The 242,085-nt window shown below is 42.6% G+C and overlaps 10 protein-coding genes across 13 annotated transcripts; 7 read left to right on the top strand and 3 right to left on the bottom strand.

Annotated features, from left to right (window-relative positions):
• Nucleotides 1-1,070: 1,070 nt before the first annotated feature.
• Nucleotides 1,071-11,790, bottom strand: notchl (notch receptor, like). Of its 3 annotated transcripts, XM_041943038.1 has the most exons (12): nucleotides 11,554-11,790; nucleotides 10,971-11,118; nucleotides 10,387-10,531; nucleotides 9,403-9,735; nucleotides 8,223-8,443; nucleotides 6,566-6,890; nucleotides 5,818-5,993; nucleotides 4,945-5,006; nucleotides 4,355-4,478; nucleotides 3,183-3,280; nucleotides 2,636-2,967; nucleotides 1,071-2,305 (listed from the first exon to the last, which is right to left on the bottom strand). In XM_041943038.1, exons 2-12 carry the CDS (start codon nucleotides 11,056-11,058, stop codon nucleotides 1,795-1,797), a joined length of 2,415 nt encoding a protein of 804 aa, XP_041798972.1. In that variant the 5' UTR covers nucleotides 11,059-11,118; nucleotides 11,554-11,790; the 3' UTR covers nucleotides 1,071-1,794. The 3 variants fall into 3 exon arrangements, with proteins under 3 accessions (XP_041798972.1, XP_041798973.1, XP_041798974.1); XM_041943039.1 differs by lacking the exon at nucleotides 10,971-11,118 and having other exon boundaries at nucleotides 10,387-10,546; XM_041943040.1 differs by lacking the exon at nucleotides 10,971-11,118.
• A 770-nt stretch (nucleotides 11,791-12,560) lies between these two features.
• LOC121610979 lies at nucleotides 12,561-16,086 on the bottom strand. Its single transcript, XM_041943326.1, has 5 exons — nucleotides 16,008-16,086; nucleotides 15,707-15,814; nucleotides 15,481-15,618; nucleotides 13,939-14,556; nucleotides 12,561-13,503 (listed from the first exon to the last, which is right to left on the bottom strand). Exons 1-5 carry the CDS (start codon nucleotides 16,078-16,080, stop codon nucleotides 12,584-12,586), a joined length of 1,857 nt encoding a protein of 618 aa, XP_041799260.1. The 5' UTR covers nucleotides 16,081-16,086; the 3' UTR covers nucleotides 12,561-12,583.
• Nucleotides 16,087-18,914: 2,828 nt separating this feature from the next.
• tap1 (transporter 1, ATP-binding cassette, sub-family B (MDR/TAP)) lies at nucleotides 18,915-30,189 on the top strand. Its single transcript, XM_041942666.1, has 13 exons — nucleotides 18,915-19,260; nucleotides 20,695-21,027; nucleotides 21,467-21,695; nucleotides 22,687-22,801; nucleotides 23,248-23,378; nucleotides 24,116-24,321; nucleotides 25,021-25,218; nucleotides 25,514-25,642; nucleotides 25,774-25,968; nucleotides 26,061-26,234; nucleotides 27,836-27,995; nucleotides 28,594-28,730; nucleotides 28,818-30,189. Exons 2-13 carry the CDS (start codon nucleotides 20,707-20,709, stop codon nucleotides 29,037-29,039), a joined length of 2,217 nt encoding a protein of 738 aa, XP_041798600.1. The 5' UTR covers nucleotides 18,915-19,260; nucleotides 20,695-20,706; the 3' UTR covers nucleotides 29,040-30,189.
• A 1,242-nt stretch (nucleotides 30,190-31,431) lies between these two features.
• On the top strand, nucleotides 31,432-42,948 carry brd2b (bromodomain containing 2b). Of its 2 annotated transcripts, none has more exons than XM_041942497.1 (12): nucleotides 31,432-31,548; nucleotides 34,485-34,773; nucleotides 34,954-35,091; nucleotides 36,035-36,176; nucleotides 36,491-36,654; nucleotides 36,900-37,397; nucleotides 37,604-37,732; nucleotides 37,883-38,128; nucleotides 38,216-38,469; nucleotides 38,640-38,956; nucleotides 40,898-41,023; nucleotides 41,204-42,948. In XM_041942497.1, the coding sequence occupies exons 1-12, from the start codon at nucleotides 31,517-31,519 to the stop codon at nucleotides 41,332-41,334; spliced, it is 2,466 nt and encodes an 821-aa protein (XP_041798431.1). In that variant the 5' UTR covers nucleotides 31,432-31,516; the 3' UTR covers nucleotides 41,335-42,948. The 2 variants fall into 2 exon arrangements, with proteins under 2 accessions (XP_041798431.1, XP_041798430.1); XM_041942496.1 differs by having other exon boundaries at nucleotides 40,895-41,023.
• Nucleotides 42,949-43,712: 764 nt separating this feature from the next.
• Nucleotides 43,713-48,098, top strand: LOC121610923 (RLA class II histocompatibility antigen, DP alpha-1 chain-like). The gene is made up of 4 exons (XM_041943248.1): nucleotides 43,713-43,815; nucleotides 44,288-44,554; nucleotides 46,441-46,725; nucleotides 47,525-48,098. The coding sequence occupies exons 1-4, from the start codon at nucleotides 43,758-43,760 to the stop codon at nucleotides 47,683-47,685; spliced, it is 771 nt and encodes a 256-aa protein (XP_041799182.1). The 5' UTR covers nucleotides 43,713-43,757; the 3' UTR covers nucleotides 47,686-48,098.
• Nucleotides 48,099-49,859: 1,761 nt separating this feature from the next.
• Nucleotides 49,860-54,666, top strand: LOC121610620 (rano class II histocompatibility antigen, A beta chain-like). The gene is made up of 5 exons (XM_041942824.1): nucleotides 49,860-50,006; nucleotides 51,390-51,659; nucleotides 51,901-52,182; nucleotides 53,872-53,983; nucleotides 54,153-54,666. The coding sequence occupies exons 1-5, from the start codon at nucleotides 49,943-49,945 to the stop codon at nucleotides 54,208-54,210; spliced, it is 786 nt and encodes a 261-aa protein (XP_041798758.1). The 5' UTR covers nucleotides 49,860-49,942; the 3' UTR covers nucleotides 54,211-54,666.
• A 1,076-nt stretch (nucleotides 54,667-55,742) lies between these two features.
• Nucleotides 55,743-61,294, top strand: LOC121610937 (vitelline membrane outer layer protein 1 homolog). Its single transcript, XM_041943266.1, has 4 exons — nucleotides 55,743-55,952; nucleotides 57,528-57,640; nucleotides 58,790-59,096; nucleotides 61,230-61,294. The coding sequence occupies exons 1-4, from the start codon at nucleotides 55,743-55,745 to the stop codon at nucleotides 61,230-61,232; spliced, it is 633 nt and encodes a 210-aa protein (XP_041799200.1). The 3' UTR covers nucleotides 61,233-61,294.
• Nucleotides 61,295-64,826: 3,532 nt separating this feature from the next.
• LOC121610877 (raftlin-like) lies at nucleotides 64,827-169,206 on the bottom strand. The gene is made up of 10 exons (XM_041943189.1): nucleotides 168,873-169,206; nucleotides 156,536-156,719; nucleotides 125,985-126,162; nucleotides 115,804-115,912; nucleotides 104,569-105,037; nucleotides 96,814-97,017; nucleotides 87,689-87,807; nucleotides 76,063-76,166; nucleotides 70,840-70,915; nucleotides 64,827-70,097 (listed from the first exon to the last, which is right to left on the bottom strand). Exons 2-10 carry the CDS (start codon nucleotides 156,681-156,683, stop codon nucleotides 69,429-69,431), a joined length of 2,076 nt encoding a protein of 691 aa, XP_041799123.1. The 5' UTR covers nucleotides 156,684-156,719; nucleotides 168,873-169,206; the 3' UTR covers nucleotides 64,827-69,428.
• A 7,867-nt stretch (nucleotides 169,207-177,073) lies between these two features.
• Nucleotides 177,074-180,377, top strand: LOC121610257 (cysteine-rich venom protein Cau1). The gene is given in 7 exon segments (XM_041942276.1): nucleotides 177,074-177,133; nucleotides 177,786-177,789; nucleotides 178,031-178,130; nucleotides 179,115-179,261; nucleotides 179,828-179,890; nucleotides 180,029-180,108; nucleotides 180,241-180,377. Coding segments are annotated over 7 exon segments (591 nt in total).
• A 3,809-nt stretch (nucleotides 180,378-184,186) lies between these two features.
• On the top strand, nucleotides 184,187-219,287 carry LOC121610301 (inactive phospholipase C-like protein 2). Its single transcript, XM_041942334.1, has 7 exons — nucleotides 184,187-184,292; nucleotides 184,463-184,941; nucleotides 202,690-205,173; nucleotides 206,432-206,635; nucleotides 210,541-210,616; nucleotides 215,572-215,681; nucleotides 218,080-219,287. The coding sequence occupies exons 2-7, from the start codon at nucleotides 184,690-184,692 to the stop codon at nucleotides 218,281-218,283; spliced, it is 3,330 nt and encodes a 1,109-aa protein (XP_041798268.1). The 5' UTR covers nucleotides 184,187-184,292; nucleotides 184,463-184,689; the 3' UTR covers nucleotides 218,284-219,287.
• Nucleotides 219,288-242,085: the final 22,798 nt, after the last annotated feature.

Here is a 242,085-nt window from a genome sequence, read left to right as displayed (position 1 = left end):
CGTGCGTAATACCATATCTTTCTGCCTTGACATCGACACTGATTGACGAAATATTTAACCCGTTTAAAAAGAGATTTAATCGAGGATAAGAATTGCTGTTACGTTGACACTTACTATTAACTTTATAAAGAATGTGGTATTTGGGCGTGCGTAAAACTGTTCTTACCGTGTCCGATTATTCAATTCTATCAGCGCAAAGACTTGCTCATACCATGTTTACCACATTTTTTTTCAGTCTGGAACTCATTTGCATCGCAAAGGTCTGCGAATGCGTGTGGGAACGTGGGAAGTGTCTCCTCTCTGTGCCACCCTTTCAAATGATCGTATCACTTTTAACAGGTGGTAAAGCTGTAAATGCAGCGCCATTTTCTCTTTTCCCACGAGAAAGAGTTTTAGTCCTCAGCCTCTCGTTATCTGAAGAATGGTGTGTGCAATTTAAAGGAAAGATGTAGTGTTAGACTGAATTTCACACAGGCTAGAAAATGCGTTTGAAAACCTTTTGATCCACTGGCGCGTTAGGGAGTGTTTCAGGCACGCGCCAGCTCTTCAGTATTCAGTATTTGTCAGTGACACACACGATATGTTTAGGCCTTGTTTTCCTCTTGTCCTGTGTATAAAATATTATGTCGTAACATCATCATGACTCTCTGCAATGCGAATATAAAAAACGTTAAAGTTTCCAAGCACATCAAACATCTACATTGTAATTATTTATGTGGTGAGATACACAGGAAGAGTGGCCCCCGGAAAAAAAGGTGTAAAAGTCAGCTGGCAGAAGCTCCAGTTTTACGGCTCAATGGCGGAGCATCGTGCGTCACCAATCACAAACTTTAATTTCCAAACATCGGCCTGTTAAATCGGGATGCTGGGAGCTTTTCTGGTCTGGAGCTGATCACCTGCCATGTTCATGTTAATCATAATTTCATCTTAATCTCTCAAAACGGGAGAATAAGAAGAATCAAAATTTCCCTGGAACACATAAAAATTGCCAAACATCATCTGTAACATAATTTATTTACATATGTATTTATTATTATTTACAATTTATTTATTTGTCATGATTATGAGGTATTTTGGCAGTATTTGTAATTGGTTTTGTTCAAAAAGATGAAAAAAGAAATTGCAAAAGAAATGGAAGTGAATTTGAAAAAATTAAATAAAATCCATATTATTTGCATGAAGAGTCACTTTATTGGATGCATCAACAGGATTCTGCAACCATGCACGGCTTTTTTTGTGATAATTTCTCCTTGATTGTTTCTGCAATAATTAGAAAACTACAACAATGTGAATATATTACAGTGTCTCCAAACAAGATCCACAAGATGTTGCAGTTTGATGGTGATATTCAGCACATGTTTGACTGGTCATCATCTCATTTATTTTGTTATGTTACCTATGTGACTGTGCCATGTCACGGATTTATATATCCCTCCATAAAAAATATAATAATTTAGGCAAAGCTGAGTGAAAACTGGGGAGGTGATTTGGGAAGGAACAAGTGCTGCTGTGTATTAATTTGACTGGAATCTGAGAAGCAAATCTGTCAGGTGGCACCCACCAGATGCATACTGGATAATAATTAAGGTCCCAAACTTACAGTAAATCAAGGCTGGACCCCCTCCAGCTTTGTGCCTCCTGAAAGCCTTCTGTTTTGCACTGGGCTTAACAACAAAATACACCTACTGCTGAACTCAAACTCAGCTCCTCTCTGTCAGTACAGCGTCATTGTAAGTCATCATCTTACTCACATGTTCTTGGCTGACTGGACCAAAAGCTGTTTTTTTCTGTTCTCTACAAGGCTGTTTGTGTGGAGTCAGTGGTGTTGTTTGACCTCTCACCTCTGGTTTTGTGCTCTGAATTTGTTGAACTCACCGCTGCTTGTTCTGCTCTACTGGGACTGTCACCGTTCACGACTGGCTGGCGATCTGATTGGGTGGCAACATCTGTGGGAGGTGAAACAACCACTCTTTCTATGGGCTCGTTGGCTGTTCTGTCTGTCACAATAATATAATTGGGCTCTGGCTGGTGGGCACTGGAGTGACGCTGCAATGCATGCTGGGTGCAAGAAAAGGAACGCTGACGAGGGGCAGGCTGGGGGGAGAGGAAGTGAGGTGTTGCAGCTCTGGGGGCCTCGTGGTGCCTGTCGCGATCCTCGTCTTCTGAGGTCACCTCTTGTAAGGTGCTGATTGGCCGAGGTGAGCGGCCCATGATTCTTGGAGGGACCAGCGCTGTTGCTGATTGGTTGAGCTGTGGTCGCCAGTTCTGAGGGGAGGGGTACTGCACTCGGCTCATCGACCAATCGCTGCCAAGACAAGAAAGTCATCAAAATATTGTGCTGCAGCAAAGTGACAGAGGTTTGCAGAAAAGTCCACAGCCTCCCTCTTTCATTCTTTCACATGCAACTAAGAAATCTTCCCAGCTGACAAGGTGGAAGTGGAGGGAGTTCTGCTTGAAAAGAATAACTGATCATTGATGAGCAAATAGCTGCACATGATTTCTCTGTTGATGGACTTATTGACTATTTGACTTATCATCTCAGCTCTAATTGCAGCTTTCTCACTGGTGGCATCATCATAAGGCACATAAAGATTCATATTTTGTCTGCGTGTGCATTATATTACTGAAATCTTACTTTTGCGGAGGTGGGGTCATATCTCGGTGCCCTATGATCCCAGAGAAGGAGGCACTTCTTCCAGGCAGGCCTTGTGATCCGACCCATGGCGAGTACATCAGAGCGCGCTCCTCCCACAGCATGTCATTGGCCGAGTCGACGGGGACGGGCCCTCTCTGAATCTGGTGAGCCAAGAGGAGTTCAAGCACCTGGTGATGCATGCCCTCTCTGGCCATGTCGATCGGACGACGTCCTCTCCGATCGTGCAGCTCGAGGTTGGCGCCATGAAGGAGGAGGAGTCTGGCTGTATCATAGCAACCATGGAGGGCGGAGAGGAAGAGCGCTGTCTCACCCTACAGGGGAAGGAATCATGAACACAACATATTCTGTAATGGCTGGAGGAAATTTATTCCACTTTGTTGAGGTGATCTGCCTCATCATTCAGAGAAACTATTATATAATAGTACACCAGGCTTACTTAAACAGGCAGAGTCGGCTTGTTCAGCTTTAAACATGGATTATAATATTTATAATAATATAATATTACAGTACATCAGTCAGAACTGACCTTGTTGTCTTGCAGGTCCACAGCAGCCCCATAGCGAATGAGGGTCCTTGTTAGGGAGAGGTGGTTTACTGAGCATGCCCAGTGCAGGGCTGATCTCCCTGAGAGAGACAGTGTGAGTGGAGGGGAGGTGAGGGGGAAGACGGGAGGGAGTAAGTCAGCCAATGAACAACCATTACACAACAGAGTCGAGCCCAGGTGGTGAAGAGAGGGAGAGTGGAGGGATGGCATGAATTGTTTCATCAGAAGTGAGAGAGAGACAGGACAGACAGCAATGAGGGGTGGAGAAAGAGGCAGACGGAAGGACAGAGAGACCAAGAGACGGCAAAAGCAAGAAGAGGGATGAGCAGCAAAGTTAATACGTCCATCAACCCGAGTTTGAGCACATTAACTTTGTTCTGAGTCAGAGGAGGGCAGCAGGGGAGCTGGAGAAGGAGGAGGAAGAGATGGAAGCCATGGAGAGATGAGCACAGGTCGGGAGAGGAGGGACACAGAAGGAGGACGTGAGAGAGACGGGGTAAGTTACACCAGTTACTCAGCCCCTCAGTGTGCAGGTTGCAGAAAATAATGGCTTGCTCCAGAGCTCTACATGTTATTTTTCTCCGAGGTGAGTTTTAAACCAGTCATGCATTCGATCCAGATGTGGCGCGAGGACGGGGAAGTCTGAGACAATTTGTTAGCCAAGCTAGTCTGTCCGTTAGTCCAGGCAGAAATATCTCCACATCTATGTTGATTATGAAAGCGTTTAGTTCAATCCTTGTGAGGGCTGTAGATGATCTACATAGCAGGTATTTTATCGACATTTGTTGCAGACACTCTGCATCTGTATGACCACACTGTACCACACTGACAACTGTTATATAATATTTGATTCAAAAAGCACAGACTAGAGATTTACTCAGTCTGTGCTTCTGACCTCAGTGCAGGAAAATGGTTGGACCTCAAAGTCAATTGAATAGGAATTGATGAAACTGCATTAGCACCTAATTCATTTATGTTTTAACCCGTTATTTCATGGTGAATTCTAGTTTAAATAAAATTTATATACGAACCGAAGCATTCATGTTGCTCTTACTTCAAGAAGGTTAAAACAGACACCAAGAATTCCATGCACATTCTATTTGACTGAAGTTTGGGGTTGAGTTATATTCATAACCGTGACAGGGCTGCATTACCAGTATGATCAGTATTGTTGACGGGCACTCCTGCTCGCAGAAGCTCCAAGACCACTCTGTCCAGTCCGCTTCGCACCGCTCGGATCAGGACCACAGACCCATCCGGACCACACCACTCTGCTGACTGCCAACACAACCAAGCCAGTATGAATTTATAATGTAGACATACACATAATAGATATTTCACATACAACCCAGAGTCCAAAAAAGCTGTAACGCTGAGTAAAATAAAACATAAAGTGATAATTTGCTAATCCTTTCTGACATATACTCAACTGGACACAGTACAAAGACAATATATTTAATGTTTGAGCTCATCATCTTCATTGGTTTTTGTAAATATCCGCTTATTCTGAATCTGATGCAGCAACACATTTCAAACAAGTTGGGACAGGAGCAACAAAAGACTGGGAAAGTTGCAGAATGCTCCAAAAACACCTGTTTGGAACATTCCACAGGTAAACAGGTTCAATGGAGAATAAACAAATACAGCCCCTCAACTGGTAAATCTAAGTCCTGAATGACACCAGCTCCTCGATGCATGGATTAAACTAAGTGAACACGATCAAACACAAAAACAAAGGACCAACCTGCTGAGGAGGACTGAGCAGGGGAGGAGGCATGGCGTTTCTCTCCCATCCTCTAGGTGGAGCTGGAGGAAGAACAAAAATCATTTAAGGTGGATTTAAGGTGAAATGATTCTGATACACAAGCAATACTATAAATGGAAAGATGGATATAATTCACATGTAATCTCTCATTGCTCAGACTGTAACTGTATGCACAGCAAGTCAGTATGAGTCCTGTTTTACTTACAGTGTGTCACACCGTGTGTGTGAGTTTGTGGTTTAATGAGGATTATTTTAAATGTTCATCATACACTGATTATTATTATTGATCAATCATTTGGTCTATAAAATGTCAGAAAACAGAGAAAAAGACTCAAGGTGACATCACAAACGAGTAATGTGTTGGTTACTGATTTCTCATGAAGTTGATGTGCGATGTGTGTGTGCACCCAGCGGGGTATGGACCACATCCTGCTTCCCCCTCATCCCACATGAGTATAGGCACAGCTGTCTAAGATGTGGGTCTCGCTGGTTCCTTTAATTAGCTGAGGAAAAAGCTGTTTTTGGGAACCGACTGTCTGGTCTCAACTCAACACAGTGAGACTGAGGTGAGGCACATGCAGTCAGTGGGCGTAGACCAAAAGTCTTCAGTCCTGCATGAGCACAAGCAAGCGATGCACCCAATATCGATAGCCTTAGTGGGCTGCACCTATACTCGTAGAATCTGGAGTTACAGTACGCAATTAATGTTAACACCTCCTCTTTTTGAAAAAGTGATAACCAATGGGGAAAATGGGCCAAAAACACAAGCCAGATTCCCACATGAGTAAAGTTTTGGGAGCTAAAAATGAGTGTCTAAGTAAGTGAGTAAATGAATGAATGAATAAACCTTACGTTGGATCGGTCTGCGGGGCTGCGAGGATCCAGGCCGGTAGTGTTTCTGCTCCTGGCTCCTGTGGTCACAGATGGAAGCATCCTCCTGTCGCCTGGAGCATCTCGCGCTGATGTCTTCCATTGAACTCTGGGTAAAGTCTGTGTCACTTCCTATATCCTGGTCCCTTTTGAGAGGTCTGAAAACCAAAAGCACAGACTTGATACAGCACATTAAGAAACTGCTTTCTCTCTCTCACATGATTGTACTTGTATTTTAGCTGTTTTGAGAATAAACTGAACTGAAACACTGTGTTTTCATTTTCCCTTATCATTTTGATTAATGAGTCACTGCAGAGCTCTGCAACACATTCAAACACAAGAATACAGTTTTGCCATTTAAGGTTTTTCCTAAAATGTAAACATGCCTGGGTTGGTAGTTTTTGAGGGAATGGGCTGGGACCATGACAGGGATTAGAGATATTATTGTTTTGCTCTTATTGTTTCAGTGACCTGTTGTCAAGGGGTCCAGAAACACATTGTCTTTGACAGGGTGTGACTGTATATAGCAACGACAGTATAGAGAGACAGGAAACATGCTAATTAAGGCTATACTGACTGACTGACTGACTGACAGGATGCAGAGAAATTCAGCCTTTTCAGTAACTCTACAGGATGAACTCTCTCTTGTTTTACACCATTTTTGTCTACATGACATCATTCCTCCAGCAGACAAAACATCCTCTCCTGTCTTTCACAGAGCTCCTCTCACCTCATTCGAATGGCATCCTCCCCCAGAGGTTCCCTCCTCCTCTTCTTCTCTGCTTCCTTCGCTTTCTTCTTTTTCCTCAAGCTGATCTTCTCTTTCTCTCTGCTGGATCTGACCCTCTGCTCTTGGTGGGCGGCGTGCGGTGCCAAGGCCTTGGATTTGGCGTCATTGTCTGTGACTGTGGACCGGTGTCTCACCCTGTTACCTCCTTCCCTCTCCGCCCGCTGCAGCCTCACCCTCCTCACCACCAGCACCACCACCAGGGCCAGCACCAGCAGCAGGCCGATCGCTACGGCAATCACAGCCCATAGCCACGCAGGGGTCGACTCTGAGGGGAAGAATAGAAAATTAATTTTACTGCATGATAACACAAATAATTCATTTCAAGATATGTATAAGTATTTTATTTATGAAATTTAACAAACATCCCAAACCTTCCAAAAAAGACAGTAATATTCAAATATTTCTGTTGTTTCTGCAACAGTTTTCGGTGAGATTCTTTCACTTTGAGGATGACTGGATCAGACTTTAGTCATAATATTAAAGCAGCAATAGATTTTGGTTGGTGACTTGAGATTAACACAGCATTGAGATATTATCACCTCATAAAATTGTTGTGGCAAATGTGTTAGCAAACAGTTGCTTATCTAAACAACCAGCAGGCAACGTTAGTATTCACTTCGAGTCGTGTTTCTGGCCACCTGGTTAATGTAACTCCAATATTCACTTTCTTTTTAGCTCTGTTTTGGTCTCTACCAACGCCTGAGGGACATATCAAGCTGTAAATGTTCTCTGGCTAGTGGCAAACTGTATCTGTCTGCTGCTTGCCACTGGGTAGGTAGTGTCCAGTTGGTTTATTAGGCTTTTGACTGAAAACAGCTGCCTGTGGCTGCTGAATTCACTATGACAGCAGTGATTTGGGATTCCACCAAAATCCAGGTGCTCCTGCTGTGATGTGGTTTTGTTCCGTCCCCCACGCAAACCCCAAACCCCGCCGGGAGCATTTTAGAAGCAGAGCGTTTTCATAGTTAAATGGTTTCTTTTTTTTGTCTGTTTTAATCGTGTTTATTGTTGATGCACGGCTCATTGTGAACTGAATTTCTGAGATTCAGACTGTCTTCTGCAAAGACAAGATAGGAGCTATTTGATATGATGAAGCCCAGTGTTTTTGGCACTGGTTTAAAAGCATTTATTTTAGGTACTAATTCAAGCACGGTCTTGGCAATCCAACTGTTTTCCCCCTAACTTTAACCTACAAAAGTTGTGTTTTTTAAATATTACACTTGCACTTAAACTTCAGGTTTTGGTGAGCCTAACACAGCACTACTGCTCATAACCCAGGTGAGACACAGATTTTGCACAGAGACACTGATAATATAAATAAAGTAATTTTTAATGTATAGATATATCAATATTTCGACCAGATTGAACCAGATTTTTCATTTGTGGCCTTCGTCATTTTGGTTTTATGCTGAGCTTTGCCTCTGACAGATTAAATGTTTGAATCAGTAAAACTGAAACCTGCAGCACTGACCAGCAACACATCTGCACACTGGAAATGGAAAGGTGTTTTATAGTGTTTTGTTTGGATGAAATTCAAAGCTGGATGTCTGTGTGTGTGTGTGTGAGAGAGAGAGAGAGACCGGACATGTAAGCTTACCTTTGACTTCCTTTATCACAGTTTCCTCCTCTCTGCTTCCTATTTCCTCTCGGACACCTCTAATACCGATGATGACCGCAAGCTCCGGCAGGGTGGGGAACGAGGCGGGCCTCAGCAACATTACGGCACGAAGGAAACTGGCTGCCTCGGTGGCGTAGGGGAAACAGGTAGAGGGCAGTCGGGAGCATGGCCTGTTGTCCACTTGGAGGAAAAGGACGGAGCTACGAAAGAGAGAGGGGAGGAAACATGAGTCATTACTGAGGCCTGTTCCAACTTGTAGGTTTGTCAGGATAAGTTTACTTAATACACTACAGAAGCTTCTCATTTGCTAAAAGCTACACCCTGTTGCAAAACACAAAATCAACAAAACACACATCTGAGATAACGAGCTGCAAACATTTTATTCACATGTATATAATACTCTTACCAATATCCGTAACTAACGGAGTTCCCCAAGGTTCTGCACTTGGCCCACTTTTATTGTGTCTTACATAAATTAGATGTTAATGCACATTAACCACGACACGGTCTCCATAATAACATCTGGCAGTCATGCCTCAGTTAGCTCAAGCCTGTGTTCAATGCAGAAAAAATTAAGTTAGCAAATTTTGTAAAGGTAGAAGGAAGACAGACACTGTGGAACAGATGCCGCCACCTGTAATAAATATTCTAGCTATTTTTGGCTTGATGAAAGTCTTTTCTTTTAAATGGACTCCACCGATTTCACACAGCAGAGTCTGTTAACAGGTTTTGCGTAGAACCACTTCATATGTGAAAAAAGTTGCATAGCCGCTACTAGCATAGCACACCTAAGTGTCCAGCTGAACTGTCTGCAGGTTTCTGACAATGCAGACAAGACCTCTGGTTGTACTGCAAAATTTTTTTAAAAAAACTGTCCATTGTGAGTCTGACAGTGTAATGCTAAATGCTAAAACTTATGAGCAATATGTTGAAAACCTCGTGAAGAAACTAGGACCAATGTTTGGTTTTCATCATTGGCTCAAGTCCTGCTTCTATGTCAAAGCTATAGGGCCGGGATGGTTGTATTGTTTAGTCTGCACTTTTTATGCTGCCATCTTGGCCAGGTCTCCTTTGTAAAAGAGGTTTCCCACCTCTTTGAGACTGAACTGGTTAAACACATGACTCCACTCACTTTTTAGACAATTCACTCAGTACCTACCCATCTGATTCAGCCGGTGATGCCTGAGTCAGCAGGTTGGCGAGCTGCTGAGGGTCAAGGTCAAACAATTTCCTGTTAGTGGCGAGGGGGGCGGAGCCTCTCAGTTTGAGTGGCGAATGGAGGAGAACACTGAGCGCCCACAGCAGGGAGCTGTTGGAAAAGGTGCCATGTTGCAGTGGGTTTTTAGTGTGGAGGACCAGGGTGCCTTTAGCCCACATGGAGCTCTGGTGTGTGAAGCAGTCGCTGCCGTCCCATCCACAGGGGGCGCTGTCACATCCCTGCTCGCAGTGGGAGTTGGCGTAGTGATCACGGCAGTACTGGATGTGGCCCGGACTGAGAGCCATGATGAATGGATGAAGGGAGGCAAACAAAGACACAGAATATGAGATTTGACATAATAATCCCAACTCAAGGTCTACTTACTAACTTTGATCCTCAGAGATGTCAGAGCAGGGCAGAAGTGACTATGACTGATTAAACATCATCATTATTGTATGATTACTGCTTGTTTTATATTGACATTAGGTCACAGTATGGACAGTTCACTGCTTTCTTTTCTTAGCATCAACAATGTGATTTTAATATTGAGTTTCACATTGTGTTTGTGTCTTCATTGTTTAGTGCATTTCTGTGGCTATCATGTCACCTGCAGCATGGGTCCAAAAAGCTTTTTAGTGTTGAATTATTTAATTCACCTTTGCATAAGTGTACTGATAAATGACAACATTGAATTTATCTTATCAATGGAAATAATAATCATGATGACAGTTTTTTGGGTTTCTTGGTGGAGTTTCAAATAATGACACAAATAAGGAAAAAGGGATAAAAAGAAAATAATACATGGAAACAACACACAAAACAACAACTCACTGGTGAGAATGAACCAATGAAAACATGAAATCCTCTAATTCACAACATTCATTATGAAGCTGGAAATGTTTTTATGGTTGTGTGACAATGGAAATGACAACAAAAGTGTTTTACTTGCAGTGGCCCCTGTCCTTCAGGCAGTCGAAGCCGTCTCTGAGACACTCTGGCTCCATACACTCTCTGTCACATGATCCGTCTCCAAACTTGTCCTTGCACTTTCTGTTGACTGGACACTGGCCCCACGGATCACCAGACCCAGCTGTGGAGACAAACACTGATCCGTTGCACATAAATAGTGGTCTTTCTGAGTTTTTGTGGTTTAAATGAACTAATGGTGTATTTATAAAAGTATGTAGATGGTCTACTGTATGTTTTAGAAATGTCTTGTCCATGAATCACTCATATACATGTCTGTTTTGTTCATTTAAATTGTGCTGAGACATGTCAAAGGCACACAACATCACGCCCACCTTCACATGTGTTTACACTCTTGGAAAATAAATGTAATCTTATTCATTCAAAATGTCTGTTATTTTATCAGGTCCTGCCCTTTCACTTCACCACGCAAACTGTTTTCACTAAGTGTTTTATCGCAGGGGCAGCTCACCCACATATTCAAACCACTCATTGTTCCAGAGCATTAGCAACTATTCATAACAAAGCAGGTCAAGCCATGAAAGGTGGGCCCTGATACGGACCGTTAAAGGGAGCAGGAAATGTGGCCGACATAAACAGGAAGTTTCCAGGAGAAGCGAATAGCAACAGGAAATGGAGTGGGCCGGGCATTGATAAAGGTCGAAGGTCGTCACCGTGGCGATGAGGAATGTGATGGAGTAGGACAATGGGCTTGGCAGGTGTGTGCGAGACCGAAAAATCATTGCAGAAAAAAAAAAGCATGAACAATAGAGCTTAAATTAGACATAAGTGTTCAACACTTTTGTTTCACTTGATCAGCAAAGAGAGCTTTCCTGTACAGGACGAATAAAAATATAAAGTATATTTCTATAAATACAAATGTAAGGAATATAAATATTAAAACTGTGCAAATGAGGACATGAAGGTCTTAATATAAATAAAACAAAAAGCAAACCCATATCTACCCTGAAAAAACAAACAAGAAACCTAAACAATATGTCCATTCTGAAATATTTCCAAATAATGCGCAGAGAGGAGCTGGCTTTCATCTTAAGGATGCAGTTTCACTACACTTTCAACAGGTGACGTGTTTCACGTACATATGAAAGACAGATTAATCTGCTGAGAATAAGGTGGGTAACTCACCTTGACATGTCCAGCTCAGTCCCAGCAGCAGGAACGTCCTCAGAGCCAACATCTTCAGGTCGCTCAGGTCAGCAGCTGTGGGGCCTTGTCTTCTCTGCTCGGATGGATCGGCAGTCCAGTCCAGATTTTGGTAAACCTGCCTCTGATCTCCAGCAGCCCGGCTGTGGCTCACACTGTTCTACACTGCTGTGGCTTTAGTCCTGCTGTTCACAATGAACAGCTAACTCTGAGCGAAGTGGGCCAATTCCATCACCGCCAACACCTTCCAGTACCACCACCCAGCCCACTTTGTTCACTCGCTCTTTTTTCAGAGGCCCTGCGGATATCTGGACAACTTCCTGCCACTGTGTGGAGAAGAATAGGAGGGCGATGACGTTTGGCGCATGTGTGTGTGGATTTGTAGCTCTCACTGTGGCTCAGCTTAAAAAAAAAAAAAAAAAAAAAAAAAAAAAAAAAAGCCAGTATGGGGTAAGTTAGCTGTTGGAAGAGCCGTTATTTTAACATCTAAAAAGCTACAGGGCGTGAGGGGCTGGTTTAAATTTGACCTTTATGAGGAAGCGCAGAAGCACACACACTGACTTGCCTCTAATACTACTTTTACACAAACTTATTTACACAGGTAAACCTGCTCAAAAAAGAGGGTGTGTGAGAGTGTTACCTTCGATGTCTCGAATTCACCTGAAAACAGGGAACAGTGGAAAGCTGCATGGAGGCCACTAACAACATTAAGGTGGTTACTGTTTCATATCTTTTATGAGACGCTGATCATCACACGGAAATGGAGTTTAACGACTTAACAATTCCATCTGATATCAGGCAATATTTAGGCGCCAACATCAACACACATCACCATGGCACCAGAAAAGGGGCGAAAATGAACCACATATGCTTGACAGGATTTAATGAAACATGAGACCATGAAGTACAGTCATTTTGTCAAAGTCTTAGAATGAAATTTTCCACAATGTGTATTTGATCACGTTGTAAGTAATGGAGTAACACACAGTTTGTCCTTTCTGTCCTTGATACTCTACTGGTTACCCGCTTTCTCCGGCTGTGGCCCTGGCGCTCCTCTTTCCATGCAGTATTCCTCCCAAAGCTCATTAAACAAATTTCCAGTGGCGCCGAACGAACACCCTTGATCCTTCTTGGGGTCACACAATCCCAGATCCATCTTTTTAAAGACAGCGCAAAAAACCTGTCGAGAGAGCGGTGTCGTCATCTTCTCTAAGCAGTGGTTGTAGTAGTGCCTGTACACCTCGGACATGTTTGAGAAGACTGGCTCCAGATACAGCTTGGAGATGGACGTCCCGCAACAGTACGAGGGCACTTTGGGTAAACTCTCGAGGAACTCCTTCAGGACTATATGCTCTGAAGCCTTGCGGGACTTCCTCTGTGTTTGCTTCTTGCCGTTTTCCTCTGAATTGTCCTGCTTGGATGCATTTTGTGCCCAGTTCAGCACTGACCACTCTCCGATCCCCAAAGTGGAGAGGAACATCTTTTTGCAAACCTGTTTTCTGTCACTGTCCGCTATCAAATGATACCGCATCGAGACTGATCTTCTCGACTGAGTCCATGGTGCTCGGGTTCGTTCCACTGGGTCGCAGTCGACTAATCTGGCCACGTAGATCTTTCTCTGAGGCCAGTTCATACACTGCCAGAAACTAGTAAACAGTTCGTTCCTCATTTCTTCGCTGAAGTCAGCACAGAAGCGATTGGATGCCCTTTTGCAAGCGCTGGACGTGCATCTCGGTCCGATCGCCCTCTGAGCTTTAGTTACAGTCGCCCCGTCTTTCTTGCGTTTGCTGATGTACGGTTTGCCCTCCATCCTAAGTTGCTTTTGTCGATTTTGCTTCCATGTTAGCGGCTTGGCAACTCTGGATTTCTTTCTGGCTGGCCCCTCTGGTTCTGGTGGCCTGTTTTTGTCTTTGTCAGCGGCGTTCGCTTGCTCTGCAAAAACAGGAAAACGTCATTAACATGTATGAGGTATTGTTGTAATACAAGAAAGTGTTATGGCAAAAACTATGGCCTTTTGCTAAAAAATAACAGCACTGACTCCAGTACTGCAAAACTCTTGCCAAAGCCAGTCGGGAGAGGAGCAAAAACATCTTTTCCACAGAGAAAAGCCATCAGTGTAATCTAGCTGCCTCGCGAGGTAAGACATACACCTCAAGGAAATCAATTTACAATGATATAAATGCTCAGTCATCACATATGAGGAGCTTGAAACAGGAAATGTTTGGCATTTTTGCCTGATAAATGATTACTTGATTGTGATGTGTTGTGACAGTTGACTAATTGATAAATTAACGACTTGTTTCAGCCCGACTGAGTTTAGTACACAGCTGAAAAAGAGCAAAGCTCAAACAATAAAAAGCCACTCACCCTGTGCAACTTCCACAGTATTACTGCCTGCAGAAGAGGTGGAGTTCTGCTGAGGGCACTGAGGGACAATCTGTCTCTTTTCTAATTTGTTTTCATTTGATTCATGCATTTTTGTTGCTCCTTTCTGAGCCCAGTTCAGCACAGACCACTCTCCTATCCCCAGAGTGGACAGGAACATGTTTTTGCACACTTGTTTCCTCCTGCCATCCACCATCAGGTGATAACGCAGTGAAACTGATCTTCTCGACTGCGATCCCATTGCCCGAGATCTCTCCACGGGGTCGCAGTCAACTTGTCCTGCTACGTACTGTTTTCTCTGAGCCCAGTTCATGTGCTGCCAGAAGTCATCAAACACTTTCTTCCTGGCCTCGTCGTTGATGTCATTGCAAAGCCGGTTCGATGCCTTTTTGCAGGCATTCGAGGAGCACCTTGGTCCCACTGTTCTTGGCTGTTTTGTCACAATCTCTCCATCTTTTTTGCGTTTGCTCACGTACGCTTTCCCCTCCATCCTCAGCTGTTTCTGCTTGTTTTGCTTCCACTTTGATGGATCTGCGAGTTTGGCTTTGGGTTTTTTCCTGCCAGCCCCTGCCTCCAGATTAGTGCTTCCATTTTTAGCAGCTGCATTAAGGAATGTTGAAAAAGACAAACAAAATTGTATTAATTATCGGACATAATGGTCTTAAACACATAATCTTGGAATATCGTACAAAGAGTTATGCAGAAAGAAATGACATTCTTAGTTCTGGTTAAGAACTAAGAATGTACTGGAATAAGTCCAGTTTGCCTAAACTTTAACAGACTTGAATCAACAGACTAAAAATGGTGGGACTATTGTTTTAGGATTTTTTTTTTAACAATAAAACACTTTATGTTCATGTATATGATATTAGTCTGGATCCAAGCAAAGGATGCCCATTTTGAGATGAGCTTATAAAACATAAACTGCACAGACTGTGATAAATATATACTTATCACAGTAACTGGGATGTATACTGTATATGTATAATAACTGGAATATAAATACATATAGATGCTTGTTTTCGGTTGCATTGTAGTTGTCTGACAATGTCTCGCTTTCTTTTGATTGGAAGCGTAATTCATGTTCTCCAGATGTGCACAACAAAGTGTTTTATTGTTAAAAAATCATAAAACAATAGTCCCACCATTTTTAGTCTGTCGATCCATATTCAAACATGAATTACGCTTCCAATCAAAAGAAAGCGAGACATTGTCAGACAACTACAATGCGACCGAAAACAAGCATCTATATGTATTTATATTCCAGTTATTATACATATACAGTATATATCCCAGTTACTGTGATAAGTATATATTTATCACAGTCTGTGCAGTTTATGTTTTATAAGCTCATCTCAAAATGGGCATCCTTTGCTTGGATCCAGACTAATATCAGATACCTCAACATAGAGGGATTTATAGTCATGTCAATCTTTCACATCTGCAGACTCGAGACTCCTTATAAAATGTGGGTGTACTTGTTAAATCCACTGTAAAACAGGACTTCACCACACTGTCACTTACTGGTGTCGGCACTCGGAGGACCTGCGGTCTGTGAAGGAAACTGGGAAATCATCTGCGACTCTGCTGTCATTACTGAGTGGCACCTTTTCTTGGATGGTCCATCACATTTCCTGCTTGCATCTGTGATGTGCAGATGGTCTGGGATAAAACACACAGTGCACATGTTGTTGAGACAGTTCACTGCAGTGTCTCTTTAATAAGCCTGGCAGCCTCAGCTCATACACACCTGGTGGGATGTGGTGCAGCCCGAAAGCCTCAGTGACTGGGGGTCTGTGAGCAGGGGGGTCATTGGTGGGTTTGGGAAGGAGACCTATATCCTCCATTGCTGCAATGGCTAAAACAGCAGAAACAGGTTGTTGCTGGGTCAAGCACAACGATGGCAGGCTTTTAAAAAGTCAGACTCGGTGAGTAGCATTCAGCGTGTTTGACCATTCAGACCTTTAAACCAGCATAAAACACAGTTAATCTGCATTTAAACGGCAGACAACAAAGCCATGTGTCTAAACCCAGATGTTTGTGTTGCTTACGTAAGAAGTAGGCGTTGCAGGCCTGACATTCATCGAAAAGGTAAAGTGGAAACGGCTGCACTGGGGGCCACATGAAACATTTCGCTAACTTTACGTCTTGCTAATTCCTAGCAACTCTTCTCGCAGGCTAAACTACGGCAAAGAGCCTTTAAAATGACACGTATTTTCGGCTTGCTTACATAGTGTTATGCATTTGAAAACGTCTCGTAGACCCGTCGGTTCCATCCAGATCAGATCACGAGTTTCCCCGCTGCCGGCTGTTTACTCCATCGTGACTCGGGAACACATCATCTGTTAGCTCGGCTTTTATTTAGCTAAATATCGGATCTGAGGAGGTTCCCGCTGGCAGCTGCCATGTCTGAGCATGCGCACTGGCATTCATGGTAGACATCAAGTTTACGTTCTCTCATTCAGTAAAAGATAAAAAGATAGATTAATTAAGGAAGATAGAAAATAAATGAGTCATACAGCGGTGGAAGAAGCACTCAGATCCTGTGCTTAAATAAAAGTAAAGATTTAACACTGTGGACACTCAAGTGCTGCATTCAAAACCTTATTTAAGTAAAAGTATGTATTATCAGCAAAGTACAAGTACTAATTATGCAGTAAAATGTTCCCTGTTAATCTTGCATGTGATGTTTTTGGATTAATGTTACTGCTGCATTAATGTGTATGTTGCATTTTACTGCTGTATAATGTTTAAGGCTGGTTTGATCGTCAGAAATGCACCATATTCTGTAAGATTATCGCATGTCTGCAGCATTGCAGTCCTGTGAGAACCAAAAGTCAGCTTTCCATGGAGAAAAACAGCTTTCGGCCTTGTGTTTAAATAGTTCTTTTAGTTTAAGAAGTGGGAGAAGTTTGTCGACCCACGTGGGAACACTTCATCCTTCAATTACCAGAAACACTCACGTTCAAATTTGACAGGCAGGAAAGAAGCAAAAAGTTGTGCTTCACATGGTTGTATTAATCTTTTAGGAATTTCTCTAATCTTAAATAATTAATAATAAATAATTTGCCCTCTTTGGGCTTCAATGAACTAATAAAACCCTCTTAGTTAACAGAGGAAATCACCTTTTTGTGGAACTCCTAACAACTACCCCTTTTTTGTAAGAGGTCACAAGCCAGAAATGTTAGGTCTGTAGCAGTGCATTGTAAGCTTACCATATTCCAAATAACTAAGTGCGTTTACTCAGTACAAATCTGAGGTACTTGAGTGTTTTATTTCATGCTTTATACTTCTACACCACTGCATTTCAGAGGGCAATACTTAACTTTTTACTCTACTATAATCAATAGTGGATTACTGTTTTGAGTAAATAATAGTTGAAGTAGCTCCATGTCATCCAACCTCAACACTAAAATGCGATTTCCATATTAAGTTATCTGTAATAATAATATTGAGGCAGTGAGTCCAAGCCCCCATTGACGTTCTCTTTGAGCACTAAAAATAGGATTCACGAATAAAATAGAATTCCCTTTCACGATGAATCTGTCAAAAATGTATATTTTCGAAACACACATAAAAGAGAACATATTTTAAGTTTGAGTGATTTACAGGGACTTGCAAACAACATTTATAGCTTTACTCATCACATCCTTCCAACATGAAAGCAGGAGGAAGGAAGGAAGCTATCAGGGAGTTCAAAGTTTCTGCTGTGAGTTTCTTTCCCTCAGTTGTCTTAATGTGCCGCCACACAAGGCCAGGCCAACCAGACGTAGCAGGCAGCCATCCTGGGGCCACACACCGTCAGGGGCAGCAAAAGACTGGCGGTGTAGTGAGCCTGGGGCCAGAGGTCAACATAGAAATACTGGTTGGCTTCTGGGTCTGTGGGTTAAATAATGACGCTGCCTTGATAATAACACAGCATGTTCTGTATTTAATGTAAACTTTGAGGAAATAGGCCATTTTCACAGCAGACATTTTGACTTGTCATTGTTGGGAAAGCACAGGTGTTACTGATAATGTTGACAATGGCTCAGTTGTTGGGCTGAAACAAGTTGTTGATTTATCAAGCAAGCCATGACAATGTGACAGTTACCCAGCATGCACCATACCTGGACCCTGAAAGTGAATCAACTAAATGGATTTCAGCCATCATTTATTTCATTAGTTACACCTGTACTATCCCACTGTGGCATGTCAAAATGTTCATCACAGGGTCCAAACAGGAAATTTTTGCCCCAGTTCCCCCCAAAAGCTTACATAACTTCCATATGCTGAAACATGTGAAGTCTTTATTTAATTCCTGTTTGAGACCAGCCTACTAAAACTTATTACTGATTATAAACTGTCTTGATAAGTAATGGTTTGGCCCAGAAACCTTTAACAATGTTCATATTATATAAACAATAACAGAAAATGGAAATGAAAACTAGCCTTCTGTACAAGAGAATAAGATCACAGTCAAGGGGTCAATAAACATGATTTTTTTTATTTAAAGCTAAATAAAAATAGAAAGGTAAAAGGCATTTATTCTAACATTAATTGTGTATATAGTATTACACAGCAACAGAAATGGAGGATTGCTGTAAATAAACAGATTGGTTAAAACTGTTGGGATATCCATTAACAAAAGGTTTGTACTGTTCAGTTCAGATCTTTATTATCCCATCAGAGGTCATTCTTTTTGCAGCAAGGCAGCATAAAAATCATAAAATAGCTAAACACAATGAGACAAAAAGAGAAGAAAATTAATTGGAAATGCAACGGGACGGTATGTAACCTTTAACGGTTAAAGGAGTTAAAGGAGGTTGTTTATTTCCATGAATGAATGTGGTATTTACACATTATGACGATCATGTCCAGGACTGATGGAGCTGCTTTAACTGACAGTCTCCGCTTCTCGCCACATGATGTCGCTGTTGGACTGTTTTTAGATGACCCAGCGTCACACTTGCTGTATCATATCACCACCGTGTGCCTGCAACACATGACTGATCGTTGCTTTGGACAAAGGTGTGTGAAAGCAGGACTCGGGATATGTACAATAGTGCGGTAAAGAAAGTCTTTCTTGTATCTCGCTGGTCCTCGGCCCTCATTGTGGCAGACGTTAACGGTAGAAGGGACTTTCCGTTGGCAAAGAATCGAAGTTCGTAACTTTCGGTTTCAGTTTGACAGTCGATCGTCGGTGGACGTTTGATCAGGCCACCGGTTGTGAATTGTTAGATTTGACAGTTTCTTGTTTGTCGGGCATCATATCGGTGTCGTTTCACGAACATCAACGGAAAACTTGGCCCGCTGCAAGTAAATGTAAGTTGGATTTGAACGCATGTAATGACACTAGCTAAACTAAGCTAGCTTACTGTACCTAGTGTAGCATACATCCTGTGTTAGTACTCACAATAATGTACTTTTGTGTTTTTTGCTAATTTTTTCGTGTTTCTGTCGGTGTGTTTATCTCGGGGTTACTGTCCGGCTGTTTCACAGAAATGAGCCGATTAGTAGATGAAAACGAAAGTGATGCAGAATGCCATGAGCAACAAACTGAAAGTAAAGTCTCACCTTTATCAATGAAGGCGATCTAAGTAAGAATGATCGGCTAGTTTCTGCATGTTCTGTCTGTGCTCTTCAGTCGTGGAATGTAGATAAACCACATTTACTCAAGTAGCTGCCGTACTTCGGTACAAATTGGAGGTACTTGTACTTCTTATATATCATATGATGCACTGCTGTAGGTTAAACTACCCAACAATACATAAAGTAGTTGAAACAACATGCAACATGCACATTGATGCAGGTCTAATATTCATCCAAAAACATCCAAGTAGTAATAGTAAAACACTGACAGAGACCATTTTACTGCACAATCAGTACTTGTACTGTGCAGCATCCATGTACTTTATACTGCTACTCCATTACATCTCAGACACAAATATTATACTTGTCACTCCACCACATTTGTGTGACATCTTTAGTTATTAGTTGCTTTTCAGATGACAGTTTTTCATACCCTGTAGAGTTCTTTCCCTTTGAACACCTTACATATATTTTGCTCATTAAATGTAATGAAGTATTTTTACATTTCTGTATTGATACTTTTACTTAAAGATCTGCATAAATCTTCCACCACTACTGCAGAATCACTACTTGTACTTTATATACTTTTGCTGATAATACTTTTGTACATTTACTCAAGTGCTGCACAAATTCAAGGTCCTTGTTCTCTTTATTTTATACTTCTATTCCAGTACATCTCAGAGACGATTGAACTTTTTACTCCACTATATTTGTCTGACATCTTTATTCAGTTTTTTCCTTTTTTCTTGATGAAATATTGACTTTTGTTTTTCACAGGACTGCAACCCTACAAGCATATTGTGATTTTTTAGAATATGCATTGCTGTAGACTAAACTAGTATATAAAGTAGCTAAAATCAGCTTAGCCATTGTTGTTTACAGCAGTAAAATGAAAAATACACATTAATGCAGCAGTAATATTAATCCAAAAACATCAGATATAATAGCAAACAGAGACTATTTTACTGCACTATGAGTATGTTTACTTTAATGTTGTTTATAATACTTAAATACTTTTACCTAAGCAGGACTTTTACTTGTATTGGAGTAAAGGACCTGATAACTTCTTCCACCACTTGAGTTTTCTGTTTTGAAGGCTTCTGTTAGTCCCACTGATGAAGCCTGACTGTGTCGATCCTGACCCCCCCCTGTCACTTGCATTTGCAGAGCCTCTACATCATGCAGAAAATGAGCTACTTCTTCCCTCTGCTCTTCGTGTGCCTGGATTTGTGTGTGGTACGAGCCATCCACTTGGCCCAGCTCTCACCTCTCCTCCTCTCCCATCCCATCATCACCCTGTGGGGGGGAGGGTTGACCAGGGCTGTCGTCCTTGCCTTCCTTACCATCACCTACCCTGGAAGCCTGCCGTGGATGAGCAGCTTCAAGGGCCTGCAGAGCTTAGGGGTCCTTTGCTTCCACTTCCCGGTGTACACCACTCTTCTGTGGGTGCTGGGGCAGTCCACCGTAGAGGAACTGTGGGGGTGGCACTCCTGGGAGAGGGTGGGTGGCTGTGTTTTGCTGGCTTTTATGCTGCTGTGTTTGAAACCATGGTTAGCTGCAGGATGGACCACATTGAGCGAATGGCTGGCACTTTTCTTAGCACCTTTTTAGACACGTTAGTATGTTACAGGGGGGTGACAGACCAAGACCCCATGATGCGTTGTGGCTAGTTAATCTACAAGCTTTATAAGATAAATTAATGCGTTTCCGGTAAAAAGTCATTATTGTTAATACTGCAATGAAGCTGTTGAGCTCTGAATAGGAACAAGAGTGAAACCGAAAGCAAACCAGTCTGAAGAGAATGAAAAATCCCCCGTTACAGAGATCTTATCATTACTTTCATTCTAACATTTGTCTGAATCATCTGAAGCACTAAATGATTGTACTCATGTAATATTTTTCTGCTTGTGTGTGTTTAAAGCTGTCATTTGTCTGGCAGGTGATACAGGGTTATGCTGTGACGGTCGTGGCATGGCTGTACTGGAGCCGATACGCGTCGTCTCTCCTGCTCTCCTGGGGTCGATACATCTCGTCGCTGTTGACGTGGGCCCCGTCCGAGAAGCCCAAAGAGGACACAGGTGGCGCTCTGAAGAGACTGATCACTTACATGCTGCCGTTTTTCGGCCGCTTTGTTGTCGTGCTGTTTCTCGTGATTCTCTCTTCTTATGGTAAGTGACGCAACACTTTGGACCTAAGCACAAAGCTTTGGGCACATATCTTGGTAGTAGTGTAAAGTAGGTAGTGTTAAAGGATAACTTTCGTTTTTTACAACCTGGACCTTATTTCTAGCATTAAATACGACCATTTACTCACCCAGACAACTTTGGTGGCATTTGGAGTCGTTTTGAAGAAATTAGCCCCAGAGGAGCGGCGCGTATATCCATAAAATGCGAGTACTCGGGGCATCCATGCGCAGCCTCTATAAACGCATAATCTGCGGCGAAACTCGTTCATATTCCAATATTTTGTTATGATATGCTGGTGCTATTCCCCTCTGAGCCCGTGGTGGCATGTTATCAACATCCGGCGTCTCTAGACAACTACCTCTGACGTGGATGATGTCATTACCGAACGCCGCGCGCTGCGAGCAGCCAGTCACAACACGGCTGACTCTGCGGCGGTCGGCTACGAATACGCAATAACGAATCATAGCTGTGCCAAACTACAGCTAAACTAGCCGACCGCCAGCTCAGAGGGGAATAGCACCAGCATATCATAGCAAAATATTGGAATATGAACGAGTTTCGCCGCAGATTATGCGTTTATAGAGGCTGCGCATGGATGCCCCGAGTACTCGCATTATACGGATATACGCGCCGCTCCTCTGGGGCTAATTTCTTCAAAACGACTCCAAATGCCACCAAAGTTGTCTGGGTCTCTAAATGGTCGTATTTAATGCTACAAATAAGGTCCAGGTTGTAAAAAACGAAAGTTATCCTTTGATTGAAAGTAATCAGTTTAGAATCAAGTACAGGTAAATCAGGTGAGCTTGTGAAGCCGGGGAGGACAAGTAGAAAATACAGCTATCCAAGGCTAAGTAGTTGCTTCAGTCATAAACCGTCAACAGCCAGTCAGGTCTCCACTGATTCTGCTGAATCTTTAGGTCCGTTTTGCCTCCCAAACAGTCAGTATTATGACCACGTGAACTTCTGACCTCAGGTGAGATGGCTGTTCCTCAGTACACTGGTCGTGTGACTGACTGGATCAAAAATGAAGAAGCACCCGATGCATTCGTGGAGGCCATCACAGCCATGACGCTGATGACCGTCGCCAGGTAGATGCAGCTTTTGTAACAACACAGTTAAAGTATTAAAAGTTCTAAGTTTGTATCATACCTGATTTTATTAAGCTGCATCTTCTCTCTGTTTTTCATGAGGAAAGTTTCAGGTCATTATTTAGGAAAAGCAAATGTGTGATCTCTCTGACAAAACTGCTCTTAATTTCAAAAAGCGGTTTTGATGCTGGAGTCAGATTTAATTCAGCTGTTGTCACATGTTATCACACCCCAGCCTTGGGGGTACAATTTGTTTTTTTTTCTATTCCTCACATAGAATTACAATTTAAGGAGATATTAATCATAGAGGAGGATTTTAGATCATGATTTAATTTCAATATTTGTACATAAATGAAACTGTTGAACTATTGAAAGTATAGGTGTTAATGTAATAAGATTATTTTGGGTACTTTACACTGTGATGTGTCCTCTGTTGCATGTTCCAGTGCTGTGCTGGAGTTTATGTGCGACCTCGTGTACAACATCACCATGAGCCGCATACACACCTCAGTGCAGGGATTCGTCTTCCAGGCTGTGCTGAAACAGGAGATCGCTTTCTTTGACGCCACTTCGACAGGTAGGTTGTGTATACCGTCGCTCAAGAAACACTCAATGCATCAAGGACAAACATGTATAAGCCTTTGTGTTTCCAACGTGACCGCTTTAGAGCGTTATTTGGTGGTGTTAATAATCATTAAGGCAAAAGAACACCATTTCTGTTAATCAGCGTCACATTAGAATATAAACGTTTCATGCAGCTTGAACTTTGCTATGAAATGCCAAGTTGATTACCTCTGATCTGTCTGCTCAGATCATGGAAATGATATTTGGTAAATCTTCAGTGTATTAACAAACAAATTATGTGATAACGGATAATTTGGTGTTTCAAAGTCATCCTAGATTTCAGATTCTGGCAGCATTCAGAGGCTGCTGGTGTGAGCCTTCTGTATTTGCCAAGCAACGATGCAATAATAAAATCAATGATCACTTAAAGTTAAACAAAGCTCTCTCTCACTTGTGTGATTTTGGATGAATTCATCGGGAGGTTTTGGTCGTCTTTCTTCAGTGCTGCTTTGAGATTGGTGCGTTTTTTTCTATACTGTTGAATGTGTTTATTAATTACAATAAGCTGCACATGAATACATCGTAAACCTATTTTTCATTGTACTTATGGTACGCGCTGTTATGTTCATCAAGGCCATCTCCTGAGAGACGGAATTTGTGTGGGCTGCCGGAAATCCAGAGTATGCAGGATTTAAACAACATATTGAACACATAATTCCTTTGACGAGGCTAATGAACAACTCTTCTCAGGTGAACTGGTGTCCCGCATCACCACGGATACCAACGACATGAGCGAGGCGCTGAGCGAGAAGCTCAGTCTGCTGATGTGGTACACGGGACGTTTCGGCTTCCTCATGTTCTTCATGGTGAGCCAGTCGTGGAAGATGTCCCTGCTCACTTGCATGGGACTGCCCATCATCTGGGTCATACCTGAGTTCAGTGGACACTTCTACCAGGTAAAGAGGGGTTCCCTAAATGCCCCATATTCTTTAAAGCTGCCTCAGTCAATATTATTCTATGAATAATGGATGAAAACACTGTGCGTGATGTGAAAGCGGTTGCTTGAAGTGAAAAAACCTGCAGAGAATTATCACCTATTTTTGCTGCTCCCCTCAGCTCTACGGAGCATTTTGCATCTTTACACTCGTTGTTTTGGTTTTTACAGCCCAGAGCTTTACTGTCTGATGCTTTTTCACCGCTCTCATCAGCTTTATTTCCAGTCACAGCTGTTTTCAGTATATAAAAAAAAAAAGCTGTGATGAATGATCTGTACGTTATCTGCCCAGCTCCAAACTGCAGACAAAGTTAGCTGCTAGCTGCTGGACATAGGGGAGCATTCAGCAGTGATTATTGGATTTATATTTGTTAGCTGGACAGAAACATGACTGCTAACTGAATGCTAATGTCGTCAAGTCTGTGTTGTGCTTACAGCTTGTTGTGCTTCCCTCAAGTGGCCAAAAAAAATCAATGAATGCAGGTTTTAGGAAAAAACAACCCCCAGGCACTGGACGCTGTTTACAAAAACTACAGCTGTTGCACCTCTCAGACGTCATATGAAATATTTCCACTGGAGCAACGATCAGGATCGTGTCCATCAGTCATGTTTACACAATATCAAATTGTCAGTCACTGTTTTTGTTTGATCCATGTTACAGACGATTGCTAAAAAGGTTCAGGATTCACTGGCCAAGGCCAACCAGGTGGCGACAGAGACCTTCTCCAGCATGAAGACGGTGAGGAGCTTCGCCAACGAGGATGGTGAAACAGAGAGGTACAGACGGCGGCTGGATGAAACTTACGCCCTCAACAAGATGGAAGCAGCAGCCTACGCAGCCTCTACCTGCACTAACAGTGTGAGTTGAATGCTTATATAAAGTGTGTGATGATTTCTTGGCTTATGATTGTCTGTGAGGTTTATTCAAGAGAATATATAAAAAAAAGAGCTTTTTTGGATGTCTACTGCTTGAAAATGTTCCATTTTTAAATGTGGGTTGGGCAAGAGAGGGGCAAACAGAACCCCTAACATACCCCTGCTTATGACATAAATCCCTCCAAGCTGAGCATATTGGGAGAACTGAACCTGCATGTTCATGAAGTATTGGGGATACACATCCTTTAACGTGTAAACCATTGTTTATGTTCCCCCAGATGGCCACTCTGGCCCTGAAGGTGTGTATTCTGTACTATGGAGGGACTCTCGTGACCAGGGGGGCCGTTAGCAGCGGCGACCTGGTGTCATTCGTGCTCTATGAGCTACAGTTTGCCTCTGCCGTCGAGGTGAGCCGCGGACCAAGATAAAGTCAATAAGCTTGAATGAAATAATTATGTTCTTGCACTTGTTTTGTCATTTGAAGTTACGTATTTTAAGTGAAATTAAAAAGTGCCTCGTTCCACCACCCCTCTTCCAGGCTGTCATGCGTTATTACCCGGAGGTGAAGAAGGCGATCGGTGCCTCTGAGAAGATCTTTGAATATTTGGATCGCAAACCTCTAGTACCGCCAGAGGGAACTTTGGCCCCTGAAAATCTCGAGGGACACATTCAGTTCAAAAAAGTTACGTTTTCCTATTCTGGCAGGACAGACGAAAACAATCTTGTGCTCAAGGTATGTCTGTCGCCTGTGCATTTATTCACAATTCAAACGATTGTGTCGCGTACAACTCTTTACCAGTTCACCCAACTCCTTTCCTCTACCAGGACGTGTCTCTGGAGCTAAAGCCAGGCCAAATCACGGCCCTCGTGGGGCTTAACAGATCGGGGAAGTCCACCTGTGTCAAGCTGCTGGAGAGATTTTACCAGCCGCAGTCAGGGGAGATCCTACTGGACGGGAAACCGCTGCACAGCTACAAAGACCAGTTCCTGCATGACAAGGTGGTTGTCACAAGACATTTTTTCCATTTGGCATTTGAATCGTTTGAAGCCTAAAGGTAGCCTGATGAGTTAAGCACTACTAGAACTGTTTATGTGACTGCCTCCCCATTTTATTTGTACTGTGCACAGGGACGTTGGCAATGCTATACGTTTGACGTATACGTACGTACGTACGGTGAGAAACACTAAATGCGAAAATAATTTGTTTGTTTACAAGAAAAGGCCACAGGGCACCTTTAAAGGATAACTTTCGTTTTTTACAACCTGGACCTTATTTGTAGCATTAAATACGACCATTTAGACACCCAGACTACTTTGGTGGCATTTGGAGTCGTTTTGAAGAAATTAGCCCCAGAGGAGCAGCGCGTATATCCGTATAATGCGAGTACTCGGGGCATCCATGCGCAGCCTCTATAACGCATAATCTGCGGCGAAACTCGTTCATATTCCAATATTTTGCTATGATATGCTGGTGCTATTCCCCTCTGAGCCGGCGGTCGGCTAGTTTAGCTGTAGTTTGGCACAGCTGTGGTTCGTTATTGCGTATTCGTAGCCGACCGCCGCAGAGTCAGCCGTGTTGTGGCTGGCTGCTCGCAGCGCACGGCGTTTGGTAATGACATCATCCACGTCAGAGGTAGTTGCCTAGAGACTCCGGATGTTGATAACATGCCACCACGGGCTCAGAGGGGATATGAACGAGTTTCGCCGCAGATTATGCATTTATAGAGGCTGCGCATGGACGCCCCAAGTACTCGCATTATACGGATATACGCGCCGCTCCTCTGGGGCTAATTTCTTCAAAACGACTCCAAATGCCACCAAAGTTGTCTGGATGGGTAAATGGTCGTATTTAATGCTACAAATAAGGTCCAGGTTGTAAAATACGAAAGTTATCCTTTAAAGCTGCTTTAAGTGATTTTTGGCCACAAGGCAGCAGAACAGCTCAGAAACAAACAGAGCAAAGCCACAGTTTATGTCGCTGAGATCTATTCTTCATTCTGAAAAACAGCACATTTTAACTTTAAATCCTTTGTCACTATAAAACAACAACAGTAAAGACTGCAAGGAGCTTTTTAGCCTTTCGGGAGCTTCCTTTTGGGATTCCTGCGGTGGTTTGCAGAATTCTTTTAGCCAACCCTTTTTTTAACTGGGAATTTAGACATACACATTAAAAACTCATAATAAACCACAACTTGTGTGGGGGAGGTACTGACACTCTAAGGGATTTGTTAAGTCATTGTACCACAAAAGTGAACTAAAATACATCAGCGAATTCTGCAGCTGAGACCATGAAATGGAAATGACATTAAAGTGTCCCCGAGCTGTACAACAATGATGATATAATTTATATTCTAACTAATCACAGTAAATGGTAATTGAAAGTTTCTACTTAGATTCTTCCAAAATATCTCTTTAAGTTCACTCCTTTTCTGCTGTTTTATCCTTCGCCCAACATTTCTTTTGTATTATCACACACTGGCCGCTGTACTATTGTACGGGAACTTTTTGCCTGGTTTTATTCAGCTGCTGTCACTGTAAACCATTCTCCCAGTTTGCTGTGACAGTCACTGACGTTTCCTCTTCGTTCTGTTTGTTTATAGATTGCTGTGGTGAGCCAGGATTGTGTGCTGTTTGCACGCTCTGTGCGGGAGAACATCAAGTATGGCTACGAGCATGCCTCTGATGAGGAGATGTACAGGGCTGCCAAGCTGGCGAGTGCCCACGAGTTCATCATGGACCTGTCAGATGGATACAACACAGGTTAGACCCACAGACTCAGCATCTGTTAGAGCGAATCCTGAAGTGTGGCTCTTCACAGGCGTTCTAGTTACTCCCTTGGAAAAAATTGCAATTATTTTGATTTTAATTCTTAGATGTTTGCACAATTATATGTTTTTCCCTTCAGCCTGACCAGCGTATCAAAGATCTTTTTATGCCCTGAACATAATTATAGCTAGGAAGCTCACTGTCTCATTTTGGGCAAGTTTTAGGAAAAACTTAAAATTAATTAAATGCATTATTCATTTTCAATCATCCACCCATTTTCTGCCACTTATCCAGGCCCAGGTTGCTTTGATTTAATTGATTATATCATTTGGAATTATTGTTGCATTCCTCTTGGAAGTATTGAAATATGTGAAATAGTAGTAAATAACTGAAGGCCATATCGTCCGTACTGGTTTTCCATCATACTTTTATATAACGTCGAGAACCCTGCAGAAACCCTGCTGACAATAGTCTAGTGTTGTGACCAACAGCTTTTTGGCCTTGTGTTCTTGCCTGATGCAAAATACACTTCCTGCTTCCCAAATATGCACACAAACACAATAACAGTTCTGTACATCCATCTGTTGGACAGATGCCGGAGAAAAGGGAGGCCAGGTGTCTGGAGGCCAGAAGCAGCGCATTGCCATTGCCAGAGCTTTAATTAGACAGCCCAAAATCCTGATACTGGACAACGCCACCAGTGACTTGGACACTGAGAACGAATACCAGGTGGGACGTTCTTGAGGTTCTCAAATTTTGCTCATTGTTAACTCCTGTATTCCACATGTTACACCAAGTCTTGATTGTCCTCAACAGGTCCACCAAGCCTTGTTAAACCAAATCCACAACTGCTCCGTGCTGTTGATAGCCACCAACATGAGTGTTGTAGAAAAGGCCAATCATATAATTGTCCTCAACGACGGGATGGTGACGGAGGAAGGCAGTCACGATGAGCTGCTGAAGAAGAGCGGCCTTTATGCTGAACTGGTGAGAAAGCAGAATATGGGCTTTCACCGTCAAGAACAGGAGAGGAACTGATCATTCCTGAGGGCAACCAACGCCCACGTGGAGAGGCAGACGAGTCACTGGAAGGTTGCTGATAAAATGTCCAGACTTGAAGGATCAAAACTCCGGTAATACTTGAGCTTAATACATAGGATTTGATAAATTATAAATAAATAACCACTAGAGTTACGAGAGTTTATGCCCATTAAAAATATTTCACTTCTCCATGCACACACACAGTTGGTGAAATGTACTTGAAATCTGTATTTTAGAAGAGCGTCATTACTTATAATATAGTACATTTTCTGGAAAATGACCAAATTTGACAGAAATCAGCTCTCAAAAACAAGAAGAAAAATACAATAAATTGGCGAAATATTACTTAAAATAAGGGAAATTATCTGCCAACAGAACAGGAAAATATCACTTACCAATATTTTAAAATAAGTACAAATATCTATTCTCAAAGAACCCAGAGTGAAAGTATTGCGACCAGACTACAAACAAATACATTTGTTTGGATACAAATAAATTCTGACTTTGATAAAGCAGATACAGAAATACAAAACGTATTTGTCAGTGTTGATTAAACAGCTTTGTGCAGTTTTAAGCAGAACCAGTAATAACATCTAAGCAATAAGTCATAATATTATAATAATGAAGGTTGAAGGAAGTGAAATGCTCTAACATTAAACCTGCCTGCTAAGATCTATCTTTTCAGACACAAAGCAAGCATATGTTGCCTTGATTTAAGATATCACATCTTACTTAGATTTAGCTTTTTTCAGTCAATCAGCAAAAATCAAGTCCTGTTCACTGATTGCAACATTGCCAATAATGGTCTAATACAAATTCTAATATAAACTGTCCCGGAGGTGTTTAGCATCTTATCGCCCAACCCTAGTTTGTACTGGACAGATCCCATATGCCAACGAGTGTCAATGGGAATCAACTTGAAGAGATTTTTATGATGATAACCATATTGCTTCATACACTTTGCAGATGTTGATGTAAAAGGTTTTGGGTATTTCATATTGTAATATTTAAGATTGTTTCTAAATGTTCTTTTTGTACATATTTTTCATATTTGTCTTTGTTTTTATGGCACCGTACACTGTATTGATGATACTTTATTGTGTTTTAACCTGTCAATCCTCCTCAGAGTTTCAACAATAAATCTTTTCATTTTAATACTGTCTCCGGTTTTTGACATTTGCTTTACAGCAGCAAAGCTTTTAGGTTCAATCCAGAAAAACAGTGTTTGTGTGTATGTTTAAAGTTGTTTTTCTGCCCAGCACACCTACACTGGAAGAGGCAATTTCGAGTTCTGTCACATCACTTTTTACATCTCTTTGATTTTGCTTGTATTTAAAGAGGCACGTCACAAATTTCTACATGTGAAGTTCAGGAAAAACAATCCTAAAATCTAGTACATGGCTCTGGAGGGAACTTTCCAAAGTCTGCATATTGGGGTTATCTCAGTTTGGTCTCTTAATTTTTAACAGAAATCTTGAGCTATGCACCAAAAGTGTGGGGTTTGATAGAGGTAGGCATTTGCTGGAAGACAACCAAGATGCTGGGGATTTGAATACAAGATATCTGAACCTTTGCTGCTTATATTTTGACCATTTTTATTAAAAACTGAACCTTGTGAGTCCTACAGTTGATGGGAAATGCAGTAATAAAGCACTGGAGTACCCTAAATGTTGTGTCATGCATGAAACAGAGGGACTAAAGTTCATTATACTCTGACAAAGGGTCTTTCTTGGTAGTCAGTCCCAGCACTACACACTGACATTCAGAGGATGAGTGATTTCAGCTCCAGCAGTTTCGTTCTACATTTTTCAGGCAAGGCTTAAAAGGCTGTAGAGGTTTGCAGTGCCCTATAGAAAGTGTGTTGAGTTAAATGCAGAATCTCTCCTGAAATCAGATCAGTTGCAGAATAGTTTCTTGGTTGAAAAAGCTCATATCAGCATATTGCATAAAAGCATGTTCAGCCAGCTGACTGCCCACGCATATACACCAAACCCAAATAATCTGTCTCGTTAGCACCTACATAATCAGAAGGGGTTTAATACGGCAGAGAAGTCCTGCATTACCAACCCAGACTGTGCAGATAACATAATCACGCCATAACATCAGTCACTGCAGATAGAAGAACATAGAACATTCACAAGTAAAAGTAAAGCTAAGCTGAAGCAGCTGAACGCAGCGCAGCGCCTGCCACCATTGTGCTCAAACATGACAGAGAACAAGATGTACCGACCAAGAGAAAGCTGTTGGGCGTGTGTGCTGTTTGACAGACGCGTGCTTACAGCCAATAGGAGCGCAGGATCATCCCGAACGCGACAGGAAATACGTGACACTGCCACGTGGTGGGTTTATATAGCGTCAAGCGGAAGCGTTTAGGCGCCATTTCATTGCGGAGCAGCTCAGTGGTCTTTCAGTGGAAGTGCAGCGTCAACAGTGGTGGAAAAATTGGATTGTAATAACACTCCGCCTTCAGCCCGATGGAAGCGGCCGTCAACCCGCCTCACGACAGGTAAAGTCCGCAGTATTTATGATAGATGCCTTTACGAATTGATGATATTTGGTCGGTTTTGCAGTGCCAATGAAGGTGGACTAACGTTAAATGTCATATAACGTTAGCGACCGTAGTAACCGTTAACAACGTTAAGCCTCCCGATCAGAACGTTAGCTTGTCTGTGAACGGCTGCCTTAAGGCACAAACTGGTTTAGCTAGCTTTCATAGCAGACTCTCTCACCATGACTTGCTTAACGTTTATGAAATTGTAGCCACATATGTACACTCGCCCTTTCTTTTAGCTTTTAGCTTCACTAGCTGGCACAATGAAGGCAAGTGACTGCTGCAGCCCCACCGGCTGCTCCCCGCCGGCTTTCTGTCAGTCGGGTCATTCATCGCTCAGGTACCCTGCTAACGCTAATCCCACAGTGTATGTTAATACCATATGAGATGACTGGTTATACACACCGTGTACAATATGATTAATTTACCAGACAGCATTTGCTAATAAAATATATAGCAGCCTTGAATGAACCGTCCGGTTTTGCTAGGCATTGTTGGAATCAGGGACGCTAGCTAGCTAGCACTCTGTTAGCTTAGCTTCCACCTCACAGCTCCTGTGCCGGCGAACAAACCTCTATATGCTGTTGCAAAATGAATGAAATCGACTGACAGTAACCCTTTCTAGCGCAACGTCGTGCGATAAATATTTCGCATTTTTGCGCTTTTTTTGACAGAAAATCGCTGTCCGTCATTCGGCGCTGTCATTATGAGGCAGTGTTTACAAACAGGGAGGGCGGGGCGTCCAAACCACGCGATCACCAGCTGTTGGATTGTAAATCCAAGAGTCTGACGTTTCTTTCATTGTTTTGATGAAATGATGAAGATGGTTTGCAGGCTGTATTGTGTGAGTATTAATGCCTTTTAGTAGAAGCAGAACTTGATTCAGTCACTGTTGAAACAGCAGCGCCACATTGGTCACGTCGAGTTAATTTTGCTAGTTAGTAATAATATCAAATCATAGATTAAAGAAACTCCGTCTTTTAGCCCCAAAGTGTCACCATTATGCGCATATAATATGACATAGCAGGCTGCACTTTAGCATTTTTGACAAAGCTTAATTGTAGATATTCGTAACTCAGTAGAATACAATATACAGTTTATTTTTTCTCAAAAGTCTTGTAATAATTTAAAATCTAATTCCAATGCAAATCATCTATTAGGTGTGTTTTTAAACACTGTCAGATGTGTTTTTTGAACGAGCTTTTTAATCAGCATGTAGATCATTTTTGGTTGTGTTTGAGCCACATTAGATAGCTCTGTGGCTCAGACAAATTGTTTTAATTATTTCAGTGCACAGTGGCTCATGTTTTTCTTGACACTAATGCTTTTCAGCCGTTCTTTGTGTTGCTGGCATTCTGACTGATGGAGAAAATCAGCTCACAGGGGCTTTGCCACAGTTTGTGTGTCAGTGGGGCAGTTGTGTGCCCTGGACTCTGGGCTAAGATTTAACTTGTTCTAAATCTGGCGCATGTGCTCAGTTTAAAGAGAGATGAAACAGCAATGATGGGATTGACATGGTGGCCTCATCTGACTACATAGACTGAGAAATTTCTCTTTATTGGATATGGTGTATGTTGTTCTGTTGTACCACAGCCAAGACTGAAATTGCTTGAGAGTCGTAGAGTAAGAATCAGCAAGAGAGAGTCTTTTTCTTTTTAGCTCTATTATTTCTTATTGGGGATTTTATTCTTTGCATTTGAAATTCTTGCTTGTAACTATACGAGTCGTGCCCAGCTGTAGTGCCCAAGGCCAGCTCCAGTTTTGAGACCACAGTGCCCCAGTCAAGGGCATTGGCAGGAGTATTCTTGAAATTCACTCATTTGAACATGGGAAGATACCAGAGCTCAGAAGTTTCATGCAGAAAACCAGTGCGTCTGTGCTTATAAGGCCCTATTTTATAACCAATTTTTAGCTATATATATACTTATCGTTTGTGTGTTTGTGACATTTCTTTCCAATAAATATTAAATTTAAAATACAGAAAATGGTTGATGGATTTGCCCTGTGCTGTGCAACGAGCAGTTATTTTCAGAAAGGTTGCTGTAAACTAACTGCACAGAATAAAACCATCTCATTGAGAATGGTGGTGAGTGTCAAGGATTGAGAATGATGTAAGCTCACTAGTTAGTGTTTAATTTTAAATGTCATAACAGTGTGAGACATTACATTTAACTTCAAATTTCAGGCAGGAAAAACTGCTAAATCTAAGTATTTTCCCACGATTCAAATATTTATAGCTAAAAGTAAAAAAAAAGCCTGAGCTGTTATTATTTTTTTTTTTATGTGGAGCTAAATGTGATGATATATCGCATAGATTTTGGGGTCTTATCAACCACCCTTACCATTAGTGGATGTTTGTTTTTTAGCTGGTGAGGACCCGAACGATGGTGGTTCCCATGACTGTGCTAAAAGTAGCAGCCCATTGATAGAGTCCTACTTCCCGAGATAACAGTTAGCTGACTGGGAGGGTAGAGCCATAGCTTCACTGGTCATTGGTTACATGAATGAAGCATATAAAGGCTGCACTTTTTGACATCAGCAGATTTTCCATGACTCCATGCACTCATGGGAGTGTATAACAGATCGATGCGTTGATGGCTACATCAATAAGAGTGGCAAAGGTCATACAGCTCATTCAACTTAAAAGCACAATTTCCTTCACTAGCAGGCATCACTGTATCTCTGTGGACCTTTTGTGTCTCTGCTTTCTCACACAAAGTGGTTTCACTGGTCACCTTTCTGACTGATTTTTCTATGATATAGTGTAAAGAAGGGATACGTTTGTACTTTCATTCACACCGCTTTTATTACGAGACAGCAGTACTTCTTTCTCATCAGATCAAAATTCTTCCGTGTTATCACCCACCCTCTTTCTTTCTCCTCCCCTCCAGCTCTCTGGTTGGGCTGTCCAGTGGCAGGATGGACCAACACACCGGCTCCAGCAAACGCATTCGCAAGCCGTCCTTGCTGTATGAGGACTTTGAGAGCCCCTCTCTGCCGCACACAATGCCCCAGGGGCCTCCTGTCCCACCCCAGCCCCCAGTGAAAGATCCCAGCCGGCCAGGCCGCATGACCAACCAGCTGCAGTTTCTCCAGAGGACCCTGATGAAGTCTCTGTGGAGGCATCACTTTGCCTGGCCTTTCCATGAACCTGTGGATGCCTACAGGCTTAACCTACCAGTGAGACTTTCAATTTGATTTTAATTTTGTTGAGTTTTTGTTGATGTTTCTGCAACTCGTGGTGGTGCCTGGACTTTGATGTTAAAACAATTAAATGCATCAGTGGATGCTCCTTCTGTTAACGTTTTTGCATGTCTCACCCCTCTGTCACTACCCTGTCTAACATTCTACCTTTTTCAGGATTACCATAAAATTATCAAACAACCCATGGACATGGGGACCATCAAAAAGCGCCTGGAGAACAACTTCTATCGCAGTGCAAGTGAGTGCATACAGGACTTCAACACAATGTTCACCAACTGCTACATCTACAACAAGGTAGGTTAAAAGGTAAAATAGCAACTGTGTTTTTGTCCTTTTTAATTTCTCTCTCACTCTTTCCTTAATAAGGCCCTAATCTACTGATTGCATTCAGGTGCACCTTGCTCACAGTGTGTTGTTTTAACTGACCTGACAACTGTTTACTTTTATTGATGGTGCAGACCAAGGAATTTTCTTAATATTGTAAAAGAGGGCAATTTTAAACCTTTTCCTTATTTCCCACGAGAAAAAAATGTATTGAACTTGGCAAACTTAACCTTGTCTGGGATACTCTATCCTGTGCAACAGAACATGTGCTGAGTTACATATACTGTAAGTGTGCTAAAGCATAACTTGTGAGGCAAAAGAAAATATCAAGCTGATAAGGAGATAAGTGAGTACAGCATCCAGAGGTTGACAAACACAGTGCTGCCTCTGGAAAATTTACTGTAAATCTATTACCAAATATTTTTACAAATCAGACAGCTGCTCTGGAGATGTTAACAACACAATGTTGGTTGCAAACCAGAGATGTGTACAATGATCTTGATTTTATGATTTTAAACATCCAACAACCATCTTCTAGGCTTTGACAGCGTGTTTAAATTCAGTGTCTTTGCCAAGAGTGTGAAAAATGGATTCTGTTTTTGGCATCTAGGGTAATTTTCATCCCTATAACATTTATTTTTACTTTTGTTATTCATTTAATTTAGGATATACCAGAATGATAAAGCCCAGAACAAGTTGCAAGCATTTGTCAAGCAAATGTTTTTGGTATTTGATATATTGATGTTTCCATCAGATGGCACATTCATTAATCAGCTAGTCATTAAAACTTTTAAATTAAGTAAATCGAATAAAATTGATATGTTGAAATTAATATCTGTCACAAGAAGAGTATTTTGGTGTTATGGCTTCTCTGCAGTGTGGTAATGTGTCTAAAAATTGTTGTCTTGGCTAGCCGACAGATGATATTGTGCTGATGGCCCAGTCCTTAGAGAAGATCTTCCTCCAGAAGGTGGCCCAGATGCCCGAGGAGGAAGTTGAGCTGCCTCCTCCAGCTCCTCGAAACAAGAACAGCAGGGGAAGAGGTCGCAAATCTGGTGAGTTTGTGACAAGGTCTAAAGTTGTTAACATAGTTGCTTTTTTTGTTATGACTTCAGTAATTGGACACATTCCCATATCCGCATCTGGTATTGGCATTTTCTTTGCAAATAAATTAAAGCTTAGCTATTATGCAAAGTTTCTCTCTGTTGCAGAAATCTATTATGTAAAAGCAGTATTTTTAATTGAAGCCTCATTAAAAAGCCACACGTCTCCTGTAATAATAGACTTCTTCCAAACTATTCAGGCTTTTGTCACCTGTCTTTGTGTGACTGAGTTCTATTGCTAAATCTGAACATTCTGCATCTCTCAGCATCGAGGGCCCAGCAGGTACCAGCGGTGTCCCAGTCAGCCTACTCCCCTTCGTCCTCGGACACTGGGGAATCCATGCCGGCCAACTCTCCCCAGACTGTGCTGACTAAAAGCCTGCCTCCGGCCAACATCATGGGCCTGCCCCCTACACAGCCCACAACCAAGGTATATACAAAAAACACAATGCTGATAATGTCGAGGAACCTCATTTGTGTAGAAATTTGTGAAGCTGTTGTCTGTTGCTATACACATAGAAGTGAACGACAACCATAACAAATTTCTGGCAGAAGGCAAAATGATACAGTGTCTTTGCAAAGAAACATATATGTGTAGAATTATAAACATTATAAAGCTTGGATTAAATCCATAATTTTTATGATTGTAGTGACCTCGAGCCTCTTTAATTCTAGAAAAAAGGTGTGAAGCGTAAGGCAGACACCACCACCCCCTCCACCATGGGCTTGACTGTGGGCATGTCTGGAGCAACGCACATGGTGGGCTTGGGGAAAGGAGGCCACGGGGGCCAAATCCACGACACCTCCATGCACACCATCTCCTCAATGGGGGGCATGAGCTTGGAGGCCCCACCTGGGATAGGGCTGGTCAGGAGCCCTGGAGGTCCTGTCCTGCTGCAGCCAATGATGGCGGGCACTGGACGCAGAGTGGGCAGCGGACGCCCCATTAAACCCCCCAAGAAGGACTTGCCTGATTCTGTCCAGCCTCAGCCCTCGAGGAAGGGCAAACTAAGCCCTCAGCTGAGGTATTGCAGTGTGCTGCTTAAGGAAATGTTGTCAAAGAAACATGCTGCATACGCCTGGCCTTTCTACGTACCTGTGGACGCGGCTGCACTGGGCCTTCATGACTATCATGATATCATTAAGTGTCCCATGGACCTCAGCACCATCAAGGTGACTTTTCAAATGCTTTTAACTCATGGAAACAGTAACAAACAATCAGTATACTGTGTAACTGATTACATTGTACAGTTGCGTTGTTTCAGATTGCTTAATGTCGCAATTTTTAAAGTATTAAAGTATTTAAAGTATATTTATTGATAAAATTTCAATAAGTCTAGTTGAAGCACAAAGTTTGCTTTTTCTCAACTCTTCATCAGAGGAAGATGGACTGTCGAGAATACAGGGATGCTCAACAGTTTGCTAGCGATGTCAGACTCATGTTCTCCAACTGCTACAAGTACAACCCACCTGACCATGATGTTGTGGGCATGGCACGGAAGCTGCAGGTTAGGCTGGCTGTCTTATTATTTTCAAATGATCAGAATGAAATTAAGGTGCTACATCCTGTGGAAAAAAAACTTTTATTTACTCTTCACTCCTTTCCTCCTTTCTTACTCTATTTGTTTAATTTTTTGTTTTGTTTTTTTTAAATCCAGGATGTGTTTGAGTTCCGTTTTGCCAAGATGCCAGATGAGCCACATATGGATCACTCAGCCATGTCAATGAGTGGCCATCCAACATCCTCCTCCTCCTCTTCTTCCTCCTCCTCGTCCTCATCTTCCTCCACCTCCGAGAGCGAGCCCAGCAGTGAGAGTGAAGAGAGCGAGAGCAGCCCCAACTCAGACAGCGAGGAAGAGCGAGCACATCGCTTGGCTGAGTTACAGGACCAGGTGTGCACACAGGTGAGACCTGCACTATTTATTTATCCAGTTGTGTTTATTTCAACAAATTTCATGTGGAAACAAACAGTGACTATTTTTTCTAAATAGCTCCGAGCTGTGCACGAGCAGCTGGCTGCCCTCTCTCAAGGCCCCATCGTCAAGCCCAAGAAGAAGAAAGAGAAGAAGGATAAAAAGGAGAAGAAGAAAAAGAAGAAGCTGGAGAAGCGAAGTCGCGGAGGCAGAAGCAGAGCTGGCTCTGAGGAATGGAAAATGCCTGGCAAAATACTGAAAACCAAGTCTGCCAGAGCGGGTGGCTCCCAGGCCAAGAAAGGCCAGGGGAAGAAGAGTAACAAGAACAGCAAGTTAGTAATAAAATAATCACCCAATTATCTCATCTTCCCATCAATGTGGAGTTTTAAAAGCTGCACAGTACAGTAATCACATGCATAATTTAATCACATATATAGAATATCAAGCAGCTGATAATAATGAGCTTTTGTCCCATCTGCATCACTTCCTCTTGATTCCGCAGGACCACAAAGAAGCCATTCTACCCCCCAGTGGCCACTTCCATGCTGCCGCACTACGACTCGGAGGAAGAGGAGGAGATCGTGCCCATGTCGTATGATGAGAAGCGCCAGCTGAGCCTTGACATCAACAAGCTACCGGGGGAGAAGCTGGGACGTGTGGTCCACATTATTCAGTCCAGGGAACCTTCACTGAGGGACACCAACCCCGAGGAGATTGAGATTGACTTTGAAACACTCAAGCCATCGACACTGAAAGAGCTGGAGCGCTACGTCATGACCTGTCTGAGGAAGAAGCCTCGCAAGCCTTACGGTGAACAAGGTGAGTGAAATGTCCGGCAAGCAAACACCAGCATATTTTGGTTTAATAACGCCTTGTATGTTGCCTGGCACCAGAAGCTATTAGCATTGTACCGAGACAGTTAATCAATATCCAGCATGTGATGCATCTGTCTTTTAGGACATTTTTGGGGGCAGCACTTAACTTAGGTGAAGACTTTTGCACTTGCAATGAATTCCACTGTGATTGGTTAGCTGCATCGTTGCAACACAACATGGCAGTTCAGTTTCCCACCCTGAAGCCACTGTGCAACTCAAAGCAGCTCTGTAAGGTATAGCAGTAAGCCAATGTTTAATTATAAACCAGTGAAACCCTCATTCTACCACCCACCGCCACACCAAATTCCATTCTCAAATTTAACACTTTAAAATTTCTTTGACTATTTATCAGTTACTTTTCAAAATCCAATGAACCACTCTTCACATCAGCATTAATTAAATCCACAGCACCTTATTAAGAAAGAAACTATGTCACTGTTAAAGCTGGTGAAGAAAACAAGGAGGAAATTCCAGGTGTTGAATTTTAATTACAACGAAATTATTACTGCATGCCAGATTAATGACAGCAGACCAGGCCAGATTGCCTCCTAAGTTACTGTATGATCGGATGCAGCAGGGCAACATTACATCACTTAGAAAACCATAAGGGCATAACAGTATTATCAGTTTTATCTGAATATTTGCTCGTTCAGATAAAAGCACTGAATCCGTCAGCACATTATAGTGTTGTTCAGTATGACCCTGTTTGTCACCTGTACTGGCAACATCATCTTCACTTCACCTGTCTTTCCTCGACTCGCTGCGTGTGTGTAGAGGGGCTAATCCCAGCCTCGGTGGAACAGGAAGGCAGAGGACTGATGACTGCTGACTGATCGTGTGAAATTTTAGCAGCAACGCTCCTGCGGCCGCAGAATGAATATAGAGGAAACCTTGCTGGTGGCGCTTTCATCATGTCAAGAGTTTCCCCGGCAACCACACAGGGGTGGACTCATGTTTTGAAATGGAAACAGTAGATTTCTGAATGAATGGATGTTTGGTGTTATTTTTGGGATTCCTGTTGCCCTGCGATCTGTCAGTACAGTTATAGGGGAAACACTGATGTAATCACATTACTGGACATAGACAGAACCATAAAGACAGTAATATGTAAAGGACGAGAGGCAAAACCTGACAAACCCGGACAGGAGGCCAGGAAAATGAGAACAGTCAGGGCAAGTCTGGTTGCTTTTTAACCAAATTATATTCAAAGGAACAGTTATACACTTTGATATCACATTAAATTTTCCCCTGACTGGATTTGCTAAAGAAATAAAAACACAACTGTAGTATTACAACAAATTGACAGGCGTGTAATGTTGTTTTGTGTGTAATGTACTGCCCCAGCATCTTTTATTCATCTCTTCCCTCCGTTTGTCTCAGTGACTGAAGGGATAGTTTTCCTCCTGAGTAAACGCTGCTGGAAACACTACCACAGGTCTATGCAGAGGTGTGGAAGGTTGATGATGAGTGAAGTTAGAGTATACAAGTATGGCAACATAGTTCTTGATGCATGAAGTATTTATTGACATGTCATGACAGTTGTTGTAATGTTGGGTCATGCCATGAGGCTGCAGTAAGTTTCCCACATTAATGACTTGACTTGCTACACTTAAACTGAACCAGTGGTAAATCTGATGAGCCACAACACTTCGAAAGCAAGAGCTTCGTCTGCCACTCAGGAGGCCGAACTGCAAACTGAAGACGCAGCTCTTTTGTTCTCTGGTAATTAGAACTGATGTGCAGAGTGAGTAGTTGGTCATCGGGGTATCACATGAGTACATCTCATTACTGGGATGTTCCACGACCACTCCTCTCCTGAAAATAAGCTCATTTACGCTAAAACACAGGTCACTGCATCCTTTTGTCATCTTTTCGTGTACAGCAGGGAAGAAAGGCAGTATTGGCAAGTCTAAAGAGGAGCTGACTCTGGAGAAGAGGAGGGAGCTGGAGAGGAGGCTGCAGGACGTCAGTGGGCAACTCAATTCCGTCAAGAAACCTACGAAACCTAAAGGTGAGCTCACGCAGCCCCGTCTCCACTCGCATGTCTGCTCATGCACACCGTGCACCGTCGATGCTCGGATGATTACTGTTTGTCTTTCGCAGGATATTTCCCAGCGTGCATTCATAGTTCTCCTCCTCTTCATCTTTGTATTCATAACTGTTATCTGTTTGCTTATTGCTCTCTCTGCAGTGGAGAAGCCCAGTGCTGTCGAGACTCACACCCAGCCCTCACGCCTCAGCGGCAGCAGCTCCAGCTCTGACTCATCATCATCCTCATCCTCATCCTCGTCTTCAGACACCAGTGATTCAGACTCTGGTTGAGATCTTTAGCACTGGCTAAAGAGGGAAAACACTAATAACTCAGGGACTTGGGCTGGCCCAGGACACAACACACCCTGAAACAGTAGTGGGCTGAGATATTAGATACCGGGCGAAAAACACTCCAAGTGGACTCCTAAAATGTTTTGAATGTGGGACTGAGGGATGCGAAACAACGTCTCTGTGGATAATCATAGAACCCAAACACTAAATGCCTTGGTTTCTCCTTCCTCCCCTTTGTAAATACTTGTACAAATTTATGTTTCTTTTATAAAGAAGAATTTTATGGTGATCCCCCAAAGAGGGAAGCGGAGTAAATAGAAAGGATGTGGAAAGATGGGCCTTACTCCAGATCTGCTTTGGCTGGCCTTACGCTGTGTCCTCTGTGGCGAGGGAATGGAAGAGTGTTTATTTATTTGTTTTCTTCACCCGCACTTCCTCATACGTTACTGGAATTTCAACCAGCAACCTTTTGGTCAGAAGCCTTGCTTTTCTAACATCTGGCCTTCTGCCACGCTTCATTTTAGACCAAGCCCTAGACTCAGCCTTACTCATCCAGATTGTTGATAAAAATCCAGTATTGTTCAGCAATGCTAAGATTCCTTCTCATGTTCACAGGTTTTTCTAGTATCTGTCGTTTTCAGGTCAGTTTCAGTTCTGTGTCGTTTTTCTTTTATGTTTACGTACATTGGTCTTGCAGTTAAATCTCAGTTTGACACTGAGCTTTATGCTGCAGTTTGTTTTACAGCCTTTTGTTCTTGTTTTTTTTTTTGGAAACAAAGTGGGTTTAGACACTCGTACAGTTTAGAAACACGTTACTATAATCACAAAGTTTACAATTCAGTTAGCACACATCCATTCAGTTTGTATTGATTTTGATGGCTGCACTAAAAGCCCACCAGCCATTTTAAGACGGACTAGTTTTATGAATATAACACTAATTGGAGTAATGTCTTCAGTGTTTTGATGAGTTCCGACTGTTCAGCTTTGATATTGTTTTCTCTGTTACATAAAGCTGTAACTGCAGTGTGCATCTGTTTCTTAAGAGCGGAACACAGGCTGCCGAACGTTATCCGATTATAGTGCAGGTTTCTAATCTCCGCATTAATCTTCTTAACATGTGAAGTATTGCATTAGTTTCTTGAAGACATCTGTAGCACTTGAAAACTCCATAAAGGTTTCTTAAAGAAGTCTTTTGGTGCCCGGCACTTACTGGAACAAATGGTGTTGACTGAATAAACTGAAGCTACATAATTCTACAAGAGGATAAAGATTAAAAATAATCTTTATTGAGACACAAAGAGACTATAAAGTCCTCATAGTCCATGCATAGTGGAAGCTGTTGTTGAATGTTCAGTGGAAGAATATATGCTTGTATATACTTAAACTGTATTTGCTGTTGCACAAACTATTGTATTTCTGCTGTTAAGACTTTTTTTTCTTTCATTTATCTTCTTTTCTTTCCTTTTTTTACCTGCTGTTATTTCTCATTCCAGTAAACCGTCTTAGTTGTTTCCTGAAGAGCGTTCACATGAGCATTGCTGCCTCTGGTCAAGCAGGTTGTTGTCTCTCAGAAGCATACCTTTCATCTGACAAGTGTGTTTATTAAAATATTCTCTTCTGTAGAGAGAGTTTGGAGTTTTTTTTGGGATCAGTGGGACTGTTGTGTTTCAGGTTTATGTTTAAAACTTTGGATGTAGCGCTGAGCTCGTTGTCTTGTGATCTGACACAGTTTTGATATTTAATTCATTGTGTACATCATTTATCAAGTAACATAATCTGAACAGTTTTAGCTCGCTTTAACAGTTGGCCGGTCAAAACCAGCGATTTCAAGACATTCCTGCTGCCTTTGGGAAAACGTTTTCTGAAAATATATCAACTAAACAACTGACTTAATAAACTTAATCAAAAAAATATTCAGCAAATTAATGAAGATTAAGAACAACCATTGCCTTAAAGCCAACACTGAGCATTGCTAGAAATAAGGAGCATGTAACCCTTCATTTTTGTGATATTAATCTTTTTAAGTACTTGATCGCTCAACAAACTTACGAAAATGCAATATACTGAAGTGTGATAGGACCTAAAATTAACAGGGTATTTCATAGCTATAAGAACAAGATAATTACTGTAAACGTGGTATTTTAAGTGATAAACAAAGACATGATCAACTTGTTTTCACTGGACAGGTGTACGTGCTGTGGTTATGATTTTCCTCCATTAGGTGGCAGCAGGTGCCTATATTAAAATCTGAGCTGCATCTTCCTCAAGTGTTTCACAGGTGGAAACACTGTTGTCACTGGATTCCACGCTCTGATTGGTTTCTTTTGTAAGGAAGTCATCTCAGCATATCAGTCCAACAGTACCTGTTTGATGTTTGGGACGGACGAGCTGCAGGCGCAGGAACCTGCTCAGTTTGGTGCAGCATGACGATGAAGCTGTTGCCAGTTCTGCTGGTTATTTTTCTTCCAATATACAGTCAAGGTAGGCTTTTGTAAACATATGTTATTTATGATTGTTAAGGAGGCACTAGGAGTTTTTGTTTTACATATGTAAAAGCCCAAAAAAGAAGAACATGAGTAAGTTCACTAATACACTGAAGATGCAGGATGTTCTGAAAAAAATGACTGTTCATTCAAGACATACCATTACCATGTGTTATAACCAATTTCTAAGATACCATCAGCCTCTGCTTTCTAAAATGTCACTATTCCATTTAACAGCTGTATTTTGAAGGCCAGCTCCTTTTTCTACAATAGAAATCATGGTTGGTTACCTGCCAGTGTGGCTGATGGAGCCAAAAACAGACAAAATTTAGTAGCAGCTTGGATGATGTCCAGTGTTAATTCTCCACAGTGCAGACACCAGATTTGGTCACGAAAATATCTGTGAACAGCTTGACCGCACATTGCAACCAATCACCATGTCACTGTGTGTGTTTTTCATCGGTTCAAAGAAACTGCAGGTAAACACTTGCTTCGCTTTTTGACCTTCTGTCAGAAGGATGAGCAGGGGGACGGCCAGTATGATATCGAATTTGACGGCGATCAGCTCCTCTACGTTGACCCTGTCACCTATCAGGCCTTCCCACGTCTACCTGAGTTTGTAGAGCAGTGGAGCCTTGATCTTGGACTGGCCCAAGACGCATATGTGTCCCTGGGTACCTGCCAGTACAACATCCCACGTGCCACAAAGGGAGAAAATAATCCACCAGAGGTCATAGGTGAGGTAGCTGATTTACTGATATCATGAGACTGAATCTGTGAGCCTCAGTAAAGCTAATTAAAAGTACTCTGTCTGCAGAGTGATGTCCCCTGTAACTGATATGTTATTGTATGTGACACTATGGGATTGTTACCTCTGATGCATCGATGTTAAAGCAGCATTTTACTGCTGTAGCTGGTTGAGGAGGAGCAGTTTTAACTACTTTATGTACAGCTGGTAGTTAAGTGCAGTGTTTCCCAATTTAGCGGTTGGCCTCCCTCCTAAGGGTCACAAGATAAATCTGAGGGGCCACGAGTGATTGATGTGAGAGGAAAGAAAGATGAAGCACATTTCTGCAACACAGATTTATATCCATGTATTTAAACTGGTCTAATCTTTGCTTCGGTTTTAAAAATATTGGGTAGTTTGGTCTCTTTAGGCCTCAAACGCTTATTTAAATGAAACCATGTGAGAAGTTGAAAGGCCAAGTCTCTCTTTGGTGACATCTTACACACAACAACAGGCCCTGACTCTGTTTTTTTAGTGAGAAAAAACAAGACAAAAAGGTTGGGAACCACTGTGTTTTTTTAATCTTTAACAACAAAGCTTCTATGCTTTTTAAGTAAAGGCTTGATCTGCACAGTAAAGAGCATCTACAGCTGTGAAATAAATGTAGTGGAGTTAAAAGTGCAGTAGTTTTTGTTTGAAATGTGGTGGAGTAGAAGTAGAAAGTAAGACAAATTCGAAATACTCCAAGATGTACAGTACTTGAGTGATGTCATTAGTTGCCACATCTCTGGTTCTGAACCAGGATTGAGGAATGGTCAGAAATCCTCGTCCGAGGCTCTGACGCTGCAAATAAAAGCAGTCAAGATTCACGCAGCTGGGTTCGTCTTTCCAAATCTCAAACTGGATAACAGCTAAATCTGTTGAACTAAAGTCAGTGAAACTACTGTGGTGTAATGAGAGGAACAGTAAGCTCTGCTGTAGCAGGGACAGTCACTGTGAGGTGCAGTTAACCTCTCTGGGTGTATAATCATGCGTGTATTGTCAGTGCAGGTTAAAGCGTCAGTCATTGTTTGTTGTTTTGCAGCTCTGCGCTGGGGAGTTTCCCTGAATTAGCATGTTGTGTGTCTCTGGCTTCTCCCTCTTGTAACCACGTCACAGAAATCTCAAAAATGTTTTTGTTTTGGAAGCCACAGCCCATTGTTTGGCACTGGATCCATTACCAAGGAAGCAGCTAATTGATATTTTTCTATTAATAATGCATCAAATAACAATGTGAAAGGAACTGCTTCTGGTGATGTGGTGAGAATAACTTCGTGACTCCGCAGCTCTGCTCGGCTTTATGGAGCAGTGAGTTTCAGCTCATTGTTTATCCGTCTGTATGGTTTTGGATCAGTCTCACCGTTCTCTCAACATGGTTTTCAGCTGCAGCAGGCAGCTGTTTTCATCGATAAAGCTCTAAAAACCCACCGTACACAACCTGCTTGCTACTTGCCGGCTAGCACAATGGTGCATTTAGCAGAAATGTCTAAAAATATTCAACTAACCGTGAAGGGTGCATGTGTTGATTTTTTAGTTACACCATATAGCTAGGAGTAAGAGGACACCCCTGATTTCTCCTTCTGTCTAATGTAGTTTTCATGGTTTGGGTTGTGTTTTTGCAGTGGCGGGAAATCTTAATGCAAAAGCATACAAAGTTATGTCAAACAATATTGTGGCAGGACCATAAAGAAATGTTTTAAGTGTGTTTTATGTGTGGAGGCTTTTTAAAATAGCATATTAATGCCCCTGGTTGTAGAATAAGATGTTAAAAATATTATATGTAGGTATACTGTTGTGATATATTTGACCAAGTAGTCTAACTTTATCTTTTTCTGTCAAACATCACTCTATCTGCAGTCAGTCCCACTTCCCTGATCTTCCCCAAGCAGAAGCTGGAGCTCGGGGTCCCAAACACTCTCATCTGCTTTGTGAACGACTTCCATCCGGCACTAGTCAGGATCGTCTGGACCTGGAACGATCAGCCGGTGGACCAGAGTGAGGTCAGCCAGACCGACTACTACTCCAACAGCGACTTCAGCTTCCGCCTCTCATCCTACCTGAACTTCACTCCGCAGCAGGGCGACATCTACTCCTGCAGCGTGGACCACATCAGCCTGCGGATGCCTCTCACCAAGTTCCTGGGTGGGTCAGTCAGAACGTGACGAGTCAGCAGGTGCAAAAGTAACCGAAGGGATGTCTTTTTTGGCCTGAAACAGAAGAGCAAAGAGGTGTTATAAAATATGCACAAGATATGTAGAAAATGTCAATAATACATATAGGTGAGCACAAATGATACCATCTATTAAAAAAAATGCATTCACATTTTTCGCCATGCTGGTTGGTCACTATTGGTCCAGACTGAAACTATTGGATGGACATGCCATGAAATTATGTGCAGACATTCATGGTCCACAGAGGATGAATCCTACTGATTGTTGATCCTCTGACTTTTCCTGTAGTGCGACCACGAGGTTGACATTTCTTTTTAAGCTAGATATTTTGGACGGATTGGCATTAAGCGCATACATTCATGGCTACCGCAGGACGAAGTGTTGTCACTTGGACGATTTCTTAATTTTTAATCTAGCACCATTATCAGGTTGAAATTTCACTATGTCCAATATTTTGGTTTATATACATGCAAAAGTAATGACATTCCCATAATCCTCATCTTAACTTTCAGTTTTTTGTATTACACAAGAGACAAAATATATTTTGTCCTGTTATTTATTGATATGTATAATGTCGTGCATAATTATGTCCAGATTGACGGTGATGTAGGACTTTTGTTAAATATTAAACATCGGCAAGTTGGCAGCATATCACTGGCACAAAATGTTGGCTACAGGTAGCTTTAGTACAGATAAAGATGGTATTTGCTTTTAAAAACTCCCGTCAGTAAAACTCACATGCTATCTGTGTTTGTGCTTTTTTCCCACAGAGGTTCAGCTACAAACAGACCGGCAGGTAGAGACAGCAGTGTGTGTTTGTGGTGTGATGCTGGGGCTGATAGGAGTTATCACAGGACTCTGGTTGATCATGAAAGCCAACAAGTCCTGTCAGGCGCAACACACATCAAGACAAACACCTGAATCTCTGTGACACACATGTGATCAGCGTTTTTTTCCCCTTGTGTTTTTCCTCTGGGAGTGACATGGAGAGAGATTTCTTTTTGTCCCCATGTTTGCACCTGCAATGTTTTCTGTCTGTTTTTTAGCATTTCTGCAACAACACCAACCTAAGCTAAAAAAAAAAGCTTGACGTTTTGGCAAATACGCTTTTGCTTTCTGGCAGAGAGTTAGATGAGAGTATTAATCCTCTCATGTCTGTACTGTAAATATAAGGCTTCAGCAAGGAGATGGTTAGCTTAGCTTCGCACAAAGACTGGAAACAGGGGGAAACAGCTAGCCTGCCGATGTGTTCCACCTTCTGTTCCAGCACGACTATTCTTGCACATAACCCCCCATAAAACAGCAAATTGTTGTTTTCATGCTTCTGTTTTTGTTTGGGTTAAATAAAAGAGATATAATGAGTTACTGAGCTTTAGTGGTGCTGTTTTTTTTTTAGGCTGCTATCTGTAGCCTTGTATTTCACAGACAGTGATACCAATTCTTGCGATCTAACTCGCCGCTAGATGACAAATTTCCATAAAGGAAATGGAATAAGAAATACAGTTTTTAGTGGTTTGGGTCCAGTTACAACAATTCCCCAAAAACTTCTGTGTAAAACATACATAAAACAGAATGTGAAAACTTCTAATCCCTTTGACATATACTCAATTAAAAACAGTACAAAGACAATATATTTAATGTTTGAGCTCATCAGCTTCATTGATTTTTGTAAATATCTGCTTATTCTGAATTTGTTGCAGCAACATGTTTCAAAAAAGTTGGGACAGGAGCAACAAACGAATGAAAGTTGTGTAACGCTCCAAAAACACCTGTTTGGAACATTTACATTTACCTGTGTAAACAGGTTGCTTGGTAACAGGTGATAGTATCATAATTGGGTATACAAGGAGCATCCTGGAAAGGCTCAGTGGTTCACAAGGGAGGATGGAGCGAGGTTCACCACTTTGTCAACACATGATTGTATATACATGGGCTCAGGAACACTTGGTAAAAATGCTATCGGTAAACAGTTTCTTCACAAATGATTGGATTCTGTCTGTATTTGTTTTAGACGGCGTCCCAACTTTTTTGGAGTCAGGGTTGTATTTCTGAATTTTCTTGATACAAAAGTACACAGTGGTGCTTTAAAAGAGCCGAGATGATCAAACTGATAGTTTAACACATTTTCTTTCATCTTACAGTAAAATGTGTGTATTTTTCTAATAATAAATACACAAGACAATACAGAGGATTTACACGTTTTGCTATAATGTAGCACTGTAACTGGTTTATTGCTGATTGTGTTTGTCACATACAAACAATGCTCGTTGAGGGAAGTTGGAAATGTCTGTTCCTGTAGGTTGTCCTGCATATCAAAGTACATGCCAAACACATACAAATGAAAGAGAACAATTCCCTCACATGCCTGCTCGTGTGTTTATTAACCCTTCATCACAGCAGCCTCGCTGGCAAGTTCACAAAGTCGCCATCAATTATCGCAGCGCCGACTAAGCTTTTGGGCAGACTGCTGGTCCTGCGGTGACTGCCTGACACAAATGATCAGTAAATACTGTTTGTCATATCCGCTCGCTTGTGTTTCAGCACAGGCACAGAATGGCGATGCTCCAGCCTGCCTCTGCTCTCTGCTGGGTTTATTGGGCTCGGGCCTGAATCTAATTATTTTCACAGTGATTGATAAGATAGCTGCCACTTTTAATATGGGACTATGTGGAGCCTCTGAGGGATGAATCTGAGATCTGAAATGAAACTGCTGCAGCTTTGATTTTGCATTGGAAGTATACACTCAGTGGTGAAGAAATAATTCATACCTTTGATGCAAGTAAGATTAAAACTGTAATTGGGCCCAACTGATCAAGCAAAGAGAACAAACGCTGAATCACAAATTGTGTACGAAGTGGCAGTGCTGAGTTCCGCAGTAACAGGCTCTGCATTGCAAGTAGAATATAAATAGACCGACCACCTTTCTGTTTCGCTCATTTACAAGTAGTCGTGATGCAGAGAAATCTCCCCTATTAAATCATTTAGAGTGTGAAACAAGATGCCAGCTGTAGCAAAACCTGAAGGACCTGTTCATCTCAGCATAAACATTGGCGTCATTATTTTAGGAGGAAGTCGGATGCAGTTCAGTTTTTGAGCCTGAGAGATTTGAGGAAGCTTGATTGATTCTGCGGGCCTTTGCATGCAGCTCGTGGTGAACTTCACGTCATACTTTCAGTGTTTCAGAGACGATGGGTCTTTATTTTCTAATCAAGCTCGCAGTCTGTGCTGTTTTACTCCGCTCTACACCAGCAGGTAGGCTTCCTCATGTGTTCGTGTTTTATTTGAGCTTTTTTTGACGTATACTATTATGTTATTTGCCGTCTGTTTTGTGAGTGGTACAAAAGGCTGATAGAAGAACAGAAACACTTGCAAAAGCAGTGCATAAATGTGGCTGGAAAACTGACTCGCTCAGACTCAAAGGTAACAGTGTTGTGCTGTCATGTGCTTTATTTTTACTGTGAGGTATACGATCAGATCAAGCATGATCAGGGGTAAACTGATGTTTGGAATGGAGACCACTTTTAGTTGTGGTATGTGAGGCCACGTAGGGTCAGATAAGGAAGAGATAAACCAGAGGTGGTAAAGTTTATAGAGGGGGCTATTAGGACTATTTAGTATAGATGTAGACATAGATTGTCACAAAGGAGAACATTCCTCAGTGGAACAATGCCCAGAACATGATCTGGTCTTTGAGTTAGGATAGGTATGGGTGGAGTAAGACAAACCATCATGCTATATATTGTGATGTCTGTATGTTAAGGGCAAAGTCTTCTGATCTGACCCTGAAGCTCTCTCGGATGGCCGGCATCTTATCTGATACTGCTTGTTAATAAAGGTCTCTTCAACTCAAGCTCATATCAGCGGAGTTCTTCCTACATCATCATCATCATACCACTGCTTGGCAGGACCTGGCTGATAAACTTCAATTGCAAAGATTGAGTGTTATATGCTTGGGACCATCAACAGATATCTGGCCTATTTGTGCCTTTGTAAATTGCCTGATGTGCTTTTAAAATGAGACAATGAGCATCAGTTAGAAACACAAAGAAATCCCTTTTACACAGTGCTTCTCATAACCTGTGGAATATACGTTATAATTTATGTCATGGTGTTGTCTGATAAATTGTGCTGCTCTATAGATTTCCTAATGCAAGTTAGGTTTAAGCATAGCGAGCGTTGCTCCACACCTGGTGCTAATCAGCCAATCACCGCAGGGTGGAGGAGGAGGCGTTTGTCTGTTGTTGTGTATCTGAATTTACCTGGACATTAGCACAACAGCATCACGAACCTCAAAACTCATTTGAATTGAGTACAAAACACAAGCTCAATCAGTACATACAGCAGAACAGCTGTTCGGACAATTTACTCAAGACCACAAATGTGAACCTCGTGGTGGCGTTGGAGGAGACGTTAGGGGATCACCAAAGTCCGCAGGCTTCATCCTCTAGGCACCATGAAAGCCTGAACCAAATTTAATGCCAATCCATTAAATAGATGCTGAGGTATTTCAGTCTGGACCAAAGCGGTGGACGGGCTGACATGCTGCTAGCGTGGCTAAAAAGTTTGCAGAATGCAAAAATACTGATCAGCAAATGAAACAAATGAGTGCACCACCTGCCTTTCTGTCTGTTACAGGTGGCTACGTCTACCAGATGATATACGACTGTGAGTATGGTGACAACATCACAGACGTGGTCTTCTTTGTGAAAAACATATTTAACCAGAAACTATGCACCATGTATGACTCTCGGGTTGGGAAGTATGTCGGCTTTGGAGAATACTGCATGAGGAACGCAGACCATTACAACAATCAGGCTTGGAAAATGATACAGAGAAGGCACCAAGTGGAGACTCTCTGTAGATACAACACGAGATTATTCCGAAGGAGCACTTTGGACAGAAAAGGTAAGTTTCTGTGATTTTTTTGCTCTTGGAAAAGCTGAGGCAGGATCCTAATGATGCCCCTTCATTGGCTTAATTTGCTTCATGGGAGAAGGGAAACAATTGTTCTCCCATTCTTTAATTAATTGGCTAGAAGAAAACTGTTTAGCCCCTGACTCTCTCCTCTGCACTCTTCCTTGAAGCGGCCTCTACGTCCAGCAGGTCATTTAGCTAATTTCGTGCTCTAATCATTTTTTCGCTCCAGTGCGTCCAATCGTCGTAGTCCATCAGACCAAGCCAGCTGACTACGGGGAGCGGTCCATGCTTGAGTGCAGCGTTCTGGGCTTTTTTCCTCAGGAAGTGAGGGTGAGCTGGCTGAGAGACGGTGCAGAGGTCACCAGCGATGTGTCATCCACAGATGTCCATGCCAACGGGGACTGGACCTTCCAGCTTCACTCTTACCTGGAGTTCACACCCAGAAGAGGGCAGAGGGTGAGCTGCAGGGTGGAGCACAGCAGCCTGACAGGGAGCCTGGAGGTGGACTGGGGTACGGACAGATGAGAGGAAGCTCAAACAGCGTTGAAATGTAGATGCTACACATGTCATAACTGAGTGCTGTGTCTTTTTTACTCACCCTGTTTTAATTGAACGTCAGTAAGGACAGAGCAATTTGAAATTGACAACAGTACTTGGAGAATTTCTTTAATGTTTGACAATTGGACTCCAGCATTTTGATGATAGGAACTAGATCAGCATCCCCCCTTGAGACTCGATCTAGATTTTTCTAAGACTGTTTCAGTGTTTGCGTCATCTGACAACTCATGAAGGTTGTATGATTACAGAGTTGGTTGTGTGAGGGTTAAAAATACTGTGCACTGACAAATTGGTGACATATCCATTAAATTAGGGTTTAATTATATTGAATGATGGACTTTGGTTGACTTGTTTGCTTGGTTTTCTGACACTTCTGTATTATTAAGCTCCAAGTCAGATACATATCGAGCCGTCAAATAAGCTCACGTTTGACGTGAAAGCTATTTAAAAGGTGGAAGCTCATAATTATGATAATTCTGATATGACATGAAGGCAGCATGATGGCTGTGATGAGGAGGCGGTGGGTTGCAAAGGACTCATCACGAGGTCTCCGTCCCTCCCTTCAGCCTCAGAGATCTCACTTCAGCTTCGGGTCCATGCGTTTGTACGGGACTTTCCAAACCTCTCTCCCTGTCCAGCAGTTGTCCCCTGGTTTGTTCCCATATTTCTACATCACCTGACCTCCACACCTACCTGTTACCTGCTCCTCTTTAGCCATTATACCAGCCCTGTTACATCGACCAGAATTGTTACGTACTCAGTCTGAGCGACACATATTTTCACTTCATCTGATGGAAAAAATAATTACTGAGCAATTTCCATGCACATTTCAAAGGACACCTTATCTTCTTCCTACCCACGATTGTGTAATGCTCAGTTTTAATTTTCTATAATGGAAAGGAAACTAAACTCAGGCCCACGGTTTTGAAGACAAGCGTGTGTCTTAGAAACAATTAAAAACTGGGCCAGTGTGTGTACGATAAGGAACAGATTGCTTTATACCTTCATTTAAAATAATTCCATTTATTTCATTGCACGCATTACTCCAGCAGCTTGACGGCCATTAATTTGTAACCCTGACACTGTGGAAAACATGAAACAGAATGTGATAATTTACTAATCCTTGTTGACATAAACTGAATTAAAAACCTCATCAGCTTCATTGGTTTTTGTAAATATCTGCTTATTCTGAATTTGCTGCAGCAACATGTTTCAATCAAGTTGGGACAGGAGCAACAAAAGACTGGGAAAGATGTGGAACAATCCAAAAACACCTGTTTGGATCATTCCACAGGTGAACAGGTTGATTAGTAACAGGTGATAGTATCATGATTAGGTATTAAAGGGGCATCCTGGAAAGGCTCAGTCGCTCACAAGCAGTGATGGAGCGAGGTTCACCACCACACAGTTTGTTTGTAAATGATTGCATTCTGATTTTATTAACCTTTTAACAGCGTCCCAAATTCCTGAAAGTGTTTTTGTCTGCCAGGCTTGCTTTCAGTGGAGCTAACTTGATCTTCATGCCACCTGATAACATTTCATTTTTGGCCTAGAAAGGTGTTGATAAAGTAACTAAATAGGCCGATTCACTACAGGATCTGTGGGCAGAGTGAGTTGTCATTATTTGTCTCACTTTCTGCAGACACCTTTGAACTGGAGGCTAAATACCTGAAAAAGACAGTGGGGATCATCTTCTTCTTTTTGGGCTTCGCTGCAGCTGCTGGTGGAGCTGCCTATTACTGGTGGAAACAGAGGTGTGTTGACGTCAGTGTCCGTATTATGAAGCCATTCACTTTTCTTTTGAGCAGCGTTCATTGTTTTGTCAGAGACGGTGGCAGAGACCAGACTGTGATAATTGGTGTGGTTAAGTTATGTATTAGAACACGTCATCAGGTTTTATAACACTTTCTTTTCATGTCTCAGGTTTGACTTCAGCCCGCTGCGCAGAGAAGAACAAACATCTCATCTTTCAGAGTTATGAGTTTTTAACAGAAGGCAGTCGCGGTGCGAAAATGAATCAAGCACCATCAGTTGAGGACTTGGATCAGGCTGCAATACAAGGTGTTAAAGGTGGCTGCGGCTGACCTACAGAGGGGGGAGATAAACGGCATCGCGGGTCGATGACAACTGGCTCCTGGCCAAGGCCGAGCTCCTCCTCCGTCATTTTACATCAACCAAGGAATCAGCTGACATGTTAACCTTCAAAATGCCATAAATAGCTCCAACTTTGCAATATGATCATTTTGTAGGATTGAGACGTCACAACAACTGTCTCACCTGGGAATAAAAGTCATCTTTACATGTCACACCTGTGTATGTTGGATCCGTATATGAAGTGCTTTGAAACACATCATTAAAATGATGGAGTACTTTATTAATCCCTTTAAATAAAACACTAGAATCAGATGAAATTGTGTAAATGATCCCAACAAACATCATTAAAATTAGTTCATCTACATGATAAATCTCATCTCGCAGTGCTGCCTGGTTAAATGCTGTACGTCAGACATGGCTCTGGCCTGGATTGTTGAAATACTGCTGAGAGGGTGAATACTGAACTCACAATGATCGGTAAGCCACATCGACCTAAAAGGTGATAACACGTTGATGTTCTGCCGGCAGCTTGTTGCACCTGTCCCCAAATTTCCCAGAAAAGTAGTGATTGCAGGTTTTCAGAGCCCAAAATTCTCAGGACACGACCTCAGTGGCAGCCACGGTGCTGTCGGTATACTGTGGATGGTATGTACACACACAGGTATGCACTATACGAGAAGATGCTAAAACCCACAGTAGATTGAAATTCACCTGAGCTGTTAAACTGTTTATTCAACCTACATCAGAGCTATTCATTGTCCTGAATATGCAGATAATGTAGGAGAATTTGGGTTATTTTCATGTGTAAAAACATGATGATGAGCGTATGAATACAGTGAAAGCTTTATCAGTGACAGCCTAAGTTTTGCTGTTTTCCTTGTATCAGTAAAAACAGGTTCCCTCAGTTTTTATCTGACAGCCGTGATAAGGTGTGAAGCCTGAGCATATCCAGACGAGACAAAACAAACAGCTTCCGCCTTTTCTACGAATCTCCCATTTACTGACACTGCACTTCTCAGTCTATACATTATTAATCTTGGAGCAATGCCTGCCGCAGCTGCTTACAAGTCTTCTTAACTGTGAAGGTTCTGTTGCTGCAGAACCTGGGGACTAAAGGCAGTGCAGACATGTGGATGTTCTGCCGGCTGCTGATGTCGAAATGTTAAATTCAATCATGCCGTGGAGAAGATAAAAGCATTATTAGACGCATAGCGGAGACCCTTTCATCATTCGTCATGGAAAAAAAACTTTATTTTTCTAACACCAGCTGTTCATTCCCATGCCGCTCTGTAAATGATCCATCCTGATACCACTGGTCTATTCTGGAAGGGACTGAGGAGGTATAAGAGCTTTGAGCCTGAACCCCTGCTACTTGTTAGTTGGCATTTCAGAGTGAAACAGCGATTCACTGCTGTGAAAATGGCAAGTCTGTTCACCGCTGTGGCCCTGCTGGCCGTGCTGTCCGGTGGGCTCTGTGAGGAGAAAAGCTTTCTGCAGCGCGCTGGCGTGGCCTTTAACAGCAGACAGTACAAATCCATACTCACCGTGAACAACGGAGAGCAGTTTGGAAACTGGACCTGGCCTGAGATGTGTCCCGACAAGTTCTTTGCTGTTGGCTTCAGTGTCAGGGTAAAGACACTGACTCCTACTTCACATGTTTCAGATATTTTAATTAACAGAATTACTGTGGCTGATGGGCTGAACCACGCTCTAATTTTACTTGTCAATCCAATGCATTTATTTCTACATGTAAATGTCACCGTTTCAGCAAACAGCATAAGAACGACACTCATGTGACCAGCATCTTTACCTGGACAGGTGTTACAAATCAAGGCAATCAGCTTGAGGCCAGTTGAAGGTTTATCTTATGCTTTATTTGTATTTACACAACCACACACACACCATATATACATTATGTTTATATAACAGTGTTGCAGCTTTGGCCTCATTGTTTGATATCATAAATTTGTCTTTAACAGAGTGACGTGTAAGATTATAATCAATCTCCCTGTCATTGTTCAAGCTTTAATATTGAATTGAAGCTTTATTCCTGTGGACATAATTTTGTGTTTTGTGAATATTTTCTCCGGCTTCAACGTAGAACGTTTAATTTTTTAACTTCTCTCATGTTTCTGTCTGATCTGGGCTTGTTTTCTTGATAATGTGGTCATGTGACAGGTCTTCCATTGGCCTCCAGTTGATTGCCTTGATTGGTGACATCTGCACCCGTCAGTATAAATGCCAGTCAGTCGTTTGCAGTCTTACCCTGAGGACGAGAACTGGAAGCTGCAGAGCTGTTTGCTGAGGTTGCAGTAAATGCATCAGAGTCATGACTGCAGCTTTTCTTTCTGCATTCAGATACATGAAATGGTTTGAAAATGAAGACGCGTAGTCTCAAACCAGCGTGTGTAGAGAATATTTTTTCATGGATACATTAAAACAGTTTTTGGTTGCTGTAGTTGTTCCTCCTCTTCTTACTACAGGACATGATTCTTTGCTAGTTTGACTTCAGTTGAAGAGATGGGCAACAGAAGTCCTCGTTCTGAGTAAAAGTCCATTCACTTCAGGCAAAGCTGGTCTGAGTCAGTCAGATCAAATTGGTGCCGTCTGTATTTGCTATCTGCAGCGTTTGAAATTCACTTTTTGTGCTTTTATTCCTCCCTGCAGCTCAGCAACAACACCAACAAGGAAACACAAAGACAGAGTTTATGCTAAAAAGACAAACCTGAAAGAAATCCATTTGATTTAGTTTACTCACACTGCTGAAGCCTCGTATTCATTTCACCTGAAGTTGAGGATTATGGATTTTGTCTCCCTTCTTATATTGGACTCATGAAGAGATCACTTCACAGCCAATATGGAGGTCAGGAACAATTACAGCAACCAAAAACCAGCATGTGGGGTGTGAGTACAGTTTAAAAATAATCACGAAGGAGCTTAAAAACTGAAAATAATCCTTTGTGTGTGTGTGTGTTAACCTGCGTGCAGAACAATTCTCATCCACTCAGAAGAACTCTGAACAGAAAAATACTACTTCTTGTTTCAGATGCTCACCTCCACTTCTCTGCATTGACCACAAACCCTTAAAAATCAATCATACTGTAACCTGGTGTGAAACTTCACCACAGTAAGACAACAACAAGATTGGAAGCTGGTTTGACCAGAGCTGTTACTGCTTCTGGGAACTGTTGTCTGTTTCCTCAGGTGGAGCCCAACCAGTACGGGTTGGACGACACCGCCTTGAACGGGATCCGCCTCATTTGCGCCAGGGATGAGGACCGAAGCTTCCTCTACTCCATTGAGTCCCACACTGGCTAGTAAGTCGCCCACAACGATAACAAGGCATCCTTCATATACATAAACACATATTTATCCTTTCTTAAAGCTAATCGTGCAGTTTTAAATGTTGGAAACCCTTTAATAAATGCTCTTTGGTCACTTTTTATTAAGCAAGCAGTCAAGCAAGCATTTATAAATGTTAAATGTCTTTATTTACAGTATGTAGCAGCTTTTTAAAGGTGCAGCATGTAGGATTTACTGAATACCACTCACCTCCACCTGCCCTACAGCAGCTGTGAAAAATGACTGTTGGTTTTGTCCATTCTGGGCTACTGTAGACACATGGTGGTGCAACGGCTTCTTCTGTAGGTAGAAAGAGCTCATTCTAATTTAAAGAAACACGTGATTACACACTGATGCAAACATAAAAACAAATATTTTGTTACAGTTCTGACAGTAGATCCCCATAGATCCTGGACCTTTAAAACAACTTTACTAAAACATAAGTGCTTTAGGTAAGAACAACTCAAATTATAATCAGCAAATAATAGTGGCCAAAATACAATGAAACAAAGTTTTTTTTTTAAATAATTCAATTCTAAGGAGTGATTTAAAATATGATCCTGAGAAATTAGCGATCAAATGATTTATTGAATTGAATTTTCCCAACCTGTCAATCCAATACGTGTACTTTTCAAAGTATGAAGTATTAGTAAATTGCTTATTAACCATTAATTAGGCCATTAGAGAGTGGTGCACGTGCATTAAAACTGATTTTGGCGGCATATCATCATATTCAGCAGGAGGAATTGTAATGTAACAGTAATGAACGTGTCAGTGTCTGCCACTTGAGCTGAATAGTTTTTATTGATGCCTTTAACTATGCAGCTGTTTGTTGCTGTGGCCAGATCTATCTTGTGAAAGGGATCATCGATCTCGGTGGGCCTAACCTGGCTGTGCTTATGAAGGTTAAATAAGAATTAGATAAATAAAGTAGGTACTTTGAAAGCAGCAGGAAGCTGGACTGGCAGCTTCCCATCATGTTCAAAGGGGAATTGAAAGCACCACTTCTGCCAGGATTGCCAATTAGGTGTTCAGATGTTGAAATGTCTTGTTTCCATCACTCATCTTGGATCCCCTCCAGATTTCCCCCCCAGCTCTCATGCATTTCCTACTCTCTCGTCCAGCTTCGGTGACTGGTCCCAGCCCCAGTACTGCCCCAGAGGCGTGCTCACCTCTTTCCAGATCCGCGTGGAGCCCCATCAGGGCCTGTTCGGTGACGACACGGCCATGAACAACATCAAGTTCCGCTGCAGCAGCAACCCGACGCTCGAGGGGCCCGGCACGGAATGGGGAGAGTACGGCTACTGGAGCCAGGAGTGTGTCGATGGAGGAATCTGCGGCATCGAGAGCAAGATGGAGGAATACCAGTATGGCCTCGATGACTCGAGCCTCAATGATGTGCGCTTCCATTGCTGTGCCAGGACTGTGCAGGTAAGACAATGATGGAAACCGAAGCAAAGAAACAGCTGACTGGTTGATGATAAGTGCTTGGGGTAACGTGTCTTATTCCACGACTATCCGCAGTAACTAGAAATGTAACTAGTTACTTTTTCAAATGAAATTTTGCAATTACAATTATTTAAATTTAAATGGTCTCGTTACTTTTGTCTTAAAATAGTGCACAAATGCAGCCTATTCCCCCGATTTTCTGCCTTATGATCAAATGGCACAAGCTTGATTTTCATCGTAGTGATTACAATATTTCTAATATAAACTGATTGTTAGTCGAATAGAATTATTCATTAACTCCTGCATCACAGTTTGGTTGCCATGTAGATGTGGCACCATGTGTGCTCTCTCTACCAAAGAATACAGGTGTAGTTTACAGGTAAGAACACTAGTCATTGCTGCCCTCTGCTGGTTGGGAGTATTAATAACTCCCGATGCAGTGGTATTAGGTATGATAGATAAAATTTGACAGTTGTCTTGTCCCATACTGTGCCACAGCAACACTAAAATAATACAGCAATATGTGCATTAATTAACTTAAGCATACATCTGAATACTGAAAGCATACTTTCCCTTCTAACTAATTAATTTTATATGCAGTAATTGGTAAAATAACTCAGTTGCTTTTGAGGAACCTATCTAGTTAATGACACAGCCACATAAATCCTTGTTTAAGCAAATGCTAACAATCTTAATCCAGATGTGGCTGCGCCAAGTTACACCAACTTTACCTGAAAGTGCTGCAGGTGCTGCCACCAAAAGCTGCAACTGCAATAAAGACAGTGGTGGAAGACGTATTCTGTTCCTTAAGTAAAAGTACTGATAAAACAGGACAAAAACAAGTACAGAAGTATTATCAGTGAAAATAGTACTTGTCCTGCAGAAAATGGTCCCTTTGAGTGTAGCAGAAACATACTGAAGTACAAATACCTAAGCTTAAGCATAGTATTTGAGTAAATGTAATATGTTACTTTCCTGGTTGAAGGATATCTTGCCAGGCACAAACGTTGCTACGAAGGCTATCTCAACACATGAAGCCAGTAACATTTGGCAGTGGAGCATGTGTTTGTAGCCAGAAAGAGAGCAGAAGTGGTGTTTTTAGTGCTTTCTCACTCACAGCCATCCGAGTGGCTGCGCCTCAGGATTTCTCGTTAGCTTGAGAGTTTTTGATGATGACACGAGATGTTCTCCAGATGTTCCCAGACGATGAAGATGGAGGTCTGGCTACTCGAGGAACGTACGCAGCAGCTGTTCCTCGGGTTTGGAAATGTTCAGTATTAGCAAGATAGGAACGAAACCCTGACGCTGATAAATCCTAATAGAGATAATATAACAGAGATAATATATTTTGTGGCTGATTTGTGAAATAGAGCCCTGGTGTTAATTTTCAGCCGAGCCGTGCTGCATGTTCTCCACTGATAAACACTACAGAGGTGAATTATGTCACAGGCAAGTGTGCAGTGTTTAATCCCAGCTACACAGGCTGGAGTTAGATTTGTTTGTGCTCTACATCATTAACCTCAGGAGGATGATGACAGGTTAAAAAATCACTGCGCGCTTATTGATTTTGAACTGATTCTTCTCAAGCCTGAATTTATTATTGGGCTGTTTGAATCCAAAAATACAACAAAGGAAAGCTTTGTATTTCTTTCAGGTTCAGATGACTGCAGCCCATAATAAGCCTGCTGTTTTTTGAGCCACACTGAATCCTCATGAAGACAGAAATCAAATCCCGTCAGAGCTTTCTTCTTACGCCTTTTTTAGTTTCTCTATACAGAATGAAACTACCGTCCTACTGTGTTTTTGTATTATTGCGTAGTGTCTTCATTTTCATTGAAATAGACCAAAAGGTGGAGAAAACTGCGTCTGATAATCAGCTTCACAATTCATTTTGGACCTTAACAGGAGTTGGCACAACAGTCTCACCTCTGGGTTCATTTGGTATCTGTTCGAGAGCTTTCAGCCATTACACATGATCTTCATCAGCAGGGAGATTTTCCATGGTTTTAATGGAAATGTAGCTGCTTTATTTTTTAACATTTAATGGTGCAGTACGTTTGCAGGACGACTATATGAAATGATATTTGTGCTTATTACCTGTATTTTTATTTACAGTGACCGGCAGGTGAACAACAAGCAGACCTGAGCAGTTTGATCCAGTCTGTCTCCAACAACCTGAACCTCAAAGATGACAAATAATAAAAAGCTCCTTTGAATCGCTGCTGTCTCTTCAATGATTTGCCAGAAACTGAAGGTCTTGATGGGTACAGTGTCAGCTCCTTCCTTCTTAATGACTCAAAATTCGCTGAGATCAGAGTTTAGAGCAGCCTGTGACAAACTGACGCTTATTTGTCGAAACATCCAGCTTTCTAAACAAAGTCGAGTGTCACCTTCAGCAGGAAACACAGAAAGATTAAAGCGCGCCGCTTCACATCAAACCCTCGTCTGAAGAGCCACTTTTTGCATCATGTCACCCCCTCATCACCCCTCATCAGCGTGAGGGCAGCATGTTTTCATATCCTGTCTAACGAACCAATGAGCTCACAGCAAAGCTGTAATATGCTTGAGCACGAAACAGAGCCGCTGACACAGGCATTTCCCAGAATTCCTGCTGGAACTGAGGTAATTAAGAAATGACAAGAGAGGGGATATTAATTAATTTACAGTTTAAGGCCTGACAAAGGTTGATAAGACAACGATTGGCACACACAGAGGTAATTGTGTTAATTAATCGGTGAGTAGTTAATCTGCTAACACAGAGTGTGTGCGGCGGGTTGGGGAAGGGAACTCGAGGACGTTATCAAATGCTGCAGTAATGGTTTTCAGTAGATTTTGCAAGTCAAGGCAAAGTGATTATAGTCTTAAACACACAGCTACAGCGTGCCTCTCTCTTATGGTAATTAATACACTCGTGCTGACCTCATATCTAGGTTCAAAGTGTACTTATTAGAGTCAGATGCTCAAGTGCACTTGTTGGTCTGCTTGGAAAAACAGATATGCTAATATCAGCTGGCGGAGTGTTGACAGGATATGAAACGGGAGCTCAAGTGAACAATTTGATATGAAACTCGACCCACTGTTTGTTTTTGTCTTTAAAAGTACAGACCAACGCCTGTAAAAGTCCTGACAGCCCTCACTGACTCACTCTGGTGGGAGCGTCGTTACAAACACGAGCTGAACTTAGCTAAAACTCACAGAGCTTTAAATTGCAGTGGAGACACCGCAAATATGAGGCTGAATTGTAGGAAAAAGATATTCAAAATGATGCACAGGCCATCTAGAATCTTGGGTTTATTCTTAAACTTTGCGTAAACATAATCTTGCCTCGATGAAGATGCAAACAAATTGATACATCAGATATGTGATACTGTCTGACAGTGTGGAATGACATGATTTTTAATAGCCTTACTCCACTTAAAGGGGTGATACACCTCCGTACAGCTGGGAGACAGAAGCGAGACATCCTTACTTTTAGTATCGGCCAAGCTTTAGAAATTCTGGATCGGACATTTCCCATAATGCAACTCAATAATGCCTTTCATTAGACCTTCCAATGCCGAACTGCAGCTGTCCTTACAATATGTACTGTTGAATGCAGTATGCATACAACTGGAGAATATTACTTCAGACTTCATTATAGCATTGCGCCATGAACTCTGACCCTCTTCCATCCCTCATGGTCCATAATGTGAAATTTGAAACAAAAAGAAAAATGAAGCATTTGGAAAGAGCATCAAGACTTCTGTACCAACCCTGCTGTCGGATTGCTCGGTCCATGTACCGTATCTTCTGCTGACTGTAAGTCAGAAGCCACAAAAGCACGCTGTCTTGCATTTGGCATACTGCAATTGAGATACTATATATTGGGATATCCTAATTCCTTCTCTGGCATAATAAATAGAATGGTAGTGTAGCCTACCTCAAGATTACCCTGATGACTTGATTGTGACTGTGATTAATATTCTGTGATCAAATACTCATAATCATTCGTACCAGGAGTTTGTTTTGAGCTCTTTTTCCCTGAAGCCTTTGACAGCCACTAGATGGCACTGCTGCGTCAAGTGGAACCTTAACCCGCATCTCACCAGAAACAATGACATTTATGACACGACACATCCAATATAGACATCTTGCACTGATTTTACGGGTGCAATGAATCGTGGATCAATCATTTCGACAGTGAACACCTGGCACGGCCGTGCAGCTCCACCTCTTAGTGAACCTCAGGAGCCCTCTGGGCACAAAGGCCCAGAACCTGCACTGAATCAACATCAACCCCACCCTGCACGCTGTTCTGGCTTCCTGCACCTCAGTCATGAAAACAACACGTTCTCCACTCACAAACTTCATTATTCAAAACACGCTGCCCTCAGCAAGTTGCTGTGCAGCTTTCCCTCTGGGTCGTGCAGTGGAACCTCAAGGATGTAACGCCCCGGGTCATAAGTTTAATATCCAAACCACAGGCTGAGTGTGTTTCTGACCAGCTTAGCGACTCGCCAGCGGTCCCCAATCTGCCTAAAGAGCCATTAACACCTCCTGTAGTGAACAGAATGGATATGGTGTTTGTGGCTGCGGTTGAAGGCAAAGCCCTCTCCCCTTAATGACCTTATGCTCCCCCGGGCTCCAAGCTCATGATAGATCACAGCGGCCATGTTGACTCAACTGTAAATATAGCTCTGTTCATAAACACCGTAGGGTTGATGTGACGGGTGCCGGCCTTGGTTTTTATGTGAAATATTGATGCAGGAGGGACAGTTTTGGGGCTGAATGGTATTGTCGTGGTGTTGGGTGTAATAACTATAAAGCTGATCTATTTCTAAGGCTTCCACAGTAATGAAGGTAATAACCAGATGGAGCAGATTTTGAAAAAAGTTCTCTTCTCTCGGAGAAACAGTGATTTGAGTCTGTAAGTCTCATTTCTCTGCCGCAGTCTGCTTCTTTTTGTGTTTTCGCTGTGTGCAGTGGACTGAAATTGTCATTTCATCTTTCAGTTGCTTTCTATATTTCTCCAAGGACAGTGTGGACCTATCTATATCTATTTTTTCTTTGACTTTTTGACATGACTTTGAAGAATAATTAAAAGTTTAAGCACATTTTTGTTGTTTCCTTTCTGTATCAAATTTCAAACTTTTCTACATCCAAAGCATTGTATTACATTATCATATATTTTATTATTAAATCTGTGGTTTTTTGCACTACCTTTAGTTTTATTTTCATCTCACTTTCTCAATCATGATTAAGTGGGTTTTATTCTCCATCTTATTTTACATTAATTTTTTTTATCTGTGTTTATGTCCATTCTGCCTTTTCTATATGAAGCACTCACTTGCTCTATTAATAAAGTTTATTATCATCATCATCATCATACTGAGAGATTGTCTTTATGTCACATAATTTTATATCTTTCATATTGAACAACAGTATGAAGAACGTTAAATGGGCTCTGTTCTGACTCAGTCTTGAACTTGGACTTGTCTTAGACTCAGTTGAAGTGGTCTTGATGACGACTGCAGGAGGTGTTTCCGCATCTGTGTCGCTTTTTCGTCTTCAGTCGGAAAAATGAAACAACTTTAATGAGTTGACGAGTCAAATCTAGACCCATAATCCCTGGAAAAGCTTCGCACTCGAGCATCTAAGTCACTTTTAATACGAGCCGCCTCAGCAAGCAGATGCTGCACTTCCCTCAACACAAAAGAAGCAAGGACGCATGTACACATTAAATATAAATCATTTTATAATATACAAATTGTACAGATGTCATGAACAATAGGAATGTGGACATACTCGGGATCGCAAAGATAAAGAATACTTCTTCTTCCTCGATGGCAAAACGCTGCTATGCAAGTGACATCAGCACATGATCAAAGATACTCAACATTCAAGATGGCAGCCGAGGTGGCAAAAAACTAACATCAGAGACAAAAACCCAAGAATACATTTTCCAGAGGCTGTGAGCAAGCTAAAGTGACAACACAGGGGGAAAAAAAATGACGGCATCCTATTGTATCATGTTCTGTCACTTCTACTCTGCCCATTTCACATCATAGTAGCACACAGGAAATGAACCATTACATTTTTTTTTTTACAGCATTACCAAGAACGATTGCACCAGCGCCACTATTGAGGCTCAGAGACAATTATGCTGATATAAGACAGGAAACTGTATATTACCCTTTTTTTTACACGACGGGTAGAGGGCTGCAAGTGTATATTTAACTCTAACATTAGTCAAAGGTCTCCTTCTTTTCACGGACGGCTACGTTAACATGGTTCAGCATCATTTAACTGATGAAGTGTCAGATCCTGCCCTGCTTTTCTCTCCAGGTCTGTGTTTTTCTTTTTTTTTTGTAATACCAGACGAAAAAAAATCACAATTACCCACAGTTCCCTGGAGTGAACTCATGTCAGAGGTGAGACTGCGCTGCACTTATCAGGGAGCGATGGAGCCCTGAAGGCCGCGGACTCAGGTGGGACGGCCGGCGGACGCGGGGCCGGTTGTAACTTTTGTCACGGCTCCGATCCGCTCCCATCCGTGTTTGTGGATGTCCGACAGGACTGTGGCGGGAGTCGACGAACAGTCCCGCCACACGAGATCAGCTCGCCGCTCGACTGACACTCCAAACTGTGCTCGTCTCGATAAAGTGGAATACGATCTGTCTGTTTTCACAGGATGCCGAAGGGGAATAAACGTCACAGTTTCAGCTTTAAAAAAGAAAAAAAACAAAAAAAAAAGAAAAGAAAAGACAGGCTGGAATACTGAAATAAACTCATATTCATGAAATAGATAGACGACAGTTTATCTTGACGCTGGAGAAAATGAAGAAATTGATTAAATCTGAGGGAAAAATAAGTTGACCAGGACTCAGCGGGGACGTTCCTCTTAATATATTCATAACGATCTCGTCAGCTATCGAGCGGCGTCTTCTGGCGCTGCCGTTCATGCTTCATGTTTGTCACATTCTGACAAACGTGCGAAAGTGACAGCTGAGTCGTATTTGCTCCCCAGCAGCTCTGATGCACAAAATATTTCTTGAATGCAATAAGTGCTTATTAAAGCTCAAACGGCCGACAGCTAAAGAAAGAAAAAGGAAAAAATAAAAAATACCACAGAGAATATCATGATATGACTTCATATCTTAATTCAGTATAGTGGTTATTTGTCATGTGCTCGTGCAAACTCCTGTGTACAGCTGTGGAAAGCCCGTTCTGGCTCAAACATGACCCTCGACCTCGCCTGCCATTAGCGATGACCTCGCGCTCACGGGTCTGGGCTCCGTCATAGTGGAGGGCGGGAGGACAAGGAGCATATGTTTCAGGGGGTCACATACGCGGTCGACCCCTCAGTTTAAAACCAACAACAGCCCTCGGGAGGTAGCTCGAAGCGTCAGTCAGAAATACATTTCAGCAAGCTTTAGCGGAACAGCAGAGGCGACACAAAGTCACCGTAAAAAATCTCTTGACTCGAAAACATTCACAATAATAATGAACAAAAAAGTGTGAAAAATAAATCCAAAACATATTACCTTCATATAGACAAACACGTCAAATCTTTTATCCCCTCGCTCTGAATGCCAGTAATAAAACAGGGAACAACAGCTTCAAAATACCAACACTGACTGTAGCAAAACTTTCCTGTTTGACTATAACAAACATATAACACTTAAACCACCATTGTGCCTCTAAAAGACGTGTCTAAAAGCAGATCGAGGGCCATTTACAGTATAGTAATAAGGCTAAGCTGGTCACAGTTTTTATATTCTACTCTACACAAAAAACACTTGCCATTGTACATCGAAAAAAATCTCAGCGGCGGGTGGATTCATTAAGGAGAGCACTTATTCAGCATAATCGATCTTACTTGCACGTAATTGAAGAGCTTCATCCCCGAAAAGGAGACACCCAGGTATCATCTGTTCTAATAAAACAAAAAGATCCAAATGGTGACAAATTAGAGTCTGTATAAAGCAGGACAGCAGCTGGTTTAAGTTCTTGATTAACCGAATGCGAACATTTTAATAAATAGGTTCTCTGGCATGTTTTATGATGGAGTGTGTGTAATTTCCTTGCTAAATTTAGCATTTCTAACGGAAACTCTTCCTCCTCGGCGCGATCGAGTCCCTGTGACATCACTGGTAAATCTGAAGGCTGTTTGTTTTTTTGACGTGTTTCGCCGTCAATACCTCCCCCAATAAGTGACCCCCATTACAAATGCACGATTCCTGACAGATACCCCGCTGACAAAATCCATTAGTGAGCTAATGAGAGCTCTACACCGTGAACGTCGCCACCTTCCTGCCTCCTCCTCACCTCCCCCCATCCCCCTTTTAAAATGGAAAGCTACTCAATGCCGTGGAACAGCACATTATGACTTGCTTATTGTCAGAAATGATGTCTGGTAAGAGGTGCTTAAAGAGCTGGAGGTAAAATAATGAAGGAAATCTCGACGGGGAACGTGGGACGCAAACGGCCGTTACTTTAAATGAGCCTATTCATTTCTTTTATTTGACTCTCGTACGCTGTGTGGTCTTTCTCTTTCGCTCTCAACCTCTTTCTTTGTCTCAGCTTCTCCCTCTCAATCTTCGGTTTTGGTCTCGGCAAACAACGCGGCTCGGTCCCGACCACACAGCTTAACCTTGTTTCCACCCCGACGGGCGCTTTTGTTTCTGGCCCCTCGCCTGGAGATGCGATTAAAAATGCAACTTTGCGTGGAAATAAATCCTCACTCTGGTACGTAAAAGCTAACTAGGTGCATCTAAATATGAGCCCTGCCCTCGAGCTGCAAACATTCAGCTGAATTTCACATCCTTATCTGACTTGGCGTTGAATAAGGAACATTCTGTATGCGAGGTGAGCTTAGCACACCACACCAAAGAGTGATTATCGGCTCTCTTTGAAGCACTTGACGGCTTAGAGCTCCGCGTAAACAATTATCTCTTCACCCTACTTTGGATTGCCTGTCGCAACAAACGCCTTTCCCATCACCTCTACCGCCGCTCTGCTCCAGGTTCCCTCCACATCGCCACTCACTGCGGTGCACGGAGCGAGGGAACGGGACGTGGTGACACGCTCTGCGATCGCGCAAGATGCTTTCCTGAGCATCCTTTGCGGCCGTTTGGATGAGGAAGGCCTGTCCTGCCTCCGTTCTGCCTCTTTTTTCTCAGTTTCACAAACTGGAAAGAGCTGTTCGACTCTCAGGTGAAGATACACCTTTTAAAAAGCTGCTATATGCGGGTGGATCTATTCCGACTTATGTTTTGGTAAGTTTCTCCAACTGGTCTTCAAAAGCAAGCAGGGGACTTTCTTTGATCCACAAAACGAAATCTAATTGACCCTCATTAGTCAGGTTGAAAGCTGACGTCAAGCTCTGCTATGTTGCAGCGAGAATCGTGCTATCGCTCCCTTAAAGGCCTGGTCACACCAGGAAGTGGCACAGCGTAATTCATCCCTGTACCTTTAAGAAATTTGTAGTTCTTGAGGCTTGGTGACATACAGACTTTTTGCAGAGCTAGCTGGTAAACTGCTGTATCTGGTGAGCTGAATGCTAACACGCTAGCGTTAGCCAGTCTCAGTAGCTTTTTTCTGTTTTCACAGGAATGTCCCCTCTTACATTTTGTTCTCAGCTTTGCACACCGTTTCATTCCCTAAAGAGTTAGCGTGTTAGCTTGTTGTCGCGGTCACTAATGGGACAACAAGTTCACACAGTTTATCCAAAAGACGGACTTGTGGCATGGACGCCTGACTCATAATCGTCTGAAGACTTTGCCTCTTTTGTGGAGCGGTCTAAACTCTGACAGTGGATGGAGCAACACGGCCAATGAGGTGAGATCCTCTATTTTAACTCTCGGGGTCTCTGCTCCCTCATAGTTCCACACTGTCAGAAAGTCTGCTTGCTTTTGGTCGATGGTGCAAATTTGTCGTGAGGAATTTGTTTGAACGCTGGTTTGACCAGGCCTTTCTCGTTCTTCTTCAGTGAAAGAAGAAAGCCCCCCATCTGATGCATCATTCTTGATGTTCAACCCCCTATTGATGCTCATCCAGTTCTTCCAGTGTCTCCACGGTGACCAGCGTCTCCTGTTTTGGGTATATACATTCAGTATGTGTGGTTATACAGTAGGGCTGATGTTGTTCTGTAGCTAAACTGCGTCAGGTTGGGGGGGTTGTCTGTGAAAGATGGTGTCGTTTATGGTTGGAGAATGCTGCAGCGATGGGGATTGAAGCCCCTTTAATTTGGATCAGGGACAACGCTGTGAACCAGTTCTTAATGGGGAATTTGAGAGGTAGGGCGGGGAAACACCTCGACGTAGACTACTTGGGCTATTCCTGCATCTCCTCTGGGCTTTGATTAGTTGGCATGGCGTGTGAATCTGGCACAACCTCCTTGGCGACGACCTCCACACCCACCGGCTCTTCCGTCTTGATCGCGCTCTCTTCATCCTCGTCTTTCTCCTCATCCGTCTCAACCCCGTTTTCGATCACAGCTTCCACTTTCGCTCCACCCTCTTCCTCCTTTTCTTTGGTCTCGCTCTGCGTTTCGACACTCGCAACGATTTGCGTCACCTCCCGGACCTCGCCGTTTTCGGAGGGCTCGCCATTCTCTTTTGATCCCTCTCCATCCCTCTCCATCTTTTCCCCTCTCTCTCCTTCTGTGCCACTTTCTGCTCCTTTGTCTTTTGTTTCTGCTCCTCCATCTTTCTTTTCAACAGTCTCTATGCTGATATCGATCCCATCATCAATCTTTCTAACTTCCTCACATCTCACCTCCCTTTCTTTCAACGCCTCGCTTTCTCTTGTTGCCTCTACATCTGTTGCGTTCCCCCTTTCATCCCTGCTCTTGTCCTCCTCTTTCTCAACCTTTTCTCTGTCATCAAGAATCTTGGGATCCTCAACATCCTTCTCAGTTTTTGTCTTCTTCTTCTTCTTGTTCTTCGCTGTGTCTTTGATGCAGTTCTTGTTGGACTTGCTTCGGGCCTTGAAGATCAATTTCTGAAACATTTGAAATTTACATTAGCCTGTTAGTGGAATGCATTGTAGCTCTTCAAATATGCTTTTGGGCACAAATAAGTACACACAGACTTAATTAAGAATGGATCACAGTGGATCTAATATTGTACTGGGATAACGAGCTAATTCGAATAAGTCTCATTGATGCTGGGAAGGAAATTGAGGCCATTTTGAGGGGAGTTATTGATGGCCTCAAGGCCTGCCGTCTGACCAAACAAACAGGCAGAAATTTAATGCAAAATGTTCTCAATTACTTGAACAACTTCTGCAGGGTTCTACACACTGCAGGGATAGAGAGAACTCAAATAAACTGCAAAGAAACGCGCAAGAAAATCTTGTTAACGCTAGAAATTCCCTGAGTCTTAGGGCCTATTAAACTTGTTGTTGTGATGGCAGTTTAAATTCGGGTTGCAGAAAGTGTCAACATCAATTCATTCCACTGCGGACAAAGGTCAGCTTTAGAGGTTATCACCGCCCTTCAGGGTCGCCAAGAAAGCATTACCAAGCTACCAAGCAAACAACACATTTGTCCGTTGCAGACAGGAGTCTGTTCACATACGTCCAGGGCTGTGGGTGTTTGGCTACTTAAAACCAAAACAGCTGTGGAATTGGAGGTGTCAAAAGGTGACGCTGGCCTTGGATGTATGGTGAGCAGGTGACAAAACATCTGGTGGGAGAGCCCACATCAGCCAAAAGATACAGAGAGAAGTCTGAGGTAGCGTACCTTTGATTCCCTCCTCTTTCGGCCCAGGACGGGTCTCTGCAGGAAAACAATCTGTTTGGTGGACAGACTGCCATCACTGAAAGACGAGGACAGAGAGAGAGAGAGAGAGAGAGAGGAAAAGCTGAAAATGATGGCAGTTCAACAAGAGGTAATTTAATTCCTTTAATCAAACCATTTTTTATTGCTAGAAATTTATTCGGAAATGATTAAAAATGAAACGAGAGCGAGTAGGAGATGGAAATAAGCTTTTTTCCCCACTTGCTTTTTTAAACATTTAGAAACAGTGTTACAAACACCGGCAGACTCTTCATAATTCATTGTTTTCTTTGCTTGAAAAATCGCTGCAGAACTCCAAGATAAATATGTATAATTCATTGAGTTAAATCCCGGGATAACACAGAGCCAGCCACCTCCTTTCTGACCTTCCGTCAAGATAGTCAAATGATTGCCGGCCACGGCTCGTGCTTCACACTCTTATCTGACAGTTTAAGGATGCAGACTCACAACCTCTTTACTGCTGTCATCTGTCAGTGTCGTTTCCCCACTTTCCCCCTTGAGTCTCGCAGGGGAGCCGCTACTTCGCATGCAAGGGTGCAGACTTTGACGTCCGCCCGTATGTCTGCGTGCAACTCGTGAACATCTTCAGCCTCTCAGAACATGCATTTCTTCTCTTTTCCTCCATTCCCCCAATATAATCCTACATCCCATGCTAATGCCACACTCCTGTGTTCTGAGAGGGATAATCTGCCCGCGCTGACAGATTAATCGTGGCAGGAAATGCAGATTCATTTCTGAGTGGGCTTCCTGTCTGTCACGCTCACTCTCGCTCCTTCGTCGGCTCGTCTTCGTCATGCACGGGCCCTTTCATAGTCCAGTGTGCTCTCACGACTGCCTCCCCACTCAGTTTTACCTCTCTGCTTTTATCTCCTCTGACAGCCACATTTGTGACAGTTTTATTGTTTGTTTCTGCTTTATTCCCTCTATTATCTTTTGCTCTTGCTGGACATTTTAAAAGGAGATATGTTGTCCCGTGCTGGTAGCTGACACAAGTTCAAGAACACGTGCACGCACATACACACAAAGGTTAGATGCTGTCCAAAGTTAAGCTGCCCGCTCAACCTTGCACATGAGGCGAGATGGCAGGTTTATGATCGCTGCAGAACCCTAAAAGCCTGCAACAAATCTTCCCTTTCTCAACATCAAATGGGTTTGAGACTCCTCCAGTGGAAGGCTTACTATCTAAACCATCCAAAGCCCACCACAACCTCTTTTTTCCATTACCTCCTTCCTTCCACCATTTATCCATACGCTATTTTCTAGGCTGTCAAGAATGCTGGATGGCTTCCTGGCGAATCAAAGCTGAAAACTAACCCAGGGTTCCCAGCAAAAGCCCCAGCCCATTAAGCGAGAAAGAGGTGGATGGCTTAGAAAATTACAGGCCTTTACTGAGCCTACAGTCGGCTGTCGGTGTCAGCCAGGCTGTTATAACTGGAAGTCATATAGAACTCCAATAGCCTGTGTCAATTTATGAGCAAATGTACTTGTTGGTGGCTCCATCTGTAGGGAAAAAGTCGGCTGCTGCAAACTGCTGCACCCAAAAAAATCTTTCTTCTGAAAAATACTTCTCCAAAAAAAAGACTCTAATGTTTATGGTGATCCCTATTTCATCTCCAACTAATTTACCAACCTGTAATAATTAACTAATTTGTCTGCACCTTCTTGTTTCCTTGTTCACTTGTTCCATACTTAATGCGGAGAAATTCACATTTACTGTCGTTAATGGCTCCAAAATGTAATTACCATCTGCATTAATTGAATGCGCTGAACATGAATGCATGCACTGACACAACTACATGAATTAATGTTGTGTGGAGAAGGCGCTGAGCACCAGTTAGCATTAATTTCAGACGTAGCTGAGATCACTGACACTTATCCGACCCCTCCAGATGAAGTGCAGTCTGCAAACCCTCAGACTACAAAAAGCGTGCATTTGCAAATTTGCTGTTTAAAAATGGAGGAGTCGACACCACAAAAACAAGTGTAATGAGTATTGCTAATCTGAAATAGATCATCAACCATTATTTCGCCGTACAAAATGTTCTCAAGGCAGGGAGAGGAACGAGCTCCGTCTCGTACTGTATCTAGGCCGACTGATTAATTAGCTATGTTGTGCTGTTGTGTTGTGGCATTTTGAGAGAGAGGAGAGAGGAAGAGGGGAGGTGGAAAAAAAAACAAAGGATGAAAATAGAGAGGTAATTAATCAGCTATACTGTGAAAGAGCAGCAAACACGAGCAGCGGAGGAGGGGCAGAGCAAACAGTCGGTCAGTGCACACTTCATCAGTATGACGCATCACGCATATTAAAGAACAGTTTCACGTAGAAAAACACTTCTTTATACGCCTGCATGTTCAAATTGTTGAACGAGGTCCTTTGCTGAAGCGATTTCTTTGTAAGTGATGAGGGATGGAATCCGCAGCCCTCGCTCTGTGCGTAAAACCATTCTGAAGGCTGGCTTCGGTGTCACTTTGGCAAATCAGGTGCGGGTCCTCCAGAGTTACAGTCTTTTTAAGCGTGAAATTCCTTCTTGTGCTATCCGGGACAATGTGAGTGTCAGTGGAGAGGCAGGAAGTCGAGGTTTGAAACTAACGTGACCGATTCAGCTGAACTCATCATCGTTTTAGCACAGATGAAGGACGGTGGATTTTGTTGCCTGTCACTCAGACTGCAGTTACTTTCACTGTGGAAGGGATCAACCAGTTGGGTTAAAAAAAAAAAAAAATTCAACCTCTCGTTTAAAGCACATTACAAGTTAATATTTTGTTAGAATGGCAACACAATATGTCTTGTTGTAGAAGTATGAATAAGTTACATGAATGCTTCCTCTTCACTTGTAAAACGTCTTTTACTTTTGATATTACCATTCTGCCACCAGCAGCTGCTCTCAGGTGACCTTTCTGTCACCACTGCAACCAGCACTGACACAGTTCACCAGCTGTTACAGATTACCATGTTACCATTTTGCCAAATCTGTGACCAAAGCGAACACGTGACCGAGCAGCTGTTTTGTGATTTGTGTCGTGGAATGAAGTTGTTCTGCAATCCGTTTGCTGCTAACCAAACTAGCCATTAGCTGTCTGAGGCTAATGTGTCTCTAAGATAAGATAAGATAAGATAAGATAAGATAAGATAAGATATGATAGAAAAAATATGGCCTTGTGAAGAATAGCTCAGTTTCATGGTGTATTTTGAACTGCACATGAGTAAAATATGAATAATAAAGTAGTGTCTTGTACTAATTTACTAAATAAAACTGACTAAATATATAACACAATGAATTAAAGTTAAATTGCATTATATATATATACAGTATATATGTATAATACAACATTCTAATTGACTGTTGGGTTAGCTGTTACATATTTTGCTGTTTTTATTTTTACTTCTGTAAATCTTTACTATCTTTACTTCTTCTTACTAGATGAACTATAATTATTGTGTTGTGCTTCATATGGAGACCTAATGTTGATCTTTTCACCCGTTTCTTCATTGACAGGATTATATAACTAATCTGACAGCTCGTCCACACTTTACTGAATCCAGTTTCGCTGCTCACTCATTGTTGTCACAGCTGTGGTTTAACTCTGCTTCTGATTCATTGGATGTTTGATGTGCTGTTGTCTCACTGCTGCATATTCGGATATATATATTAATAGCTTGCATGCTATATTAATCATAATATTTGAATCATTATCAGTGTGAAGCATTCTATGACTATGTCCTACATCTCTGTTAGATGATGAAGCTTGACTTGTACAGTTTTTCTCATTTTTCTGTGTGTTACACCGTTTTCTACACCATGAGTGGTTTCTGCAGCTGTTTTTTAGAGAGCCTCGATCCACCACACTGGAGTGAAATAATGACTGGCGCAGAGCATTATCAGCATGTTGACGGACAGGTTCTGTTTTGAATTGAAGCTCTTCAGCGTGCCGGAGGAACATGCGAGGCCTTTGACCATAAGCGGATGTACACTCATATAGCAGCCATGAGTGATGAGTCAGCGGAGGCTTAGCTGTGGGACCGTTACATTTCTGTGAAGAGATTTTCCACCAACAGTCAGAGCTGCTGCTCGACTTGAGGCTCAGCCTAATTTGGAACAGATTTAGGTCACTATTTTCTGAAAGCTGCCATATTTCTTTGTACAATAACTTGAACAGGCGAGGCGCGCGTGTTATAATTTCTGCAGTGTTCCAGTTTTATCAGGAATAATGTCGCATATACAGTAGGTTGTATGCTCCTGCTGCAAGCTTCTTTGGATTTGAAGTTGCAGTAACTCGAGGCTCAGTTTCCAGCTTCACATTTCTTCAGAAAAACTTTGCAGGAACTTAAGAGCTGCCTCCTCACAACACAACTAAAAGACGGAAGTTGAGACATTTGCCATTTTCTTCAACAAAACTGAAAAAATAAAAACCCAGTATATGTATTCTTCATAGAGGCTGCAGTGCTTCACAGCTGTTACATCAGGTTAAAGTGACAAAAAGCTACGTCGCTGTTATCTCCTCAAAAGCCACGTATCTCCCAAACGTCAACTCTTTTTATGAAATAAGAAAAAGAGTCTTGTTTCAAGATTGGTGACAGTGTGTTTTTGTGATAATCCTGCAGGTTTTTAAATGTTTCAGGAGCAATGCTGGAACATAAGAAAGTGCTTTTCACTCAAGCACGCCTGCTGCACTTACAGTAAGTAAAACTTTTAGGTGCACCTGTACTTCACATGAAGGATGCTTATTCACATCTCTCACTGCATTCTTTTTCATTCCATTTTATCTTCTTTTCTACTTCAACTCAACATGTAGCTTCTTAATATTGACCTTTGTTTTTAATGTCTATGCATTCATACAATGCACTAATTGCTCTGTTGATGACAGGTGCTATAACTTTACCAATTAAGATTTTTCATACTCCATCTCGAACAGCTACAGCATGCATCAGTGATACCTATCCAATAATAAAATACAGGCGACTTGAAGCTATAAAAATGGCCATTCTGCATAATGAGTACTTGCAATAGCTACATTTCTGCTGATCATCACTTTCATTCCTATGATCTGAGGATCTGATGTTGGCTGTTAGTTGCGGTTGTTGCAGTTTCCGCTGGCTGCCAACAGGGGTCGATAGAGGTCATAGATTACTAAATGCCCCTTTAATGGTCAGATGCGGGTCATTACCTGTTAGTCTTGATTACAGGAGTTGGCAGCACACAGGTGAGTCTCCATCCATACGTGGCCAGGGACTGAAGCAGAGGAACATAATCTGCCTTCACCTGCAAACCCTGCGGACAAAACAAGATGTCCGTGAGCTGTCTTGTCAAAAGCCGCACACACAGGAAAGATTAAAAGCCTAAACATAAATCGGCGGCTACAGAAAGTCCCGGCTGCGATGAGTCAACATGGCAACCGTCTCTATTCATGACAAGTGTGTGTCAGCACAGTAAGTCCTGAAACAAACAGGCCGATCACATGAAGCTGCTCACTTTGTGGTAAACATTTTAATGCTGTGAAAGCACCATTAAATGAGTCAGGGCTGCGTTGCCTCAGTGCCGCGTTTAATTCAGGAATAGATGAAACACAAACATTTAAACGCTTATTTTGATTTAGGAGAGAGTCTGTAATTTAATCCGAAATACACACAGATTACTTCATGTACTGTACAGAACACACACACACACACACACACACTCTTTTCGGAGAGGAAGTGTGCTGTGGTTTGCCATGTTAGGCACCTGCTGAAAAGGACAAACCACGACGTGTGGCAGTCAGATTGCTGAAACCGACAACATATGCACTCACACGCACACACACAAACGCACACACACACACACACACACACACACACACACACTCACTCACAGAGCTGGCAGTTAATAAGAGACCTCAAGGAACAGCTTCATATTCTCCACCAGGATGCCCAAAGTTATGATTTATACAAAATAAAAATGACTTGAATGAAAAGAGTGAAATGAAAGTCCCTGCATTTGGAGCCGTTAACTTTTTTACATAAATTCCAGACGGTTACCCTCGATGGTGCAGTATGAGCACTGATATGAGTCTAAAAGGAAGTGAGCATGAACGAGCTACACCTCAGAACTCCATACAGTCTATTCATAGCGTACTGATCAACTGTACAAGAACAGAGACCTGAGAATACATCACACCTACACACGCCACTTTAGCCTCCACTGTACTGTGAAGTGTGAAAGTCTTCTCTAATTAGAGCCGCACCGCGAAAGGTTTTCGTGTGAAGATACTGTACCCTCGCCTTCATCAGCCCCTATCACACGGAGCCACATTAACACACGCGAGCGTGCCGTGTGCAGTTTACCGATGGCACTGTCAAACAGGTGCCTCTTGCTCCTGTTGTGGAGCTGCAAACATGCAGAGTTGCTCAGTGGAGTTTGGCAAGTGACAGCGAACAACGCTGAATCAAGAGAGTTGTGACTCTGTAAAACGTAATAAAAACAGAATCAATCATTTGCTCATAAACTGTGTTTACAAGAGTGACTTTACTGAGTTCCTGAGCCCGTGTAGTAAATCTCCTTTATACAGTCATGTGTTGACAAAGTGGTGAACCTCGCTCCATCCTCGCTTGTGAGTGACTGAGCCTTTCCAGGATGCTCCTTTCATAGCCAATCATGATACTATCACCTGCTACCAATCAACCTGTTTACCTGTGGAATGATCCAAACAGGTGTTTTTGGAGCCTTCCACAACTTTCCCAGTCTTTAGCTGCTCCTGTTCCAACTTGTTTGAAACATGTTGCTGCATCTGATGAGGTCAAACATTAAATACATTGACTTTGTGCCGTTTTCATTTGAGTTTATGTCAACGAAGATTAGCAAATTATCACATTCTGTCGCATTTATGTTGCGTCTCAGCATCATTTGGACTTGGGGCTGAATTTTTACAGTGTTACAGTGTTTTACAGTGATATTCTGGGAAACAACACCCCAAACTATCACTTTGCTCAAATAACAAGCTCATGTCATGTGATGACACGTTTTAGACGAGCGAGGAAATGATTGTGGGATAAAGCGCTACTGCTACTGTTAATACTATTAAGTCACATATCCTCTACTGACATGCAAGTAATACCAGAACAGCAGCTATGAGAATGACAATCACAACTACATGGATTACTGCTGCAGTACTGCTAAACCCCAACGTCTGCTACAACAGCAAAGACAGCAACACTGCTGAGTAAGACTGCCTCCACGACCACTGCACCCACGTTAGTGTTTAATGTACTTGGTGCATGTTGTATAAATGCATAGTACGTATAATTAAACCTACTTCATTTGATTACAACTGCCGCTGTTATTATAATACTTCTAGTACTGTTAATACTTCTATTTTTTACTGTTCTACATCTAGACAGTAGTAGTAATATTACAATAACTACCACCATTATAATTACAGCAACTACAACAAGTAGTACAACTGCATTTACTGCGATCCTCTACTACTTCTATTGCCGCTACTTCTGCAAGTGTGGTTACTACTATGACTACCTTCCTACCACTACCTCCTACCTCTCGTGGCTCTCGTGTGCAGTCATACAGAGAATGAAGCATCAGAGCATTTCTGAGAAAAGAGGGTCTGATCAGCATGCAGTGCTCATTTTCTGCCACAAGACAGACTTTATGTCAAAACACTTAAACCCACTCCGCCGCACAAGCCCTCATTTTTCTTCCACCGACTCTTATTGACCAGGATGACAGAACATGCACAAACAGACCTAAAGCAGTTGCATATCAAGTTGTAGGTTGCAAAGAGCTAATCGTTAGAATACAAGACACTGCTCCAGACATTATTTACACAAGCATTACTTTCTAAGTTCCCACAGGGAGTGGCGCATCTATCCTTTTTTGGGGGGTTTGTGTTGGAATCAGTCCCAGAAACAGGCTCTCTTTCGGAGCTTGCCTGCAAAGCAAATTGAGAAATAATTTTTCTGTAATGGCTTGCTGTTCTTTGGAGTAGGTGAGAGTTAATCACAGTCCCCAGAGTCTGGCTCCCCTCTCTCCATGACTTATTATGCAGGGCCACCTCGCTGCATCAGCCCTCCAGCACCGGCCTGAAAGCCTGAAAAAACAAAGTAATCACACCACCATCTTCGTCTCCGATGTTATCTGAGCGACTGTAAAGGACCACACTGTAAGAGGCGAGAGGAGCTGCAGTTTGACCGCCTCAGTCAAAGCTACTTTAAATTAAATTTTCCCGAGATCATCGCATCACACACATGAACACGTTTGGACCTTGCGACCGCCGTGCTAAAGGGCATCTCACCAGGTGGAGGAGAATATGTCAGACACTCTCACTGTCACAGTTTTCCCATCTGATGATGGGAGCTGCAACAACACTGCAGAGACAGTAATCCACCTCTAATCTTAAAGGTTTTGATGCTCAATCCTCTCTATCACTTTCAGAGGACGTATAGATTTATTATCCAGGTGATTGGGGATGCAGGCCTAAGATAAAGTCTGTTTTCAGGCCTGTGGCAGAGGAGGGTGCAGCTGCAGGTGAGCCTGCAGTTCAAAGTGCTGCCTCATAGTCAGCTCAACAAAAATACGAGTATATTGTTTTTCCTTTAACCCCGTCCTCTGACTCTGCAAGGTACACATAACAAGCCATATTTCTGCTTTTCACCAGCTCTGAGCATCACTGTAATTTTGCAGACGACTGGGGTCAACAGGTTTGCAGACACGGTCCAGTAATGATGAAGCAAATACCTTTTAAAAAAGGGCATTCAGATACTGTTCCTGATAGGCTCGCTTGGCCTGGAGCGTTGTCACAGCAACAGAAAATTCAGCTTCCACTATGTTTTAAAGCACTGAAATAACCTTTTTTTAAGAGTGATTGGCCCTTTCAAAGGCATCTCAAAGAAGCTTTCAATACGTGTGCTATTTTTTTCCATATGTTCCTCACAGTTACATGTTTTTTGATAATCTGTGTTAACAATATACAAGATAACATGGAAGCTTATGAGCCAGGAGTTAATTATGCCTCTTGTGCTCGAGTTAATGGATCTACTAATGGTGTTTTAGCTTTAGTGTTGGCTGCTAGCTGATTAAGAAGCTGGATGCTCTTCCAAGACATGCTACCAGTTTGACAAAGCAAGCTCACTGCAAGGGTCCATTTAGTAAGTGTTCTGGAGCTTTCAGTCGCATCACAAAACCAACAGATGAGTTTGTCCTGGTGTCGTGTAACTACAGATGTTCAGGTTTACATTTTTCTGAGCACCATAAGGACCTCTTGTCCATGCTGGTTTAAAAATCGAGAATGAAAGTTCATTCTTGACCTTAGATGCAGTTCTAAAAATATCATTACTGCTTAAAGGATAATTTTCCTTTTTTACAACCTGGCCTTTATTTGTAGCATTAAATACGACCATTTAGACACCCAGACAACTTTGGTAGCATTTGGAGTGTTTTGAAGAAATTAGCCCCAGAGGAGTGGCGCGTATATCCACGTTTGGCCAGCTGGCCAGCTGTTCCTCTCTCTGCCTCCGCGTCCTCCTTTCAACGAGCTCCTCGTCCGTGTGCTCCGGCTCAAAAAGGTAAGGACGTAACAAAGTCACCGTCCACCACCTCAGAGTCGGAAAAATATTCATCCATTTTGTGAAAGATAACAGTCGCAAACTACAGCTAAACTAGCCGACTGCCGCAGAGTTAGCCGTGTTGTGGCTGGCTGCTCGAAAATGACATCATCCGCGTCAGAGGTAGTTTCCTCGAGACTCTGTATATGGATAACATGCCACCACGGGCTCAGAGGGGAATAGTGCCAGCATATCATAACAAAATATTGGAATATGAACGAGTTTCGCCGCAGATTATGTGTTTATAGAGGCTGCGCACGGATGCCCCGATTACTCGCATTATACGGATATACGCGCCGCTCCTCTGGGGCTAATTTCTTCAAAACAACTCCAAATGCCACCAAAGTTGTCTGGGTGTCTAAATGGTCGTAATTAATGCTACAAATAAAGTCCAGGTTGTAAAAAACGAAAGTTATCCTTTAAGTTATACATCCATGCCCTCGCCAAGCACACCTACAGACTGTCTAAGGACCTTTTCCCTGCTTAAAATTGGATTGCTGCAACAACAGCCAGCCTTTGAGTCAAGGCTGAACTATCCTGGCACCACAGGATGAAGTAATTCAGAAAACAAAGGATCAGCCAGGAGTTGTTGCCGCTCCTCTTGTGCTGTCAGTGAAAGCTTTCATCCTGTACTTTTGCAAGGAGAATTAAAATATTAGTATCTGATGATTGGAACTCATGATTCAAATGGAGGCTCTGAGACAGAGCATCAGACAAATCATCAGCTTAAAAGCAGCTGCCATAATTATTTTATATTATAAAAGGACATGTTTCAGAGTCAGATTCTGACAGGAGAGCCCAGAGTCTCTGTTGAATGCTTTGTTAAATTAGCCTGCAGGCTAGTTAGCTAAAAAACTGAAATTTTTTTTGAGGTTAAGTGAGCTGACTCGTTTAACCACAGCCTACTTTGGAGAAGAGTTAAAGACGAGCCAGTTTCTGTGTCACGTCAACCTCAAATCTGCCTCCAACGCCACCCACACGACACGCGACACCTTCTCTGACGTTCCTTCAGCCTGGTGCTCAACTGAAAACAGTGCAAAGACAAGATATTTAACGTTTTAGCTGATCAATTGCATTGATTTTTGTAAATATCTGCTTCTTCTGAAATCTGAGAGTCCCAACGTTTTTAAAATCATAGTTAAAAAAAAAACAAAGTATCCAAAAGAAAACTACTCATTCTGCAGAAAAACGGCAACTGATATGTTTTTAATGTGTGACATTATTTGATTGTCACTGATGCAGAAGCAGTATTTTACTGTTGGTTTGAGGTGGAGCTAGTTTTAACTACTTAATATGCAGTCAGGTTAAGGTTCTGGTTCCCAACCTGGGGGTCGGACCTGCTCTGAAGGATGACAATATAAATATGAGGGTCATTAGTTGCCCCAAGATTTATCTTTTTTTCAAGAATAAGAAAAAAATTAAGTTCTAACAAGAAGTTTGTCTTTGTTTTTGGACTTTAATCTCTTTTAAAGCTTTTGTGTCATTGGACCACTTTGGGCAAATGGTAAAATGGGAAATCCGTTTTATATAACTCTTTTCTAGTCTTACTGACCACTCTGCTCTTTGCAACACAAGCCACCATTCACCCATTCACACACACAATTCATCTTGTCCAAGGACACGTTGACATGTGGACTGCAGGGGCCAGGGATCAAACCAGTGACCGTCTGATTAGTGGATGACCGCTTCACCTCCTGGGCCCCTGGTCCTAAAGAAGTCATTTAAATGAAACCATCTAAGAAGTTTAGAGACATCACTAAATGTCATAAATCACAGTTTATACTCTAAATGTGAGTAAAAGTACCTCAAAATTTAACTTAGATGTATATTTGAGTAAATGCTACTTTCCACCGCTGCTGTTAGGACGTTCATGCTAGCGCTGCTACATTTTAGGTGCATGTTATTACTTGTTTCCAATATCGAACTACACCTGAAAGACAACCGCAGCCTGTAAACCAAAACCTCTCCCTCCGCCTCGGATCTATCGGCATCATCGTCACGTTGTCTGACAATGCGGGGGCGATCTCTCACTTGCGGGGACAGTGCAAATTACTCTCCCTCTATCTAGGTCACCTCTTCTCTCACCCAAGTCAGAGAGGATAGAGATATCATGGACAGGCGAAACACGTGAACTATCAGCTCCCCGCACAACATGCACACAGGCAGGCCGCGGCATGCACACACGGACACATGCGAAGGCGTACACGCGACATTGTGAATAATGCACCAGGCAAATCTGCATCCCGAGCCGTTTGTATCGACCACTGAAGTGATTCTGGCGAGCCTTTTCCACGTCTTAAAACTGTTTCCTCAAAGATGCCGTGGCGATGCTGTGATGTGGGGCCCTAATCCAATTTTTTTTTCTCTTTAATTTCTGGGGACTGTGAAGTGCTGCTCTTCAAAGCCGGGGATGCAAGTAAATTCTAGGAATGAGTGACAACAATGTCAGCGTTGTTAAGCTCCTTTCACTCGCTGTGACTTTGGACTGCCGTTTCTTGAATTTGAACCGTGCTGATATCAACTTTACGGTGCCTGTTTGCAGGAGCAGCCACTCTCTCTAAACTCTCCTTGGAGTTTTTCTGGTTTGTCTTTCGGTTATGAGTTGTCAAGATCAAGGAGCGAGCGAGCCTGCGACATCATCGAACCACAGGGCTTGAAGTGGTTGTGAAAACATTTGACTTACTGACAGTCATGCCGTGATACTCATAGTTGTCCACATATGAAAATAAATCAAAAACCCTGTACAGACGGTGTAAATAAAGCACACATAGCTCCTTATTAAATCTGCCTTTAGATCTTCTACTATCAGTCAGCCAGAGAAAAAAGTTATTTTAGCTTTAAATCACTTTGCGAATACCAAACTCATAAAACAACTGTTATTTTTATGTTCTAGCTGCTCTAATAATACCCATAAAAGGCTTTTCTCAAGGTAACCAGGGAGCTAGGTTGCAATCTGTCTTACTTTCTGCTCTCACCATTTTTCCAAGTTATGTATAAAGCACTGGTAACCCCTGCACAGAAGTTATCATTTCCTCGTGGATTTTTTTACATTTCTTGCTGTGATTATAGGTATGAGAGCCTCGCTGCATCTCCGCTGTATCTAATTAGAGTAACACTCACTCAAGGCAGCATTATTACTCTGGTAAGGAATATGTTAAACAGTCAGTCACAAAAAACTAAACAAAACAGCAACAGCAGTCATTTACCTCCAGTGGTGCGCGGCCTTGCAGGATCATTTCAGTTTCATGCACTGAGGTTTGGGGATATGGAGATTCATGCTGACACCCTGAAATGGAGGTAAATGGACTTGTTTGTGCTGCTCAAATTCCATCCACCTTCTTTGTATTGGGGTGGAGGCACTTGCACACATGGCACATGCACCCAAGATTGTGTGCATGGCTGTAAAAATGAAAAGAAAAATCTGCTCTTTTCGGATTTGGTTAAATTGACCTCTTAAGGACGATCGCTTACAGACCCATGGTCAAATACTGTGGCTGTCCATTGATTTTTGACCTCTTTATCCCTTTTTCCCCCTTAAAGTGGCACTTGAGCAAGATTATATGTCAAAGTCAATTTGCCAGCTGTGCAGAGTACGACACAGCCTGTGGTGGTAGCCTGCTGGGGCCTGAAACAAAAACATTTTAATAGAGGACCAGCATCACAAACTGTGTGCACAAGGTGATTATGGAAGTGCAATGCACCAGCATTATACTGCTGCTACAACACTGTCACACTCACAATGGACAGTTTAAAAAAAGGCTCAAAATCGAAGCAGCAGAACCAGAAATATTGTCATATTTCTTTCACGCTTTCTTCTTCCCTGACGAACTCTGGTGCGTAGGACAGTTCCTGCGTCATGCTAGGTGCGGCTATCGTTGCCTCAAGCGTTTAGCTTCGAGCAGACATGTGGAGCAGGCTGCGGAGATCCAGTAAGCTCACTTTTTCATTTTCAAACTTGTAGTCTTCAGCCCCAAATACCTCTGACTCAAGTGGCATCAGTTTATATTTACACTGAGTGAAGCCTTCCGACCAGAGAGGGTTTTTTTTAATGCTGCACCATCACATAAGATGAAAATCTTACATGCGCAATCTACTAAACACCCCCCCTTCTTTAGCATTAGATGCATTTCTAGACAGAATACAGTTTGTTGTGTACATTTTCATTCATTCATCTGTCAGAATGGAACTGCTGCTGATAGATTTGAAGTGGATAATGGTGCTGTTGACAACAAGGATGAGAGGCTTCTAACAAAAATCAGAATCCTCATAGATGTGGGCAGTTTGTCGTTGAAAACACACTTGCGAGGATGTTTTCCCGCAGCAGCTCACGGCGGCCAAACATACGAAGACCAACCCCGGCTGAGGTCTGAAGGAGAACATGTTTTGTTTGAATATTGCTCCTGTGAATCTCAGCGAAAGGAAAGAGGGCTTTCAGTACATCAGCTCCAACGCAGCTCCTGTATTGATTTTCCCACAGGACGCAATAGATGTGAAGCTGGTCCTAATTGGAGTTTCTTAGCAGAGACCCTCAATGAGTTATACATTTGGAGCACTTCACCACCATCCATATGGTTCCTGTTCAGGTCATTTTGCTCAGGAAAACTGCTGCATCTTCAAATGCATTTAGGACATCTGTCCAAAGTCTGTGTTGTTTTTTGATTTGATGAAGCTAAAAGGAATGTGTGCACCAGCTCTGCAGCACTGGTGGCATTTTGATGCAGCAGCAGCCTTGTGCACGCTGAGCATCATGTATGTAGCATGTTGTTTTTGTCCTGTGTTCTGCTGTCATTTAGCACAAACGGTTTCCAGAAAACTTTAAAAAGCATTTTAGTTTGTCAGTTTGACATTTATGTTTGTTGCTTGTTTTCTTCTTTATTTCCTTCCTGTGATTTATTTTGAAGTCAGAATCGTTTGACCCACGAGCTTTTATTTGTCTCATATGCGGCACTTTTCATCATTACTTTTATCTGCACTTCAATACTTTCTGAAAAAATATTTCTGTGTCTTATCACAGTCGAACTAAACAAAATTAAACTTTTTTAGTTTATCATTTGGTAGTAAACAATAAATCTGTTTTTGTAATTTGATATGGAATCCTCTCAGTGTCACTGTCATGTCTTACGCGTCAACAAGGTCACTCTAATGAGTGACACTCATCCGGCTCTGGTATAGACTGAGGCGCTGTAGTCTTTGTTCAGCAAGTTATTTGAAAGATGTAATCAATTACTTTTTAGTTGTGTTTCTATCTGTCGTCCAGTGAATTTAAAGCAACATTTTGAAATGTCGCTATAAATAAAAAAACGAAGAAAATGCAAATTAGGCGCAATTGCCATAAATTGGTTTGGAGGAATAAACTAGGCTATGCAAAACAGCATATAAACTATGTTATGCATGGCTATAATAAACAGAGTTGAAGAAGAAGAACGTTGAAATCCAGAGACAACACAAGTCAGTTAGCCACCTGAGAGAAAAATGGAGAGAGGTCTGCAGGATTTGTTTCATTTTGGCATGTTTTTGCACATCATGGAAGAAACAAAAAACATGTTCCTTCTCCTTCTTCTTCTTTGGGTATTGTCGTGGAAACAGCTGATCAGTCATGTGAGTTATGTTCACTATGTCAGAACTTATTCGGCAAAGGTGTGTCCATCTCCAATTTCATCCAAAAAAGGCAAAAACTAACTCAAGTGAGCATAAAAACTTTTTCCAAATTTTGCTGTTTCCACCAAGCTTTTCAAAATGAACATTGATGGCCTGATTGATGGAAACACATGCAGATCAGCACTTTTTACATTCAAATCCTCTGATTAGTTGTGACTCATTTATAAACGGAACAATTAAAAACGTTTTTTTCCGCCCTCTGTGCTGAACGGACGCCGTCCCTGAGATGCGACGCTCCACACTTGACGACAGCATAAATGACTGCTTGAATGAAACAGCTTGTTTTCCTCTGAGCTTCATACAGCCCAACACCTGTCTGACGTTTGGATAAATAAAACTGTAAAGCGTTAGGAGGAAAACAAGATGACGTGTACAAAGAAGAAGAGCCACCACCACCACCAGCAGCAATCAATATTCCGCCTTATTTCTTCATTGTAATTATCTCCACGCTGAAACAATAATGAGCTGTGAGGATACTTTGCATACCAATTTTGAGCAGCTATCACAGTGAATGGGATGATGCGAGGCCCTGATCGGCCTTTCTGAAAGAGCGTGTTGTCAGTCTGATTTGGCATGGCGCAGATTGCTCGGGTGAAACAGTTTTTGATAAGGTCCCAGCGGAAGAGTTGATTGGATCTCCTGGAACACTGGGTGTCGGCTCGCCGCCGCCGTTGACTGTTGACGTTTCTGAGGGAGCCTTGAAACCCGTTAAGCTGTAACAGCATTACCATTCATCTCAGAGGAGGCGAGGCGCTACTGCCGCCGCCACGCAGCTACAGGAGCCTTTTTATTGGCACATGTGGCCATCAGCACTGGGCTGGACCATCAGCGAGCCACGTTTGGGGGACAAAAGTCTCCTTTCACACTTGGACACCCACAGGCCACAAAAAGTCTAAATTCAATTACAGAGATAGCATCGACAAACACATACAGACACACAGAACCGAAGTCAGCCGCACACCCTTAATGGACAAACGCATGCACATACAGCTGCATGCACAAACATGTACACACACACACACACACACACACACACACACACATACAGATGAAAGGTAATGAAATGGCCGCAAACCCTTCAACTCTAGACAGAAATCAATTTCCAACTTGGAACTTGTGCTGAGGACAGACACTAATCGGCGGGCAGATAAGGGCTTGTTTGCTCCTGATAAGACAAGCGACTGCGACACATGTCCCATAAATTGAGATTTGCCAGATTTGCCTTTGGGGTTGTTGGGGGAAAGGTTGGCTGGAGAGTGGGGAGGGGGTGGAAGGGCACAGCATGTGAGTGACAACTGATTTCAATGGCAGAGAACCAGACTCTCAAAGAGGATTTGTGCTCTAAACGGGGCTGGGCAACGTGGATTAAATAGATTTTTGAATACCACGATATTAATAAGAATGTTTTTCCAAGATTTGTTAGTGAAAAATTTAAGGAAAAACCAACATATAGAATGCTCGTAAGGTTCCGGGCTGCACACTTGTCAGCATCACAGAGCACAAAACCTGTGAAACTGCGAGGAAAAGACAAATCCCTCCACTCACATCAATGACGGTCCACTGCTCCACGACGATGGCGTCGTACGTCGGGGTGGCTGCGTTCGGCTCGGCCTCGCTCCCCTCCTGGAAGATGAAGACACTTTCCACCGACTTAGGCAGCATATCTGCAGAGAAGAGGGGGAAAAAATCCAGCCGTGAAAAGAGTATTTACTGGCTGGAGCGTGTCTGTCTTGTCTCTGCCGCTCCTCTCGGCCCTCCAGGCCAGAGGAAATGGAATGATATCACTCAGCCACATTCACACACAACCCTTTATTACATAGCCAGTGGTGTGGGCCATTTGTATGAGCAATGTGCACTTATACATTATGCAGGGAGACAGTGTAAAAGAAAGGAGCAGGTATTCCCCTTCTGGGATGTTAAAAAAAGAAGAGCAGACATTATGCGCTTCATCAGTGGTTTTCAGAGAGCCCAGAGCCCTGCTGGTTTTCATGCTAGACAGCTAAACAGAGGCTAATTACAGCTGGGAAGAAAGGTGAATGCAATAGCTGATAGGATTCAGAGGATCGGGACCGAGAAACACCGCTTTTAAAAGGATGGACAGATTTTAGTGATGGCAAAATGTAGCCACTGATTTAATGAAGTCAGTCCTTAAGGCATTAAAGCATAAATCCGTTTGCTAAGCCTGCATAATTCACCTTAAAAAGACTTGAATGAAGTGAACCACATAAAGACATTGACGCTGATGCTTCAGGCCACTGGTGAGATTGTGTGCTGCTGACCAAATAGATTTTCTAAGCTCCTCCTCTGTTGGAGGCTAACAATCGCAGGATTGGCATCCGAGACAGAAACACCACTCTGGCCCTCGCGAGCCGGGACCCCTCTCCACCCAACGTCTCTTGTTATTCATTTGATGCACGTGCACATTACATGCAGGCACACACACACACACACACACACGCCCCATGGTCCAGTCTTCCCGGCTGGCCTGAGTGCTTTCTCATTACTCCCACACCATTTACACACTAATACAGTTTGCTGGGGCCCAGGCACCAATGCGAGACACTCCACATTTCATTACTGGGCCCTAATAATAGGGGGATGAGAGGCGGCTGGAGAGCCCGTGGAGAGAGGGAGGGAGAGGAAGACAGAAAGAGATGGAGGGAGGGAGCAAGACAGGGGGAGAGATGGAGCGGAGGGATGACAGGCTCTTTTATTTCCCCCTCCCTGAAAACCCATTTAGGACTCGTGCACGCTCAATTGAAGACATCTCTCAGACATCTCCTAGCTCTCTCAAATACAGACATTGTCGTTGTCCACCCCATCCACCCCATCCACCCTTTCTCTTCTCCCTCCACCAACCCCTTCCTCGCCCAGTCCGAGGCTTCTCCATCTCATTCGTCAGCCCTTGGCGTATAATTGGAGGGAAGCATTTCGGCGTAATGTGAGGCGCCGAGGCCCACCGTCGGTTCCCTGCCAGCGCGACAGGGATCACTCAGGTGGGATCGACACAGGGTTTCTGTCTCGCTGCTCTGGAGGGAGCAGCCTGTCTCTGGTGATAATGCAGACAGATGCTGAGCAGAGGAGAGAGAAAGAGGGAGAAGTGGATGAGAAGGAGTCGGTTGCTGGGGGCGTTGAGTCCGTCAGGGGAATGCACCGGCTGCGTGCACGAATAAACATTATCTCGCGCCTATTGACTGAGAGCCGAGCCGAGCAGCCGGCGGGCCGACTGAGAATAAGTTGTTTACACTTGCAAAAACCGCCGTGCGCCCTCAGTAAAACTGTTCTCCATCCCCCCCATGACTCGCGCACTCAAGGTCGCGGGGCGAGGCATGCAAATACAGTTGCACTGAAAACAGGGAGTGACAGCATTGGGACTGAAAGCCGCAGAAGCAAACGGAGGGGGAGAGTCAGACAGCTGGAGAGGCAGGGTGACGGTGAGTGACACCCGGTGACACGCAGCAGCTGAAACCAGCACCCAAACGACAGCATCAACAACAGACACCATGCACACACACACTGAAACTCAAAGTGTTGAGTTTGTAGTAGTTTTTGGCATCTGAATGTAGATGTGTGGTCTCCAGCTGTACATATCAAGTCAGTTTGGAGGCTGTTCCTAATATTCATGGACATGCTTGCAAACCTGCTGTATGTCAATTTAAAACAAGTTGTTCCCATGTAGCTGTGTTCAACTGTGCGCCACCTACTGCTGCAAAGTCAGCCTGGCCTCACAATTGGCTGTTATTCCAGCTAGAGCTGCAGCTAGCTATTTTCAACTCTTTTGTTTGCAGATGATTTTCTCAGTTAATCACTTGCTCATCACAGTTTCCCAGAACGGAAGGTGATGCTATGTCTTTTTTCGTCCAAGCAACAGTCCAAAGAGATTTAATTTACTGCCACGTTAAGAAAAGCATCACATTGTCGCATTCGAGAAGCCAAACCGTCAGTTGTTTTGCATTTTTTTGCTTGAAAAATGACTTAAATGATTGCTTGATCATCAAAACAGAAGCTGATTAATGTAATGTCTGTTAATCATCTAATTCCAACATTTAAAGGTTCAGACCACTCAGTCGTGTTTTAAGTAGCTCAAACACTGGTTTGCTCCTTTAAATGACTATCAAGAATATTAAGACACTGAAAGCATCATCAGGGATGTGATTGGTGTCTGCCTGGTAAACTGTGTGGGTGGCCGGTGAGCAGGCAGGTCCAAACTGTGAAAACTACGAGCAGAAGTCAGCTCAGTCTGCAGACTCAGACCAACAGGCAGTAGAGACAATTCTGTCCGTGTCCTTAAATGCCCTCAAGCTCGTCTCTGTAGAGCTGCGGTAAAGCGACATTATTTGATGTCTTTTATTTTGCAGAGCTGTCTGGTGCTGTGTTCTTTAGGCAATGAGGACTGATTGCACATGAGAAAATCTATGTTTTAAGTGTATTTAGCAATTAATTGGAAAAATGTTTGGTGCAGATCAACTGTGGAAAAGTATATCATGCTGCAGATGAGAAGGTTGAGAAGTTTTTATCGACGTTTTTATGGTTTTTTTTGGCGTGGCTCTGTTTCAACATTAGAATTCTAGACTCTAACAGCCTGCAGTTGGTGACTTGAAAGCAGACTTTTCCTTGAAGGAAAAACCATCCATGAACTGTTTTTCCTGGTGGAATCATTAAGAAACAGCAGTAAATTAGACATGTATCTGTGTGTTTACATAAATCTTCAGTATAACTTAATCTAGTAGATCCATGCACTTGCTCGGATCAGTATATACTGTGTTCATGTCCAGCTGACCGCTGCCGAGCCGGGAGGTGACCCTGCCCCAGGTCATGTCTGCTGACATGATTTAAACATGTGTGCCAGGCGCTGTCTCGGAGAGCTGGAGACGGGCCGCTGACAGCTTATCTATATTTCAAACAGGACGAAAGGAGATCCAGACAGAGGGACACGTAGAGGAAGAGACATGGGTGTTTAATGCGTGCGTGGATTGGATGTGGCTCAGCCAAAGGTTTGGCAGCTGGCAGGTTGGTACCTGTGGGTTACCGGGCAGACTTTAGCAGGTAGAAAAGGAACAGAAGATGGACGGCGTGATGATATGATACCAGAGGGTGTTTGCAAATGTTTAGTCAATTTGCTTTGGTATAAATACAGGAAAACTCCAAGTAAAGACACACCTGCTTTATTACGACACAGAACATTTCCAATATATGATTTTTAATCTTTATCAGTATTCATCATTAATTTCCATTTTCTAATAACTTAGAGCCGATCTGTTCTTACGCTGCATGAGTCCAGCCATGAGCGCAGGCCAGAGTGGACCACGTGGTGTTTATTGATGCATGCAGTGTGCTTTGGAGTTGATTAACACAGAAATATTTGGGATGAGGAATTTGATTTCTTACAGCTGTGGAAGGAATTCTTACTCCATCCATCTTTGGAATTACCCGCATATGTTTCGGCTTTCAAGATAAATATATTTTTGTGATAAAAAGCTTGTAGCGGAGAAATCATCTCCAGGAGAGTTTCTTTCAGTGTAAAACTGCATATCCGACACGCCGCGGTGGCAGAGAGCTACCTTACAGCGCTGGCCTGACCATGAGACGTACCGGAGCTGATTCAGTGTCCAACCAACGGGAGCAATTTGGAGTTTAGCGTCATGCATTGAACTACCTGAGCCTCGGCACAACCTAAAAATATGGCACGTCAGCATCAGAACTATTTGTGGATAATCTCTAACCGCTGTCAAACACTTTGCTGAACATTTGCCACCTGTGGTTTTGATGTATAACAAAGAGATTAACCCAGATTCTCACAAATAAATGGTTAATTGTACAGTTAAGACTAGAGAACATGGTACTGCAGCTGTGAACATGATTTATCTGCTTAACAAGCTTGAGACTCCTGCAGCTTTGGGAGGTTTCAGTTCGGCCACCTGGGTGCATTTGTCGCATGTCCAAATTAACTGAACAGAGGAGGAAGACCAACGAACTAACTGCATTAAGTGAGCACCGTGGCAGAACACTCGACCTGTCTTGTGACTGCGGCTCAGAGGTGGACACTTGCTGTGCTGTCAAACCCTATATACACACAACTGCAGCCAGAAACACACGCATGCATCCATATGCACACGAGTATACACGCACATGCACAAACATGGCGGTTCTAATTCCACCTCTTGTCAACTTTTGTCTCAGAGAAACGCTTGCACATCATTTCCCTCCCCTGAATTTCTTTTCACAGTAAAAAATAAAGAGGAACAAACCTTATTGGAATTTCATATTCTCTGTATCTCTAGCCTCTTTCTTTTTTTCTTCCACCGTTGGCTTTGCCCAAATTTAGAAACCAGTGAGGGCTGACTGTCATGCATATGAATAGCTCAATGTCTCACAACCGGGCTACAAATCCTCATTGTGGCTCTGGAGATAGCTTAAGCTATACGAGTAACAAAGGCAAACTCCCCGTCAACACCATTACTGTCAGTTCTTCAGCAAACAAACTCAACCCCACACCCTGCTCCCAACTCCAGGGAGGTAGTGCGAACTTATGTGTGTGTCTTTGTAGGTATATGTGGATGTATGTGGGCCCGTGTGTGTGTGTGTGTGTTTGCAAGCTCTGCCACAGTTTGTATGAATTTTTAATGCGCGTCTTATGACAGTGGGGCCCGCATGCAGCTTAGGCTCTGTAAATTCAATTCAGCATCGCTATAATGTCCTATTCTGTGGCTCAGGCAAGGTCTGCACTGACTGCAAACAATGGCGCCGCACCTGACAGGACTTTCACCGTCCGAGCGATCCGTCACACACACGCAAATACACACACGCGTATGCAAACAATGCCCCTTAATGCTTTCTCATCCGGCTTCACCATGGAAACCCATCTCTAGACGCAGCACGGGGACACGGTGTGTTGCTGCGTGTGTTTGTGTGGAGGCGTGCGTCCCTCTGGACCGTGCCAAACAGCCCGCTGTCAGAGACAATAGAAAGGTAGCACAGTGTTTAGGAGGAGGCCAGGGTCGTCGTGGACTGACTGCAGGAACATGAACAGGAATGAAGATCATCTGCAAACTCTACTTCAACAACGATGAACGATGACAACAACAAGCCTTTATGTTGTCAGAGTGGCACATATATCATTGAACTTTAAACATATAATTTAGGTTTAAAGTCTTCAAAAGACGAATAAATCTGATTAATCATGTAAATTAACTGTACTAAAGGGTCATAAATTAATTTATTTCATTCAGTTATTGAATTGCAGCTTTGCATAACAACAGCACATTTATGAATAATTGTGAATATATGGTTTACTTTTAGTGGTGGCAGCTGACTTGCAACACAACGTTGATGTCACTGAAGTACGTCTGTAGTGTATTTGGATGGATGACTGATGGGAAATCTGTTGTATTTTCAAAGAAGCAAAATTGGATTTTATAATCTGTGTCAGATTACACAGCATTACAGCTTCTTAAAACTTTTCAATCAGGCGTGTTTGCAGGATTTTAATCTGAGAGTCTCTGGTTCAAACTAGGACCAGCATCCTCTCCCATGCTGTATTTGCCTGTGAGCAAGGCACTTCAGAGGCTCTTAGTAGTAGAAGGTTGAAGCTTCACCTTCCAACTCCCAGATGTAATATAATGTGAGGCAACACACTGCTAAACAAGACTTTCCAGGGATTCGAGCAGCTCTGTGAGGCTGTACTCAGGAACAGCTGTGAGCTAAATGCTAACGTCGACATGCTAACATGCTCATACTGAACATACTGATGTTTAGCAGGTTTAATGTTTACCCTGTTTACTGTCTCAGTTTAGCACATTAGCATGCTAATATTTGATAATTAGCACCAAACACAATGTACAGCTGAGGCTGATAGGAATGTCATGACTTTTGCAGGCATTTACTTATAAATAAAAGTACTGGACGAATACATTATTTTCCTGATGATGGTGCTAGGCATAAATTGAAGGGATTACCAAAGATATTACAATTCTTGAGGGCATCTGCACTGAATTTCATGGCTATCCATCCAATAAATGTGGGGACATTTTACTCAAAACCACAAATGTGAACCTTGTGGTGGTGCTACAGGAAAAGTTAGCGAGTCACCAAAGTAATTAAGATTCACCCACTTTACACCAATTATATCTACACTAAATGGCAATCAATCTATCTAGTGGTTATTGAGATATTTCAGTCTAGACCAAAGTGTCAAACACCACCAGCCCTTCCAGTAATACATACTGTAAAAAAATATATTAGTATAACAGGATAAAAGTAAAACATAGGGCAGAGGAAGGCAAGTCTTTGAAAAAAACCCACAATTACACTCATTAGTCCACACATGCATCTGTTAGGACATGAAAGCTGACGCACTCTGGTGCAAAACAAGGCTGTCACTGTCACTGCCATCTCCCATCCAAATACATGCGTCTGCCTCTATCAGTCCATGTCCTGTAACGTGCTGTGCTGCTGTCAAACAACGTCCTTGATGTTTATGAGGTCGAGACTGTCTCCTGCATCGTGTCGAGGCGTCTCATCGCGAATTCAAAAACCCGTCTCAAAGAAGTTGCTAAATATGGAGACGGCAGGAGTGGATGCTGATTCTAAACCCGGGCTGCGTGGCTGTTTGATGTAATTAGCTGCTAACAACAAATGGGATGCCGCTTTGATGTCATACTGCCAGCTGCTCTCGGGAGACCAAAATCCATAAAGTAACAGCGTTCACCTCTGTAAAGTTGTCGGTTTTCTAAAGAGGTTGAGCTCAAGCTGTGAGCTGAATTCAGCCCTGTAAGTTAGTGAAGGCAGAGGCGGTTTCATAATGGAGCTGATCTGCTTTCTACCCTACCCAGTAATTTCACTGTTCAAGAGACACATATCGTAGCAGTGCATGAAAAATGCAAAATATGTTAGAGCACCCTAATAGGCAGAAAAAAAAATTGAATCATAATAATACACTTCATTACTTCATTCTCAGGACATAAAATATGCAAGGAGGCACTAATTTGTTATCAGGTTAATTATCTATGTTTCAGAGTTGCTGAGGCGTTCACTTTCTCAGATTAATGAATTATGACTCTTATTTACTCTGGCTGGCTTATTTCTCCAGTGTCAGAGCGAAGCGCAGAGCCGGAGGAAAACCCAAACAGGAAATAGTTTAAAAGAGGACACCAACTCCAGCTTCTGAAGAATTCTCCTTAAATGAGAGTGCTAGCATTTTGCTAATAGTCATTGGCACTGGCATTGGATGCTAGTGTGGGGGACAACTTGTGATGTTAGCCATGTATACGCTGCCTTCATCCAACCTTACAGTAGCTGCAGTGGGTGCAAATACCAAACCATGGCTGTGATAGAACAATTCTCTCTTATACAGTGGAGGCACACATGTGCACAATGACATGCTGATGTTGAGCAAGTATGATGTTTGACATGGTCGCCATCATTAGTATGCTAGCACACTTTATTAGTTTAGCTAATAATTAACTTTATTAGCATTAAACACATAGTGCAGCAGAGGCTGATGGGAATATCATTAGTGTAGCAGGTTTGTATGAATGTCCAGATTTCATGACAATCCATCCAATTTCATTCAAAACCACAAATGCCCTACCCTCATGGTGGCGCTAGAGGAAACAGTCTATCAGTAAATCTTGTGGGCGATTAAATATTTCAAAGGGTAAGTGAAAAAAAAAGATCACCAAGTTTCACCAAAATCACTAGGATTCATCCTCTGACATCCAGAAATGTTTTTAGTAAATTTCATAGCAATCAATGCGACAAATGTTGAGATATTTCATTCTGGACAAATGTGGTCGACCGATCAGCCGTCAGACCGACACTTCCATCCTTAGAGCCATGACGCTAACATGGCTGAAAGCTACATCGAGCATTTTTTTTTTTTACCAGCATGGAAGAGCAGCAGCATGAGCGCCATGCATGTTGGTCATGTTTCTGACCACCTGATGAATGTAAGTCCTACAACCTTTAAGCACTGACTCCTGAGAAATATGTCAGATGTACGGTGCGAGCTGTTTAGATGTACCGACAGATATAATACTGTAGTTTTAAGGTGGAACTGCGTGTTGGTTCTTTGTTGGTCCGGCACTGTGAGTGAAAGCTTTCACACAACATGCAGTCATTTGCTTCCAAGTGAATATCGCTTAATGGTGCTTGTCATTGCAAATATATGTAGCCACAGCTTCTGCAGCCATTCAGTGTATGTTTGCAGTACAAAATCCTGCAGGATTGCACCACTTCCTGACGGTTGTCATAGCCATACACAGTTGTTATAAAGCGATACTGTGTTATTTGTACAGCCTCAGTGGCCTTCACACTTGGCATGTTTTATGTGTAACAAGCACACATTGTCTGCCTCCTGTCTGGTATCTGCATGATGCGTAGGATATATTGTATAAAGCAGAACGAATGTGATGTTACTTTCAGTTTCTGGTATGTGACTGTGTCTGTGTATACACGCTGTACCAGGATCTCCTCTGATATCAGATTTGTGTTATTCTTTTACTCATCAAAGCGACGACTGACCAGAAGTCTTTCCACATCAGTGTGTGAGATGTAATCTAAAAGCAGCATGCTCGTGTGTACATCTAAATTTCCTTATGGGACATTTCGTCCCACATCTTTTCCTGGGAAACCTCCGTATTCTGCAGCACCAGCGAGTCCTGCCAGCTTACCGTTCACGCTGCCCAGGTGGAAGTATCCATCGACCAGTGAGGCGCCATTGTTGAAGTGCTGGGTCATGTGATCCAGCCAGTTGGCCTCCACGCCCTTGACCCCCTCATCACAGTTTTGAACCCGCAGTGGCACCTTGACAGTGTAGTACTTCACCTGGCCCTCTCGGACCGGCGGGTGGTTGTACAAAGCGAGCAGCTCCACACCTGGAAACAAAACGCAGCCATTGATTTAAGTCAGGAAGGGTCGTGACAATACAGATGTAACCTCTATGGAAGTCCCACGTTTTACTGCGTGATTATTGAACTACTGATGTACACTGGCCACAATCCAAAGTGTAATTTGGCTCCGTCTGTTTGAGCACTTCCCCTCTCTTCAGCTGCCAGTATCAGAAATGGGGGGGTAAACAGTTGGCTGAGACAAAGCAGAGTTTCGTTTTAAATGACAGAACTTTTGTTGCAATGCAAACAACTATCTGCCATATTAAGTTATGACAGGATGTCGGAACTGGCCCCTTCATCACAATCTTACTGGGAACTTTTCAACGCTAACCAGCGAGCGATGTGGTGATAATCAATTGGAAGTACATTTTTTTTCCTATGAGATAAGCAAACAAGGAAACTCAGCCAGTGCGTGGACAGTCAACAAGGTTGTTGGCCAAGAAAAGTTGGCCGCAGTGTTCGTGGTCATCAGCTGTCAACGGAAAATCACAATTTGTGCGTGTTCTTGTTTTCCAACCGGTTAGATTTTTTTTTGTCTTTGAAAAAATATGGCACCGTAGGAGGTAAAATTTCTCCCAAAAAGACGGATGATATTAAAATTCAGCTCAGTTAAGTGGATGATTTGTCCTTGGAAATGATTCCGAAAAGCTGTCCACAGTAAAAATAGACATTGACGTAAATACACTAAAATTGGACACAGTCAACAGACCCTCCAATGAATGTGACCCTGAGGTGTCAATTGTCTATTCATGCAGTTTAATTTAGATTTCATCGCAAGGTTTTGCTACCCTCTCAAAAAAAAGTAAAGCTCTTGGACTATTTTTAATGTTTTGATGTTTCTTCAATGTAACAATTATACAATTGTACATAAATATATACATACAGTATATATTTATGAAGCTGAGGTCTAGGAGGTAGAGCGGGTTGATAGTTAGTTCCCCACCTCCTCTTGTCCACATGTGGAAATGTGGGCAAGATACTAAACCCCGGTTCGCTCCCCAGCCACTGAGGATGCACAAGCCAGCGCATTTCTAATTGCTGATCTCAAGCCTGGATGAATCGGGAGGGTTAAACGTCTATGCCAAATCAAATCTGCAGATCACCAAAAATCAGCACTCCAGCCGGGGTGGGACCCAGCCTGCAAGCAAGATGGAGCATCAGCCGAAAGAAGACGAAGATTTGTGGACACGAACTTTCTGACGATCTAATTATATGTAACTGCTGTGAAACTTTGTCATGTTTTACATTCATTTCTGGTGTCATGTAAGTCCATGCGGGCAGGACACTATTATAAAAGCTTCAACATAATCTCGTCATGAGCATAAATTCCAGCAGGCAGGTGCAGAAGAGACGAGAAATTAAAAAGCAATGTAAGATTAGATTTGTGCTGCCTCGAGCTGGACTCACAAACACGCTGAAAATCTTTTCCGAGGATGCTGCCTCTGTTATCCAGCTGGTTCTTCTTCTACCCAGCAACAAGCATGAGGTGGCTCAAAAATAATTTCATCATATTCATGCTACAAGTCATCCTCAGATTCCTTTTAATGCTTTCCAGAAGTGACGTTATCCCGCTGATGCAGAACTTAAAAGGGACCATTTCATTGTAACCGAGCTAATTCATCGTATAACCTTGAATAATGCATTAAAAGCTCTCCAGCTAGCTGTTGTTCACATCAAGCAGAAATATACATAATGCAGTGGGCCTCAGGAGGGAGGAGTAGGCTTGGAAATCTGCCCACAGTACGTATGTCACCGCTGCTTGCTCGTATCTTACCAAATCAAAGTGGAAAGAGTTTTATTTGTTGTGATGTGAGCGAGTGAAATATTTGCTCTGCTTGGCTTTGAAAAAAAAAAAAAACGCAAAACGTGAGATGTGAGCGGGGTTCGAATCAGGCTGAAGGAAATTCAGATCGAGCCTGCTGACGCCTTCCCCTTTCTTTCCAATGCAAATGTCGGACTGTCATTCCCCAAGTGAACCAGATGGATGAGCAGAATGTGCGGCACTGCCACCCACCCGCACACACACACACACACACACACACACACACACACACACACTGACGTGAGGTGGTGGCGGCGGCAGAGTTGTGGCTCTCTCGCTTTGGTTCTTCCGTCCGTCCGTCCATCCAGCAGACACCGGGGAAGGATGAATCATTTATAACCATTTCTCGTCTGGCTCGTCTGACTGATGTGACAGCTGGCCACCAAATTCCCTAAATCTTGTCATTTGTCACTCTTGAGGAAAGTTGAATCACAGCAGAATACCCGCCCTCCCTCCCCTCTTCTCCCCCACGTTACCCGTGTTACAACGAGGACAATATGGCAAACAAATCTTGGACGACACACAACAATGAAGCGACTTCCCATTCAACACGCCTCGGACTTGCCAAAACAACACGTTTCCTCAATGTGAATGACTCCGTCGCGATCGGCATCATATAAACTGATTTACGGTCTCGTGCACACGTGTGACGCGACGGTTTGAATCTTCTCTGTACGTCAGTGAGCTGCAGGCCGGTCATGAAGAAGACTGCTTTTGGAAACTGTGTCATGTTACTACTGGATTTAGAAATATGGTAAAGCTTCGGCCCCCAGCTCTTATTTTCTGTAATCACAGTGTAGTTAGATAATTAACAGCATTAAACCATATTCAACGCAGATGATTCCAACAGGACAGACTTGTTCCATTTATAACAGCTTGACATAAAATAGCAGCCATTAGTAAGAAACATGCTGCCTGGCTTCTTTCTTGTCTTTCTCTATCAGATGTTTTCTGTATAATAGCTGAGAGTTTTCCATGCGTTGTACTTTGTTACAGTCTAATTACGCTCTAATTATGGCACCAAGGTGACTGTAATTCAGGGGAAGGTAGCTCATTTTCTAACAATTATTTGGTCAGGAAAGACTTTCTGTGTGTGTAAACATCTTTCCAGCAGTGCTCTGTGCACAGGAGATACACTGGAGCATCAGAGGGATTAAGTGCCTCGCCTAAGGGAAACTTCAGCAGGGCAAAACAGGGAGGGGGAGGCGGGATGGGGTGCCGAGAGATAAGAGGAGACTATCTGATATTTATATGTTGGCATAAAAACATCGTCTTGCTGATGTCCGTCACTCTGGACTGCAGGATAATAAGTCGAGCTGCTTTCATCCAGCCTTCTTGAATATTGCGGAAAATCATTTTGATGGCGATGATTGTCGGGCTGATTGTAGGGCTGCCCCCTGAACGTCAGTGATTTAAATAATCGGCTCATAAGCACCCGAGTCAACTTGCATTTTGTCAATCAAATCACTTCCTCATTTTAGCAACGCAGGCTAACAGCATGGCAGGCCGCGAACGTTTGCAAACCCAGTCTCAAAATTACCTGACCACAAAATTAATTACGATGGGAACAGAAAAGAGTGATGAAATGGAAGCAGAGCGGCGTGACTCGCATACTATTGATGCAGCATTAGTTCACACAACAAAACTGTGGATTATGAAATCCGAAATAAGATTGTTGCGATAAACGGACCTTGTCACTTTCCCCCTGTGTGGTTCCAGCAGCCGGGGCTCAAACCAACATGTTCACTGTGATCACGACAAGACTGCAATACAAAAGCATCTTACGATTCCTGTGAGAAGCTGCAGAGCTGCAGAAGAACACATGCTTCATTGTTCAAAGTTAAGTAATCTTTGATCTTTGAGAAACTCCATTAGCAACCAACATAAATCTCTTAAACAAGCTCACCACTCCCCCCCGTCCCCTTGTGCTGCAGTGGCCTTTAAATGACACTGGCAGACTCTACTGTGTAATAGAAACAAATAAACTCTTCAGAGCAGAGGTCTGCTGGAGAGGTGCAGTGGTAAAAACTGCAGAGTCATTCGCTTCTTGGCTGTATAACAAGCGTAAGGTTTCAAAGCCAGAAACGTCACCGTATGGCAAAGTAATTGGTGTGAATCAATAACTTTATTAATGTTTCAGAGAATTATTGTGGTCATTTTTATGCTATAGGGCAGTAAAATGTTACCTAATGCCACTATAATGTGATATTTATAGAGATGCTTGCTTATCCTTGTGTCAGACACACACACACACATACACACACACACAACCACAGACAGTATGACTAATTCCTTTGAACCTAATCACACAAATTCATTACATCTGACAGAGTAAAGTCTGTGTAGCTAGCCTGGCTCTTGTTGTCACTGGCAGCCCTGCTAACAAGAAAACGAGCGCATGAGTGTTGTTAGGACATTGAAAGCATGTTGCTTCAGAGGCTTATCCGATAGCAGCCCGGCCGCCCAAATGTCGGTGGCAACAACCCCGCCATGATCACAGCGGCGTGGCTTTCCGACATGACATGTCGTCATTTCAATGTCTGTTCCGATAATCTGAGAAGCCGGACGCTGATCCCATCACAGCAGCGCTCCCGAGGATAAAGCCGAGCAGCTGAGAAGACGTCTGCACGTCGACTGAGATGCAGACGGATATTCCTCAGGAAAGCTTGTATCGTGAGACTCGATCAATGCATGTCAGCATCAAAGGAACAGATATCTCAATCAATTAAACACGTGTTTGTTAAATGTTGACTGCAAATCAATATCCTCTTTTTTTCACATTTTTTTCGGCGAGTTTCTCATGAATTCTCATTTCTTCTCTTCCCTTCTTATCCCTCCTGCAAAATACATTCATTTACAGCTGAATTGCGTTGCAGGTCATGTTGTTCTGAATCCAGGAAAGGTGACATTGTTGTAGTGCACACAAGTAGCTGTGAAGAGGTACGGCTAGGTGTTCAACACACACAGCCCATGTGCTAAAACACTCTTTCAAGGTTAAGGAAAGATACTTTTTTTGCCTTAATATTGAAGAAGTCAACACGTCTCATCTTTGGCCTTAAGTCAGCCTTGACTTTATCACTATTTACCCACCACAAGCTCTCCCTTAAGTGCTTTGAGTTGCCTAAACATAAATGTAAATGTAGGAAAAGGGGTCATTCAAAATGACCCATCTAATTTCCCACAAAATGTTTTTGCTCATTCAAATCCGTTACATCTGAACATCATTTACGGGACACAGAGTTGTCTTATCCAGACACGGCTGCACAGCTGTCGCTACCATGTTACGCCTTCCATTTACTCTTCCACCAGAATCCCTTTCTTTCAAACCATTCAAGCATTTGAGTCTCCGAACTCATGGGCTCAGTTTCGATCCAGAGCTCCAGTCTCGGGGAGATCCTCTTTCGACCGTAAGCCACAGACTTTCGCCAGCTCCGCTGCCAACACTCGCACGCCGTTCACCTCAAGATCTGAGGATTAGCGGGGACAAGCCAGCAGTAGCCGAGACTCTCGGGCCTCCTCGGCAGACTGGGCATTAGTAGAGAGGGACATGGGAGCTTGGCAGGCTCCGCTACCACCCTGGCTGGCTGCTACACCGGCGCTGCTGGCGTTGTCACAGAGATTCAGGGGGATGAAGGTGGGGGTAGAGGGAGAAAGCTGTGAAGCTGAGCGAGGTAGAGGACGAGGCAGTGGGGGATTATCTCACTGCAAAATGCACTGTAGGGAGGCCCAGATGGACCAGTGGGCTGTGGTCTGCCGCGGTGCCAAGTGTGTGTTAGTGCACACATATGAAGACAAAGAAACACAAGCACAAAGTACCTGCGCACCAAAGAGTACATTCATTATGCAACATCGAGTATTAGGTGCTTTGAACCTTGTACACTGTACATACAAATATACACCAACACACACACGTTAACACTCCCACTGGGATGTGTGTCGAATGCACAGTTTGCACACTGCACTGACACGTATCACAAATAGGTTCTGTGAGAGGAGGAGAGACTGTCGGAGGGGGGTGAGAGTGGTGGGTGTCTCCATCTGTCAATTCGAAATGCTCGAATAAAGCCGAAACTATAAATGTCTGTGCTAATTTCAACACCGTTCCCACAAAAAAAAAGAGGGGCACCGTGAATCCGTAGAAGAGCTACGTTTACGCTTCACTTTCTGCGAAGACAGAAAACCGTGAAATGCGCAGTTTCCGAAAAAACCCGACAAAACTGTTGTGGCGAATTTCACACACGCCCCGCTTTGTTGGCTAAGTGTGAGTGTGAATTTGTATGCACCGCAGCTAAAGACGATTCCCTTTGTGTTACGGATAGAGAGGATTATATCCCAAGGCAGCACATTGTTGTGTAACATTGAGGCAATAGCAGGAAATGACACCTCCGCAGTTGCCAAGCGTTTCAAGAGGGATCTACGGCACCACGCTGTTCTTCAGTTAAACAGCCGAAAGGTATGGCTTCAAAAAACAGATACGCAGACAGATATTGGTTAACGATTAGACGCTGTCACTTTAAATCTATCTGCGATTGTGTGAGACAAGACGCTACAGTTTGCAGCGGGTGCCCCTCGGTGCAGGACTGAACCCCCGACTGCTTTAGCTGCTCTGGGACCAGCGGCCGACCGCGTTTTGACGAGGAAGCTCACAGCTGGGAACGTGCACAAACACGCGCCACGGAAAACAAATCATTTTGGAACATTTAACATTTTATCCGACGTCCACAAATGATGCAGAGAGCTGTTTCATCCGCGTTGGGCCTGTGGCGGTGCAGCAGTTGTGGCCTTTCACAGTTTGAAGTTTTGACCTTTAATTATCTTAATTATCATTCCTCATTAGGCCTTTCTGTGTAATGTGTGAAGAAAGCTGTGTGGCAGGTCCAGTGTCATTTGGACTTAAGAGGCTTGTCAAGTTTTAAAGCTTTGTAAAGTTTTGAAATTTTGACCTTTAATCATAAGGTTCCCACTGGGCCAATTAGTGTATTTCCCTTTAAATGATCTGCTCACACAAATAACAAAAAACATATTTTCTCACTCATCTCCAGTAATATGCAGCCTTGCAAATACTTCAGGTTTTATACACACATGTTGTAAAATTTCGCTCTCTATTTGGTGTGATTTCCTAAACCTTCCCTTTACTGTCAGGCCACACACAATATGCGTTTTCCCTCCCTCTAAGTTCGGTAAAAACTGGACCAGCTGTGTGTTTTGGAGTGAAATATTTAAAAAAAAATAGCTTGAGGTAATGAAATTTGATTTAAAAAATGCAAAAATATGTGTTTGGATGTTAAAAAGGTGGAAGAAAGTTTTAATTTTAAGATGTAATGGTGCTGAATTTGTTGAGGAAACAAGGAATAAAACTTTATATATTTGCTATTTGTTTTAAATGTGTATTCATATACATGTGTATGTGCTTGCACGTGTTCGTATTTTCATATGTGCCTCTGTTGGTGTTTTTCACCTTTTTTTAAAATCTATGTTCTATTCTGTGTCACTGCAGCACATAAAATATCTTCATGTCCATTACCCAGGAGAATCGTCCAATCAAAACACCTCCTCGCCTGCTGTTGTGGGCACTTTGTCCTCCCTCTTTCCCCCCCACATTCATTCATCTTCACACACAAGAGCTTTGGAAGTCCTGATTAACATATTATCTGCTTAACACATCTTTTTCCTTTTAGTTTGCATTTCTGATGACGACCACAGAGAGCACTCACCATCGCCCCTCCGCGGGCGGTACCTCGGCTTCTCCTTTGTGTCTCTGCCTCTGTCTTTGTTGTTATTGTGACACGGCGAGTCCTCCTCCGTCAGATCTCCCTCTGATATTGGAGAAGCCGCAGGCGAGACCTCGTCCAGGCTGCCCTCCACCCCGGTCCCTGAATGATTCCCAGTGTTCTCACTTTCATTCTTCTCCCCACTCGGCGCTCCTTCGGCGGCCCCACACGAGGCTTCCTCGTTCGCCTCTTTTTCCACCGCGTCGGCTTGAGCTCCCGGTTCTGCGTGGTTTCTGGGGCTCGAGGGGTTCGAGGGGCTGCAGCTGCCCAGGGAGCCGAGCACAGAGCTGGGGCTGGAGTGCAGAGAGAGGGAGGGGGTGTCTGGTTCTCTGATCCTGGTGCATGGGGCCCCATAGGGTTCCTGGACAAATCCCACAAACATCACCCCCTGGTCTGCAGCGTCCTGGATCTGCTGTTGAATGTATGAGCAAAAAAATCAGACGTTAGCATGAAAACAGATAAAACCACTGCTGCTACTGGACATCCACTGATTTTAATTTTGATCATTCGATAGAAAATTAATCAACTTCTATTTTATAATTGATTGTTTCATTGATTAAGCAAAAAATGCTTCCAGCTTCTCACTTTTTGCTGCTTCTCTTGCCAATATATGATAGCAAACAAGCGATTTGAAGATGTTAACCTGTGCTCTGAGACACTTTCACTATGTTTTCTATCATTTAAAGACTAAATGATTAACTGATTAATAAAGAACTTGATTGGCAGGATAATCAATGTAAAAATGATCATTAGCTGCAGCCTTCGACTTGATGCACATACTGGTGCAGAGCTTGGATGTGGCTCTGCTGCTGCTCTCATTATTTCTGGGTTCAGAGCATCAAAACAAATGCCAAAAATGTAAATTCAGGATGCAAAATAGGAGCGACCCACAACGCACAACTTCAGAAGGTATTTCCCGAGAGATCTCAAACCCAAACCAAACTTTCAGAATGACTTTGACATCGATTATCCTGGAATTGTTTTCCCCACTCTTCATTTTTCTAGCCCCTCTCTCTCTCTCTCTCTCTTTTCGTCCCATCCCTGCAGCTTCTCCAGCCACACCGCCGTTGATTGGATTGGAGCGGCCACAACCCCAGTCAGGCCCGGGCCGCATCCCAAATCAAGCGCTCCACTCTTTACGCCTGCCTTATTGTCGTCTGGTATTTTATGTCAATATTGGGATCCTGCCATGGAGCGAGATTAAAATGTTAACTGTCAGAGAATGTTAATGATGCCATTCTCCATTTCTGCCCCACCTCCACCAACCACCCTGCCCCCCACCCCCATAGCCGAGGTGGTGCCTGCCGCTATCTAGAGCCACAGTGAAGGAAGAGAATAAAAATCAAATCAAATTCGCAGGTTATTCACTATGAAATTAAATTGGAAAACAGTCACATTGTTTCCAGCCATATTGTTTAATATCAGTGAACGCTCTCTGGGTGCTTCCACATCATATTCCTCATACCAATATGTTGAAATGGAATTGCTGAGATAAAAGGGAGCAACTGTTGTATCTCATTTAATGGTAATGCAGGCAGCCGGAGAGACAGAGAGAGAGATGAATGGTTTTGACTGTCTAATGTTTGTGCAGTTGATAGCAAAATGCATTCGAATAGAGAGCTGCAATGATCAAATGTATTGTTAGCACCATTGTTATTATCATTAGCATTTTATCAAATACCTTGTTTGATAAAATAGAACAATTCAGATTAGATTTCTTCTTCCTGAGACATCTTGCTAACAGAGCGGCATCAGAACAAAGGCTGCAGATAAATAACAAATATACTGTAAGTGTGTATGAGTGACAAAATGGGATGAATCCAAATTTATGTCAAATGTAGTGACGATTCGTGTTTCGCTGATTAATCAGTCATCAGTTGCTCGTTCTTCTTCTTCTTCTTAAATGTGAGAATTTGCCACTTTCTCTGTTTGCATCATGGTGGATTGAATAGTAAAAGATATGTCAAATGTGTCGAAAATAAGATCTGCTTCTACGTCCTTGCTAGCGATGCTGCGTGGCTATACTTAAGAACAGCAGTGCTTTGGTCTAAATGCTAACATGCTCTTTATGACAATGCTAAAATGGTGCTTAGCGGTATAAGGTTTATCATGTGTGCATCTACACAAGCTAATTAGCAAAAAACACACAGCGTGGCTGAGGCCGATGGGAACGTCATGAGTTTTACGAACTGTTGGTCATAAATAAAATGAGATTTTGGTGCTGGATGAAAAGTAAAGGGGTCATCACATTCACCCTGAAGGTGTCAGGATTTGGCAGTGTCCCCCTGCCTCTTCCTCCACCTGAGTCTGTCTGAGCTGAGCTGGGCGTGGTCACCTGCCCCTCCTGTGCCACACCTGTGGCTCATCACTACTCAACCAGCTCAGTATAAAAACCCCAACTCTTCGCTTCACGCTTTGTCAGATTGTCACTCGTCCTCTGTGCTATTTTGTCTCGGCTCCTTTATGAAACTGGTTTGTGATTATTTTTCTTTTCCCTCCATGCTCTCAGCCAGTGTTTCGTAGAAAACCCTGAGCCGTGCACTGCCTGGATCTCCTCCCCAAAGTCAGCCAACTCTCTCTTCCTCACCTCACCGCTCCACCGCTGCTTACCATTCCTCCCAGCCAACCCAACTCAGCTCGCTTAAATTGCACTTTTCATACTGAGTGCATACAATACAATAAACTGTCTGCTTTTGCGCCGATATCTGCATGTCACTCTGCAAAAACTCCTTATGACAGAAGGGGACCTGGATATCTGTTTCAAGGCAATCTGTCCGTCAGTTGTCAAGACATTTCACTAATGTGTCAGCGTTAGGGCGGCTCCAGAGAATGTTTGTAAAATGTATATGCTGAGTGCAATAGCTGACCATTTAGTTAAGCATGTATGTACTTAAATGTTAAAATACTTAAATGTTAAAGTACACACACGCTTAACTAAATGGTCAGCTATTGCACTCAGTATATAGTATATTTAAGCTGCTGTTGGTACATTTCATTGGTATAGTTTATTGTTTAGTATATTTGTATTGTTTTAGTATATTTTCATTTCTGGTATATTTTTATTTAATATTTAATATTTTACTGCATGTTGGTTTATTTTATTCTAGTATCTTAATTTTATTTTATAATCTTTCCTATTGTCTCATTTCTAACATTGGGGTTGCAATGCAAATTTCATTGACATGTCATGCTCAATGACAATAAAGGCAATCTTGAATCTTGAGACTCAGGAGATCACTGAAGTGATGAGGATTAATCCTTTGGGGAACCTGATTGTCTGTAGAAACACCGTGACCAACACTGTAAACCTACATCCATGCTGCTACAGTGGTGACTGATGTATAAGACATGTAGAATATATCCATCTGATGAAATGATGCAGCCATGAAAAACAAAAAAAGTGTTGGGCTTGAGTTTTTCCTTCATAATTACCTTAAAGCTATAAAGCTAAAGGGAAACAAAAGGGGACATTAGAGCTACAAGCTGAACCCTGGGGCTAATTGAATAATTGAGTTGCAGCCCTTCAACAGTCAGGTCCCGTATATTCTGCTGGAAAATACTGCAACACACTTTGTGCTGCATCACTACAGAGTAAGTGGAGGACAAAAATTTGCATTCTCCTAAACTTCTTAAACTAAATGAGCAGACAAGTTGCTCTGGCTCAGAAGGAACCACCTCAGGTCAGGAAAATGAGGTTTCGAGGTCAAAAAGGAAACTTTGCATCACATCATTTCTCTTCATTAACCGAAATGATGCCGAGCGCAAACTTGATGAAAAATATTCTGGGAGCAGCTTCCCGTATTCTGCCACCAGAATATCAACAGCCTGCAGTGAAAAACCCATTTCAATTTTGACTTGAGACCACATTTCCTATTTCCCCCGTAAGTTATTAAAGTGGCACCAGGAGGAGGTGTCTGAAGGTCAAGATGAAAACCCCGGAGAGAGAGATTGAGGAAGGCAGAGGGAGCGAGAGAAGAGATGACGGGAGGAGAGGATAACGACAGAGATTGAGACAGCGAGGAAGAGAAAGGAAAGAAAATGAGAGAAAAAAGAAGAAGATAGAGGAAAAACACAAAGCAACAGAGAGTTAGAGAGAGGCTGAAGGGAATGGACTCACTCCTCCACCACTCATCCATGTCCACTTCTCTTTTAATAGATTTCTAGCATGGCCTCCTGCTCCTCCTCCTCCTCCTCCAGCAGTCCTGTAGCAGCTCAGTAGATTAAAATGATAACCAACAGTAATGAGGTCCTACAGGACTGCGGTTGCATGACTAATCGAAGGGCAAAACGTACAGAAAAGTTCAGGAGCGAGGCTTCAAAGGCCGACGTGTCGGTCGGTAATGTACAGATTAGGCGGAGGGGTTGAATCGTGATGACGCAGCATAACGAGCTCACAAGAGAGGAGGGCGTGCTCGTATATATCATCTGAAGTGCCGTTTCAAACAGGCTTTCTCCAGCAGCGCATTCGTAACAGTGACACACGCGACAGAGCCAATTCATTATCAGATCAGCGAATGTGGTTTCAGCTTTCTGGCTCCTGTGAGCTGCTTTCATCTCCTCAGCGGAAAATGCAGAAATGTTAAGCTATTTGGTTTGCTAATTAACTTTAGCCTTGAACCATTAAAGAAACACAGCGTACATACATCCAGGCGCCGGGAAGCAGTGCGTTTGAACAATAAGCCGTATTTTAAAATGCCAAATCACACAAATATCTAACTGTCTGTGAACCCAGAAGTAAATCCGATCATCCTGTGATGTCTGTGAGACAGATTTAGAAAACTGTGATGGATTTGAGGAGGAAGAGAGATTTGTGGATAAAAATAACAGCTAAATACAGAGAATGAATGTTAACATTTAATGTTTATAGCTCGGAAAATCCATTTGCTCAAGTGTAGTGAACTTTACACAGAGGGAAATATTGTACTTTTGTCTGCACTACATTTTAATGAAAGCTGCTCGTTACTTAAATAAAGATGGAAAATGTAAACTTTTAAACTGTGATGGATGACACACTGTAGATTATACTCCACCATATACTAAGTAGCTAAATGTAAAACATTAAAATGCCCTTTAACATAAATGCCAAATGACATACAATGAGTATTTTCCTATAATACTTTTTCTTGGATTAGAGCACTGCAAAGGTCCATAGTAAAGTAAGGATCCACCGATTCTTGACCCGGGACCTGAGTTGGGCCGGGTCCAAATTGCATTTGGTCTAATCAGGTGAGGAAGGTTCCTGTTGTATATCTGTCTGATTATAACTCAGAAGTGGCTCTGAACAGACAAATACAGCAGGAGAAGCACGTGTTGATGGGTAATAATTGCATGTACTTTTTGACCGCTGCTGGTGCTCTTTCTCTCTTTGTGGGTCACCACATTGTGGGTGGACCACACTGAGGATGGGGTTCAGTTATACGTGGATCTTTTTAGGACCAGGTCTGACTTTCTTTGAGCAGTGGTGGAAAGTAACTAAACTGTAAAACTACACTAAATCTCAATTTTATGCTATTTAACTGATCTGACAGCTAGAATTAGTTTACACATTAAGATTTTACAAACAAAGCACGATCAATTTATGAAAGTCTGCTCCAGATTAAACTATCCAACAGCACGTGAAGTAAATAAGATGAGCTCTACCTCCACCAGCTGTAACATTAAAATGCTGCTTACATGTTGAAACATCACTAATAATATTCCAATGATCCAGTTTCTCTGTGATGGAGCATTCTGCCCAAGATGCACATTCATTTTAATACTTTAAGCACATTTTGCTGTTTATTTTAATTTGCTGTTCGATCTTTCAGTGAGGTGTTTTTGACTGGTTCGGGTCCGTTTTTGCAACTTTTTCTAATTGGGCGAGATCTCAAATCTGAACACTTCTATCACCATTGATCCCAATAATCAAGAGCAGCAGCCTCTCACTTCCTGCAGCCCTGCCTGAATTTGACATGTAATTCATGATAAACTGCTGCTTGACAAAACTACTATCTATCAAAATGTCGACACTCTGTTAGTCACACTGTCTCAAATGGAAACCGTTCAGAAAATGTTGAGGTTGATAATAATCTACCACAAGCAAGTAGAAGCTTGTCAACACGGCTCATATTAGAGAAGTGCCAAGAAAAAGTTGTAAAGTTACCACTAATTCATACCTTGTAGCGCTCTTAGCGTTTACAGATATATGCATAATTCACCTTTGTACACTTGTGTTCAGTTCTGTGTTAATTCGTAGGTTTTAATGTTTCACTGCACATAATACGTGCGGTCACTTTAAGAGTTCTGGTTATGATATGTTCCGGTGATGTTTACACATGCGGCATTACTGTTCATGCGCAGCGCCATGTTTTAACGGTGTTGAAAAATGAATAAATGAGACTCACGCCTCCAAGTCGAAACGTGAGAAGTATCCTGCATTATCTTTACAAACAATGCCACTTCCACACTGGTGACCCCGAACGAAGTTTGTTTGCTGGACGTATCCAGATCGCCTAACCATGACGGCCAACGCTGTATCTCTCAAGCTCCCCGAATTCTGGGAATCCTCGGCTTCTGCATGGTTTGCTCAGACGGAAGCACAGTTTGCCTTGCGTGAGATTACCGCCGACGACACTAAATACTACTACGTGGTGTCTGCCCTCGGAAGTTCCACGGCATCGAGAGTGGTGAGCCTTCTTAAACGTCCTCCTACGACAACAAAGTATGAAACACTGAAGAGACTTCTGCTTAAAACTTTCGAACTGACGCGGAGAGAGCCAACCGGCTTTTCTCTCTTCAAGGGCTCGGCGACAGTAAGCCCTCCGAGTTAATGGACCGCATGCTCGACTTGCTGGGGGACAACAACCCGGATTTTCTGTTCATGCACCTTTTCCTGCGCCAACTGCCTACACACGTGAGAGCTGCTTTGGCCAACACTGCGACCACTGATTGCAGAGCACTGGCCGCGGAGGCTGATAAGTGTTTTCTGGCTTCTCAGCAGCCCTGTGCAGCAGCCCTCCTCCCTGCAGGGGGCGTCTCCGAGACAGGGGATGATCACCTACTCATCGCAGCAGCAGCTCCTCGTCGTCAGCAGCCTTCAGGTCAGCATTCTTCAGGTGTGTGTTTCTACCATGCGAAGTTTGGCCCCAAGGCTAAACGTTGCCGCTCTCCATGCAGCTACAGTGGAGTGGGAAACTTCAAGGCCGGCGCTCACTAGTGGCCGTGAGTGTCGGCCATACTGGCAGGCTGCTCTTCATCCGCGACTCCATCTCTGGCCGGCGTTTCCTCTGCGACACAGGGGCACAACGGAGCCTTCTGCCTGCTTCACAGGTGGACGTGGTGGCTGATACCCACGGCCCCCCCATGGAAGCCGCCAATGGCAGTCCCATCCGTACGTATGGCACGAGACACGTTGAACTGTGTTTTGGGGGGCAGCGTTTTGGCTGGGACTTTGTGACGGCCAAGGTGGCCGTACCACTCTTAGGGTCCGACTTTTTGTGTGCGTATGGACTGTTGGTGGACGTTAAAAATCACCGCTTGATCGACGCTGTCACTTTCTGCTCTTATGCATGCATGCCCACTGACTCTGACACAGTGCACTTTTCCAGTCTGCTCTCTAACACGAACGATTTCCAGCGGCTGCTCGCCGAGTTCCCAGCACTCACGCAACCCACCTTCTCCTCCACCACTGCCAAGCACGGCGTCGAGCACCACATAGCCACCGCTGGCCCGCCTGTGTACGCCCGCGCTCGGCGCCTCGAGCCAACGAAACTTGCAGCAGCAAAGGCGGAGTTCGAGGCCATGGAGCGCTTGGGGATTGTTCGACGCTCTAACAGTCCTTGGGCCTCACCCCTTCACCTCGCTGTCAAACCTGGGGGAGGCTGGCGCCCTTGCGGCGATTACCGGCGGCTCAACAACGCGACAACGCCTGACCGCTACCCAGTTCCGCACATCCAGGATTTTTCTGCACACTTGGCTGGTAAAGTGATTTTTTCAAAGGTGGACTTAATCAGAGGTTATCATCAGGTGCCCGTGCACCCCAGCGACATCCCAAAAACAGCTGTGATCACACCTTTTGGGTTGTTTGAGTACCTGCGCACACCTTTTGGGCTCAAGAATGCAGCTCAAACTTTCCAGCGGCTCATGGACTCTGTGCTACGGGACCTGCCTTTTGTTTTTGTGTACCTTGATGATGTCCTTGTGGCAAGCTCATCCCTGTCAGAGCACATGTCACACCTTCGCACACTTTTTGAGCGACTCACGGAGCACGGGCTCATAGTCAACCCAGCCAAGTGCGAGTTCGGCCTGTCCGCCATTGACTTTCTGGGACACAGAGTCACAAAGGACGGGATTGTCCCTCTCCCATCGAAGGTGGAAGCCATCACCACTTTTCCACGCCCAGTCACTGTCAAAGCCTTACAGGAGTTTCTTGGCATGGTTAATTTTTACCACCGTTTTCTGCCCAAAGCCGCCCAAACCATGCGACCCCTGTATGAAGCTTTAAAAGGCAGAAAACCTAAACGTGCAGTGGACTGGACAGCAGAGAGAGACAAGGCCTTCGCGGATGCTAAGGTGGCCCTGACTAAGGCCGCAATGTTGGCACATCCTGCCCCCTCCGCCCCAATTGCACTCACCACGGACGCCTCAGATTTTGCGGTGGGTGGGGTCTACGAGCAGTGGGTGGGTAACGCTTGGCAGCCTCTGGCCTTTTTCAGCAGGCAGTTGCGCCCCAGTGAACAGAAGTACAGCACTTTCGACAGAGAGCTACTTGGCGTGTACATGGCCATCAGACACTTTCGTTCTCTACTGGAAGGGCGCCGGTTCACCGTTTTTGTGGACCACAAGCCACTGAGTTTTGCCATGTCCAAAGTCACTCAGCCATGGTCGGGCAGGCAGCAGCGTCAGCTCACATACATTTCTGAGTTCACGACGGACATTGTACACATCTCAGGAAAGAACAACCATGTCGCGGACTGCCTCTCCCGTGCGCTTGCGGGGGCAGTCCACCTCGGCCTGGACTACAGCAGCATGGCAGCAGATCAGGCCACAGACCCGGACGTGCAGGCTTGCCTCTCATCCACAACTAGTCTACAACTGCAAGAGGTGGCGTTCGACGATGCTGGCACCACTCTGCTTTGCGACGTCTCCATGGGCTCACCAAGGCCTGTTGTGCCTGCAAAGTGGAGGCGGACTGTGTTTGACGCCGTCCACGGCCTCTCGCACCCAGGCACCAAAGCCTCGCAGCGGCTGGTGGCAGAAAAGTTTGTGTGGCATGGGCTTAAGAAAGACGTGAGGGACTGGGCGAGCACTTGTGTGGCATGCCAACGTGCTAAGGTACACCGTCACACAAAAGCTCCACTGGAGTGCTTCAAAGTGCCGGAGCGGCGGTTTGACCACGTCAACATTGACCTAGTCGGTCCACTACCACCCTCACAGGGCTACACTCACGTGTTGACGATGGTAGACAGGACCACACGGTGGGCAGAGGCCGTTCCACTGTCCTCCACAACGTCAGCAGACGTTGCACGTGTATTCATTGGCACCTGGGTGTCCCGTTTTGGCACCCCGTCAGACATTTCCTCAGACCGTGGTGCTCAGTTTACTTCCGAACTTTGGAACGCTGTCGCTGAAAACCTGGGAGTTAAACTACACCGTACTACAGCCTATCATCCCCAGAGCAATGGCCTCTGTGAGCGTTTCCACAGATCCATGAAAGCCTCCCTGCGGGCCAGTTTGAAGGACAGTTCGTGGGCAGACAGGCTCCCCTGGATCATGCTTGGCATCAGGACAGCGCCGAAGGAAGACCTGCAGACCTCCTCAGCAGAGCTGGTTTACGGCCAGCCATTGCGGGTCCCTGGGGATTTCATGCCTAGCGCCACAGCCCCTTGGTCAGCCACACACCAGCGGTCTAACCTATTAGACAATGCCAGGCTGTTTGCTCCACTCCCTACGTCCTGCCATGGTTCACCGAACACTCATGTCCCCAGTGGCCTACAGTCCACTGAATACGTTTTCATCCGTGTGGATGGTCACCGTGGGCCTCTCCGCCCACCTTATGAAGGCCCTTTCCGTGTCATAGAGACAGGGGACAAACACTTTGTGATAGACGTTGGGGGCAAACAGGAATGTGTGTCTGTGGACCGTCTTAAACCAGCTCACCTGGATCTAGCCAGGCCAGTTGAGTTGGCACAACCCCCAAAACGAGGCCGTCCCAGGGTTAGGCCTCCGCCGCCCGCCCCTGTTACGCCAACGCCTTCCTCCGGGGCTGCCCCACAGGCAGTTGCATTGCCTCCCATTCCATTACCTCCCATTCAGCGGAGCCGCTGTGGACGTTTGATTCGCCCGCCTAATCGTTAAATTGTTTCTCAGGTTTTGATTATCAATGACTTGTGTCTCAGGTTTTGATTGTACAGTGAATTCTGGGGGGACATGTGTAGCGCTCTTAGCGTTTACAGATATATGCATAATTCACCTTTGTACACTTGTGTTCAGTTCTGTGTTAATTCGTAGGTTTTAATGTTTCACTGCACATAATACGTGCGGTCACTTTAAGAGTTCTGGTTATGATATGTTCCGGTGATGTTTACACATGCGGCATTACTGTTCATGCGCAGCGCCATGTTTTAACGGTGTTGAAAAATGAATAAATGAGACTCACGCCTCCGAGTCGAAACGTGAGAAGTATCCTGCATTATCTTTACAAACAATGCCACTTCCACAACCTGACATCTCCTGAAATGCACACACTTCACCGCCATCCCTGTTTTCTTTATTTTTCTTGCTTTTTTTTTTTTAAAAGCCATCCTTTTGTCACTCCTCCAACATGGCGTACTTTATTGCCAACTGTGCTCCAAGCATTCTGTGACATGCTGCTGTTAAAAGCCTTCATCCTGACAGCAGCGAGCTTGCGAGCAGGTTTAGCCATGTGTTTGATTCACTAAAACACGCTCGTAAACATACAAACATTGTGTTCAGTGAACCTGCAGACGGGGTAACACGCCAAACAAAGTCATGTTTTGGTAGCAGGCTGAGTTTGTGCTCTGGTACTGGAAACATTTTTCACGTGCTCTGCTTTGGATCTCAGACTCGGTATATAAAAGCCAGCCTCCCTTCCTATCTCCTGCCCCCCCCCACATCCCTCCTTCCAGCTGGGCACAAACTGACAGAACCTCCAGCTTGGCATTTGTAAAGCAGCCCTACCTTCTTGACGTAGCCCTGGATGAGCTCTGGGGTGGGCACCTGCTCAGCAGACAGACACTCTTCCAGCTGCAGTTTGTACGCTGGGCAGACTGACTGGCTCCTTTCCGCCCTGCAGGCACCACAGTGGGGGGAGAGAGGACAATGAGTTTCAGCCTTTCAGCCGGCCAGCCTGCTGGACAAATGCTCACGATGCGCGAGGGTGCCCATGCATTCACACACACGTGCAAACACACATTCGCAAACAGCCTAAATTTCTAAAATGACCCTTGTAAAACATCCACAAACAGGGTGCTATTCACAGACCCAGGCATCAAATCTATAATACAGAAATAACCCCCTATCAACAAATTACACTGCATCAACAAGCTTTGTTAATGTTACTGTCGCCCTGTGGGAGGCAGGAGAAAAATACAATAAAACGCTTAAGTGAGACAAAGACCAACATGGATGAAAGAAAACACATGGGGAGCATAGGAAATTCAATGCAAATCTCTTCGTGCCCACCCGCCCCCTTCAGCCCTCTCTGCTGAGGCCATATCAGTATTTTGAGCGGGGAGAATCTATTTATATGGTGTTGTATTTTCCTCTTCTGTCCTCTGGAGGAAATCCCAGAGCTAGCCCTGAGGAGACTAATGCCCCAGCTTCCATCTCCCTGCTCCTCATCCTGTTGACAAGGGGAAGAAGCCCCGCACGCCCTTTTCCTCAGTGTGCTACAGAGTCAGCGTGCACATACAGTAGGTGTGTGTGTGTGTGTGTGTGTGTGTGTGCCCACCCTCTGAAATCTGTGGCTTTACACGGACACCTGATGTGTGGGAGGATAAAAGATGCATGCATGCGTGCTGCCGTGTGTATTAAAGGCAGTGCTTTCAGCTTCCCAGTTCATGCAAAGACTCTCTCTGACTGCGCATACATGTTACTGCCTCTTGTGTGTGTGTGTGTGTGCTTTATCACAGTGATTTTCCTGTCTTGCCCCCCCGCTGCCCCATTGGATGCAGACCGAGCAATTTAATGCATCAACTATGACTAAGAAGCAAAACAACAGTTTAAAGGAATATTTTGTGGGGAAATGTGCTTATTCTGGGTCTTGCAATTAGCCAAGAAACAGTTCAGAGCATAGAAATATTTCCAAACTTTGTGCTAAACTAAGACACGTTAATCTGCTGTTGGCTCCAGCTTCATATTTAAAATATATATATATGAAAGTTAAACTTCTCAACTTTAGCGCGGCAAGACAAAAACACAGTCAATTGAACTAACCTCCTCAGCTATTCCAGCTGTTTAGACAGGACACACTCTTAGTCCCTGCAGCAGGATGCTGGATGGTTCAAGATCCAGGAAGCTCGGTGGCCTCTTTCACCCTCCCTGCCCGGTAAACACCCAGTTTTCAAACTTTAAACCCCGCAGTTTGTCACAAATCTGCAGTCTCCAAACCCAAGCTGAGATAACTCGAGTAATTTCCTCGGACATTAGAAAGCTCTTTCCAGAGCCAGGGAAGACATTGTACAATTGTTTTCACAGGCTGTGCAGCACTACCTGTGACTCGTAAATTCACTTTGACATGCAACGTTTGAGGAACGGCCCTTTAAAGCTGCCCCTGGGAGCCTGAGCTGCCGCACTTTTTTATGCACAAAAGGCAAAAGCCTATTCTTTTATATTCACATGGAACCTGAGAATAAGATGAGCATCTTTATATCTCCTTGAAGTGTTTACTTGATGAGCCTCGCTTGTTTTTCTTTTGCTGCACGTCAAAATATGCCTATATTTTAGTTTACAAGTCATTTTAGTGTTTGAATAGATGTTGCTGGCCTCACTCTTCACAGGCTTGCAGGAGGGAAAGTTCTCTTGTGTTTCCCCCCACATGAATCACACAGTTTGAAAATCACTTTAAACTCTGGCCGAATTCTTTCTGCTAGACCTCACAGCGTAACCAGTGGGCACGAGCCCCCCACCGATTAATGTAGTCACCACACTTCTCCGCCGCTGTCACTGACACCCGTCGCTTCGCGCGTTTCGCTGTCGCAGCACACAGCAGAGCAGAAACTGGGCCAGCTGACTCGTTAAGAGCAAACTTCACACGCTCTGTGAAACATTCATCACGACGCGCCGAGAGACGGCTCTCGTTTTCTGCAGCGTCATAACATTCAAAGGCACGATGGCAGCAGCCTGGTGGTGCTGTCAAAAAAAGTGGATGTATCCCCCTGTTGGTTGTAACATAAACCACAACCAAGCCGTTTGGTTGCGCTCCAGGCACATCTTCAGGGACCAGAACAGACACATGCACACAGCCAGTGTGCTGTAGATAGTGCAGCTGAGTGCAAACCATTTACTGGCTTTCTTACATTACTTGCACTATAAACCTTATACAACATGTTTTATCGATACTGAAACAGAGAGGTCTGCACTCTCAAAAGGACGAAATGAAAAGCTGAATAGGGAGAGAAATTAAAACTCATGTGGATCAATGAGAATCTATAAGTGTAATAAAAATGATTCAGTCCTTCTGAGAGATCTTTTAGGATCAAAAGCTGCCATTTAAGCACTCGGATTTGATGTCATCTTGTTCGGTCAAATGCTGAGCACAGAGAAGGCGTCACCTCTTTTTCAACGGTGAATAAATCATTTAGGAATAAAACTGTGAATGGGAGCAGACTTCTGCATCAGAGAGTGAGAGAGGGGGGGTGAGAACAACAATTCAAACGTTGCACTCAGTCCTGCAGGGAGGCCTCGGGTTAAAAATAGCAGCTGCATCACCTGCAGTCCATCTTCTCTGTGTGAAACGGTGACTTTTCATTCAGCGTGCAGCACCGGCTGTCAACCTCTGAGGTCTCGTGCGGTTAGACGAGTGTCAAATGCCTGCCTGCCTACCTGGAGCTCCCTCCTGGGTTAATACACCTGCTGAACCCCCCTTCCCCGCCGCCCCCTGTCTGCCCACAGATGGGCCACATGCTTTGTTTCGCCATAGAACATCTTCGGTTGGATTAGTCGCTCCCGCCGGAGCTCAACGTTCACATGGTAACTAATTGCGTATTACCTGTTAATGTGCTGCTCTGGGATCTGTTGTAGCAGTGAAGTGGCTATATCGTTTGTGAATGTGTGGTTTCCAATTACGCCCTGCTCACTGAGGTATGAAAAGGGATTGTGTTGACATATTATTGTTTTTCAGTGGAAGTCAAACCATGAAAATAATGTCTCAAACCAGTTCACCTCCTTCCTCCTTTGTTTAAACTTCCAATAGATCTTGATTCGTTGAAGAATTTTACATAAAGTGGTCAGCTTCTCTCTGAATTATACAGTTGGCACCACTGTGGCGATGGATGGAATGGAGTTTCTATAGGTGGTGCTCTTTTATTTGTCTGCTCAGCAAAACTTACATACTTGAGTTTTGGAGTTCAGTCAGGCATAAGCCATAAAAATAAGGTTTCACCTGTTAGAATTGCAGAACAATAAACAAGCCAAGCTAATGGATCCGCGAGCCTGTAGCCTACTTTGCAAAGAGTGTTTTAAGTTAACATCAGCCTGCTAACATGCTCACAAAGAGAAGCCTAATGTGCTGATATTTAGCATGTTTAATGCTTAACATTCGCTATTAAGCTTCAAACACATGGTAGGCTGGTGAGAGTGTCATTACTTTTCCAGGCGTTTACAACCAGAGTGCTGCACAAAGTGACACTTTGATGTTATTATGGTGCAGAATGAAAAGTCAGGGGATACATCATGAGAGAATCATGAATGTCTGTACGAATGTTTGTGCCAGTCCCATCCAGCAGATATTATTCTATTTCTTTTACACTATTTCGCTGAATAAGTGAAAACTTGGACCTGCTGGTGGCCCCAGAGGGAAAGTCGGGGGATCACAGATGTCGTCTGAATCTATCCATCTATCTATTCTATAGGGGCTTTGAACATCTACACCAATTTCACAGCAATCCATGCAATCATTGCCAGGATATTTAACTAAAAAACAAAAAATGTCAGCCTCATGGCGCTACTAGTGGTAAAATCCGACATCCAGCGAGGCTAAAAGACAGCTAAGACGGCTTTAAAAGATAAATGTTCACATGTTTTGCCTTTCAAAGCTTTGTGAGACCAGAACAACTCGCAATGCATTTTCAATTTTCATACGAGGGCTTGACCTGAGACTTCAGCGCAGCTCTGCTGACGACCCATCCCCTCTTTTACTCGTCCATATAAAATGTTGCCGCCGCTAAAATCACAATCGCATCGCTTCTCGTCCACAGGACTGAATAAAGAAGTCAAATCAGGTTAAGGTTTAAATTGATCGTTGCCAGGGAGTAACAAAGTATACATTCAGAGAGGTGTTTTAAGCCTGCTGTCTCAGGAGTTGAGTTGCACTCACTGTACAGTCCATGATAAAAGCTCCCTTCATGTTACAGAAAGGAGGTCACGGCTGAATAAAACCATGATCACATCATAGTCAGTGAATATTTGTGAGAATGTGAATTCACTCCTGCTTCTTTTGCGTGTGGAATAGAGCCGTGCCAGACCTCTCACCCGCCCGTTCATGGCTACGACGACACCGTCTGAACCCATGTTTAGCGCTCTGTCACTGTGGCGCTTTAATAACATAACACGCCTCTCCTAATGCCACATTTTCACGCATTTGTGAGTAATTCCACCGGAGTGAATCCCCTCTAATGGTTTTTAGCCCGTACCTCTTCATTTTCCTCTTCCTCCATCTCCCTCTCCACCCGTCTCCCACCTCTCAACCCGTCTCTCTCTTTCAATCCCTCGCTTTCTCTGCCTGAGCACATGAGAGCTCCTTGCAATTACCCAATAATGATGAATATATCCCATCAGACATTGCCTGCTGAACTGTAACCCTATTCCATCGCAATCAAATTGAACACTGGGAAATTTGACAGTTGACATTTAAAATTTTCAAATGGTGCAATCCATTCTGTCTGCATCGCAGCTTCGTGTCGCACTGGCCGATGCCGATGACAGATTGCCGTCTAAGGTTTCTAAAGTCATAACCCCCTTTAATAGATCAGTCAGGTGACGGTGCCTTAACATTTACAGATGACATGCCGCTGCATGTACACAACCTCTGTGTAGTTCCTGGCTGTGCGAGGATTCCTGCAGCGTCACCCCCGCCATGTACAGTGCCTTGTTGGCTGAGCCATTCACACTGAGGCCGATACAGTGGAGGCTTGACTGTGACTGTGTCCACAGACACACTGCGCATGCTAAATACCGACGCTTATACAGCTGCTGTCAGCCCTTTTACCTTGACTTTCGCTTTGTTTTCAGCGCGATGGCAAAAAAGCTGTATGTTTTGGAGCGACAGATGAATGGCTGCTCGCTGTCATGCTTTCAATCCCATTCACTGTAACCCCCCCCCAAACCCCCTCCCGGTCTCCTTCTTCTTCTTCTTTTGATTTCTGACAGCGAAAGGGAACTGGAGAGGAGATGCTCTGCTCTTTGGTTTCTCTTATTTCTCTTGCTTCATTTTCCCCCGGTGGAGATTTGGATTCCCCTGGGCTGGTGCTGATGCGAGCAGCTGTCTCCACGGTGACAGACGCTGGAGATAAAGCCCGGGCCCTGCTTTCGGCCGGGGCCATCAAAGGATGGTCGACTCCTCTGCTCTTTTCACTCAATCTCTCCCTCTTTTTTTTTTTATCCCATTCAGCCTCCTTCTGTCTTCCTTTCTCTACTTCCTCACACTCCAACAGTGATTCTCTTCTCTTCCTCTCTTCCCCCTCATGGTGTCTTTTTCTCCAGAGCAAGGCAAGCATGTCTTTTTTTTTTATCTAAGAGATGCAGTCCATTCAGCAGTAGCCTTTTCATACAGAATCAATATTTCTGTTTTGCAGGGCTGAGGAGTGTTTGGACTGTTGTGTGAATGTCTGGCCATGCTGAATGTGAACCTGAGGTGTTCTACACAACAGCATGGGAGGTGATTACTAATGGACACAATCTGGAGGAAGGGAGACTAGATAAGGTGCCATGCATTCCAACTATATGACCTTCTAAAAGGTGGCTGACTGCCTTGTTTTCACCCCACAACAGGTGCGTTACAGTCACCTCTCTGCATTTACAAAATGGGTGTTATTTCAGCTATCCAGGCTTCTAAAAGTTTTCTGCACAGACAGTGGTTTGTGACTGGCAGTTCTATGGCCTCATCAGTACAAAAGATGAACTGACTATCTGGTTCTTTGATAAAAAGTCAAAGGTACGAGTCTGTGTTTATGACACCGTAATGAGAGGAGTCAATTTTGGATCAATTCAGGAACGGTTGCATTGTGTTTCTTCTTTCTGTGATAACGAAGAACACTTCTGAATCTGCCACCGCTCTGATTTGCACATCTGACTGGCTTCTATTCAATACAAATGGTGGGACTGTGGTATTAAACACTATGTGCTATGACAACCTCATAAAAAGCACAATTTTTGATAAATTTGGCAACATCAACCTTTGGCGCTGTTACACTCTGGAGACTTTTGTGTTTTCATGGTGAGGAATATAGAGGATATCAATAAAAGGAAATTTTCAAATGAGAGTGAGAGAGAGAGAAAATACTCTGTTACTCTGTACATAAAAAGCTTGAGTGGAAAGAAAAAATAGCCAAAATATTGCTGAGTCCGTTGTTATGCTGGAGTCGTTTGGAGTAAACCTTGACGTTGTTGGTGCTTTGTCTCCTGTAGACAAAACATTAATGCACTGCCACTTACAGTTAAGTGCTTCCACTCCGAAAAGGGAAAAAAAGAGTGGGGGTGCACTTTTCTGCAACTTTCTGGTTCGACTCTAGTCTGTGGACCTTTCTGCATATCACCCTATGTATCTATTGCCATAGCAACTGAAGAAAACATGCCTGATTAATTATGTAATCTTGTCACGTCTTCTTGCATACATGACGGCAGCTGATGGAAACACACATTAACTTGCATATTATTTTGCTGATGCTGCAGAAAGAAAGTGAAGAAAAATGACGAGCTCGCGTAGCTGCGCAGAGTAATGACTGCATGACACGACTAGAATGTCACAAAACTCCTTCCAACAGTCAGCGCTGGCGTTTAACCATGCCAGGAGTCGTCCCCTAACCTGATCCAGGTGATCAAGTTGCCTAAACTTTGCCAGACTTTAACCATAGAGGTAACAGATCATAGAACAGTGAGGCATTTTTGTAATGGCCAAATAAAAAAGGTTATTTTTGGAAGTAGAAGCCTTTTTTTGTGTGTGGTTTAAGCGTGATGACTTGACGTGACTAAGGAGTGACACTCTTTTAACATTTCCTTTTTTTAATTAAAATGAATGCAATCCTGATGAACTAAAATGCCTCAGATAAAACACAGCTGGATGTGAAGAGTACGACTGCACAAATATTTCATCTCGGTCTGAGGCGTCTTCCCGCAGCTGTCGGGTGATTGACAGCAAGCAAGACAACGCGACACCTTGCACCGCACAACTCTGGCGAAATTACAGTGAATAATGATAAAACAGAAAGTTTGACAAACCCAAATTAAGTTGTCATGTTTGCTGTGATGAATTATCTCACGCTGTGGAGGTTGTTTCTCGCACTGTATGACAAGAAAAAGCTGCGGTTTCTTCTGAAGGGAGCAAAACAAACCCTGATATCTCCAACAAACACAGCGTGGACGAGGGAACGGAAGCAGGCGTGTTAGACAGCTGGCATTAACTTGAAAACAGCTTTTCCTCAGGACACAATTTTTGCACGCTCTCAGTGCACCTCAGAATTTAAATTATCATCAGCATATATTTGCACAAACCAATTAATTGCTTCCCTTCTAATTTATAACTTTTCGACTGCATTGCTCTTTTTTGGTTTGTTTTTGCATTTTCTTGCATTATAGTCTTCCGTATTGAATCCTTAGATTTTCTCTCACAACTTCACGCTCTCCCATTGGGATCAACAAAGTTTCATCTTATTTTATCTTATCTTAAATTCATTGTTTCACCAAATTCCCACCAGTCCTCCTCCTTCTCCCATCTGAATCACATCCCCGATGCTTTATTCATTAATGTTTCCGAAAACAACAACAACAACAAAATCCTTCCACAGTGAGTCTCTCTTTAGTGTTAATTTTATGTCTTTTATGTTGTTTTTGTTACATGATCAGTCTGTGGCTGCAGCAGAACTGTCAGGCCACAGCGGCTCTGATTATTACACTCCTTACTCTTGCTTGCTTGTAATATCGGGTATTGGTTTTCTGCAGTTATTGTGCTGTCGCTGTGGGTGAGAGCTTTAGCTAAATGACTGAGATGTCAATGTAGATTAGTAGCAGTGGTGTTGTGTTTATGCTCAGCAGTGACGAAATTGCAGAAGTGGTTCGTCTGCGTTCGCAAATGTGTTTTAAGACGCAAGGAATCTGTGGGGGATTCTGCTCAGCAGCAGCAGAGAGTAAGATTTATCCTGTGCAATGTCACACAGACACACACACACACACACACACACACACACACACACACAAACACACACACAGCTACATACCATGTGCACAAGAAAGTGAGAGGTTCAAGTGCAGCATCTCTAACCTCTTCAGACAGAAGCAGAGACACTCTCATGCACATACACTCATGTGCAGCAGACACACACGTCCATGCCCTGCAGCCAGGGAACCACGCTTTGGTAAACAGGTCTGGATGCTCCCTGGTCTGCAGAGCCAGACAGAGCAGCCACTGGGGCTTCAGCTGCTGGCCCCCGCCTGTCTGCATGTCACTGCTGCCCGGGTGAAAAAACAAAGCTTCTCCTCATAGCTTCAATCTTTTTGATTGTCATGTTTTCACTTGGACCGACTTTACCTTATGTGGTCGTGAATAAGAAGATCAAGTTTCAGGACCCCTGAGCTGTCAGACCCATTCAAAACTGAGGTTGAATTTTCCCAAAAACTACAGAAGGTTTCCTGCTAACGTCTGGAGAAAGTGAGGGATTCAGACCAGACAAACAGCAACCTCCACCCTCCCAACGTCCATCACTCTCCCTACATGCCCTTCAGCCACCCTTGGAGCTGCTCCCTGGCGTCCTTCCCTGACCGAAACACACGCCCACCCCCACAGTTCCCAGGACAGGGGGGCTTGGGCACAGGGCTGGAGGGCAGATGTAGGGGGCGGCGGTGACTTTGGGCCGTGCAGCCGGTTTTGGCCGGCGCATTGAAAGGGCTGGAGATAGAAGATTGAGATTATTGCTGACTCAAGTCCAAATACAGCTGCCCACATGACAGCTTGTGGAGCTACAAGCAGATGTTGTGATGCTCTGCTGTGGACGCTGAAGCACCGCTGAAAGGTTGTACAACTGATATGAAATGCAACACAAGCCTCCACGGTTTTCCTTCTGTTAGTTGGTAGCCATTGTGGAAATCTCTCTCTGCACGTGTCCACATTAGTAACATTAAAAAAGATCATTTCTGAAACATAGAAAGCAGCTGTAAACATGCACGATCATTATTCAAACCCCAATGTCACTTAGCAGCTAGCCAGCATACCACTTTTCCACCATTCAACACATGAAGATAAAGCAAAACCTGATTCCCATCAAGTGTTATTCTGCATAATGACACCAATTAAGGTTCATTACTAATCAACATATTTTCTTAAGTGACCATAATGGCTTCAGTGTTTTGTGATAACGAAGGTCTAAGGGCCCTCAGCGATGGTTTCCTCAGGCCAGCCCCTGGCCTTTGCTTAGTAAAATACATTTTTTTAATGAGTCTCCCGCCTCAAATGACAGTGAGCCTTATTCCTGCAAAAAGACACTTTTTGTCATCATGTGGACTCGCATGGGTCAGTGTGATCTTGCAGAAGGGAACACAACATTGTTTGGGTGCATGGGTCCTAAATATGAGAGTTCAAACTGATCTTCTCCTTTCATAAACCTTTAGTGCGTTTCTGTAGCAGACAACAACAATTAGCCTAAAGTGCCAGTACCCACAATTACACTGTGCACGACCTTAATCTTCCTTGAGCAGACAACATAATGGAAATGCCTTAGTAATAATGCCTTTGCATATGTTATTTTACTGGAAAACAAACATGTATTAAGGCCATTGCTGCTAACCTCTTACTACTAAAGTCAGTCTGCAGAAACTGTAAGTGGATGTTAGAGTTTCCATTAGCTTTGGCTGGATGGGAACTAATGCTTTGACCTTTTCCTTCCTTTATTAATGTATTATGCTTTCAATAATCACTCTCCTGTGGCTCTTACCCGTCATTGAGTCGGACCAGTATGGCCCGGTAGAGCTGGTGCTGAGGGCTGTTGGACTCTGGACCGCAGGGGTGGATGAAGGGGTGAACGGCCGCCAGAACGAAGCCCTGCTGGTAAAGCTCCTGCAGCTGATCTGGCAGCTCCCGCACCGACGAGAGACGCAGCGTGGACGTCCCACCTGAGAGACCAGGGAAAGAACGCATGAGACAAAGCAATCTGGAATGACTGGAAAAGTCATCTTTCAGTTAATTTTTCAGGCACATTTTTCGTGCTATGAGCTAAAACACGTCTGTTGATTCTAAACAAATCACTGCTGGGTCTCCAGAGATATTCACTGTCATGACGTCACTTCTTTTCTTCCCCTTTAGCAGCAACCTCTCTCTGACACCTGCCTTTTCACGGACCCTTCCACACCTTATCGTTCTCCACCTGTCCACCAGTTGCCAATCACCTGCTCCTGCTCCCATCTGCACACCTGACCCTCACTGCCTCACTGACCCACACCTGTCTCTGGTTCCCTGAAATGGCACCAACATATACAATATATATATATATATACAAGCCACTCTCCTGCCTTATTCTTGCTGAACGTAAGCCTTTTTTCCCACCTCCACTGAAGGCCCTTTAATTCCGTTTGCAGTGTCTGAGTTGCGTTTTCTTCCCTGTTTGGCCTGAAATGTGACATTAACAGTGTATAAAAAATGTTAATGAGAATGTTTTAGCACAGATTTTTGGTTCCAGGCTTCATGCAGCTCAGCGGATAGAGCAGAAATATCCACAGCATTCAGTTTCAGGTGACTCAAAAACAAACTGATGAAAGGAAACCACATGAGAAATACTTTCCACTGCAGTTCTTTGCATCTGGGCTATTTCTGTCGCGCTATGCATACGACAGAAATGTAAATCAATTTTCACAGCAGTTAGCCTCTTTTTGATTTCTTCCATTTAATTAATGTTCGAGGTCTTTATTATTGCAGCAGGCTCCAGTAAAGCTAGACCTGCCTGACTTCACACATTCTTTAATGATAATACCCAACAGCACCACAGAGATGAAGAGGCACCAAACTGGTAGACAAGAAGGAAAATTGCTTTCCGAAGAAACAAAAAAAAAGAAGAAAAAACCACCCACAACATGTGAAGATTTGCAATTCAGATACCAACACTGATTTTAGAGTCATTCCCAGTTTGTTTTGGCAATTAGCATCACGCTTTTCGCTCCATCCCCTCAATCTGAGAGTTAATAAGAGTGGATCAAAATCCAATCAGAGCTGATTGCTTAGGCTCTGTATCACAGCAGCTCTCTGTATTCTGACACTTACTTTGATTCCCTCTCAGCTTAACTTAACTGTCCAAGGAGAGCGGACAGGACCCTGACATTAATGAGCTGCAATCAGCGAGTGGCCGGCTGTTTGAATAAGGAAAGTTGCTTTGCAAAGGTCCTCCTCAGCAGTATTATCTCAACACTGCCACCCCACCCCCTACAAGCACACCTCCGCCCCCTCAACCCGCCACCAACCTCCCAGAAGGGATGAAAACCTGCAGCAGACAGCCGCTGGTGACGGTCTGGTTCAGGGAGCAACCAGCTGTGTTACAACAAGCCACACACATCTTCTGTCAGGCGACATCGTACGACCGGGATGCATGGTAATGGGGGGGGGGTGGGGGGGGGGGGGGGGGGAGTGGCTCAGGTTCAGGAATGGGAGCAATTAGATTAGAAAATGGAGAGCCTGATAGCGGGAAGGAGAGGAGGATGGACGGGAAAGCTGGAGGAAGGAGCAGCAGAGAGGGAAAGTTAGAGAGGCCGTGATCGAGACAGTGCTTGGCCCCAGATGCACAACGGCTGCGATCCCAGCAGCACGCTGTGCGAGGCGACATTTACTGAAGGCCAAACAGCTGGGGCGAGTGGGAGAGCGCCAAGACAAAGAGCTGGATGCAAAACGAGAGACCGGGGAGAGAGAGAGGGAGGGAGGGGAGGTCTGCTTGTCTGTACGAGCTGTCACAAGACGTGGGAAATGCCGCTTTGGCTAATTAGAGTCAATGAGACTATAGAGAACGAAAGGTTCAGATCCATGGGAAAAGTCAAAGTACAGAAGTTCAACGGGAGGTCACAGCGAGGGCGAGTGTGGGTGGAGCAGACTGGCGAGGCGATGCCAGCGGTGTGTGTGTGTGTGTGTGTGTGCTTGTATCAGGTCGAATCAGCAACACTAACAAGACCATGACGAGGCTGGAAAAGCTGCTTTCAAGGTGCATTTAGATACAGATTACACAATATTTGAAAATATCTGAGCACCCACAAACTGTACATATAATACAATATCTGTTTCTAAATGTGCCTCCGAAACATGCAAAACCTGAATGTAATTGGTCAATGCTCCAACTTCCAGCCTCTCATGGTCAGTCAGTCATCCAACATTTGCACTCAGGAGACCAAACAGCTCGCTCTCACACATCCTGAGTGCTTGTTTGATGTTGAAGTAATGTTTGTGAAGCAGTTCTGCACAACATGTGCCGTTTGTTGCATTTGGCCAGTGCTAACAGCCTTTTGGCTAACAAGCTCCTGAGTTACTGTGATAGTAGCGTGTGGATCTGATGTTCTTAACACAACAGTGATTCACTGAACTGCACACTATGTTGATTGTCCCGCATGTCTTAACATTCACATTTAGAACATTTGCTCCTTTATACTCTTTAATTGTCTCCATATTTCATGCATTATTTATCTGAGAAGCCACTGAAGCATGTGCTTGGTGTGATTGCGACGGATACAAAATTAATTTGAAATTGTTGTCTTGATTATTGAGGGGGAAGCGTAATCCCATGCACCACCACCATCACTTAGAGGCTCAAAATGACTGGAAACCAGCATTAGACAGAAAAAACATTGCATGCTCACTAAGTCACGTTGAGTCCAGCGTATCTGAATATGCTTTCATTCACGGTAGATGTGTTTTTCATTCAATGCTTGGAGTGTCATCAGACTGAGCGCAAAGCAAATTTCAGAGATGGCACGAATACATATAAAATCAATGCAAACACAAGGACAATGGACACGAGGAAGCAAGCTGACTGTGAGGCTCATCCGTTTGAGTTGAAAATGTTTCAGCTTGAGCGAAAAACTCCAATTCATGAACACAGAGATGCAAGAAGAAAAGGAGAGTTGTCTCCGGGCGAGTCTTGAGATCAGAGGCGGAGCTGTCACACAAACGCAGCACTGTCACGCGCGAATGAGGCAGTCGAATTTGCGGGAATGAAAGAGGTGAAAAATGCAGCATTCGCAGTGGATGCTGCTGGACTGCGCAGTTTCCGGACTTTCCCCTCAAATGCCTTTGAGCTGTTTCTTAAAAAAAGGAAACATCAGGTTGTGTCTCTAATCTGATTTTTGTCTTTTCAGTATCAGTAATCGATTACAGCTGTAATTCTTTCAGGAATCAGATTTGCACTGAATCTGTCACTCCCCATCCTTTACACCTTGACAAACCTCACTTCCTCTGGCAGCCAAATTTAACTAAAGCTCATATGTGTGACACTGCTCAACCGTTGCCACACTGCATCATCAGCGGTGTAATAGAGGGAATAAAGGATTTCTGGAACAAGCCTGCTAGCGCCAATCAGGAGGCGGCTCCTGTGAAGTAGCTAGAGAGCTGATTCAGTTCGGATCCCAACTCTTCCTTCCGGGCACAAATCCAGAGGTTCATTGTGAAACCACGAAAGAAGCAGAAGAGGAAGAAGGGGAGAAAAAAAAAAATCATATGCTGTCCCCTCGGGGCGAGTGAGTGCTTTGGCTAAAAATACTCCTCCAAATTTCTCAATCACACCCTGTCTTACTGTGCCACAATGCAGGGAGCTTTAGAAGTTAAAAGCCATGGAGGAATTAACACAAAGAAATAGGCCGCCATTGCAAACGGGCGAAACGTATTCATCTCCCCCCTCGTCCCCGCTCCTTCTCCCTCCCTTCTTCCCCGTCCTCCACCGCTGGCTGCCTTTAGAAATGGAATTAATCCTTCTGTGATCTGTGATTTTGTGTTTTCTTTCCTTCCCTCTTCATTTTGGTGCGACATGAACACCCTGTCCTTTCCCCAGAGGGATGCTGTTGCGTGTGCGCATGATTCACGGGGCGGTGGATATTAAGCAGAAAATGAAACCGTCTTCGCTTGCTCTCTGATCCCCTTAGTTGAGATGAGTAAATAAGGAATGGTTTCAATTAGGAAGTGGGAACACAGCCGCTGGCGACTTCTTAAGTTGGCTTTAATCGCTGTATGAGCTGCTAATAATCTCATCCAGAGGCCTTTAAATACACAGGCTGTACATTTATTTATCAGACCAAATTTTATTTATCATGCTGTCCCCAGAGCAAAGTGATGCCCAGTGCTAAATCTCATGCTGTTGTGAGGATGTTTACTATGGCTACTATGCCCTAAAATCGTGTTATCCGAGGAGAATCTCTTTGTTTGCGCAGATGAGAGCAAATGAGCTGCCGTATAACTGCTGCAAGTGTCAGAGTTGATGTTTTCGACTGTGAACACTAAAGCCTTTGAAGGAGACTGTAGCTGATCAGACAGGCAATCTGGTAAACCTTACATGGCAAACTGGCAGCCAATTACTTCATCCCATCTTTTGTTTACCCTGGAAGTAAATTCTCGCACATATCAACAGAGAGGAGCCCTAAACTCACAGGAACAAATCGCCTCGTGACAAATAATGAAAAAAACAAAAAAAAAAAACAGAAAAGAAAAGAAAAAATGGGGCTTCTGGCTGACAACCAACAAATTGGTTTTCTGGTGAATTGTGTTAGCGCGCAGCCGTCAAACAGACACTGCCATTAAAAAGAGAGGGAGGAATAACAGAGGGGGGAACGTATGCATGTATGAATGTATGAAGGGGGACTGATAGCCGCGTCTTCAGGCTAATGGAAAGATGTCGGATGACTGATCAGTGATCAGAATAACTTTCATGTTGTGTGAGGATCACCTGAACGTCACAGGTGTGGGCAAACTCTGCTAGCACCATTTGTCTTTTTTCTCCTCTTGTTACTCAGTTGATACAGTCTGAGATGTTTGCATAATATGCAACATTTCCACGTTAAAATGTCTAAAAATGACTGAACCTGTGTTATATTTTGTTGAGTTGTGCACTTACCTAATCCCAAATGTTTCACCTAGACAAATCTGTTGTTTTATTAAAGGTAAGGCTGTTTCATTTGGTCGCGCGTCGTCGCCTTCACCCTGTCCAGTTGCTTGAACTTTTGGAGGTACATGGAAAACACCAGATGATGCGTCAGAGTGGGAGGAAGGAGGAGGAGGAGGAGAAGCTGGCGAGCTAGCTAGCTAGCTGCTCTACTATTTACTACTGTTTGTATTGCCCCTCTGTGATGGAGCACGACGATTTATGTTCATCAGCAATGGTGGGTGTTTAACAATGAGGACTGCAGCTCCCACAATCCCACACTACTTCACGACGTCATCAGTCTCCATCCTTTGTTTTGATTGAGTGCATTTAAGGTTCATTCTTGACCTTGAAAACAGAAAACAAGCTCATTTTAACCCCTTGACACCTGAATTTATTTAGAAATATATTAAAAAATTAATTCTTTGTGTTTTTGCTTTCAAATTGATCCTAAATTAAGAGGAGTTTGTTAATTTTTCTGTAGCACATACAATAGATATAAATTTAGGTAGGTTCACCAACTAGAATAGGGTTCAAACAAACAGTATATGTCCACTTTTTCAATGCTTAAATGCAGTAAAAACATATTTTTTGTGTATTCAAAATTCATTTATTTCATCAAAACAGCAACAATTAGAACGGGGTTCTTTCACTTTGACCGGTCCGACGAGAAACCAGTGTTTGCAAAAGGTTCCTAGGTGTGTGTTGAATATGCACAAAGCGGCATTAGAGGAATGCATGCGCGATTCGGCTGCAATGTGGATTAAAGCGGTATGATGCGAATTCACGACAATTTGTGTTAAGGGGTTAATAGCCGTTCTGAAGCTGTTGATCACATCACGTGATCTTCATCAGAGCATGAGGATGATTCCAAGGTCAAGAGTGACACCCTGAACTTCAGATTTTAAACCGGCATGGACGAGACGCCCTTGAGATGTGCAGAAAAAAATCATTTCCATTTACAATTCCAAGACAGCTGAGCAAACCCCATCTGCGAAGAAAGATCACGAGATACGATCAAAAGCTCCAGAACAGCTACTACATGGAGCAAGATTGAACCACTTGATTATAGAACTGCAAATGTGAGAATGCAGATAAGAACGCGGCCCACCCAAAATAAAAAGAGAGAGAAGAAGAGCAAAGAAGAATGAGGTCGTTTATTAGACACATTACAAATAACACAAGGAAATAAGGGAGCTAAAATAGTCTTGATGTGCCGTGAGGAAAGAGTTTGAGGGACAGGTTGTGTGTGTGTGTGTGTGTGCGAACAAGCCTCTGCATTCGGCTCAGAGTGGAGATGTAAACATGCGCTCTGAATATGCATGCATGGCAGGGTTCATCTGAGGAGCAGAATAAATAATAAACACCCGTTCAGTTCGTTTCTGTGATGCTGACCTGCCACACGTGGTCTCACATATTTAACTGACTCATCACTTGGAATTAGCAGCTGCCCTCATTTCATTTCACGTGTCAAGTCTAACGATGATTTAATACACGTAGAGAGCAGGGGGATGAAGAGGGAGGAGAACAAGGAGGCAGGTGAGGAGACCAAGAAGGAGAAGGAAGAGAGGAAACAAAGAGAAGCACAGGAAGAGATGCGATAAGGAAAACGTTATGTGTCGCCGTGGTTAAAGTCTGGTTAAGTATAAACACAAAACCACTTGATTGGGGTTTATCTCCACAAACGTGACTGCAAGATGTCTTCTTAAAAAACAGCAGGTTTTGCCGCGAGAAACAGGATTTGAACAGTCGTCTGCTGCTCGCCGTTCATCCTCCCGATGAAGCAGTTATCTCACATGCATGCACCGCTAATCACTTCGATACCTGTTGTAGAAACGCTGATATGACACATGCGAAATGTACAGATTTAACGTATCCGTAGTCTGCAGAAACGTACGACGGCTGGGCGGGGAAAAGGAGAAGGAGAGGCTGGAGAAACAGGTGGAGGAGAAGGAGCCGAACATTTCTGCACGACTCAGACTATTTAAAGTATCCAGCAACCGACACAAACACATGGGTGACCGGTGGAATCAAAACGAAAGCTTTGCTTGTGTCACTCCGAGCTCTCACCCACACAGATTTTAATGTTCAGTGGTCGCCCTGATGAGGGATTAGATGAGCAATTATTACAACAGCACGACACAATGTAACCGTGACCGCAAGATCTGAAAATGCTGCAGCCGCCCTCCCTCACACTCTGCAAGTTGAGATGGATGTAAAACGTCAGTGTTTGACCAATTTTAGTGCCTTCATCACCTGCCATTATCACAGTAAGGGGCTTCTTCTACACCCCACTTACATGTTTTCAGCATCTGGCTGGTGTGTCTTTTCAGCCACCTCAGGAACCTGGAAAAGCTTCTTTCTAAGGTGGTTTCAGCAACCTGCCTCTCCAATATTACAGACCAGAAACAGCCCTGTGTTAAGACAGTGCAAGAGGCTGCATTAGCTGGGAGGGTGTGTTGCTTCAGGTACCAGTGAGAGAAGAAAATACAATCCAGGAAGTCCAGTTAGAAGTATGAAGGGTTATCAGGCACTGAAATCCTGCACAGATGTGTGAAATGCATGATTTTACACCCGGAAAAGCTACGACAGAAACAGTTATTTCTACCTTTTGTGGTGAAGTTAACGGTAGAAATCCTGCACATCAGGGATGAGCTCTTGTACTGTGCATGTCTGATTGGCCACCATGGCTGTGAAAAGTTAGCTTAGTTTATCTAGGTCTCATTCAAATGAATGACATTTTTATTTATAGGCCCTGAGACTCTACTGTGCGGTCATGACTGAAGTCCCTACTTCCGTTTGCTTGCATTTACACTTGGATAGCTAACTGGTGTAAGATGAAGAAGTAAATACAGGGATGATGAAGGCTTTGCTGCTGTAAAGCTGCAGTTTGAATCCTTCACTTGAAAACAGACATACACTGGAAACATTAGAGGAGGGCGTTCGAGGCCCAAACGGATCAAGTGCAGCTTTCGTATTGAAGCAGCGGCACAGTAAGATGCCATGTACTGTGTGCTGGGTAAACTTTCCATAGATGATTCTCACTTTCCATGAATAATAAAAGAAAAAAAAAAAGTTCCCTCAACTTTGAATTGAAATCCTGCCTCTGACACTGGCTCACTTCCCCTTTTAAACCCATCTGCCATGTAAGCACCTCTGAGCCGCGGCCTGCTGCATTTCCATCACTCAACACATTTAAAAATAAATGAGTAAATATGAAATTAATAAGCTGAAAGATTGGAGCGCCGAGGCTCTGCACACACGCGCGCCGCGCTCCGCCTCTGGGAGAAATGGTTGGACCGCATTTGCATGGGGGAGAAAATAGCACGGCATATATTATCCACCCGCTGCAACTGATTTCTGATCCTGCTGTTCCTATCCACCACATCTCTCGTTCGCTGATATTGCCTCACCTCATCATGATTAGAGAATTGTTTGTTTCTGCTGATAGTAATGGCTCAATTAGCGGCTGACACGTTCATACTGGCGTCTTAGAGGACAGTTTTTTAATTTTCTTTTAGATGAAAAGAAGTTGAGGAAAATGCTGCCGTGCCATTTGGGAAATAAGGAATTTATTTCTGGTCGGACCATGACTTCTGCTTTACATGAAGCGGCTACAATCAATATATTTTCTATGTTTTTATTATATTAGCAGTGGATCTCATGTATGTGACCAGGGTTGCTCATACTGATAATCTCATGCCGACTGTGCAGCTCCCTTCAGCTCTACGTAGCATTTTAGCGTCTTTTAGCTCATTGTCTTGGTTTTCGGCCCCCAGATTTACTGTTCTGGTTCACTCTTACCTCTCTCATAACAACAAGAACAGCAGACAGACACGATTAGAGACAAGTTGGCGATCATAGTGCAATTTAGCGTCTAAATGGGCATATATTTCGAGTTGGTGGAGACCAAAACAGAGCTAAAAGTGAGTGAACACTGGGCTTAAATATTGGAAAGATGATTGAAAGTGACAGATAATGTTGCTCCATTTCTGCAACTGTGTAAATTGAAACTGTTGGTAACTTAAGAGGTGATCATATGTCAGTGTTGTTTCCATTGTTCCCATTTGCTTCCATTGCTTGTTATTGCAGGTTCAATAATTCTACTTTATGCTCCTTAAAACTGTTATTTTTTTGCCACTTCAGAGCGAGCTTTTAACACAAAATTGTCATGTTAACACCTTCAAAAGTTGATATGACCTTTTCCCATTTACATGGAGCAACATTAGCATTAATTTGGAGTCCTGATGATAGTTAAGTCCAATATTCGCTCCACCATAGTCGCTCACTTTGTCCCTCAGCTGGGACTATCAGAGCTGAAAACCAGCCTCCTGCAGCTGGAAACGTGGTTAATGAAGCAAGTAAGAGTGAACAAAAACAGTAAAGTGAAAACAATGAGCTGAAGGACCCAAAAAAAAAAAAAAAAAAAAAGAAAACGATGGAGCTGGGAGGAAATGAGTAAGGTGATATTCCTTCATCACATTAATAATTTTACTATAAAATAAATGAGTAGTGCATCATTAATACTTCTATTCACTAAACTGCTTCCTTCTTGTATGACCTGCATGTGGAACCACAAATCCTCTGCTGTCAGCAGCAACATGTATTTTGTCACCAGTGTACTTGTGCACGTACCTGTACTACTGCTCATGACAGTAGAGTGCAGGACACAAACACCACGGGGACATGCTCACAAAAACAAAGCACCAAAGGCCCAATAGTAGTCAAAAACCACCACTTGGTTATGGATGTCTTGATCTTCTAATTGTTTTCCACCCCAAAGCAATCATTCTGCAATGTTTATCTCCTGAGCAGCAGAATGAAACCCATCAGGAATGAACCTCATATAAACCCACGCATCTTCATGAAGTCTTGATAAAAGTAATGCAACATGAATATACTGTAATTGGCCTTTTGGAACTGAAAGCACCACCCCACTATTCTCTCTGTGAAGTAGTCATATCGTTATTCAGTGTCCAATTAAAATGGCCTTAGTCTCCTCAGGAGCTCTCCACTCCTGTGAGGACCACCTGCAGTACCCTCGCTCGGTCTCAGCAGCCCGCCTTGAGTCATTAGCCTTCATACAGGCTCAAAATGGAAATGCCAGTAACTCCTCTGTCCTCCCCACCGCCACTTCCTTTATTTTTTCTCTCTCCTCTCCCTCAGCTCCGATTTCTCTCACCCCTTTGCCACAAGTTTCTCTGCTTGGCTTCTCTCCACATTTAGCCTATTTTTCTGCCTCCGCTCTCTGCAGGGAATCTGCCCCACTCTCTTCAACCCTCCCTCTGTCTCGCTTTTACCTTCTGCTGCCCCCCCCCACAAAACCCCCTCTATCTATTCCCTACACTATGTACAGAAGAGCGAAATCTTTGAAGGGTCTCTTCTGCTCTTAACCTCTTTCTCTGCCTCTACATGTGAGTGTCTATTTTTTGTATTTTTCTCTCATCTCTTCCCCTCGGTGTTAAGACAGCAGAGCAGGCCAGGCCAAGGCATCGGTGTTGTGATAGTGAAATGAAAAAACTGAAAGAAACAACATCTCCAGTTGGTCAAACATGGGCTGGAATAAAGAAAACATTTACTATGTACAGTATTTGTGTTGATTTAGTTCTTGTTGTTATTATGTAACTGTCTCTTGTGCCATAAAGTAATCATGTATTTTTCATTTTTCCTGCAAAATGCAACCTGTACACAAGACTAAGAGGGATGCTTTGCGAGTATTTGAATATGATAATGCTAATGCTAACATGAGGCTGTTTAGCAGGCATACCGTCTTAGCTTAGCATGATGGCATGCTAACATTTGCTAATATGTGCTAAACACAAAGTACAACTGAGGCTGATGTTTTACAGTCATTTGGTCATAGATGAGTATAAGTGTGAAATTTACTGACAGCTGCTACCGTGGCTAAAATCCAGTCTAATAAAATCTTTTATTTTGTATGTCTGTATGTCATTTCATATCATGATAGTGATATATTGTGAAATAGTGCATTTTATGGGAAATGTCACTGGGTGATACTGACAAACTCAGATATTGTGACGTAAATACATATCGATATGATGTGAGGAAAATAACTGTAATAAGTCAATTCATTAAGTTCATTTCGATGAGCTTAAACATTCTGTCAGCCCCGAAATAAATGATCACATGACCTACCTGCCTGTCTAACTACATACCTGCCCATCTGCACTTTCACTCATTGCACATCTTCCACAAGGCCAGGCAGATAAAAGCTACAGCATGCTAGTTGCTCAAAGTGCAGCCAAAATTTACCAATGCTAACATGCTAGCTTGACAGCAGTGAGCACTAACAGTAGCTATGTTGGTCGTTCATAATGATAATGTTTTCTTACATGTGAATGAGTGATGACAGTGATCAGCAGCTATAACATTAACACAAAGCACACACCCACAGCAGTGAGCAGTAAGCGCTTGGCAGGGTGGCTGATTCAGACTGAGAGCTATGTTCATGACGGATGCTTTGCGTTGTTTATATGATTGTGGCATTTAACAGAGTTGTTTATTTATGTATTTATTATCAGAACTCCTCTCCCGGTGCTCTCTCGTGCACTCGCCCTCCAGCAGGAGTCAGTCACAGTCATGCGTTTCGGACGAATGGCTTCGGAGGGAGGCCTGATGGGAGGAAATGGGATTTTTCAGTCGGCTACTTGAAAACACCAGCTTTAAATGTTCAATATTTCCATCAAAATCCTGTATTCCATCCAAAAATCAATAGCATGAAGCAGTAGGACAAAGAAGAGCAAGAAGATAATAATCTCATGGTGACGACAAATGTGGTTAATGATAATTATTGTTATATAATTTAGTGTGGTGCAAAAATGCAACAAGTAGCTCATCCAGCTGTCCTACAAAATACAGGTGCATGCGACTTTGGGGCATTTTTTGGGTTAAAAACAGTGCATGTGGGCTTACTGTCCATTACATCCCTGCAGGATGCGAGCAGTATCGACCCCTCCGTCTTTTCACCTCTCTGTGTGAGGAGAGTCGGGGCACCTACTGTGTGGACTAATCTACAGCATGTCTCTCTGCCCATATCTTGGTCTCTCTCTCTCTCTCTCCATCTCTCAGAGGTCCTGGACGGCGTCATTAGCAGTCGGGGCTCAGAGTGCAGCTCTGTGGAGCCCTGGGGCCCAAGCTTTGTGCCTTAATTACCCACCTAATGAGTCACTGGGTCTGCTGGTGCCTCCCTCCTTCCCCCTCTCTCTCTCTCACACACACATACTTACTGTATTCACGTCATTCCCTTTGACTTGTGCTTAATCACTCGTCGGCGCGCACACACACTTGCACCTGCTACATCCACCTAACGACTGCAGTTGTACTCACTCACCAACTCACTCGCTCACTTATTTGCTCGCCTGCTGGCTCTCTCCCTGATTTACACACACATGCATTTATTCGCTCGCTCACTCAGTTGTTTGGTCCCTCCGACTTCATCCACGCTAAGCTGGCTAAACCTGACAAAGCCGCTCAGGTGCGACAACGACGGATCCACGCTAGTGTTTTTATGAAGGTCTCTGTCCACATTGAAATGCATAAACAACTACAGTAGCGAAACGGCTAAATCTCCAAACAGCAAAACTGTGCATTACAGCCAACATCTGGAAAGGAGCTGGACAGACACAGCTGGATAAACCTCTGCTCTATCCCCTCCTGCTCTCTCTCTCTGATCACCTACAGTGTTTTGATTTACAACATAATCGCTCTCGTGTGCCATATTTTCCTGTTTCTTTTGTCAGACAACAGAGGAAGCATAAAACAGTGCTTTGATTGCAGCTCACAGATGCTCAAAGACAGCGATACCTGCGCTGCTGCTCCTGATGCGCCAAGGAAATCAATATTTTATGGTCACAATGTTGGCAAAATTAACATGAGTGCAGTTAATATTAACACATGATGTTTACAATGAATGATCACACGGGGGGGTGGCCACACAGACCCTGACTGTGCCTGAGCAGGCTTACCTCCTACCTTAGTCCACCAGTACACAGGTATTTTTGAAAACGTTGTTTTTTCCATGTGCTTTAGCCTTTTAGGGGTTTATGTCACAGAGCACGAAGTTGTTCAGAAAGTATTGATGAGTCCACAGAGTAAACAGAGAGCTTCGCTTGTGATGACAGAGCGTGCTCCGTTATCTCCTTTGCTTAGATGAAGTGATTTTTTGCAATGGAGGACATGACCCAAATAGCGCTCGTGCTAAACTTGCTAACGGGACTTTTTGTTTGTTTGTTGCTGGTTTTGAATGACACCCCTTCACCATAGTACGATTTGAGATTTGGTGGTCGAACCTTGAGTTGCAGCTAGCCCACCGCTAACAGTTCTTCCAGGCTTTTGATTGGCCAACTTGGCTTTAGGGTTTAGTGCGGCTGGAGGGCCAAAACTGCGTGTTCAGGTTTAGCTGGCTTACAAAATGTCACAGGCTGCGTAGCTAAATGAGCGCGTTAGCAGAGCAGCTCCAGTCCTCCGTCTGCATCTGCAGAGGATGCATCCAGGCGGCGTAATGATTGTAGGTCACCGGCGTTCTGGCAGCGCTCTGAGTCGAACACACAATAGACTGGAAGTGTGAAAACATGTTCCAGGTTGTGTTTACATGCGTACAACATTAGCGAAACATGAGCCATCATGCAGCCTCTGTAGATTGTAGCAGAACTGTAAAATCGTTCCTCTGTGCAGTGTTCTGTTGAACTCATGGATCTAGTACTCTAGGCCTTCCTGGATCCTATTTCATTGCCTCGCAGGTACCTGGAATAACAGCTGCCCCACAAACGCAGCTTGTTTTTAAAATGCAGCGCTGTTTTCTGTATGAACACCCGGTTACTCACTCATTCACATTTATGTATTCACTAAATTTCTTTTACCTTCTTTGCATTGTTCTACCTCACTCAGCATCAGATGCACCATATCCACAACACAAATACTGTACATTTTATTCAAATGCGGTTATATTACTGAGCACATTTTCTTGCACACACACACACGAGACACACACTTTCTCCTTCTCGCCTTCACACCTCCTGCGCTCTCCCGCCTCACATTCTCACAGTAACACTCAGACCGATGGGATCACACCTGCATGTAGAGCAGAACAGTCTGCTCCTGTTCACTTCCCAGATGCTGCGAGTGGACACGATGACACTTTCTGCGCTGATAACGTAAGACTGAACTGCTGCCAGGGGCCGATTCCCACAGGAGCCGAGTGCTTCATTAAACAGGTTCAACCACGAGTGTTAGACTGAAAACAAACAAAAATTAATCAGGTTTTCCGAGTGGTGGCTTTCGTCAGTCCGACGTTGTTTGAGAAACGAACTCCCGCTTGAACTAAACCATAGCTAGAATGAAAAGTACGTTGCGAGGAGATATTGAGTTTAGCAGCTTTCTTGTGACCTTTACTTTTAATGAACACACTTGAGAACAACACATCAAAAGTATTTTAATTAGAACTGGATATATATCAGAATGTCTATCCAGTGAAGGCCACAAAGTATCACACGTTTCTGAGATTTACAGTGGTGTAAAATATAACACTAAATTTTTCTTCATACAAATCCCCATTTCTGCAGTTTGTGATATTGACAGCTCACACAGTCACACTGCCAGCTTAGGACATCATGCCATTAGGGTAATGGGCACCAAAGGATGACTTTAGAGCGAGGGAAAAAAACAGGAGCAAAATGGCAACTGGAAAAATGGTAGGGCATCTGCCCCGAGGCAAAAATTCAAAAAGCAAACTCTGTCTGGACACGGGAAGCGAATGAGACACGCTGTTTTGCTCCGTCAACAGCTCCTGTTAAGACGCCCTTGAGCAAGGTGCTTAACGGCCGACTGCTCAGATGGAGCTGCTGACTGGCACCGGTCTGCGGCCGTACTGGGCAGCTCCCAGGCCTTAATGTCTGTAGCTGAGCGAGTGTGAAGGGCGTTGCTGAGTGAGAGCGAGCGGCAGAGCTTTTGTGGGCAAATAATGATAAAAACAAATAGGCTGGATGGACGGCTAAATGCTAATGCAATTGCTTTCTCTTTGTCTAGACGGAGCATTTAAGGCTGCCTGGGCAAATTTCTAAATACATATGCATCGCTCAATCCGTGTCCAGAGCTCCGGCGGAAGCTTTTACTGGAGCCGGGGAGAAAAGCAAACCCAATTCGTCCACTGTTCCCCTTGCTAAATGACTGGAACGCTGTGTTTTGAAGGCACACAGCTAAATGAACAGGCGCCGAATGTCTTGATGGGGGAAAACTACCTATAATTTGTTCAGCCAGTAAAAAGGTTTATATATAGACAGAAAAAGCTCTGTATCTTTTGCCTCTGTTTCATGCTCTCTCTCCCTCTCCCTTTTTTCTCTCAGGAATTGCCTCCATCACCAGTCTTCAGGCTGACAGGAGGCCTCCAGAGTGCGTTTTGTCCGCTCAACGCCACCTCCTCTGCTGACAGCCCTCAGTTGCCTGGAGACGCCGCGTGAGAGACAAGCTGTGGTAAATGTGCAGGTTGTTGATCAAAGCCCACGACGGCTCCACTGCTGCGTTTTCAACAGCGCGCCGCACACCACTCTGACTTCCTGTTCTCTGCTAACTACAAGTTGCGAGTTTTTTTCCCATACAGTAAACCCTGACATTAGCCTCCTGTCGAAAATCACATTTGAAGCATTTTCTGCTGAGACGTGCCAGCTTGATTGGGGGGTTTTCTGCCATTAGCATTGCAAAATAGTGCAAATTTGAATTTTAAAACATGGGGTTCTGCGATGATTAAGTTCTCTGACAGGCTTGGGATGTTTCAGTGGCACTGTGGGTCTGCCATTAGATGCTTTGTGCCGTTGATTGTGGTGCATAATTTACTCTATACTCTGAAGACGGCAACCAGGGCAAACAACCGGTGTTATTATTGTTGTTACCTTTCAGGCAAGTTCCGTGTCAGAGAGGAAAAAAATCACAGGTTAGCTCACGAGTCTTTTATATATTTAAATATATTTTGCAGACTTTATTTTTTTTTTTACTGTAGAAAGCTACAGATGATTACTGAAAATGGTTGCTGCTGGCAGGTGTGCATGTTGGCGGTGATGGAAGTATTCAGGTATTTTAGTAGCAAAGCCGCAACTTAGAATTACAAGTTAAAGGAAAGGTGGTTTTAGACAGCAAGCACTTACCACTGTGCCTGCTGCACAGCAACGTCTGTATTGTGCATTCTGAATGGTGGCAGCAGCAGCAGGACCTCTGTGACAGTGGCTGCTGGCTACGTCCAGCCCTACTAATGACCTTACACCACAGGCCAAATAGAGGAGGTTGTAGCTTAAAATAGAGGAAACTCGAACCGGCCTGCCAGTCTGTGTGGAGCATGTTCTGCCTGTGCCTGCATGAGTTTTCTGCAGGTACTGTTTGTCAGCCCTGTGATTGACTAGCGACTTGCCTAGGGCGTACCCTGCCTGTCGCCCAGTGTCAGCTGCGGCTCCGGCCCCCCCTCAGATAACAGATAAGAGGGTGCAGCTTCATGGCAAAATGCAGCGGCAAGTTAAAAAAAATCAGCCATCATGAATGCACAAGCAGCCACAACTAGTTGTGCACACTGACGAGGGCAGCAGTCTCCCTGATGCTGCAGCCTACCTTAGTGAAGCAGGTGCCATTGTGTTTGCTCAACCTTGGAACAATGGAGCAGCAACCTGCGGCTATCTGAAAGCACCTTAAAAGTACTAAAGCATATGCAAGAGGATGTAGCTAGCATGTCTGTGTCGAGCGGGTAAAGTGGGTTTTCTGCTAATCGCAGATTCTCCTTGTGTGAGTACGTGTGTGATTTGGTGAATGAGGAACAAATTGTAAAGCACTTCAGATAAAAGCATTAAATAAAATGCTGTCCATTTCCAGTTCCATGTCAAACCTCAAAGTACTCAAAATGCATGAAGAATGTCCCCTTTGTCTGTAATTTGTTATTATATTATAGAATATGGACTGTAAATAGATTATTATTGTTGCTGCATTAAGGCTATGCATCATTTGCATCTGCTAATTATTTTATATTCTACTGGGTATTTTAATGTACAGTATTATAATGCATTGCATTTTATACGCTAATTATAGTTTTAAATACCTAATCTGCAAATTAGGTGGTACAACTGAAAAATAAATGTTGGAGTAGAAGTCTAATGTAGCATCAAACTCAGTTACAATCATCACTGTCTGTTGCTGTGCGGTGACAGTCATGTGCATATCAAGGTTTGCATGTGCAGTTAAAGAAAGCACAGGGGTAAAGACAGGCACTGGAAAAAGACTACACAATGCAGACTTAGACACACACACTTACACCCAGCCCAAAGCCCTTGACATTCCTCCAGCTCACCCGCTGAAATGTCTGCACCAAGAGCTGCGCTTGCCTCTTCAATTACTACCGGAGCCCTGACGGGAGAAGAACCCCACCTGTCACTTCAGATGCTCTGCGAGCAGAAAGCTCGTCCAAACTACCAGGCTGGGAGAAGTTCAGTGTCAGGGCAGAGTGAAGGCGAATGTGGGCGTGATCAGGAGTGTCAAAGGTAGCTCTGGGACATCACAATTTACTCCTGGATGTGTTGTGATCTAGATTCAAGGAAACATCTGAGGACTTGTGCATGTTGGAGCTCACTTGTCACGCTCCCCTCTTTCCTCTGACATCTGAGCAAGACATTTACTACCTGGGATCGTAGCTGTACCTCCGTACCTGCCTACTGGTGATGCTTTACTGCATGTGGGTGACGAAAACTGAAACATTATTGTGAAGGTCTCTGCTATCAAAAGACAGCTGATGGACTGCTCGGGGACAGAGTGTTTATTCGTCAGCATGCGTTGGTCAATCAAAATGCACAAAAACTGCCACTGAAATTCAAATCGAAGGCACCCAATAACCCTCAGTGTAACAGTAAATATGCTTCTCCTTTAAAGACTCCACCAACTGTTAGTCAGTCTGTTCCACACTTACAAGATGAGGAGTCCGCCTAAAAATAACAACAAAGTGTGAAATGGTTTCAGGCTTGCAAATTGCTCTCGACTGTGAAACTGTACAAGGGCTCTGGTGACCTGTTTGTTGCAGAGCAGAGCAGTTTAAAGTTGGTATCTGGGCCTGTTCTGCCTGGAGTCTCTGAACAGCATCCCAAGAGCTCAGGATTATCTTCCTCTTTTACTCCACATCTCTAAGCTTTCAGAACACGGTTTGACCATGAAATACTGGGGGTTTAAAGTTAGCTGAGAGCCAAGTGCATCTCATAGAGATGCTAGCGGGTACCTTGTCTGTCTGTAGACGCTGTGACAGCAAGTTAGTATTTGATGACCTAAAACAGTCCGATTGTGCTGAAACGCCAACAAATAAGATAAAACTTCAATACTGCTAAAGCACCTGGTCCTAATGTAAATGGAGGTTTATGTTTCTAATGAGCTGTAGCAATTACAAAATCCAGTTTTATGAAATGACACATTCTCTATCCAGAAGCTCAGAGCAAAAATGAGTGCACACCTGTGAGGTTGTGCATGGGAACTGAAAATGAAACAACCCTGAAGTGGTTCGGGGTCCTTCCATTTGAAACCAAACAATTTGCATTGTACAGATGCAGCAGGTCAGGTGTTAACGCAGCATGAGAATATAAAGTCCTTTTAAAGTCAGCGCCATGAGATGCACGACCAAAGGGAGGCCCCAAAACAACACACCAAATCTCTACTGGACTTGACAAAGCTGGGAGTCACTGCTTAAAAATTCAACCTCAATCGGTATGAGGAAGATTGTGTTATTTGTTCTGTGAAATGTTATATAATCTCCGTTCCTTTTCACAATTCTCACAACCTTCAAAAAGAAACTAAAACTCTTCAGTTTGAGACCAAAGCTGGTTAAATTCTTTTGGGGTTAGTAGGAGACACCTGTCCAATGATGACCTTGAGATGCAAGACATTTAAAGATTTAGACTAAACATAAAGAATCTGCTTCAGAGAAATTTGGTTAACTATGACATTTCCTGGCAAGCGTAGACTGTTTTAATGTCAAGCATCCATCACGTGGGATGTGGATGGCAGGTTTCATGTATCTTTGTTTAAAAAGGACAATAAACAGAAAAACACCAATCTTATCTATAACAAGGAGAGATGTGATGTACCAGGTTTTCACAAGCTGAAAACCTGGTACATGCAGTACCTTGGCAGGTATATATCAATAGCCAATATCCAGTACTTAGTATAACAGTAACAGCCCACAGTGATGGTAGCAGCTCTGTGAGGCTGAGGAAAAGCTAAATGCTAATGTCAGCATGCTAACATGCTCACAATGCTAAAGCATTGGTAAAATGTTTAAAATGGTCATGTTGTATTGTTATTGTATTGCAATGTCAGTGTGCTAATAGTTGCTAATTAGCATTAAACACATAATAGAAGAGAGGCTGGTGGGAATGTCATTAGTTTTGCAGGTGTCTGGTCATCAACCAAAGTTTTGGACAATTTAACATTTTGACGTTATAGAGGTAAGTTTAGGGAACGACCGGAGTTATAGCAATTTCTGGTAATGCCAGAGGAAAAGTCAGGAGATCACTAAAGTCATTAGGATTCATCCTGCAAAATTTCATGGCTGTCCATTTAACAGTTGTTGAGTTATTTCTGTGTTTCAAGCAGTTTGCCAACTAACTACCATCCTTAGAGCCATGCTGCTATAAAATTAAAAAAAAACTTAATTTCAGTTCAGAGACAATATATCATCTAATTCAGATTTGGAGGCGGAGGAATATGGATGGATGGTTTTAGACAATTGAGAGTTTCACTGGGCTGCACTGGAGGGCCATTGGGAACCAGACACTGAGCGTATGCTAATAAAAACCAGTGCTAATCCATCACCAAGTCTCTTCAGAAGTAATTAAGTCAAATTATAGGCGGCCCCCGCACCCGCACTTCAATCTCCCTCCAGATGGGGACCCTGCTGAGCAACAGGTGGCCTCTCCTCATACGAACCTGCATCCCACCACAGTTATTTGAATCCTTGGAAACAATGGTGGACCCAAAGGGCCAGACACCCGGAGTGAAATATGAGACGGATGTGTAATTATGATGGAGTGACTGTGCGATATCTATTTCATAATTAACCACCTACTGCGCCTCTTTGACACCTGCCTCTGCCTTTTGTCTGCGATTATAACAATAGACTGAAAAAGATGCACATGGTTATTGCACACAAATGGCTCTTCATAGTTCAAACAGTTCAAGTCATTACATACCGTTTTCAGGAGTGCAACAAAGCAAAAACAGCACCTGCAAATCTGTTAACAACGGCCTGTAAAGCATATTTCAAAGTCATTATTATTATCATTATTATTATTTTAAATTGTGGGAATTTACTGGGGCATAATTAGAAGCTCATTTAAATCTCCTCTGACAAGATTTTCTCACTTGTGCTCATTGCAAATTGCTACAATCTGTGACGCTCAGCATCTGTTTGTGACAAGAAGCAAGTTTTGGGTACCCAGATCACATTTTTTTTAGACTTTTTCCTTTTAAAAGTGCAAGTATTTTAAAGTGAAAACCTGTAAATACGCTTTAAACAAACTGCTTGTAGGTGACCAGGGCACTTCACTTCCACAGCAGGTGACAGCTTCTGCACAGTGTGTCTACACATATCATCATGCAGCAGAAACTCTACTTATCAGGCTGCTTTTGCCCGACATCACAGTAGAATAGAGAATTATACGTCCGTGATGCAGCTGGGGACGGTGAACTCTCATTGCTTTTACCTTGTCTCTCCTCCATGACTGCAAATTTGTCACACTGACAAATCGCACTCTGCATCCCGCGTGGGTGTAAGTGCAATCAAACTGTAACATGTACACAAATTGACCCCAATCAGCATCCGCTTTTTGAATGCCACCTCTTGATGCAACTTTGAAAACACAAGCAGGTTTGAAACGTCTGACGGCTTCGGGCAAATTGTTAGTCCACGCTTGCAAGAATAAAATCACATTAAAGGGCTACGAGGCCGCCGTATGCACAGCTGGTTGAGGCATGACTCATGGCGCTGTCTGAAGACGAGTACGAGTCAATTCAGGCTTTGCTCAACAAACATTTTCCATGATTTTCTCACCCCATTTGTCAAATAGACTTAAACAAATCAGCTGCTTCTTGCACTTATTGATGGTGCGAGTTCCGCCGGCCTTGCTGGAGAGCTGATATCTGAGTAAGAAGGGTCTTGCAGGGCGTTGGTGCAGCAGAAAGAGGCACAACGCTGCTGCCAATTCACACTAACGAGAAGAAACTTCAAACATGCTTTTGAAAAATGCCCGGCTTCCAACTCCTAACACGTCCAGAGTGGTGGGAGGGGCTCACATAACTTCAGAAGGCCTGGAAGTCTCAGCTGGAGCTGGTTAATGGGAGTGGGAACAGATCTGGCAGAAGGAGAAAGACGACCACAACTGTCTGCAAAAGGACTGTTTGGATATCTCTAAATCGCTGTTTCGTTGTCTCTCATCTATGCAGGAGATCCAACACTCGCAGAAACTGACCAAGCCAGAGCGTAGGAGCAAAAACCAGGATGCTTCAGCGGATGAGGATGAGAATTCTGCCATCGCTGATCAACCCAAGAACCATCTGTAGGTGGTGTTTGTCATTTACTGCCCGTTTTAGAGATGCTAAAAGCAGAGCCTCTTCACGACAGTCTCATCACACCTCTCTATTAAACATGTTACAGCATACAAAGCCAGTGCCTCCAGACTTAATGGAAAAGCTCCTGCGCGTGCACGAAACCTCGTCCGAGCGAACCTTTGCTTTGTTGTCAGTCTATTATTTTAGAAAACTGAAGACTTTCATTTCAGATTGAGATAACTGCCGCTGAAAAACGACCCCTATTCCAACAGAATGATTGATGGCAGCTATTAAAAGAAAGTGAAAAGCAAACTGCTGACTATTAATGTTCGGAGTCGTTCTCGCTGTTGTGTTTTTGAGGATGGGAAGATTTTTGGGTGTTTTTTTTGGCGACTGCTGAATTTCATGTCGCGACACATTTCCCAAAATGAATTCATAGCATTTTTAAACAAATATCTAACACTTTATTACAAATTGTAGCCTCTCCTACCTGTGTGTAAATTCATTTGAAAAGGACAGAGAGTTTTACAGGAGGAGCAATTTATAACTTGGAACAGTGGAAAGGCAGCTGAGAATTTCATTATCAAGCTGACAAATCATAGTTATTCACATATTGGCGGCTGGGAGAAAACTCATAACTCTTTTTTTCACCTCAGCTGAGCGATCACATGGTCCCTGTATGAGCTGAGAAAATTATCTGAGCTCTTGAGCTCGTAAAATCGTTTCCCAACCCCTGGAGGAATGTCAAGTAGGCATTTTCCCGACGTTAAAATCAAACTTGTTTATATTTTATGTCACCGAACAGTGGCGGTGTCTGAGTGTGCACACATGAATTGCATCGTCGTTTTGCGTGTGAGGGTTTGTCCGCCAACTGACATCTGAGCTCCGGCCAAGCCAAAAACATCTTTTGCTTTGACAGCACGCTGTAACCGTCCCTTTGGACAGGAAGTGAGGTCAAGGCTGAGGTCACTTCCTGCACATTCTGCTTGTGCGGCCTCACAGGCTTCTTAGAAGAGCATCTAACAATAGAAAGATCCTCTATTTCTCTGCACACACATAAATACATTTGTTCCTCTTTGGGAGGTGCTATCAGGGCCGGGCTGAAGGCCGGCGGAGGTGTTTTGTTAAATTTAGATTGTTTGCTCCTCTGCTGTGGAGACTCTGATTGCATTTCAACACAATCAATACTGGCATATTGGATCTGAGTGAGATGGCAATAAGAGCCAATAAAGCTTTGAGGGGGTGCTTGGGCGTATTGTCTGTCAGGCGGGCAGGAAAACAACGGAGGCCACGTAAGAAGAGGCAATAAGAAGGCGGGCTGGATAAAACGCAGCAGCATGCAAACACACCTAAATGCCAGACAAACGCACTCGGGCCCCCACACAGATGTTCTGAGAGTCAAAAGACATGTCGTACAAGCCGCACACACCACACACACTCTCTATCTTGGATTCTATCTTTCTCCCCTCATTTCCTCCCTCTTGAAGACGCTCACTCATCTAATGACGCACACAGATTCCCTACCCACATGCAGAATTTGAATCTAAAAAAACAACAACCAGAGAGCCTCAGGATGTGTTACTGAAGCACTTTGGCGGTTGATGACGAGGTTGTCTGGAAAGTGCAGTCATGACCGGAATGTCAGGAATCTCAAGAGACGTTAGATCAGAATCCAAAGACCCCTGAAGATTTACCATCAACGTTAAAACTCGTCTGACTCTAACTTTGTGCCACACGCCTGCTTTCTTTTTGTTTTCCTCTCATTCCCCGACCCTCTGACCACCCATCTTACATTCCTAACATCCCGTCTCACCCAACAACAACTGCAACACGCTCGTCGTTCCGGCCTGAGCAACAATTGAGTCATGAGGAGAATATTTCTCTAAGCGAGGGGAATTGCATTTGCTGCAACAACATACGCACACACTGCAAACTGGAAGCCGACTTCAGTTGACGGCAATAACAAAGCCCTCAGACACAGGAAATAGTCTGCACAGAATACGAAGCATTACAAGAAAAGCTAATCTTGAACATGCTGCTGAGCGAGAGACGGGGAGGGAGAAAGAGGAAGGAACCGAGCAGTTTCCTGTTGCTGAAAACTTTGTCAGCAGTTGCAGCCGTTTGAAGCTTAACGAATGGAACCTGCTGAGCTCTGGCTCTGCCACGCGCCTAAAATGCTGCTCTGACATCTTTGTCTCAGCAAACGATGGCTCTGCATTTTGCTGCCTGACTGGCTCGAAACGATACAAGTGGCATCCACTTAGCACGCCGCTAACTATGGATGGAGGCAGCAACAAGGAGCAGTGACACGAGTCTGAATTTGTACTGTCGGCCCGGACGGCGGCTGATGCATATTTCATGCGCATTTCGGAAAGAGTCCACAATTTACCGGTAATCACGCTGAATACCTTCATCAGGGGCGCTCGCTGTGCAGTGACAGGCCTGCTCCGAAGGAGGGTGGGATTATTAATTCAGTATTTTCCAATACATAATCACCACTTGCCCATTTCGATTTCTCAGACCATCAGACACATTTCCCATTCAGCTCACTTCGGCCTGCATCTAATTTACAATCATGTTTTGATTTGAGCTGTGCAGCCACACCCTGGGCAGCGGGAGTATAATGGAAATATAATGTAAAAACCAGATGACCGTGAATTCAGCCTTCAATGTCATTCTCCCCTTCAATAACTGCGATTCAATTCCAGCTCTCAAGCCGAGGAGCCGGGGGATAAATCCCGGCTCCCCCGCCATCCAAGGACTAATCTCCCCTCGGAAAGCCACTCTGGCGCACCGCGTTCCTGCTGACCTCTCCTGCAGCTCGGTCTTATATCTGAGTCGAGTGACAAGGGGGATGGCTGCTCCTGCGTGTCACTCACCTGCCGCCACTGCTACAGCTCATATTAACAAGGGGACTCGGGCTCTGGGGGTTTTGCATATAAATGACGTGTCTAGCTCCTGAGATGATATCAAACGGTGTGTGTCTGGGCCTCTGTGTGCGCGCAAGCCTCACGCCGGCTTTGATGTCAAGGGCGACATCTTTATATTTCCCGTATTCCCAACCTGCCCGCCGAGGAGATGCGACGTGTCGCGCGTGCTTTCAATTTTTCCGTTCCTCCTGACATTTTTAACATTTCAAAATCACATTTGGGGAAATAAGATTCACGCCACACATCCCCAATTCTGTTGTGCTTGTGTTGACGACGAAATGGCTTCTTTCCGCACCATCTAACACAGCAGCAGCTCCCTGCAGGGTCATGATCTCAATATCAAACAGACTCTGCGTTTTGTTTTTCTGCGGCTCTTTCAGAGGAGATTGAATGGCAGCAGAGTGACCATGAAGCTGAATGCATTCTCCAAAATGATGCAGCAACATGAGGCAACAACTCACTGGTGGGCTGACGCTGATATTTAGTGCAGAGGAGGTTCATTACCGACAGCTTTCCACCGATTTACTCTTCCTTTCATCACTGTTTTCAGCAGCGAAAGGTGTTATTTTTGTACATTTGTTGGCCGGTTAGTAGCCTGCAGGGCCATTATGGCGGCAGTTGCGGAGAGCTATGATCTAACACTGTGGCAAGAAATTATTGCAAACATTATTCAAAGTGCAGCAGTCACAGTGAAGTGAACATCATTTCCCAAGAAGAGAAAGTTGAAGGGGAAGCAAAAAGACCTCAATTTTGCTCTCAGTTGAAAACTTCTGATGCATTGCATGCATCTCTTTTTCAAAAAGGATTTCTCTTATCATGCAGAATTAGACAGTGGCGGTGATAATGGTTCCTGAATCAGAAGATAACAAAAAAAAAAATCCTTTCACAGTTGCCCCTGTTTTGTTATGACAGTGTTGTTTTTGATGCTGCTTAACTGGCTTACAGGATCAAACAAACACAGATCCATTTGTTTTATTAATTAATGAATGTAATCATATTACTTGATCCTGTAACATAATGACACATGACATCACTGTTTCGAATTTATAACATAAGTAGAGACATGAAAATTCCTCTTCTTAAAGAGCACAAGCAGCGCGATCATTTTAGGGCGTAGCACTAAAGTTAACTAAAAGTTAGCATGAGACGTGTCACGTTGAATTTCCCTTCATTTCCCAACATCGTGTTGCCTTGGCTGCTTTAAAAACATCACACTGACAGAGAGTGACATGAGACCGCAATCAGGAAACAACAAATGCTTCCTGCTCAGGCATGTTTACTTAGTGTGACGTGCTAAAACAAAGCCTAATGCTTGGCAACAATTATAATAATAATAATAATAATAATAATAATAATCGTAATAATAATAATAATAGCAGTAAGAGCTGGAGGATGAGACACACAACACACCACCAATCACTCTGAAAGTTACTGTAAACTGTAAACTGTATCGGTTGGATCCTGTAATGCTGACTCACCCAAAGCTTGATATTTATTTGTTTGTTTGTTTGTTTGTTTGTTTCCCTCCGCGGGGTTTGCTTTGGAAGTTTTGTGGAAGGCCACCGTAAGTTACCCGTCACACCAGACCAAGACAGGCTAATGAACTGAACTTCTGTTTGTACGAGGAAGATCATGTCACTTCTTTTCTTGAAAGTTCAGTCTTGCTTTAAAGGCATCCTGTACAGATTTGTACTCATAGTGCTTGTGGTGCTACGGTGCAACGTATTGGACCTTTCATGTAAACCCTTTCTCTGTTCCTTCTCAGTTAAGGAACAAGTTGTTCATTTTTTCAAGTAACACAAGTCACCATTTGAGAAGCATGTGTCCAATGACTCAAACACAGTTAGTATTCATATTAAACTAGTTTTAGCTGTGAGCCATTTGTCAAAAAAAATGTAAAAAATGATCACTGACTCGTCGCAGATCTCGCTCTAACTATCCGTATTTATGTGTACGACCTACAGCTGTACCAGAGACTATTTTCATATTCATAATCTTTGACTGTGTCTTTAATATTTTACAGGTTTCCTGCAGAAAAAAAGGTCAGACACGTGAATCATTACCTGCACTTACATACCTGGGACAAGGTAATTACAGCCGTGAGTAACACGCGCGAAAATCTGCTGACGCGGTGAAATGATTCAGCTGCTGGGACTGCACTGACGGACTCTGATTTCTCAAAACTTAATGTGCTCCTCTGGGAAACAGGGAGGCAGGCACACACGCACACACACACACACACACTTTATGAGATGAACAACAGAGAAACATAGACAGAGGCGTACTGACAGTGACAGAGAGACAGAGCAAGAGGAAAGTGATTACAGTAAGTACCAACCCCCGCCATTACAGACAATACTTGAAGATAATAACGTGGCCACAAGCCAACACACACACACACACACACACATAGTTTGACTGAGGGGAGGCACCCATCCACCCCTCACCTCCCCTCCTGGCCCCACCCTTATGACAGGTCCTGTATGTGGGAGTGTGGAAAAGCCCGCCTGGCCCCCAGATGCCCACGATCCTCAGCTCCTTCATCCATCCAGTCTAGTCAACCTGACAAACTAATGGAGACTAATCAACTGTCAGGGCGAACACGCCGCACACTACATCTCCCGGCTTCCCGTACCATCCCCCCTCCTCCTCTTACTCCTCTCCGGCACCCTCCCGCCGCCGCCGCCGCCGCCGCCACCAAACTCCCCTCCCACCATCATTTCAGCTATAACTGTCATGAGCAGAAATAACAGAGTGATGGCTATATATAGCCCCCTGACTCCTCCCTGGCCTGAAGCTCACACAAACACACACACGACCTCCTCAGAGCACATTAACGTCCCATTTTTCTCACCTTAATGGCCTCCATTATATATTTAAACTTAATCTAATCCTAACGCTGCGCCTAATCTTAAATTTACCTCGACCTTAACCCAGCTGCTGACGTCTGTCGTCAAAGCAGCTTTCGGCTTCTCAAGAAATCTGCCCAAGTTGGCGGATGACATTACCCTCTGCTCTGTAAATCAATATATTTGACAGCTTCCTGCCCCTCGCAGAAGGACAGAACTCAGCTTGTTTACAGGCAGTCCAATAATTTGATTATGATCAACACAAAACTTTTGATTATTGCAGCTGTCATTTAAACGCCTTAACCAAGTTATCTTGCTGATAGTCTAATAATGGAGCTGGATTACTCATTTAAACGACTCGGGGTATCGATTTGCTTCAGTCGCTTTCTTTGTTTTAATTCCGCATGCAAGCTGCAAAATGTCAAGGGGGTGAACTGGAAGCAAAGCGGTGTGTCTGAAAAATGAGTGGTGTGTCTAACAGTGGAGGAAGAGGAGTCTGATTTTTGGGGTGGTGGTGGAGGAGATTAGCAAAATGGCTTTCCTGTTACAACAAACAGCCCCAGGACTATTGGTTGTGCTAAGGTGCTTTGTGAATTCATTAGTATTGCACACTTAATCTGGATATCCAAGGTAAACAACCTATTTGTATGCATGTAAACATACTGTGTCTCATCAGACAAGCAGAACATGTTATGGAGGTGGACAAGGATCGGCGCGCACCCATGCCAGTTTGCACCAGATGCTTCGGGAGTCAATGCATAAACATTGTTCCAGGCGGAAATGCCTAAATTTGTTGCATGTGTTGTTTTTTCACCTACGGCAAATTATTATGACATAATTTTTGAGGTCAGTGGGAACAGCTTGTGAGCACATATTATTAGCATTATTATCACCTTTCAAGTTGATATGGGGAAGCTCGTTGGGGTGGCTCACCTGATGCCTACCATGCTTTTTGCTCGAGTTCCCTATGTTCCCTATGTCATCCCCTCTCTCTCCCCTGCCCTTCCTGTTTGTCTTCAGCTGTCACTATTAAATAAGGCAAAAAAATTGCCCCCAAAAACGCCACATCCGTCTTGTTTCTGGCCACCTGGTGGATATCAGTCCAATATTCAATCTTTTCCAGCTCTGTTTTTGGTCTCCACCAACTCCTGAGGGAAATATCTGGCTCTATAGATGCTGACTGTGTTTGGCTGCTGTTTGGCGCTGAGCAGGTAGTGAACCGCAGGCTTTTAAAGCATTATCACGGAAAACAGCTGCTTGCTGCAGTAAGAGTGGACCAAACGGGAAGGTTGCGGGCTGAACAATGATCTGAATCTCACTATGAGGTCATAACTGTCTGTAGGCTCATTGTTAGGAGTGAGCCCTTTCACATTATCCTGTTTTCACATGCCATTTCATACATTGTCATTAGAAAAATGTTGATTATAGCTGCTTTAAAAAAATCTCTAGTCACCAAAGGGAGTGTGTGCCAATGTTTATCAATTAATTGAATCTAAACTGGCCTTGCTTAACTCTACCTCCCAATCTAATCCAATAAACCCTGATTTAAACAAACCCCACCCGACCTAAAGCTGATCTAAATGTTAAAGTTTGCCTTAAACTCCAGCGTCTTTTGGCAAATCAACACACATTCATACTCCTCCGTACACATTAGCACACGCACACACAGAGAATCCCCCAAGCAGTTCATTTAGATCTCGGCATCTCAGGAAGCAACACCCACCTCCCATCTCATAAACACCTCAGACTGAGGAGAGGAAGGAGGAGGGGGGGCTCAGCCGGCCTTGTCTCCCTGTGTCTGTGTGTGTGTGTGTACTCACATTGTGAGGACATAAATCTGTTTACACAGTCGCATTGTGGGGACTCATCTTCCTTATGGGGACCAGATGCGAGACCCCATAATTCAAATCATCAAATTTTAGGGTGAAGACTCGGGTTAAGTTCAGAGTGAGGTTAGGTTAGTGGTTATGGTTAAGTTAAGTCTTCAGGAAATGAGTGCAAGTCTATGTAGTGTCCCCAAAAGTGATGGAAACATGACTTGTGTGTGTGTGCTAGTGTGTGCTAGTGTGTGTGTGTAATGTATGTCTGTGTGCATCAGTTGAGGGATGCTATCTCTGAAAAGGGTAACTGATTCATTTCCATATTTCCATCCACAGCACAGGGAGCCTCAGACTCTGCCTGGCTGTCAGCAACATCTTCACACTTAACTTGTTTACATGTTTACAGCTCACCAGGCCGGGCAGCGCGGAGCCAGTCGGGCCACTACCTCGCTAACTCAAACCTAGTTCTGTGAGGATCAAACTTGTGACCTTGAGCGAAACAGTCTCCCCACCCAGCAGGCCGCCCTTTACTTTGTTTGCGTCCCCTGCTCGCGAGTTGGACTCGGCGCCATACATAATTGATGGCCACCGGCAGGATGTTTGGCGTAGATTGGGCTGGAAAATTCTATATCATTAGCACAACGTGAAAGCATGACTGACTAATTGTCAGAAAAGAAATTGCAACAGTGGCTGCTATACAGGGAGCAGGCGCTAATTAACACTCCATCATTAGAAGAAAATCCTGATGAAAATTACAGCCAGTGTGCTGTTATTCCATACACATGAGTGATCCCCATCTGATCCCAGTGTTTTTCTCCTGGGCATGTGCAGGTATAGTTGCATCTCAGAGGGTGAGTAGGTAGATTAATCTTGTTCAGTAAAATACTGCACACAGCACAGAGGTGCAAATTGCAGATCTAAATGGTATGATGCAGCAAAATGCTAAATGCCTTGAGCAGATCATATAAATTCAACTGTGCATATAGAAGGAGCAATAATTAAAATTTTTACAAAATGCCTGTACCATCTGTAAAAGGGGGCTGTGGGGATTGCTGATCAATAGCAACTGTTGCTATGCTGAGATTGAAAGGATTGCAGGTCGTATACATACATAAACTTAGAAAGGTAAACTTGCGACTGGCTGTCAATAAATAAAAAGGTCACAGATTATGTAGCGCCTCTTCTAGGAAGATTATTAGAAATTTATGTCGTACCATCTTTGCCGATGAGGAAGTCCAGGTAGCGGTAGGTGTAGGCCACGCCCACCTTAGTCTCCACCTGTGGTCTCTTCAAGGTGGAGTAAATCTTCCCTGGACTGCTCTCCTCCGACGTCGGCTTCATCTTGCGCAGCCCGCAGCCCATGGCTCCACAGCGTGTCTGACCCCCTCTGCACGGACCCTGCCAACCAGACAAAACACACTGAGACGGCGCCTCATTGCCACCTGCGCGTGGACGAAATGAGCGAGCGACCGAGTGCACGTGGGTTCGTGTGTGTGATGGATGCAATGAGTGGAAGCTGATGGATGCCCGAGAGAAAGCACATTTCCAAATCATAGTGGGCTGGATTGCCAAATGATTAGCTGCGATGCATGATTTTTAACAAAAAATTTAAGTGAGTGAGTACGCCAAGTATAAATGACTTATACTTAAGTGTAAAAAGAAAATTGCATGCAAGCATCAAAAGGGAAAGAACCAGAATGTTTATTATGTATATTGAATTCAAATGATTAATTCATCATTTAATCTGTTACACTGCATATCTTATTAACTGATCATACGTCTTTTATGTAAAATCTTAATAACTAGGAACTATAGGTGTCAACTAGTGTGATAAATGCTTAAAAGAAAATAAAATGTGAAAAGTACAAGTGCCTCAAAACTGAACCTGGTGGATTATTTGCAGAAACGTATACTTATTTACCCTGCTTTCCCTCACTGGTTCCGGCTGATTAAGGGTCAGATTAACCTCTCCCTGACATACTGTACACACACAGACATGTATACACACATATATGAAAGCAAACATCATGCACTCGGATATCCGTGATTCCTCTGGGATTTCAGAGGGAAAACCAATAAAGAAGAACATGCGTGATAAGCGTCTGTAAATAAATATATAAACATGATTAAATGAGCTTGATTTTTCACGGGTTCCCTCTGCCTCGTTCCCAGGGAGACCAAATTACCAGAGACAACTGTGGAGGAAGAGGAGGCCTTAAAGAGCCGCCTCAGCCCAAATGGTTTGTGACAGCATCGCTGCCTCTCGGCAGCGGCTGCGTCTGGGAGCAGGTGACATCCTATTGTGTGCCACTGATTAAACTCAAGGATGGATGGATGGATGGATGGATGGCGGTGGCGCCCTCCCCGCCCCCTTCCACCTCGGCTGATGAGGAACCCTCTCTATTATGCTCCTTTCTAATTACAGAACGTCACAGGGCCTCGGCCGGAGACGGCGGATCCGAGCCGGCCGCCGCTTCAGAGACGACAGGACAGGAAGTGAGGCGGGGCGGGGGGTTGGGATGCAGGAAGGAGTGGGAGGTGAATTAGGAAACGAGCAGACGGGGGCTCTGTTAATGAGGTGAACGGCAAGAATGGAAAAGGTGAGAATCAATCAAGGGAGAAGGAGGAAACGGGGGTGGCCGGGTTGGAGATTGTTCGTCAGAAACGGGGTGTACGGGTGGGGGGAGGCGGGTAATGCATGGCAAGTAGAGTCTGGAGAGAAAAAGAGAGTGCAATTAGAGTCTGTTGAATAGAAAAGGGGTGATCAACACACAACGAGGGAGCGGAGAGAGAGAGACGGAGTGAGAGATGAAGCAGGAGATTCATTACGGCTGTCATGAAAGCCAGTGTTTCCAGTGGCACTAACATGAAAGTCTTTGTTGGGTTTTATGAGTCTCAACGCGCATCACAATCATATCTCCACAAGCCTCAGAACAGCCCCCTACAAAGGGCCGCGGGCTGACGGACTTGTGATTAACACCAGAACACACAGAGTCCTGTGCGCCGCAAGCCCCTCGGCTCGGGTGTTCGAAAACTTCAGAAGCCTTCGAAACCGTTTGTGCGCGACCGAGGAGGAGTCCTCGCCTCTCAGCGCATGCCGGGAAGGACTGATGTCTTACTTCCGTTTTCGAGAACAAAAAAAAAAAAGCCAAACACGACATGCAGAGGCTGGCGCAGTCAAAGTCCCTAAACACGCTTCAGTCCCCCCTTAAATTGTCACTCAGGACTGTGCTGCACTGTGCTGCAGCATCACAAATGGCGCAGCCATCAAAGAAAACAGGGTGAAAAAAAAAAGTCTTGAATTTCGCTGTTGCCTACAGTTACTTGTAAATAGCTTTTATCATTTCTCCCCCTACCCTGGAGAGAGTAGGAACAACAAGAGGGAAGGCGAGGCTCTGTCATGTAGTCTACAAGAGTTGGAGAAGAGGTATTGAGAACAATAGGATGGGGGGGCTTGGAGGGAGGGGTGTGGAAGGAAAACAAAGTGGAAGCGAAAAAATGGAGGGGCTTGTATTTGCATAGCTCCTTGAGACCGGGGAGGAGGCGATGCGAGGCGAGGGCGAACAGGAGTATTTTTAGAGCCGAGCTGACGGAGGAAATGTGAGATGTTTATGATTTTTTTGAGTCGCTGTTTCTTGCCGCCGGCCTCTTCTCTGAGGCGGGAGCTCCGGGCAGGCGCGGCCCCGCCTCAGCTCCTCGACACCCTGGTTTTTAAGGAGATTGACAGGCGGGGACTCGGGGATGCTGCACGGGGTAGACAGACGCCGGGTAGCTACAGAGAAAACAGGAAAAGGGCCATTGATTTCCCTTTTGCTGAATTAGCAACGATCCTCTGGCCATTCCGTCCTGTCTTTTGTCTCTGGCTAATGGTATTTTGAGGTTTTATTCGATGAGAGGTTTTATTCGATGAGATTCCCTCCTCGCAAGCCCAAATTGAAGTTCAGATGCTTTGTTGTAGCTGGGATGCACTTAGCTTTGGCCCTAACGACCAAAACATCCCACAGCACTTTGTACTGTGCTGAATGTTTGTCTTTCACTTCCATGTTTTCTAGCTGTCAATCAACAACGGGTTGTCAGTGCAAGGTTTGCTTTATTTCTGTGCTCACGTTGGTCGCTGGGGTCATCGCCTGTTTCTTCTCCGGGGATTTAGCGCATCATTAAAGCTGAAGTCATTGATTTTTTTTCGGCAGAAGATCTCAACTGCAGACTGAAAATCACAAGGCCCCGGCATATTGCACCTTACATCTTGTGAACTTACCGCCTATTTCCACACCCAGAAGACTTGGAGCAACATCGGCATCATTTAGAGCTGCTTTTCTGCCCACCTAGCAAATTTAAGCTCAATATTCACTCTCCTTTTACTGCTGTTTTGGCTTCCTTCAACTCCTGAGAGACAAATCTGGCTCTATATGATAAATGCTCTGCTATGTACACCAGCTATATGCTAACTTTGTTTTGTGCTAAGCAGTTCAAACTAAATGATGAGCTAAAAAAGGCTAAAAAGCCTTGTCGAGCTGCAGACTTGGGTGATATTTGTTTGTGGGTTTGCTAGCTTTAACGTGATGCAGTCATTTGATCCGCTGCTCATGCAAAAATATGAGTGGAGCGTCGAATTCTGCAGTTGTTTTACTGAGGAATTTAAACTTTTTAGTCTCGCTTTTCACGTCGGCGTGGAAGGTGATTTACAGAATCCCTCCTGCACTCGCAGACATCACAGGGACAAGAAGCAACTGCACTGAATGATTTTCCTTAACGCCGTCTGACTGAGATCTTCAGCATATTACAAGACCGTGTTACAAGGCTTTGATAGCAACGCTGCTGAGATCAAACCCAGCAGCATGGGAAGCTTCAGAGTGGATTAATGGAGGAAGACATTAATTAGGACACTGTGTTCTTGTGTTCTTCTCCATGTAGTCTCCCTTTTAAGCCCGCTCTCTCGCTCTCTCTCTCTCTCTCGTGCTTTATCAACCTCTTTGCCTTTTCTGACTTTTGATCTTCTTAATCTGACAAGTAAAGTGGAGCGCTGGGCTGCGTTTGGTGCCGGGCACCGCTGGTCCAGTGTCGTCCGTGGTTTTATTGTGAGGAGGAGAGTCAAGGGCTCTCCAAGGCGGAGAGGTTAGAGAGACCGTCGCCAAATGAGAGGACAAGACTGACCTCACTGGAAAAACAACAGCAGTGGTTTTTGGTTGAAATGCTTCAAATGAGCCATGTTTCCAGCATGTTTCCCTGACAAGAAAACTCCTGCGGTCTTGTCCTCTGGAGAAAAATGACTGTGTTGGTCTGTGTTTGAAATGGAATTTCAGAGGCGAGTAACAAAGACTGACGAACATGACACACTGCTGCAAGAAAGGGTAGAGGTTGGGTAGGGGGGGGGTCATGGATCTACTGACCGAATGCATTTCAGCAACCAAGAAGAGCTCTATTTTGTCTTGGAAAAGGTTTTTGCTTTTCAACAATTCTCAGGGGAGTGTTAAAGCCAAAATCCAGGGAGCATATGGCAGAAAATATGAGAAGGTAGCTCGTATCTCAGGTTTTCAAGTCAAGGAAGACAAAATACTCACATGTCACTTGTTTATTTGGCTCACAGAACAAGAGAAAAATGTTTCTGCGCAGAGCCGTCATCAGAGCGTCTAAAGGCTCTACAGCTTCAGTTCGCTGATGTACACAAGGGCAGAGGCAACACGCAGCCGGGAGCTCGTTTGAACTGTATTAACGCTTACAGTTCTGCATAATAATGAGCATTGAGTTCAGTGACAGCTAGCCGCTATGTTTCAGCAACCGGGCTTCGTTCGACCCGCCTCAGCTCCACCTCTTTGCCCATTTTTGGATTTTGGCTTCACAGCGGCTCCTCAGGACAGGAAGCTGCGGGTGACGTTGTGGAGACTACGTCCATGTTTGGTACAACCTACGGTCATAACTTACTTGCACAGACGACTTTTTCTGTTGAGGATGGGCTGGTATGGTTACTATGTGTCACTCACTCTATTCGGGAACTGCTAAATTAGACAAGTAGGACACAAACAGTTGCTGTTTTAAAGCATTTTTACGTGCACTTGTGTTACCATTTTTACCAAATGACCATGAATAAATCACTGGATGAATTTAACAATAGCAGCATTTGAATCCATGCTAAAATTTCTACTGTCATAAAAGCCTGTGGTTGATCTGCTTTGCTTTCACATCACAAACAGACCACACCAGAGTTCAGATGGTGTTTTCACACCAGCCAGACCGACCACACTAAACTGGGAGACACGAGTTTGACTGAACTGAACCAAACAGGTTCGGCGTGACCTCTGAGCTGGAAGAAGAAAGCGCTCGTATGAGTTGTTTTGCTGGAACAAGCACTTACAAACAGCCTATTCTGAGGAAAGGTCGCAGGACACGCAGCCGCTGTGTCCAACAGCTTTACGTCCGGTCAAAATATCCTTCACTGACCCCCTGAGCTTCAGCCTCGCTCTCCGCTGCTTCGGGCGACGGCGTCAGCTGAAAACATTAACCCACTCCATTTGGAAATCCCCCACTCTTCCCTTTCCTTCCTTCATACCTTCCGTCTTTCCCACCTTGAATCCTCACCTAAGTGGGACAGAGAGGATGGAAAAAAGAGGGACCCAAGAGGGAGAAAAAACAATGGAGTGAGAGGCAGGATGTTAATGCTGTAACCTTTAGTGATTATACAGGCCTGTTAAGAGAGTGCCCACAGCGTGTAGCTGCATGTACAGTATATTTCACTTACAGGATGCTTTTATTCAAACTGATTTAAAGATGTAATCCAGCAAAAGGTTATGGTTTAAATATAGCACTGTCCGCCTGGAGGCTTGAAAGGTAGGTTGGGCCCATGTGGTTAAATACGCAGTTAGCTGTTTACCGGCTCCACACCTGCTGACACTTGTGAATGTCAGACATGAAAAGCTAAGCTAGCTGGCAGGCAGCAAACTATGCATTTATCCAAATTTTGGCAAAAGTTTGTTCTGAACAATTAGACTGTTGAGAGGAGCTACAAGGGGTCAAATGTGTGACAACATTAAAAATGAAGCACTGTGGGGTCACAGAGAAATCTCCAGACATAAGGGAACATGCTGAACCAGCAAACATCACATCATCATCACTTTTATACTATTTTCACCTAAAATGAAGCAAATTTTACCATTCCCACTAAACTTATAACTCACAATATCTGTCGAAATAATTGCAATATGATCTTTTTTTGCACGTCGTTCACTTTTTTGGGCCATAGCAAACATACTGGTGGTGGATTATGCTGCATGAGGGGCTTCTATAGACACGTTCACGCTTATTTCCACCATGACACTGGATTGTTGTGTCTGTCCCACAACAGAAAAACATACAAACTTTTCCAGTGCTAACATGCAGGGGGGCTAAAACTTGATGTTGTCACACATTTCGGTGGAGGATTCCTTTCAATCTCCATGTGAGGACAATAGATAACAACAGCCTGAAGGTCAAAATTCACATTTGATGGGGTTCAGTAAACAAACACGTAGCGTCTGCTGCCTGCAGATCATTGTGAGTTGAGAAAACATATGCGTAACAGTACCACCATTGTTTACCTCCAAGAGAAAAATGCATCATTTTGTTTGCTGCGCCACAGTTTCGTGCAAGTGTAACATCCAGTATGCCATGAATCAGAGCTGTCAATCGTTTTCAGGGTCTTAAGTTTAGAGGAAAGTCTTTCCCTCTGGCGACTGGACAGTGGTAAAAATTCTAAAATCATCATTTACTGTAAAAAGGTCACAAAGGACACAAAGCTTGAAAATATTGTGAGAATGTGTCATAACATGAGAAGCCCCCCGAAACATTTTCATACTGAAGATGCTGCAGAAAAGCTGAAAAGCAGGCGTCTCCGCATCTAAACCCTGACTCACTCCCCGCGAGGAGACCATGGGTGCCGAAGGTGGAATTGCTTTTTCAACTCACCGAATTTGTTATATTTGCTTTGAATGCCCAAGGACGATACATAATGGCAAGCATGCGGGACGGAAAAAAAAAAAAAGAGGAAGATGAGGGGTGATGAGTGAGGTGGAGAGAACGGGCGAGTAAACAATGGTGTCTGTCTGAGAGTCTCCGCCGTTTCAAGGCTTCGGTTCGCCGCGGCCTCGGCCAACCTTGTCTGTACAGTCTCAAGGCCCAGTTACAGTCCGTCCACACACACACACACACACCACACACACACACACACACACACACACACATTGAGAGAGCTATTGCCATGGGAACCAACCCCTCTATGACTATTCCCCGCTCAGGAGAATAATAGGCACCAATCTTTCTCAACCTCTTTCTCTTTCATTGTCAGTTTCTCTCTTTCTCTTCTTTTTCTGGTCGCTGCAAGCTCTCCCTCCTCTTCATCACTAGGACCAGCCCCCTCTTTCCCTTCCTCCTCCTCTTCCTCCATGTGCAGGAGCAAACACTCATGTTCTCCTGTTCCCCTCCGCTCCTCTCTTTGCATGTCTTTGACAGTCATGAGTTTGATTTGTTATGCATAATCTATCCACGCTGGGATGCGTACAGTCCTCACAAGCGGGAAGCAAAAAATGATCTCGACCCAATCCGCACAAACACTGCGCTGCTTGTTTTCAAGCCGCACCAAAGAAATATGGTGCAAGCGGGATTGTTTGTCATTTCAAGAAGCAGGAGAGAAAAATAGTTGGTTAAAAATAGAAAATTCTTTGGTTGCCCTCTTTGCTATTTTTCTCTAAAACACGGAGGGGTTTGAGGAGATTTCCCGTGAGTGACTCATTGCTTTCTGTGAACTTGCTCCAGGCAGGTCATTTTTTATTAAAGCCAGCCGAAGCCAAGTTCTTAGGTTTTCAGACACCCTATCGACATGTCCGTGTTGAACATTACCCAATCAATACTGCTGCAATTTTCTTGACCACCCATTACAACAGGAGTCAATTTGCTTTATAGAAATATCAAGGGGGCTTCTTTTTTTTTTCCTTCTTCTTTTGTTCGAGGCTAAGCTACTACACAACTGGCTGAATATTGGTTCTTTTGTTTTCCATCTCGCCTGGAGGACTCATCCTAATACGCCGTCTCAGGTCTAGGGCAATGCCAGAGGCTTGAATAACTTAGTATCTTCAAAAGCGCGATCACTGTCACCTAACAGGGGAGTGCGGGAGGATAATCTTTGCCCGAGATCTTGTAACTGAACATTTCAGAGGGAAAAGATGTGAGACTTGCAGCGGAGGCTGCAATCAAGATGACACCCTGTCATGAGAACTGCAAAACTCACGCTTCATCCAGTCAGCCCTGTTTACTGCCCAAAGTTAATATTCCTGCCAATAAGGATGCCAAATCTGATTTCTGTTCAACAAATGACACCAGAGTTACTATCAAGATGTGCCAAACCACAAAAAATGACTGGAATTAAGCACTGAATATCTTCAAAATACAAATACTTACATGTAGCAATTACCTAATACTCTACTTATCTAGTACTCTTTGATTTTGTAAGAGTAGAAGTAACCTTTGGACTCAAAATGTAGATGATTAAAACATAACTACCTTTCAATTAGAAGTATCCTAAATTTGTCTGAGTGTCGAATGTTCTGGTTGTTTGTTGTGTCTGTCTGTGGGTGTTTGTCTGTATGTACTGAGTGGAGAGGAGTACACATTATGGTTTACACAAGCCAACACTTGCCAATTACCTTAATCAAATTTCACAGCACACAGGGGGATTCACTGCGCCCGGATCAGATAGCAAACATAAGTTGATTAAAATACATGTTTGCTAAAAGACTGAAGCGAAAGAAAATCAACACAGACTCAGAAAATACACAAACTGATGGCTGAAGGGAAGGATTCAGAGAGTAAATGAGTAACATCTGAAAAACTCCTGCTGTAACTGACAGATTTATGTGTTTCTGTCTTCAGTACAGAGGAAAATAGATTCAGAGTGATGCTAACGGGTCCGTTTGCCCAAATTACAAACATTGTCTCACTTAGTTCTTACGTCAAATTGTGCAATGCTGTTACTTTTATGTGAGTCGGGTTTGAGATATCCTCATTAAATGCTATTAAATCATAAATAAAGGGTCATAAATCTGCAATAAAGGTCAGTGGATTGAACTTTATACAAATCCATCAATTATGTGGAGCAAATGTTAATAAAGTCATTAATAAAGACTCTTTAGTTTGTCACTTTCTAGTAAGCCGTCACCAAAGGTTGGAAAGTCATTTGCAGTTCTAAATGTTAATAAATGAAAATGGAGTGAAACATTTTTACAACAATCCATCAAATCAGCAGTTGTATGTCAAAGGTGCTGATCAAAGGGCGGGTCCAGGTATTTCAAGTCTGTCTTAATGTGATACTTGAAGGAGCTATCGGTCGCTGTAATCATTCCTCCTGTCCTTACCGGCCATGAAGTAATTCCTTCCTTGCAGGACCACAGAGGAAGATTTCTGGAGCTGCAGCCGCTCGTATTAGCCGGATCAAGCGGTTATCTTTCAGAGTTACAGTCTTTATAATACAAAAGCCCTTATTTGTCTTCCAGCTCCTCGGCTGCAGCTCAGCACAGAAGCACTGGCAGGGAAACAAAAAGATGGAATTTTGTACTAAAAAGCTTAACTTTGGAAGATACCCACTTGATTTGGCTAAGCCTCATTTTATCTTCAGCTGAACTTTAGAGTGCATTTTTGCACAGAACAAGGACTGTGAATCTTGTCACTTACATTACAGCAGGAAGGGATTGCTTCATGGCCAGTGCGAACAGGAGGAATGATTACAGGGTATTTCCCAAGGGGGGGCAGTGCCCTCCGTCCTGGGTCACACGGTACTGTGTGTCTGATGCGGATTCTCGTCGTCTCATTCTCGTTGCCTCATGGCTAAATGCAATTTCAAGTAGAGATATCTTTTTATTTGATTGAGATCATCGATTTACAAACATACACTGAGATTTGCTCTTTGCACTGCTGCAAGCTTGACTAGACTTGCCTGCAGATCTCAAATGACACCTGACCTCTACCTTGACCATCACAATGTTATACAGGACATATAATCTATAATATCTACAATTAAATAGTGCTAACATATATTGACATTTAGATGGACTAAATTAAGTCCAACAGTATAAAGTTTACCCAGCTCGGGGGTCTGTATCCTGATATCAGTGTAGTATCTTGTATCAGTAGATGCCTAGCAGCTGGACACCTCAGCCTGTTGGGGATGAAGTTTGCCTTCTGGGCTTCCTGTCAGAAAGCTGCTGTTTGTGTCCCGTGTGAAACCTAAAATCAGCACTTATTATTTAAACCCAAACTATGGTCTTTTCCTAAACCTAAAGTAGTTTTGTTGCGTAAACACTTACAAATGAAAATAAAAGTTTAAAAAAACCTGGAAAATATTAAGTCAATTAAGTCTTTTTGATTCACACGGTACTTGAACTCCAGTTTTCTGAGTGAAAGTCCTGTACTGGACCTATTTTTTTCCCCCCATTATTGCCCCAATGGACTTACAAGACTATGCAGACTATCAATTTCCATGTATACTGTGGGTGTGAAACCAAATATACAAATTATAGGAAAACAACATGCGCTCAAACTGTGTGGATGCACTGCTGTGTTCTGTAAAACCATTCCCATCAGAGTATTGTATTATCTATCTTCAAACTCGGAACATATTTTTAACAGCTTCTTAATGAAAGGATTTTGGTCCCGATGTGGTTGAACGGTCCACTGGAGCGAGAGCACAGCAACACCGGCCAGAGAGATTATTCACGACCTGTTAATCCATACATTGTTCTTATTAATGATTTATAAGAGATCTGTACAGCACGAGTGAACTTGTAACCACAACTTAAAACCGTTCATAATGTATGCCTTGTTAGAAAATGATGCATCATTTTTCAATGGAACTCGCCTCCTTTGCATTGAGATTGGAGGCAGAAATCACAGAGATGGATATTCAAACATTACATTGATTACAGAAGAGATGGGTAAGAGAATGAGTTTATTGCCATTTGGGTGGAATAACCCTTTAAGGTAATGGTTTCTTCACCTTTTGCCCAGCACAATGATTCGAAGTGACAATGTAGCGAAGCCAAAACCACGATCACTTCCATGTTTCCAACAGCCGAGCTGTGTGATGCAGCCATGTGGAGTGTGTGTGTGTGTGTGTGTGTGTGTGTGTTTTACATGTGTATGTACAGCATGTATGCATATGAGTGGTACTGTGTGTCTGCATTGTATGTTTCATGCATTCATTACATTTACCCTTTGATGTGCACACTTGACATGAAGCACATGGCACTTTTCCCTCTGTGCATGTGTGTGTTGGTGCGCTCGGTGTGCATCCACAGTGTGCTAAACATGTGTTTGTGTGTTTTTATTTGTGTATGTGTATTTTGTGTGTCGTGTGTTTTTGTGTCATGTGTTTATCAGGGTACATGTGCGCACGTGTGTGTTGTGTGTCTTTTTCTGTTTGTGCTTATGCTTGTTTTTGTGTGTATCTGTGTGCGTGGATTTGTGTATATCATGTCTCAGTGTTTGCGCTTATGGTGCCGTGTGCCTTTCCTAATGGTTTTTTGTTTTGTGTGTTTGTTTGTGTGTGTGTGTGTGTGTGTGTGTGTGTGTGTGTGAGAGAGAGAGAGAGAGAGAGAGAGAGAGAGAGAGATAGACATGCAGACTGAGACAGGGAGAACTCCTGACCCACCAACACTGTAGCGTTAACGCAGCTCGACGCACCACAACTCACCAGCTGGAACTAATTAACAGCAGTTCAGTCAGACTGAGCTCTCTCACTCACTTTCTCTCTCTCTCTCTTTCTCTCTCTCTCACACACACACACACATGCTCTTTTCTCCTCTTCCCCCGGCTTTTCCTCTCTCTCATGCCCTCGTCTTCCTCCTCCCTGACATCCCCCCGCCCTTCCTTCACCTCCTGCCATCGCTCAACTTGTTTTTCCCTTTAAACCTCCTTGTCTCATACACGCACGCATGCTTGGATGAACTCATGTACCGGAGCACATAGTCTAAGCATGTAAACATCCACTTGAACAGGCAGACAGGGATATATCAACACGCACGCTGCACAAAAAAAAAAAAAAAAAAAACAAAAACACAGGGGGAAACCCACAGCTTTACCCTTCATACATACAGTACAGAGGCTCACAAATCACACACTCCCCTGCCTCTGTCCTCATTAGTGGGAGTGGTGTGATACTGTGCGCCGGGCACATCTTGAAACACTGTCAGGGTTCGTTCTGTGATTGGATCCAGGTAGACATTTCTGGCATTCTGTACCATCCATCACGCATGTGACTTCAAAACAACCAGACCCATTGATGTGCATGATGAATTGCCGGAGTGCGTGCGCGCTTGCCAGCATGTGAAATGCGTGAACATGTGTGTGTGGTAGCAGTGGATTTGGAGCTTCTTGTCGAACACGCTGCTCAGAAGCCAAACTTGTGGCTTGCGGCGTCGTCTAATGAATCAACTCTCTGTGGTAAACAATTGCTACCATGCAGTCCAAGTTTACAGTGGCTGCTGTCCAGGGAGTGCGCTAACACATCTGTTAGGAAGGAGCAAAACTTACCTGTTTCGCAATCTCGTTGAAAAGTTCACTGCTTGGAGGCGAAGGCAGCAGCTGGACCAGAGCTTCCAGCAGGGAAACGCATTCTACTCGGACGGAGAGCGGCACGAAGAGAGGATGGAGGACGGGTTCGGATCCTGCCCGGCAAAGCTGGCTGAGGTTGCCGTGGAGCTGGCTGGCTTGAAGGAAGCACAATCCTCCGGCAGGCGACAGAGAAACCAGAGCGTCTGTCGGCTCTACGGGCACAGCGGCAGCAGCAGCAGCAGCTCCAGCGGTTTGCTTCGTCTTCCCCCCTCACCACCTAACGGAGCTCAAACACACTTGTAAGCTCGGTGTGTTTAGGTCATGCTCAAAGTATGCCTGTGTACCGATGTTCTGCAAGCTCAGGGAAACCACATCCTGTCACATATTTACCTCCCTCCCATGTCTCTCCCTCCCTTTTCTCTCTTTCTGTGTGGTGTTCTCTCTCTCTCTCTCTGTCTCTTTTCCTGTGTCTTTCTCTCGCTCCCCCGTGATTGTCTGAAGCAACTGAGCGCTCTGACCCAGCGTCTGTTCAGCACAGCCTCCCTGCCTCTCTGCCTATCTCTCCAGCAGCCGCACCAGTTCCACTCGGCTGACTGAAGAATCCATCTGAGGAGAGGAGGGGGAGAAGAGAGGGGAGGGAGAGGAAGGGAGGGAGGTGGGGAGGGGGCTTCGTTGGGAAATACCAGAGTTAGAGAGAGGGAGGAGAGGGAGGAGGAAGGGTGGTGGGTGTTGTTTAGGGAGTGAAGGACTAAAGAAAGATTGGCGGACTGAAATAGTGATCAATAGCTTGTTTGAGAGAGAGAGATGGAGAGAAGTAGAAAGAAAAGCAGTAGAATGCTGCGCCACATAGTCAATACATGCACACACACACACACACACTCACACACACACTCACACATGCATGCTGTTGGAAGTGTTTCTGGGGACTGGTGATAAATTTGACTAAAAAAGTGTAAGAGGTACATGCATGATGGTTGTTTTGTTGAGTGCAGCTGTGTGCGTGTGTGTGTGTGTGTGTTTCCCACTACTTCACTCCTCTGTAGTGGTTATGCATATTTAATAGGTCCGGGTCAGGACCCCCTATAGCTCCGTATTTATTATTTAAGCCAGTTTGTATGAGGGACCACCACTCTGGAGAAATACCGGACTTCTGATACATAAACTGCGATTTCCGCCACGACAACAACTACCTCCACCTGAGCAACAACAACAACAACAGCAGCCGCAGCAGCAGCGATCAATGGTGGCACAGAGGATCCTCGCTGGAGGCATCTGCATCACTGCTGACATCAGGGAAGAAGTTTCCATCACTGTCTGTCTGTACCATTAACTCTCTGCAGTGCTACCACTGTTCGGTTTGACCCTGGTTTGCTGTTTCGTGCCGACTGTGTTGCGCAGAATTTGGCTGCTTTGCTTGTTGAATATTTCTGACAATTTCAGAAAACTTAACGCGTCTACAATCAATTGTTCAATATAAGCAATGGATCACATGACTACATGTATGTGACAGGGGTCTCTTGTAGTGAGGATTGTCACCCAAATCTGCAGTTCCCCTCAGCTCCACAGAGTGCGTAACGCGTTTCGGCTCATTGTTTCGGTTTTACGTCCCACAGTTGAACTGTTTTGGTTCCCTCTCTCTGCTTTAAAAGTGTTGTTGTTTTTTTTTGGCTACTGCAAGCAGCAGTTTTCACCAATAAATAATACATAAATGTTACATCTAACATGTGCTACCTGCCCAGCCCCAAATGTCAGGCAAACAAAGTGAGTAAGTGGAGCATTTAGCTGCTAAAAGACCAGATATTTTTCTCAGGAGTTGGTGGAGACCAAAATGAAGCTAATAGGAGAGTGAATACTTTCATTCATCAGATGAGAGACAAGACTAATCAACTAATATGAGCTAATATCAAGTAAAAAAAAATGGGATATAGTAACTTTGCCTCTGCTGCCCCCAGGTGGCTTAAAAAATCAGTTCTCGCAGGTTCCGCTGAAATGGACACGAGGCAAAGCTTGATGATGACCACAATGCAGCAGGCGTGGTTGGCTGATTTGCAAAGACAGAAGGCTACATGTGAAACACTGACCCCTGTGTCCGGAAAGAGGCACGAGGGCCTGACTGGATCCTGGTGGGTGAAGTGGGTCGACCAGTGGATCACTTCCGTCTTCAAAGGAGCGAAACACTTGAACCAAAGCTGATGAAAGAAAAGGGCAACTCATTTTAATTATTATTCATTTGTGAAAAATCTTTATCTCCATCCTCACTTTCAAAGTGAGTAACCAACATGTTTTATTATCTCCCTGACAACACATATAACCACCTGTTGTAACTAAACCATCCCCATGACAACTGAGCAAATGCTTTGCTGAAAGCTTCTGGAACAGCAATTTTGAGCTTTTCCTATCAAATAACATTTTAAATGTTATAACTGAATTTATAACATGTTGGATATGTGTGTTTTTTTGTCTAATAGGCTGTAAATTATGTGAAGATTAGTGATTTGCTTTTATTCACTTTTTCTCAGTAATTAACTGCATGATTTTCAGGTTTTAGCTTCTCTTCACTGCAGCATGTTCAGTCTGACTCTCGTTGCTGCAGCCTCTTTTCAGCCATATTTATTGAAAGCGACAATACAGAGTGATATTTTTGTTTTGCCGAAATCGATTTGGTTCCTTTCCAGCATGAGTTGGCCTGGTCACTGCTTCAGAATAGGTGCTGAATGAGGATCTTTGACAATGGTGACTATTCTAACAGGCCTTGACGTCTGTTTCTAAAGGATGTTGAGGAAGCTATGGAGAAAAGTGATGTTTGCACAGCAGTTCACAGCTGTTACACAGAAATTATTAAGATAATTTTTAGACATGCAAGCAGCGTTTGCCTATCAGACCACAACTTCGGGCCAGCCTCGACAACTGTTGGATGGATTGCATGAAATGTTGTGCAGCTGTTTGTGATCCACAGCAGATGAGTGATAGTTTTGCTGATACCCCAAATTCCCCAGATTCACTGATTAGATCTAAATTTTAATTTGTCCAGTATTTTGGTTTATGACCAAATGCTTCCAGCGCTAATGGCATTCCTATTAGCCCCAGCTGGGTTGTGCTTAGTGCTAATTAGCATGTTAGCATTCTCACATACTGATAAACATGCTATGCTTTATTCCGGGCCAAACATAAGCGCGTTGGCACTGCCACTGTTAGCGTGTTAGCATGCTCACGTTAGCATTTGGGTTAGGGTTAGCATCATAACACATGACAATTATGGAATGCATTTACATGCATTTTTCCTTCCTTGTTCCTAAGAGTAGGAGAGAAGTATGAAAGTGTTTTTTTTAAACACCCTGTATCCCATGGTGAAAAAATCCCTTTAAGAATAATTTGTAGATATCCTGCAATCTATCGAACAAACAAAAACACAACTGAAATCTATCCTCCTTGCATGTAGTGAGGTGGGAATTTAATAACATAATGAAATGCAAATAAAAATGATTCTTGGCAAAAATATACTTATTGACAAGCTGAGACGAAACAAGAGAGACAAAGGATGACTTGCTTTTGGATAAGCTGTCATAATTACAGCTCCAGGTATAGACTTACTGGCACTACACAATGTGATCATGACATTGGGCTCTTCTCAAAGTCATTTTTAGCATAAAAGGGGATTCGCTCGATCATTTGCCAGGCTTCAAGCTCCCTTTTCAAGGAGAAGCCTCATTGTGTTGCTCAGACGTCGCTATGAGAGTCTAACTCCAGGCCACAAATTAATGATATGTCTCTTTTAAAGATGGAGATTTCTTGCCTCTGTTTGCTGTCACACCAGGAGCCCCATTAGACTTTAATCACCCTTCCTGAAAGCACAAGCGCAAACCTGCCAACACGTATCTAGATCTCGGCAACCTGCGTCCGATTTTGGAAGGGCCTTTTTTCTGCGTTAGACCACCTTCTGTGAAAAAAGATTCAGTGCTGGAAGGGGAAAGGGTCGTTCTGGCAAATCGTATCTTTGAAACACCCGTGGAGAGACCTGAGGTTGGAATTAAAGAACGAAAGAAAGTGAAATTGTTAACGTTAACGTTGGATGGATGCTTGACTGGTTTTCCAGCCCTTTAAACTGAGTGAAATCAAATAAAGTGCTGAAGCCATCCCGACTGGCGCTGAGGCTTGAATGACTGTAATGATCACCCACAGAGTAATTGCCAACGTGCTTTAGCTTTGGATACAAGCTAAAAAAAAAACATGCCAAAAAGTGAAAAAAAAGCATATGTGGGAAGATGGCATTTACATGATGTCATCTTCACATCTTATACTTCAGTGGGTTTATTGTTCAGTTCTAAATTGTGTGTGTTTAACCTTCTGTAACTCGTGGAAACTTGACCTTACGGCTAAAACGGCCACAAAGGGCGCACTGCTGAATGTCTTTCGCTGATGTTTCCCCACTGGAGAACTGTGGGACAACTGAAATGGGACAAACAATGTGAGACGAATTGTAAAGATGGGCAGCCAAGCATGGTGTTTGTGCAAGCTGGTGTTTGTGGAAGCATCAGTCTTACGCGAGCGGCGGAGGATTCAGACAGACGGCTGATTGGACGGGAGTGTGAGTGGAACAAAACGCATCACTTAGGGAGCCTAAATGAGTCTCCTCATTCTGCTGTAAAATAATAACATTGTTCAATCACAGGCTCTATTATATTCAGGGATTCATACAAAGAGAACAGTTGTGTTTGGTCATTGGACCATTGGAGCTCCTCTGTGACTGGAGATGTTACAGTGCCCCCCAGTGGTCAGTGTGGAATGAGAGCTTTTAATAATGTGTCAAATGTTAAAGAACATGAACATGTTCTTCATTGTGGCCTTGCTTTTATTGTCAGTGGCTGTGTCTTTTTTCATGTATGGGTTCCTTGCTCTATGTATTGTTTTCCTTTGTGTTGCACATTTCAATTAGGACAATTAGCAACACACAAATATGTCCTGTGTGGTGATATAATAGATACTAACATTAATATCCCCATTTTATTATTGCTCTGCATCTTATTTCAATAACTGTTTTAATATTGATATTTTTTAAAGTGACTGCTAGGGTAACATCTTTCCAGCGCACATGAAAAATGGCTAACTCTGGTGCATTTACAGTAATATTTACTAATGTTTGTAATGTGTGTTTCTGTGTAATAAACCCAAAAATTAAATAAATAAACAACAAGTTGTATTTTTGAAAAATATAAAATGTGAAATCTCTCTCAGATAGACTGTGATTGTGCTTTGGTTTGCTTTTTTGATTAAACATGTATGCATTACAGTGACCCCCGCGGTGTCATAGCATGTGCACTAATTTGCTTAATGTTTGCAAAGCGTTGACAGAGGTGAAAATGATAGTTGCAGTCTGTGACACTGATAGCAATGATGCAAAATAACAATGACTGTATAGATTCAATTATGTATTGAATGAATTAATGAGAAAGCGGTTTAGGAGACGCTCAAACAGATTAGCATTTTGAGTTCAATACTAAAACACTAAAGGCTAGCATCAGCACATTAGCATTAGCACGAGAGCTGCGTTAACAAGAATTCAATAATGTCCCACAGGGATGAAAGCCACAGTGTGATTCAGGCCATATTTGTGTGCATCTCTTGTCTGCTTATGTCAAACGTCTCAAAGTTTGTGGAGCCTACATAGTGTTTGTTTAATTATGATGAAATCATGAATCCACAAAATCTACTAACAATTTTATTGTTTGATGTGTTTGATTCTTCATTTGCTTTTTAATGGAACCTGTTGGCTGTATGAACCCTTAGAAAGTGTGCATAAATTCAGCCGTCTTTTTCCTTTTTCCAATGATTAGATACCTGAATTACACAACAGGGGTGAACAAGAAAAGATTTCCAACAAAAGACTTCAACCTCGCTCATATAATTTCCACCAAACTCTGCTGCATTAGGCTGTCAGTTTTCTGCCCGGGGTGTCCGTCTATAGCTGCACTCACATTCTGTTCTTTGATGGCTACCATTACTTTAAATTATGTGCCTTCATTCTTATCTAATGGTGAGAGTTTCTGCTCCAAGAGAACCGCATTTGAACGTATACAAAGCCATTGGTACATACAGCGCCGCCCATGATATCCATCATTGCATTGAACGTTAAACACTGGTGACAGTGGAGAACAAACTGACTTTGCATTTTGTATTTACTGCTAGTTTATAGTTCATATGGAGCCGAGTTCACACACACTGTAGCTTAATCAGATATCTTGTGATTTAGCTCTCTTGACTTGCACCAAAATCGATATCTTAATTTTCAGCCTCGCTACAGGCATGGTTCCGGAGAGGGAGGGCAGTGTCTGCTGTTTAGTCAGTCCACCACTGATGTTCCAGACTGAAATATCTTAACAACTATTTGATGGATTGTAGTGCACAGACAGTCATGGCCCCCATGTCTAGCACCACAACCAGGTCAATATTTCCAACCATCCATTAAATTATTTCTACATCTACCTGATGGAGTGGCAAAAAAATGTTCAGGCTCCCAGACAATGAATCGTGCTTATTTTGGGGACCCCTTTACTTTTCCTTTAGCTTTAACATTTGTGGTTTTGAGTGAAATATCCAGGCGTTGCTATGGATGAATGCATATCATTCGTTTGGCAGACATTTTTCTCTAAAGCGACTGACAATACGTGCATTCAAACTCAAAAGAAACCAAAAAAAAGTGCAAATAAACATATATATGAGTATTAGAGAGGAAAGCCATCTGTGCTTCCTCAAACTTCTCAGTCTGGAGATTGAAGTCTTTGATGAGAATGACTGTCAGGGAAACTGGCCGAGAGGAAGATTCATGATCCTCTTAACTGTAGCGCCATCATTAGGTTAAACTTTTAGGTGACTTGGTTTATGACCCATCAGCCTCAGCTATACTTTATGTTAAATGTAAGTAAAAACACAGTCATTAACAAATTAACTGCGTTTGACAACAAAGGTTTTGCAAAGTGTTCCTGAGCCTGTTGTAAAATCCTTTATCCAGTCATGTGTTCACAAAGTGGTGAACCTCGCTTGTGAGCGACTGAGCCTTTCCAGGATGCTCCTTTCATACCCAACATGATACTATCACCTGTTACCAATCAACCTGTTTACCTGTGGAATGATCCAAACAGGTGTTTTTGGAGCGTTCCACATCTTTCCCAGTCTTTAGTTGCTCCTGTCCCAACTTGTTTGAAACATGTTGCTGCATCAGATTCAGAATAAGCAGATATTTACAAAAATCAATGAAGCTGATGAGGGAGAACATTAAATATATTGTCTTTGTGCTGTTTTCAGTTGAGTGTATATCAAAAAGGATCAGCAAATTATCACATTGTGTTTTATGTTTTATATTTTACACAGCGTACTAACTTTTTTGAAATCTCATATTTCACCAACGGGCTTTCTGCATCCTTCTGTGTTTGCATTTCTCTATGGAAACAGGCAGCAGCCACACACACACAGGTCTACTACATTCACCATGGTACAAATCCCACAAACACAAAATAAGACAAGACATCATGGCAAGGCACAAAGGAGAAAAGTCTGCACACCTTTCTCCTTTGTGCCTTGCAGGATCGCCTTTCTGGCATGTGGACAAAGCAAGCACTGGGTGCATCTTCAGTCTACTCGGCCTGCATCACTTCATCCACTCACATTCAGGACCATACGGATCCATTTTATCGACCAATACTCAGGCACCTTTCACTTCTATGCTGTGTAAACTTCTGCCAACACATCAAGAAGTCACTGCACCTTCAGGTTTGGTAATTCCTTGTTTACCCTCCGTCAGTTGCGTTCCTCCATGTGGTGTGATAGACTTGTTTTTGTGTGAACAGTCCTGGACACTGCTGCATCATTGGCAGCCGGAGGGGAATGAGCTGGGTCTATAAAAGGAGGGAGACGAAAGCACCAACTCACCTCCACCTCCTGAAAGCCCTGGAGCAGGTATGCCTCAGAGTTCAGATTGTTGTTTTTATATACATATATATATGTATGTACGTATGTATTGATGATATGTATAGATGTATTCAAAGGAAATATCCAGCACTCCTGCATATGTGTGTGTGTATAATAATGATAATAATAATAAAACTGATTTTTCAAATGTCACAAACAGTAATTCTACTTTCTCGTTATCTTCAGGGCACACGCTCACCTTCATTTTGTTCAGGAAAATGTTTGCTCTCCTGATTTGTATCTTGACGCTGCATCTGGTGCACTCTGCCTGTGTCGTGGCGAGTAGATGTTTTGAATATTAGGATTTTGTTTCCATGGGTTGGAAAGTATGTTTATTTGCAATTTGAATAAAAAGATAGCAGTAAAAGTACTTCTAATTCCATTTTATATTTTATAGTGTGGGAAATGACCTTTCAGGTATTTATGATTGATTTGATCACACTGGACTGTGCTAGGGAGACATTTACAGCTGAGATTCATACATTTGTTCATTTTCAGAGAGCACATGAACTCGGTGAAGGTTTTGTAGTGTTAATTAGACAACAGCAGAATTTTATATTCACAATGTCATGAAATATTCTGCTATTCCAAAGAAAAATATCATGTATATCGCCTGGTCGTACATTAAACCAGCCAGCAGTGGGAATAGCAAATCTAGCTCTGTGAAATAACCTTGATTTTACAATTAACATTATTACTTGAGGTACTATTTTTTCTACTGCTAATTCTTTAAGCTTCGAGTTCAGTAAAATTTTATCAAAGTTAAATTAAAGTTTCAATGCCTGGCTTTGCTCTTCACAGAGTGTATTTATGCTGTCGAACAAACAAGTAAAAAAGTAAAGGGTTTGACTATTTTTCACTCCCCTTATGAGAACTTCACTTAAATTTCCTCTTATTTATACTTTTCTGTATGTCGTGGTGTGTCTGCAGCAAGGTAAGCACAATATTAAATGCATCAAACATGTTTAGCTTCACAGAGGAGTTTTATTTTCCAGCATCGACTCTGAGCGGAGTCTCCCAGTAAAGTAATGGGATTTGGCACAGTCCTTTCTGGATGTTCTGTTGTTCCGTCGAGCCATTTCACAGTAACTAAGCCAGAATATGTTTTGTGAGTAATATTGTCGATATTAAGCCATCAGAGTAAATATCACTCTCCATTATGTCTTTAATCACAGCGGTTCAGGCTGAGATTGTTGACCTTCACGACGCCTTCAGGAGAGCGGTTCAGCCTCCTGCTTCTGACATGCTGATAATGGTCAGTCCCGCTTTCTACTCGCACAATAAAAAGGGCTCGCTAATAACTCTCAGCATTTGCTTCCCCTCGCCTGTGGGAAGATAAAAAATAATAACGCGGGTGAGGTCTGTGCAGCACCTGCGAGTCGTAACAGTCATAAGCAGCTTTTCCAGTTCAGGGTTGTATAGTTTGATGCTTACAAACTCACTCAGCCTTACTGTTCTGATGCAGCAAACTTCCTCTCATATTTGAAGCAGCATAGATGTTGAAGTGTGAAGATTTTGACTTCTGCATGGTCTGTCATAGATAAATATCATCACTCCAAAATGTCATTTTTATTTATTACCATTGATTAATGCGGGTTCTTTCATAGAAATCTTATAATGTTTTCAGTTCATAGCGAGTCAAGCCCGATCATTACAAATCCATTGTACACAGTTAAAAGTCTGCCAGTCAACAGGAGGATACGGACGGTTTATTTCTCTCCCAGAAGAGTTGGCTGTCTGGAGGTGGAAGCTTCCAGCACAAAGGTTAAAAGAAAAATCTCATGTTTATATTAGAGCTCAGTTTTGTTTATGGGGGAAAAGGGCCCAGCAAGTGTTCTCTCAAATGAGAAGACCACTTCAATTCCAGCCTTTTCTAATTTTAAGGGTTAAAGTGGAACACATTTTGAAAAATGAAGTTTGGAATCACAAATGATTCAGTTTTCAAATATCTTGCGAGAGAATGGCTCTTTTTTTTTTTTTTTGTTATCATTTTGCCTCGCACATGCCGGGAACGCAAATAAAAGCTCACAGATTATGTCAGTGTATAAGTTGCCTGTGAACTGACCTTGTGATTGATGGTCAGAGTCACAGTGAACATTATCTTATCTCCAGTCTTAATACCTTCTTTTAATAACAAATTACAGGGAGTGGGATATGTTATCATTGCAGAGATTATCGTCAACAGGCCCTTTAATGAACCCTGTTTTATCTTAATAACTTAATCTACTGGGACATGAAAATAAAACTGTGTATTTGCAGACACCCATTAATCTGTGCTGCCACGTGTTTCATCACTACCTGGCACAGCGAGGTGTCACACTACCTGTATCCCAATGGCTCCACCAACGGACAATCTATTGGTCACTACACACAGGTAACATTTACCTGTTCCTAGAAAAATGATGTGTTTGCAAAGTTCGCAAGGTTTGTCTGTTCATGTTTGTCGTATATTACATATTTTTTTTTAAACAAAAGATCTGATTACTACTTGTAAGTGAAAAGGGTGTGACGCAATTCTCTCAGGAGTAAGTGAACATAATTCATTGCAGTTTTAGAGACCCTCTAAGCTGTCCCAATGCTTTCTGTAGCTGTACACACAAAGATCCTTTTTGTGTTCCTTAACATTCATTTTATGGTGTGAATTGTCTGCACAAATTGAGTGTGACCAGTCCCACTTTCACCAATGGATTCATGTTCTTTTAAAAAATATGCAGAGATGGCAAAATGGCAGTTTTCAAAACACACACACACACATATATAAATGCTCACAGATTGTGTGTGTGTGTGTATATATATATATATATAGAGTATATAGAATATATATATATATAGAGTATATAGAATATATAGAGTATAAAGAATATATATATATATATATATATATATTATGTGTATACACACACACACACACACACACACACACACACACACACACACATATATATATATCTTCACATGACACTGTGAAGAAGTGGCTGTAGCGTGATGTCGTGCCATAACAACATCTATTTCTATGGTTGCCATTATTTCCAAGCGTATGCGCACATTTCACCCTCCATACCCATGACATTGTTTTACATGTGATTTCTGCAAGAGCTTAACAGTGGTGGAAGTAATCAGAATCAGTAATCAGAGTAAGAACAATTGATAGCTGTTTGATTTGTTTAACAGAGGAAACTCAGGGGATGGCGTCCTCACAAGGCTGGACCCCAGTGTGCTTCCTGTCCCGATAACTGTGAAGACAACCTCTGCAGTAAGTCCCACATAGTATGACAAATACACACTGTGGCAAATAAGAAGTATGTTACACTAAATATTGTCTACTGGGGTGGAAAAAAGGACAAGAAGCTAACTCCCACATTGTTTTTTCTATTTTCCATTTCAGCCAACCCCTGTCCTGATATAAACCACTTTATCAACTGTCCAGTCTTGAAACACATGTTTGGATGTGATAATAAGATGGTGTATTGCTGGTGTCCTGCTTCATGCAAATGCACCAATAAAATCCTCCCAATGGCCTAAAGATAAGCTGCAGATTGACCTAAAGTGTTGTTACATCGTTACTGGTTCTGTGAACAAGCTGCGGTAACCATGATACATGTCCGGTAAGCTTGTAATGATGTGCCCATGACACAAGGACAGAACGTGTGTCTGGAAAAATCTGGTCTGGCGTTGATTAACTAAAGTTAAAGGGATGTTTCGAGGAGTGTTTTAAAATATTAATCTCTTAGCAAAATCCCTGGAGCATTATGAGTTGCAGAAATGTGTCAGAGCAAGCAAGAAACCCAGTTTTACTGTTAATCCACCCAACTCAAAGACAGTATGAATCCAAAATGTTAATTCTACCTATAATCATACAATAAGGACTACATTAAAAAGCAATTGGTGTGTACCTTTGTTCTGATTAATGATGTTTTATTATGTTTACAGTAACAAACAGATGTGATTTATAAGTAATTTTGTCATAAAGGAAAGAAGAAACGTTGCACTTTACATATGTGAAGGGTCCAAAATCACAACGTTATCCACATATCCAATGTTAATACTCAATTTCAGTGTCAGCGGCATGTTCTACATTGAAGTTTGAATCGATATTGTTACATGTCACTGTTAAATCCATCTGTGTGGGAAAATAAACATGACTCCAAATGCAAATACTAATGTTTCCCCATGTCAGCTTTAAATTTGTTGTGCTGCCATCGGGTGCTCCACTTCTTCTTCAACACTGTACATGATGTGGTTATTTTGCTTATGAACCGGTGCAGCAGCGAACAGTTGCCTCAACATACAGTTAGTCAGCTGATATTAACAGTGGACATTTCAATATCCACTGTCAATAAGTTGGTAAGACTCCAGTCTATAAATGTTTGCACATTTAAATACAGGAAAGATGACAAGTCTCTCTGAGTACACACACACACACACACACACACACAGAGAGAGAGAGAGAGAGAGAGAGAGAGAGAGAGAGAGAGAGAGAGAGAGTCATAAAATGTAATGATTTACGTTATGGGGACCTGCATTTTGTCCCCATAAGGAAGGCGAGTCCCCACAATGTGACTGTGTAAACAGATTTATGTTCCCACAACTCACTCTCTCTCTCACACACACACATAAACGCAGCACAATACCATGTCTTCAATGTCATTTTAAGTGAGACCAAAACACAAGATGATAACACAAGATCTGCGATCAAAGAATCATACTTCTAAACTCTTGATCTTTCCTTAAGCATCATCGTACAAGACTGCTTATTCTTCGGGCACAGATGAAATAATTTGACAACAATAAAACTGATTAAGTATGACTCAGTATTTGGGAACATAATACACCTTTGTACATAGTGATATACTGTGATAAACAAAGATGCATAAATGCAAATAGGGTCAATATCATCACAGCATTGGTATCTTCATCAGCTTGAACCTTTTTCCTGCCAAGACTGCAATATAATTTGTACTTGTTTAAATATCACTTTTCAATCAATGAACAGCTATGCTATGTCAGTAGGCTAAGCCCTCATCAGGATCAGGGCAAGCGATAAGTCTGAGTAGTTGCAAGATAACTAACAGGATGGGAACCCAATATAATATGTTTCTGTATGTAACAGAAAATCACAGCCTTTTTTCTAGCAGATTATTGCATAATTTAACCTCTTTGGCTCTTTAAATTTAAATAATAATAATAAAAAACACTCTTTGGTTAGAGTTTTCACAACAAGGAGACAAACAGTCTTGATCACAAGTAGAGATTGCTTGTTTTAAGGGCTCACAGACCCAAAAGGCTGGAAAACAACTGCCCTGGTATTAAAATGTGGCAAAAAAAAATTATATATACTTTTGCTGGCTGTGTATTGTCAGGAGAAGACATGCAAACAGTAATATGAAAATCAGTGCTGCACAATCAATAAAAAAATCAATAACCCTAGTAGGCCAGCAGATGGCTCTGTTGTACAACTCACCATACTCCAGCGTTGGTAGCCCACACTGTTAGTTAATGTGCCTTCAACTGAATCAGTGGCCTATGAATAAAATGCAACAAGTCATGTAGAACAATGTCATGCCTCATCACTCACTATCTGTGTCTCTTATGCAGGAGGCTATAGTATGAGGCTATATGAGCTACATGTAAAGGACATGTTCTACCATGTATGACTAATATTTCAAAGCTCTGTCCTTGAGAGAGGACATGCAGCTTCTGAATGAAGCTAACATCAACAGCAACATCAATAACATAGAATATAATATGTTGTACAGGTGCACTACAACAGAACAAGAAAAAAAGGTACAAAATGCCTTTATATAGCCAGATATGTTAGATTAAAACTATCATCAACCTATGTTATGCCCAGTGAGGTTGCCGTCTTAACACAATAAAGGCTTTTAGTATAACTTTACTCATTGCTGGGGAAATCTTCTTTTCTCATCTGCTAGAGCACCTCAAGTTTCCTGGACTTACTACCTGAGAAAGTGTGTGAGCTTTTAAATATTTATTCTTCTAATATTAATCTTTTATCTGGGCTATTTGTGGAACATTTTCAGAGATATTTCAAACTACACAAAAATAGAATTAAAATAATTTGCATCTTACCCTTTTCTGTATGTGTTTTCTTGTTGATGTTTGTGCTGTTTCATAAGCTATGTCTGTCTATGTATGTCTACATGTTTACTTTTGTGTTTTGTACTGTATTTTCTTGTTGAGTATTCTGTTTTTGCTTCTTTGCATGTATTTTCTTGTTGACTTCTGTGCTTTTCTGCATGTATTTTCTTGTTGTCTTCTGTGTTTTTTTGTGTATTTTCTTGTCGCCTTTCATGATTTGTGCTGTATGTATTTTCTTAATGAGTTTTACATATTGTAAGGGCTCACCTAGGCACGGGCATCAAAGCAGCTTACACCGGAAATGCTGTGGTATTGGTTCATATGCTATAACCTATATTTGTCCTGATAAACACACAGACTGAAAGACAGAAAGAAACCTTATATGCCAAATATACAGATGACTACTGAGTGACCACAGTGATTTGGACAAATGAAACAAATAAAATTCCTTTACATGTGCATGAAGCCACAGTAATGCAAAGATGATCTAATTTTGTGAGCTTTCAAAGGCATGCTGGCTCATTTGCTCTGCAGGAAAGTTAAAAAAAAAAAAGAAAAAAGGGGGGGGTGTTGGGGGCGTTTCTTGCCCGTTGGTGAAAAAGTAATTAGGTTTGATTGACAGCACAGACTGTGCATGACGCGCGTTCACGAGACGTACACAAGTTTGTTTCTTTGGAAACGACTTCACTGAGTGACGGGCGTGTGTGCGCGAGACGCTTAACGGCAATCACGGTTTTCGCTTTTTTAAAGACTTTAAACAGAATAAATACTGACTGTCGAGGCTGACTGATGGTGGAGATAAGACCTTCCTTTGTTTGCTAACCAGTCTAACAACGCGGGTTATGCTGTCTCGACCCGGAGTTTGCTGTGACAAACTTCACCCAGCTAGCTACCGAGTGAGGTTAGCTAGCTAGCTAACTAGCTGAGCTCGGCGCAGACAGCAAACGGTAGTCAGGCTGCTCAGTTACGGCAACAACTTGAAGGAAGACCGTCCTTCCCATGGAGAGACAAGGCGCTTCAAAAGGCAAGTACACGAAAAGCTGTCGTGCGTTACATAAAGCTACTCATGAATTTTCTGGGCGAGTTGATTGAACTGTTTACTTTAATACGGTTTTAATGTTATTTCACTTCACGTTACGGACCACTGCTTAGCCAAAGACGGCGGGTTGTTAGAGACGTTACACTAAAATGCAACACAGCGGGCTGGTCTGTGTGAAGACGGTGGAAATGTGCTAAAAACGGCGAACTTGTTGGAAAACGTCACAAAGCCCGCACATGAAAGGAAGCACGAAAGCGTTTTTTATCACGCTGCATGTACGCTGACAGCCTTCACTGATTGTAAGTTAACATCCGCTTTCAGTGCGAACGAAACGTGAGCACTGAACGCTTCAGCTACATGCTCTCTTCATATGGCCGTGCAACGCGAAATAGCTGGTACTATCAACGCAAAGGCTGTTACTAATCTCATGTTGCCTAATTATGCTAATGGTCGTGGTTTCTCTTTGCAGAGCACAATGCACGGAGCAAGCCCCTCTGTCTGTAGGAACCTGACACATATGTGCCTGGAGAGATGATACGGCAGAATCGCGTGCAAATGTTACAACGAGGCAATAGGCCAGGCAGGAAATAGGAGTAAAGCTGAAACATACGGCTTTGCTACCCATCAGCTTGCCAGCCTGTGTGTGTGTGTGTGTGTGTGTGTGTGTGCGTGCGTGCGTGCGTGCTCGAAGTGCCTATGGCGGAGTTTGGGAAGGACGGCAGCCTGCCTCCATTGAATCTTGGGGATACGGCCGTGCCCAGCGACGAAGCAGCTGGCAAGACGCATTGCGAAGTGTCGGTCTTGAATGGAGACTGTGGGATATCAGAAAATATGGTCGGTTCTGGATCCGTCGTCGCACCTGGCAGCCAAGCCGGGGTGGAAACCGCCAACACCTCTGTCGGATTGGATGGCAAATCTGAAATACCACGCAGGAGCAGCATTATCAAGGTAAACATTGAAATGAAAGTCTCTGTGTTATGTCATTCATTCTGGGCAGCTAGCCTGCACATCTACACTAAACATAGGGTGTTGGAAGTTACAATGCAAAACCCCTGCTCCCATGTAATTGGTCCCTTTTGTATATATCTTTTGCCTGCTTTTCATGTGCTTATAACATGGTTACACATAACATATTGAAATGGTGGTTTTCACAATGCAGGCCAGTAATGTGCTAATCAAAAGCACATCCTGTACTTTGTCTGAATATTTGCATAGAATTTGGCAGCTCTTCTCCTAATTTGATCTTGAATGTCATTAATCTAGCTATATGTTGTACAGTGTGTCTGTAGAGACAGGATGGGATAAGATAATCTTTATTCTTACCAGAAGGGGAAAATAAATTGTTTACGTCACCAGAGAAGTATAGAAATAAAGCTGTGAACTATCATATTGTCATTGTCAGAGAAATTGCATACTCACAATTCTTACATACAATAAGGAGCAAGATACTGCTTTAGTTATATTAATATAGAGGACAAAATAAATGCAATGTTTAATTTAAAATTCTGAAAGAAAGATGGACAGAAGTGGACTGAAATTGGATAATGTTTTTATAAACCCAGCAAGGACAGCACATGGTATAGCATAAAATATTGCACTAGAGCAAGAATAGGAAGGAGTGTCCATAAAGAGGACAACAGTATATACAGTAGAGACTGTTCAGTGCAGCAGCAGATAATGTAGAATGACAGTAATAGTGACTACTGGTAATAAAATAGCATGCACAGCTACTGCATGTTTTGTATGTTGACCTAACATATGCACAGATAATTGATAGGGTCTGCCTTAAAATTGTTAAAGTATTGCACACTGTCAGTCTAATATAGTAATGAGTAACACAATGAAATATCTCATATTGCTGGAAAAGAAACAGAGGTAGTCAGAGGAAAATCCCTGAGCAGCACACTCAAGTCTTAACCTGCTCCAGATGACAATCTTGGAGGCTCTCATAAGTCAGCTGAAATGCCTAGATGTACATGTTTCTGTAGTACATACAAATATCAAACAAACCTTTTACAGATGAATGTTTTTAAAGTATTTGGTCTTAGACTCATTGTGATTCTGATTTTCATTCTAAAGCTTTGCATTTTAGTTTACTTATCTCACGGGTATGGATGTTGGGAGTATTGCTTAAGGGGTACCAAAGATGATGACACTTCCTCACATTGCATCAATCTACTGTATGTTGAAAGCCTCTGAGGCATTATCTGTTGCTAATGTCAGCAACTCTGTAATGTAAGTCTTGCCTCTGCTTCTGTAGCTGTCATAATGTCAACCATAAGACTGTAAAGGAACAAGTTTGAAAATGGTGAAGGGGAGTTACTCATCTATACTGAAAAAAGTATTTAATATTTGCAATATTACTAAATTATTCTTCACATTAACGGTATTCTCCCCCAACAGAACATGACCATAGCATAGACCCAAATTAGGTCCCAAAATAGATGTCAGAAATGTATGCCTCTTATTTTGATGTTGTTTACCTTTTGACTTTTAGAGGTCAGTAAATTAGTAGTCAGCCTCAGAGATTTCATTCCCTCTAGAGCCAGCTGGATTTAAAATGCATGAGCTTGTGTAAGGATTTTGTTGAGATGCACTTTTTAAATGGCAGTGTCTGATGTGTTTGAATGAATTTGGTGGCTTAATCATTTATTACCATATGCACAATCAATATTTCTCAGCTTTGGGTACTTTCTCTGGTAGTGGACGGGGTTCAGCTGCTCACCTTTTTGCCGGTGGGTTTCACAGACAACACATTCTTGGCACATTGTGGGTGCTGAATTTTGACGTGCACCTCTGCCTGGAGATTGATGGGGTAATATTGACATTTCTGCCTTGTAATGTTCCAAGTAATCTCTCACTACACAAGGACCTGCCTCACTTTCCAGGCCATTTAAGTGCAATTTATTCTAGTGGTATGTCCACTCCTGTGATCAATAGGCTCTGTCGAAACATGCTGAAGCCTATTTGAATAAGAGAAATGTCAATAGGTTTTTGACTCCTTTTTTGAAGACATTTTGGTTTCAATTCAAAACTTTTAGTTAAAGAAGAGACAGAAATGTTTCTTAATATAACAAGTCAAGTTGTCAAGATTAATACCCCTGTCCAATTTACTGGCCTGGTCCAGAGGTTTCTGCATGGAGGTCCAGTGCCAGGGTATGCAAGAAATCATTCTGAAAAGCTCAATGACCTAAATTCAGCAAAGTGCCATATCAGACTCCACAATGAAAGCCTTCATGACGAGGCATTTGAAATAAGGGAAATGCATAACAGGTCAGTTTCAAATGATTTTGTGTCATTTGCTTAGCAACACAGCACACAGATGGATAAACATGCAGTGAGTCACAGCAGAGACGATGACTTCTGATAAATTGGAGCCAAAGTGAAAGTCATGTTACAGTTACTCTAAGAGAACATTAACTTTTACCAAGACTTGGGTTGATGCAGCAAGTACAGTTACTAATCAGGGTAGAAAAAATAATGCTCCTCCTACACCAACAAACCAAAAAGTAAGAGTTCATATTCTGAATTGACTGGCTTGAAAGTGATTTAGGGCTGTCAAAATTGGTGAAAAATTATGTTTGAATATTCTCTCTAAAAAAACCCTAAATAGGTTCGAACCATTATGTGTGATATGTAGTTTTGTGCGTTATGTCCATAACAGGGAAAACCAGTACAATGAGGGACATACTACTTGTATATTTTTTTTTAACATGAACATCTTTTAAAAGATCTATATACCTACACATTACAAAATAAACAAATAAAATCATGTCCTATAGCATATTGTTGAATTATGCGCTCATTCAGCTTGACCTACATTTTGTTTTCAATCAGCGAAAGTGACGCTGTGTGTGCAATTTCCAGTTGGTGCTGGTGTCCACGTGTCCTGGAAGACAGTCCCGGTGACACAGGAGGAATTCTGGTCACATACTATCTAATTATGAACCCTATTTTCCCATGTTTTTTGTCTCTAATGGAGACAACAATTTTTGGATTTTTCTTCAGTATTGAACAAGAGTTTTGCAGCTAGCAGCCACAAAACACACTGCAATTTAATCCATCCAGGTGTTGACGCACCGTCAATGTAGATCCACTAAAAGTCTTTGTTTTTGCCACTGCCAGGCTCAGATTGTTATATTAAGTGTCTGACAACACTATGGAAAGGATCACTACAAAGATGCCTTCTTGTTTAAGAGTAAGATTGTGTTGTTTAACCAGAAACAGCTGTTTTATCGCTCTGGCCAAAGCCACCAGACTCCATTCAGAGAAACTGCAATTTTATCATTGTGAAACACACTTGATTCAAACTCAGCCGAAATAACATAAAACTCACCAAAACCTTCATGATTTGTCTTTCACTGTTCAAACAATCATCATCAACTCTGGATTGGTTGAAATAAACTCTGAATTCACCAAATCAGGGGAGGAGTGCGAGAGAGGGTGGACATTAGAGAAGCAGCGGGGGAAAACAGCTTGTAGAGACAGAATATTTTCACACCTAAGTCAGGAATTTTTTTCTCTGGACATTATGAATGGAGAGATTTTAATATGTCTGACTTCAACAGATTTTACAGATTAACAAAAATTAATTACCATACTAAAGAAACTCCGCTTTTCTGACTGCTGTCCATCATGCAGTGCATTCACTGCAGCTGTGGCGGTGCTGCTTTTTTTCCCCACAATCGAATATTCATTTAATTTGGAATTTAGAATATTCATTGACAGCTCTGATCCCTACCCTCTACCACAGTGATTGGCACTATATGGGTCTCAGTCATATAGCACACCAACTGTATGATGGCCTCAGCCAAATTAACGTATAGACTGACATGTGTAGCCGGTGCAGAATGTTCTTGGTGGTTAACCGATTAACTGTTAACCATTGACATCCCTAGTGTGAAGGCAGAGCTCAGAATTTCCCATCTGAAGTCTATCAAGCAAATCAAGTATGCAGTAAGCCATGCCCTTGTCTGCATGCCAATATTTTCTTGTTTTTGTTTTTGACAGCTATGACTGATCGAATATTGCACTGAGACGTTGGTTGTGAAGGGTTTGGTCAGTGTTAACAAGGCAGTCTGTTTCACACTGTCAGTCAGGGCCCTCGGTTCTTGTTAAACTGCTTCTCTGAACTGATGGGAGGATGTGGTCAGGACAACACGAACCACATTCTCATAGTAACAGCTGCAGGCCTTATTGCTGAACAGTAACCTGACTTCTACAAATGTTTCTATTGAACATATTTGGTGGTGCGGGTGTGTGTATATATATATATATATGTATATATGTATATGTATGTATATGTATATATGTATATATATATGTATATGTATATATATGTATATATATATATGTATATATATGTATATATATGTATATGTGCGTGTGTGTGGTGAGCGGGTATAAGTTAATGGGACATCTAAACTGGCATGTCGAGACCTTTCTTCCAAAATTGTGTCTGCACTGTCTGAAAAAAGTGAGGCTTGCAGTCCTTGATAGACAAAATTACACATTTGTAAATCTTTTAATTTGATTGTTGCTGAATACTGAACTTAAAGTGGTACTCCACCCAAATTCTGCACTTACCCTCCCACTCATCCTTTCAGTGGTGGCAACTCCTTGAGCATTAATACATGCATAGATGCTGACATCCATAGTTAAGCTTCTCTAAACCCTCTCAGTTTATTTGAATGCTTTGTATATTATAACTGTTGTGTTTTAAATACGTTGTCAAATACCCTGTCTCTGTGTCATCCCCAGTGAAACACAGAAGATCTTTTTCTTTGGCAAAATAATGATTTTCTGGGACATGCAGAGAATATGGGTTAGAGTATTATACTTCAGAAGTGGTTAGAGAATTATTTATGGATATTTTGAATATTTGGGAATCATTTTAACTGACATGATTTCAAGTTCACATTCTATGACTACATCCTCTCCATGAAAGATAAAACTATCACCTTTAAGTCGCCATCTTTCAACCCTCCACAGGATGAGTGTTTGATAATTATAGTATATGTTTAGGTCACATTGTGACTATGCGATACTAAGGCACTTATATATAGCTTGGGTAATGGATTAGGCATTTACTTGTCCATTTCAAACTCTTTCTTCACCAATTAATTGCAACCATGTTGTATGTGGGTGGGCGGGCGGTGGCAGGAGAAATAATGAGCCTGTGGCTACACTTTGCTTTCCACCTCACGCCTCACCTCATATCCCCTTGAAGAAAGAGAATCTTTCCATTGCTTGGTAAATAACACTTATTTCATAGCTCTGATATGAGAAGAAAGAGAAAACAAGCTCAGTTTGTGATATAACCCTTTTAAATAGGAAAACAATACGGTATTGATTATGGTGGACCAACATTGCTGCGAGTCCAAGACAAGTTTCTCCATGGGAATCATCATATTGTATCATATCTTTTAGTTAGGCACAGTGGCAATTCAGCCTGCATTACTCAGACCAGTGCATCACAGCCGAGGTGTGATGATGAGAGTTATACATCCAATTTTATGAGCTTCTTTTTCAGCATCTGTAAAAGGAATAACACAGAATGCTTGCTCCTGTTATGGTAATGGAAAGGAATTTCAAAAGTTTACAGTACTCATTGAATTAGTATTTTTTCTTTACTTGAAATATAAGACTGTTGGGAGAGTTGAATTCACCTTGTGTTTTAGAGGTGACCTGCTATACTACCAACTTTTACTTTTTGTGCCACAAACGATTATAAACAGTCTCTCATTTCTGTGGTAGATGTCAGAAAGTCCCCACAGTACATTTTCGCATTCTACGTTGTGCTTACTGACATTTGCATTTGACAGTAATGATTTTAGATCAAGTTTCCCACTGCTTTAAGACTTGGCACAGCTGAAGGTCAGTGTTAGGTTGTAGATTTACTTTGAATACTTGGTATAAATATATATTGTTTTTCCTTGAGCCAAAGTATTGTAGTGATAAAATGTTATATCCTCACTTCCAGTAAAAGGATGCTTTCTATATGTGTGTACTGTATATCAACTTCTTCATGCTGCACACAGTTAATGTAGTCATCAGTGCTCACCGTGTTTAGAAATAGATTCCAAACGCTGGTGTTTCCATTCTGCCGTCTGATTAATTGTGATAAATGGTTACTGCTGTATATGCTACAGTACATTTGTCCTTGTGAGTACCTACACTGGAATGGGTAAATGTAGTCACTGCCTGCCCTAATTTGTACAATCAAATAGAGAATTGGAGCACGGAAAATGAATTGTGGGAATGCAATGTGAAACAGTATCTCTCCTGAAGTGACTTTTGAAGTGGCCTTGAGCAAGAAACTGACTTTATAACATTCACACTGAACAACAGGGTTCAGCAAATTCCCCTGGGTTAACAAAGAGATGGAAAGAAGTCTACTGAACAGTGTCTTTCACTGAAGTGAGTGGTATTAAGTTCCCATTAGGAATGTGGTGATACAAATGTTGTTGATATTGCAGAGCATTGTCTAATTAATTATTCATAATGTCACCCAAGAAACTACCATTTAATCATTATGACTGACTTTCCTACCATCATTTAGCCTCAATCTGCAAACCACAGATTGTACCTTACTTCTGAGAGGTTATTTACTTGCTTGATGCACCTTTAAGCAGTGTAGCTCAGGGCTGAACAATAAATTGGAATATTATCAGAATTGCAGTATGGCCAAGTACAATATCCAGATCCCAGGGGCTGCAATTTAGGTAGAAAGGTAAAAGGTAAAGGTAAAATGTGTCACAACATACTCTTTATAAATGAAGCTTTGTGGTGCTACAGAGATGCCCTGGCCTAAAAGTCATATTCTCCAGACATAAAAGAGCATGCTTCTTTGCTACAGTCTGCAGCAAATCTCACTATCATTTTTTATTTTTTTTCAGTGAAATGAAATGAAATGAAAAAGTTACCATTCCCACTAAAATGTGTCTTATATCACAATCGCACAATCTGTCAAAATAATCACAACATGACTCACTTTGCATATCGTTCAGCCACAATGAGCTTGCATAGTTAAGTTTAGTCCAGTTGCCCGAACATATGCCACAGGCAGTTGATGGGATGATTTATTAAAGATGGTTTGATAACCATCCTTGATTGAGGGTCCTGCTGCTGTCTCACATTCACTCATTGTGGCTGCATGTGTTCAAGGCGACTCACAGCAGCACTCAGTCGTGTGCCTGAATAATTGCCTATTCATTCATCAGCTCAGGTGTCACTGATTTACACAAATGCTGCTTGCCTCACCCAGTTATTTCAAGGGTAGCTCAAATGACTTGGCAGTGATTACAGTCCTGCCACATTAATGGGAGAGGCAGTTCTATGCCCTTGTGAGGAGTTGAATTAATTTTCTAATGTAATAAGAGGAGTGTAGTCAGCAGGAAATGAGGTTCAAAGCCCTGACCAGAACTACACAGCAAAATGTTGATGTCAGAATGACCACTAAAGCTCATCACAAGTCTAACAACGAGGACTAACCAAACAAGATGACCTGTAGTTATATTACCAAAGAGAGGAGCATAAGCTACCAGCTTGCAGACGCTAAACGAAATGACAGTTAACCACTTCCTCACCTCAATTGTCTCAGTTCCTCACCTACCAAACCAAATACTCACATACCTGTAACGCTGCAAATTTTGCTACTGTGCGATTTAAAAAGGATTCTCTTATCTTATGCCTATCCATCTTGAGGCAAACCAGGCTCAAACAAAGTTAATGCAACATACAGTGAAGACCAGAGAAAAGGCACTGTTTTTACAAAAATCATGAATGTTTGAACTGGACATTTACTAACTAATTCACTATGTGACAGGTCTTTGGACTGATACTAGTGGTGGGTACTTAAAGGTGGGGAGAGTCATAGTAGAGGAAGATTGTTGATATTGCATTCCCCTCCTGACAATGCGACTGCACATTAGCATGACAGATTTTCTGTCCTTCTTTCTCTCTCCCCATCTCCCACACATGTACACATGTCCTGTGTACGAGCATGAGTGCCACCTGTTGCTGATTGGCTGGAATAGTGTTGTGTGGCTTGGTCCAAGCTACTTTGTTTGTTTTCCATTTAAAGAGCCGGGGCTATGTACAAAAAACAGATTTTTTTTCACTGCTCTTACATACATACAGCTAGAAAACTGTGAGGAGATACTAACTAAATTTGAAATTCAGCGAATATGAACAGTAACCAGAAAAGGTAACCAGAAAGTTGCGGCCCACAGGAAATAGGGCTGGGAATCAAAATTTGGTTTCAAATTATAACCGAATCCAAAATGAGAATTGGGCACCCATGAAAGAACATGCTACAGCATGTTGTTGATTGGCTGTGGCTCAGGACCTAGCAAGGAGTGGGTGGTTGGTCAAGGAGGGTGAGCTAGTGGCAGTGACTAGCAGAGCTCCAAGGAAAGCAAGTGAGATCCATTTGGATAGTTTCTTTTAACATTTGTCATTTCCTGCATGCGCACCACTAATTAAGAATTACTAAAAACCTTGACAAATTTAAGTGTTTACATCCTGAACACTGTTTACTTGAGTCTTCTTTCGTTGTAATTTGATCTAGAAAAAAAAATGGAAATCATCAAATCACAAACTGAAGTCTTCACATGTAACTGCTATTTTTTTTTGGAACTTTCATCCATATTAGGAGACGCACAATCAATGATCAACAGCTGATGATCAAAATGATAAATTTTACTTTGAGTCATCTAACTGCTATATTAATGTAACAGTAACATCATATTACAATAACATCATAGTGTAGCACCATATTAACATTGTTATTAATTAAAGCTAATGTACTTTTATATTAACCATATTTAAAGCCCAGGGGAAATGGCTTTTTTGATTGATTGAAATAAAATTTACCAGCTAGTTGTTGTTGCCAGTGCTTCAGCATTGTTTTGCAATGCTGTTCAACCTTAAGATGTGCCGAGGATGAACCAGCTAACCTGTTTTGCATTAATACCGATGTTGGCTGTGGAAATCATATGAAATTGGCAGCTAATATGTTAATTGTACTGACAGGGTAGGCAGAGTGTTTGAAGCCTGCCAGTGTTCTGAAACTGTCTCATCATGGATGCCCCATCAGATGCTGAACTGTGCTGATGCTGTTCACTCTCTCTTCTGTTGGTCTGAACTGTGACTTGACAGTTTTGCTTGATCATTCCCTGGTTGAGTTCTGATCAGAATTTGAATAAGATCATTTTTTAGCAATTGCAGTGTTGACCTGACTTGAATAATGTATAAATGCTTCCAAGTCTGACCTGATTGAACAATAATGTGGTGTACACTGTGCTTCAGAGCTGTTACACTGCATTACTCATCAGTTAATAGTGATGCTGTTCTTAACAATGATGATAAACTTTATTTATGTAGCACTTTTCTTAATAAAATTACGAAGAGCTTTACAAAAGAAAACATAAAACCAGATAAAAGGAGTCGGATAAAATGAGAAAAAGGCTAAGGCCAAGGACATGAGCACATAGGAAGTAAAGACAATGAAATAAAATGAATAAGATCAAGTAAATTGGAAAAAAACTGTATAAATAAAACAGAACAGAAACATTTTAAGAAGAGGTTTAAAAGAAGCTAGAGATTTGGCAGAGAGTTTCATAGTGTCAGGGATCTAATAGCAAATCCTGATCACCCTTAGTGACAAACCATGACCTGGCAGTTCCCAGCAAGGCTCCATTCGCAGAGCTTCATGTTTGAGAGAGCACATACCAGGTCAAGAAATCAGAAATGTAAATCAGAAATGTTTTAGACAAGTGAAAAAATGTAGAAGCAATGCTAGATGTCTGAGGCATATTTTCTTGTTTCAATGCTGTTCTATTACTACTCAGTTCTACATATGCCAGCATTCTCAGGTGCAGCAGTAGACAACTCACGGTTATTGTTGCTTAACATGAAGCTAAGGTGGTAGCTATTAGGCTACAGGTGGGACTGTGGCATGCAAAAAGGTGCTGCTTGGTTTTGTGGTTTGATAGTGTGAGGTTCACCGACATACTAATAACAGTCCTCTCAACAGCTCCACACTTAAGCAGAAACTGTCGCAGGTTGAGGTTTATTCGTGGTGGTTGAACCCAGAATGGGAACTAGGAAGGTTTGACATCCAGGATTAATACTTGAAGGTTGACTGCAAAACTGAATTGCAATCACATGCTTGCTAACTTTCTATTAGGTCAGTCTTATGTGACGGCAGATGAATTCAGCATTCTGGCAGACTTTTCAATTTCTAAGTATAAAGAAGAGGGTCGTGCTCAGCAATGCATTGTTTAATACGTTCACTCAGTCATCTGTCTTATTGCCAGACAAATTTCTGTTAGTTGTATTTTTTGTTTTCCCTGTCCAGTATTTGAAAGAAACATATCAAATTAATATTTTTGTGAAGAGTAGAAGCAACCTGTTTGTGTCAGGGAGTGTGTTGTGCAATTTCATCAACTGCCCTTGTAATAACATGAAAAGTTTGACTTTAGTGTCAGAGAAGGTATTTACTATGCTGTATCAACACTGTGTAAAGGTACTTATAAATATTAGTGAATTAACAAATGAACTTATTGTAACTGTGGCTAATGGCTCAATCAATATTTGAGAACATGAGAGGCTCTCTTCCAAAGCCTAGAGCCAAAAAAGAGCTGATGATGTAAGTCCTGGAACAGGTCCATAGAGAACAGTTTGGAAGAACATGGTGGTGAACAATTAACTGAGAACACCTAAGGCAATTTTTCTCTGGTTAATGGTATATTTTCCTTTTTCAGAACTGAAATACTGCCACAGATAAAAGAGCAATGCTTACATTTTCGGGGAAACATTTTATTTTTTCAGTGCTTTCAGTGAAGTCTTTGGTTCCTACCTTCAGGAAAAAGTTATTCATACTGAGAAATGAGACCTTTCTGGACCATATGGAAAACCCGCTTTTTAACTGTCTCTCTTAACTGCTTATGCTAATTTGAGTTGTCACTTGTGTTCTTGCACCCACCAGTGTTATTCAGTAGACAATGTGCTCCTAAGACATCTGACCATCTAGTGACTGAGGGCAGGTATTCTTTTGATGCAGCTCTGCCTGGTAGACCATTTGTCAGCTATATATTACATCAGCCACAACCCCTCAAATTCACAAACACATGATCTGAATACTGACAAGACAAATATACAAAATAGTAACCAACAAACCAGTGTCAAGAATACAAATAAGAAATAAAAGATGAAAATCAGTTAACAAAACCAAAAGGATGTAACATAAAAACTGAGGGCAATGGATTATAAATTGAGGTCCACTTTTTGATGTCAGCCCACATTGAACTCTTCCAGAAATAGACATGTAGCTCTCATTTATATTTACTGAGGAAATGGTAGAGCTTTAAAAAGTTAACTCCCAGGGTAGTTGCCTTCTTCACACTTCATTTGACCGACTGATATCATATGGTACAGAACAGAAGCAGCTGGGCCTTTACCAGGTTTGAACTCCTCTGGGATTCGACTTCAGAGCAGCTAGAGAACAAAAAGTCTTCATATGCTATTTTAATAAAATGACAAGCTCTCTAATAGAATATTTGTTAGGCTTTAGACTAATGCTGAATACCTATGGTGAGTATTATGTAGAGTTTACTTTCTTGTTACTTGTATGGTCCTGTTGTTCTTTGGCCTTGATTAAAATAAGCATTATTTTCTCATTTACATATTCAAATTAAAATTCATACACATACAGAGGTTTCACCACATTTATCCAAAAATAATCAATCCCAACAAATGTATGTGTAAAGGTACATTTAATGTTTGGTATATTTCGCTGCAGGGTGTGCAAAGTGTCATCACAATTTCTTAAAAGATACAAAACAGTGCACCGTTTTAATCAGAACTGGCTTTAATTATCTTTACACTATAATACAGTAGAGTCTCTTTGTGGCTCATTTTGTTCTAGTTAGTGTTTTTCCTCCAAAGCATTTTCTGTCACTGTGTTACCTATACATACTCATACTTCATACATTGTTGAACATTTCAGGCAGTGTTAACACAGTCTTGTTATTTGACGATGCAACTTTAAAAATTAAAAATTTAGAGGTGCTTAGTTCGATGCAACAGATCAGGGTTTCTGTTCTGGTCAGTGTGTCCTGGTAAATATCAGTCCGGGACTCTGTGGAAGTTAATGGGGTTCCTAAAGAGATACACCAGTCAAATATTTTCGGTTTTTGTGGACCCTCTTTCCCATGTTTTTGTGTCTAAGTGAGTAATAGGGACAACAGTTTTTGAAACTGATACAGTATTGCGTGAGAGCGCTGCAGCCAGCAGCCGCAAAACCGGCTGCAATGTAATCCCTCTGGGCGTTTGCCTATCGTGAATGTACATCCATGAAAATGGTTTTGTTTTCGCCACTGACAGGCTTAGACTGTTATTCCAAGTGTCTGACAACATTATGAAAAGGATCCCTACAGAGATAGACCTTTTTGTTAAAGTGTAAGATTTGTTTTACCAGAAACAGCCGTTATGTTGTTCTCGCCAAAGCCACCAGACTCCATTTACAGAAACAGCAATTTTATCATCGTAAATCACACTTCATTCAGTTGACAGAAACAAAGTACAAAAAACCCAATAAAAAACAAAGCACTAAATATGTATTGATTCATCTTTACACTGTTTCAACAGTTAACCACCAAGTCTGGTTTGGTCAAAATAAACCCCCCTAATTCACCCATTAGATTAAAATATTGCAGAGGCTGCGGGAGGGCAGACATCAGAGAAGCAGCGGGGGAAACTGCATGTAGAGCCAGAATATTTCACATTTAACTCTGGAATTATTTTCACTAGACATTATGACCGGAGAGATTTCAATTTGTTGGACTGAAACAGGGGTATGAGTAAAAAGCTTGATTTTAAGACATTTAATCTTTTATCCTTAATACTCAGTCTGACTCGTAGAAATATGGGATTTAAGCATAATATTAATGTTCGTGTTCATGTTATGTGAGTAGTTAAATAGTGAAGATATATATTTTTATATTGCATTTTGTTTTTCTTAGCTCACTTTAAGATCTTCACTGAATAATTGGGCTTTTAGTTAGTTTTACTTTTTCAGACAAAATATGAGCTAACAGAAATGCACTTGTGCATGACTCCCAAACCTGTAGTGCGTTTTTTTTTTAAGAATTTAAGATTGCATACTGTGACACATATGTATGTTTTAGTTTTATTTTGACACATGTACGAGTATTTGTAAACCACGATATACTGTGTCAGTATGAGATTTTATTATGACTGAATGGAGCGACAGTAAGGCTGAATTATCACCCAGTCGTAGAAAGAAGTGGAGGACTTATTAAATTGAACTTAAATACAGGGTCTAATGGGGTCTAATCCAGAGTAAGGAAATTATTCAGTATCTGACTGTGGCTGTGTGAAAAATTAAGTATGATTATACAACAAACATTCATAATTATAACAATAATGAGTGTTTACATAGTGGCACAGGACATAAATAAAATAATAACTTGTTTCCAGTTTCAAAAAGAAAATGTGCAGGGTGTCAAAATTTAACTTGTCATTTTGAAGCATAGACATTTCATGATGTAATCATAAACAGGCCCTAATAGTCGATCACTGAGGAGAAGTCTTCATAAACATCATTAGTACCTGTACAATTTAACCAATAGAGATGTATTTTAGGCTAACAAAAGGCAGCATTTGTCCCTGTCTGGTTGATTTATTACATTTGTATTCCGGTGACATTCTGTACATTTAATATATTTGTGCTGTTGGAAACTGAAGGTGATTCACATTGTTGTTAGGCATGTAGGTAGAACAGTGGAGCAGAGAATAATCGGTCCCCTGCCATGTCCTCAGTTGTACAGAATGTTCATAACTGCCCGCTGAGCCAGAAAGAAATGCAGCATTCAGCCCATTAGGGGATTCGGGTTCCTATGGGATTTGTGAGCAGTCAGATATACCCCATCTTTCTTATTCACTTGCTCTCTCATTGTCTCATCCTGTGTTTGCCTCTCTCTGACTTATTCTGTCTCCTTCACTCACTCCCTCAGCACACACTCTCAAACACTAAACACATATTGAAATGGTATATGAAGGCATAAAAGTAATTTCCCCTGTCAAGGTGAGCCTGATGGGATTAGCCTTGTTATTATCTCTTTATTATGAAACACCATGAAAACATCCATTATCTTTTTTTATGTTCTACTGACTAGCTTTCATAATGTACCAGGGGTTTTCTTCTCTGAACATAGCAAAAAAGAAAAAGAAACCCAGTAGTGGATAATGAACACTGTTAAGCCATAGTTATGAAAAAAATGAAAGAAACTTTAACCTTGATTCCCCTGACATTGTCTGAAAAAATACATTTTCACAGGTTTCAGAGAAGTGATGAGTGACAGCATTGTATGGTGTGTTGTGGATGTTAACCACTGAAAAGGCACCGTCTCTTCAGTGACAGCACTGATTCACACAAAATGATCTTTACACATGAAGTGGGGATTGGATAAGGTTGTTGATCAATACCAGTGACTGAGCATGTACTCTGTGGTACTGCACTTTCTGGCACTGTACATGCTGGCTTTTGATAAGTACTTTCCAGCTCACACGTTCATAACTAACCATAACCATGTGAAATTTGTATACACTCAAAACTATACAGGTGACTTGATGATCACCAGTAAAGGTTCATAGTTCAGTCCGTCCTATTTTTGTTAAACACAGCAGCCTTGGTCTTTGGAGAAAGGGAAAGGTCTTAATTGAGGCTGCTCTGCTAGTACTTGGACATTTCAGGTACTCCCATTTTAAAGCATTTTTTGTTGCCATGCTTTGTTCTGGCTAATAAGGAAATTTTAATAGTAGTTCTCTTTGAAGATAGATTTTATTGCTGAGCCAAGATTAACAGAGATGAGTGGTATTTATGTCTAGAAGAACATGCACTCTATAAAGCAGATATCTGATAGAACTATAAATACACAATCTGATGATGATGAGCTCATCTTTTTAGTACCATTTAAGGACTAATAAAACTATTTACTGTAAAAGAAAACACCCTGGGCCATCTGACTTCCACCAGAGGCACAAATGGGACCGTTGCATAAGAAATGGTCTCCTCAGGAAATAATAACAAATGCTAAGACAGAGATGGGTGTGCGCAGCATTGTTTTCTAGTTTTGGTAAAGGAAGCAGAAGGAAATCCTGAGCAGAATGCCTGGCAGGGCAGCCCTGGCATTACAGCATGAAACAGAAACATTTCAATAAGATGTGACTGTAACTCAAGGTTAACATGAAGACAAGTCCACATTCTTGCCCAGATCATAAGGATTATCTGCAGTCATGCGTTTAGGTTTTAAGGCCCCCTTTAGAACTCTCCTTAAGAGCACACAGTGTAAAAGAATGTGATTATTATGTTTACATTTTCCTTTACATGGTCAATATATGAGAAGTTGTACGATTCTACCAATTAATAAACGTGCAGGTCTGTGTGTTGTGCAACACTCCAACACACAGATGGGATATCTTATGATTAATTCATTTCGAAAAATTATTACATTTCTTGGCCACTGACAGACTTCTTTGGTTCTGTTTGATAAAATGTTTATTTTTTCACTAGATAGTTTTTGATGTTTTGCATCTTGGGTAGGGCTTTGTTTAAGTCTCCTTGGCTTCTGCCCTCCTCTGTTCATATCCATTTAGTTTTATTGTTGTATTTCATCTATGTCTTCATTGTACAAACAATCTGACTGAGACGGTGCTGTCAGCAGCAGGCTGCACTGTGAGTCAGTGCCAGTCGATGTCAGTGCCCATTGCTTTTGCTACCTTTCCAGTTTCAAATATGTATATACATGATGTAACATCCATAATCCCAATGTATCTCTACCAGCAACTGCTGAGCCATGGTTGTGTGGTGAGACTGTAGGGGAAATGGTAAGAAGACAGACAGTAGACAAAAAGAAGTGCTCCAAAAAAAAGCGTTACTGCGAAAAATGACAGCTACACTCATGTATCTTTGTCAAGATTTATTACTATAAATTGTCAGTTGAATAGGTACAAGTACATGTAGGAAGATGAGGGCGGATGTGTAATAGCTCCTGTATGACACAGACATGCAGATATATATGCATGTAGATCACAAACATCATTCTTAGTTTTTGCATTAGATTTTCTGACTTCACCCATCTTTCCTTGACACAGTAATGTATATGACTACAGGTTCATTCAGTATGCCACATATGTACATCTCAGCCTGATTACATAAGACTATGAATGTTTTGAGCATTTTATTAAACTAATTAAGTGTATTTTTAGTGAATTCTTAGCTAGGCAACATCATGTAGTTGGCAAAATGATAAATTGCTTTTGTATACAGTGGTACTATTGACCTGCCACATGAAGATTAACAAAAGTGTGGGTTTGGCTGGTGCTAAATTTGTGAAATTAGTTTGAATAAACCTAAATCTAAAATGATGTCCTTGTGCTGAAGGAACCTGCTTCAGCGGAAAGAGCAGGGTTCATTTAAAATGTCAGGAATGTGGCTGCTGAAGATGACTGGATTTTGTGTGGGCGATACTCTCCTGAGGGAGATTTCCTGTTGTAACTCCATAATACACAGTGACAGGTACCTTAAGTCACCCAACAAAGTTGCTGCTGTGATTCTGCTCCAAAAACGTTCAGAGGAAAGAATGAGGGACCAGGAAGGAAGGCCATGACATGACATTAAAACAGTATCAGAGCAGGCAGCATGTTGTGTTCTGCTGTATTGTTCTGTAAGGTGGATATTTACTTTATTTGCCAGAGTTTGACTTGATTGCAGAATATTTAATCCTGAATCCTACTACCAAATACATTTGTCAGACTTAAAATAGTGAAGTGAAATCTGGTCTTTTGCTGAAGGCCATATCCATTTATGCAGAAATTTGGTAAAGAAAAAATAACTTGTGGTGATCACACTAGATCACATGGAACACATTTTGTTCTGTCATGAATTAAAACTAATGAGTGTCCTCCTATTCATAAGGAAAATATAGGCAGAGCTGTGTATGAGTATTAATGAAAAGTAAGGGTTATTATATGGAGTGGTGTTAGAAGTACTGAGATATTCTACTTCAGTAAAAGTATCAGTACCACAATGATAAAATAGTAAGTTGGTTGAGTAGAAGTCCTACATTTGAAAGTCATTTTAACAAATGTATATCTTGTTAGGTAGTTAAATCCTTCACGATGCATATTTCCTTAACTGATCCTCTTGTTTACATATAAAACCTTGATCTGAGTAGTAAGTAGTAACTATAGCTGTGAAATAAACTTCATGGATTACATGTATAAACAAGCATATATTGTAAATATTGAAGCAGAAATACCTCAAATTTGTGCTTAAGTATGGTAGTTGAGAAAATGTACATAGTTCTTTTTTAAACTAAGCTGGTCACACTTTTGTTTCTCTTCAGCTGTGAAAGATAAGGTGTACCAAATATTACTCTTTTTAGACATGATTGATTTGTCAAGATGGAAAACAAAGCATTTTTGGGCGAAACCCTTCTGTCTTTAAATTCCCAACTTTTCAGAAAAGCTGGAAAACTGTGTGGCTATATAGCTATAGCAACAGATATACATTATATTCCTTTAAGATGAAATAGTGTTTGTTTTATGTATCGTATGACTTTATCACCTCAGATTTTTAATTATACATTATGTTCCGTTTCTCTGCAGGATGGCTCAAGACAACGTAAAGAAAGAAAGAAGACAGTGTCATTCAGCAGCATGCCCACTGAGAAGAAAATCAGCAGTGCAAGTGACTGTATTAGTGCAATGGTGGATGGCACTGAGCTGAAGAAAGTGCGATCCAATTCTCGCATTTACCATCGTTACTTTCTCCTCGATGCCGACATGCAGTCGTTGAGATGGGAGCCGTCAAAGAAGGAATCAGAAAAGGCCAAAATTGATGTTAAATCCATCAAGGAAGTTCGTACGGGGAAAAATACAGACACTTTTAGAACTAACGGAACCTATGATCAGATATCGGAGGACTGTGCTTTCTCAATCATCTTTGGTGAGAACTATGAGTCCCTGGATTTGGTGGCAAACACTGCAGATGTAGCCAACATATGGGTTACAGGGCTGAGGTACCTGATCTCCTATGGGAAACATACCTTGAATATGATAGAGAGCAGTCAAAATAACATGCGCTCATCTTGGCTAGGTGAACTTTTTGATGAGGCAGACAGTAACAACAGCAAACAAATAACAATATGTGCTGCTGTGCAGCTAGTCAAAAAGTTGAATCCAGGACTTAAAAATGTAAAGATAGAGCTGAAGTTCAAGGAGCTTCACAAAGCTAAGGACAAAGTAGGCTCTGATGTGACAAAAGAGGAGTTCATTGAAGTCTTTCATGATCTATGTACCAGACCAGAAATTTATTTTCTCTTTGTTCAGTTCTCCAGTAACAAAGAATTTCTGGACACCAAGGACTTGATGATATTTCTGGAGGCAGAGCAGGGTATGGCACAAGTCAGTGAAGACACCAGCTTAGAGGTCATTCAGAAATATGAACCATCTAAAGAGGGCCAGCTCAAAGGTTGGCTTTCTCTTGATGGGTTCACCAACTATCTTATGTCTCCAGAGTGCCATATATTTGACCCGGAACAAAAAACTGTATGCCAAGATATGAACCAACCCTTGTCCCACTATTACATCAATGCATCCCACAACACATATCTGATTGAAGATCAGTTCCGAGGTCCCTCTGATGTGACGGGGTACATCCGTGCCCTCAAGATGGGCTGCCGCAGTGTAGAGCTTGATGTGTGGGATGGACCTGATAACGAACCTGTTATCTACACTGGTCACACGATGACATCACAGATTGTTTTTCGCAGCGTCATTGACGTCATCAACAAGTACGCCTTTGTTGCATCCGAGTTTCCGATGATCCTGTGTTTAGAAAACCATTGCTCCTTAAAACAGCAGAGAGTCATGTTTCAGCACCTAAAGAAGATCCTTGGAGACAAGATCCAACTAGATCCTCCAAAACCTGAGGACTGCTACCTCCCCTCTCCCTTTGAATTGAAGGGAAAGATCCTTCTTAAGGGTAAGAAACTGAGCACGAACTGCACTGCTTCAGAAGGTGAGGTGACAGATGAGGATGAGGGGGCAGAAATGTCTCAAAGGATGAGCATCGAGTCTGCGGAACAACAGACTATTGCACCCAAGAAATTCCAGCTGTCGAAGGACCTCTCTGATCTGGTGACCTTGTGCAAGTCTGTGGAGTTCAAAGATTTCCCAACATCTTTCCAGAGCCAGAAGCAATGGGAACTCTGCTCTTTCAATGAGGTTTTTGCCAGTCGCTGTGCCAGTGACTTCCCAGGTGACTTTGTTAACTACAACAAGAAGTTCCTAGCACGGGTCTACCCTAGCCCCATGCGGATTGACTCCAGCAACATGAATCCACAAGATTTCTGGAAGTGTGGTTGCCAGATTGTGGCAATGAACTACCAGACTCCTGGCCTGATGATGGATTTGAACATCGGCTGGTTCCGTCAGAATGGGAACTGCGGCTATGTGCTACGTCCAGCGATCATGAGGGAGCAGGTTTCATATTTTAGTGCCAACACTAAAGATTCTGTGCCTGGTGTTTCTCCACAGCTCTTGCACATCAAGATCATCAGTGGACAAAACTTCCCAAAACCCAAAGGCTCAGGTGCCAAGGGAGACGTAGTAGACCCCTATGTGTACGTGGAAATACACGGTATTCCTGCTGACTGCGCTGAACAAAGGACTAAAACGGTCAACCAGAATGGAGACAATCCTCTGTTTGATGAGAGCTTTGAGTTTCAGATAAATCTCCCCGAGCTCGCAATGGTGCGCTTTGTGGTGCTAGACGATGACTATATTGGTGATGAATTTATCGGCCAATACACAATCCCCTTTGAGTGTCTCCAGCCAGGTTTTCGCCATGTACCGCTACAGTCTCTGACAGGAGAGGTTCTGCCACATACCTGGTTGTTTGTTCATGTGGCCATAACCAATCGAAGAGGGGGTGGCAAACCACACAAAAGGGGACTGTCTGTACGAAAGGGAAAGAGGAGTAGAGAGTATGCCAGCATGAGAGTGCTATTGATCAAGGCTGTGGATGATGTCTTCAAAACAGCCCTGCTGCCACTGAGGGAGGCAACAGACCTCAGAGAAAACATGCAGGTAAGACAATTAAAATAAACTCAATTAAACGCTTACTCTTTTCACTAATATGTGTGTGTGTGTGTGTGTATACATATATGTGGTAACTGAATGACTTTTTTTCCATATTCTAGAATGGGAGTGTTTTTCTGTGAAAAGGTAGACTGAAGGAAATGTAACCCTAAATCAAGTATAGATTATAACCAGATTTACTACAAAGGATCTAGAGCATCAAACAGAAAGGCTCCCACTCTGGAAAGAGAAACACAAAACCACCAGGCCTGACTGAATCAGATTTAATCCAATCGTTATGTGCTGTGCAATAGTCTAAACAGATGCAGGGAGACATGTTGTCAAACATTGACATTCCTGTTTGAATAGTGGGTCCATGAAATAAAGACTCAAATATTCTAATGTGTACATAGGAAAGGGTTACAGTAGAATGGAAAAGATAACAAACTCATTGGATGCATGACATCTTTTTCACAATGTTCAGATCACTTCAGCTGTAACAGATGTCAAATATAGACTTTGGCAAGCTGTTAATATGTTTTAAGCAAAGCATTAGCTATTTTTAAGAGCTCTCAGTCCAGACAAACCCAGTGTCATCCCAGGTTTCACCACCACAGTTGGCACGAAAAGTCTTTTATGGTCACATGTGTGCCATATTTGTGGTTTTCAGTCCTCATTTGAAGTCTCTGTAAAGAAACATGACATTTTGAGAAATGCTGTACTGGAGTGTCACAACACTGTGGTTGGTCTCGTGTTGTGTTTCTCCAGGCATTGTATTAGGATGTATTTTGGTGGCCCTGTTTATATTTCAGTCATTGTGTGATAACACGACACTGGCCTTGAGACTATAACACATCTTGGCCATCCTGTCACAGTCTGTCCCGCCGGTTGTTTACGTAGGGTTTAAATTTGGCCTTTCACAGGAAGGTTAGGATTTGTGTGTGTGGATGTGTGTTTGTTCCATCTCCATGTGATACTAGTGTCTGTCCAAACAGCTTGAGTGTTTATGAGTAGCTAACAAGTGCCAAAAGTTCTAACAGGTATTAAGTGAGCTTCCAGCCACATCCTCTTGCAGGGTGCTACTCTGTGCGGTTGTGGTTATACGGTCAATGCAGATCCTTGCCAGATTTTAGGAACATGGAATATTAAGTTCCTTTTCAGACTTTCAGTAATGTTTGTCTTTAGACATATTTTTTGCTTGGCATGCCAGTATAAACCAGTATACCTGCATGCAAGCCCTGGTGTAATTTATTTTTTCTCTCTGCAGAATGCTATTGTGTCCTTTAAAGAGCTGTGTGGCCTTTCAGCAGTGGCTAACCTGAAGCAGTGCATCTTGGCCCTTTCCTCTCGACTGACTGGACCCGACAACAGCCCCCTTCTGGTGTTCAACCTTACTGACCAGTACCCTAACTTGGAGCCCCAAGGCCTACTACCAGAGGTCCTCAAGAAAGTCGTCACCACATATGACATGGTGAGTAGTAGTCAGAAAGATTTGTTCACTTTATTTGCACAGCAATACCACATGAAAGCAAATGTGATACAAGCAGCTGAATCAGATAAATTACCACAATTAAAACAGTTATACAAACCTCAATGAATACAAAAGATATGAGAAGCAAATCTGCAGAGATATTTCAATCTGCTGATGTTTTGAGGTAAGTGCACTTTTTCTTTCTTGTCTTCTCATGATTCTTGTGGGGGCAGCAGTGCACAGAGAAAAGCTGAACATTCTCAACATGGGAACTGTAGTTTAAGGGGGATGTGGCAGTGGTATCCATCGATCTGTATATATCTATCCATGAAAGAGAAAGAGAAACTAGCTTTGATTGCAATCATATCAATACCTTAGCTTTACTGGACTTAATTGGAACATACAGAGTTTGTTAGGTAATGGGGCCAGAGCTCTGTTAAGTAATAAAATCAATGTTCACAAGTTACACAACATGCAATTGAGGCCATTCCCAGACAAAGCCATTATCATCAACACATCCTGTTCTCTTACAATGATTCTCAACAAATTATGACCAAGTGGACTTTCCATCATTATTTCAGGCAAGAGGCAGAAATCCCCTGCAAAAGTACACTGGCACAAGCAACAAGTCAACTACTTTGAATAATTTCCTGTAAGATTAGATTCTGTGTTTCGCTTTGGTGTGTGAGCCCAGCAGTTTCTGGTGTCATACATTTACAATATACACAAAGGGAGAACAAACTGTACAGTGAAAACACATTGCTGAGGGCACACATGGTGTTGGAAGCTTAACATTAAATATTTTGTTTGATAAATTTGTAATTTAACTTGTCATGGAAACAATCCATGGAGGTCAGTGTAGTTTTTACGGCACATTTCGTCCTTTGGGAATCAAAAATGAACCTCTGAAAAAGAGGATGATGCGTACAGACTTATATGTAGACAGAGTAAGGTGACCCCTCTGCTCTATTCAGACTCAGGAGTGGAGGGCTAGTTAATTGGCCATGATGGAAAGAGCGACAGGAAAATTGAGTTGGACTGAAGAAAGGAGGAATTGACGTGCGTTTGGGGACCAAAATCGAATAAATTAAGAGCAAGGGCTTAAGTGGTTTGAGGCTGCAGGCCTTGATCATCAGCAGAGTGCCAGAGGAGACAGGGAGCAGGAACGTGCACAGCCGAAGGGGAGCTGACAAGTACAGAGGCATAAATGAAACGAGGAGAGCCAAACTTAAAGAGCTGTAAATAATTTATGAAACAGTACAATTAGAAATTCAGGCACTGTGTCAAAAACCACCACTGGGAGTAACCAGGCTTTCGCTTCCTAATTGGCAAAAATAGAATCTGGGTCTCCATCCCTGCCCATATGTGTGCTGAGGAAAAGGTGGAGAGATTCAGCGTGATGCCAGCTTGTGGTCTTAGATAACATGGTCTGATTTCTGTTTTTGTTCACAACAGATGAACTTAGGGCACAGCCTGCAAATAGAGATGAGTTAGGAATCCACAATGCATCTGAGAAACACTGAATCAAGACAAATACAAAGTCTGTATGCTAACAGTAACACAATTTTATTTTTTCTCTGGCACATCATTACAACTGTAAGGAAGTATTAGGCCAATGTATTATTATTTAAGATGTATTCCCCTTTTCCTCTTACCAGCTGCCCTGGATTCAACCCTCCTTGGATATTCCCATTTAGTTTTTACAAGTTACATGCACAATGGTGTTGTTCAGCTAACATCACCTTAAAAATAAATGAGCATTTGTGTCTCTTGTTAAATGTTGGTGATGATAATAGAACTCAAGGTACCACTTAGTCTTTAGTGTACAAATGGGGCAGAGTCCACCCACTTACCTTAGAATATGCCTTTAAATACATTTGAGATGCCGCGTCTGCCACCAGGATGGTAATTTCTTCTCCCATCAGGGAAGTAATCACAGCATGTGCGACAGCTCTAAGTGCCACAACTGCAGCTGCGGAGTGACAAACAGCCACAATCACTTAGTCATGACTGCTTGTAACAGAACATGGTGATTCACTGCATTGGTGTGTTAAACTGTATCTCTTCCCCACACAGTACACAATATTGGGGGTTGGACTGCATTAGGGGATTTTCTGAAGATAGTCTCAAGGCTATCTTCAGAAAATCCCTCACTAATTCTCTTTCAACAATATTAATTTTCACAAACAAACGTATGGATTTTATTTTTTTACTTTATGACTTCCTGACCCCGTCTGTGGCACTCAGACTCAAGTCTATTGGTTACTGTTAATGGCATAAATCTGAAGAAATGGGTCACAAATGTATGTATAGTAGTTTCACTTTTGTAAAAGGCTCAGTAATTTCTTCACAGAGCTGTGCACTGTACTTTTTATCTCCAGTTACTCAAACAGGAATAAGCATTACATGCGTTGGGGAATAATGCACATTTGATGCTTGTGAGTATTCCCACCTACAGGATGGTGTATGTGGGATTGACTCAAAATAAACTACAGTGCCCATGTTCATGGTAATGAAGGTACATGTCATCCATTTCAATTATGTGTTTTTAATAGTTTTTAGGCAAACAACAACAAAAAACAACAGGATCAAGTCATTGTTGGTTTTGGTCTTTTCATTGGTTTTTATCAATAAGAAAAATCTAAAATATCAGCACACCTTACCTTTGATGAAACTAAATTATGAAGGTGTTACTAATTCAGCGTTTGTTCACCTGTTTTTCTTTCTATTTTCCCTTCATGCTGTTCCTGACACCCACCATCCCCCACTCCCACCCTCTCTTCCCTCGCTGGCATGCTCCAGAGATCGATCTCAGGAACATGATGTTGATCACTGCTCTTTTTTTCACCGAGTGGCTTTGTTACACTGAGCTCGAATAAAATGGTGTTTTTCTTTCCTTGGCTTCTGTCTCGGCAGCTGAGCAGGGCAGCCTCGCTTTGTGATATAACCTTGCAGGGCACTTAAGTCACTTAGGGAGTCAATTATCACAATTCTGCATGCACAAAGGCCCCTCTAACCAACAGGCACTAATTGAAATCAAAAGCAGTGCAACATTTGTTGTAATATGTCATCTCCTTCACATGAACCAATGAAGCTATTACTAAGATAATCAGAGAGAAAGATCCAGATGGTCTGTCAGGAACCCTGTTCACTCTTAAATAAGCACTCGTGCTTATTTACGTCCTTTAGTGAGAGCCTACATATGCATCATTAACCTCATAAAACACCACTGTGCAGCCGTCCTTGTGCAAGGAAACCAAAGGTTGTTTTTTTTTTTGTTTTTTTTTTACAGAGGTGAGGGGAAGATGCGGTGTTGGCATTTAATATGTAAATGGATTCCCAAAGTCTTTGAGTCTGCCTTAATGGCCACCAGGAGAGTTTTAACACTCTGCAGGTCAGCAGAGTTTGCGCACTCAATTAAAGCTGAGCATAACACCACAGAAGCTAAACTTAGCATCTTTCACAGCTGCAGTTTCACAGATAACACGGCAGTGGTCTGCTTCAAAACGACTCCCATGTTTCCATTTTACTCTCATCATCGTATGACTTTGATTATCTGCCTGTTCTTTGAAAGAGATACTTCCAGAACCAAGTATGAGGACGGACAGTTATGTTTTTCTCCTGAAGACAAGACACTGTTCCTGTTTGAAAGGAAAAAAAAATGTTACTTTTAATAAACACCCTAATTGCTTGTCTCTCCTTCCCTCTAATTTTGGCTTTAAAAAATGCAATTCAGCGACCACGCCCACCGACGTGCCTGTAATAACAGCTTGTTTTTCCGAGCCCTCCCTGGATAGAAACACCCGGCCACCAGACGGAGACTGCTCCCTGCTTTATTGTGGGATGCCAGTTTTGCTGATGTGGAAAAAAAGGCAAATATGAACAATGTGTTTGTCTCCTTTCAGGTGATCCAGACCAGCAAGACCCTGCTAGAGAATTACGAAGGGGTGTATGACAGAATTCTGCAAACTCAGAAAGCAGGTAAGACATGCTCAGATGCAAAAAGAGAGCAACCATAAAAGGCAGTTTCCTGACACTCTGCTAGCTACTGAATGCTCCCCTATGGTCCCACCGTCTCTGTGAAGCCACACAGATCATACAGATCATTCAATAGGAAATTCAGAAGAACTGATTATACTTTGCTCATTTGCACAAGTGGAATTAGCATTTGAATCATGTTTAAGTATGTGATCCAGTCACTGTTTCCCTTTGAAATCGGTGGTTCAGACAGGTGTTTGATTCACACCAGTAATAGCCTCTGTGCTGCATTCTAATTATAAGGTTTGGGACAAGGTTCAGACAACATCAAAGCTGCAGTTTATCTACAGTTCTTCTGCAACAGACACTACATGCTAGTTAGACCCTCATATGTATATTTCATGAGTTTGTGCAGTCCTGGATTTCTAGCAAATGGTGACATAATGACTTCATATGGCCGGGGTAAAATAAGCCCTTTCAGGCTTTCTTGGAAGAAAAGTTTGATTGGCAGCTCATCAGTGACGGTTTTGCTGGATTCAAGAATATGCACACACGTCCTCAAGAGGGAAAATACATTCATAGGATGTTGTCAAAGGAAGGACAGCGCTCTTCCTCTGCTGTCTTTTAACTGTGTTCCTGTCACTTTCAGAGGTCAGTCTTTATTCTGCACCGGTTGTTAAATCTAACAAGTGTTGCATTCGATACGGACGTATGGATAAAACCTATAAATGAGAAGAAATCAATTTTGACATTAATGTACTTCATAATGCAGCACTTTCTGGCAATGAACTCTATCTAAGTAGAATAGAAGGCAAATTCATCAGTGAGTAAGCCTGCTGGAAGTGAGGAAAGAGGGACCATCATTACCACGGCTCAGCTCAGCTTCAGCTTCATTGGTTTCCAGATGGATGACTTATAAAATATTCAATTTCTATTGTCTTGGCACATCGCAGAGGAGGACTGTGTCCTTTAACGAATGTGGATGAAAGGCTTCATGCTGTTATTTTTTTCCTTGCTGTTTTCAGTTTGACCACCTTTCAGTCCTTAACAATTACCAGCCAGTGGCTTTGGGATAAAGATGTGCTTGAGCTGTCTGGCATCAGAAAGATCCCCTGAAGTCTCTGCTCATGTCTGTGCAGCTAGGACTCTTATTTTGGCCATTTTCTATGCGGCTCAGATTTAGATCGGCTTGGTGTGTTTCAGAGTGAAAATGGCTACTGTATAAAATGAGGGAGTTGTGTCTCTGTACTTTAATTAGAATCGCCTTGTTAGTCTGTACAGCCTTCATCTGCATTTTTACTCCTGCTATTTTCAAGAGCTGTTTTTCCAGCAGTTTACAGAGCTACAATATTAGTAGAAATTATTTATAATATGTACAGTCTAAAAAATGTGTTGGCTCAACACATTAATATTACACATTGTTTGATTCATAGAGCACATGCACAAGCATGGATTGTCTACTGTTGTGCTGTTGCTGTCTACTGTTCTACCTGTTGCTTATCTTCCGTGGGACTAAGTAACTGTTTTGAGATAATTTAAAGTATTTTAGCCTGGAGGGGAGGTCTGCCAGACATTATTGGATCTTGTTCTACCTCATTACTTACTCATCATTACAAAATGGCATTTCATTATCAGTAGGTTCTGTCTGAGGGCAGATGACACTCCATTTCATGAGTTGTGCATTTGGAAGCACAGTAGGATCTGATGTAACTATCCTTTGTGCTGCACATTGTGTCGTAGCCCTCACTGATAAATGCCTTGTCAGAGTGAATCATTCTTTATATGAAACAATAGTCAAATGAATAACTCTGCAGTGAGAAAACTCAAGCAGTCCAAACCTTTTTTTCCAAGAGCTTCCACAGAAGCTTTGTGGGGCTTTTGGTCTCAAAGCACCATTATATATGATTATCTAAAATCAGCTGGAAGAAATTCAACAGCCAACAATTGCAAAGTAGGACACAACAGATGGCAAACTGATGAACGTGAACATTGACTTGTTTTCCATCCTGAAGTGACATAATTTTATCCCAGTGGTGTGTGTGTGTAAATACATGTTTGTATTTCAATATGTGCACGTGGCATGGTTTCATGCACTTGTCTGTTGTGTAGAAACTGGGTCAGTACAAACCCAATTCCCCCTTTACAGCAAGCGGAACGTTCCAGCAGCAACAGCTATTAAAGTTGTGAATAATCCATCACATCAGTTCAGACAGGGCCCCCTTTCCCCTCCGAAAAACCCACACAAAGGCATTGTCAGAGAACACAGTCAGGTGTTTGCAGCTCAAACATGGATGTCACTTCCTGAACCCGACACTCACTTAGGTTCCAATTAGCATTCAGGGCAGCTGGATGGCTGAACCTGCTGCAGACTAACAAGATCAGTACAGAAGATGTTCTCAAATGCCAAGTGAAAAATTATGGCGTGCAGAGTAGAGCCGCAGTAACATTTTGCAGAGGACAAAGCAAAAACAGCCAAAGTTAGTGTTACACAAGTTAAAATACTTTTTAATGTTGATTAGCTGTGATCATTCAGCTTGTAGGGCAGTGCATGAATATACTTGATTGTTCATGTTTTTGAGGTTATTTGTCCTGACCTCCATTTTCTCCTGGCAAGTGCTATATATTATGATTTGTCAACAAATTTCAACCAGTCAGTTAATTGTTTGTCAGTTTTCAAGCAAAGATGCTAAACATTCGCTGGTTGTAGCTTCTCAATGTGAGCATTTCCTGCTTTTCAGCAATATATGCTATATGATGGTAAATTGAATATCTTGGGTTTGTCAGACAAAACAAGTAATGTGATGCTGTCACATTGGGCTGTGAGTGTTGTTTCACATTCTTTTGACGTATTATCGACAAAATGGTTAGCTGGTTGAGAAATTAATCAGCAGATGGAATCAATCATGAAAATAATCAATATGATACAGCTGTTAATGTGATTGTTATTGATTAATCACCTTCAGTGTTCTCTCTTCTACAGTATGAGAGGATACAATCTTCTAATTTTGAAAGATTTATCAATGATCAATCCAGTGAATAATTCAGGTCATGCTCCTCTGATCTTCCACCCCATGCTGTAGCTATTTCATGCTATGAGGCGCACAAGCATCAGCCTTTATTGTACAGTTTCTGTCTTGCAGCATTGCCTCACAGAGATCAGCGTCTGAAATACCTCGCTAAGAATGAGCTTCCCCTTTATTGCCTGCCAGACTCCATAAAATGTTGCTAGGCAACCTCTTGTGTGTGTGTGTGTGTGTGTGTGTGTGTGTGTGTGAGAGAGAGAGAGAGAGAGAGAGCGAGAGATAGAGGAAGCTGTGCACTTTCTTCAGCACAGTCATGGTTCATGTGCACAGCAGCAGCTCTGTAGTTATAGAGTACCGGCCTAAAATTGAAGAAATAATCTGACATGTTGGTTAGAACACAGGAAATGGGAAAAAAAAAAGAAAAAAAGCATGTGTGTGATGTCAGGTTCCAAGATGATAAATGTGCCAGATCTGTCAGTACACTGTGCCTGTTCGAGGTTATATTCACGCCTAGGAGGCTCTAAAACAGCCCAACCCCACACCTACTACAGCGATTTCACACGAAGGGGGTCTCTCTTGCGCACCATGTTTCCATGGCAACAGCACCAACAGGGGCCAGGACCGACTGTAGCCGATACCAGAGAAGAGGAAACGCGTGCGTTGTCCGTAGGAGTTTCCAGTGCTGAAGTGTGTTACGTAGATGTGGGCTTTGTGCGTAGTAAGAACTCTGCTGCATCTCCGTTCGGTTTATTTACCTCACGGGCCGTGGTTGCCTGTTGCTGCAGTGTCAGTGCTGCACTGTACAGCCTACTCAACATTAAACATGCCCTTACTCAGACTCAGAAAGGGAGAGGAAGAGAGGAGGTGGGAATGCTCCTCAGGAGATAAATCCCTCCTCTGTTCCATGCCTTGATGCTAATCCACAGTGAAAGAACGTCATGTCTGTCTGCCTACACCGCATCTCTCCTCTGCTTTTCTCTCTGTTTCCGGGGCTCTTTATTTTCCCTCTCATCCTGCCTCACTGCTTCCTTCAGCTCTCCTTTTTGTTTTCTTCTCTGCCTTTGAGTTATCTTGCCTTTTTGCTTTCTCTTCCTTTTTTTTAACCAATTCACCACTTTTTGCCTACTGCTGTCCTTTGACATCCCATCAGCACCTCATTGGGATGTGCCACTTAGCTTTACCCTCCACTTGCTAACATTTCACTCCAGGACAAACATTTCAGGGATATGACTCTGAAACAAGGTGTTGCTGAAGGACGGCATACATGCTCAACAAGCTGTTCCTGGACAACACAATTGACATTTAATGTATCACTGAATGGATTGTTAGAGCAAGTGGGAGACCCAAGAGAAACAGGATGTATCTTGCAGTGTTAGCTGGTACTTGCTGAGTATAAATTAACTTTGTCACACTTTCTCTACCATCATAATGTCTTTTGTCTCAATCGAATCTGCTAAACAGAAAATGGTGAGAAACATTAGCATTTTGAGGCAGTTGCTCGTATAGTTTGACTTCTTCACATCTTAAATCGAATCCTCAGGTTGTCTCTTTAATTCGTTCAGAAGTTCCCACTCGGTGTCTACTTCTTTTAGAACTGACATGCAGTGCACCTTCTACAGCAAGCTATCTGTTTCTGGCTATTATCACACTGCAAATGCACAGTAGGCAGAGAGGAAAACTCCACAGCCAGAGGATCTCTGTACTGTCTTCCACATACTCGACCCTTCTGCTGCAGGAGCAGACTGTGAAATGTTGACAGTGCATGCCAGTGTCTTCGCTCTAATGTGTTTCCTCACAGTGACAATAGGCTTAGCACCCAGTCACATCTCCCAGACTCCAGTCACCTCACAGCTACTCCTCTGTCTCACAAGCCAAAATGAATTCCAACCATAAAGACTGACTCGACACTCGCTCTCATCTGTCTGTCTCTCTCAGCGATGGAATTTCACGAGAACCTCCATAACTTGGCTGTGAAGGAAGGGTTGAAGGGCAGGAAGCTGCACAAAGCGGTGGAGAGCTTCACATGGAACATCACCATACTGAAGGTGAGATTTTCATTCACCACAGGCAATACACTGGTGACCACTGTGCTACCCCAACATGTACTGTTATCTGTATTTTTCTGGGCCACATTGCTCACTTTCCGATACACACACAGATGATCTGAGGTCAGGGTGAGTGGCCGTGGGCAGTATTGCTTGTGGACTTTTCCAGTTGGTGTTGTAGGAATGTTACCAGTGTTAATCAAGTTATATGACAGCTTCTGTTAGGTCTGGGCAACAGACTAGATTCCAAACACAGTTGTCATGAGAAGTGTGCACATGAGGGCTTGAAAACAAACCAGAATGACTGAGGGCTTGTGGGATGCACAAAGTCTGCTTTGTGATCCTTTGTGGCTGGTATATAATAGTAAATCCTGTGTCGAAACAGTTCCGTATGAGTAAGGTTTCATTTGTATAAATTACCGGCAACCACCCTGTAAGTCAGACTGAATTGTCGTTTGACTTGGCCTCATTCGTTCACTGTACTCATGTTATTCAGAGTCCTTTTCATTCATGAAGCACATGACATTGATGGCTTCATCTAGCTGTGAAAGTGATGACCTCATGTCATTCAGGCATAGGCGTCCATGTTTGTTATGGCTTCATCAGGGATGCAAACTCATCAGGAGTGAAAAAAGGTGAGAAAGATAGTAAGCCGCTACTGGGTCCAGGGTAGAACATTTTTGAAACATTAGCATTAAAATGTGAATTTCCATATAATTTTATAATGAGGATTTAGGGAAAATCTCACACTACAATAAATGTTATATTACTGCTACAAAAGCAATGAAAGCAATAAATTGCTTTACTGTGGCTGTGGTAACATGCAGGTAGAGGAACTCACAGAACTGGAGTTACATCCACTAACTACTATTTACCTCACTATAATGCCGACTCCAGTAATACAGAGATGTAAAAGGTAGCATTAGGAGCCCCACACACCAATTTCTCTGTTGTTGGCTGTAAGAACCAACACAGAACCCAGTGGATTAACTCCATGGATATGTCTCCACGACAACAACTTCCATGTGACGGTGACATCACGTACCAATCCTTGGACTGATGCCTACAGCGTCTCTGCTACAGGGGAATACAGACAGGCCAGCTTGAGTTTACTTGATGGAGGGTGAGGAGGGAGAAGAACTGATCCTGAGGGATTTTTGTTCTTTTTCTACAGTGGTTTGAGTTATTCAATTTTGAGTTTGCAAGTTTTTCCTGCGAATGTGCACGGGTCTAAATTGACCATAAGAAAAGCACAGTAAGCAATTGCTTTTTGTTTGTTTTTGTTGCCATATTGGTTTTGGAGCAGTGATCAGAGCTCATTGTTTAATTAGTAATTAATCTGGTTGAGCAACCCTTTGTTTGATCACTGAGATAACAAAGCAACAGAATGAAGTTGGTTCAGTGTAAAAATACAAAACATCAAAAGCTCAGATTGAGTGAACTACTTTTGCCCTGTTGCTGTTGTGTTTAGCTTGCTACACTTCTCAGGGAGTGAAGCTTCATTTGGCATGTGGCGTTTAGAGTGACAGGAACACTTGTTAACGTTGGACTCCATGGAAAAGACCAGACTGTCATGATTAACATTCAATAAATCAGAACAACTCAACCTTAGCAGGTTAATTAACACTCCCAAGCTTGACATATCGTCATTTAACTTAAGCCAGTCGAGGTCATCATAACGATTCTTACCTTAAGGCATGCGGGCAGTCAGAATGGGACCTCTCAGAGACAGCTCACTTCAGTCTTCACACCTGTCCTCGCAGACCCAGACTCCTCCATCCACAACGCAGACATGGCAGGACCTTTATTTTGATATGATATTTGGCAGTTGTTGTGAGAGACAGAGCAGAGCTGCTGAGTTGGAAAGAAGTGATTTAGTGATGGTTATTGGAACTTATTCTGCCTTCAGCCTTCACTGGTGACCACTGTAGATGTGTCGAATGATCGACTCTTGCCCTGCACCCAGAGGGAGAAAAGTATTTTTATTGACTGATGTGACATGGGAAGGACTGCCTTTGAATCAGCTCATTTAGGGTGTTTTCTGATTCACTGATTTGATTTTTTTTGATTGTTCATAAAATGTAATTAAATGACCACTGCTTAAGCTGTGCATTTAATTCCGCTCGGCGTATTTAACCATGAGCTGCTCTGGCCTTTACATTAATGGGATGACATTTAATTCAGACTTGTGCCGTGTTGGAAATATTACTAGGTCCGATCAAGTAAGATTACCATCATGACTTCTGCGTAAAAATTCTTCAGAGATTACAGACATAAGACAGAGACATATAATTTCCATCATATTTACTACAAGGTGCCAGTCTTAACGGGGCTGAACCAGATTTCAGTTTCCTGTACTACACTGCTGTAACGCTTTGGTCTCTAATTACCCCCTCAGGGTCAGGCAGACCTACTGAAGCACGCCAGGAGTGAAGTCCAGGAGAACCTCAAGCAGATCCACTATGCTGCGCTAACATGTAACCTGTGTAAAGGCGGACCAGCAGGTGGCTCCTCCGGCTCCGAGTCCAAGAGCAGACGGAGCCTCGAGGCCATTCCCGAGAAGGCCACCGGGGAGGAGGAGCTCACTGATGAGGACAACTAAAGATCCCAGGTCCTGCTCTGGTGCTCTCCTGGCATCCACCTTCAGACCTCTACTCTGTTCCTGCCTCCTGAGCTCAAAACCCAAAGCTCTCTGTGTCTTTATCCTGGCATCATGGCTCCACACACACACACCAGTGTTTTTCCACATTCCATCGTCTACATTCCTGTATCCCAAGCACAGCTGTAACCTCTCAGACTTCTGCCTTGTAATCATCAATAAAATGCCACCACGACTCTAGGACACAAATCCTACCCGAGCTCAGATCACACAAGGTTTAGAGAAGTTTGGAAAATTACTGTCATTATTTCTCAGTCTTAAAATGTTTAGAAGCTGCACTGAAGCTGTTTTTTTTTTTAAACATCTGCTACACATCTGACGCTGCAGCCATTGTGTGCACACATCATATAAATACATCCAGCAAAAAACATAACTTTTGGGGAAAATGCTGAAAGGGACAATGTGTGGAAACACTGATGGTGATGATCAGTGTATAAATCTTTACTCCCTCACATAAAACTCATTAACCTACTGTCTTAATGCATTCGTTTGTTGCCCCCCCCCTTCATTCCTCTGACCAAGTCTCTCATTCCCCGGAACAGTTGAGTGGACGACCAGCCACGTGACCATTTAAGACATTGACCTACTGTTCAGAGACAGTGCACTTCTACTCAGCAGAATGGAGTGTTAACCAAGGAGGAAAAAAAAGGAGCCCTTGGATTGTTGTAAGAGATTTCTTAAAGCACAATTTTTTTGGAGTTATGAATGTAACGGGACAGAGGAAGCGAGGAGGGAACGGAAGAAGTGAAGAGCGGATGGAAACTTCATGAATGAGAGTAAAGAGCTGTTTACAATACTGAACTGTCCATGTTCTTGTCTGCCAAAATAGTATAATATACTATGTGTATATATGGAGTTTCCTGTTACCTTTTTTCTGCAGAGTGCATCATTTTATTATTGTATACTTGGAAATATAAGATTTATTTTATAAAAGATATATGAACATGTCTGTGGAAAATGGGAAAAAAAAAGTTTTATTTGTCTGTAGATGCGTGTATCTGATGACGAGGGTTGTCACTAGAAAAAGTGACCTGAGTTTTCCTGGTGGAGAGCTCGTACATGGCGAGACAGAAGGACTAATAGTAGAATGTATTCATACCATTTGGGGTGCAAACAACAGCAAAGTCTTAAAAATCACAACCAGCAACTGCATGAGAAGGAACCACGACCGGGTGTTGATAACACACACACGTTTTCATATGTCAGCATTTCATTTGGAAAAATGTTAGGCCTTTATTTTTGGGGCATGATCCTCCCATTTTGGGAGAGTTTGAGCCAAATCAAGTGAATGCTCTTATTGTTGCAGCAGTGGGGGGAAAAAAAAAGGAATTTCACAGTTACTTTTTGAAGTCTGCATCATATAAAAAGGTGCCACATTTTTTATGTTTTTCTCCCAACCTAGTTCACTCTTATTTAAAACACGCCAGTGAGAAATCAGCTCTGGCTGGTTTAAAAACTCGTTCACTTGGTTCAGTTGTCTTTCTGAGCAGAGTGATTGAACACATCTCGCAGGAAACCCGCGTGATGTGTCTGGATTGCAGACTGTGAATGGGAGGTCATGTACAAACACAAAGACTGGTTTCATTTTAATTGTGCAGTTCGAGCTATTCATTGTTTAAAGATGTGTCTCACTGTCTAATACTCATGAGCTTTGCCGTGTTTCATCTTGCAGTTCGTCTGTGTTGAATGCAAAGTGCAGATCATCCGCTCGCAGTGTTTTTGAGGTTTTGTCTGGGGAGCCACTGAGCAGCACGCGGCGAACAGCTCACGCGATTCCCGTCTGCCAGACAAATCACAACACTTTGATAACCCTTTGTAAGATTTAAACTCAGGTCTGGTGAGATGGTTGGGATAAATAGGAACTTAGCTTCAAAACCATTCCTGGTGACAAAGTATTACATCCACAATTACCCTGTGATTTACAGTAATTGTGCCATATTAGTGGTAACTAAAACCTACTGCATCAGCTGACATGTAGGGAGTGAAATAAGAGTTTTAATCTTTTATAATGCCTTTCCCCACATGTGCTTCAATAGTGTCCTTGCTTGCTTGCTGTTCATGTAACTGTCCATATTTGTGGCTTCTATTTCAAATGTCATTAGTACTACTACAAGTTTTACTTGCTTCCTACTGGTTGGACAAAGGATGCTTAAAGATGATCAGTATATGCCATCTTTACACGAGCTACACTCAGTTGCCACCTAGCTAAAATGAACCCAGTCTAATACAACAGCTTTCAAGAAGTGCTACCTTCAGGAAGGTTAGCACGTTCTGTGTTTGTCAAAACTGCTTTAAAGAGAAGTCGATTTACTTTTATGCTCACTCTGGAGGCGGTAGTTTGTGTTGTCGGTGAGGTTTATTGAATTATTCGGAGAAGGGTGTCTAATATTTGGTCAGCAATGTGATGAGGGTACGCTGAAAATGCGAAACACCAAATCCAATTAAACTACAGTCTCCAAAATGAGCAACGAGCTGAATCAACACTGCTCTGAAACAGTTTGGACAAACACTGAACATTATAACCTTCATGATGGTAGGATTCACTGCAGGACTGCTATTATTTTTTTTATTTTTAGCTAGCTGACAACTGATGCACATGAACGTGCAAAAGTCAGTCGCAATGATTTGAGTGAATTGAAATCTTTCTGATCAAAATTGCAATTGGGATTTAAAATAGAATTATTTCTGTAAATTAAACTACAGGCCTGTATTTGTGATCTATGTGGTATTGATTAATTGACAACGAATTAAGTAGCATTGTGTTGATCTCTATAAACAGATAACATAGCATATAAACTTAACGTAAGCAAGGAGCAAGAATTTGGTATGAGAAGTGATCTGGTTTCCGTTTGTAGTCCAAATAGTACTGACCAATCACGGTTGAGCAGGCAAAGTAAACAGTCCGCGTGGCGAGCAAAAGAAGCAGAATGCAGTCCCACTACTCATCAGCTATCGTAGCACAACAATTTAGCCTTTCATTGTTCCTGCTTTTTTTTTTATCTGCACTCAAATGCTGATATCTGTTTATAGGGATTAATGTTGTCTTTGCGTCTCAAGCTGCTAATCGGACTGGAAACAATTACCGGTGCACAAAGATGTCTTGGCTGCTTAAACCAGAGGCCCAAAACAACGGCGGTTGCCCCCAGAGGTTAAGTCATCTTCAGATGATATCCGGCGGGCATTGCATGCACCGTAGCTTCCTGAACCAATTGTAACTAGATTTAAAGGTGATGAAGCTTAAATCGATGAAACGATGTGTTCTGATGTCCTTAAAGATCCATCGTTTGCAGTAGTTGTTCAGCCCCGTACAGTAGCTATAAAATCTAAAAGAAAAACATGGTAGTAGATCCGCAGTTAAAGGCCTTCTTCAAGTCTGTACACATTAGCCTTAAAAAGTAAAGTTGGCATAACTGTAGCCAAGTCTCGCCTTAAAGTATTTCCATGGATTTTTTTAGGCCATGTTCTTAACATGAATTAATCAGAAATATTCATCACCAGCAAGAACTCAACTGCTGCACTCCACTGAGGAATTTCCAAACGTACAATAATTCTTAGCCTCTTGACAAAAGGTATTTGGACTGTTGAACGAAGCCCAGGCATTTTTTAAAATGTTCGTATGTAGCTCTTTCACCCCCCCCACCCCACCCCGCTCACAACTTTGTGCTCTTTGGTTTGAGAAACGTTCCGCGCCTGCAGATCAAAGACCCCCCCGACAAGACAAAAAAAAAAAGTCATCTCTGAATTTCAGCGCTTTGCCAGTCGGCGTATTTGTAATTGTTGTTGAGAGGATGAAAAAGAAGCATTTCAACTGTACTCCGGTCTCATCTTTATCTGTCAAGTCCAAAAAAAAACCCTCCCAATAAACAATGTTGGATAGATCTGTGGGTCTTGCGTGCTGCATAATTCAACTATTTGTTCTGAAAGCGGCATGAATAAATAACGTTGTATTTTTCACCATTTTACATGCTCTATTGACAAAACAGATTTCTCCCAGGTCACACCGGCAGCTTCCCCTGTGTTCCACAAGTTCATTCCACAGCAATGGTTGCAACCGTGAAATCCCCTCATCTGCTCTCTTACCGCCCACCGATCAGCTCTCTCGTCCCTGCGGCAACCCGGTCGATGCTCCACCCGGCCCCGACTCTTGACCTCTCCTCCCTCCAGGCTGCACTGTGTTGAACTGATCTTCCGCCACTGCTGCTACTCCCCATTTCCCCATTGTAGGCAGCTATGAAAAGTAAATATACATCCCAGCGTCTCACTGAATCGCTTTGTTTCCTTTCCGCTTGCTCCTACTGAAAGAATAAGAAAATCGCTCTCGGCTAATATGTCACTCCGGGGTCAAAGGAATATTTTATCCATTTTGTTTCCCTCTTTGTGGCTTCGACTCTCACTGGCCTGAAAATTGGTTTCTAATCCAGAAAGCTCTGCCTCCTTCCATCACTTTCGATTAAAGCGTAACAGCCAAGTGCGTGAAATGCTAAACATCACCCAAGGTTAGCAGCACATTTAATGCAACATATACATACATATAGCTATATGTATATAGATATATGCATATAGCTATATGTATATAGCTATATGCATATAGCTATATGTATATAGATATATGTATATAGCTATATGTCTATAGATATATGTGTATCAGTCATGTTTGTTGCATGGATTCGCCTAGTCCTGACTCTCCCAGCTGCTTTTCCAGAGGAGTACATGCATCAATATCGATTAGCTCCCTGTGTGTTGAGTGGAGCAGAGAGCGCCAGGGGAAATAAAGCTTCAGATGGATCTCCCCCCAGCACACACGTGCACACAAACACACACACACATACACATGCAGGGGTAACGGGCAAAAGTAGGCACTGTTTTATGAACACGCCAGATGTGTAGTTACTGCTGAGCACACATGAACTATTTGTACAGAGAGTCACAAAGAGTAAACTACATGCAGGCCCCCCGACTACAAACGCTCGATCATATGACTTTAATCCAGACCCCGAAACAGTCGAGAGAAAAAAATAAAACCTCAACCTAAGCTGCGACTGACCCAGTTTTTCTCTTTTAAAGTAATCACTTGCAATCTTCAAATTACTTTTTTCTTAAATCAGCTGGAAGCCAGTGTAGATTTATATGATGTCTCCTATTATCAAGTGTTAAAAGCCTGCCTGTCCTATCACTGACAGATAAGCTGTGCAAACATGTATATACAAAACTGTTCCTGCTGCTCCATTGCCTCAACAAACAGCCCTGCAATCAGCTAAATGTGTGTAAGCAACATGTAAACTGACCAGAATGGCCCTCTAATGCCCTCTATGAAGAGCTTTTTGACAAGCGTTATCGTGTCACAGAGTGCTGATTCAGTGAAATGGATTTTATTAGCTGTAGGAGAGTTCGAATTGAGGGTTTCAGTTTGCACCTTTCGAGCCACAGATTGCTCTTGTTGGGACTCATTAAACCTGGCTCTGTATTGTCCGTGCTGCAGGTCATTCTCTAATGTCACCCTGTTTTTGAAATAAACTGAGATCAGACAGATAATTTCTTCTAACTTAAAACTTGATTTATCCAAACGCTTCTTGCAGAAATGGCAAAAGTGCAGGTTTAGTTTAGCAAACTTTAAGTCAGAAGTGCTCTTTGTTCAGCAGCTAAAGTACATCAGCTGAAATGTGACAGTGTAATAATAGTGGCTGTTCCAGTGTCAAAACATACGCCTCAGTGAGTCTTGGGTATTCGAGATAGTGGGACAGCAGACAGTATTATCACCATTTAAAGGTCTGAGTTCTGAAATCGCAGAGGAGTCTGTCTTGCAAACAATACGAGAGTTATCGCGGAGAGTTTCGACAGTAAACATCGTCTGGAACGAATCAGCCGCTGTCAAAGGAAGCAGACGAGGCGTCCTCGAGTAAAGCAAAGGGCTTACAGCTCATGAGGATGTTTTCTGTTTAGATCATCCAGGTCGATGTCACTGTATCCTGCTGAAGCTCCGCCGCTGGCAGGCCAGAGCGTTCCCCTGCTGCTGCTGGAGTCCTCTGCAGCCGAACGGGCTTGACACGCCATGACAGCCTCCAGATACCCTTTACAGATGAGGTCCCAAATGGAGTAAAGGTCAGCGAACGCATAACACTCATCCTCCATCGCCCCTTCTCTCTAACACCCTTCCTCTTCTTATTCTTCTTCTTCTCTCCTTCCCTCAGGTTATCGATCCATTCTCCGTCCCTTCCACTGAGCGCACCGCTCTCATCTCAGATACATGGCCCGCATTTGGCCTCATCAGCCGGGAGTGAAATGACATTTAAGCCCAGCAGTGAGTGTACAGTGCTGTCAGTGACCTGTGAGGTGGTCAAAGTAATGGAAATTGATAGCATAGGCCCACAGTGAAAGGTGCATGCAGCTCTGTTCCACAATGTTCAACAGGAATAAAACTGCAAAATAATGTTGATGACGTTGAGGGCCTGACTGATTATTTTCACAATTAACAGATTCTTTTTTTGGTCTATAAAATAGTAAAAAAATGGCCATTATAACTTCCCAAAGCCACAGTGGCTTCTTCAGCTGACTTGTTTTATTCAACCATTAGTCCAAAACCCAGTTTACTATCATTAACGACATAGAAAAGCAGCAAACTGTCAGATCTGAGAAGCTGAAATCAGAGAAAGTTTAGCATTTTTGCTTAATAAATGACTGAAACTATTAAGCAATTATCAAAATAGTTGCAGATTCGTTTAACTGATTTATTGAACAGTTGTTTGACCTCTACAGTGAAATAAAACTTCACCAAAGTCATAACCAGTAAATACAATGATTCCAGCTCAGGGTTTGGTTGGTACGAGGTGGGAAAACGTTGACACTGTGTCTCTATTCAGTGATACATTTCCTTATTGATTTCTTTGTTTAGCTCAGATGAAAGTGCTCCTTTTAACAAGCCTCAGTGCATCCAGCTCCTCATCCAGCTCCTCATCCAGCTCCTCTCACTGCACAGATATTGTCACTTGTGCTGATCAGTGGATTTGACGACTATTTTAATCATTAATTAATCATTTTTCAGGCCAAAACTTTGCTGGTTTCAGCTTCTCTAGTGTGAGGATTTGCTGCCTTTCTTTTCTTGTTTTACATCATTTTAACCTGAATATGTTTGGGTTTTGTTTAGGTTGGACAAAAAACATGTTTTAAAGACATCTCTGCTCTGGGAAATTGTGACTGGCATTTGACATTTTACTAACTAAGTGACTGATCAAGAAACTAACTCACAAATTAATTAATTCGGGAAACAATCCTCACGTTCACTCATGCATCAACGCCGCAGCTGCCAAAAATAGTGAAGTGGATTATTGTATTATGGTTTAAAAACATGGCTGTTTATGGTTTACTTCCTGTTTTCTGCAGCAACAGGAAATAACCCAAAAAGGCAAAGGTTTCACAGGTATGAAGAGACAGATGCTGATGTGTGACAGGCAGCACTTCATGTCATGTCTTCACGGTTGGAAAGCCAAGCGTGACGCAGAGAACAGAGTGCAATGTTGATGTGGACTGTGTCTCTCTGCTGGCCCGTGTGGTATCGAGACATGCAGACAGTTCCCCTTTTTTAATCTGCTGTGGTGGATTTAAGATGCCGACACCACCGTAGTACAAAAGGTGAACTGGAATTTGGTTGCAGATTTGAAACAATGACGAATGATAAAGAGCAACTCACAGACTATTTTCTCAAAGGTGCAAAGAAAACTGTTCACTGGATGTCTGCTGATTAATAATCCAGAGACAGCAGGACATGATATCACACAGATATCTCAACTATACCATACCAGAACACTGCAAAGGCACTAATGCTTAGCTAAGAGCTAACAACCTTCTTATCTAAAATCAAAGAGGGCGTAAAAACCACAAACACCAACGAAAGCCAAGACACTGAAAATGCTCCGTCCATCTTCGTTTTAGTCAGGCTCCTTCTGAGGGAGCATTTAAATAATCAATAACCTTTATCAAGCTTTACTGACAGGCACAAACACTTGTAACATCATCAATAGATTATTCTTACGCTAGTCTCTGCAACTGCCCTCAGTGGTTGACTGCCCCTCGAGCTAAAAATGCTAAAACCGTCAATCACTTCACTTCTACATCTGTGCTGGTTTCTGTGCCTTCGCCTCGAGGCATCCGGGCCCAGCGTACATCAACAACACACACTCTGTGGCAGGGTTACCTTTTCCACCCGCTCGTATCTCTCTTTGTGAATATTTCATGCTCTACTAGTCACTAAACTGCCTGTCCCAGGGCGCCGTCTTTCCCCTTTGTGGAAAGCAAGTGGTTGCACTTCAGCAGCACTTTGTGCCTTCGCCACAGCCTGAACGCCGCTGCGATCATGACCGAGTCATGAGCCCCGGCGAGCGGTTAAAGGAGAGGCATATACAGGCAGTGTATATGCAGACATGCACACTGTGCTCGTCTTTCGGCTGAAAGACAGGGCCTTTCTTTCAGGCACGGAGAGGAATGTCCTAGAAATTGGGCAGCTGCCGTGGATAATACAGCAGCAAACAACGCTGTTTCCTTCAGCTGGATGGATGAGATGCTGTTTGGGACGCTTATCTCCACAGATGCTTAATGGAAGGAAAATTTATATCACCAACAGCCATCAGGGCACTCTGCTTTACAAGTTGCCTTTTTAAACAATCTAGTACTTAATCTCCTCCAGCATAGATGGTTTTTTACATTGTCAAAGGGACATTGAACAGCTTCAGTCTGAGAGAGTGATTTTTTCACCATGTGAACACTAAATCATAGCTTCATCTTTATCTGTCAGTGTTCGATGGTTTTATGGTATGAAGTTATCGTTTTTGTATATATATATATAAAAAGCTGTATGAAATAATTTATTAATAACCTTTCATGAGCTTTAGATAGAGATTAAATTGATTGTTTAAGCAAACAGCAGTTTTCTTAGTCTTCTATGAGATAACAGTAAATATCCAATCAAAAAATTGCAATACAGAGATTTAGTTAGAGCTAGTTCGAGAACATAACTCCCACCAAAACACACAAATTGTTATTACATTTGTGTTTGTGTAAGGAATTAAACAAAGAGACAGATCATGTTAATTACTGAGCTCTAAAGGTGCTGGTGGGTGAAACCCAGGCTAGCTGTTTCTCCCTGCTTCCAGTCTTTATGCTAAGCTAGGCTAATTGCTTCACAGCTTCAGCTTCGCACTTAGCGCACACACCCAAGATTGACGTTGCTCTTCTCATCTCACTCTTAGAAAGAAAGTGAATGAGCATGTTTCCCAAAATGTTGAAATATTCCTCCCCCCCGGGGGTCATTTCACCTTAACGAGTTCCATTCCCGGGTAACTGTTGCTTTGGAACAATCGCCGTGCATCTGATCAGTGCTGCTAAAACAAAGTGAGAAAGCTAAGCTGGCAGAGGTCTCATGAAGGAAGTGGTGCTGAATGACCTGTTGTTACGGACGATGTCACACTGCAGCCCATAGTGTTTCTCAGAGTGTGACACAATAACGTCTTGTTCTTGCCATTGAACATTGTGGCTCTGTTTGGACTGGTGCCATAACTGCACTGTGAGGATTTTGCTTCCCCTCGCCAGCTCCCCAAACAAACTCTGACTATACTCTGCCTCTCTCTGCCACATAATGGAGCCTTCTTCTCGCACAATGCAGTCGCTAAAGGACGTAAAGTGACAGCAGCTGATGTAACGCTGCGGTCGCCGAGGCCCGTCGTCTCGCCCGGCTTGCTCAGAGGCACGCTGGCAGCGTCTGAGCTGCTCAGCTCTCCTCGCTGCCTGTGCCTGACACCATAACTCACGCTCGCCTTGCCCGGGTGTAATGGTTAAGAGGAGCGTTGTACGCTACGGCACTAATGGCGTAGGAATGACATCCATTCTCAATCAAAGCGGATCGAGGGGGTGCTATCCGTTACGAAGAGGGATAGCCTCGTTTCCTCTGACTTGATTAGAGTGGTCGGCGAACCAATAAACTCCGGGACAGATATTAATGTAATTGCTGAAGCAGCTGGTTCCTGTCTCCGTTATGATCCATTGTTTGGGGGGGAAAAAACCAGAGAGCGGGGAATCAGAAAGAGAAGGGAAACAGTATGGTACAATAATCATTTGTTTAGAAGGAGAAAAAGAGGAAGTCCACCAAATTGTGTTTGCACAACAGGCAGAGGGAGGTGTGGCTGAGTGTGAAGGCCATCAGCTATTAACTCAACAACTGCGCAGCCTTTTTTATACTTTCATAAATACTGCTGTCTGCCCTTCAGTGAAACTGTCACTGCTCATCATACCTGAGAGCTCTTGCAGCCCAACATTAACAACTGTCCTTGCCAAGGTCTCTTCTAAGTGTCTGGACTCCTAACTGAATTTTGTTCAGCTTTCTATTGCTCTGTCTGAAGCTTCCATTCAGACACTGGTCCTATTGGATTTAAGTAAAAAAAAAAAATTCAGTAATCAGTATCACAAGATTACTTCATTGTATTTTGTGGCTGACGAAAATTGACCTTTGAACTCATAGTTGTTGGCTAGGTGAAGTTTTAGCTATGATATGTTATGATGGCATGTTCACTGAGTCTTCATAAGAAGATCGAGTGCAATTGTTTAGTCAAAACAAATGAAATAAAGAAGTGGCTGAAAGTCTCCTGTGTTGAGGGCGCCCACTCTTTGAAGGTAAATGTTGTTTAGGGAATTATGTCCTTTACAGTGGATGCCTGCTGCCACCTGGTGGTGACGGAGGAGTAATGTAACACACAGTCACTGGGGAGTCAGACACTCATGCACGGCTGAATGCATCAACTGCAGCCCGTCCACGCAGCATCTCCTATTCTAAATGAAGCCTTGACCTGTTTTAATGTTTAATGCTCTCTGTCTCAGGCCAGCGTCAGCATATTTCAGATGCGGCAGCACAGGTAGCCGATCAAAGGGATCGTAATAATCTTCTGTTTTTGAGTCAGAATTTGTTGTTCTGGCCTATAAAAAAGAGATTAATTTTCATGGACATTTGGGTCCATTGGGAGACAAAATAATGCCTCTTCTCATCGTGTGTAAAAATGTGTATTAGGAAAAGAGTCTGTAATGTGTATCTAAATGTGCACATGAATATGTTGTCCACTAGATGGCAGGTCGAGCTCAGAGACCCGCCGCCTCAGTCTCTCTCCCCCTCGAAGCTGCTCATGAGTTTTCCTTCTAATCATGTCTTATTCTGCTGGGAGCTGCCTCCGGGAGCATCACACCTGCCCACTTCCTTTTTGCCTCCATGCCAGGGGAATGCAGTAACCTGCTCCCACAATGCACTGCAGCTCCCCTCTGTGAGGAAGCAGTGTCGTGGCGCTGTGAGCATATGGCACTTTCTTAAAAAAAAACAACAAAACCAAAACGAGTCAGAAATGAACCTTTACTGTGAAATGCTGTATGTAAATGCTGACAGGCGGCGAGGCTCGTGGGGAGCGAGCAATGTTGAGGTCTCCGGGGCGTCAGCTGACACCTTTAGACAGTTTAAACTAACCTTTGAGGATATTGGTGGAGCTCGTTTTCATATGCAAACATGCACAGACCGGGACTTGAAACTCACTGAGAAGTAATAAAAGTGAAACTCTTCAACCATCACTCCTCTGAGAGAAGCTCTATAGCTACACAGCTGGATGTTATCTTAATTCATTTGACTACAACAGAAAAAATGAGATCTCTGCTTTCTTTGAATCTTTATCCACAAGAGAAGGATTTGTTAATGCATTATATTTTTTTTCAGTCACACCTGGCTTGCCCAGACTAATGTAATTCAGCCGTAAGTGTCTTTCTTGAATGAATTAAAGTCTGAATAGCAACAATGCAGGACTCTGATTGGACAGTTTCACTGCAGATCAACATCTGCTGCTGTAGTGTTAAATCTGCTCAATCTTGGGCCTCCTACTACCTTGTTTCTTCAGGCTACTGCAACAAGCAGAATATCAGAATAAGTGAATATGATCCTCATCTTTAATCCCTCTTGATAAAGAGGGATGTCAAGCCTTATAAGGTGAGTTAGCTTATCTTGGTCTGGACTGAGGACAGTTACAGTATCCCCTGTCCTGTCCTTTCCTTTCTCATCACAACCTCGGCCCTTTGTTTACTGCAAACCACACTGCGCAGCATTGTTTGTCAGGCTGAGGGAGCCTTGATGGAATCAGAGTCCATTAACATGGAAGGCAGCGTCGAGGTGACTTTAGCTCCTAATTAAAAACAGATGTGTCCATTTAATAGTCTTAATACTTTGTGGGAGAGCGAGACAATCACCGCAGAAATATCTATTTGCCTCATTAAATCGGGAGGCTTGATCATGATGAGAAGCAGGGTAATGAATGAAGACAGACATGTTTACCAGGTTGTTTAAACAGTATTTGCTGGGAGGAGAGAGGGTGGAATCTAGATGGACTGTTGTTTGGTGGAGGGTAGAGGAGGGACTGATACGATGAATGACACATGAAGTCAGGTAATAACGAGGCGGAGACATAAGAAACTGGACCTACTCTGAGCCATCAAACACTTCGGTCATTTTGTGGGCGCTCGCAGGTTTTAGAAGACTTGAGTTTGGCCTCACGGTGTCTCCAGCAGTGACTTCCGGGTTACACAGTGAAACTCTGTGGTAAACATGGCCGCATGTTTAAGTGGGAGGCTCAGTGAGGTTTAAGCAACTGTGCAGTTACATAAACATTCAAACTCATTTTTCGGTAGCATGTTAGCATGCTTTGCTAATTTCCACTAAACACAAAATACAGCTGAGACTGATGGGAATTAAACTATATTAATTAGCAGGTATTTGGTCATAGTACTGGAAAAAGTCTTGGAAAAATGTATATTTTGACATGATGATAGCACTAGAGAGGGACATGAATGTCTCTGTCAAATGTCTTTGCATTCCATCCCATAGCTGTTGAGCTATTTCACTCAAAGCAACAAACATCAACCTCAAGGTGGCGCTGGAGGAAAAGTCATTACAATTCATCCCCTGGGAACCATGAATGTCTTAAATATTTTCATAGCACTCCATCCAATTCTTCTTGTTCATTTATACCATGAATAACAGGTCTCTTAGCCTGTGAGCTTCAGACCACCCCCCTGGAGTCAGTAACTGGAAGTGATGATCCAAAATCCAGACTTCAAAACCTCCAAAATCATCTGGGACATCACAGATGCTACATCCAAGTTTTCTACAATGCATATTTTAAACACAAAACTACATGTAACAGCACTTCTTACTATCTAATTTGTTGTCCATCATTGTCTTAAACTGGTCAGCTTCTGTGAGCTAATACCTACTGCTAACAACTTCCCTTAAAACTTGAAATTATTGAATTTTGGTTCCAGACAACCACAATAAATTACAGGGTTCATACAGCTTTTTAAGAGCAAACCTGAAGCACTTTTCAAGCACTTTAATGTTAACTAAATCAAATATTTTCACTCGTCAAGTCTTTATCATCAGATCTGAATTGTTACTATTAAAGCAATCGCAAAAAGTCAGTTTACAGAATTAAATTATACCTACAAAAATCAACAGTCACGTTGTTTATGTTACCAGCTGTTCATATTAACTGTGATTGTATGTTTTGATCATGATTATTTCATGCGTGCTAATTTCCAAAGTAAGGCATCAACACAGGACTTATCTAGCTATGAAGGATGAGTCAGAGCCAGGAGACGACAAATATGACGTTTCATTTCATATATTACAATATTTGTGGTTTACATGAGTGACTGCGTAGAAGAAACACCAGGTTATGTTGAACATCAAGTATATTTGAATTGAAGCACCTTGCAGACCTCATGATTACAATTAAGTATTTTCCAAACTTTAAGGACTTCGTATGAACCCTGCAAAAACATGTTAATACTCGCCAAGACACTGACATCTTTTTAAATGCCAGGATCGTCCTTGTTAATAATCACATGGCATAGCCTAAATGGATTTGAAATATCTTCTTAAATTTCTTGTTGTATATATAAAAAAAGCAGTTCACTTATCAAACCAGCAGTAAAGTATTCGACAGCAGCAAATCTGCAAGCGTGCGAGCCGGAACCAGCAAAGGTTAAAATTATTCAGTCATCACAATCGTTGCCAGTTGAAGTTCTGCTGATCGACTAAACGATTAGCAGGCCGTTGGTGAGGAAAGTCGCCTTGTCAACTGTTTCAGGATTATTGCGGTATTAGTGTCCATAATATGCATGTCAAGTTAATTTAATTTGTAAAAGCATTTAGCGAGGCACATGCAGACACCCACACGCTCGCACGCTGACAGACATACGCATGCACAAACGCAGGACTCTAAGCCCAGCTGACTGGTTGTATGGTGTGACTGCACTCTTGTGTGTATGACAGGGACAAAGATGTGTGTGGACACTTCAGCCTTGCTCAGGGATCTGCTGTCACATCCCATCATCAGAGCGGTGCATTCACACCAGCCGCTGCTCAAGGACGGCTCACTAAGGGGGTGGCGAACCTTCTACGGGCCGACAGCGGCGCTCGTGTAAGGATCAGTGTCAGCGTCGACATTACAGGCTCGACATGGTGGAAAATTCTGCATTATTCAAAAGCCCAAACGTTAAAATTCTTTCTGATTCCTTATCAGCGCCGTTCGCCGATTTATTCACAGGCAAGAAGAGTGTGATCGAGGGGAGTGCAGCTCAGAAAACATATTGGGAATCAAGTTCATATTGCACAAAGGCAGAACTTGCACCCGTGTGTGTTAGTGTTACTCTCAGTAGGTATACAAAGACAATAACTCAAGCTGTAGAAATATCATGTTTGGACTTTTTTGTGGATGAATATGAAGCCATAGTTTCATTTTCGGCATTTAGCCTTCAACATACAGCTACTGAGCATTTGATATTTAATAAAAATGTTGCATGTTTTTAATGGATTTAAGAACAAAACGCACATAAAAGTGTGCACATCCACTCCTGGATGTTCACTTACAGAATGTAGGCTGATACTTAACATGGTACAAAGGAGCAACCCACCTGAAGAGGCACTACAAAAGGTAAAATCAATGTCTAATAGATAAATCAGTTGGTATGTTCGATGAACAGAACTTTTTCACTTTTCATTTCATGTAAGCACCATTTTTCATTTCTTCATCATGTGTGGGTTTCTGTTTTCATTTCCTGAAAGGTGACGGATTCAGGTGTATGAGACTGAACTCGCACAGGTTATCATTCACAAAGCCTCCACCCGCCCCACCCGTTTGGATTCAGAGTGAAACAAAAGCTGGGCTGCACGTCACTCACTCAGTCAACCAGCACATGAGCTGCGGGTGAAGTTGTTAGCGTAGATAACGAGATAATTGGCACCGGACAGATCTGCTGCATGTGCTGGAAAATAAAAAGATCCCCAGAGACCCGGACTCACCTCCAGTTGGGAGACGGTGGGAGGGTGCGTGTGTTGGGTGTGTGTGTATTCTCAGTGGTGCAGTTGCTAATGTAGCAGAAGAAACATGGGAAAAGGAAAACAGACACATTATTAAAAGGTCAAAGTGGAAGGTGAAGGTTAAAGGACTGAGGAGACTGAAAGGGAAATACGATGATGCATGAAGCTGGGGGCTGAGGGCATGTCTGGGACACTGTCAAACTGTGCTGGGTTGTCAAGAAAACAATCAATAATAACACTACCATGATCAGCATTTGATGGACTGAAGCAACTAGGGCTGTGCTGAATAGTTCAAAGCTTGGAAGCTACATTCACAGCATGGACTTTCAAAGTCTGAATTAACTTTTTATTCTTTCTATTTAAACCTGGTGTTTCTGCACAGTTGAAAATAGAGATTAGACTACACAGCGGTGGCTGCTGAGGACTGTTTCCGAATCTTGTCATCCAATTTTCAATAACTCCGTAGCGTTGCTAAGTCCAAAAGTCAAAATGCTGACATGCATTTACTTTAATGAAACTGACAATGATTTAATAAAAAAGAATAACTTGTTGTATAATATCATAGTAAAAGGCTTTCTCATCACATCAGTTGTTAAACCTGTTGTTTTTGTCTATCATGAGATTTAACTGGCTGTCTTGACTTTTTCATACAACTGACTGTCCATTCATTGGCAAAAATTGTAATACAGTATATTTTGATGTAACTTTAGTTTATCGGTTCAAAGTTTTCATCTTCCAAACGTAACATCTACAACATCATCTTTCTGTGAAGTTGACGTTTCAGTGATATAACAACAGCAATGCATCGTCAGCTTTATCACACAACTCTGATTCCTAAAAAGTTGGGACTCTGTGTAAAAAGACCACAATGTGATAACTTGCTAATCCTTTTTGACACAAACACAACTGAAAACAGTACAAAGACAATATATTCAATGTTTTACTTCATCAGCTTCATTGATTTTTGTAAATATCTGCTTATTCTGCTTATTGTGATGCAGCAACATGATTCAAACAAGTTGGGACAGGAGCAACAAAAGACTGGGAAAGATGTGGAACGCTCCAAAAACACCTGTTTGGATCATTCCACAGGTAAACAGGTTGATTGGTAACAGGTGAAAGTATCATAGTTGGGTATGAAAGGAGCATCCTGGAAAGGCTCAGTCGTTCACAAGCGAGGATGGAGCGAGGTTCAAACACTTTGTGAACACTTGATTGGATAAAGGAGATTTCTACATGGGCTCTTTGTAAAATCAGTCTCAGTAAACACAGTTCATTGAAATGACAAATGTTTTTATTTGAGTTTACACATCATCCCAACTTTTTTGGAATGAGGGTTGTATAAGCACAGGACAAGCCATTGTTCACAGGCCAGTATCGGTACATTGATATGGATCTGACTCCTCTGTACGTGTCAACAATCCCTTGTGCAAAGTCTTATCAGCGCTCAGGGACCCAGGCGGAGTTGACTACAAACATGGCTGCCAAGTGGGGACCCAACTGTCTTCTGAGGGGTAATTATTATTATTAGCACTCTGAGCTGCAGCGCGTCCCCACGAGGTCTCCACAACAATGAAGATCCACATGGGTGATGTGACAGGCGCTCATCTAGGTATCAGAGTGAGTCAGGTAGACGTTAATACCCAGGCTAATAATGGCTGCCAAGTGGAGCTAACGCTGAGCTAATAGCAGCGGTGAGGGACAGGCAGGTGCCACCACGGGGACGCGGCTCACTCAAACTTGGCCGTCCAGAGGCCTCGTCCTCAGGCTATAATTAGTAGCCGGTAACAACAGGGCTCAACAGAGGAAAAGCAGCATGCCAAGCAGGTACACAAGGGTCTGTACAACAACAATAATTACCAGTCACCAAAAACAATCAAGCCCCAGTGCTCAATATTCTATTACATACAGTCTGTTAAGATTTAAGTAAACAAAGATCGTGGCCAAGTTCAACAACTGTCAAAATGAGCACAAAACTTTTCAAGAATAATGAACGGGTAAAACTATTATATTCATGCTGATAATTCATACTAATCTAATATAATGCAGTTCAGTAGATTAACAACAACAGTGCCTTGTGAAGCCTATAATCATTTTTTGGGATAGCGTCAGAGAGGTGTTAATTCAGCTGTATGGTAATCTTTAAGTCTAGTGATATTCTGCATTTTCTCATTGTCAACAAATTGTTCTACAAACAAGTGCTGCCTGTGTTGGCACAGCCTGATATATCTTCTTCCTCTGTGCCATACAGCTCCATTGTTGTTGTCCAAAAACTATTAAAAACACATCAATGAGCCACACTGTTGCACTGGGTGACATGTTCCTTCATTACGATGAACACGGGCACTGTGGTTTATTTTCCGTTAATCCCACACACACCATCCTGCTGCCGTACGTACTCACTGGAGCAACAAATGTGTATTTATTCACGGCTGAAAACAGTCCCAAGCAAATGTACTATGTACCCATTTTTAGGGATTTATGTCTTAAGTGGGAACCAATGAGCTTGAGGCTGAGAGCGTGACAGGCTGGGGAAGTCAAAAAGTATTGAGACGGACCAACCAATTGTTGGTTTTGGTCTGTTCATGGGATCTGTTGACATAAGTATAATATAAAATATAGCATCTCCTATTGACGCTGGACTGGAACATATTGCACTTTACATTGTTTCATGTTGTTGCTGCATGAATATGTAGTTGAAGAAAAAGGATATTGCGGTAAGTGTGAAATAATGACCAAATGCACTAATCTAACAAAAACGACCAAAGTTCTGTGACATCTGGATGTGCCATCTAACCAGCTCACTGTTTGTTCATTTTGCACCACATAGCTTTTTTTTTTCAGCGATGAAAATAGAAATGAGTGCATAGCAAGTGCAAATGTTTTACCAGCAATCTAACAAAAATGAGACAGAAGCCCATTATCCTTTCTCAAAATATATGTCAGGCCTTTACTAAGACACAATTTTGTGTCCTCACTGATGGCCTAAGATGCAATTACCACATCCAATAAAACAGCACACATTTTCATATTTCATCGTCCCCTGTGTGTACAAGACTCAGCTGTGGAATTATTGACCTGCTATGCTTAACTGGCTGAGTGTAGCTTTAAATATGAATGCAACACGTCTAACATGCATTACATTAGAATCCTCTCTGTCTTGTAATGTGGAAGTAAATGTGGTCTTAAGGACATCAAACGTGTTTTAAACAAAAGTAGACGGGATGGGGAACTGACCCCCAGTCTTTTTTTCAAGTGTGCTTTAATCCCACGAAAGATGTTTGAACAGTCTAATCTCATTTCTCCACATTCTGACAAACAGCTTCTATCGCCGTGTAAACTTTTAAAGAAAGAAGAAAGGAATATGGAAGAAAGGCAGCTTATTGCTACTGACTGATATGCAACATGACACGATATGATAGATTTTCCATCATGACATTCATCCTGAATGAGATCAGGTACACACAGCAGGAAGCTGTTATTCGTGGAGATTTTGAGCCGTCTCCTCCAAGTTATTGCCCTGTACATGTGGAGACTAGAAGCCTCTTTCTTCCATCCTAATCAATTTATTTAATGTATTACCGTCATAATATGGTGTCTTGAGAACATTTAACGACCCTGGTTCATACAGAGCAGTGTTAGCAAACATCAAGATATTTTCTGAGCTGAAGCATCTTAACTCTTGATTTCAGTCTTCCACTGATTTATTTGGCCTTTAGATATAACGCCATGTCCAAAACCTCGAAACAAAGACAATGCCAGGATCTTACAGAAGCATCTTTGAAATGTTCCTGATTTGTGCAACTTTCCATGCTCTTACTTCATTTAGTACATTATTACATACAGAACAAATACACTTCACAAACTGTACATACACTGTACTATACCGACTGTGATAAAAGGACATGCTAGTTGACAAAGCTCTCTGTTTGGAGACCTCCCAATGCGGCTGTTGCTGCTACACAGTATCTAAAGGCGACCCCTCGCTGCACCGAGCCCAGGGGCTGATGGGAGTTCTCAGGGGAACCATTAGTGAGCGGCTCGGCAATGTGGAGCGCAGGGAGCAAGCACAATTCATGGGAGAGCGCTGAAAGAACTCACAACACTCTAACAACACCTGTCACCCCTGCTCCTAATGAGAAACACAATTAGCAATTAACAGTGCGATCTGTCAGGGCTAATACCTGCCTCCCTGCACGCGCGCACACACACATACACACTCACACGCAGCCGGGGGGAGAAACCAGACCCCCTTCATCAGCACTTCCTTGCAGGTACGAAATGAGCCCAAACAAGCAGATCAATTAGACAGGTGATGTAATGTTGTGAAACCTAAGCTGATGCCTCGGTGGCAGATTTCCTAAACAGTGCCCTCACAGTGACTTTTAAGACAATGTGATTTTTATTACTCAGCGGGGAACTGAACTGGACGTCCTTCATACCGGCCACAGATCATACAGCCTGGGCTTTTAAACTCTGCGTGCAAGGGAAAGTTTGTCAAAATGCACATTGCTTGTAGACTGGTGCTCTATTCTCCTTTAAAACAACTATCGCCATGTGAGTATAAACAGCACAGGCTGCAAAACTCCCTAAATCAGCACATTCTGTCTTTATTTGGATCCCTGTTAGCTGATGCTTCATGGACACCAACTTCCAAAGATCAATTGAAAGACAACATTGATCCTCAGCGCCTTCTTTTATTTCTCAAGTGTTAATCTCTGAGGGGACATTCCAGGACGCTTCCAGTCATAAGCAGGTTTCCAGTAACATCCTCGATGAAATAAAGAGAACTGTAATGCACAAACTGCAAGGCATCTGTTCACTATTAATAGTTAAGACGTGCACATTGTTGTTTCTGTGTAAGAGTAGCCCATATATATCATTTTAGCACTCTAGACTTGAGCCTGTTCTCATGAAAGTGACAATTTTTTATAGATATTACTTATGCTGCAGTGGAGAAATCTTCTAAAACTTTAATGGATTTCAACAAACTGGGAAAACAATAAGGCCACAGTGCCACGTCAGTACAGAACACACTGCTACAGTACAGCGCTACAGTGCATCAGATTTGGATGGACATTTTTGCACTATAATTGTGCAATAACACGAGAGAAAGGTCAGAGGTCAGGTTTGATTACCGATCACTGACCTTGGAGCTGCCTGGGATTAAGTATCTTGCTAAGTGACACTTCAGAAGGTCATATGACTGCCAAACAAAAAGGTTGAAAACTATCTGTATTAGAGTTTGGAGTGTAATTTATATTTCATTTCATTTTAGACACAAACATCCTGAAAATGATTCCATTCAGATATGAATTCCTAATAAACTGTCTCTAACACACATCCTGTCTCACACACAGCAGCATAAACACTGGCTGTGTTCTAATTGGATTACACCAGAATGTGTGTGTTTGTGTGTCTGTGTGTGTGGCATTTCCAGCATAGTAATTGTGTCAGCCTTGTTGGTCAGCGGGGAATTGAAGTGTTAAATCCAATTCTGAATTTGTATCTGTCGTACAGAGGAGGGGGAGATGTAGCGTGAGCACCAACCATATGTCACCGTCCCCAATTCAGAGGGATTGAATATGGATGAGAAACAACTCGTGGTCCTGGCATCGCCACTGGTAGCAGGTTTAGACTGTGACGGTGTATGCTCATTTGTTATCAGACAGGAAGTGGAGTTGTAGACACCAGCACTGCAAAACTGACAAAGATTTCCCTTAATGAAGATAAAACTGATTCCATTGCTTTGAGCTTCGAGTCTTTCTGCTACTGTACTGCTCAGTACAGGCTGCTCCAGACAAGAGCATTACCAAAAACAAGGCATTCGTAAAAAAAAAATCTCAGAAATCTAGAGCTGAACACAACAAAATGATTGAAAAATAATCATTGGCAATTATTTTGATAATAGTTTATGGCATTTTTCAACAATAAAATGCCAAACAATGCTTCTCACCTCTTGGTCACAAAACATCTTTGGAGTTTGGACTGTTTCCAGACAAAACAAATTATTTGTCATCATCCCTTTGGCAATTAATCGAGAAAGTACTCATCAGATTAATCTATAATGAAATTAATCGTTCGTTGAAATCCTACATGAATTGGTGTTTGCGCCTTCTTTTAAATTAGGAATACGGTGGCAGTAAGGTCAAGAAGCTGGACGACTGTAGAAAATGAAAGACATCACATTTTCATTTTAGTCACAGAAATGTGCGTTTGAGCTCAGTCTAAACAACAACAGAGTGCAACATTTGACTTTCAGTTGTTTTCTCATTCTTATCCAGGCTGTGTGCCAAGTTACCATGATACAAAAATTACGACTGCAGTCTCATGTGAATGATGTAAGATTTAATTACCGTCATGGCAACTATTCAAATTATAGCCTTGAAATACAAGTTGCATGCATGTTGTGTGCCATATGATCCAATTTGTGTGACATATGTCTGTGTGGTCCAGGTCATGTAATCTAACTCTGGTGAAAAATCTCTAAAAATCACATCTGTCGGCGGGGAGAAACTGAATTGGGCACTACAGTGTGAAAGCTGACACATAACGCATCTTATCTTCAGAACTTGGCTATGTACGTCTCTTTAAATGATCATGTCATTTATGTTACTGCTTTACACTATATTTAACCCAAGAAGTGTGTAATTGATCATTTACATAAATAATCTGGTGCATTTTAATGCATTATTACACATAGTATGGTGTTTACTTTCTACTGCTTCATGCTAAAGTTGGTTCATGAAAGTCTTCATTATTTTGTGACACTCTTGTCTTCTCCTTACTTCATCAGAAAGAAGAAAAAAAGATGTCACAGTAAGCCAGCACATGTCAATCAAACAACAAACCTCACTGTTTGACTGACAAATGATCTCTGGGGGAGCTGCAGTGCAGAAACACCACAGCAATCAACACCTAGCAGCAAACACACTGCCATGTAAACCAAAAACAAAACATGAATCTTGTGAGTTATCGCTTCAAGTGAATAACCAAAGGTGTTAATAACAATATTTTTTTCTAATATTCACCGTTCTCTTTATCTTTTGGAGACGATGAATGATGAAAACAGCACAAACAGGTGTTGATAATAGTTCATACAAGCAGGACAGATAGGATGGATGTTTTCCAAAATGTGATAAAACTTGTTGAGATGAGGATACTTTTTTTTTTTTTTTTTACTTGTCCATCAACTGTTATGTCTCCAAGCCTGAGGTTTAGGTATTATAATCACCAGACTACCTGGATATGCATGTATGAAGAGCAAGAAAAGTCCACATTTGGAGGAAGGTGGACAAACACAGCACTTTCACCTGGTTCGTGTCCCATGTAAAATAAAAAACAAAGGTTGGTTCCTTTTGTTTCGTTATGTATGTTAGCAAGGTACATACAAGTTAACCACGTGTTTATTATTGCTCTCAGCAAGCTTTGTTTTGAAAGTATAACTGGACGCTGAGTATTTATTATCGCTAACCTGACAGTTAAGCCCTGCATGTGGAAAAATGACCATAAAGGGGAAACCAGTGACATCAAGGGGTCCTGAGCAAGCATCCTTATGCAACGGAGTTGGGAGTGAGAATCTGTTGTTCCTGGTCATTTTCCCATCTTCATCATCTTCTTGTCTGTTTGCAGTTATGCTTCAGGAAGTGTAAACTTATATTCTATAACATCCCCTGGGCTTCATGGCAGTGGCCAAATAAGTTTTCCCCGCAGCTTCACGTACTTCTTTGACTTATTCTGCTGAATTTCTACCTAAAAGACAGTCATACTCCATAAAAACTAATCTGCAATATAAATGTACCACATACACAGTGTGTAAATTGTTTTTATGGAGTTTTCTGGGTTTTATGTTGTCCATCCCTTCACTGAAGTTACTCTCTCAGACATTGTCTTTTCTTACATTACTGTGATATTTTTGCCATTTTGGTTGATCTATTACTCCTCCTGGTTTTCTCAACAACCCATGAAAAGCATCAAATCAAGTGAAAATGCCAGGCTAACCTTAGTGGTGTCAGCCTGCAGTGAGAAACTGCTCCACTGTGCCTAATACCCGCTCTTAAAAAGACACAAACAACCCCTTGTTTCCGGCCGATTAATGCTTAAAGAAAAGGTGACAGTGCTGAAAGTAGCCTGGCATTTTTTATTTTATTTTAATTTTTTCAAATGTGGTTACTCTTGTGATTTTTTTTCTATACTCATGGTAGACTCAGTGGAAGCTTATATTTCTGTGACTATGAAAGTCTACCATAGAACCTCACATGGAACCTTAACATGCAACAGGCTGCATGATTCTCATGAAAACTGCAGTTACTAATCAATCAGATGTCAATTGAAATCTCTTGAAATGGCCAAGCTTT

This window comes from Chelmon rostratus, chromosome 8, assembly GCF_017976325.1.
Source record: "Chelmon rostratus isolate fCheRos1 chromosome 8, fCheRos1.pri, whole genome shotgun sequence".
Classification (NCBI taxonomy): Eukaryota; Metazoa; Chordata; class Actinopteri; order Chaetodontiformes; family Chaetodontidae; genus Chelmon; species Chelmon rostratus.
Note: the sequence above shows the minus strand (reverse complement) of the source record. Positions and strands in the feature narration are given on the sequence as shown.

Bases quoted from the DNA above. Each gene is read 5' to 3' on its own strand.
- LOC121610979 (XM_041943326.1), bottom strand. From the start codon at position 16,080: ATGTGGCCCCCAGTGCAGCCGTTTCCACTTTACCTTTTCGATGAATGT. The intron at 15,815-16,007 runs GTAAGCAACACA...CTGCTGTTTTAG, and splicing joins CTGCAACGCCTACTTCTTAC to CCATTGCAGCAATGGAGGAT. The intron at 14,557-15,480 runs GTAAGTGACAGT...TCCTTAATGCAG, and splicing joins TCCTCCGAGTGCCGACACCA to CTGCTAAAAATGGAAGCACT.
- notchl (XM_041943038.1), bottom strand. From the start codon at position 11,058: ATGCCCGGCCCACTCCATTTCCTGTTGCTATTCGCTTCTCCTGGAAAC. The intron at 8,444-9,402 runs GTAGGTACTGAG...TCTCTTTCGTAG, and splicing joins TCACCGGCTGAATCAGATGG to CTCCGTCCTTTTCCTCCAAG. The intron at 2,306-2,635 runs GTAAGATTTCAG...TTGTCTTGGCAG, and splicing joins ATGACCCCACCTCCGCAAAA to CGATTGGTCGATGAGCCGAG.
- LOC121610923 (XM_041943248.1), top strand. From the start codon at position 43,758: ATGACGATGAAGCTGTTGCCAGTTCTGCTGGTTATTTTTCTTCCAATA. The intron at 44,555-46,440 runs GTGAGGTAGCTG...CTCTATCTGCAG, and splicing joins TAATCCACCAGAGGTCATAG to TCAGTCCCACTTCCCTGATC. The intron at 46,726-47,524 runs GTGGGTCAGTCA...TTTTTCCCACAG, and splicing joins GCCTCTCACCAAGTTCCTGG to AGGTTCAGCTACAAACAGAC.
- brd2b (XM_041942496.1), top strand. From the start codon at position 31,517: ATGGAAGCGGCCGTCAACCCGCCTCACGACAG. The intron at 34,774-34,953 runs GTGAGACTTTCA...TACCTTTTTCAG, and splicing joins CCTACAGGCTTAACCTACCA to GATTACCATAAAATTATCAA. The intron at 35,092-36,034 runs GTAGGTTAAAAG...TGTCTTGGCTAG, and splicing joins ACTGCTACATCTACAACAAG to CCGACAGATGATATTGTGCT.
- LOC121610877 (XM_041943189.1), bottom strand. From the start codon at position 156,683: ATGGGCTGCGGGCTGCGCAAGATGAAGCCGACGTCGGAGGAGAGCAGT. The intron at 115,913-125,984 runs GTAAGAGCCACA...TGGTGCCTGCAG, and splicing joins CTGGTCCGACTCAATGACGG to GGCGGAAAGGAGCCAGTCAG. The intron at 76,167-87,688 runs GTGAGTGGAGGG...TTTTGTCCGCAG, and splicing joins AGCAGTGGACCGTCATTGAT to GGTTTGCAGGTGAAGGCAGA.
- LOC121610301 (XM_041942334.1), top strand. From the start codon at position 184,690: ATGGCGGAGTTTGGGAAGGACGGCAGCCTGCCTCCATTGAATCTTGGG. The intron at 206,636-210,540 runs GTGAGTAGTAGT...GTCTCCTTTCAG, and splicing joins TCGTCACCACATATGACATG to GTGATCCAGACCAGCAAGAC. The intron at 215,682-218,079 runs GTGAGATTTTCA...TTACCCCCTCAG, and splicing joins GGAACATCACCATACTGAAG to GGTCAGGCAGACCTACTGAA.
- tap1 (XM_041942666.1), top strand. From the start codon at position 20,707: ATGCAGAAAATGAGCTACTTCTTCCCTCTGCTCTTCGTGTGCCTGGAT. The intron at 21,028-21,466 runs GTGGGTGGCTGT...TTTGTCTGGCAG, and splicing joins GGTGGCACTCCTGGGAGAGG to GTGATACAGGGTTATGCTGT. The intron at 21,696-22,686 runs GTAAGTGACGCA...TTCTGACCTCAG, and splicing joins CGTGATTCTCTCTTCTTATG to GTGAGATGGCTGTTCCTCAG.
- LOC121610620 (XM_041942824.1), top strand. From the start codon at position 49,943: ATGGGTCTTTATTTTCTAATCAAGCTCGCAGTCTGTGCTGTTTTACTC. The intron at 52,183-53,871 runs GTACGGACAGAT...CACTTTCTGCAG, and splicing joins GAGCCTGGAGGTGGACTGGG to ACACCTTTGAACTGGAGGCT. The intron at 53,984-54,152 runs GTGTGTTGACGT...TTCATGTCTCAG, and splicing joins TATTACTGGTGGAAACAGAG to GTTTGACTTCAGCCCGCTGC.
- LOC121610937 (XM_041943266.1), top strand. From the start codon at position 55,743: ATGGCAAGTCTGTTCACCGCTGTGGCCCTGCTGGCCGTGCTGTCCGGT. The intron at 55,953-57,527 runs GTAAAGACACTG...CTGTTTCCTCAG, and splicing joins CTGTTGGCTTCAGTGTCAGG to GTGGAGCCCAACCAGTACGG. The intron at 57,641-58,789 runs GTAAGTCGCCCA...TCTCTCGTCCAG, and splicing joins ATTGAGTCCCACACTGGCTA to CTTCGGTGACTGGTCCCAGC.